This window comes from Bactrocera oleae, chromosome X, assembly GCF_042242935.1.
Source record: "Bactrocera oleae isolate idBacOlea1 chromosome X, idBacOlea1, whole genome shotgun sequence".
Lineage (NCBI taxonomy): Eukaryota > Metazoa > Arthropoda > Insecta > Diptera > Tephritidae > Bactrocera > Bactrocera oleae.
Genome location: NC_091541.1, coordinates 18478943 through 18767300, shown reverse-complemented (window position 1 = coordinate 18767300; position 288358 = coordinate 18478943). Strand labels below are relative to the sequence as shown.

General features: G+C 36.1%; 1 protein-coding gene and 1 pseudogene across 4 annotated transcripts; both read left to right on the top strand.

Annotated features, from left to right (window-relative positions):
• The first annotated feature begins 21015 nt into the window (after positions 1-21015).
• Positions 21016-21528, top strand: LOC138857970 (craniofacial development protein 2-like; annotated as a pseudogene).
• Positions 21529-72716: 51188 nt separating this feature from the next.
• On the top strand, positions 72717-233257 carry Sox102F (transcription factor Sox102F). Of its 4 annotated transcripts, none has more exons than XM_070112509.1 (4): positions 72717-73392; positions 73750-74125; positions 90165-90418; positions 230236-233257. In XM_070112509.1, exon 4 carries the CDS (start codon positions 230411-230413, stop codon positions 232673-232675), a length of 2265 nt encoding a protein of 754 aa, XP_069968610.1. In that variant the 5' UTR covers positions 72717-73392; positions 73750-74125; positions 90165-90418; positions 230236-230410; the 3' UTR covers positions 232676-233257. The 4 variants fall into 4 exon arrangements, with proteins under 4 accessions (XP_069968610.1, XP_069968609.1, XP_069968613.1 ...); XM_070112512.1 differs by lacking the exon at positions 90165-90418 and having other exon boundaries at positions 72718-73392; positions 230236-230825; positions 230958-233257; XM_070112508.1 differs by lacking the exon at positions 90165-90418.
• Positions 233258-288358: the final 55101 nt, after the last annotated feature.

Below are 288358 nucleotides of genomic sequence, written 5' to 3'. Positions count from 1 at the left end.
AACATACCTTTAATTTTTTTGACGATGATCAAAAATTATAGGAAACTGATTTCGAGTTATGGATGAGAATCAGTAATATAAATATCCCCATTTAAGATTATTGGGGAGGACAATGAGATTTGCTCAGCCGGATTTATAACAGATGAACGAATATGACTTATACCGATGAGGATTCTGCAGATAATTATGAAAAGTCTTCTGAAGCTGTATTACCGGTAAAAACCCCTGAATTCATAATAAAATAAACATTTAATAGGCAATTTTTCCAACTTATCTATTTTATTTTATTATATATTATATTATAATATTAACTTAAAAATTTTAATACACATAAATTCATACTTATTTCAACGTTTTTAAAATAAGTTCGATTAATAAAAATATATCTGAAATAATTATGTGGCAGTAAGCCCTGCTCCTTCCTTGCCTGCGATCGTTCAACTTGCTTTTCGCAAAGAGCAAAAAGTGTAGACAAAAGTAATTGTTTGTGCGGTACAAGGAAAAGCAAGCATCAGCGTACGTGTACTTATTAATATATGTGTGATTGACACATTTGTGTAAATACGCACAAATAAGGGAATATACAACAAACCCAAACATATAACATATTTTCCTGAAATATTCTAAGTATTTCAGTGAATAAAATGTATTTTTCAAATAATTGAATTGCGATCAGCTAAAATGTCAAATATCAAAATAAAATAAAAATAAAAATTAAGATTTATGATTAAGAGGATTCGAACATAAGCATTTGTATTCGGAATGGCTTAACTCCTTCACGCTTACGATCTTAGCCACCACAAAACCAAAATCGCGGCCGCTTAGCAACTGTTTTATTGCTATCCTTTGCCTATTATATATTATATATTGTTGATGCAACGCGCAAAAATGAGTTGAAGAATCTATCTATTAATTACCCATTTTATTGTAAACTCTGGGGCTATATATAATCTTCTTATATAATTTGAAGGTGTATTTAAAATTACAGAAGTCATGATTTTTTGGTAATATGCAAATGTTCATTTAAGAAGATTCTTTGTGTCTATTTATAGCATTTTCTCCGTTTCGATCATTGCGTGGTGTATTTCAAAAGATTCGAAGTTGTATTTTTCGATGTTCCCTCTTGTGAAAATCTCAATTTAGTACTTTTTAACATTTGCGTCTTCTCTTTTTATTAACATTCTCTGCCGTTACTACTTGACCGGAAAGCTTTACAGAGATTTTTGGGACTGGCCATTGTCGGATTTACTCAAGAAGAAACCTAAGCTCGAGTTATACGATGAGCAGTTGGTATCATTCCAACAGTTGAAGTCAGCGTTGACCAGTGCACCTGTTCTTATGTTGTATAATCCAAAAGCGGTGAACGAGGTACATGCAGATGCTTGTATGTCTGGATACAGAGCAGTGCTACTGCAGATGGATGGCGACCGGTGCAGTATACAAGCAGGAAGACAAAACCAACAAAAGAGAAATATCACTCCTACGAACTTAAGGTACTAGCGATTTTAGAAGCACAGAAAAAGTGGAGAGTATACTTGTTATCGATTAATTTCAAAATAGTTACTAATTGTAATACCTTTACAATGACGATCGAAACGGTTCGAATAATTACATTCTCGAGATCGTGAACGCGTTTTCAAAATATGTTTAGTTATACCCTAAGAAGAACATTGGAGCGGAAGCAATCGTTGAATGCTTGCAGAAGTACGTAGCCGTGTTTGGAAATCCAAGATGCGTTATCACTGACAGAGGTGTGACTTTCACATCAAACCTATTCAAGGGATATGGCGAGGCGGATTAAATCCAGCATTTATTAATTGCACCGGGAGTATACATGTCAGTATTCCAATTTTAGCAACGCTGAGTAGTTAGAATTCTGGCACTGGCATACGCACGCCGATCGTGTGTAGCAGTTAAATAACAGTGTGCCACCAAGAAGCACTAATCATTCACCTTTTTGAATCCTAACAGGACTTCAAATGCGTATGACACGGTAAGCGACACGTCAGAAAAGCACGAGGCAATATCGCCGTAATCCAGCAATAATATAGCAGACCATTCGATGAGAAACGAAAAGCGGAGATCGGTTATGATATCAATGAACTAGTAGCGATTAAGCGAACACCATTAGGCAAAGTTATGGCATGACAACGGGAAACGGTTTTCATTTTTATATGTATAGATAACATTTTATTTGCTTCTTAAGGTTTTAATTTCGATATATGTTCCATTATTACAACTCCAGGCTTTCTGAACATCTTTACAGACTTAACGTGTAAAAAAATACCGTGTCGTAATATGTACATATAGTGATTTTAAATCGTCTGCCGTAACGTGTGGAATCAATAAGATATATTCATTAATATCAATCTTTCTTTTTATAGAACATGAAATATATTTCATTTCCAAGTAATAAACGAATCTGTATCTCTTAATGCATTTGACCTTCAAAGTACTGTTGCAACAGAATAATAGGATCTGCTCTAAATAACAATCTCTTTGCTTTTGGTCTTTTTTCGACAATGTCAAGAAACGAAGATCTGTTGTGACATATTTCAGTTGATTCATTATTTTCAGGGCTTCTTTTTTCGTGGGCGAAATTTCATGCCCAAAATATCTTGCTGCTTCATTTAACTCATATATTGGCCGATACGAGTGGTATAAAGTCAGCCTTAAGATCAAAAATCTTTCTAATAGGTATATAGGATTAACCGGATAATGTTATGTACCCTATTTAATTGAAAGTAGTTGAGTAGGTCTTCAGGGATTTCACCTATGCCACTTCTTCTCGTTTTGCTGATGTAGCTTAACCAGTTTGGAAAATATATACTTACTACTGCGATTCTCTGCACCACAGTTTTGTGTTTTAATTTTATGCTTAGTTATGGCACTTTATATGTATTGATACTCTTGCAACATGTTGCTACAGAGCATAATAGTTTTGCTGACCAAACGGTTTTTTGTATCACCTGAAACTAATCGAGTTAGATACAACGTTATGTATACACAAATGATCAGGGTGACGGGACGAGTTGAAATCCAGGTGTCTGTCTGTCCGTCCCGTAAGGTTATGTTAGGTATTTTTAAGAAACTTTTTTTATTACAATGAACCGCTTTTAGGGTGCGACATCTGTGGTTTGCAAGTAATAAAAAAGTGACCCCGTACTATAATAGGTTTAATGTACATATCTCCTAAGCCGCCACAACTATAATAACGAAATTCGACCGAACCTGTGAAGTTGAAAGTTTCGGATTATAACTACACACACTCACCATGGAGCTACCATCTCTCCGACTATACTAATTTCAAACAAATTCGGTAGGTCATATTAGGTCAAGTAAAAAGTTCGTTCGGTTTTTATCTAAGAGATGGCGTTATTGTCCATAGTACTAGTGTGGATCATGTCATACTATACGGCGCTGAAAACGTGTTTATTCGTGCTAAAAGTTTGTCTTTGACAGTTTTTAGATTGATTTACTCAGTTCGTTGTGAGCGCTCGTCAAAGATGGACACCAACAAAGAGAAAATTCGCTATATTTTACAATTTTTCTTCGATCAAAGCGAAAAAGCAGCCAAAGCGGCTGAAAACATTAATTTAGTTTATGGGTCCGATACTGTAAACGAACGTATAGCACAAAAGTGATTTGCTAGGTTCGTTCCGGTAATTTCGATGTCAAAAATGCACCACGCGTCGGGAGGCCTGTCGTCGAAAATTGCGATAAAATCATGGAAATAGTGGAAACAGACCTTGACGTGAGCACTTATTTAATTGCTGAGGAACTAAAGATAAACCAGAAAACCGTTTGGAACCATTTGCATAATCTTGGATTCAAAAAGGAGCTCGATGTTTGGGTGTCACACGAACTAACGCAAAAAACATGATGGACCGAATTTCCTTCTGCAAATCGCTGCAGAATCGCAACAAAATCGACCCGTTTCTAAAGCGGCTTGTGACTGGCGATGAAAAATGGGTCACTTATGACAACATCGAGCGCAAACGGTCGTGGTCAAAGCTCGGGGAAGCGGCCCAGATGGTGACCAAGACCTGATTGACGGCCAGGAAGGTTTTACTGTGTGTTTGGTGGGATGGGCAAGGAATCATCTACTGCGAGCTGCTCCCCTATGGCCAAACGCTCAATTTGGCCCTCTACTGCCAAAAACTGGACCGCTTGAAGGCAGCACTCATCCAGAAGAGGCCATCTTTGATCAAGATAACAGAGGCCGAATTGTGTTCCATCAGAACAACGCCAGGCCACACACGTCTTTGGTGACTCGCCAGAAGCTGCTGGAGCTCGGATGGGAGGTTCTAATGCACCCACCTTAAAAACCGAACGAAATTTTTACTTTACTTAATATAATATTATCCTGACATTCCCTTGTTACGGTGCGAAGTGGGCGAATTCAAGAGTTTTAATATATTGTATATAGAGTTTATATAATATATTAACATATATAGATATGTACATTAAACTATTTAGGGGGAGGGGCTACTGCAGACGCATCAAATTACAGTTTTGTATCTTAATTAATTATAGATTTTCGTTCAAAGGCATTTTGTGACCGACAATACCGACAAGCAACATGAAGATATCTCACACGGATTTCAACTGGTCTTGTCATCCTGAAAGTATAAAAATGTTGCATAAGACTTTAAAATTCAATATTCAAAGAAATCGTATTAAGGGCCATATATCGACTTAGTTTTATTGCTATATTTTACTTCGCATCAGCTAAATTATATTAAGATCATTGGGTGTAGAAAAAGGTCTATGCAAAAATAGCAATTCAAGCAATTTATAAATTTAATATAATATTATATATATACTCACACACTGATCGACATATTCGGCATTTGATTTGATATAATAAGGAAAATCATTATGTGTTGTATATGGGGGTTTGGATAATTCGTAGTCCAATATCACACATTTTCGGCTTAAAATTATAGTATGTCCAGTATTATACTATAAGTTAATTTTGTAAAGATAAATTATATCTTGACCTATATACCATATGCATAAAGCCAACTCGAAATTTGAATATCTTACATTAGGTGTATGGGAGATAAGGGAAGTATTGGACAGATTTTATCTATTTTTGACATTACTTCTTGTAATTAGTAGTAAAAGTTGTTCTCTGAACTTGATTACAGTACATCATATTCTATCACCAGTATAGTTTAGGGAATAAAGAAAACCAGGAGTTAATAAATAATAATGTTAGGGGGCTAGGGTAAGTTTTCAGCGGATGATATCTATTTTATGCGCAAAGATACACTGTTATCGAAAATGCACGCTATCTCAGTTTCATTAAGATAACTCACTTATGGAACGATATTTGCAGTATAAAGTTAATTGGAATTTCGATAATCTTTAAATTAGGTATGTGGTCGTTAAAGGAAGTATTCATTTAATTCAAATCATATTTGACACACAGGCACACTATTATCAGGAAAGGTTTTGCTCTGAATTTCATTAATATATCTTTCATATTGACCGATTTATTCGATAAAATGCTCCCAGTTGCAACTGGGATCCGCTTATTCAGTACCTGGGGGCTTGAACAAATGTGATTCGAATTTGACAATTTTTGATCATTAGGTGGAACACTCTAAAGCACTATTCGTGCAAAGTTGTATTCTGATAGATTCAATGGTGCTAGATTCGCCTATTGGCGAATTTAAGTGAATTGAATTTATAGTACAAAACAACCGTTAGGTAAACAACACTATTGCTCTACAGCAATAGTTATAATTGAAACAAGCGAAGATTCTTGCTATGAATTGCTTCGAGAAAAAGTTCGATGCTATTAAATTATTTTATTATTGACAGTGTGTTTTGCAAATTTGGCAATATTATAATTGCCTTTTCACTCAACTTACAACTTACCTAGAAATATTTTTAACAAAAAAAAAATAAAATGACGCATAATGAATTAAATATTTGAGTAATGGCTTTTCCTAATTTTAATGGCTCCAAATCTTGATTTTTTTTAATTGTATACTTACTAGGTAGTAAAATGGCTGTTATTTATGAAAACGATATATGAATACAGCTGAATTTAAGAAGTATGACAGTTTTTTAAACAATTATTTTGCATATTATAACACTATTTTATCCAAGATTTTTCACAAATAGATTGTGAATAACTTTTGCAGCTCGGAAATTTGCATCTCATTCATTTATTCATCGAAGCCTGCCAGTGTCCGTGTTGGTCCAACCACACATTTTTCAGAGGAAAGGCTGATCCGAGTTTTTCTTCCTTTTGAGACATGCAACATTACTTTTCGCTTCAAAAGCCTGACTGTATGATATTAACATGTCTCCACTATGGGTACTCTGAGTTCCGCAGAGTTTGAAACTTTAATGGTACTATCCTTTTCAGCAATTATTCTCTAGTACAAAAGCCAAGAATTACACATAACAACGTCCACGAAATGATGATAAACTCGAATACACCAATACCATACTACGTAGTTTTATTTTTAAATGAACTATAACAGAGTCTTATTTGTTGCCAACCCCCAAATGTCGATTCTATTTTGCTGCGATATAGGGACGTTAAATAACTTGAGTCAAAAACCAGAGAAAACGTAATCTTCGGCTGCGAAGCTATAATACCCTTCACAGGTGCATTTCTTTTAGTAACTACTATATGTATGACTACATTTGAAAACGTGACTTGCCAACGGTTTGCATCCAACGGAAAGCATTTTGCCAGTTCTTTCTAGCCAGGTTCTTTGCTATAAACAATCTTCTATTCGAATTTAAGTTAGTTATTGAGGTAAATAGATCTTTCAGACATTTACATAAATTTTAATTTTTTAAGCTGATTGATTATTGACATTAAATTAATGGAAAACAAACAAATTATATTAAAGTTTCAATATTTATAGAAATTAGAAAATATATAACATATAATAATTTTTATTATTCTATAATACTTTTTTATATGATATATAAATTACAATAATTACATCTATGACTTACACTTTATATTATAATACAAACTTAAATTTAATAATATTAAATCTAATATATATCTATATATATAATATATCTATTTTCTAAAGCTTAAAAATATTCCGTCATGGTCCCTATATGGTGTTTCATATGTGATACATGAGGTCATTGCAGAATCCATGTTTGTCCATACCCAATCTATTGCTGTTTCCTGTTTTGTTGTGGCGACCTTAGCCAATGAAGATTGAAATCCTAACTGTTGCAATCGAGCCTCCAATTCATCAGTTGCTGTTAGGCGACATATGTTAAAGTCACCAAGGACTACTGACGGTCCATTATACTGTTCAGTTATCTGACGGATATTATTTTCCACTTGGTTTCTAAATTCCGAAAGTCTATAGCGGGGGTTCCTGTACACAAGTGATATGGAAACTGTTGAATTGTTTACGTTTAACAGTTGGTAAACGTTTGTTGAACCGGTGTCGTTTCTTGAAAATGATCCTTCTGATAGACCTGGGCACCTATCTTGCTTGTAGTATATAATAAGGCCGTTGGCAGGGCGTCGTCGGGATGATCTTGTTTCTCCATCAAGGCGTGCAATAACACTGTAGCCTTCTATTGGGAATTCTTCTTGAGGTAAGGCCCATGTCTCGGCAAAGCACAGAATATCAGCAGAACAAATCAGCTTGTCTGATCTGATTACTTCAATATGCTTGTTTAGGATCCTTACATTTTGATAATAAATATCTAGACGTTGTTCCGATTTTTCAGTCAAAAATCTGTAGCATGTCGTCAATGCTCCTTCTGTCTTCAACCTATTAAGTTGAGTTTTAATTGGATCCTGCGGTCCAAATCCGATTATATACAATCCATTGGCACTTGTGGCTCTGCTACATCCTACATATTATATAAAGCTGATCTGCTTACTCTACCCTCTAGATGAACAGCAACTTGTGTGTATGTTCCACCTTGACTTTTATGTATCGTGATGGCTTCAGCTGGAATGACCGGAAACTGTCTGCGTTCTTTGGTTATTTGCTCATTTCTTTTGTATTGGAATGATCGGACCATGCTCATGATTGGTGTCCAATCTGCATTGCGACTGTGAGGCTGCTTAGAACGTGCAAAGCTACCAACTCTTGATTCAGCGAATTTTATCCATAGTCGCACCACTGAACTTTCAGATCTATGTGATTCGGAATCAACCTGCATTAGTTCCCCCGTAGCACCATTGACGAGACCATCACTTATGCTTATGTTGACTGTCACCATATATTTGATCGAAGTCTTGAGCTGCAATGTATAAAGCATTCCTTGTGTTTCCGATGGCTTAAAAGACTTCACAGCTTCTAAAATGTTTGCCCTGCTGCGTTCTGTTAGGGAACTTGACTTAATTGCATCCTTCGCAGTCGAAATGAATTCCTCGGTCATCGTGTTCGCCAGTTTAGTTAAATTAAAATCATTTGCTCCAGCATTTGAATTAAATAGATGGATGGCTTCGTTCGGTATCTCATTAGAGGTCTTTTCCCTGCTTTTGATTAATTGGATGTCAGCGTGTGTCATATTTCCCTCTGACATGTTATTTGAAGCGATAGCAAATGCTTGATCTTCACGCTGGCGCATTATTTCAGTGAGCTTAAAGTGCCGAAATTGATCCCAAAGCGGTGTTCCTGTAATTTTACTGTAATGATCATTCCTATTCGGCGCAAATATCCATCGATCTCCTACTGGCGGCAGCTGCTTTAAGTCACCAAACACGATAATTGGTATGCCTCCAAAGTAAGCGGTGCGCCTGAAAATTTGCTTTAGCCTGCAATCTAAATATGCAAACATCGTTGCTCCAACCATTGAAATTTCGTCAATTATAATAAGCCTAATATCTATGAGATTGGCATGAATTGTGATTAATGTGTCACTATTTAGTGGCCGAAGATCGCCGGAAGACTGGTTGACGGGGAGTGAAAAAACCGATTGAAGGGTTAGGCCCCCAATTCCAAATGCTGCTTTGCCAGTGGGTGCGCAGAGTAACACCTTGGCTGTTTCGGGGTTGGTTCCTGCTACACTATTAGCTCGTAATGTCAACGATTGATATATAGTTGTTATAAGCCGACTCTTGCCCACTCCAGCACCGCCTCCGACATATTCGAAGAAGATTTCCCTTTTACTGACATTGTGTATTACATGAGCAAAATATTCCCTCTGTTTGCTGTTAAGTGACTGCACCATTGCCAGTAAATGGTCTTCTAATATTAGAGGTGGGAGTTTAATTAATCGAACCGCCTCTTCCTCTTCCTCTGTATTGTTGTGCTCTTGAAAACCATTAATGTCTCCTGTTTGCTCTGGAACGGCTAGATCTCTAAATTCGGGATCTAAAAGTTGTGAGGCAGCTCGGGCATCAGCTGTTTCTTCCCCTGTGACATGAAGGTTTTCCAAAATCCGTTCTAGTTCGTTCGATGAAAATTTGTCATATTTGAGCTTATTCAGCTCAATTTGCTCCTTGTGTGAATTGCAAATACTCTCGACGTCATTATTTAATAAGTCTGTTTCCTCATTTCTCCATGGGTGAAACATCATGGCGATTTCTCTGAAGAAATCGGCTCTTGAACTTTCAACGCTAAAACGTTTCCAACGCAGAATAAGGGCTTGCTTCCTTTTCCTTAGAAATCCTGATCCATCCTTTAATGCCATTGCAAGTGCAGCTGTCGTGTCATCCTCGTTATCTACTTCGTTGTATTCTTCGTTATTATCAGAAACATTTCTGCTTGTTTTCCAAAATCTGAACCATGCTGCAAAATCTGCTAAGCATAGTTCTTCCAATTGATCGGGCCTTTGAGAGTAGTGCTCCAGCACACTCGGCACATATATGTTCGTAGAGTCCTCCTGTAAAGCATTCAATTCAAGTCGGGGCTTTATCATCCTTACTCGGTTGTTTGGATGTGATGTATTTATAAATATTTCCCCATTACTGGCTTCTGATAGATACAGGCCCAAAATATTATAAGCTGCTTCTTGAGCCGATATTTCCGATCCATTTACAAATTTGTTTCCGATGTGCTGCAGTTTTCTTTTAATGGAGAAATTCCCTGCATTTATTTCCTCCATGGCTTGTCTCAATAGTGTTGATACTCCTCTATTGGATTTATTTATATAATTAATGATATAGCTGCAGCAAGCGTATGCGTCCAGAATGAATTGAATGTCCATATTTGCTCTATGCAATTTAAGGATATTTTTATTATAGGCATTTAGAAGCCTGTCTGAAAATTTTCTCTTTAGGAAAATGTGTGGCTTTTTTACAGATTAGCGAAGAGCAAGCTTGTATCCTTCATAGTCAGTGTTGATTCGCTCATCCGCCAAAAAATTTTCGAAGCAGTTCAACCGTATTATTTCTGCCTCTGGGAGATCCGTTAGAGTTAATAGTTCCTGTATTTTTTGGAATTGAGCTTTGTGTTGCTCAATACCTTCCTCATTCTCCAGAGGGAAAAGTATTTCTGTCCGTGGCATCGGCGGATATGGCATGTTGAATCGGTACACTTGTTTTCCATGTAGGTCTCTTAGGCAAGCTCGACCATGTCTGTGTTTTTGATACTGAATGAATTCCAGTAAGTCCAAATCATCCCCATCGGTTGTGATGTGTCGATAGATGAATGTTTCAACATCATTTGTGTTGGTGATTCCATCACTTTCCAATTGTGGTGCGTTACTTAGCCAGTACATGCCATGACAATGTGGTGATCCCCTATGCTGGAATTCAATTCTGTAGTAGTAACGGACTACTAAATTCTCTCCAAATAGCCCGTTTTGTAATAATTTTAGCATTTGGCGGAATCGATTGTCGAAATACCTGGAACATGTAACTGGATCTGTCCTTATCAGTCTCGCCTTTTCAGAGCTTGATAGAGCAGTAGCTTCCTCTTCCGAAATGTCTACTTTATCCACCAGTTTCTTTAATATGACAACTCAGGCCATTTTGTTTCTGCAGCAGACATTGTGATAAAAAATGTTGGCAAACCAAACTGGCGGATCATGGCTTAAACTTTCTTCTTTTCAGCCTCCCAATGTGCAGGTGAGGATCGAAGTCCTTTGAGTACATGATAGCCTTCATCATGCTGGATAAGGTTGCTGACAAAATTTTCATCCCTCACATTTGCAGCAGTTATATTCCTCGATCCAGACTTTTTATGCAGGCAAATGGAAATTGAATTTTTAATGCGCTCCAACTCGTAGAACTTATAAATATACAGGAACACGTCCACGCGCACACAACGCCGATCATAGCGTCGAATTTCAGAACGTGCAATTTTACTATAAGTTGTTGTAGTTGTCCTCTTTTTTCCGCAGTAAATCGTTGGATACGACAATTCCTGAGCATCGTCGTCGGTTGTAACGTCTCTTGGGCATCTACCTTGTCCTGGTGCCATTGCAACCCGTTCAATGGATCGATTTTCAACGGGTTCATTGTCCATTAAAGTCTCCTGACCACCTGGATTTAAATCCTCGTCCATTTCAAGCGGTACATTTTCCTGACGGGCATTAAGAAGGTCTCTTACTTCTGCCTCATATGCAGGATCCGCAATAAATGGCACAGCTTCCTCGTTTCCAGCATTTCCCAGCCAATCACTTGACATTTGGATATTATGCTTGACGTAGAGCTCTGTACCCAGCATATAGTTTAGTGCCTCCAATATTTTTGCTGGTCGCACTGTCTCCGTCATAGAATTTTGTTCATATTCCAATCGACGTTTCAAGTGCACTTGAATAATATGGCTGTTATCAAATCTTCGTGGAAGCATGGTGACTGTCTCTACAATTGAAATGGGGATATTCACCACTGCTCCACGAATAGCACATTGTCGATCCTAAGGAGATGATGCACATAAATGGGATCCTCGGTGATATCAGTCTTTCTTCTAGACACGTTAAATCCTGAAGGCATTCCGGAATATCAGGAAACTCCAATCCTTCCGATAGGCAGATATTTGGTATCTTGCCCTTCCTAACAATACGATAGCATGTGTTGCAAAAGTTGTACTTTTGGTTCGAAGACGGAAATTTTGATGACAGATAAAATACTTTTCTAGCATCTTCTGAGCGCACAAATTTTGTTGAAGTCTGACATTTTTCTAGTTTTTTCACTTGATGAGGGAACCAAGTGCCTCCGCAACACACGCATATTTCAGTGGGTCCTTTCTTTATCAACAATGCATACATATCAAAGATATTGCCAGGTCGACGTTGACGTTCTTGTTCTTCTAGCTGTGCATCAGGAGAAAGTTCACGACGTCTTCTTATATTCCTCCTGGTTTGGGTCTCGCTTTCTAACTGACGATTTGCGGGATTCGATCTATGCAATTGTACTCTTTCCAACGTTGATTCCTGCTCGTTTGCTAGTTGTAGCCTGGTTTGCTGGCGGGTCACTCTTCTTTGAGAATAATTTAAAATTTGCTCACGACGTCTTCTTATTGGATCTTCTCGACGACTTCTCCTCAATGCTGCATCTCGTTGCCTCTCTTCTTCTCTTATTATTGCATTCTGGCGCCATACAGAACGTTCCATTGTGTCGCGCTCCTGCTCCGCTGCTCTATATTCCGGATCCAAGCACCTGTTTGAATGACCCATTGTGTTGCGCTCCTGCTCCGCTGCTGTATATTCCGGATTGGTTCTCCTATTTAAATGTTTCGCGGTGTTGCGTTCCTGCTCTTCAGTTCTATATTCCGGATCCAAGCGCCTGACCGAATGTCCTATTGTGTCGCGCTCCTGCTCCGCTGCTCTATATTCCGGATCCAAGCGCCTGTTTGAATGACCCATTGTGTTGCGCTCCTGCTCCGCTGCTCTTTATTCCGGATTGGTTCTCCAATTTAAATGTTCCGCGGTGTTGCGTTCCTGCTCTTCAGTTTTATATTCCGGATCCAAGCCCCTGACCGAATGTCCTATTGTGTCGCACTCCTGCTCCGCTGCTCTATATTCCGGATCCAAGCGCCTGTTTGAATGACCCATTGTGTTTCGCTCCTGCTCCGCTGCTCTATATTCCGGATTGGTTCTCCTATTTAAATGTTCCGCGGTGTTGCGTTCCTGCTCTTCAGTTCTATATTCCGGATCCAAGCGCCTGACCGAATGTCCTATTGTGTCGCGCTCCTGCTCCGCTGCTCTATATTCCGGATCCAAGCGCCTGTTTGAATGACCCATTGTGTTGCGCTCCTGCTCCACTGCTCTATATTCTGGATTCAAACGTCTATTTGAATGACCTACTGTATTACGCTGCTGATCTTCAGCTCTGTGAAGTAGGTTCTGTCGTCTAGTGGAACGTGCAGAACTATCACGTGTTCTCTCTTAATTGCGGTACTCCAAATTTGAGCTGCGTAATTCTGCAATATAGTCAGCGTTCCTTTGTCTATTATTTTCCAAATTTTGACTATATTGTCGTCGGCTTCGATTCAGATCATTGCGACGTCTTTGTTCCTGCGATTGCCTAGATACTCTTGGCATTTTCAAAATTATTAAAAAATATTATACAAATAAAAAATATACTAAAATATTAATAAATTAAGTAATAATAATATAATTAAAAGAATGCGTATTATTTAAAAAAAGGATTTTTTCGTTGATTTTGAAAGTTATTTGCGTTGTTGAAAGTTTAAGCTGCTCGCGTAAACTGAAGTGATCCGATGCGTTGGGTCCTATTTATTGAATGTTTTAGAGCCCGACTTCACATCTGTAAACTCTTTTGCCCTTCTTGGTATCATCAAGCAACTTTCGTAAGAATACTAATATGTTAATTACAGAAAGTGCATTGTAGAGGTTCTTTTTTACCTAGGTTATACTTTCTACCTAACTTGCAAACTATGTTTACTTCCTATTTACTCTTCTACCTAGGTTTTGTTTTGTACCTACCCATCAGTTAATTAGGGTTTTAAAACCTAGATAGTTCTCTATTATTATTAATAAATAATAATATATCTTGAATAATTAGGGATTTATTTATTTTATGGGTAATTAAATAATATTTTTGCTCCTTACTCTTATGTATATATTCTTAACATAATTTTCTACTTTACAAATTCATTTAGATCGATCAGTTTGTACGGCAACTATGTGATACAGTAGTCAGATCAGAAAAATTTCTTAGGATATTTTATTGTTACCGTGGCCAATAATCCATGCCAAATTTGATCAAGTAATTTTAGTTGAAATATTAAGGCGTTAACTACAAAAGGGGCATTATCGAGGTTTTTTTACCTATTATTCTACCTAGATTTGGTTTGTACCTATCCATCAGTTAATTAGGGTTTTAAAACTGAATAATTATCTTTAGATAGTTCTCTATTATTATTAATAAATAGTAATATATCTTGAATAATTAGGGATTTGTTTATTTTATGGTTAATTAAATAATATTTTTGCTCCTTACTCTTATGTATCTATTCTTAACACATTTTTCAACTTATTGTCTCAATTAGCTACATGTCACACCTTACTTTTGGCACAAGCAACACAGTTTTTGGCAGATATAAGATAATTTTTATTGAAAGCTCAAATTAGACAGTATAAATAATTAAGTAATCTGATTTGTTTATAATATATTATTTGTAAAGTGGTTAAATCTGACAGCTGTATGCTATAGTGGTCCGATCTTAACAATTCGTTCAAAGATTGAAGTCACATCTTAAGCAATAACCCATACTAAAAACTTCCATACAAAAATTTATTTTGATCGGTCAGTTTCTATGATAGCTGTTTAATATAGTAGTGTGATATGAACAATTCGTTCGAAAATTGTAGCGATATCTTGATGATTCCGATCGTTCCGTTTATATGGCAGCTATATGCTATAGTAATCCGATGTGAAAAATTTCTTTGGAGTTTGCATTACTTCTTTTAGCAAAAACTTATGCCAAATATTGTGAACATATCTCGTCGAATGAAAAAGTTTTCCATGCAAGTACTTGATTCCGCTCGTTCAGCGTGTATGGCAGATATATGCTATAGTGATCCGATCTGAACAATTTCTTCGGAGATTGCATCACTTCTTCTAGCAAAAACTCATGCCAAATATTGTGAACATACCTCGTCAAATGAAAAAGTTTTCCATGCAAGCACTTGATTCCGATCGTTCAGTTTGTATGGCAGATATATGCTATAGTGATCCGATCTGAACAATTTCTTCGGAGATTGCATTACTTCTTCTAGCAAAAACTCATGCCAAATATTGTGAACATACCTCGTCAAATGAAAGAGTTTTCCATGCAAGCACTTGATTCCGATCGTTCAGTTTATATGGCAGATATATGCTATAGTGATCTGATCTGAACAATTTCTTCGGAGATTGCATTACTTCTTCTAGCAAAAACTCATGCCAAATATTGTGAACATACTTCGTCGAATGAAAAAGTTTTCCATGCAATTACTTGATTCCGATCGTTCAGTTTGTATGGCAGATATATGCTATAGTGATCCGATCTGAACAATTTCTTCGGAGATTGCATTACTTCTTCTAGCAAAAACTCAGGCCAAATATTGTGAACATACCCCGTCAAATGAAAACGTTTTCCATGCAAGTACTTGATTCCGATCGTTCAGTTTGTATGGCAGATATATGCTATAGTGATCCGATCTGAACAATTTCTTCGGAGTTTGCATTACTTCTTTTAGCAAAAACTCATGCCAAATATTGTGAACATACTTCGTCGAATGAAAAAGTTTTCCATGCAATTACTTGATTCCGATCGTTCAGTTTGTATGGCAGATATATGCTATAGTGATCCGATCTGAACAATTTCTTCGGAGATTGCATTACTTCTTCTAGCAAAAACTCAGGCCAAATATTGTGAACATACCTCGTCAAATGAAAAAGTTTTCCATACAAAAACTTGATTCCGATTGTTCAGTTTACATTGCAGCTATATGCTATAGTGATCCGATATCGGCGGTTCCGACAAATGAGCAGCTTCTTTGTGAGAAAAGGACAGGTGCAAAATTTCAGATCGATATCTCAAAAACTGAGGGACTAGTTCGCGTATATACAGACGGACGGATAGACGGACGGACAGACAGACGGACATGGCTAAATCAACTCAGCTCGTCACGGTGATCATTTATATATATACTTTATATGGTCTCCGACGTTTCCTTCTGGGTGTTACAAACTTCGAGGCAAAATTAATATACCCTGTTCAGGGTATAAAGATATATTTTGCTGAAACTGGGTACACATAGTTTGGCGTTGTAGATGGGCGGAATTCGAACACTGACACGCCCACAAAACGTCAATAACCGAAAACTATTACTGTTCTATAACTAAGCCGCAAACTAATATACAAAACTGTTATTTAATGCAACGAATTGCATTTAGGAGGGGCACCAGTGGTTTGAAAATACAATATTTTAAAAGTTTAATGGTCTAATGCATATATCGTCCAAACAATTCAAGCTCTAGCACCATAACTTACACAGAACAAACTTCTTTGGCACCTCTTACGAGAGTGTGAAAATGTAAACCCCGCCTAATTCGTTATATAGGGATGGGTTTTGTTAAAAATTAATAAAAGTGAAATTAATGCACAACTAAATGCGTGAGAGACATAATATTTTACATCCGGGATAGAACGGGAGCGCTTTATTAGAGACGGTGTCAAAGTTTGACAATGGGCGTGGCACCGTTCTCCTTTAGGTGGAATCAGATATCTTCGGACCTACTCCACCGATTGCAACCAAAGTATGTAACATTACCTAGATATTTCTATTGAAAGGTGTAAAAATGGGTGAAATCGAACTTAAACACGCCAACTTACTATATAACACAACTTTAAATTCCATCATATTCTTTTACTTTCCCGTATTGAAATCAAGCAACAGTGAATATATAAAACTTTGCAAAAACAGAGCTCTTAAAGTCCCAGACCCAGACACCAAATATGTGAATCCCAGTTCATATGGCTGATTCAAACTCGGGGTGAATATTTTTATGATGACAGCATGCAATTATGCTGAAAATCGGTAAAATCGGGTTCGGCTCCCATATACCTAATATACTCTTTTTCGAACTTCCGGTTTATTTTATACCGTTTCCATAGCTCAATATGTAAAATAAACTTTATGAAATGCAGAAAGAACCTCTTTCTAATATCAGTGCGTCTTCCTGCTTAAAATGGATGAAATCAGGGCAATACTCCCTAGTTTAATATAAAGTTTTACACACACCTCACCGAGTCACGTCATCTTTGAATAAGAAGTACAAGGGGAATCAAAATGCCCTTTGTGTTTCAAGTATTATCTTTAATAATAAGACCAACTCGAAATCAATACTCACAGTTAAGAAGATACAACGTTTGTCGGGTGCGATATACGAGGAATATATACACATATACACTACGTTTCATCAGGTTAGCACACCTTAGAATTAAACAGTTTTTGTTGATTTTCATCAAAACTATTCATTTTTGGCAATGGTGTTGACTTTTCAGCTACAAGTTCTTTATTAGTCACCTATTTATAATCTCACTTCATGTGAAATGGCCTTAATTCGCTACACTACGTGCTTCTGAGATTCTTGACTTATATAGTATTTACATTAATTTCAATAGTACGATAACTTTCTCCTAACCCCGGTACTTCCGGAGAATTCACATAAACTTTAAAACAAATTAAATCCGTATCCTTCAAAATCTGAACTTTTTACAATATGACAAGCCTTAGTATTTTTGTTGTATTCACTGCGATACATTTCTTTATATATATGTAGATGCCAAATACAAAAATTGGACAATAGGCGTAGCACCGCCCGCCGTTAGGAGAAACCCCATATATGGGGATCTGTTTGACCGATTTCAGCCAAATTTGGTAGGTAATATTATCCTGACATGACCATGTTACAGTGGGTGAAATCGTGCATGGGAAGTGTAACACAAATTTAAATTCCATCTGAATTCTTTACTTTCCAGTAAACAATCCTAGCACTAATGAATATCTTTCCTAATGAATGATTTCCACGGTTTTGTATTCGTTGGAAATGTATCGGGCTCCGTGAGGTTTATAGCAAAGAAATGTATTCACAATGAGTTAATGTTCAAAAGAGAAACGGCTAGACTGTGCTGCGCAAGTGGAAAAGTCAAACTGGATCCATTACTTACACCACCACAGCCACTGAAACCATTGTTCGATGGAAGTGATCCCGATTCCAGCCATTTTCTTCAACACATCCTTGAATACAATAACTGCTTTCGCATGACTTCCTTTGGAGCTAATATCATTCGAGAAGGCGGCTTCATGCCGGCTTGCAAGGTAAAAGATACAACACACATAACCAATCACTCACACCAACACAATGAATTGCAACACATAACAACTACATACTTGTATACACCACACACTACACCATCATACGATCGGAAGTTACACCGTATTCTTCAACAAATTATTGTTTGCAATTACAGATAAAAGGACAAATATATCATTTGCATGGTTCAATGGTGCCAACACCAGATGAACCGCATGAATTTCTGCAAATATATTTCATTTCGTCGATGGTGGATCAGCTGAATGAGCGGTGCAATATACAGGGAACACAACAGTTAAAGAGACGAATTATTGAACAGTTGCAAGCATTTTTTCACGCTAATAATGCTGTGGTTAATATGTTCAAAACAGCATTGAAACGAATGCCATCGGATACGCACAAATTTGTCATAAGAACGGATTGTACCCCAACAGGTAAACATGTGCGAAGATTCAATGCACCCACCATTAATGATGTTGCTGCAATTATTGTTGGCAGGCAATTTTAGGTAGACGTTGCCAGTAATTCCACGTGAAACGCCTGCAGATGAATTGAATGCTTGCCTGAAGGCATCACTTTTATGGAATAATGTTAAAACATTATCGCTTACCACTAATATGAGAGTTCAACTTCGAAATGATCAAAGTGCTGCACAATTTTCCAAACAATTGTTAGCTGTTGGAAATGGAAAAGTCCCAGTTGATACGACGTCTGGATAAATTACTCTTACCAACGACTTTTGCCGAGTTGTAGACTCTCAATTAGCTCTTATTGAAAATGTTTTCTCAAACATTAGTGAGAATTATCAGAATTATGCTTGGTTTAGTCAACGAGCAATTCTTGCCGCAAAGAATAATGATGTACATGCACTGAATTACACCATTCAATCAAAAATTGCTGGCAATTTGGTGACATACAAATCCGTTGATTCCATAACAAATCCCGATGATGTAGTAAATTATCCAACGGAGTTTTTGAACTCTCTGGAGTTACCATAATTTCCACCACATAACTTGCAACTCAAAGTTGGTACAGTTATTATGATATTGCGTAATTTAAATCCACCGCGACTTTGCAACGGTACTCGACTTTCGGTAAAAAGACTTATGTCGAATTTGATTGAGGCAACCATTATTAACGGAAGGTACGCAGGTGAAAATGTATATATTCCTCGAATACTAATGATTCTGACTGATCTTCCGTTTGACTTCAAACGATTGCAATTTCCAGTTCGCCTTACGTTCGCAATGACAATTAACAAGTCGCGAGGCCAATCGCTTGGTGTTTGAGGGATAAATTTAGAAAATCATTGTTTTTCACATGGGCAGTTATACGTTGCGAGTTCACGAGTTGGGAAACCATCCGCTTTGTTCGCCGGGTTTGCTAGTATTTAAATAACATTTTGCAAAAGGGTGCTTTTAAAATATGCCATTTCAAGTCTAAAAATTATCAAAATCGGGCCATAACTGTTTAAGCCCCATATACCGAAGATGTGGATCCCAGTGTCCATGGTTGAATTTTTACCGAAATTATCATTCAATCTATGAGATATATAATTGGAATTCAGAGAAAATCCTTTGAAATTAAGTGAACAAGTTTTTTTTAAAATTATATTAATGATTTGGCGCAGAATATGTAAGGATTTGGTGTAAGCCTTGGTATAAACCTCATATGCCTAATATATTGAATTCCTATTGTCTGGTTGACGTTTTCAACATCATCTCGGTATATTGAATTTAGCCTCTTCGGTTGAGTTTATAGTAAGTATTACAAATATCTCATTTGAAGATGTTTTTAATATTATTTTAGCTGATGCGAACTAAATTATAACAATAAAACTAAGTGAGTATATGACCTATTAGTTTAACTTAATTTAATATACTTTGAAATACCAAATTTGATTGTAATCCATTTAGTATTTCGTCAAATAATGAATGTTGAATTCTTTCCCAATATTTATTAGTATAAAGTTTTGCCAACACCTGCAAGTATTCATTTATTTATTTATTTCCTTTTCGTGCTCATCTTCGCTTATTGTCTCGATAGTTTGTCGATATCGCTCTGTTGATCATGGGTTTGCGGGATAAATCTGTGTCTTGTTCACTAGTTAGTGTTCTGAAGATCTTCAAATCGGGCCATGTACCTGGTATGTCCATTTCTTAAATTGGGAAGGTACCCCCGCTCAGATGGTTGATGTCGTCGTAAAAGAAAAGGCTGACACCAAGTTAGGGTTTTCAACAAAGTTGAAGCTCTGAGTATTAAATCTTTATCAGTTCCCGTAATATTGGCAGATACATATGTCAGGACTATTGATAAACACAAAAATACAGCACAACAACTGGGCAAAGCAGCGGCTTTGTAAGGCAAATTTGATTTTGAATGAAAAAGATGACGTTAAAATACCTTAAGATACACAAATACACTGAAAAAGAAATGGATGAGGGAATCAGGGGAAAACGCAACTAAAACTTTATGTAAATATATTAAAACGCAAATAAAATGCATAAAATATAGGGTAAACTAAAGTATCGATTTAAGAATAACTACAACACACGTTTGTTCTTGTTGATTTTGTATTATAAAATAAATATCCCTAACATCAAAATCTACTAAAAAATGTTAATTCGTATACGTAATAAATCGCCTGTTCGCTTTGAATTTCGTTTTTGTTGTGAATTACTCTCGCTGTGTGCACCTGCTCTTAAAAAATTAATAACTGATCACAACTTCAATGCTTTTTGTTTACCAATCCGCATCAGAGTAAAATTTTCCAACATAATATGATTTTCGCTCAGGGCCCTACGGAAGAGAACTACGATATGACCAAAGATGTCTTTTATGAGCGTCAGGAGCGCGCTTATGATAACTGCCCCCGCTACGATGTTAAAATTGTGCTTGGCGATTTTACCGCCAGGGTGGGTGGGTATCTTTGGTACAACAGTCGGAAAATTTGGCCTCCATGGCGAAACTTCTTCAAATTGACTGAGACTGATCGGCTTCGTCGCACCCCAAAATATAGTTGTCTGTAGTACTAGATTGCTGGCCAAGAAAATTCTCCAAGCTACTTGGCTGTCTCCGAATCGAAAAGTTCAAAACCAGATTGTTCCTGTTGTGATAGTTAGATGACATGTCTCCAGTGTTATTGACGTGTCTCTGTGTAGCAAAGTACGCCCGTCAACAAACATAAGGATGGTTTGACGTTGAGAAGCTACAATCACAACATACAGCTAAACGGTTTTTTATTTGACTTTCACTCCTGCTCTCTGAGAGCACTCATCAGCAACTCGTTATAAGGGAACTGTGGGACCCATTTCAAGCATCTTACGTATAGCAGCACGCGAAACAATTGGTTTGGAAAGGTCGAAACAAAAGCTAGTACGATGAGGACTGTCGTGACGCAGTAGAGAGAAAGGCTGTCCTCCCAATGTTGCGATCGACCACATCACGAGCGGAGTAGGATAGAGTTAAAGAGGAAAGCAAGACGAATATGTAGACAAAGAAAAGAAAGGGTCCGAAATGCGTGAATATGAAGAGCTTGAGATATATGTAATGTTAGAAAATTCTACGAAAATATGCGGGGACTAACGGAAGGTTTGAAAACCGGAGCATACTCTTTTAAAACCCAAATAGGTGATCTAGTAGCTAATGTCCAGAGCATATTGAAGTTATGGAAGAAACACTTTCTCAGCCTGCTAAACGGCAGTGAAAGTGTAATATCTGGAGATGGACAACCCGATTCCCCAATCGATGACGATAGAAAAGATGTTTCATTGCCCGACTATGAAGAAGTTCGAACAGCAATTACCCGCCTGAAGAACAAGAAAGGGGCTAGGGCCGATGGACTACCGGTCGAGATATTTAAATACGGCGGCGAAGAACTGACAAGTTTCATACATCAGATTCTTTGTAGAATATGGTCGGCTGAAAGCTAGCCCGACGATTGGAACCTAAGTGTGCTCTGCCCAATCCACAAAAAGGGGGACCCTACAATCTGCGTCAATTACCATGGGATAAGCCTACTTAATGTCGCATTTAAGGTCCTATCGAGCGTAGTGTGTGAAAGGCTGAAGCTCGCCGTCAACAAACTGATTAGACCTTATCAGTGTGGCTTTAGACCAGCCTTTAGATAAGCCTACTTAATATCGCATTTAAGGTCCTATCGGGCGTAGTGTGTGAAAGACTGAAGCTTACCGTCAACAAACTGATTGGACCTTATCAGTGTGGCTTTAGACCTGAAAACTATTGACCAGATTTTCACCATGCGCCAAATTTTGAAGAAGACCCGCGAAAAGAAGATCACCTCTTCGTCGATTTTAAAGCCACTCTGTGTGAACTTTACATCCCCGCGAAACTAATACGGCTGTGTAAACTGACGTTGAGGAACACCAAGAGCTACGTAAGGATCGGGAAGGACTTCTTCGAGCCGTTAGATACCAAGCGAGGTTTCAGACAAAGAGATTCCCTGTCATTTGACTTCTTTAATCTATTGCTGGAGAAAATATTACGAACCGCAGTGCTAAACAGAGAAGGTACAATCTTCTATAATATTGTACAGCTCCTGGCGTACGCCGATGATATTGATATCATTGGCTTCAACAATCGCGATGTTAGTTTTACTTTTCGCTGACTAGATAAGAAAGCGAAGCGTATGGGCCTAATTATGAACGAGGATAAGACGAAATATCTCATGTCACCAAACAAAAAGTCATCGCATTCACACGTCTCTGTCGAGAGTCATAATTTGAAGTCGTAGATAATTTCGTCTATCTTGTAACCAGTATTAACACCAACAACAATATCAGCCTTGAAATCCAACGCAGAATCACTCTTGCCAATAGGTGCTACTTTGGACTGAGTAGGCAATTGAAAAGTTAAGCTCTCTCTCGACGAACAAAAATCAAACTCTACAAGTCCCTCATCATTCCCGTCTTGCTATACGGTGCGGTGGCATCGACAATGACAACATCTGATGATTTGCCGTTAGGAGTGTTCAAGAGAAAGGTTTTGAGGAAGATTTGTGGTCCTTTGCGCTTTGGCAATGGCGAATACCGTAGTCGATAAGCTGTACAAGATATCCGGCGACATATTTCAGCGAATAAAAAGACAGAGGCTACGCTAGCTGGGTCATGTTGTCCGGATAGATGAAAACACGCCAGCACTGAAAGTATTCGATTCAGTACCCGCTGGTGGAAGCAGAGAAAGAGGAAGACCACCACTCCGTGGGAGAGATCAGGTGGAGAAGTACCTGGCTGCACTTGGTATTTCGGATTGGCGCCAAAATAAATGACTCGCGCACTGTCGCTAACTCCGCTATAACCGCGTAAGCGGTGTCTACGCCAGTAAAGCAGAAAATTGCATTACACTTTCAAAATACAAAGTTCTTTAAAATTTTCACCTTGTTCAGAATGATCTCAAAGATCCGGTTGAGTATCGGTTCGTTCAATTTAACAATATAATTTATGGAAATTAATGACCAAGCACTTTTAATATCTTTAGCTAATTTTTATTTAGGCGAATATTGTAGGCCACACTCGAATACTTCGCGATACAACTATCCCTATATCTTTTCAATCATATGGATGTCCAGGGACCACTACATTTAATCGACGTTTTTTCCTTCAATCCCAGAGTTTAAGCCCCGGGCAGTGTGAATCTGTACATCGTCATGTCGTGCAAATTTCGCGGACTATTTTGATATGAAGTTCAAGGTGTAAATCCGAATTGCGTTTGTACAATGGAGCATTGACGTGTGAATATTCGCTAATAAAATAGACCGTTTATGGCTGCCCTCAGTAAAAAATATGGATTTCGCTATAAGCTTTATATTGAATTTACAATAAAGACATTCGTTAAACATTGAAACTTTTCAATTTACAGCCTACGGTTCTTAAACAGTGAGCTTTGCACAGTTTCGATATATATCGATGCAGCTCGTCCCCATTGAATTCCGTATGTCCTAATTGGTTTCAAAGTTTGATTATATATTAAGATTTTGTGTTGTATTGTTTATGGTATATACGGTATAAACGGTATAAGGGGATATGCATAACACTTTTGTTAGTGTAGTTTACGTGTACTGACTTCGTCCCGTTTAAAGTTATGCACAAACTCTGTATACATTCCACTATTTGGCTAATTGAAGCTAATTTACTTTACTTCATTTTTAGCGGTCGTAATGATGTAGATATCATCATCAAATGTGGCTATTGTGCTGTTCATTGGCATAGGCATGTCACTAGTAATCAAGATGTATAAGTCATAGGACAATTCTTCTGATAATGATAACTTCAAGTCGCTTAGACAACCTGGGCTTAATGTGCGCCTTAACCATAATTTTTTAGTTTTGTTTGTATCATTATGATTTCGCATGCCTTCTATGACATTAGGACGTATCTGAGGGTTAGGCAAGCATTTATTATCGATGTAAGTTTTGTTAGTCTTTGCACGATAGATTTTTACAAAATCGGTAGTTATCAAGTCGGAGCCAGGAGCCTTTGTTTGGTTTTAGTTTAGTTTTGATGAGATTGACAACTTCTTTATTTATTTTTGGTTGAGTTTTAATTTCATGCTGCGAAGCTTCCAGCTGCGGTAAGGTACCATGGAGCGCGAATGGACAAAATATTTTAGCTAGTTTCTCAGAAAAAAGTGTCGCTTTTCCTTTGTCGCTTTTTGTCCAGGATCCGTAGGGCTTTCTGAGAGAAGGGCTTGACAAATATATTTCTGAGTATTTCAACTTTCCCTAAAGAGGTAGTCTGTATTTTTCTTTGGTGTAAGTTTCTTGATATACATAGTTAGATGTTTTGATTTGTACATTCTTTTATTTTGTTGCTGAGAAGTTTAGTTTAATTGTTCAGTTCTGTTTTATATTCAGAGAACCGCGTAATTCGCTTTTTTTAGTAGAAAATCATTTTTGTTTCAAAACAGTACTACGATTTTCGAAAATAATCGAGCATGATGAATTTTCCAGATTTACAAATGAGCTTTGTATTATTATAATATATAATTCCGTTTTGAAAATATATCTATATGGTGGGCTATATAGTGCAGTTACACTTATTTTTCTAATACCAGAGTCAGTCGATTTGGTCGTAGCTTGAAATTCAGGGACGCATATATTCGTTTCTTTGAAATGGTGAAAATTAAATCTGGCAATTATGGCACTCCCACCTTTCCCGTTGTTATTGGAATGACAGTTTTGAACTTAACGATCGTCTCATTTGTAAGATGAGTTTCTGATATAAGACAAACATCAACTTTTTCAAGATTGAGTAATGCTTCTAATTTGTTTAAATGTTTAGGTAAGCCATTAGCATTCCCTATCATAATTTTTATGGGTTACAGTTTTATAAACTATTTTCCTTTTGCTGTCGCTCTAGTTGAGTAAGACCTTCACGGATAAATCAATTTTATTCTTTTAGCTTATTAAGCTTGTTGAGCAACGTAAGATTGCCGACAGGTTAAAGTTGTATGATTTTTAGCGCGATATTCAAACAGATTGGAGGCTTGCAGCTGACAGGATTTGCAATGCGGTCCACGATTCGATGGTTTGATAGACTCAAGTTTGACGATAGAATTTAGAATGTTTTTAATTTCATACATATTCTTGATGTTTATGTAATGCGTTTTATGTTTTATATTGAAGTTAGCTTATGGCTTCTCTAATTTATTTTAAATTTAAAGCCCTGTTTTTGAAGATCTGGGACAATATTTTCAAGCTCACATGAAAAAGGTGTTTTACTATAGAGCGTATATCACGCGATTACTTGTCCTCATACAAGGGCCACGATACTTTCGATTCGTTGAATTTTTGTTTGGAGAAGATTCTCGGAGACATTATCGACATTTCTGGTGAATAATCTGCCTTGTGTTACTTATTATTCAATTTTTTTAAATTTTTATTAGCCAATTAGTTTCCCTTTGAAAGTCTTCTCCATCTGTTTCGTCTGTGAAGGTTTCCTTTGTTGGAGAGGAAGAAGTTTTCTTGGTATATGTAATAAGTGTGTTTTTACGTTCTCATTTTCGTTTTGTTTTTTAGTTCTTGGTTTAATTTGTTTATTTTTAACAACATACTTATTTGATTGCATGGTGTTCCACTACCAAATGGCGTCATCGGCGTGTCCATCGCTGAACAGAATACAATTATGTTAGGTAATATAAACGATCTTATGAAGTGCTGTTTATTCGATTTGTTTTGGTTTAAAAAACTGCTTCGAATTACATGAAATTCCAATAAATCGTTGTACAACGTGGTGACAACAATGTTTTTGTCGTTCGGTATATCCGCCTACGTATTTCCAAAGCTTGGGTTATTTGTAAATTATCGTAATTTCGGAGCACACTTGGCTGTTGACCATACTCAACCAATTTTTCATTCCAAAAAACGGTCTGGTAACATGAACCAACAACAGTCGCAGATTAGATTGACTGTAACGGGTAATCCAAGTAGAGATACTTTTTTCAATAGCCCTTTTTGATAGATCAGACAGGAGTCGTGTCAAGCTGTCTTGTTACTTTTGTTCAGAGATGGGAAGACTTACGCCTAAAACACGTTTACAAATCGTTCAACTTTATTAGAAGAAGTTTTCTTGGTATATGTGATTGGCCGCCGTTCGCAGCAATTTGACTGACTATGGAACGACTTTTACGTCGAGATCTAAAATCCGAAGCCGCTCGACCTTCCCATGCGACATCGCTTCGCTCTATGGGCTCTTGAAAAGATCCAATATTATTTGGTGTGGCGACCGTTATCGCGTCATGCTAACCGACTATTTGATACCTGAAATTGAAGCTTATGATTTTGGCGACATTTAGTTACAACAAGACGGCCCACTGCACACACATCGCATCAATCAATGGATTTATTGAGAAGACACTTTGGTGAGCAGACAATTTTATGCAAGATCGTCTGATATCACACCGTTAGACTTTTTCCTGTGGGGATATGTAAAGTCTTAAGTTTTTGCGGACAATCCCGCTTCGTTTCAGACCTTGGCCCAAAAGATCACGAGTGTCATTCGGCAATTACCAATCAAAATGCTCGAACGACGGATGGACCATCTGAGACGTAGTCGCGGAGAACATTTGAAAGAGATTATCTTCAAAACATAAACGCCAAAGAATGTTCTTTTGAGGGGTTAGATATAGTTAGTTTTTCAATAAATCGTTTTTTTTTTAATTTAGTTTTTTCTTAAATTTATTATTTAAGAATACATACAGAAAATTTCATATCGTTCCGTTGAATATTTTTGGATGTACACGCAAATTTGAAAAGGCGTTTCATATCGCTTGGAAGGACAAGGCCGGAGCGGCAGCGACTACCTGAACGCTGAACATTTCCGATCGCAGAGCGATTGAGAGCAATTGAGATGGAAGATGGCTCGCAGACAACATCAGCTCGAGTTATTAGAAGCTGCCGAATTAGCGGAGGGTCTCTTATATGGGCCTGGAAAAGGCGACTCCATGTAAGTTAAAAAAAAAATTGTATCCCCTGTAAAGTGCATTCCAAACTTTAAACGCGTTTTTCTCAGAATGGTGTTTTCAAAGTTAGTGACCAACATTACTCGAAAACGGCTAATCTGATTGGTCTCAAATTTTAAAACGAGCTTCTTAAACATATTTTTTAGTAATTACCGATAAATATTTTTGTTCTTATAAACAACTAGCTGACCCGGTGAACTTCGTACCGCCATAGAGTAGTTTTGATGCACTACTTTATTTTGTATAGCTGACAGTTGTACTATCTAAGGTATGAGTACCTATTCAATTTAAACTGGAATCTATAATATCCTCCATATAAAAATGAATCCCTATTTTCCTGGTCATACCATAACTGAGAAGGACATTCATTAGTCCAACAGCAACAATTTGCTCTGAACTGTAATCAATTTCCTCATTATAACTGCATGCAGCTCTGTGGGGATTAAACACAACATTTCTATGTTATTGATTTCGATTCCGTTGAAATTCATTTGACGCTTCACGTTGCTCATCAGTTTGAATTGCTCTTAGATATCTTTGACTTGCAGTATTTCGAGTTTTGCGGGCTAAGTTTGTACGTCTGCTTGGTGGCATTTTTAAAAACGAAAATCCAACTAAAAATAAAAAATTACTCCGTTATATTTTCTGTTTAACCATGTATACCAAATTTTAATATTGTGTAGTTAGTCTTTAAAACAAAACAAACTTTATCAAAAATTTAATAAAATTATTGTTAGCGCTATGTTAGGTTATATGTGTCAGATTACCACAGATTACTAAATAGGTTATGCGAAGTTTGTATACTGCGTTCTGAAATCTAACTCATAGTATAAATATTTTATTATTATTAAATACTTACATTAAAATGAAATCATCACTGGTATTATGAATATTACCGTCAAAGTCGGTACACTTAATTGTGGCGAGTAATTTTCAAAAATTAGTACATTAGTGCGATAGAATTTAATTAAGTAACCACATTTACGAAGAAATGATGTTCTTTCAATATAGTCTATGGCAGTGAAATACGATGACATTCGTTACGCGCGTTTTTTAAAATATGCAAAATTAAATGTATTTTTCCAATCTTTCTGAGACATTTTCTTAATATTTTATTCCGTAAGAACCTTCTACAGAGTATTCGAAAACTACAAAAAACAAACAGTCAAATCGGTCTAACCGTTCTCAAATTATGGCGTGACAACGGGAAACGGGTTTATTTTTTATATATCTGTTTGGTTTTTTTAAATTCACATGATCCAGGTCAGAGATATAGTGGTCACCGCAAGTGTCTTTTTTGAGAGGTGCTGTAGCTTTTTTTCAAATAAATATTTTTACTAGTACTAAGTCTTGAAATATAGTTAAAAGAAAAGAAAACTATGTGTATAAATTTTTGGATCAATAAATTAAATAGTTTTCTCAAAACAACTACTGGAAATTCAAATTTTTTCGGCCTTTTAACTGAATATAACCCCTTGAATGATAATAAACATTCCCAATTAAATTTTGAATTTTCTGTGATTTTTTCTTTAAAAAGTAGGGAACTTCGAAATAAATTATCCTTTAAAAAGATGGCGTGGTTCCGCTCCCCTTATTAGCTTTCAGGGGCTCCCCTTATTAGCTTTCGGGTAAAACAAGGCCTATTTTCAATAATTTTTTTCCATATAAAATTTCTTTCTTTAAAGTAGTTGAAATTGAAAAAACATCCTTCGTCCAAGCCCGATTAAATTGTATCCCAAATACCTGTATAAAATTTCATCAAGATCGGTGAGTAGTTCGTGAGAAATCTTGACAACCGACTTTGAAAACACAGTTTCGTGAAAAATGCGTATAAAGCTTTAAGTGACTCTATAGCTGACCTCGAGCGCGCAACTTTTCAAAGCTGTTTATCCAAAACTATTACTGGTATCAACTTGAGAGTTTAGGACAATAAAAAAAATTTTGTGTTTTGAAGCCGCGAAACCCATGTAACCCCTTAATGTGCATATTTAAAAGCTCTTAAAATATATCAACTAAATATGCCGGGGATGATATTTTTCAGCATCTTCTACGCTCATTACCCATATAACGATTATGTTGAAAACTACTAAATTCACTATAACTTATTAAGTAAATACGCCAGAAACATTCAATTCCATATCCTATTTAAAACGACAGGCTGCATAGGAGCCCGCGGCAACATTTGAAAATACGAATGGCGCTAGGTGAAAACCACATAAAAACTACTAAAAGTCCGATAAATCAATATCTAAACGCGTCAGAAACCTTAAATTTTACTTTTGGGATGCTATAAGAAGTCTTTGTAGAAGGCGTTTTTAAAATTTAAATTACAAGGTTCCGGACTTACTAGACCAATAACAACCAAATTCGGTAGGTATTATTATCTTGATTTATATAACAGTGCGAAAAGCACCAGTAAATATCTATATATATGTAATCATGCTAACAAAAAAATATGTCATTGAACGCTGGAAAAATCAGCTGGCGCAAATGTAGCGACTACAACAACTACAAGCGCGGTGGCGCGTTTTCATTGGTCGATGTTATTTCACCTTTACAGACCACACAACACTTAACACAGTCGCATACAGAAGTACATTTCGTCGCTGTTCTGTATAAGTTGCAATACATAGGTATATCGGATAGTTGTGTATGGTTTTAATTTTTTTTCACTTTTAATTGTGCTTGGACTTTGCGTGCTGCAACATTGAAATCTGTTACAATTACATTTTTAATGCACACTAAAGCATTAAGTAGAGTTTGTGAAAAAAGATGTTGCATGTACGTCACCTGGTTTGCCTACCCCTATAATAATGCCTTTTGAATAAAAATATTTATTTAATATTATTTATTTCATAATAACTGCGATCAATTCAAGGTTGAATGCGATCCATTGAAGGATTAACGCAATAAATTGCGTCAGAATGTTGAATTTTTTCAGAAAAAGGTGCTGTTCTACGAAATTTCTGATTCCTATGCCGCTAACTTTCCGATATCACCTGAAGAACAAATGTACGCAGCAGAAGTCAAGATAACTTTTTTGTTGAAAACATTTCAAAATGGAGCAGCAGTTCGAGACTTTTTAAATAAAATTAAAATACTATTAACATTGTTAATAAATTATATTTTCTATTGGTCGAATTTCGACCTCTGGCGACCCTATTATCTTAATAAAACTTTGAACAAATAGACCTTTAATAGTAGGCTCATGTCTTAAAATTACCAAAATCGGACCATAGCCTACAAAGTCCTTAGACATACGTTTATGGCCCTAAATATAAGTAAATGTGTGAGACATACAAATAAAATTGGAGGAGAATCCTTTCCTGATAATAGTATGTCTGTATTTCGATAATGCGTTAAATCGGGTCACTATTTCCCTTAGCACCCATATACCTAATACAAAGATTTTCGAACTTCTGGCTGAATTTATGACGCATATATCGACCAATATGTGAATTTTCTCAATAAAATCAAGTGAGCGTATTTTCTACAAACGGTGCATCTTTGTGCTTAAAATAAATAAAATCAGGTGAAAACTTGTACTAGCCCCATATAATATCGGGTTTTCCAATAGGGATTATATGATTTCTAAGAGTCGTTTCGGCCATTTTTAATATGTCATGATCTGTAATCTTTTTTTTTATAGCATTTTGTATTGTTTACAATTTTATTATTGAAAGATATACGCAAGAATACAGTTTATACCTATTAAAATTTATTATCAAAATAATCGTTCTTCAATTGCAACTTTTCGTGCGCTTTTGGAATTTTATGGTCGTAATAAAAAATATCGTATAGGTGCGGTAAACAAACAAAACTGTCGATTCTGGTGCGAAGAAAGTCCCCAAATTTTTCATGAACAACCATTCACTAAAACTGACAGTTTGTTGTGGGTTTTGGTCTGGTGAAAGCATGGGTCCGTACTTCTTTCGAAATGAAGCTGGTGACACGGTTACTGGCAATGGAGAGCGGTATAGATCGATGATAACCAACTTTTTATTGGTTGACAACATCTGGTTTCAACAAGATGGAAGCACACAGCACTTGTAACAACCGAATTATTGCGAGAAAGTTAGGAGACTGGATAGTTTCAAGAAATTGTGGCATTGAATGGCCTCCAAGAAGTTAAAATATAACTACTTCCTGGAGGTTATTTGAAGTCATTGATCTATCGTGAAGGCCTTTGAACGATGTTATATTTAGAACTGAATTGTATCGACTGTTCTTCTCACTGAATAAAAAACATTTGAACTTCCTAGACAATTAGTGTGTTTTTTTTTTAATCATATTAATCTTATTAGAAAACCCTCTATTATCAGGATTCTTAAACTTGCGGACTTTACTCCCTATATGTTTGTAAATATTTGTACCGTAATGAAACTCAGAGAGCATATTTGTGCTAATAATATGTGATATTACTAAATATAAAAAAAATCGAGTCAATACTACCCATATCTCCCATTTACCAGTACCTAATGTAGGACTTCAAATTACCAGTTGGCTTTATACCGTATATCATGTATCGGACAATGTGTATGATATATTCAATGAACGTATAATATTAGATATACTATAGTATAATACCGAAAATGTGTGAAATCAGTCCAATAATTACCTCAGCCCCAATTTATAATGAATGTTGAATTCTGCCGCAGCATTTTTATACTCCCGCAAAATGTTGCTAGAGAGTACATATTATAATTTTGTTCACCTAACTGTTCTTTGTAATACCTAACACTTACGAGTTAGATGTGGTAATATATATATAAATGATCACGATGACGAAACGAGTTAAATTTCTGGTTGACTGTCCCTCTTTGCAAGCTTGAACTTTAGTGTAAGTGAAACACACTCTACCTTGTAAAATGGGAACTGCAGATTAGCGCAATCGGATCACTGTCACGCCAACAAACGAAAACCTGGATAGTGCCATAACTAAGCATTAAGTACAGCTACAAGGTGTATTCCAAAGTAAAGAGGACTTTTAAAAAAAGACAGAACTAATGGTTTTATCGGCAAAATCAATTAATTTTATTCAAAATAGTCTCCTTCTGCTTTTATACAGCTTTTTGCACGGTCCAAAAGCATGTCGAACGAGTGTTTTAGCTCGTTGCCCGGTATGGCCGCCAGTATGCCGGTGCCATATCAGGTGAATACGGGGAGTGGTTGATTGTTAAAATGTGATTTTTGGTCAAATAATCGGCTACAAGCGTCGATCGATGAGACGGCGCGATTTTTTGGGTTTCGGCTCATTTCTCATTTAAGTCCTCACGACCACTTTGACAACGTTGAAACCACTCTTTCACTCTGCTACAGGATAGGCAATCATCGCCATAAACTTGTTTCATCAGTTGAAACGTTTCGGTAAAAGTTTTACCAATTTTAAAACAAAATTTAATGTTGGCTCTTTGTTCGAAGCTCATTTTCACACCAATGACAAAAACATACTGAACCTTAAAACGAAATAACTTCACTTCCAATAGATGAAATGTCATGAAATTTTTACTGGAAGTCGATAAAGAATAGCAAATTCTAACGCACTAAGTGCCACTAGAGTTTATTTGTTTACTGTTTACTTTGGAACACACCTTGAATATTAACCAAATTCGCTCAGAATAAATTCTTTTGGCATTTTCTCGCACACAGTGAAAATGGGTATAAACGTCGCACGGTCCCTATATAACGGTTATGTGGAAAACTAAAAGTGCGAAAACTCGCTGAATATATGCGCCACAAGCATTAAATTATGCTACCAAGATGGTAGGGAAGGGCAGAAAATTTAATTTTTAATATCAACATCGAGATTAAAAAATAAAAATCTAATTCTTAATCTTAATGAAAAAAGAATATTGAGATATCGTGAAGTAACTTGGGTTGAAGTAACACGTGTTTCTTGGCAGAAAGAAGTTGTATGTAGGCGGTATCGAACTACTATTGCCACAGCCACAAAATGCCGTTAATTGAAAACGTATATAGTACCATAACCAAGGCAAAAAGTAAGATATCGTTTGATTTGATTTCCATCTGTTCTAAGGTATTTGTGCAAAATGTAGCCATGGTATCAACTCCGCCTTGGATGAAACTTACTACTAAAAGATAACCTTTAGAGGATGTTGTCTGATTTTCCGAATAAAGACGTCTGTGGGCAGTTCATGCATCAGTCGGACATGACTTAATGTCACCGGTAACCCTGCACAGGTTGTTCTATGGATTCCATTTAGTTTACTAAAACTATATAGTTTCTTTAATGCTGGCCACCAAACGAGCTCTCCATATGTTATAATTGGTGTAATGACCGCCGTATATATCCACATGATTATACTTGGTGTAAGCCCACAGTTCCTGCTAAGTATTCTTTTGCTGATGTAATAAGACATATACGATTTATTTATACTCTCGCAACATGTTGATACAGAGTATAAAAGTTTGTTCAACTAACTGTTGCTGGTATCACCTAAAACTAATCGAGATAGTACATACATATCAAAAGATGATAACTTTTTGTACATTTGTCCGATTGAAGTCAAATATGTGCCGTTTTGTTCGTAAATTTGTTACCAACGAGATGCCAACTTCATTATACTCCTCTCGCAGAAGGCTGCGTCCCTATTGGCATATAATATATGTAATAATATATACAGGGTCAGGATGACAGGGGGAGTTGAATTCCGAGAGATTGTCTCCGTGCAAGGGATAACTTGAGTAAAAATTAGAATATATTGATGAAACTTGCACCAGATATAGTGTTATATACTATAAGGTGTAGTAAAAAAAAATTATTATCTTTCTAATAGATGGCGTTGTATAAGTCCGGACCACTAGACCAATAACAACCAAATTCGGTAGGTATTATTATCTTGATTTATATAACAGTGCGAAAAGCACCAGTAAATATCTATATATATGTAATCATGCTAACAAAAAAATATGTCATTGAACGCTGGAAAAATCAGCTGGCGCAAATGTAGCGACTACAACAACTACAAGCGCGGTGGCGCGTTTTCATTGGTCGATGTTATTTCACCTTTACAGACCACACAACACTTAACACAGTCGCATACAGAAGTACATTTCGTCGCTGTTCTGTATAAGTTGCAATACATAGGTATATCGGATAGTTGTGTATGGTTATAATTTTTTTTTCACTTTTAATTGTGCTTGGACTTTGCGTGTTGCAACATTGAAATCTGTTACAATTACATTTTTAATGCACACTAAAGCATCAAGTAGAGTTTGTGAAAAAAGATGTTGCATGTACGTCACCTGGTTTGCCTACCCCTATAATAATGCCTTTTGAATAAAAATATTTATTTAATATTATTTATTTCATAATAACTGCGATCAATTCAAGGTTGAATGCGATCCATTGAAGGAATAACGCAATAAATTGCGTCAGAATGTTGAATTTTTTCAGAAAAAGGTGCTGTTCTACGAAATTTCTGATTCCTATGCCGCTAACTTTCCGAACAAATGTACGCAGCAGAAGTCAAGATAACTTTTTTGTTGAAAACATTTCAAAATGGAGCAGCAGTTCGAGACTTTTTAAATAAAATTAAAATACTATTAACATTGTTAATAAATTATATTTTCTATTGGTCGAATTTCGACCTCTGGCGACCCTAGTATCTTAATAAAACTTTGAACAAATAGACCTTTAATAGTAGGCTCATGTCTTAAAATTACCAAAATCGGACCATAGCCTACAAAGTCCTTAGACATACGTTTATGGCCCTAAATATAGGTAAATGTGTGAGACATACAAATAAAATTGGAGGAGAATCCTTTCCTGATAATAGTATGTCTGTATTTCGATAATGCGTTAAATCGGGTCACTATTTCCCTTAGCACCCATATACCTAATACAAAGATTTTCGAACTTCTGGCTGAATTTATGACGCATATATCGACCAATATGTGAATTTTCTCAATAAAATCAAGTGAGCGTATTTTCTACAAACGGTGCATCTTTGTGCTTAAAATAAATAAAATCAGGTGAAAACTTGTACTAGCCCCATATAATATCGGGTTTTCCAATAGGGATTATATGATTTCTAAGAGTCGTTTCGGCCATTTTTAATATGTCATGATCTGTAATCTTTTTTTTTATAGCATTTTGTATTGTTTACAATTTTATTATTGAAAGATATACGCAAGAATACAGTTTATACCTATTCAAATTTATTATCAAAATAATCGTTCTTCAATTGCAACTTTTCGTGCGCTTTTGGAATTTTATGGTCGTAATAAAAAATATCGTATAGGTGCGGTAAACAAACAAAACTGTCGATTCTGGTGCGAAGAAAGTCCCCAAATTTTTCATGAACAACCATTCACTAAAACTGACAGTTTGTTGTGGGTTTTGGTCTGGTGAAAGCATGGGTCCGTACTTCTTTCGAAATGAAGCTGGTGACACGGTTACTGGCAATGGAGAGCGGTATAGATCGATGATAACCAACTTTTTATTGGTTGACAACATCTGGTTTCAACAAGATGGAAGCACACAGCACTTGTAACAACCGAATTATTGCGAGAAAGTTAGGAGACTGGATAGTTTCAAGAAATTGTGGCATTGAATGGCCTCCAAGAAGTTAAAATATAACTACTTCCTGGAGGTTATTTGAAGTCATTGATCTATCGTGAAGGCCTTTGAACGATGTTATATTTAGAACTGAATTGTATCGACTGTTCTTCTCACTGAATAAAAAACATTTGAACTTCCTAGACAATTAGTGTGTTTTTTTTTTAATCATATTAATCTTATTAGAAAACCCTCTATTATCAGGATTCTTAAACTTGCGGACTTTACTCCCTATATGTTTGTAAATATTTGTACCGTAATGAAACTCAGAGAGCATATTTGTGCTAATAATATGTGATATTACTAAATATAAAAAAAATCGAGTCAATACTACCCATATCTCCCATTTACCAGTACCTAATGTAGGACTTCAAATTACCAGTTGGCTTTATACCGTATATCATGTATCGGACAATGTGTATGATATATTCAATGAACGTATAATATTGGATATACTATAGTATAATACCGAAAATGTGTGAAATCAGTCCAATAATTACCTCAGCCCCAATTTATAATGAATGTTGAATTCTGCCGCAGCATTTTTATACTCCCGCAAAATGTTGCTAGAGAGTACATATTATAATTTTGTTCACCTAACTGTTCTTTGTACTACCTAACACTTACGAGTTAGATGTGGTAATATATATATAAATGATCACGATGACGAAACGAGTTAAATTTCTGGTTGACTGTCCCTCTTTGCAAGCTTGAACTTTAGTGTAAGTGAAACACACTCTACCTTGTAAAATGGGAACTGCAGATTAGCGCAATCGGATCACTGTCACGCCAACAAACGAAAACCTGGATAGTGCCATAACTAAGCATTAAGTACAGCTACAAGGTGTATTCCAAAGTAAAGAGGACTTTAAAAAAAAGACAGAACTAATGGTTTTATCGGCAAAATCAATTAATTTTATTCAAAATAGTCTCCTTCTGCTTTTATACAGCTTTTTGCACGGTCCAAAAGCATGTCGAACGAGTGTTTTAGCTCGTTGCCCGGTATGGCCGCCAGTATGCCGGTGCCATATCAGGTGAATACGGGGAGTGGTTGATTGTTAAAATGTGATTTTTGGTCAAATAATCGGCTACAAGCGTCGATCGATGAGACGGCGGATTATCGTGCAACAAACGCCAACTTCCATCTTCGCGATATTCGGGCTGAACACGTCGAATACGGCGCACTAAACGCTTCAAAACTCCAAGGTAGAATACCGCATTAACGTCTAGGCTGGGTGGAACAATTTCTTTGTGGACAATATCCTTGGAATCATAAAAACAAATCAGCATTTTCTTCACTTTTGACTTCTCCAGGCGCGATTTTTTGGGTTTCGGCTCATTTCTCATTTAAGTCCTCACGACCACTTTGACAACGTTGAAACCACTCTTTCACTCTGCTACAGGATAGGCAATCATCGCCATAAACTTGTTTCATCAGTTGAAACGTTTCGGTAAAAGTTTTACCAATTTTAAAACAAAATTTAATGTTGGCTCTTTGTTCGAAGCTCATTTTCACACCAATGACAAAAACATACTGAACCTTAAAACGAAATAACTTCACTTCCAATAGATGAAATGTCATGAAATTTTTACTGGAAGTCGATAAAGAATATTCTAACGCACTAAGTGCCACTAGAGTTTATTTGTTTACTGTTTACTTTGGAACACACCTTGAATATTAACCAAATTCGCTCAGAATAAATTCTTTTGGCATTTTCTCGCACACAGTGAAAATGGGTATAAACGTCGCACGGTCCCTATATAACGGTTATGTGGAAAACTAAAAGTGCGAAAACTCGCTGAATATATGCGCCACAAGCATTAAATTATGCTACCAAGATGGTAGGGAAGGGCAGAAAATTTAATTTTTAATATCAACATCGAGATTAAAAAATAAAAATCTAATTCTTAATCTTAATGAAAAAAGAATATTGAGATATCGTGAAGTAACTTGGGTTGAAGTAACACGTGTTTCTTGGCAGAAAGAAGTTGTATGTAGGCGGTATCGAACTACTATTGCCACAGCCACAAAATGCCGTTAATTGAAAACGTATATAGTACCATAACCAAGGCAAAAAGTAAGATATCGTTTGATTTGATTTCCATCTGTTCTAAGGTATTTGTGCAAAATGTAGCCATGGTATCAACTCCGCCTTGGATGAAACTTACTACTAAAAGATAACCTTTAGAGGATGTTGTCTGATTTTCCGAATAAAGACGTCTGTGGGCAGTTCATGCATCAGTCGGACATGACTTAATGTCACCGGTAACCCTGCACAGGTTGTTCTATGGATTCCATTTAGTTTACTAAAACTATATAGTTTCTTTAATGCTGGCCACCAAACGAGCTCTCCATATGTTATAATTGGTGTAATGACCGCCGTATATATCCACATGATTATACTTGGTGTAAGCCCACAGTTCCTGCTAAGTATTCTTTTGCTGATGTAATAAGACATATACGATTTATTTATACTCTCGCAACATGTTGATACAGAGTATAAAAGTTTGTTCAACTAACTGTTGCTGGTATCACCTAAAACTAATCGAGATAGTACATACATATCAAAAGATGATAACTTTTTGTAGGGGCTGCGTCCCTATTGGCATATAATATATGTAATAATATATACAGGGTCAGGATGACAGGGGGAGTTGAATTCCGAGAGATTGTCTCCGTGCAAGGGATAACTTGAGTAAAAATTAGAATATATTGATGAAACTTGCACCAGATATAGTGTTATATACTATAAGGTGTAGTAAAAAAAAATTATTATCTTTCTAATAGATGGCGTTGTATAAGTCCGGACCACTAGACCAATAACAACCAAATTCGGTAGGTATTATTATCTTGATTTATATAACAGTGCGAAAAGCACCAGTAAATATCTATATATATGTAATCATGCTAACAAAAAAATATGTCATTGAACGCTGGAAAAATCAGCTGGCGCAAATGTAGCGACTACAACAACTACAAGCGCGGTGGCGCGTTTTCATTGGTCGATGTTATTTCACCTTTACAGACCACACAACACTTAACACAGTCGCATACAGAAGTACATTTCGTCGCTGTTCTGTATAAGTTGCAATACATAGGTATATCGGATAGTTGTGTATGGTTTTAATTTTTTTTCACTTTTAATTGTGCTTGGACTTTGCGTGCTGCAACATTGAAATCTGTTACAATTACATTTTTAATGCACACTAAAGCATTAAGTAGAGTTTGTGAAAAAAGATGTTGCATGTACGTCACCTGGTTTGCCTACCCCTATAATAATGCCTTTTGAATAAAAATATTTATTTAATATTATTTATTTCATAATAACTGCGATCAATTCAAGGTTGAATGCGATCCATTGAAGGATTAACGCAATAAATTGCGTCAGAATGTTGAATTTTTTCAGAAAAAGGTGCTGTTCTACGAAATTTCTGATTCCTATGCCGCTAACTTTCCGATATCACCTGAAGAACAAATGTACGCAGCAGAAGTCAAGATAACTTTTTTGTTGAAAACATTTCAAAATGGAGCAGCAGTTCGAGACTTTTTAAATAAAATTAAAATACTATTAACATTGTTAATAAATTATATTTTCTATTGGTCGAATTTCGACCTCTGGCGACCCTAGTATCTTAATAAAACTTTGAACAAATAGACCTTTAATAGTAGGCTCATGTCTTAAAATTACCAAAATCGGACCATAGCCTACAAAGTCCTTAGACATACGTTTATGGCCCTAAATATAGGTAAATGTGTGAGACATACAAATAAAATTGGAGGAGAATCCTTTCCTGATAATAGTATGTCTGTATTTCGATAATGCGTTAAATCGGGTCACTATTTCCCTTAGCACCCATATACCTAATACAAAGATTTTCGAACTTCTGGCTGAATTTATGACGCATATATCGACCAATATGTGAATTTTCTCAATAAAATCAAGTGAGCGTATTTTCTACAAACGGTGCATCTTTGTGCTTAAAATAAATAAAATCAGGTGAAAACTTGTACTAGCCCCATATAATATCGGGTTTTCCAATAGGGATTATATGATTTCTAAGAGTCGTTTCGGCCATTTTTAATATGTCATGATCTGTAATCTTTTTTTTTATAGCATTTTGTATTGTTTACAATTTTATTATTGAAAGATATACGCAAGAATACAGTTTATACCTATTAAAATTTATTATCAAAATAATCGTTCTTCAATTGCAACTTTTCGTGCGCTTTTGGAATTTTATGGTCGTAATAAAAAATATCGTATAGGTGCGGTAAACAAACAAAACTGTCGATTCTGGTGCGAAGAAAGTCCCCAAATTTTTCATGAACAACCATTCACTAAAACTGACAGTTTGTTGTGGGTTTTGGTCTGGTGAAAGCATGGGTCCGTACTTCTTTCGAAATGAAGCTGGTGACACGGTTACTGGCAATGGAGAGCGGTATAGATCGATGATAACCAACTTTTTATTGGTTGACAACATCTGGTTTCAACAAGATGGAAGCACACAGCACTTGTAACAACCGAATTATTGCGAGAAAGTTAGGAGACTGGATAGTTTCAAGAAATTGTGGCATTGAATGGCCTCCAAGAAGTTAAAATATAACTACTTCCTGGAGGTTATTTGAAGTCATTGATCTATCGTGAGGGCCTTTGAACGATGTTATATTTAGAACTGAATTGTATCGACTGTTCTTCTCACTGAATAAAAAACATTTGAACTTCCTAGACAATTAGTGTGTTTTTTTTTTTTAATCATATTAATCTTATTAGAAAACCCTCTATTATCAGGATTCTTAAACTTGCGGACTTTACTCCCTATATGTTTGTAAATATTTGTACCGTAATGAAACTCAGAGAGCATATTTGTGCTAATAATATGTGATATTACTAAATATAAAAAAAATCGAGTCAATACTACCCATATCTCCCATTTACCAGTACCTAATGTAGGACTTCAAATTACCAGGTGGCTTTATACCGTATATCATGTATCGGACATTGTGTATGATATATTCAATGAACGTATAATATTGGATATACTATAGTATAATACCGAAAATGTGTGAAATCAGTCCAATAATTACCTCAGCCCCAATTTATAATGAATGTTGAATTCTGCCGCAGCATTTTTATACTCCCGCAAAATGTTGCTAGAGAGTACATATTATAATTTTGTTCACCTAACTGTTCTTTGTAATACCTAACACTTACGAGTTAGATGTGGTAATATATATATAAATGATCACGATGACGAAACGAGTTAAATTTCTGGTTGACTGTCCTTCTTTGCAAGCTTGAACTTTAGTGTAAGTGAAACACACTCTACCTTGTAAAATGGGAACTGCAGATTAGCGCAATCGGATCACTGTCACGCCAACAAACGAAAACCTGGATAGTGCCATAACTAAGCATTAAGTACAGCTACAAGGTGTATTCCAAAGTAAAGAGGACTTTAAAAAAAAGACAGAACTAATGGTTTTATCGGCAAAATTAATTAATTTTATTCAAAATAGTCTCCTTCTGCTTTTATACAGCTTTTTGCACGGTCCAAAAGCATGTCGAACGAGTGTTTTAGCTCGTTGCCCGGTATGGCCGCCAGTATGCCGGTGCCATATCAGGTGAATACGGGGAGTGGTTGATTGTTAAAATGTGATTTTAGGGCAAATAATCGGCCACAAGCGTCGATCGATGAGACGGCGGATTATCGTGCAACAAACGCCAACTTCCATCTTCGCGATATTCGGGCCGAACACGTCGAATACGGCGCACTAAACGCTTCAAAACTCCAAGGTAGAATACCGCATTAACGTCTTGGCTGGGTGGAACAATTTCTTTGTGGACAATACCCTTGGAATCATAAAAACAAATCAGCATTTTCTTCACTTTTGACTTCTCCAGGCGCGATTTTTTGGGTTTCGGCTCATTTCTCATTTAAGTCCTCACGACCACTTTGACAACGTTGAAACCACTCTTTCACTCTGCTACAGGATAGGCAATCATCGCCATAAACTTGTTTCATCAGTTGAAATGTTTCGGTAAAAGTTTTACCAATTTTAAAACAAAATTTAATGTTGGCTCTTTGTTCGAAGCTCATTTTCGCACCAATGACAAAAACATACTGAACCTTAAAACGAAATAACTTCACTTCCAATAGATGAAATGTCATGAAATTTTTACTGGAAGTCGATAAAGAATAGCAAATTCTAACGCACTAAGTGCCACTAGAGTTTATTTGTTTACTGTTTACTTTGGAACTCACCTTGAATATTAACCAAATTCGCTCAGAATAAATTCTTTTGGCATTGTCTCGCACACAGTGAAAATGGGTATAAACGTCGCGCGGTCCCTATATAACGGTTATGTGGAAAACTAAAAGTGCAAAAACTCGCTGAATATATGCGCCACAAGCATTAAATTATGCTACCAAAATGGTAGGGAAGGGCAGAAAATTTAATTTTTAATATCAACATCGAGATTAAAAAATAAAAATCTAATTCTTAATCTTAATGAAAAAAGAATATTGAGATATCGTGAAGTAACTTGGTACACGTGTTTCTTGGCAGAAAGAAGTTGTATGTAGGCGGTATCGAACTACTATTGCCACAGCCACAAAATGCCGTTAATTGGAAACGTATATAGTACCATAACCAAGGCAAAAAGTAAGATATCGTTTGATTTGATTTCCATCTGTTCTAAGGTATTTGTGCAAAATGGAGCCATGGTATCAACTCCGCCTAGGATGAAACTGACTACTAAAAGATAACCTTAAGAGGATGTTGTCTGATTTCCCGAATAAAGACGTCTGTGGGCAGTTCATGCATCAGTCGGACATGATTTAATGTCACCGGTAACCCTGCACAGGTTGTTCTATGGTTTCCATTTAGTTTACTAAAACTATATAGTTTCTTTAATGCTGGCCACCAAACGAGCTCTCCATATGTTATAATTGGTGTAATGACCGCCGTATATATCCACATGATTATACTTGGTGTAAGCCCACAGTTCCTGCTAAGTATTCTTTTGCTGATGTAATAAGACATATACGATTTATTTATACTCTCGCAACATGTTGATACAGAGTATAAAAGTTTGTTCAACTAACTGTTGCTGGTATCACCTAAAACTAATCGAGATAGTACATACGTAAATCATGGACATTGTCAATTTCCCAAGAGCTAAAGATTGCACAAAAGACCGTTTGGAAACAATTGAATAAGACAGGATACGTGCCACACGAGTTAACGCAAAAAAACCTCATGGACCGAATTTCCATCTGCAAATCGCTGCTGAATCGCAACAAAATCGACCCATTTCTGAAGCGGTTGGTGACTGGCGATGAAAAGTGGATTACTTACGACAACGTCAAGCGAAAACATTCGTGGTCGAAACGCGGTGAACCGTCAGAAACGGTGTCCAAGCCAGGATTGACGGCCAGTAAGGTTTTGCTGTGTGTTTGGTGGGATTGGCAGGAAATAATCTACTATGAACTGCTCCCAAAGGGCAAAACTCTTAACTCGGAACTGTACTGTCAACAATGGGACCGTCTGAAGGAAGCAATTGTCCAGAAGCGGCCAGATTTGGCCAATATAAGAGGAATTGTGTTCCATCAGGACAACAAGCCAGGGCACATACATCGAAAGTGACTCGCCAGAAGTTCCGGGAGCTTGGTTGGGAGGTTCTTATGCATCCGCCTTATAGTCCGGACTGGAAATCATTTTACTGGCGCCAATAACGGTAAGGGACTATACACGAAATAAGCTGTGACGTATTTTTTCTTGTATTTTGTTTTACTTCTAAGTGTTTTACGTCAGAAGAAATTATTTTGAATGTTTTTGTCCATGTTTGAAATTCAAAACAATTTATCTGTGAGGAAATGCACACTCACACAATTTATTTAAAATAAATAATACATACATATAATGAAAATACGATCCATTTTCTTTACAATAAATGGGCACACGAAATAAGCTGTGAGCCACTGTAACATATGTACTGTATATGGTAAATGACCATGATGATGAGACGAGTAGAAATCCGGGTGACTGTCTGTTCGTTCAAGCTGTAACTGGAGTAAAAGTTAAGATATCGGGAATAAACTTGATCCTCAGTCCAAACCTCATATTCGTAATATAATCAACCCCGATCTTCTAGTTGACGTTTTGAACATCAACTCAAAATATTAAATTTAGCCTCCTCGGGTGAGAATCCTGGTCAAGCGTGTGAGAAATTTAAATCAGAGGCATCGTCACCAAAGTCAAATTCGCCTTTATAGAGATAAACTAGTGTTTAGGCAAATTGAAAACGAAGGCGAACGAATTAGATTAACGAGAGAAGGTAATGTTAAAATTTAACAGATTTCAGATACATTTATTTTCAAATACAAGTATAAAAACGTCCTATCGAAGTATGCATTTCCTGCAGGGGATTATGGTTTTCACATCAAGTATGAAAATTTAATGTTGAAACTATTGCTTAAGGTCACTTGAATGGCGCATCCGCTTCTTTTAAATGTAAAAATTTCCTTTTGAAGATGGAAATTACAACTTTTGTGCAACTTACAAAAATGCGATTGCTGAGAAGAACATATGTTTACCAAATGTTCTATACTTTCCAGAAATACCAAATTATTTGAAAGATTTAACCCCAATTGAAGGACGGCTAATAATACCTTGGTTGCCTGTAATGACCATCCTCTTTGAGGTATTAAGGGCAGAGTTTTCTCAAAGGTGTTGTTGTTAATATACAAGTACCCATTTCATAGAACAATATTGTAAATCTCTACCGCGATCCTTTGACGAGGCACGTGTTATACAAAAACACTTAAGAAGGTGTTTGAAATACAATCATGATTATATGACTGATATCATATGCCCGAAAATATTATGTTAGCTTTGCAATTCTTACTAATCACCCCTCTGTATCGCGAACACAATATAGGTATGTACATATTAGTGAGAACTCGATTTTAGAATATAATAACCAACAATAAGTTATTTTGTTGCATCTGCAAAGATGCCATATTGGTTTAATTTCCTTATGCCGAACAGATTTTTCATAATAACATTTTCGACAATAACATACCCATAGCACCTGTACCTGCAGAACTGAACGCTGGCTGTCAAGAGACCCTTTTGGACTATATTACTAAAGGATATTTAAACTATTACCATTGAGTTATAGTGCAAGGTGAAGGGCACAGATCAATTGACATAATTCAAAAGATATGTCATTTATAACAATATATACGATTGCAGAAACATGCACGCTCTAAAACATATAGGTAGATAGTACGAGCTGAAAGTCGCTGTTTTGACAGAGGAACGTGATCGAAATTAATTTAGTACATCCATTTTCCTTCGAAAGTTTTCAGGTCGCAACCGAGTTACGACCCAAAATCTGTTAATCGAATAGTTTGTTGAAAACTTGATCCAACACGATGACGGTTACAAGGTTTTGAAAAGTGTTAGATCCCTTTTTGCGCACTGGGAAGCTGAGAAAGAAAGGCAATTGCCATGATTCGTCAATTCGGGCTTTCAATTTTTTTCATAACACCGGGCTGCTAAATCTCAGTGGATTAAGCTTTTAGTCATTCTGTCTAAAACTGTTGATTTTAAGGATATTTCGAAAGCAGAAGACAATATTTTTACAAATCAAAATAGGTATCGCCAAATTCGATTAGATGTGGTTACTTGTGCAATATATTTTAACTACCTCAATCAACAAATCCCTAAGCTTTTTAAAGATAATGTCGGCGTTTTTGGAGAGCGTTTTGTTTAAAACTATTACTGGAGAGTTGAGTTTCAACAGGTGGTTCTTCGCATGTACATGGCATGTATTGGCTTAATAGTGCTCCAGGGATTAACCCTCAAGGTCCTTAGGCATTACCTAATGTTATTAATATCATTGACAATTACATTTCTACTTAGAAAATAATTTCGGCTACCAAAAGCATAACCACTGTCGCTCTTGTACTAGAGAAATCATAGGACAACAATTTTGTCTTTTTGGTATTTCATATCCACCAATGCCTTTAACATTTAAATATTGCTACCCCAGAAACAATTCAAAATTTGTAAAATTCAATTCGAGAACGATTACTTTGATAATAAAATTTTATAATTTGTAAACGTTGTTCTGGCGTATATCTTTTCATGATCATATTGTTAACATTACTGAATACATTGAAAAACAAGTAAGGAAGTTATAAGTTCGGGTGTAAACGAACATATTATACTCTCGTAACTTGCAAATAATAAAGTCCAGAAAATTCCTTCAGGTGTTGGCAAAAATTTATATTAAAGGAAGTATTGATCTGATTCAACCAATTTTTTACACAAAAACATCCTTTTATCAAGACTTTCATTTATTTATTTTATTATATGAATTTCAATTATATATAAGGTTGTCAAATATCTCCCTTTTTTGTCTTTTGAATTGCTATGTACAACGCGATACAGAGCTCGTATCTGGCAACACTATACATAATTTGAAAGGTCTTGACATAACCTACAAAACAACGCTATGCATGATTAGTTTGGGTATTGCGTTCAACAGTTATAGACGTGTAAACATGGAGTTCACTAACGCCGAAATTCGCGCTATTTTAAAGTTTTCCTTCGTTAAAGGCAAATCCGCTAGAGAAACGTTCCGTGAGATTAATGGTGTTTTGGGGGATGGTACTCTATCACTTCGAACCGCGGAGGAATGGTTTCGACTATTCAGAGCCGGTGAAAACGACACCATGGATAAGCCAGCCGGCGGAAGACCTGTGACGACAAATACCGATCAAATCATGAAATACATCGAGTTAGACCGGCATATGGCACCTCGTGACATCGCCCAGAAGATGGGAGTTAGTCACCAAACCATTTTGAACCATCTGCAGAAGGCTGGATACAAAAAAAAGTTTGATGTTTGGGTGCCGCATAATTTGAAGCAAAAAAACCTTCTGGACCGAATCAACGTCTGCGATATGCTGCTGAAACGGACCGAACTCGTCCCATTCTTGAAGCGGATGGTGACTGGCGACGAAAAATGGATCACATACGACAATATCAAGCGAAAACGGTCGTGGTCGAAGGCCGGTGAATCGTCCCAAACAGTGGCCAAGCCGAGATTGACGGCCAGGAAGGTTTTGCTCTGTGTTTGGTGGGATTGGAAGAGAATCATCCACTATGAGCTGCTCCCATATGGCCAGACGCTTAATTCTACCATCTACTGCGAACAACTGGACCGCTTGAAGCAGGCGCAGAAGCGTCCAGAACTGGCCAACAGGAAGGATGTAGTGTTCCACCAGGACAACGCCAGACCACACACTTCGTTGATGACTCGTCAGAAGCTACGGGAGCTCGGATGGGAGGTTTTATTGCATCCACCATATAGCCCGGCCGTAGCGCCAAGTGATTACCACCTGTTCCTGTCCATGGCGAATGCCCTTGGTGGTGTGAAGTTGAACTCAAAAGAGGCTTGTGAAAAGTGGCTGTCCGAATTCTTCGCAAATAAGGAAGGGGGCTTCTACGAGGAAGGTATTATGAAGTTGCCGTCTAGATGGAAACAGATCATCGAACAAAACGGCGCATATTGTAGCTAAATCCGATCACTGTAACACTTTTTATAAAGCATTGAATGAAGAGCAAAAAAGCGGAAGGGAGATATTGACAACCTTATATAATATCTTAAACATTGACCGATATTTTCGGTAAGTAGTCAACTATAGACACTGGGGTCCACATATTCAGTACCTAGGGGCTTGAACAGTTTTGATTTGATTTAGACAATTTTTGGTCACAAGATGGCATACTTTAAACTTATTATTCACGCAAAGTTTTACCCCGGTGCAAGCATTGCTGCTCGATTTGCATAGTGGAAAGTGATAGAATCAGATGGAATTTAAAATGGTGTTATATAGGAAATAGGTATGGTTGTTATCCGATTTCGCCCATTTGCGCACTACAAAATAGAAATATGGGAAGTATGTTATGTACCGAATTTGATTGAAATCGGTTAAGCACCTCCCAAGAAAAATAGGGGCGGTGCCACGCCCACTGTCTAATTTTAAACGTGATTACATCATCAGTCATCTCATCCATCCCAGTGATACAACTTAACGTCTCTGGCGTGTTAAGTGCCAAGATTTATTGCCATTTTAGTAATTTTTAACATTACCGTAATATGGGGAGTGGGCGGAGTTGCCACCCGATTTCACCCATTTTCACATTGTCGACAGTTTAGGAGATATGCACATTAAACCTTTTAGGGGGCAGGACCACGCCCACTTTTAATAAAAATTTAAACTGCGAATGCCCCTCCCTAATGTTATCCTGTATATCTTGTACCTTATTGTGTATCTTAGTTATGGCAATTAAATCGTTTTTGATTAATGGCGTTTTGTGGGTGTAGCAGTGGTCGGATTACGCCCATCAACAATACGCCCAAGAAATATGTGTACCAAGTTTCATTAAAATATCTCAATTTTTACTCAAGTAACAGCTTGCACGGCCGGACGGACGGACGGACAGACAGTCACCGACTGACGCCGGATTTCAACTCGTCTATTCATCCTGATCATTTATATATATATAAACCTACATAACTACTTTGAATTACCAGAAATAATGAGGCAAACGGAGGATCAGGCTTTTGTTATAGCAAGAAAGCATATGGTATCAGAAACTATGACAAATGATGGCATATCATTTATTGAAACTCGAACACCGAGGGTGCCGACTGATAATAGATACCACAGTATCACGACATAGGCAGGAACGAAGCTTACGGATACTTGGCGCCCTCCGTAATAAGCCATATCTGCGTCAGTACCAAACCTTGTAGCCAAAGCTTGGCTTCTAAGCAAGGAGAGGAGGGATATTCCAAAAGTGCTGCTGCTACTAGTGCGTCAGCCAGAGAATGGTCTATTTTAAGCTTGGAAAAGTCCCCCAGGGCACAATGGAAACGGGAGCAAGTTGCTCTGAAGAATGTGGTGTTGGAGGTGCTATTAAGAAATCTTATAATAATAAATTATAATATATAAAATAAGAAATAAGCCAGATGGTACCAGGGCCAAATAAAGATGATACCTTGTGATAACAAGATATCGGTCCAGCTATATAAGGCCGTACTAGACAAGGTAGAGCCACGAAGTCAGGCTAGTAGCGGTATCCCATTCCGACCAAGAGCAAGGGTATGGATCTCGGCTATACCATTGCAGGAGGACCAGAAAATGCAGCTCATCAGAGCCCGCAACCCGAATCTGCCAACTGGGTTATTTGCTAACACCAGTTTTTAACAAAGGAATCCATAGAACCGCTGGCGAAAAGTTAGAGTACGGACTCAAAAAATGAAAGTCAGGGCCTGCAAGTCGGACGCCGATGCTGAGCTTGCAGATGGACTCTCTTAGCTATATACGGAGGGTGAGCTATATATAGCTATATACGGAATCTCCACCGAAGCAAACTAGCTTCTCTAGCCCTAATTAACCTCATGGCGGTAGAGCAGCCTGATTTAGGAGCCTAGGGTTAATGGAGGGCGTATTTGCGGTCTGAGGACACCGGGTTATAACTTATACATAGCAAACTGCGAAGGTCAGACTAGAACATGTCTAATGGCCAAAAAGAAAACACAATGTTTTCATACTCCACAGCTTTAGTAATCAAGACACCACAGCAGTAAGCTGAGTGACGGATAGTAGCAAATAACGGCTGGTGTCATGCTACATGCCGTATGATGAAGAGAAAGTACCATCGCAGCTGATGAAAGAGCTGGTACGGGACACAGAAGCATCCAGGTGCATGACCATACTTGGATTCGACTCCAATGTACATCAGACTTTATGGGGCAGTACTAACATCAACGAAAGGGTTAAGTTGCTCTTTAACTATGTACTAGATACTAATACCAGTGGAGAGATCTTGAAGAACACTCCTTTTCATACCATCGCTATGTTGAATGCATAATTGAAGAGAATGTAGACAAGGCAGAGAAGTAATAGGAAAACGAACTGGCAGATGCACCTGCAAGAGCAAAAAAAGCATATTCCAATGTTTCTGCCGTTTCAAGCTAAGAACTAAGAGAATCTAGACATCCTCGTGAAACAATTTTCAGATTCTTGCCCCCAAGGCACATTAAATGTGTCTTGTTCAATAACACGTAGCCTAGAATTAGGCCCACCTGGTGTTCTCCCGTTCTTAAGAACTTACAGAAAGATTGCAAGAAGAAATTTAATTTAGTCAATCGATCCCAAGAAGAAGAGGAGTGGGATAACTATTATAACCTCTTAAGGTCATATAAAAAAGTAGAAAAGGAAAGCAAAAAGTAGTTCGTAGAAATATTTTTGTAATGATATCAAGAATACGCCAGAAGCGTCTCGATTCTGAAATATATTGGCACAATAGGTGCATAATATTGGATACCCCCTAAAGGTAGACCAGAGTTGGACGGTATTCAGTGGAGAGAGTTTAGGTCTGCTATGGATACTCACTTCCCAGGCAGCTCCGAAAACCAAAACATAGAGTATGCACTAAGTAGTGAAGTGGAAGCAAAGCCCCATCCTATAGACATTGTGTCAGACAGTAACGTTAATTGGGCGATAGGTATCTTTCCGGTTCAGTAACAGCAGTTCTAGAGCTACATATTAAACGGGTTAAGAACCATGCTTGAAGAAGCAATGCAAATGAACTATATTCCCTCGTTATAGAGGATAGTCAAGGTGATATATATACACAAGGTGGTCAAAAGCTCATACACAAGCTCAAAGCATTTCAGACCAATTAGTCTCATTTCTCTTAAAAACGTTGGAAAGGCTAATAGAATTATACATAGGGAGCAAACTAAACCCAGAAAAAATGGCAGTTTCGCAGCATGCGTATTCTAAGGGAAAATCCACAGAAACGCCACTAAGCTCAAAGTTAGTAGAAATTGAAAAGTCTCTGAAGATAAAAGAATACACCTCATAGCTTTCTTATAAATAGAAAGCGCTTTCACCAAATAGTCGAGATGAACATGAAAGTAGGTATAAGAATCAATACTGATGGTTACAAACTAGTTACAAAATGGGTGGTCGGCAAAACTAGATACCAAAATCGATTTCCGTCTTCCAGACCTATGCTGTGTCTTCCAAGCGGAGGTCACATCAATTAAAGAAAGCGTCCTTGTAGTCGTTGTAGTAGTTGTGGGTCCCAGGGCATAGTGATATCCCTGGGAACTGTGTAGCAGATGAACTAGTCAGAACAGGCACCACCCAACAATTAGACTCCGGAAAAGAAGAAATGTATATGCCCTTGACAACTTGTAGGTATTTAATCGACAAACATTTTATTAGCATAGCTGAGTCTCGGTGGAACCAATCTCTGACTTGCTCAACAAGCAGGCAAAGGTGGCATGAAGAAAATATAGACCGCTCATCCCGACTATTAAAATTTAAACGGAAAGACATAAGAACTCTAGTAGGAGTACTAACAGTCTAAGAGGCAGACATGCCAGTAGACTAGGAACACTTTATAACGACTGCTGTAGAAGCTGTCAGGGGGTAAAAGAGATTAAAAAACTTTTATGCGATTGTAAGGCGCTACATGGGAAAAGAATCGGAACCATCGCTCGAGGGTTCTTTGACAACGTAACGGAGGTTGCACAGATAAAACTGTTCGTACTGATGAACTTCATCAGAAGTATGGAGTGGTTCAGAGAAGAGCCAATAGATTGAGAGGACTTTGGTCCAGGTGGTATCAAAATAGGCCTCCTAAAGGCCTAGGTTCATCGTGGTATAGCCACTATACCTACCCTACCTCTAACTCCGAAGAAGTTCGCAATGATTCAATATAATGTGGCGAACAGGAATGCCAGAACAAATAGGAATCGACGATAAACTGCTTGAACCAACTAGATAGCGAAATTCGTAGTTGCCAAAATGTTCGAGTACCAATAACAATCTACCTTATAAGGGCTGTCGGATTGTGCAGCAAACACAGTTCAAATTGGAGAGTTGCCGTGTAAAGAGTAATGAGAAATAAATTGTAAGTTCGAATAACGAGTAATAAGTGTAAGTTGTTGGAATTAGAAATAAAGACAAGTGTACAGCATTAAATTGGTACTTTTATTTAACAATCCAGTGATCGAACTCAAAAGTGAGTTACAAGGTAGACGATTTATCGAGAAATCCGTTACAATATTTATTTTTGTCCAACGAAGAGACTCAGGCGAATTTCAAGAGAGACTACACTTTCCACTGCTAAAGACTCAGTTAACGGATTGGGGATATATGAATATTAAAATAATTTGGAAATAGCTAAAGTTAGACTAAAAACCGATGCTAAATATTGTGAGAAACAAATCTCCATTCGGAATTTAGCCCACACAACACATGAATACGCTCCCTGTTAAACAAATACAACACTGCAAGTATACAAGAAGAAGGAAAAACAAGACATGCAGATGAAGACATAGCAAGTACTCATACACAACGGTAAAACCACGCCACGTAAACAACACAACAAGTATTGGGCTGCTACGGGAAAACCACGCCACTTCTAGCAACACATGCCATACTAAAGCAACAAGTTGCGAACGCGCGAGGACGCAACACTCGGCTTGGCGGAAAGCAAGCAGGCCCATCAGCAGTCAGTCCGCACAGGACTGTAACAGCGATCACACGCATGACACTATACTCAGCAGTGAGTCGATCCTCTGGTAGTCTTAGTGTCTTAAGTTGTGAACGCCGTTAACTTTACGGCAGAAACATCCTAGCGTCATCGTCGTAGCACCCATGAACGTCAACGCTCGCAGCAGTACATCGTCGTCTATGCCTACACCCAGCGGTAGAATCGCCGTCGAAGCCTACACGAGCAGCGGCAGAATCGTCGTTGTAGCACGTATCAGTTTGACATCATCACCACAGGACGCAAACGTAAGTCATCCTAAGTCGCTTAGCACCCCCAGATCGCGGCAGAGTAGAATACGCTATCGTATAACAGCTATTCAACGGGAGCGCGGAGAGGCGGATGACGCTACTGCGGTAAGGAGTAAATGTCTCGCAGTGAGTCGAGCCTCTGGCAGGCACTTCACTCTTTACCGTACGAAGGCTGGAAGTCACGCGGGAAGTGGGTAGTGAGTCGGTCATCTGACCTGCTCAACGCTTGGGAACGCGGCCGCTGCCACTACCCTCCGTAATTCTGCGTGATAGTGACGTGCTAACGGGCCACGCAAACCGCTACTCTGCCATAGCGCTATCCTTGGGTGACGCCACTACAACGCGGAAGACACCATTTTTTGCAGTAAAGTAAACGCAGAAAAAATTTTAGATGTATGAAAATTTAATAAAATACGATTTGTAAAAGACCCCATAGTTTAAAAATGTATTGTAACGAACCCTGGACACGTCGAGTATACCTCAGCAAATCACAAGAAGCAGGGGTAGCAAAAAGCTTCGTTACAATATATGATAACGGTGAATATTAAAACGTGTGATGGGTTGGTTTTTGGGGTGACTGGACAACTTTTGTTAATATATTTTCATTGTTCTTTTCTAGAAATTCTGTGGATAAAATTCTTGTTCTGTTGGTTTGATAACACGATCATAAAGGCTTCATTCTTTAGAAAGTTCCTGGACAGCAAAGAAAAAGTTAATAAGTCCTTTCAATAAAAATGAAATGAATAAATTTCAATTGCATAACTATTCATAAAAGTCAATTGTAGATCATACTCGACCCAGAAAGCCTAGAGCTTCGATATATGTATGTCGCTTGCAATCGAGCCAGTACTGGATAAGGTATCTTGATCGTATAGCACGGACTCAAGCAACAGAATTAAAGGGGGTTAATAATATGTGTAAAGCATAGCTCTATAGAACCAAAGATTGTAAAAAAAATGTTTTCGTATCGCAAATTTTTAAAGCAATTTTGTTTAAATGTTTTAATATTATTATATACGAGTATTATGGTTCTTTACAGAAATTCAGTCATTTAATCGCAGAACTTAAGAAAGTCCTTACTACTAAGTTGCGTAATCAAAGCATTATAATTACGATGGCGATCTTAGCATTTGACTGGAGTCTATGCGGACTACATTAGGAAATATTCTACAAAACAAAAAAAAAACTTGAGTTCCTTGCTTGGTGTAGAATATTCAACAAACCTGCGACCTGTAAGTATTATATGTTTGTACACTACAGGACACAATTTGTAAAATGATCATATTTATTATTTTTAAGATAAATATGGATAATAATATTGATATGATAAATAAAATGTTGTATTCATTATAAATGCATTTTATATACAATTAATTATAAGCGTGTAGAACAAAACTCCAAATAAAATTTTTATAATTTGAGTAAATTTAGTAAAAAAACTTCTTTAATTAATTTTCCTGTGATTGCAATAAATGGATGCAACACTTCCTACCTTTAATTAACATATATACGGAAATAACATGTATTTCTTTTAACTTGAGAGAGTATAAAATGTTCGATTACACCCGAAGTTAGCCCTTCCTTACTTGTTCCTTAAGTTTTTGGAAAAAACGCTTTTAATAAAATAATCTGATGTATTTAATATGTACATACGTATTTTTGTGTACAGAATATTATAGATTCGTGATAATTTCGACTAAAATAAATGTAAAAAAACTCATTTGTTGGCAGTTGTAATTGATATTGGCTTTTAATCGTCAATGTCTTTGTACGATAAATTCTAATTTTTGAACAGGCCATATCAGCAGGTATGTCTCTTTCTCTTATCAAATTTGTGACCTTACTTTGGAAAGCTAACGATCTTCAAAAGTCGAACCCACATGAAATCTTAGAAATGTATACAAATTTTGAAGTTTTTTAAAAGATACATCCTTCTTCTTTTACACAACGTACACAGCGGGCTTGTCATGTTTTCTTCGGCATTGCAATTATTGGAAATTTGCTTTTCTCTGTTTCATTAATGTAATCCCATTTAACTTCCTTGACTGTATTGTCTACATACTACTGTTCCGCCGAAAATCCCCCTGCGGGTAGGGGTAAGAATTTACCCGCGGTAAGGCATGCCTGTCGTAAAAGGCGATTAAAAGCCAAATGCACTATGACTGTTATTTTATTTTGCCCAGAAATATCAGCATAGTAAATGATGTCAGAAATAGTGCTATAATACTCAGCTTGAACTGGTATTATAGACTTTAAATGAGATTTCAAATAAAAAGACATTTGGAGTTCAAGCGACAAATGTCACCAGTCATTGAGTAAGGCAGAAGCTTCGGCTACACAGTCTTACCGAATCTGCCCATTGGGTTCGGCCCTTTGGAGAGTATCGTGGTGGCTGTGATTTAAACCTAAATGCTGGAAGAACTGAGTTTTTAGTTCAAAAAAGAAATTGCACAAGCAACTGGATTCCGTACCCGAAAACGGAAGAGGTTTTAGGTTGGCCTCGAATCCTACCAAGATGGTCAGTGTGCCCCTACACACTGGCCACTGGTAACCAAATTAATACTTGCAAATAGCTCGTATTATTTGGGGCGCTTATCAACGCATTGTTTTGATACGTTGTGCTTTGGAGAACCGTGAGGTAAGGCCGTCGACGGCAGGTACTCACGTAAAACACGCCGGACGTTGTTCTGCCGAAAAGTTAAACGAAACCTACACCTACAAAAATCCATTGGGCAGCAGATCAGTTATGAACTACGGAAATCCGATTAATTGCGAATTGCTCTTACTTTTGAGCTTCTGTTTAGCCTATGTTTGGTATACACCCGGGTCTCAAATAAATAAAAATTGTCTGGATATCTATTCGCATGATACTCAATTAACATATGAACTTTAAATAAAAATTTTGACCATTTAAAAACATACAAATGCCTATGTACGAGTATTTCGATTGAAGCACATGCTCATGTGTGTTAAAAAATGTATGGAGAATTATGAATTCATTTATTATAAAAACTGTTTCGAAAGAGTTTAACATTCATTGTTCGACGAAATCGTGAAAGGCTTATAATCAGATTTGGTATCTTATTAAAATTATATTCAGTATATGAAAGTCATAGACTCACTTAGTTTTATTACTGCATTTTACTTCGCGTCAGCAAAAACTACTTATACATTAAAATTATTCTTAAATGCGACATATGTCAACTCAACCGAAGGGGCTAAACTTAATATATCGAGGTGATGTGGAAAACGTCAACCAGAAGATCGGAATTCATTATAATAAGGATATAAGGTATAGACCGAGGTCTACTTGTAGACCAATTTCATTCATATTCAGCCGTTAAGCTACATAATTTTAAGAGAAATTGTACATTTTTTTACTATGGAGGATATATTGGAGACAGAAAATGGTCTGAGCTGATTGCACTAACTTCTGACATTGCTCAGGTACACCTTAGCACATATTTTCAAAAAAGTTTATAAACTTATAACTCACACACTGCCCGACACATTCGGCATAAGGTTTGTTAGTATAACGAAAGTCTTTATATGTAGTGTGTAGAAGTTGGGGTGATTCGTCGGCTAAATTCACAAATTTTCGGCATTATACTATAATATGTACAATACATTAGGATTGGTCTCTGAAAAATTCGTTGATAGACACTGTCTAAATGAGTATAAACACCCCCGCCAAATACACCGCTTAATCCGGAAACTAATAACACTCCCTAGTATAACCAACCACAATACCCAACACTCATACATCACAACACGGGAAAGCACAACTCACCACAACACCTCGCCTGTACATCACCTCAGCAAACAAAAAGGATGGTCTTTGCCGCAGATCCACCTCACTCGTTTCAACCACCAGCCTAGTTAGCTCTGATCGACACCGCTCTGCACTCGTTTACCTTTCTTGATCAGCCGAATAAGAATTCGGACAGTGGCGGAATTGAATTGATACATCGCTTCGCTCACCATCGGACCCGTTTATCCGCAATAATTTTAATGTAAACATTAATATCTTGTTATAAAATTAAAGTCTCTTTTGGATTCGTATCTGAGATTAATTGCATTTCCACTTCTATATGTATGTATAATATTTAACGCGAGTCTAAGTGAACTATCAACAATTTAAATTAATTGGTGGGTGCTTTCTATTAAATTGGACACCCAAATAGTTAGGCACCTCTAAAAAGGCTCTCCAATTATGAGCTCTTAATTGTAACGGGAAGGTCATCCGCCTAACGGTTTTCTATTTTTTTTATTATCAAAAATTGTATACCTCAATGAAAATGAGATCGCAGTAGCGAGGGATAATTTTAGATTATTTTTTTAAGTGCCTCGACACCGCCCCCTAAATAGTTTAATGTACATATCTTCCAAACCGCTGAAGCTAAATTAAACAAGCTTGCTGAAAAAAAGTTAGCACCTAGTCATATACTATGAAATTGGGTAAAATCAGATAATAACCACGCCCTCTCCCTACATAACGGTTATATTGAAAATTACAAAAAGTGTGATAACTGAATCAATGAATGCGTCACAAGCATTAAATTTCACAACCAAGATAATAGGGACAAGCTTTATAGAAATAGCTTTAAAAATTGGACAATGGGCGTGGCATCGTCCACCCTTACGAGAAATCCTATACCTCAGGAACTACTTAAGCAATTAAATCCAAATTGGTGCGGGAGCTTACACAAGAATTTTATAACACACAGTGAAAATGGGCGAAATCGGAAGCCAAACGGGCCTACATACCATATAACAAACCTCTGAATTCTCTCTGATTCTTTCACTTAAGGTATTTAATCTTATGCCCAAAAATTGTTGAAATCGGGCTATAACTTTTGAAGGAACCAGACTCTAGATATGTGGACCTAAGTGCTGAAGGCTGATTGTTTACCGAACATATCGGCAAACCCATGAGTTCTAGTATTGAAATTAGGGGAGAATATTTTTGTGATTACATTATGGGTAAAATCGGGTCAATATTTCCCTTAGCCCCATATATCTAATATAAATATTTTTGAAATCCCGTTTGACTTTATTCCGCATCTAACCAATTTTTTACATGCAGTCATACTGAGTCAGAGAAAGACTTTCTCCAAATCGCAATAATGTATCCCACAGACTGACCGATGTTTTCGATAAAAAGTTAGCAATAATCACTTGTGTCCGCATATTGGGAGCTTCCACATTTATGGTCCGATTTTGAAATTTTTTAACTAAACAAATGCACTATTCATGAAAAGTTTTCTCCATTCAAAAAACAAATATAATGGAAAGTGAAAAAATCATATGGTATTTAATTCTTCTACATGGGAAGTAAGCGTGGTTGAAGTACGACTTCGTATATTTTCAAACTGTGACACAGGAATGCCACGACAGTGCTATCTACCGAAATTATTTTAAATTTATTGAGAAGGTCCGGAGATTTGACATTTCTCCTAAATTTCCTATGATGCTCTCTCCTACCACCCTGGATGTAATATTTAATGTCTTTGATGCATTAAATTATCGATTTATGGCACTTTTAGTTGTTTTTAATAAAACCGTTATGTTATGTGGGAAAAGGTGGTTATTTCTTCAAAAAATTTTAAACACGCACATGAGCATGAGCGTCATATTGAATGAAATAAACACAACTAAACAGGCAAATGTCCACAAAATGTACTTGTTTTAGTAATCCACAAAAATATCATGCATTTCAAGGATCTCTTAGTATAAAAAGGATATGGTACTTAAGAGTACCATCGGGTTTAAGGAACGTCTAAATTTTTATGTACCAATGATATGATATTTAATATTTGTTTGTTATCTATTCATTTAAAAAAAATTAGGTCATAAATTGTTGTACGTAAATCGAACTCACTTCTTTTCATTTGCTTGTCTGGTTTTATGTTTGAAGGAAGTCCTTTCCGATTTCCTTTAATTGTTCCGCATGCAAAAATTGTCTGTGTTTGAAGAAACTCTGGGATCCTTATACAAGGTGCGTTCTAAAGTAAACAGTAAACAAGTAACAAAGTAAACTCTAGTGGCGCCATCTATATGTCGACTAGTGCGTTAGAATCTGCTATCCTTCATCGACTTCCAGTAAAAATTTCATGACATTTCATCTATTGGAAGTGAAGTTATTTCGTTTTAAGTGTCAGTATGTTTTTGTCATCGGTGCGAAAATGTGCTTCGAACAAAGAGCCAACATTAAATTTTGTTTTAAAATTGGTAAAACCTTTATCGAAACGTTTCAATTGATGAAACAAGTTTATGGCGATGATTGCCTATCCTGTAGCAGAGTGCACGAGTGGTTTCTACGTTTACAAAGTGGTTGTGAGGACATAAATGAGAAATGAGCCGAAACCCAAAACATCGCACATGGAGAAGTCAAAAGTGAAGACAATGCTGATTGGTTTTTATGATTCCAAGGGTATTCTCCACAAAGAATTTGTTCCACCCGGCCAAAACGTTAATGCGGTATTCCACCTTGGAGTTTTGAATCGTTTGATAATGCGCCGTCTCATCGATCGACGCTTGTATCCGATTATTTGACCAAAAATCACATTTTAACAATCAACCACTCTCCGTATTCACCTGATATGACACCGCCATACTGGCGGCCATACTGGGCAACGAGCTAAAACACTCGTTCGACATGCTTTTGGACCGCGTAAAAAGCTGTAGGAGCCTATTTTGAATAAAATTAATTAATTTTGCCGATAAAACCATTTGTTCAGTTTCCAAAGAAGCATTATGAAAATTTTCCGGCTGCCCATTTTGCTCTACAATTCCTTCTTCTTGGATTTGATTTATAATGACAGTCAAAATGTGATGTTCATTGATTTCTGAAGTTAGAACTTTTTCGTCGTCAACCCCACTTTCAATATCCGTGCTTTGTTCATTATCTAGAGGAATTTATTCTAAAATGTAAGCAATTTCATCTTCCATCAAAAATCTCCCGTAAATTCCAACCATGACTTACAAAAACTGATTGTAATTATATTGTATACACACAAAATGTAATGAATATAACTCACATACTGGCCGACAAATGCGGTGTAAAGTCTGCTGAAATAAAGAAAATCAATATATGCAGTATAAGGGAGCTTGAGTAATCCATGGATCCCTTGCAGACACTGTTGACACTGAACTGTATTAAATCCAGTATTATACGTTCACTTTATTGTACTAAAATATCTTGAATATTGACCGATATATACGCTATAAAGCCAACCGAAAGTTTGAAATTGCTTTATGAGCTACGATGTATGATGGTTAACCCTAGTATTGACCCTACTTTATCCATTACTAACAGTTTTAATATACAAATTACATTACCAACTACATGGGAAGTAGGCGTACGTAACACGTACATCCAGGGAAAGATGCTCACTGAGTTTCACTAACCCTTTGCTGACCAAGCCCAGAAAGAAATAATTTTTCTAATTTATTTTCGTAACGTGACGTGATATAGCATACCTTATAGACAGTATTTGTGCAAGTTTTTCTTTGATAACTCCACCGTAGCCGTTACCAATCCCACGCTGTAAGAGGAGGAGGAATGGATGAAGTATCTTGACAGGCTTTTAGATGTGTCTCGGGAAGTAGGAGGAAGAACCGAACAATACCCCCTTAATAGTGACAAATATTTGGATGCAAGCTCTGAATCGAAAATTATTGGTGCATTTAAAACAGCACGTCCCCTAAGAAAGGAGGGTTCCACCGCGCATAAACCATGGATGAACGGGGGACAGATAACCTTTAACTAAACTCTCACAGGGCTTTTAAAATGGCTAAGCGACTTAGTAGTAACAAATATTTGGATGCAAACTCTGAATAGCAAATTATCGGTGCATTTGAAACAGCACGTCCCCTAAGAAAGGAGGGTTCCACCGCGCATAAGCCATGGATGAACGGGGGACAGATAACTTTTAACTAAACTTTCACAGGGCATTTAAAATGGCTAAGCGACTTAGTAGTAACAAAAATTTGGATGCAAACTCAGTAAAGAAAATTTTTGGTGCATTGTAAACAGCATGTATGGGGGGAAAAAAAAATTTTACTAAACTCTAGCAGGGCTTTTAACATGGCTAAGCGACGTAATAGTGCCAATATTTGGATGCAAACTCAGAATAGCAAAACGCAACCCGTGACGTTTATTCTCTAATCAAGTAGACAGAGTAACTGGAACGACAAAAAATGTTTATCGGAAGACCACGTGCAGAACGCACTAGTGGTTGTTAGCCAATTTTGCAAGGAACTTAGATAATTTAATCAAAATATTAGGTAAAGTAAAAACTTCGTTCGGTTTTTTATTGATTTTTCAAACAATGATAACTTTGTGTACATTTGTCCGATTTAAGTCAAATATGCGCTGTTTTGTTCGTAAACTTGTTGCCAACGAGATGCCAACTTCCTCATACCCCTCCCGTGGAAGGCTGCGTCCGTATTGACAAAAAACTCGGAGATTTAATTTTCACAGGCCCCTCTTGAGGCCAACTTCTCACCATTAAGCGCGTTCGCCATGGACAGGAAAATATGGTAATCACTTGGTGCCAGGTCCGGACTATAAAGTGGGTGCATTAGGACCTCCCATCTGAACTCCCGGAGCTTCTGGCTTGTCACCAAAGACGTGTGTGGCCTGGCATTGTTCTGATGGAACACACCACACATGCAGAAAAACCTTCCTGGCCGTCAATCCGGTCTTGGCCACCGTCTGGGCCGCTTTCCCGAGCTTTGACCACGACCGTTTGCGCTCGATATTGTCGTAAGTGACCCATTTTTCATCGCCAGTCACAATCCGCTTCAGAAACGGGTCGATTTTGTTGCGATTTAGCAGCGATTCGCAGATGGAAATTCGGTCCATCATGTTTTTTGCGTTAGTTCGTGTGGCACCCAAACATCGAGCTTCTTTTTGAATCCAAGGTTATGCAAATGGTTCCAAACGGTTTTCTGGCTTATCTTTATTTCCTCAGCAATTAAATAAGTGCTCTGTTTCCACTATTTTCATGATTTTATCGCAATTTTCGACGACAGGCCTCCCGACGCGTGGTGCATCTTTGACATCGAAATTACCGGAACGGAACCTAATCACTTTTGTGCTACACGTTCGTTTACAGTATCGGGCCCATAAACTAAATTAATTTTTTCAGCCGCTTTGGCTGCTTTTTCGTCTTGATCGAAAAAAAATTGTAAAATATAGCGAATTTTCTCTTTGCTGGTGTCCATCTTTGACATGGCCTAACGGATAATCTGGACAAAGCAGAAATGTGTCATTTTACAAGAAGTACAAAAATCCGCCCTTTTCAAGTGGTAAAACTATTGTAAACAACTGTCATCCATCCTATATTGACATATGTTGCGTTATCGAAAAAATGCAGTAGTATCGAGGAAAGTTAATGAGCAATGTGACCGCAAAAAGGAAATCCATTGGCAGGAATGGGAAAAGTCTTAGCATGTGCTAAAAGAGCGTAAGTGTTCGTACATGCAACGGACCTGATTGCTGGGTATTACGGGCGCCATGAAAACTACAGCAACAAAGGCGCTAGGATTATCGTCGATATCCAGCTAATTCATATTTAAATGAAGTGTAATTTAATGTTTAGCGTTCATTGTTAAAACACCTCTGTAAGCAGGTACATTGTCTTGATGAAAAATGATACTTTTGTGCTGCAAAGCAAGTATTTTTTCATTCAGTTGATCCAAAAAGTTGCCACAATATTCAAAGTTGATAGTTTTACCTTTCTGCTGATAAGCAATCAACAAAATTCCTTTTGCATCCCCAATAACTGATGCCATAACCTTCTTTGCTGATCGTTGGGACATTACCTTCGGAGCTGAACAACCAGTTTCAGTCCATGGTAAACGTTCTTGTTTCAATTAAGGATCATGGTGGTAGATCCAAGTGTCATCCATAGTTTTAAAACGACGCAAGAAATTGGTTTGATTCTGCTTAAAACGCTCCAAATTGTGATGAGAATAGGCTTTCTTGTTTGCTATTCATACTTACTAAAAAATAGTCATGAATAGGAGCCTGTCATGTGTAAAAATTAGAGAAATGAGAGATCTAATTGAAAATGTGAAATAAAGATTTAGAGTGTCAAGAATTTGATATATTCGCACGTTTCTTTAATTTCATTCCTTTTACATAATATAATTGTTAATATTATATTTTCAACTGGTTTTTTAGGCGTAACAATAAAGATCCTAAAACTTTAGCAGTAAGCAAATAAAATGATATCGACGTCAGGTAAATGAAAACTTAAACTATTACAACATGTCAATTAACAATTTGACCATATAGTTGTTGTTGTAGCGGTTATCTAATCCCCGCTTAGGTGGTAAGGTTCAAGTTGGTTGTCATCGAAGGCACCTATCGGTAGGCCAAGGAAACAGGTGGTTGGAGTCATGTCGTGACTTATTGCACGAAGGATATATTTTTGGTATGTCAAGTTATCCAGAATCTACGATATGTAGATTTTTAACCTGTTACAGTATCCAGAACAAAGTTGCGCAAGGATCACTCTAGGTTATTGGGGCAACTTGAGCTATTCGTCGTCTATGGCTGGCGGTTTGACTCTAACTACGTTTTCTACAAAATCATTCCAGCGGAAACTGCTTGGAGAAGAGCGTATTGTGTTCCTTGACCGAAAGCATGCACGCCTCACTATGTCCGTATCATGTATCAGAAGGCATCTTGTATTAAACTGGATGGCAGTATTCCGATACGTTTGAAGCTTTTTCGTCTGCGTTACACTACATCCAGGCCACCATATCGTTGCAGTGTAGTTGATCGGCCGGCCGATTGATTTGTATGTTGCCAACAACGTTTCTTTTTCCTTTCCCCAGGAGCTGCTAACTAGCGACCTGACGATTTTGTTACGGCTATGTACTTTTATATCAAACGCGGTCGTATATGGATTGAAGGAGCACAGGCTGTCAAATGTCAACGCCTAAGATCTTAGGGTTTTAGATAGTCAGCATTTTAACGCCATCGATTGTGATATTAAGATCCTGTCTGTACCCCATCGTCCATTTTATTAATATGGTCACTATGAATTTAGTGGGGGAGAGTGTCATGCTACTTCCAACCACATGCCATTAATTCTATTGCCTGACGTCAATATAATACAATCATCTACAGATGAGGTGACGGAAATTCCCTCTGGTGGGGGAGGGAGTCTCGAAATATAGAAGTTAAACAGTAGCGGGGAAAGAACACCACCATGCGGAACCCTGTGTTTAATTCTTCTTAACTTAAAATTTTAACCTCGAAACAGTACGGAGATTGCAGACCACTCAAATAGTTCTTGACAACTTGACATTCTTTTGTATTGTAGTAATGAATGCTCGCCTTACCTTCAAAGCGAAACTTTCGTAAGGAGTGTTAAAAATATTATATTGGCTTGAAAAAAGGGAGGGTGGAAAGTGAAACCCAATGTTTTGATGATTAGAAAATTTGGTAGTTTTGCAACAGATTTGGTAGTCATTTTGGTACCCAAAGATTTTCTCAAGTGGCAACTCTGCTAACACGCATAATTGAAGAGCGGGCAGCAAGCGCTTACGATGGGAAAGCGACAGTGAAATCAGTCTGCAATCAACAGTTGACTTAACAGGTTTGAGCGGACGGAGGTCCGTATGATATTAAGGTAATTCTAACATGATAAAATATCATATAATGCTAATTTTAAGACACCAAAATGTCCCAACTATAAGCTAATGGCCACTTAATATGAAATAATATTAACTTTGGTACATTCATTTACACTTGTACTTATTCGTATGCTCGACTTCTGCAAGTAGACTGGTAATTTTTGGTCGTTGATTCGCTTTGTTCCACAGTAAGCGCGCAAATATAAGGTCAAGTAAAAAGTTCGTTCGGTTTTTATCTAAGAGATGGCGTTATTGTCCATAGTACTAGTGTTACGTGTCGCATCATGTATACGGCACTGAAAACGTGTTTATTTGCGCTAAAAAATTGTCTTTGACAGTTTTTCGATTGATTTACTCAGTTCGTTGTGAGCGCTCGTCATAGATGGACACCAACAAAGAGAAAATTCGCTATATTTTACAATTTTTCTCCGATCAAAGCGAAAAAGCAGCCAAAGCGGCTGAAAACATTAATTTAGTTTATGGGTCCGATACTGTAAACGAACGTGTAGCACAAAAGTGATTTGCTAGGTTCCGTTCCGGTAATTTCGATGTCAAAGATGCACCACGCGTCGGGAGGCCTGTCGTCGAAAGTTGCGATGAAATCATGGAAATAGTGAAAACAGACCGTCAAGTGAGCACTTATTTAATTGCTGAGGAACTAGAGATAAGCCAGAAAACCGTTGGTAGCCATTTGCATAACCTTGGATTCAAAAAGGAGCTCGATGTTTGGGTGTCACACGAACTAACGCAAAAAACATGATGGATCGAATTTCTATCTGCAAATCGCTGCAGAATCGCAACAAAATCGACCCGAATCTGAAGCGAATTGCGACTGGCGATGAAAAATGGGTCACTTATGACAACATCGAGCGCAAACGGTCGTGGTCAAAGCTCGGGGAAGCGGCCCAGATGGTGGTCAAGACCTGATTGACGGCCAGGAAGGTTTTGCTGTGTGTTTGGTGGGATGGGCAAGGAATCATCTACTGCGAGCTGCTCCCCTATGGCCAAACGCTCAATTTGGCCCTCTACTGCCAAAAACTGGACCACTTGAAGGCAGCACTTATCCAGAAGAGGCCATGTTTGATCAACAGAGGCCGAACTATGTTCCATCAGGACAACGTCAGGCCACACACGTTTGTGGTGACTCGCCAGAAGCTCCTGGAGCTCGGATGGGAGGTTCTAATGCACCCACCTTATAGTCCGGACCTGGCACCAAGTGATTACTATCTTTTCCTGTCCATGGCGAACGCGCTTAATGGAGAGAAGTTGGCCTCAAGAGAGGCCTGTGAAAATTGGCTCTCCGAGTTTTTTGGCAATAGGGACGCAGTCTTCTACGAGAGGGGTATAATGAAGGCATCTCGTTGGCAACAAGTTTACGAACAAAACGGCGCATATTTGACTTAAATCGGACAAATTTTCACAAAGTTATCATCTTTTGAAAAATCAATAAAAAACCGAACGAACTTTTTACTTTACCTAATATATTCCCATTCTGAATTTGATTGTGGTCATGCCCATCCCTGTCTATGAGGAATTAACGTTTTCATTCCAAAGTACAAAAGAATGGACCAAAAGGCCAACGGCGAAATATTCATATTAACCGACGGATTAAAGGGTAAGCCAGGAACAGGAGCGGCCTAAGTATGTAATAAACCACTAAGTTAAGTCAAATAAGATGTGGAACACGTCAACCAAAGAATCGGAATTCATTACATTATGGATATGAGGGTTGTATCAAGGTCTATACAAACTCCATTCTTTTTGAGCGCTAACGCACATAATTTTTAAGAAAACTTGATTTCATTAAAATATCACTCAATTAGAAAAACATAAACGGTTCAAAGTATTATATATAATATAAAGAATATGTTTCTACGCAATTTCGTAGAGATAATTCATTCACTAACCGACATTTCGGGCACAAAGTCTGCTGGAATAACGAAAAACTTTCTTGTTTTATGAAGTTTATAAACTGTTTCTCACTACTTTGACGTCGCTGATTTCAAATCTACCTTGAGTTGTTTTTTAGCGGCTTCAGTTTTAGTGAAACATTTGTTAAAATAGGATGAGTAGGTTCTGAGACTGGAGTAGGAAGAGGCTGGAGCTTTAGACTGATTGCGTTAACATTTAGTTTTACTCAAGTATACTCGAGAACATGTTTTCACGTAATTTTGTGAAGATAACTCACACTGATCGACATATTCGCCATAAAGTACAGTACATGTGAGCTCCGGTAATTTATGAACCGATTTAACAATTTTTTTTCATTTTACTATGTTGTATCCAATATTATACGTTCACTTATTTTGCTAAGATATCTTGCATATTGACTGATATATACGGTTTAGAGCCAACCGGAAGGCTAAAACTCTTATGTTACATGTAAGCTAGGTTAAGTATTGAGCCCATTTTATCTATGTTTAGCATCACCACATATTATTACCATAAAAAAAATGCTCACAAACTTTAAGTGCCTCCCATCTTGACCTATATACCTATACGGCATAAAAACAAACGAATGTTTGATAATCTCTATATTAGGTATTGGGGGTAGGGGAAGTAACCTGATGTGATCGATTTTTGGCACAAGAGTACACTGTTATTAGGAAGAGACGATCTTTCGGTTTCGTTAAGACAACCCAAATATGGACCGATGTATGCGGTATAGAGTCAACTTGAAGCTCGAATATTTTTGCATGAGGAATATAGGGACTAAATAAAGTTTGGACTTGAAACTTTATGGAACAAGGGCACACTGTTATCAGCAAAAGATTTTCTGTGAATTTCAATAACATTTCTTTGATATTTACCCATAATTTAAGTAAAATATCAGTTATAGGAACTGAGGTCTAAATATATGGTATCTAGTCGCTTTAAAAGACATGGACCGTTTTCGGCAGAGATGTGAGATGCCATTTTTAAAAAACACTCTTCGTTCCGATTTTTTGTTTATACTCTTTCAAATATTCCACCGGCCCACAAACCAAACCAACGTTTTTTCTGGATAAAATGGCAGCTCCTGACTGCGTGCTGGACATAGTCTATGCGGTCGAATATTATCTAATAATGAATGCTGGGTTTCAAGATGTGTGATGGTGTTGCGAATAGTATGCAGGTAAGCTGATTATGTTGACCATAAGTTGAGCCAAGGGCCGAAACACACTCTTTACATAACGTGTATTTTTTTAATGAAGTTCCACGATTTGTAAACGTTGTTCAAGCGTAAGTCTTTCCGCAATAAAATGCCAAACAATGCTAAACAAAAACAAGTAAGGATGGGCTAAGTTCGGACGTAACCGAATATTTTATACTCTCACAAAATCAAATGGTATACTCGTTTAAGATTTCTTTGTGGATTGACCGATATTTTCGGTAAAAGCTCAACTATGGGCACTGGGGTCCACATATTCAGTACCTAATGGTTTGAACAGTTTTGGTTCGATTTAAATAATTTTTGGTCACACGGTGGCATACTTTAAAAGTATTATTCACGCAAAGTTTTACCTCGACATAATCATTGTTGCTTGATTTGCATAGTGGAAAGTGAAAGAATCAGATGAAATTTAAAATGATGTTTTATGGAAAATAGGCGTGGTTGTAATCCGATTTCGCCCATTTTCGTACTATAACATAGAAATATAAAAAGAATGCTATGTACCGAATTTGGTTGAAATCGGTTAAGCAGATCCCAAGATATGGGGTTTCACCTAAAAGTGGACGGTGCCACGCCCACTGACTAATTTTGAACGTGGTTCCTATAAAGTCATATTATACCATCCCAGAGATAAAATTTAATGTCTCTGGCTTGTTTAGTGCTTGATTTATCGCGCTTTTAGTAGTTTTTAAGAGTACCGTTATATGGTGAGTGGGAGGGGTTGTCACCCGATTTCACCCATTTTCACACTGTCGATACAGATGCTAAAAGCATTTGTTCTCAGTGAATTTTGTTATTATAGCTGCAGTGGTATAGGATATATGCACATTAAACTTATTAGGGGGCAGGACCACTTCCACTTTCAAATAAAATTGTAAACTGCAGATGCCCCTCCCTAATGGATCCTGTATACCAAATAAGAGCCTTGTATCTTGTTGTGAAGCTTAGATATGTCAATTTATTTGTTTTTGATTAATGGCGTTTTGTGGGCGTGGCAGTGGACCGATTACGCCCATCTGCAATACCAAGAAATATGTGTACCAAGTTTCATAAAGATATTTAATTTTTTACTCAAGTTACAGCTTGATTTTATAAAAAGTGCTCTGACCATTGCCACCCCAACAAAACGCCATTAATCTAAAGCTAATAAAGTGCCATAACTAAGCTCCACAAAATGGTACAAGGCTGTTATTTAATACAGCATAATGCATAAGGGGGAGATATTTATGGTTGAAAATTTTTTTAAAAAGTGCTAGTGGCCCCGCCCTCTAAAACTTTAATGTACATACTCTTAAGCCATTGAAGCTATAATAACTAAATAAACTCAGGCCCAGTCTTTTTGTCACCTCTACCGACATTGTTAGTATGCGTGAATTCAGATTATAACCCCACTCACTCCCCATATAACGAGTTTCTTAAAGAATACCAAAAGTGCGATAAAAATATAAAGTAATTCGCCTGAGACATAAAATTTTCCACTCGATATGGTATGAGAGGGCTTTATAGGGATCTAATTTGGACGATGGGTGTTGCACCGCCCACCTACAGCTAAAATTACATTTCTCCGGGCCTACTTGACCAATTTCAATCAATTACATAGTATTATATTGGTAGTCCTATGTCACAGTGCGAAAATGAGCAAAATCGGAGTACGATCACGCCTGCGTCCCATATAAACCAATTTTGAACTCGATCTTACTCTTTCTTTTTCCAGTATACAAATCAAGAACGAACCAATGTATACGGATAAAATTTTGCACCAATAGTTCCTTTTAAGTATGCCACCTTATGACCATAAATTTTCCAAATCGGACCAAAATGTGATTATTTTCAACTTTTTATCAGAAATATCGGTCAATCTGCGAGACGCCTTGTTAATGGCGTTTTGTTGGCGTGGCAATAGTCAGATTCCGCCCACCTGCAGTACCTCCCGGGTGTCAAGGAACCGAGTTTCTCAAGATATCTCAAATTTTCGATTGCGCAGACAGACTGATGGACGGACACACTCAGTAGCATTACAACATTTGGTTCACAAAAATATTAATTTTAAAATCAAACTAAATAACTCAAATGAGATATACTTATGTATGTGATATAAACTCAACCAAAGCGAAATTTAATATATAAACTGATTCCAATATCTTTTTGGCATAACTCAAGCAGCTTTGAAGAACGAAAATCATTTTAAGTAGTACATGGGAGTTAAGGTAGGTAGGTACCAATTTCACATATTTTCGGCATTAAACTATAGTATATCCAATATTATACGTTAAACTATAGTATATCCAATAATATACGTTCAGTTCATTTTGCTAAAATATCTTTCATATTGACCAATATAACATATACGGTGTAAATATAACTGGAATAATAAAATTCTTATATTAGGTATTCACTCGATTTTTATATTTTTGACACAAGGCTACAATATTATTTGAAAAATAATATCTTTGAGTTTCAATAACATACGTACCTAATAGATCAACCGATATTATCGGTGCTATATGCACCAAAGTCCAGAAATTCGATATCTGGGGACTTGAGAAATTACGGTAGAATTTCCTTTTTTTTTTTGTGAGATGGCACACTTCATGGGCACTATTTGTGCAAGGGTATGGTTAAATACTATCAATTGTGCTTGATTTATGTACTGTAAAGTTAAAGAATCATATGAAACTAACAAATTTAATTATGGAAAATAGCGTGGTTGCTGTCCTATGTGCCACATTTGCAATATGTAGCATACAAAATTTTATCACCTCGGTTGTAAAACGTAATGTCTCTGACTCATTTATTTATAGTTATCGAATTTTAAGTAATTTTCAACATAACTGGTATATTGGGAGTTAGCGTGATTTTTATCCAATTTCACTCATTTTCACACAGTGCGAAGCCATGCTATCGAGACTAATTTTCAGCAAGTTTAATGTATTCTGCTTTAGTAGTTTGCGAGATATGTACTTTATACTTATTAGATGGCGGGGTCTTGCACACTTTGCACAATTTTTTAAACCGCAGATGCCTCTCCATACATCGATGTACAATACCAAATCAAAGCTTTATATCTACTTAAATCTAAGGCTTATTTATAGATTTTTATAGCTTTTAGCTTAACGGCATTTTATGGGCGTGGCAATGGCCTGATTCCGCCCATCTGCAATACCAACTTTCTTTTCCAATAAAAGTAGAAATGCAGTTTTATTCTCATATTACATCCCAAACTTTCATATCAATCCAAAGAGTTTACCTCAATATTTAATAGTTACTTGTAAATTTTTGTGGCTGATTGAAGATTGGTTCAAAAACTTTCGTTGACTCTTGACGCTGTACACAAACTTATATTATGCTGAAGAATATAAGACCAATTATTTTCATTGAAATGTCTCATAAACATACTGACTGATACAAACGATGTCACTATATTGGACATAATGAGGATATGAACGGATTTAGATAACTTTTGAATCAAACTGGCGTGTATCAAGAGCAGGTTAACATGAAATTTTTTTCAATTAAAAATTTGTTTTTAATCCTGATGTTGGGACTAAAAATTTGATTTTCATTTTTTAATCCCGATGTTGGGAATAATTATAATAAAATAATACACATGCTTTAGATTGAAATTTAGTTTCCTCACTATCTATTGTACAAGTATTTAATAACAAATTAAACTGAATTGAATGATATGATGATATTGCATAAAGCGGTGCGGACCGCTTAATTCATCATTTAATTATCAAATAATTTATGTTTTTGAATAGCACGGTTTCGAGTTCTTTCAGATGTATTCCCTATTCGCAAAAGCTTATTTAAGAAACAAGGATCGACATTAATGCTACTTTAGAAATATTACAAGAAAAGTTTGTTGTCATGGCTCACTTAAATTGGAGTCAGGTTGAACTGGTCTGAACGCTAATATTAAATATAAATAATAACAATTACTTCAATATAACTAGATTCATATGACAAAATTAATGTTAGCAGCTTTCTAGTGTAGCAGTGATAGTAGTGCAACCTATTGTTCTAAATGGATATAAAAATGCCAGATACAAATATATGTGTACCTTTGCTCATATGTACATATATAATACGCGTTTTTTCATGTTTGTAGTGAAGATTGTCTAACATGAAATGTTTTATTTGCCACATCATGAATATTATACAAGAGGGCCAGAATATTGCAAGTTGTTAAGCGATTACTTGTGTTTTTAAATAGCTGCAATATTAAAGGAGGCATGCCTATACCACTACGCAGATATTGTTACGGCCAACCAAATTTCAGTTCTATCATAATAAGAGAATATACATTCTCTTTCACTCTACAATATTTGTATGCATATATATGTAATGATAAGAGAGGCTTGAACGTTAGCAGTTGTAAAATAACAGCAGCACCTGTTCATTGGATAAGGCAGAGCGACAGAGAGATTGCAAAAAAATATTTTGTAACAAGTGCTTCGTGAATGGTACACCACCAGCTGCTTTTCGCTTATGCTTGTAACAGTTGTCACCATTGAGAATTACGAATTTTAATGGAATACTGTACACATATACATACATTTATTCGTTGCAAAAATATATATGTGATAATAATTGGTTACTGAAGTTTTTTGTAGTTTTGAATTTGATTCGCTGAGTTATGATTTTCTTAAGGAGAAAAACTGATATTTAAATCAGCAGTGCGTTTTATAGCTTGTATTTTTTATTGGGCTATTAATATAATAACTAGGTACTAATTTTATATGTTACCAGTTGTCATTCATGTTGGTGTAAACAACATTTGACGTAAAGTTGATGATAGCTGTTTTGTTTCAATTGTGTAATTGCATCAGGGCATTTAGGTTGCACACAAACCACGCTAGCACGCAGCCTCAGTGTGCGGCAATTATCGAAGAGAAGTCGACCTCTTGCACTTAAGCGCCCTTTCGTAAGGTTTTTTAACAATTCATTTGATTGTTGCCTATGAACCATTGTGCGATGGTATTAAAAAATTTAAAGCAAATAGTTACATTCTACTGTTGTACTTACCACTTTGCCCCTCAACTTTGCCAACAAACTCACTTCAATAGCATCATTTGAAATTCAATGACACTTTAAAAATATTACAAGAAAACTCTATACGGCGCCAAGCATCGAAGCATAACGCAATAAAAAAACATTACAGTGCTAGTTTCACTTTCGGCGAAAGAGTATCAGCATTTCCCGAACGCATTTCGCCTACATTTTGCTTTGGTACACGCATCTCACCAAAGTAGTTAACCTGCTACTCAGGCGTTGTCTTAAGCAGTAAAAGTAGTGCTATGCTGCTATGATGACGCGGCTACCTAGATTGATGGAAGTGAGCGCTGCCGGTTTTAATGCGAATACGTGGTAGACACCAATTAAAAAGTAAACAACAAGTTTAATGAATTCAAATAATTAATGAAATTGTGCTATGGAAAACTAAATATACAGTTATCGCTTATTATACAATACAAATAAATAACTTATCGCATAGTGAATAATTAAACCGAAGAATTACAGCACAAGAGATGTGTCAAATTTGCTAAAACAATTAGCAATAATTGTTAAAAGAGTAAAAGAAAATAACATACAATTGTGAATTTATTAAAAGAATTATTTTGGAATGTAATAAGTGTTATATACATAGCTTATCATCTTATTTCAATTTAATCCAAAACACAAAAGAAGTGTGTGCAATTTTTCTAAATGTTAATAATAAATATTATTCATTATTTGTTGCAGAAATTTCGTTGGTGTTTTCAAATATTAAATAAGATTGAATTTTTATTTGTCAAAAAAAAAATTGTAAAACAAATAAAGTGTTAACTTGCCCAAACTAAAAATTAGTTAAGTGGTAGTCTGCAGCTAATCATAAAATATTTAATATTTGGCAGCGTTTCAATTTTATGAAATTATTTAATAAACTTCTGGGGTGAAAATGGTTAAATTGTTTTAAATTATAACTGGTACAAAAATGGATTCACAACTATAAACCACACTATGTTTGCAATTAATAATAAAAAGCAATGACTTCAAATTAAGATATAAGGAAAATGTATCGAAATAGGTCATTAAACGACAGGACAGAGAGACGAATTTGTCAAGCAATATGTAATATGTATGTATACAATTTATATTGTTTTATAAAACTATTTTTTGAAAGTTACCTTATGTAAAATAACCAGTATATACCTTTCTAACAATTTTAATGTGTATGCGTTCTTGCCTGTGCAAACAAGTCATTTATTCACAGATGCATATATTTGTTTAAATATACTTCTGTGTGCCTACATACATATGTATATTAAACACCCAAAGTTACATTTACGTGGCGCTGTCATTGGCTCTGCCAATTGGAACAGCAAGTGAATTTGTGTGAATAACCGTTAAAAAAATAGACACATCTAAACTGATGTCATTTACAGGAATGATCTATTGGCTGGAAATATAATATGTTCAATATCAGTTATCAAATTAACAAAGCATACCAAAAGTTTATTTCGATATTACAATAAACATATGTTTTTACTATCGCAACATGTTGCTACAGAGTATAATAGTTTTGTTCCATAACCGTTCACCTAAAATTAAACGGGATAGATATAGAGTTATGATATATGAATAATAAAGATCGTGTCGTCGACTTGAAATTCGGATTTGAGGTGTTTTGATAAATATAGGTAGACATCTTTATTAGCACCATGAGAATGCAGCTATTGCAGATAGGCGGAATCGGACCATTTTCGCGCTCATTAAACGCATTTAATAGAAAACCTATAAAGTGACATAACTATGCATCACAATGTGGCTCCGCCCCATAATAGAACTAATGTACATATCTCCCAAACCACTTAAGTTAATCAACAAAATGTGATCAGAAAAAGCACCTACTTCACCACTTTCATGCAAAATCAGTACATAACATTGTCCTGATTACCGTGTTAAAATGGACGAAATCGAATCACAACGATGCCTTCTTGCCATATAACACAACATTAAATTCTATCTGACTTTCCAGTATACAAATCAGGAACCAATTAATATATTGGGATGAAACTTTGCATCAATAGTGCCGTTGGGTTATGCCTTCTTAAATCTTAAAATTGTCAAAATCTAAATACAACTGTTCAAGTCTTCAAATACCGATTACGGGGACTCCAGTGCCGATTTATAACTTTTAATCGAAAATATCGGTCAATCTGTGAAACCTGTGCCTTTAAGGTAAGCCATCTTGAGCCAAAAAATTGTTAAAATCGGACCATAACTGTTCAGATACTGAATACGGGGTGTCCCAGTGCCCATTTACAACTTTTTACCGAAAATAAGGGTAAATCTGTGAGATATACTCTTGAAATTTGGAGAGAATTGTTTTCTGATAATATTATGGCTCTATATGAAAAATGGGTTTAATCGGGTTAGCTCTCTTACACCTAATATTAAAATTTTCGAACTTCTGGTCGACTTCATCCACATATATCGACCAATATGTGAGTTATTTTAATGAATTGAGAAACCTTATAAAAGAAGAGTGTATCTTTTTGCCTAAAATAGATGAAACCAGGTGAAAACTTGCCCAAGCCCTCATATATCTAAATCAAGGTGTTCAAACATCCGGCTGACTTTACTGCTTATATTATACATTGGTGATGTTATATGAGGTATCCTAATAAAACTAAAAAACATTTTTTTCTGTTAATATGTATGTATATATTATACCTAGAGAAATGAACTGAAAGTATAATATCGGATATACTATAGTTTAGTGCCGAACTTATGTGAAATTGATCCAAGAAGTATCCCAATTTTCATATCCTATATATGTGATTTAATTATATTTTATTATAATTAAACTTATGCCAAGCATGTCGGTCGGTGTGTGAGTTATATATTTATAAAAATACATTCTTAAGTATACCTGAGCAATGTCAAAATATTTAGTGTTTTCCGATTTTCTAACTGACTTTAAACCGTTTAGATTGGTCAATATACAATATATATAATCCGGATTCGTTCGGATACGCAGACACGACTTCCTGGAATCCTAGTGGGAAATGGGTAATTATGCACAGTTTTTGATTTACATTTAACCTAACGTATAGATAACAACTTATCTGAACAATTTGCTCAAATATTATTAGTTTAACATTTCATATATTTTTCTGTGTTCGATATAGAGGATCAAAAACTCCGAAAATCGCCATAAATATTCAGTATATGTTACTTCTCTTCTCCCTTTGGTTTCTAATGACAAAGATCATGACCAAGCCCAGCTTTTGAAATGCGTTTACAATTCTCATGTCCTTTTATATTGCGAGCCAAATAGTGAACATATCTATGAATCGAGTGTTTACTATTAATTTTAGCAAGTCTGTTTGTCTATGCAAACGATAACTTCAGTAAACAATTTAATTATATATTCATGAAAATAAAGTTATGTAGGAAGGGAATTCGTGGGCGTGGGCTCACCCTTCAATACATTTAATGTATAAATCTCACGAAATATTAAATCTATAACTATCAAACTTATTGAGAAGATTTCTTTGTGTCACTATTTCATACGGTGTGAACACGGAAAAAATCGGACATCAAGCAACTTCAACTTTTCATATGATAGCCGTTTAAATTTATTCAGATTCTTCCATTTTACAATGGATAAATTAAATTATGCACGAATAGTGCCCTGAAGATATAGTAACTCTCTACAAAAGTGATATCCGAACAAGAAGCGACACGGCTTCATTGCCACCATTAAAAGGTTGATACTGCAAAAGGACAAAAACAACCCATTGCTACGGCCACAAAAAAGCAGGTTAATTGGAAAAATTTAAAGTGATGTTAGTAAGCACAAATTAAACTAATAAAATCAAATTTGGTACAAAAAATAGTAGAGTCCTTCTAATTGATTTAATGTCTACATCGCTCAAACTACTGACGGTGCGAAATTGGGCATAATCGTATAGTAACTACCCGCACACCGCATACAAAGGTTATATTGAAAACTACAAAAATTGCGATAACTGTATAAAGAAAAGTGTCAAAAATATTAAATTTTACATTGTACGGTGAAAAGGTATACAAATCGCTTCAAAGATTAAACGACAGGTGGTGTCGTACTTTCAACTTTTAGCGGAAAAATTATGTTCCCATTTTTATGTTATAGTTTGAAAGTGGGAATAATCCGCGTCTTTTTCCCTCATAACACTATTCCGAATTCCATATGATTCTTACACTGTACAGTATAAATATTAAAGGTCTACCAAACAGCACGACGTGACATTACAATAAAACAAAACACTCAAATTTGGTTAAAAAGGCATCCGCTTTTCTTTGTTATACAGATCATTTTATGCCATTTATGATTTGAATAAAATGTTGGCCAAAATAATTGCATATCTTCACCCATTTACGCCAATTATCGAGGACCCGGTGCAGCATTTCGGCTATAGTACACTGATAGTTGCCTTCGAGCTTCTTGAGCGTTGTTGTTTTTGAGAAAATAATCTGGAGGCAGGGAATCGGGTCACGGGCACTGGGCCATATCTCGAAATAACCAAGACGCCAAAGTTCGCACGCTAAGTGTCCATGTTGTCCATGTGTCGTCCGCATCGATTTCCTCAAATTTTGAGAAAAAAAGTCGGTAAACATCGTGTTATAATGCTCGCTATTGATGGTAACGGCATTTCCTGCCTCATTTCGAAACAAAAAAGGCCCGTTGTACCCAAGAGAAACCTGACAACACAACTGGTCACCACGAGCTGTCAAAATCACGTCATCCGTCTTGGTATACGCTGTATATATAACAAGGTTGGTCTAAGTATACTCAAAAAAACGCTACTTATTTGTTTACTAAGTTAAATCACAGATTGAAGCCATTTATATCTGGAGCATAAAGTCAAATATAATATTGAAAATCATTATTTATAATACAAAACTGCCAAGTTAATTTTCGTAATACAAAAATTCGTTTTCTGAAGGTATTTAAAGTAGGCCCAACCTCATCATTTGACTAAAATTTCTACTCGGCAAGTGACTTTTTAATGTTTGGAAACAATATCGAAAGTCATACAGAGAGATAACTAAAGATTATTGTGGATGGACAGCATTTTGTAGCCTGTTTGATCAGGCTGTTTAGTTGAATTCGTCTATGAGATTGTACGACGAGATAGTATATTTCTCCTGTAATAGTTTGGTTGATGTTTATTCTTTATCGATCCGCTTTCATGGGCCGTTGATGACATTCGCGAAACTTCTTCTAGCATCAGTAATTAAGCATACCCCTCGTCTTTAAATTTTTGTACTCTCTCAATATGCAACATTGAATACGATACTTTTGTTTACACGATGACTTTTTTATAATAGATAAAACTAATCGAGATAGATATAGAGTTATTATGTATGTACATACTTATATGAAAGTTATCAGAGTGACGAGACGAACTGAATTCCATATTTCTGTCTGTCCGTTAGTCAGTTTATCCATCTATCTATGCAAGCGATATCATGAATAATAATTAAGATATTTGGATGAAATTATCTCGGCACTTTTATAATCTGGAATGATGGCAACAATCCAAGCTTTGTCGGGCCCACAATATAACGTTCAATAAAAATTTTAATAGAAGTGAACATTACTTGCCCATTGCCTAATTTTAATACTGCATCGCAAGCAAACCTGCTGTTCTGTTATTACATATAAAATCAATGTTCTTGATTTTTTCGTTAGGCAGTTATCGCACTTTTGCAGGCTTGTGTAAGCGTTGAGATGTCATAACGTAAATGAGGGGAAATACATTATCGTCACTCTTATAAGAAGATCAATTTCGTGTATTTAACAAAAAGCTTCTTAGATTCCCTCTGAATTCTTCTAGCTGATTCTATGATAGTCAACTTACTGTATCAGTATTTCATGTATGTATCAGTAAATCAGTTTTCTGCCACTAAGAACTCTCATTTTGAGGCACTGATTAACTATCTTATATAGGGTTTAAAGTGATTGTAATGTATATAGAACCCGTAGTTGTTGTATCGAATTAGGTTAGTGTGGGCCATGTGATACCCACCCTGAAACAAGTTGTAACTTGAGTATAAATTGAGATATTGTAATGAAACTTGATATACGAGCTCCTTGGCAAAAATTAAGGAAACTTCATAGAAGGGCTTTATAGGAGCCGGGTTCAAAATAAGACGAAAGGTGTAGCCACGCCCAAATTTAGTTAAGTACCCATATCTCAGGGCCTACTTAACCAGTTTTAACCTTGACCTAAACCTTACATCCTTAATATATAGAATTGCGATCCTCTATTTCACGTTTTCCTTATCTATTCAATATATTGAATTTAGACTCTTCGGTTGAGCTTATATCAGATATCTCACATTTAAGGATGATTTTAATAGAGTTATCGTTGATTCGATTAAAATATAGTAATAAAACTAAATGAGTGCATGACGTTCAATATAAGTTAATAATATAACAAATTTAATTGTTTTCTATTCACAATTTCGTCGAATATTAAATGTTGAACTCTTTCGCAACATTTTTTACGATAAAGTATTTAGCCGACTTTCATCATTGCAAGTAACAAGATTATAAAATGTCCGGTTACACCCGAACTTAGCACATCCTTATTTGTTTTTTGTTGAATATAACTTTTGGTTTCTAAAAAGAAATACCTGGCGATGTAACGGATAAGGCGAATATCTGTTATAAGTCAAATATGTCTTCCCGGTTCCACATGGTGCGTCCAAGAAAAAAGTCGCCTTGTTGAGTAGTCATAATCTTCATACTCCATATATTTATACTAAAATTGCTGTACTCTTGTCGTAGTAATATGTGGTTTTTTTTTAAGAAACAAAATTTTAACATTTGCTCTTGCAACATGTTACTTACAGTATAACAGTTTTGTTCACCGAACGCTTGTTTGTATCACCTAAAACTATTCAAGATATATAGTTATATATATGTAGACGTTCAGGATGAGGAGACAAGTTAAAATCTGGGTAACTATCTGTCCGCCCGTCCGTCTGTGCAAGCTGAAACTTGAGTAAAAATTTAGATATCTTGATCAAACTTGGCACCGTAAGACGGTTGGTATTGCGAAAGCGGATAACTACCACGCCCACAAAACGCCATTAATCGCGAACCAATAAATTGCCGTAACTAAGCTCCACAATTATATACAAGACTGTGATTTGGCACAACGAATCGAATTACTAGGGGGCATCTGCAGCTTAAAGTTTTTTTTTTTAAAATGGACGTGGCCCCGCCTTCTAATAGGTTTAATGTACATACCTCCCAAACCACTAAAGCTATAATAACCAAGTTCACTCAGGACAAATACCTACTACATCACTTTCATCCCAAATTGGTCCATAACATTGTTCTGATTACCGTGTGAAAATGGGTAAAATGGAATTACAACGATGCCTTCTTGCCATATAACACAACTTTAAATTCCAGTATACAAATCAGGAAGCCATTAATATATTGGGATAAAACCTTGCATAAGTAGTGCCGTTAGGTTATGCCATCTTAGTTCCAAAAATTGTTAAAAGCGGACTTCAACTGTTTTTGTGAGATATACTCTTGAAATTCGGAGATAATCGTTTTTTGATAATATTATGCCTCTATATGAAAAGTGGGTTGAATCGGGTTAGCTCTCATGTACCTGATATTAAAATTTTCGAACTTCTGGTCGACTTCGTACCACATATATCGACCAATATGTGAGTTATTTTAATTTATATGAGAAACCTTTTAAAATAACAGTGTATCTTTTTGCCTAAACTAGATGAAATCAGGTGAAAACTTGCCCAAGCCCTCATATATCTAGTATCAAGGTGTTCAAACATCCGGCTGACTTTACTGCTTATATTATACATTGGTGATGTTATATGAGGTACCCTAATAAAACTAAAAAACATTTTTTTCTGTTAATATATGTATATATTATACCTAGAAAAATTAACTGAAAGAATAATGTCGCATATACTATAGTTTAGTTCCGAACTTATGTGAAATTGATCCAAGAATTATCCCAATTCTCATATCCTATATATGTGATTTAATTATATTTATATACTCTCGCAACCTGTTGCTACAGAGTATAATAGTTTTGTTCACCTAACGGTTGTTTGTATTACCTAAAACTAATCGAGTTAGATATAGGGTTATATATAATAAATGATCAGGATGAAGAGACGAGTTGAAATCAGGGTGACTGTCTGTCCGTCCGTCCGTCTGTCCGTCCGTCTGTCCGTCCGTGCAAGCTGTAACTTGAGTAAAAATTGAGATATCTTTATGAAACTTGGTAGACATGTTTCTGGGTACCGTGAGACGGTTGGTATTGCAGATGGGCGTAATCGGACCACTGCCACGCCCACAAAACGCCATTGATTAAAAACAAAAAAAATTGCCATAACCAAGCTCCGCAATAAGATACAAAACTGTTATTTGATACAAAGGATTACATTATGGAGGAGCATCTGCAGTTTAAATTTGTTTTTTGAGTGGACGTGGTCCAGCCCCTAATAAGTTTAATGTGCATATCTCCTAAGCCACTAATGCTATAATAACAAACTTCACCGGAAGTAAATTTTTTTAGAACCTCTACCCACAGTGTGAAAATAGTTGAAATCGGGTGGCAACTCCGCCCACTCCTCATATAACGGTACTGTTAAAAACTACTAAAAGCGCGATAAATCAAGCACTAAACACGCCAGAGACATTAAGTTTTATCTCTGAAATGGTATAAGATGACTTTATAGGAACCGCGTTCAAAATTAGACAGTGGGCGTGACACAGCCCACTTTTAGGTGAAAACCCATATCTTGAGATCTGCTTAACCGATTTCAACCAAATTCATTTTAACCATCCATCCATTCCATCTGATTCTTTCACTTTCCACTATGCACATCAAGCAACAATGATTATATCGGGGTAAAACTTTGCGTGAATAATACGTTTAAAGTATGCCACCTTGGGACCAAAAATTGTCTAAATCGAACCAAAACTGTTCAAGCCCCTAAGTACTAAATATGTGGACCCCAGTGCCTATAGTTGACCTTCTATCGAAAATATCAGCCAATCCACAAAGAAATCTCAAACGAGTATACCATTTGACTTTTCGAGAGTATAAAATGTTCGGTTATATCCGAACTTAGCCCTTCCTTACTTGTTTATAATTAACCTTATGCCAAATATATCGGTCAATGTGTGTTGTTTGAGTTATGTACGGTGTGTTTAAAGGAAAATGTGACTTCTGATTTTTCGCGAGCTACATTCGATTATCTTTATTTTATTTTTGTTACAATCGGACAGATATGTTTATTGTGTGCATGCATTAGGAGCCAATTTCGATTAGTTGTTTGTTTTTGACAAGAGAAAAGTTAGTCAGTGTTTGTATGCTCTTCGTTTTTGACTTTTGAAAGAAACTGATTAAAGAAGATTTATTAAATTTTGCGTTAAAAATGGAATAAAGTTCTTCAAGACACTTCAAATATTGACTGTGGTATTCGGTGAGTAAACTTTGTCTCAAGAAAGTGTGTATAAGTGGTACAAGCGGTTAACAGAAGGCCAAAAAGATGTTGATGACGATGAGCGTTCTGTAGGTGCGACCACGTTAACAAACGAAGACAACATCGAATCAGTAAAAGAAAATGCTCTTGCAAATCGTGGAATCCCTATTAGGAAAGTTGCGAGGACGTTGGCATATAATTCGGATCATTTAATTTTCTTGAATGTTTTAGGCATGAAACGTGTGGCAGCGAACTTTGTTCCGAAATTGCTAAATTTTGAGCAAAAGCATTGTCGCATTAGTATCGCTCAGGAGTTGGAATGAAATCAACAACGATCCGGTACAACGGGTCATCTTGGCTCCCTGCGACTTTTTCCTGTTCCTAAAACTGAAGAAATCCACCTTTTCCTTTGAACACACTTCGTATTGTAAAATTAAGAAAGCTAATAACGCTTCAGTCTAATACAGCTAAAAAATATCTAGCAACTATAGACCGGTATCACTGATTTTTAGAATTACTTATTGATAACTGCAATACGTTTATGGTCTGAAATAAAATAACCTAAAGGGACTAATTTATATTGTGTACAGTATATGAACCATAGGTGAACGAATGTTAAGAAATACAATATTCATACATTTCTTATATCAAGTAAAATTATAAAAATCGTTAGATTGTTAGTGTATAACTTTTTAGTCATATATTGGAGTAACGTAAAATTTATATTGGGCATTTTGGAGGATGCGATCGATGCGTTGACCCATTTTCTCAATTTTTGGCACCAACTCACAATACAATATTTTCAATAATCTCAAAATGCAGCTCACGCACTGATCAATATATTCGGCATTAAATTAACCACGGATGCGAAAGGTAGAAATCACCACATACTATATGAAGACTTGGACTTATTTCTGGCATATAACTAAAGTATGGTCATTAAAAAATTTATGAGTTGGTTTATTAAATTTTTTAACAAATCTACTCTGGTACTTGATATAAAGTTTGCACAAATAGTGCCCTGAAGATATGGTTACTCTCTACGAAAAATTATCGAATTCGGACCTTACCTTCTCAAACCAGCGGATATCGAATCAAGAAGCTCCGAAGCTACATACATACTTGTATACAAAATGTCGCTTTATACAGATAATATCGGTCAATTGGCGAGATATCGCAATGAAATAAATGGAACCTTTTTATACTCCCGCAACATTTTGCAGAGGCAACACCTAAACCTAGTAAATAGTTGAGGCGACACGTGCTCATTGCAACCATTAAAAGGTTGATGCTGCAAACAGACAAAAACAGCCCATTGCCACGGCCACAAAAAAAACGGTTAACCGAAAAAATAAAAAGTGGTGTAAGTAAGCACAAATTAAACTTTAAAAAAATCAAATTTAGTACAAAAAATAGTAGATTCCTTCTAATTGTTTTAATGTCTATATGTCTCAAACTACTGACGGTGGGAAATTGGACACAATCGTACAATATAATGACTTCCCGCACACCGCTTACAAAGGTTATATTTAAAAATACAAAAATGGCGATAACTCTATAAAGAAAAGTGTCAGAAAAATATAATTTTACATTGTACGATAAAAATGTATTCAAATCGCTTCAAATATTAGATGATGGGTGTCATACTTTTAACTTTTAGCTGAAAAATTAACTTCACATTCTTGCGTTACAGTTACACATATCATTTTATGCCATTTATGATTTGAACAAAATGTCGGCCAAGTGGTCACTACGATTCCATAGGCATATCTCCACCCATTTACGCCAATTTTCGATGACCCAGTGCAGCATTTCGGCTATAGTACACTTAATGTTGCCTTTGAGCCTCTTGAGCGTTGCTGTTTAATTGCCCATAGAGAAAATAATCTAGAGGCAGGGAATCGCATGATCTTGGCGGCCATGCGACAGGCCATATTTCGAAATTACCAAGACGCCAAACTTTGACAGCTATGTGTCCATGTTCAGACGAGTAACATTAGGCGGCGCATCGTCTTGTTGGAAATAGAGATCGTCCGCGTCGATTTCATCAAATTCCGCTATTCGCTATTGATGGTAACGGCATTACCTGGGTCATTTCGAAATAAAAAAAGCCCGATGATGCCGTCACGCCACAATTCGCACCAACCAGTAAATTTTTAGGGATGCGATTGCGTTTTCTGAACCACATGCGCTATTGACTCACCCCTATAGTGACAATTTCGTTTGCTGACGAATCCAGAAATAGGCCTCATCTGAGAAGATGTTCTTTCGATAAACGTGAATTTGCGAATTTTTCGAAGAACGTGAATTTGAGTAATATTCTTGGAAAATTTTCCAGCGTTGTACCCAAGAGAAACCTGACAGATTGAAGCCATTAATATCTTGAGTATAAAGTCGAATATGATATTGAAAATCATTATTTATAATACAAAACTGCCAAGTTAATTTTAGTAATACGAAAATTCGTTTTCTGAAGGTATTTAAAGTAGGCCCAACCTCATCATTTGACTAAAATTTCTACTCGGCAAGTGACTTTTTAATGTTTGGAAACAATATCGAAAGTCACACAGAGAGATAACTAAAGATTATTGTGGATGGTTATCAGAGTGACGAGACGAACTGAATTCCATATTTATGTCTGTCCGTTAGTCAGTTTATCCATCTATCTATGCAAGCGATATCATGAATAATAATTAAGATATTTGGATGAAATTATCTCGGCACTTTTAGAATCTGGAATGATGGCAACAATCCAAGCTTTGTCGGGCCCACAATATAACGTTCAATAAAAATTTTAATAGAAGTGAGCATTACTTGCCCATTGCCTAATTTTAATACTGCATCGCAAGCAAACCTGCTGTTCTGTTATTACATATAAAATCAATGTTCTTGATTTTTTCGTTAGGCAGTTATCGCACTTTTGCAGGCTTGTGTAAGCGTTGAGATGTCATAACGTAAATGAGGGGAAATACATTATCGTCACTCTTATAAGAAGATCAATTTCGTGTATTTAACAAAAAGCTTCATAGATTCCCTCTGAATTGTTCTAGCTGATTCTATGATAGTCAACTGACTGTATCAGTATATCATGTATGTATCAGTAAATCATTTTTCCGCCACTAAGAACTCACGATTTGAGGCACAGATTAATTATCTTATATAGGGTTTAAAGTGATTGAAATGTATGTAGAATCCGTAATTGTTGTATCGAATTAGGTTAGTGTGGATCATGTGCTGCCCACCTTAGTTAAGTGTCTATGGCTATTAGTTGTTCAGGAAAGGCATCAGCTAACTCTTTTGAAACATGTACGTAGCTGTTGTCTATATCTAGTAAAAATACCGGTTTTGCGTTGGACTATCTGGCGATGGGTATTGAAAGCCAATGCGTGTATCTCTATTTCACGTATGATCAAAATGGCAAACAAAATGATTTAGCTTTGTACTTTGTTAAGCTTACCCACTTTCGGCGAAAGGGCATGCTGTTATCACAAAAATATTCTCCCCGGTAAAATATCAGCCATATGCACAGGTGTCCACATATTTGGTGTTTGGGTCCTTGAAAAGTTATAATCCTATTTCAAAAACTTTTTGTCGTTAGATTAAATACTTTGCAGATACTATTTGTGTCTAATAACTAAATTGATATTTGATTTGTATACTGTAAAGTAATAGAATCAGATAAAATATTATATAAAAGTTGGTTAGAGTGGAGAAGTAGACATGGCTGACAACCGATTTCGCTCACAGTGTATGATAGAAATAATTGGGTAGTTCAGTAGTTCCTGAGATATAGGATTTCACCTAAAAGTGGGCGATGCCACGCCCGTTGCCCGATTTTTAAAGCGGCACCTATTAAGAAATTTTAATCCATCCTGGATGTGAAATTTAATGTTTGTGGCTCTTTTATTCACTGAGTTATCGTACTTCTAGTAATATTCAACATAAGCGTTATATGGGGTGTGGGCGTGGTTATTTTCACAGTGTATAAAGAAATGCTGAAAATACTTATTCTCAGCTAGCTTGGTTGAGTTAGCATTAATGGTTTGGAAGATAGTTACATTTAAATATTTAAAAAATTTTTAGCCCTCAAGTGCCCCTCATCACTGCGATCCCTTTCTTCAAATTACAGTTTTGTATCTTAATTTAGTGCTTAGGTATGACACTTTATAAGTTTAGGTTTTAAAACGTTTTGTGGGCATGGCAGTGGTCCGATTACGCCCATCTGCAATACCAACCCCCTAGGGGTCTGTGCAACATGTTGCGAGAGTATGAAAAAAGTAACCCCGATGGCAATCGTTACAAATTTATAAGTGAAGTTATATCAAGGTGGTTTAAAGTGTTTTGAACACGAATAATAATATGATTGTGATTGGATAATGGACTAATAAATATTCAGTTTTCTAGGAACATTAAGTAGAGTAGCGTTCGGTTACAACCCGACTTAGCACTTCCTTACTTACCTTAATAGGGGAATCCATTTTCAACCGCTGATTATGTGACGACACTCCGGGTATATCTAGAGAATTTAGAAACTCAATTTTAAAATTTGCGTTTTCATTTTCATCACTAACAGCAGCGATTGATTTAAAATACATAAGATCGCATGGCAACAACTATTGTATCTGGATAATAATTGCGTCATCATACATAATTATGTGTGGCCGCTAATGTATAACGATTACTGAGCCAGTTATGATCCTGGTAATTACTTTTTATTTTCGGTTAAATACTCAGAATTAATCAACAACCGAAAATTTCATCGTTGCATTTCATATTACGTTGTTCTGTGCAATCCTTCGAAGATATTTGTAAGCCATTATGCACTTATCTTAAATTACAATATGATTGCACTTTTCTTAACACTGAAGCTATTCCGCTATTTTTATACTCTTGCAATATGTTTATACAGAGTATAAAACTTTTGTTCACATAACGGTTGTTTGTATTACCTAAAACTAATCGAGTTAGATATGGAGTTATGTATATATAAATGATCGAGATGAAGAGACGAGTTGAAACTTGGGTGATTGAGGTATTGTAATGAAACTTGATAGACGAGCTCCTTGGCAAAATTTAAAAAATACGCTAAAGATATAAAACTTTACACTCGAGATGGTCTGAAAGGGCTTTATCGGAGCCGGGTTCAAAATAAGCGATAGGCGTAGCCACGCCTACATTTAGTTTAAAACCCATATCTCAGGGCCTACTCAACCAGTTTCAACCCAATTTGTAAAGTGATACTATTTTGACATATAACCAATATCCCAGGGCCTACTCAACCAGTTTCAACCCAATTTGCAAAGAGATACTATTTTGACATTAATATGCTCCAGTGCGAAAATGGGCGAAATCGGACTGAAACAACGCCCACTTCCAATGTATCATAATTTTAAATTTCATCTGATTCTTTTACTTCCCAGTATGCAAATCAAGTACCAATGAATGTATCGGGATAAGACTATGCCCAAATAGTGCGATTAAAGAAAGTGACCTTATGACTAAAAATTGTCAAAATAGGTGGCAACACTTCAAGCTGTAAAGTTGCAATTTTTTGGCTGTGATCTTTTGTGTTTTTTATTTTACAAAAATCTTCAATTTTAGTTAATTTTTATAACTGATATTTAATTGAATATTTAGTGATTTGATTTTGAATTGCAAGCTTAGTATAAATGTTCTTAAGTTCTGTGCATTGTCTTAAAGTTTAAATTTTCGAATTTCGGTGCCGAATCAGCTTTTGTTTCTTTTTGTTTTATTTTATTTTATTTTCTCTCTTTATTTATCTCATCAACTTCTTTATTCACAGCTGTGTTGACTGTGGTTATTTATTTGTTCCAGTGCATCTAAAACTGATCGCTATATTGGTTTTTCAAATTGTCTTGATTTTGAACTTTGATAAAAAAAAATTGCTATTATTTTGCGTTTTAAATTGTATATATTATTATAAATATTTTATTAACATACTAATTGTGTAACTTCCCCAACTGTAACATTAAAGCCGAGCCAGGCTTTGTGATGGGCTTGCCCATATTAAATGCGTTGGACTGACAGGTCGAATCTTAGATTATATTCTCCACTGTAAGGCATTGCGTTGGTCCTGTTTAAATTTATAATCAGACACGCAATGGCTTTAACGAAATCGGTTGAGATCTTGAAACCCTCACCGAAAAATTTAGGCACTACGAAAAATTGTTAAAATCTTTTAAGTGCCTGAATGATTCTCTTGAATCCTCCAAACCTAAGCGTAAACGTCCTTCCGATGAAGTAAAACTTAGTTTTTCTGTACAGAAAAGAACGTCTCTTCCCAATGACCTAATAAATCTCTTTTCTCCTTCAAGGCGATAAACCGTCAACTGCCAAAGAGCTCCATTCCCCAAAAGCTCTATCTAATAGTAATACTTGTAAGTGTCTCACAATTCTAGAGGCTCCCCCTAATAACTTAGCACCATCTATTAAAAATTTGGTAGTTTTTCCACCTAAAAAGTCTATATTTATTTCTAGACTTGCCAAAGATACCTTGGTTTGAGGATATTAAGTCTTACATTTCTTCGCGGTTAAAAATTAATGATACCAATATCCGCAAATTTAACTTCAATTATGATAAAAGTATATCATTGATTAAAATAGACGTTTCTCTTGAAATATACAAAAAGATCTTAGATAGCACATTCTGGCTTTTGTACGCGAATTTAAGCCTAAACTTAGAAATCATACTAAGGAAATCATTGTTAAATGATGCCACCACCGATATAAAAAACTGATTGGTAGAAATTCGCTAAGCATTTATTATCAAAATGTTAGAGATCTTAATACAAAATTAACCGACTTGTACTTAAACAGGTCCAATTTTAATTTCCATTAAATTGAATTTACGGAAACATGGTTAAAACCTCACATTTATGATTATGAGATTTTAAACAGCAAATTTCAAACTCCAAGATGTGGTCGACTGAACAGAATCGGAGGAGGTGTTCTATTTGCCGTACATTCCTCTATCCCATCTGAAGATGTTCTCGTTCCAGGAACCGACTCATTTGAATTTAAATATAATATATTAGAGTCTACGTAAATAGCTGCTTTATTTAATAAATAGTGCTACCTCGATGCCAAATAATACAGATACAATAGTCGATTTAGGAGATTTCAATTTACTCTGTGCTTTTGGAAAGCTTTCGATGTCTATTTCGTACCGATTGAGTTTTTCGACAAAAGACTCGTATCATCCTGCTTTGGAAATATCTGTCGAAATCTACTAGCTTCTGTACTCGGTTTAACTTTTAAAAATCTATTTTTAAAAAGTTAAATAGAGAACTTTCTACAATACCATGTCCTAATTATAATTGTGATATTGAATTGAGTGTCTCACATTTAAATAATATTATTACGAATTTATTGGAAAAGTATGTTCCAATAGTAATTGTTAACAAAAAAGTATAGGTCCGTGGTTTTCGAAAAAATTATATACATTGAAAAACAAAAAAACTCGAGCCCTTAACCATTTTAAAAAAACCGGTTCACTTGTCGACTTTTCTAAATATTGCGTCGACAATATGTTGACCTAAACAAAAAATGTTATCATAATTACTTAAATAAAGTAAAAAGGAGTATTGTAAGTAATCCAAAATCGTTTTATAATCTCTCTCTAGGTAATACAACACCATAGTCTAGATCAAGGTTTTAACTATGTTGATTTGGGAGTTAATATGGACCCTAAGGTTAATTTAGTCTTCATATTGATACCATGGTCTTGAAAGCTAAAGCTGTCCTGAGTTTTGTTAAACGTTGGTCTAAATAATTTAGAGGTCCGCTGAGATGGCTCTGTTGTATGGAACCCTAACTACCAAATCCATTGTGACAAGTTTTACTTTTCGCTTTAGGGCATTTCCAATGGGATTCTTGGGTAAGTCTACCTCCATACACTAGTCGTTTAAAACTTATAAATCTACCTATACTTTCTAGTTGTAGGAAAATGCTTGGCATAATATTCTTAGTGAAAATCTTGAATCAGTTTGCAGTTCTTTTCTCCTGTCTGAAATTAAATTTAATATCCCGGTTCGCTTTTCGAGGCAGTTTAGACCTTTACGGTTAAAATCCTGTAGATCAAATTTCGAACAAATGAATGGCGGACTGGCCAAATATGTCATGATTTTAATTCTCATTCCAGCACATTTGACTTAGCTGACTCACTTTTCAAAATCAAAGATACTTTATTGTTTTCTCTTAATAAATAAAAATGGTAAAATTTATTATATCGTAACTATAAATCTTAGCTGTTGAAATTTTTGTTTCTGTAGCTAAGCAGTTTTATATCTCAACACCAAAAAGCTCTCTTGACTTTTCTGACTCGGCTAATTCCGCACGTATGTGGATTGCGTCCCTTGCGTCCGTTGGGCGGGTGGAGGGTAATCGTTGGGTTATTATTACTATTATATTTATTTTAATAACCAGAGTGCAGATTTTCAAGCCCCAAGACACCGAGTAAGTTGACTAAAGTTCTTACAGCAAACCTTTTATCGAAAATATCAATCAATCCGTGATATATGTTATTGAAATTCAGAGAAACCCTTTCCTGATAACAGTATGCCTGTATGTCAAAAATGGGTTAACTCGGATGAAGGCTTCTCTTAGCTGCCATATAACCAACACAAAGACTTTCGAACCTCCGGTTTACTTTTTGTTATATGCTCGTTTGCTATTGGCCAATATGTGAGTTATCTTAATAAAATTGTTGGGGCGTGTTTTTATAATAACGGTGCATCTGTGTGCCTAAAATGGATAAACTCGGGTGAAAACTCGCCCTAGCTGCCATATAACTTATTTCAGGATTTTCAAACATCCGATTGACTTTACTCCATATATATTTGCGATGATAAGTGAGGTACTCTAACGAGACTCAGCATATTATTAGTATGTGGCATGTTAATAGAATTTGGTATACCAAATATACAATTTTCAAACTTTCGGTTAGCCTTACACCATATAAACAAATTACCATTACTTCCACATAATACATATTGGGGCGCACACGAATGCCAGAACAAATCAGAGTCGACGATAAACTGCCAGAAGCAACTAGACAGCGAATTCGTGAGATTGCCAGAATGTTCTAGTAGCGAACTTTTATTAAGGATTTACTATATAAGGGCTGCCGGATTGTGCAGCAGACACAGTTCTAATTAGAGTGTTGCTGTGTAAAGAGCAATTCAACTATTAGCAATAAGTTTTAAACTCGAATATCAAGCAACAAGTGTTTAGTTGTTGAAATTAGAAATAAAGATAAGTGTATAGCCATTAAATTAAGACCTTTATATAACAATTCAATAATCGAACTCAAGAGTGAGTTACAAGGAAAACGAATTATCGAGAAATCCGTTACAATCGGTGTCAGAAGTGGGATTGTCAAATATATTCCCGAGGAGATAACTATTTGAAAATGGCTAAATTTAACGATTTGAAGATTCCACAACTGAAAAAGGAGCTGGAGCAACGTGGTTTGACGGATTAAAAATTTAATTACAATCACGATTGAGAGAGGCCATGGAGGCGAAACACATTAATGTTGAGAAATATGTCTTTCACAAGGAATTAGAAGAAGAGACAACAAATATTGAAGAACAGGAAGAGGCTCAATGCTCGTGAAAGATGGTCAACATAAACATAATTTTTGCTGCAATATCGCTGATGGGGAAAAATAGGATACACATATGCCCCAGATAACAACGCAAATATCGACACAAATGTCGCAGTTAGAAACGCGGTTGTCAACGCAGTTGGAAGAGCAGTTCGCAGCGCAAGATGCACGTATATCAGCACAGGAGGCCTCACTTGGAACGCTGAAGATAAAGTAGCTGCATTGTTCGTTGCATTGAAAGGATCTGCAGCGGAGATATTACAGACCATTCCAAACTGCGAGGCGAGTAGTTATGAAACGGTGATTGGTGCATTAGAAAAACGGTATGGTAGTGAGCACAGGAAGCAGATCTTCCAAATGGAGTTGCGAAATTGCTCTCAGAAAGCCAATGAGTTTTTGCAGAAGTTTTCTACAGAGTTTGAGAGGTTAACTCACTTAGCTTATGCACATAAATCCGTGAAATACATCGAGAACATGAAATTTCTGACCTTTAATAATGAAATATAGCACTTTCTAAATTGACGTTTGCGGAAACCGTTTCGTATGCTCTGACACAGGAAAGGCATCTTGCTTAGCAATCAAACATTTAAAGCATATTAAAGAGCACGGGCCCCAATGCCCTGTAATCTCCATTTCACAAATAAGCAGGAATACGAGTAACGTAACCGTACTGCAACTGGAGAAGATACCCAAGTTCTCGGAAAAGTAACGTGCGAGATCGTAATTGGAAAGGCAGCCGAGTTACACAATTTTATAGTGGCAGATATCGCCGACGAAGTCATAATTGGAGTAGACTTTCTAGCGAATCAAGGAATCACAATTGACATGAACAACAGGAGTATGACCTATACAAAGATGGTGAAGTGCCACTTATGTTCGGTTACGATAATAAGTACAAAGTTAGACCGGTGATAACAACAGAGAGTCAGCAGACTCCACCGAAACCAGAAGCAGTTATTTGGACAGAAATAGATGGAGACTACGGGCCAAACAAGTTGTGGATTGTTGAGGCCATCTACACCAAACTTACTAGTAGGCAAAACTTTGACTATGACAAGACAAGATAAACGTGTTCCAGTGTAACTTGATGAGTGCAAGTTACCAATCAAATCTTTAAAGGAGCTATATTAGGGCAGTGTCAAGATATTGAGGACGTGATAAATTGCAAAATAGGTCTTAAGGAAGATTCCGATTCATGGACCTATTCTAGATGCAAACCATCAAAATAAGGCTAAACAACTTCTTCTCAGATATTCATCCATATTAGATAAAAACGATGCCAAACCAGGAAGAACCAAAGTTGTGAAACATTTTATTAATACAGGTGATGCAAGACCAATCCGGCTCCTCGAAGCGTTCATTTAGAAAAACGTGAAGATGTAAGCCAGACCATACTACCTAGAATCGATGACACGCTGGCCCCGTTATCAGGCACAAAATGGTTCTCAACACTTGATTTGAAAAGTGGTTACTGGCAAGTGGAGGTAAATGAAGAAGACCAAGAAAAAACAGCTTTGGATTATGTAATGCTTCTGCTACCTTTTAGAGACTAATTGAAAAGGTATTAAAAGGATTACACTGGAAGACCTGTTTGGTATACCTCGACCATATCATCGTGTTGGATAAAAGCTTCGATGAACACCTTAAAAACTTGGAAGATTCTCTTTTTAAATAGGAAGAATGCTACTTAACACAAAGTGACAACAGGGAATTTGCACAGCTAATGAAAAGATAGAAACAGTAAGCGATTAGCCCACTCCTAAAAATTTACATGAATTGCCGAGTTTCGTTGGACTGTGTACTTATGTGTGTACAAATTTTGCCAGCGTAGCTCACGTGAACTCACGATAATGAACAGACTTTTTGAATGGAATAAAGAAACGGTTAAGTACTGCGCCAATGTTTTCATACCCCGTCCAAGGATCAGTGTCTTTTTTGGATACGGATGCTAGTGTATTTGTAGTAGGAGGCGATCTATCACAAGTCATTGATAGACATGAGAAAGTGGTTGCGTATTACATCCAGACCATAAGCAAGTCAGAGAGAAATTATTGTGTTACTCAGAGGGAGTTACTGACGTTGGTGAAGTGCATCAAACATTTTCATAGGTACCTTTATGGCCAGCGATTTCGCGAGAGGACAGATCATGTAGCATTAAAATTGCTTTTAAAATTTGGGAACCCAGAAGGACAGTCGGCACGGTGGATTGAGAGACTCCAAAGTTACGACTTCTCTATAGAACATCACAAAGGCAGTAGTCATGGAAATGCTGATGCCATGTCCCGCCGTCCACGTAATTTGGAATGCAGACATTGCTCGAAAGCTGAGGCCAAAGAAGAAATTATAGATGTCTGAGTAATGTCTATATCATCAGACTGGGATCTGGAGGAGCTACGGAAATGTCAGCAAGAAGATCCGGAATTGAAAAGTGTATTTCATGGATTGGAGATAAATAAACGTCCAACGAGAGAAGAAATAGCTGCAGCAAGCCCATTCGTAAAGGCTTATTGGGCACAATGAAATAGTTTGAAGTTCCCGGGATCTGATGATTGTTCCAAAAGTAAAAATTCCCGAAGTTCTCAACGAGCTGCACAACGGTCCAAGTGGAGGACATATGGGTATCACTAAAACCTTGGAGAAATTAAAACAAAGATTTTATTGGGTTGGTTGTCGTCAATCAGTTACGGAGTAGATCGCCAATTGTGTCGAGTGCATTGCTGCTAAAGGGCCGAGGTCCAGGAGTCATGGTCAGATGAAGCAGTACAGTTCACGTGTGCCGTTTCACCGAGTTTTCATGGATGTAGCTGGTTCATTCTATCAGTAAATTGGGAAAAAAATTTGTTTTGGTAGTCATGGACTATTTCAGTAAATGGCTAGAGGTATACGCGATTCCCAACCAAGAGGCAGAAACAGTAGCGGATGTATTCATAAACAATTGGGTATCAAGCTATGGTGTTCTAATAGAATTACATTCTGACCAAGGGGGAAATTTTGATGATTGAGCTAATGCTCTAATACAGGAGATATGACAGAAACTGGGTATTCGGAAAACGCGTACAACTGCACTACATCCACAGTCCGATGACATGGTGAAACGATTTAATCGAACTTTGGAAGAATATTTGAGAAAAATTGTGGAGAGTATCAAAAATATTATTGTTCCTGATTGCTTATCGCTCTGCTGTACATGAAACAACGGGACGGACTTTAGCAAGGGTAATTTTTGGTAATGATCTTCGACTATCGCTTAATTTGAAATTTGGAATTAACGCCAACGGAGGAAGGAATGCTAAGGAATTCAACAGCATCCTAGAAGATGATATAATTGATATACATGCTATTGTGAGATAGCGAACCACAATTATGAGCGATAAAGTGAAAACAAAATACGACAAGGCAATGAACTCTGAGGGTTTTATTGAAGGCGATTGGGTATTGTTATATAACCCACAACGAAAGAAAGGTCTATCTCCCAAATTACAGTGTAATTGGGAAGGACCATACCAGGTTCTTAAACGACTCAATGATGAAGTGTATCGCATACAGACCATTTTGGAAGACCAAGGAATAAAAAGAAAGTGGTTCATCTGGAACGACTTGCAGCGTTTGGTTCCGCAAATATGTCTAATCGGGACGATCAGACTTAGGTGTAGGACAGTGTGGCGAACAAGAATATCAGAATCGACGATAAACTGCAAGAAGCAACTAGACAGAGAATTCGTAGTTGCCAGTTCTAGTAGCGCACTTTTGTTAAGGATTTACTATATAAGGACTGCCGGATTGTGCAGCAGACAGTTCTAATTAGAGTGTTGCCGTGTAAAGAGCAATAAGTGTTAAGTTGTTGATATTTGAAATAAAGTACACTTATCTTTAATTTACCATGAAATTGAGACTTTTATTTAACAATCCACTGATCGAACTCAAAAATGAGTTACAATCAAGACGAATTATCGATAAATCCGTTACAATATAATGATTTTCGTTTTCCTAACAAACCTTATGACGAATATGTCGTTCAGTGTGTGAGTTACATATCTATAAAATTGCATGAAAATATGTTCTTAAGTATATTTGGGCAATGTCCTATCCTTTCTTTGTCTGATTTCCGATTTTCCACCCGACTTTATACCGTGCAGGTTGCTCAAAATGTGTAATATCTTAGTGAAATTAAATGGACAAGTTTCTTCGAAAATTATGCGGTAGACCACTGAATGTGAATGGAATTGGTCTAGACCTTGACCTAACCTCATATCCTTAATATAATGAATTTCGATCCTCTATTTAACGTTTTCTTTATCTATTCAATATATTGAATTTAGCCCCATTGGTTGAGCTTATATCAGATATCAGTCATTTAAGGATGATTTTAATATATAATATTGTAGTTTTCGTTGATGCGATTCAAATATATTTTTAAAACTAAATGAGTACATGACGTTAAATATAAGTTAATAAGATTCCAAATTTGATTGTTATTGATTCACGATTTCGTCGCATAATGAATATTAAATTCTTTCGCAACCTTTTTATACCTTGTACAGGGTATATTAAAATTGTCACGAAGTTTGTAACACCCAGAAGGAACAGTCGGCGAAGTATGATGAGCTTAGTTGATGTAGCCATGTTCGTCTTTCTTTCCGTATATATACGAACTAGACCCTCAGTTTTTAAGCTATCGATCGGAAATTTTGCACTTGTCCTTTCCTCACTAAGAAGCTGCTCAGTTGTCGGAACGGCCGATATCGAACCATTTAGCAATCAAGTGCTTGTATGGAAAACTCTTTCATTTAAAGAGGTATTTTTTGCATGAATTATGATTTCAGGCAGTAATGCAATCTCCGAAGAAATTGTATACATTGGATTGCTATAGTGATGGCTGCCGTATTCACGGAACGATCGGAGTAAAGTGCTTGCATGGAAAACTTCTTCATTTGACGAGGTATCTTTACGAAATTAGGCACGAGTTATTATTTAAGGCAACAATGGATGGTATTCTCCGAAGAAATTGTTCAGATCAGATCACTATATCATATAGCTGCCATACAAATTGAACGATCGGAATCAAATTCTTGTAAGGAACCTTTGTATTTGGGAAGGGTATTCGGTGAAACCGAAGTAAAGGTTCATTCTTGTTTAACATAAAGTTTTGCCAACATCTGAAGGTATTTAGCCGGCTTTGATTGTTGCAAGTATCAAGATTATAAAATGTCTCTGGCACCCGAACTTAGCTTTTCCTTATTTGTTTTTTGTTGAATATTGCGTTTGGTTTGTTATATTGCGATGTAATTGATAACGCGAATATCTGTTATGAATTAAATCTTTTCGGTTCCACAAGGTGCGTCCAAGAAAAAAGTCGCCTCGTTCAGTAGTAATAATCTGTATACTCCATAAATGTATGTATATTAAAATTCTTGTTCTCTTGTGGTAGTAATATATTAAAGTTTTTATACTATTTCAACATATAACAGTTTTGTGCACCTAACGCTTGTTTGTATCCCCTAAACCTATTCAAGATATTTAGTTATATATATGTAGATGATCAGGATGAAGAGACAAGTTGAAATCTGGGTAACTATCTGTCTGTGTGTCTGTGCAAGCTGTAACTTGAATAAACATTGAGATATCTTGATGAAACTTGGCACACATATTTCTCGGCACGCCCACAAAACGCCATTAAGCGAAAACCAATAAATTGCCGTAACTGAGCTCCACAATTAGATACAAGACTGTGAATTGGCTCAACGAATCGAATTACTGGAAACATCTGCTGCTTAAAGTTCTTTTTAAAAATGGGCGCGGGCCAATAAAATGGTCGACTTCATACCACATGTAATATATCGACAAATATGTGAATTATATTAATGAATTGGGAAAGCTTTTAAAATAACAGTGTATCTTTTTGGCTGAAATAGATAAATCGGGTGAAAACTTGCCCAAGCCCTCATATATCTAATATCAAGGTATTAAAACATCCGGCTGACCTTACTCCTTATATTATATATTGGTGATGTTATGTGAGGTACCCTAATGAAACTTAAAGACATTTTTTTCTGTTAATATGTATGTATATATTATACCTTAGAAAAATGAACTAAAAGTATAATATCGCATATACTATGGTTTAGGGCTGAACTTATGTAAAATTGGTCTACGAATTATTCCAATTCTCATATCCTATATATGTGATTTAATTATATTTTATTCTTATGAATCTTATGCCAAACTTGTCGGTCAGTGTGTGAGTTATATATTTATAAAATTGCTTGAAAATACACTCTTAAGTATACCTGAGCAATGTGAAAATATACAGTGGTTTTCGATTATCTAACTGACTTTAAACCGTTTAGATTGGCCGATATATATATAATCCGGATACGTTGAAACCTAGTGAACAATTATGCACGGTTTTTGAAAAACATTTAACCTAACATATAGGTAGATAACACCTTATCTCAACAATTGGTTCAAATATTATATTATTAGTTTGACATTTCATATATTTTTCCTGTGTGGGGCTCGCGAAGTATTCCATGTAGCATTATACGTGAAATGTTTTGTGTCGCTACTGTTTGCTTGAGTTATGTAGTATAAAATAAAGAAAACTAATAGCGCTTCAACCTAATAGAGCTAGAAATATCTATCAAGTATAGACCGGTACAGCTGATTTTTAGAATTACTATTGATAACTGCAATACGTTTATGGAGATATCTGAAATAAAATGTTAAGAAATACATATTCATATATTCCTTATATCAAGTAAAATTATAAAAATTGTTAAATTATTGTTTATTTTTTTAGTCATATATTTGAGTATCGTAAAATATTATATTGGGCATTTTGGAGGTAACGAGCGATGCGTTGACCGATTTTCTCAATTGTTTGCACCAAATCACAATACAATATTTTCAATAATCTCAAAATGCAGCTCACGCACTGATCAATATATTCGGCATTAAATTAACCACGGATACGAAAGGTAGAAATCACCACATTCTATATGAAGACTTGGACTTATTTCTGGCAGATACCTAAAGTATGGTCATTATAAAATTTGGTTTATTAAATTTTTTAACAAATCCACTCTGGTGCTTGATATACTATACTTTTCGCTTCATTTAATGTTTCTCTTGTTTTAGGCAGTTCGTGTACTTACACGTACACAGTACGGTATTGTGGATAAGCTGGTCATAATCCGATCTACCAAGTTTTTCAAATTTACTCAATACTGTTTCAACAATTGAGATGTGCACAAATATGAAAATGTGACCAAGCCCACTTTTAAAATTACTTTTACATTTCTCATGCTCATCTACACTTCGAGCCAAGTGAAAAGATCATAACATATTATCATTCAGTAAAAAATTTAATCATATTCATGAAACTAAAGTTAAGTAAAAAGGGAATATGTGGGCGTGGACTCAACTTTTAATACATTTAATGTACAAATCTCACAAAATACTAAATTTATAAATAAATTTTACGGTAAGCTTCGTAGATTCCCTCTTCTAGCTCTATGATAGTCAACTGACTGTATAACTATATCAATTTTCCGCAACTAGAACTCTCAATTTGAAGCACTAATTAACTTCTTTATATGGGGTTTGAAGTGTAATGTATGTAGAACCCGTAGTTGTTGTATCGAATTAGGTTACCGTGGGGCATGTGCTACCCACCCTAGTTGAGTTTTAATGGCTATTAGTTGTTTAGGACCTGCATCAGCTAACTCTTTTACTAAATGACTTAGGTTTGTGAATACATATGTAGATAGGTAGGTAGAGCGGCTGTCTAACGACACACCTAGGCCTATAGGAGGCCCATTGTGATCCCACCGAGACTAATGTTCCCTCACTCTATCGTCTCCTCTCTGAATTAACCTGCTCATCAGTACAAATAGTTTTATTTGTGCAACTTCCGATGGGCGTCAAGGAATCCTCGACCGATAGCAGCGATTTTTTTCCTGTATAGAGCCTTACATTCGCATAGAAGATGTTTTACAGTTTCATCTTCTTCTACTTCGTGACAGCTTCTACAATAGTCGTTGTAAGGTACACCTAGCCTGCTGGCATGTCTACCAATTAGTCAGTGACCTGTTAGTACTACTATGAGGATAGGCTGATTTGTCTGAAGTCCTTTGGACTTGTATGCGAGCTTTTGCCTGTCCTTGGTATGTATATTACCTTGACTTCCCTTCAAAGCGAAGGGATATAGTTTAATTGCAGCGGCCTTATAAGAATGGTTGTTAGCCAATCCAGTATGTAATTCTGCGACTGCTGTAATTGAGCCGGGAATAGACCGTCTGGTCATGGCGACTTGAAGGGGTTAAAGCTAATTATTGCCTAGTGTACGTTGCTTTCTGACACTATGTTTATACAATAAGAGTGGGGTCTATTTCTGCTCCACTCACTTGAGTATATTCAGCAGTCAGGCTTTCAGATCTGCCTGGTAAGAGGGGTAGTCCCAGTGACTCTTCACTGGAAACCGTCCAACTGCGGTCTGGCTTCTGAAGAAAACCGATAATATGCACCGATTGTGCCATTATTTTCCTAACTCGAGACGCTTCCGCCGTGTTCTCGAAATCATTACAAAAAGATTGCCAAGAATTTCTTTTTGCTCCCCTAACTTCCTTTTTGTAGGACCTAAGGACGTTTTAATTATAATCCCAGTCTAACTCGTCTTGGGATTGCTTGGCTAAATTGAGCAGCTTTCTGTATTTTTTCTGTTATTTTTTACTTCGTGTTATTGGACAAGTAACTTCTGATGCTTGCCAACAAGATGCAGCGAATCGAACAACGAGGATGTCGAGATCCTCCTTACTATTAGGCTGAAACGGTAGAATCATGGGGATACGTTTTTCCAGCTCTTCCATGTGCACCTGCCAGTTTGTTTTCCTGTGATTAATGAAGTTAATGCCTCTATCGGCCTTTTCGCTATTGTACATTTTAACATATCGGTGATCTGAAAAGAAATTTTATTCGAGAACCCTTCCTTGGGTTACCTTGTCAAATAGTTCTTCCGACACAAGGGTGATATCCAGCACTTCTTGTCGGTTTCTTGTAATAAACGTTGGCGTGCTTCCCTTATTACACAGCAGTAACTTAGTGCCTAGTAGGTAATTAAAGAGACACTCACCTCTGTCATTGACAGCTGCGCTGCCCCAGACTGTGTGATGCGCGTTTGAGTCGCACCCAAGTATAGTAATGCACTTGGATGCTTCGCTATCCCGTGCCACCTCTTTTACCATCAGAGGTGGCACCAGCTCTTCCTCGACTCCAGCCACCAGTAATTATCTATATATATAAAAGAAAGTCGTGTTAGTTACTCCACTTATAACTCAAGAACGGCTGAACCGATTTAGCTGAAAATTGGCAGGGAGGTAGTTTAGAGCCAGGAGAAGGACATAGGATACTTTTTATCCCGATCAACAGCATTCCCGTGTGACTTGACATGAAACGTCAGTCACTATAAAACGTGGTATAACAAAAAAGAATCAGACTTGGAATAACTAAACGCAAATGACAGCTATGTAATGACGTATGGATGAAAATTTGATATTTGTAAGAAATCAATAATAACCCTATTTCTATTTAATAAATAATTAACAATTATAATGATAGGGCCATTGCCCATTCGTATAAACAGTGAAGTGAACTATGTATAAAACTCGGTATGGTTGAAAATTTGAGTTTGAGTTTGAGTGAAGTGAAGTTTAATTAATAATGCCGCGACCAAGACGATCGAATCTTTCCCGACAAAGCCGTAATGCAAGAAGAATACGAAATACTGCAAATGAAAGGACTGAAGAAGAACAAGAAATTGCACGTGAACAGCGCCGCGATAGTATGGCTCGACTTCGTGCTTCTCAATCACGAGAGCAAAGTGAAGCAGCCCGTGAAACAGCTCGGTTGGCAATGCAGAATCGTCGAGCGAACAACAAAGGTCAACAAATAGATAATTTGCGACGCAGAACAAGATATTTATCAAGTGCTGATTTGAATCGAGCAGCGTTTCAATACGATTGCAGCAATGATTACAGCTTGCATCCTAGCGTTTGCATTGGGAAAATGGACGTAGTTTGCGAGTATTGTGCTGCATAAAAGTTTTCCGGAGAAACGCCTGGATTATGCTGCCTTAATGGTAAAGTGAAATTGCCATTCTTGACTCCGCCACCTGAGCCAATGTATTCATTGCTTTGTGGTGAATCACAAGAATCACGCCACTTTCTTGCAAATACTCAAAAATACAATGGTTGTTTCCAGATGACGTCATTTTTGGCAGATATTATCGAAGAACGAGGATTTAATCCGACATTTAAGGTATTTATTTTTGTACTTATATAGAATGTAGTTAAAGAATAACTTACTTTATCTATTGGTATCTATGTAGTATATTTGCTAATTCTGAACTCTACTCTCCCATAGAAAAAAGTATTTATAACCCAGTTAATACTGTCTGGTTTTTATTAGAAAACGATAGTCATTGGGATACAACGATCGCTGAAGCCATAATCTCTGCATCTCCAAGTCGCTATCATAATTTCGACATGTTTTCCATCAAACTACATGTGTTTGTCTCACAAATACAAGGGTTTGTGGCACAAATACAAGGATAATATGTCAGAAGATATTTTACATCACATTCGTGTCAGTTCCAGAATTCACGATATTGAGATGAATGAGGAGATACATAATCGTGCTTTACTCTTGATAGAAGATATGTGTTACCTCATGTGCGGTAATTTATTAATCAGGTTAGGAATGCCAGCACCATATCGTAAAATTAATGGCAAAGCGAGTTCACTCACCTGTTCAACCATATCTTAGATTGATGTCTCTAATTAACGTGCACCTGTGCGGCTACATGAATCCAACAGTTGGCGCCATCTTAGCTCACCCTGTTTAGGCGCTAATGGCCGCAAAAGGGTGACACGTTAAATTCCAAAGTGTTTTTTGGTCAATTGTTTTAAAACGAAAACGACAACGGGAACAGGGCCGATTATATCGACAACGTACAAGGTGCAACAATCTAATGATATTATTCAGTGACGCAATGTAAAATGAAGCATTGATTGTTATAGAGAATCATTGCATTTTCATCAGCAAGATGTAGGTGGAGAAGCTCATTCAGCAGTTAAGCTACTATTAGACATTTAAAATAACAAATATGCAGTGTGAAATAAAAAAAAAACAATCGTCCATGGCCAGAGTGTAAAATTATCATTTGTGATGAATGCACTAGGGCACACAAACTTTCAATTGAGGCATTGGATAGAATTTTGAAAGATATAAAAAACAACGACAAACTATTTGGTGGAACTCTTTACTTATTTCTGGTGATTTCAGACAGATGCTTCCCGTTATTCCACGTTCAACGTATACAAATGAAATCAACGCTAGCTTAAAATCATCGCGACTATGGCGTAATATTGAAAAATTACTATTACATAGTAAACATGCGCGTTCATATGCTTCAAGATTCATCTGCCGAAACTTCTTATACCAACTGTTAGATATTGTCAATGGAGGAATTGCTATATATAGACGGATTATTAAAAAAATTAAATTATTTAAAAGCTCTCCCTCAGTATACAAGTTTAAGAGTCTGGCAGCAAGCTCAGACCCGGAAGAAGAATACTCACCTTGCTCTATACTTTCCACGTCGCTCGAGGACTCTATAGGATCTTCCTCCACTTCGCATATCTCTTTCTCCGATGCCAGATGGTTTGCAGCATCGGCGTCCGACTTGTAGGGCTTTATCCTCACTTTCGTGAATCAATAGTTTATCTCCTCGCCACTTTTCGGCAGCGGTTCGATGGATTCTTTCGTTAATAACAGCAGGATCTGCATCGTGGCCCTTTTGGTCTCCACGCCAGATTCTGCGACGCTGTCCTCAAATGTCTTGACGTACTTCCACCCTTCCGTGGGGAGGCTCGGGTTGCAGGCTCTTATGAGCTGCATAATCTGGTCCGACTGTGATGATGTAGCCGGGATCCGTGCCCTTGCCCTTGGTCTGAATGGTATGTACTTTTTTTCCACCGCTACCAATTTTGCCCCACTGCTACCTCTCCCACCTTGGCTATAGCAGCTTTGTATACAGCGACCGATCTCTTGTCGTCGCAAGAAATCATTTTGATCTGGCCCTGGTATCAGGCTTCATCTGTGCATGACGGTGGCGGACCCGGATTGCTTAATAGCACTTCCAGCTCCACATTTGTCAGCGCAGCCTGCACCTATTTCCATTGGGCTCTGCGGATTCTTCCTTCGGGATCTCCCTCATCTAGAACGCAAATGACAATTCGATTCCAGGCCACTTCTGTAAATGTTTTTGCGAGCGTTACGCCCTTTGTCTTCGATCTCCTGGCTGACGGCTTAGCCTCTTCAGCCTCCTCTTTAGTAGGTATGCGGCGTGTCGTTTCTCCGTATAATTTGCCTTTGCCAGGTCCTGAATGTTAAATGCAGGCCACTCTCTGGCAGATGCACTTCCAGCAGCAGCCCCTTAGGCATCACCCCCTTCCCCCTATTTTGCTTCCGTGTTTTGCCTCCGGCGCTACTGATTTCTTGGGGCCAGCTTTAGCTTCTGCCCCTTTTCTTGTGCTTGCCTTATTCTCGGGACCAAGCTCTGCTTTTGTCCTCTTGCTGAATGTTTCCGAGCTCGCTTAAAACGCCGTTCTTTTTTAGCCTAATCCGGCTTTTTTTGTGGAGATACGGGCTCTCTTTTTTTTGTTTTTGTTTTGGTTTATTTTTCTTAAAAATGGTCCCAAGAGTATGGGGAAAAGTGCGTCCATTGTGCTAAGCCCCCACTGCGCAAGTAAGGCTATCATATTACAGAGGGCGACAGGTATCAGTAAGCTCTGTTCGAGACTGGACTATTTAAGGGCCCCCAGCCAAGTTGATCCTCGGCACGGGTCGCATGACACCTTGACCCAGCCCTTTATAGTACCCCCGACCATGGTAAGGCTCGTTATCTGTATGCTGTGCTATTGAGAATCTGTGATATCTATTACCAGTCGGCACCCTCAGGGAGGGTTCAGTGGGGGATTTCTGCCAACCATACATATGTTTTACTCTCGCATTATGTTTCAAAGGGTATAATAGTTTTTTTCACCCATTGGCTGAAACTAATCGAGAGAGAAATATGTATTTTATATTAAAATGATCAGAATGATGAGAAGAATTGAAGGAGATGCGAGAACTTGAATTTAAATTGAGCTTTGATGAAAGTATTTTCTGGTACTCCGAGGTAGCTAGTATTGTATTGTAAAAATGCTCTTAGTTGAAAACCAAGTCACAAACTATACTTAAAAACTCATAAATGCAGTTCAGTAATCCCTTACCATCATTGATAATAATAACGTAATGATATTTGATCTTCTGATTGACTTCATAACGAGTCTTTCTGTCCATTTAGGTGTGTTACATATTTAAACAAAATTAAGTGAACATATAACGAAGAAAATACTATTTTTCGGTACAGGAAATGAATACAATCCGTTTATGAACTACCCCTGCCTCCATATACGAGTACTACAAATGGTTTTTGTTACTGTATATAGTCGTGATTAATGCCCTTTTTTTCTATCCTAATGCTGATTTTTGAAATAAATATATACTTGTATATGTGAAAAGCATTATGTTAGTATGTTATTTTAGACATAGGGAAGTTAATTTAATGAAATCGGCCCTTATGTTCTCCTAGTCTCTACATTCTGAATATAATTGTTTATTATGGTGTATATCATACGCTATGAACGACGAAACGACACCATTCATATGATCGTGAAAGCTAAAGTTTGTTTAAACTATGTAGAGCGATTTCTGAGCCAGTTATAGTCCTGGTAATTAGTTCTCATTTCCAGTAAAATACTCAGAATTAATCAACAACCAAAAAGTTCATCGATGCATTTAATCTTGCTGTTCTGTGCAAAGCTTTGAGAATATTTGTGAGCCATTATGCACTAATCTCAAATTGTGATTGATTTGTTTCTAAACATTGCCGCTATTCCACTCTTTTTATACTCTTGCAACATCTTGCTACAGAGTATAATACATTTGTTCACTTTACGGTTGTTTGTGTCACCTCAAATTAATCGAGTTATATATATAATATACATACATGATACGGATGAAGAGACGAATTGAATTCCGGGTGACTGACTCTCCGTCCGTCCGTCTATGCAAGCTATAGCTTTAGCAAAAATTTAAATATCTTGCTGAAACTTGTGCACATGTTACTTGGCACCAAAGAAAAGTTGGTATTGTCGTTAGACATAATCGAACCACTGCCACGCCAACAAAAAAATATTAATCTAAAACCAATAAATTGCCATAACTAAGCTCCCCAACAAGATACAAGAATGTGATTTGGCACAACGAATTACATTAAGCAGGGCCATCTGCAGTAAAATTTATTAAAAAAGTAGGTGTGGCCCGGCATTCTTATTGGTTTAATGTTCATACCTCCTAAAGCTATAACAACAGAATTCCCTCAGGACAAATATTTTTACACTTTTATCGACAGTGTGAAAATGGGTGAAGTCACTAAAAGTGTGATAATTTAATAAATATCAATACAGTTAAGCCTTATCGGATTAGATGATGGGTGTGGCATCGCCCACATTTTGGATAAAAACCCACGTCTCGGAATCTACTCGACCGATTTCAACCAAATTCGGTAAGTGACAATATCCTGACATGGCTATGTTACAGGGTGAAATCGGATTAAAACCACGCCTACTTCCCATATAGCACAAATTTAAGTTCTATCTGATTTTTTGACTTTCCAGTACACAAATAAATTATTTAAAAATAATATTGCAAAAAGAGTGCCTTTAAAAATATGCCATTCCAATTCAAAAAACTGTCAAAATCATGGCTGACTTTTTATCGAAATTATCGTTCAATGTATAAGATATATTATAAAGATTTGCAGGAAATTCTTTTTTAATAATATTATGTGTCAAAAACGGGCTGAATCGGGTCAAAACTTCTCTTAGCCCCCATATACTTAATAGAAAAATTTTCCAACCTCCGGCGGATTTCATACCGCATATATCGGCCAATATGTGAGTTATATTAATAAAATTGTTGGAGCGTGTTTTTCTAATAACAGTACAGCAGTGTGTCTAAAATGGATAAGTCGGATGAAAACTATCCCGTGTCCAATTCCCCATAAACTAATATTAGGATTTTCAAATCCTAATCCACCATCCGGTTGACGAGACGAGTAAAAATCCAGTGACTGTCTGTCTGTCCGTCCGTCCGTCCGTGAAAACTGTAACCTCAGTAATAAAAATGAAAAAAAAGATATCTTGACGAAACTTTGTACACAGGTTCCTTGGCACCATAAGAAGTTTGGTATTGTAGATGTACGTCATCGAACCACTGCCACGATCACAAAACGCTGATAATCGAAAACCTATAAAATGTCGTAGCTAAGCACTAAATTAAAATATGAATCTGTAAATTCGTACCGAGAAATACAGTTGAAAGAGGCATCTATGGTTGAAAAAAGTTTTTAAAAGTGGGAGGGACCCCGCCTTCTAACAAGTTTAACCATTCAAGCTATAAGACCCAAATTTGCGTAGCGTAATTATTTTTGACTTTTCTTAAAATGGGGGATGATAACCCCGCCCACTCTTCATATAACGGATTTGTTAAAAAAATAAAAGAGCGATAAATCAATAAATTAATGCGTCAGAGCCATTAAATTTGACATCCCAAATGGTACAAGGGGGTTTTATAGGAGCCGATTTCCCAATTGGACGATGGGTGTTGCACCGTCCACAGTTAGGTGAAAACACATATATCCGGAAGTACTTGACCGATTTCATCCAAATTTGGTTCGTAGGTTCGCTCTACATGCTACAGTGCGAAATTGGATGAACTCGGACTACAACCACGCCTATTTCCCATATAACCAAATTTAAGTTAAATATGATTCTTACACCTTCCAGTATGCAAATCGAGCATCCCAGAATATATCGGGACAAAACTTTTCACAAATAATGCCTTTTGAATATACCATCTCAACCGAGGGCTATTTTATTCTGTCAATAGTATGTTGTGTTGCCAAAAATATATAAAATTGGGTCAATACTGCCCCTATTTTCCGTCTACCTAATATAAGATTTCCAAACTTCCGGTATATCAGTCAATATGTAAGATATCTTAGCAAAATTAACTGAACGTATAATATTGGATATACTATAGTTAATGCCGAAAATATGTGAATTTAGTCTACGAATTAGCACAACTCGCAAATACTACATATATTGATTTTGTCGTTCAATGTGTGAGTTATATATTTTTAAAATTGCTTGAAAGTATGCTCCCAAGTATACCTCAGCAATGTCAAATATAACATAAAACATATTAATAAAACTAAGTGGGGCTATGACTTATAACATAAGTTAATAAGATATCAAATTTGATTAATAGTTTTGTCCACCTAACGGTTGTTTGTAGCGGTTTTATAACTACGCTCACTCCCTTTATAACGGTTCTGTTAAAAACAACTAAAATGGCGATAATTCAATAACCAAATGCATCAGTGACATTAATTTTTACGCTTAAGATGGTACAAGACGACTTAAAGGAGCAGGAGACGATAGGAGTGGCACGACCCACATTTAGGTGAAATCCCTTATCTCCAGACGCACTTGACGAATTTCAACCAAGTTTAGTAAATAGGATATTCTGACATTTTCGTATATACTTTGACATTTTCATATTACACTGCGGACTGCAACCACGCCTACTTCCCATTTAACACAGCTTTAAACTCAATATTTTTTTCACTTTTCAATATAAAATGAAGCACCAATTAATATATCGGGATAAAACTTTCCACCAATATTGCCTTTAAGGTATGCCATCTCAGCTCTAAAAGCTGTCAAAATCGGGCCATTACTATTCAATCCCCTAGATACCGGAAATGTGGACTCCAGTGCATATGGCTGACTTTTTTCCGAAAAAAAATCGGTCAATGTGTGAGATTTATTTCGGGGGAAATGTTTATCAGACAATATTAAAACCTTGTGTCGAAAATGAGTTGAATCAGGTCAATACTTCCTTTAGTCCCCATATACCTAATATAAATATTTTCAAACTACTAGTCAACTTTATACCACATATGTGTATCTGCCAATGTAGGAGTTATTTTATCGAAATTGAGAGAACGTCTTTTTCTAATAACCGTGTATCTTATTCCCTAAAATGGATAAAATCGGGCGAAAACTTGCTTAAACCCCCATTAAACTGATATTCGATATTATGCAACGTTCGCCTTACTTTATAAGATATGCATATGTTTATATTTATTTATTTATAAATTTGATTGAAAATAAATTCTCAAGTATACCTGAGCAAAGTCAAAAACTAATACAAGCCCTTCCATTTATCTGCCGAATATGTATCGTATATAATGATTTCCGACTTTCCATCTGACTTTAAACAGTTTAAGTTGGTAAAAATGTGTGATATTTTAATAAAATACTTTCTTAAAAGTTATAAAATTATATGGATAGTTTCTCTTCAATATCAATGAATTTGGTCTTTGTCTTTCGTCTTTCACATCAACTTTATATATTAAATTTAGCCTCTTCTGTTGAGTTTATATCACATACCATACAACTCATTTGAAGATGATTTTAGTATAATTTTCCCTGACGGGGAAAAAATATAAAACTACATAAGTGAGCCTGTGACCTATAATATAAGTTAATATGATATCAAATTTGATTGTAATCCATTCACGATTTTATCGATGAATGAAGTCTCCCTCTTTATGTTAAAAGTCAATATCCCAACAGAAAATCGCATTGGTAGTTGCATCGCCATGGTACACGTTTGGTAATCAACAAGATTACAGGAAATATTACATTTAATGTAGGAATGGTCCACTTGCCACGTTTTCCAAAGATACTGCCAGAATGTACGTTACGAATAGAGCAGAGTTTTGAAATTGAATTTGAAAATGTTTATAATTAAAAACTATAAATATTATTGCTAAAAATTAAGAATGATCAACCTCATTATTTCATTATTTCAAACGTCATCAACGAACAACTTTGTTCGGGCGTAACCAAACATTTTATACTCTTGCAACTTGCAAGGTTCAAAGCCGGCTAAATACCTTCCGGTGTTGGGAAAGAAATCAACATTCATTATTCGACAAAATCGTGAACGGATTAGAATCAAATTTGTATGTTATTAACTAACATTCATTAAGTTACAACTAGATGTTTTAAAATTTTGATAATATAATATAAGGTTGTCATATCTCTCACTTCCGCTTTTTTGTCTTTTGAATTTCGCGGCTATGTACAAAGCGCTACAGAGCTCGTATCTGGCGACACTATACATAATTTGAAAGGTCTTGATATAACCTACAAAACAACGCTATGCATGATTAGTTTGGATATTGCGTTCAACGGTTATAGACGTGTAAACATGGAGTTCACTAACGCCGAAATTAGCGCTATTTTAAAGTTTTCCTTCGTTAAAGGCAAATCCGCTAGAGAAACGTTCCGTGAGATTAATGGTGTTTTGGGGGATGGTACTCTATCACTGCGAACCGCGGAGGAATGGTTTCGACGATTCAGAGCCGGTGAAAACGACACCATGGATAAGCCAGCCGGCGGAAGACCTGTGACGACAAATACCGATCAAATCATGGAATACATCGAGTTAGACCGGCATATGGCATCTCGTGACATCGCCCAGGAGATGGGAATTAGTCACCAAACCATTTTGAACCATCTGCAGAAGGCTGGATACAAAAAAAAGTTTGATGTTTGGGTGCCGCATAATTTGACGCAAAAAAACCTTCTGGACCGAATCAACGTCTGCGATATGCTGCTGAAACGGAACGAACTCGTCCCATTCTTGAAGCGGATGGTGACTGGCGACGAAAAATGGATCACATACGACAATATCAAGCGAAAACGGTCGTGGTCGAAGGCCGGTGAATCGTCCCAAACAGTGGCCAAGCCGAGATTGACGGCCAGGAAGGTTTTGCTGTGTGTTTGGTGGGATTGGAAGGGAATCATCCACTATGAGCTGCTCCCATATGGCCAGACGCTTAATTCTACCATCTACTGCGAACAACTGGACCGCTTGAAGCAGGCGATCGACCAGAAGCGTCCAGAATTGGCCAACAGAAAGGGTGTAGTGTTCCACCAGGACAACGCCAGACCGCACACTTCGTTGATGACTCGTCAGAAGCTACGGGAGCTCGGATGGGAGGTTTTATCGCATCCACCATATAGCCCGGACGTAGCGCCAAGTGATCACCACCTGTTCCTGTCCATGGCGAATGCCCTTCGTGGTGTGAAGTTGAACTCAAAAGAGGCTTGTGAAAAGTGGCTGTCCGAATTCTTCGCAAATAAGGAGGGGGGTTTCTACGAGGAAGGTATTATGAAGTTGCCGTCTAGATAAAAACAGATCATCAAACAAAACGGCGCATATTTTAACTAAATCCGATCACTGTAACACTTTTTATAAAGCATTGAATGAAGAGCAAAAAAGCGGAAGGGAGGGACAACCTTATATATATGGAGGAGCAAGTGCAAGTTTTTCCTCAATTTTATCCATTTTAAGCACTATTATTAAAGAAACACGATTTTTCAATTTCAAAAATACCTTACATATTGACCGATATATGCTGTAAAAAATCAGCCGGAAATTCGAAAATTTATCTATTAGGTATAAGGGGACTAAGGAAATTATTGATCCGATCATCCTGTCTACATATTCGGAAACTAGGGGCTTGAATAATTTTGGTTGGATTTGGACAATTTTTGGTCATTAGATGGCACATTTCAATGGCACTATTTGCTTCTTGCTTTGTATGCTATAAAGTGCAAGAATCATTTGGAATTTAAATTGTGGTTTATGAAAAGTAGGCGTTGTGTAGTACTGTAATATAGAAATGGCTGTATATTGTTATCTGCTGAATTTAGTTAAAATCGGTGTATCAGGTCTCGAGATATGGGTTTTCATCTAAATATGGGCGATGCCACGCCCACAAACCAATTTTGAAAGCAGTGACTACAAATCCCTTCTCCAATCATCATAGGTATAAAATTGTATGTATTTGACGCATTTATTTATAGATTTATCGATATTTTATTGTTTTTTAACAAAACCGTTATATGGTGAGTGGGAAGGAACTCATCCGATTTTACCTATTTTCACACTATCGGTAGGGGTAGTAAAAAGATTTGCCTCAAATGACTTTGGGTATTGTATTTTTTGTGGTTTAGAAGATATGAACATTGAACATATTAGAGGGCAGGGCTACGCTCACTTTTTCAATTTTTTTTCAACTGTAGATGCCCCTCCCTATTTCGATTCCTTACGGCCTTATACCTTATTTTTTATCTTAATTATGGTAATTTATTGGTTTGTGAACAATGGAATATTGTGGGCGTGGCAATAGATTACGCCCACCTGCAATACCAACCTTTTAATGGTGTCAGGAAACATGTGTACCAAGTTTCATTAAGGAATTTCAAATTTTACTAAAGTCACAGCTTGCACAGACGGACGAACAGAGAGACAGCTTCCCGAATTTCAATTCGTCTCTTCATCCTGATCACTTAGGAATAGTTTAAGGTGATACAAATAACCGTTAGGGGAACAAAACTATTATACTCTGTAGCAACATATTGCAAAAATCATTCTAAAATGACATGTGGTAAATCTGTCATCTAACTCAACCAGAAGATCGGAATGGATGATATTGGGGATATGAGATTACGATCAAAGTCTACACCAACTCTAATCATGTTCAGCGCTAAACCATTGATATAGTAAGGTTTGTTGAATATCGAAAATTATTATTGTATTTTGGGCATTAAACTAAAGTATAACCAATATTATACGTTCAGTTAATTTTGTTAGGATATTTTACATATTGACAGATATTGATATTAACAGAAAAATATGCTCTCTGAGTTTCATTATGGTACCTCACATACCATCAAAAATATACAAGGAGTAAAATCAACTAGATGTTTGGAAATTATGAAGTACGTAATATGGGGGCTAAGACAAGATTCCACCCGACTTTATGCATTTTGGGCACAGAGATGCACGGTTAGGAGAAAAACACGATCAGTAAATTTTATTAAGATAATTCACATATTGGCGTTATATGGGGTATGAGGTCAGCCGGAAGTTCGAAAAATTTCTATTACAATAAGTAAAGGAAATATTGACCCGATTAAATTCATTTTTGACATAACGAGATACTATTATCGTGAAGGAATTCTCTCTTAATTTCAATTGACCGATTTTTTTGGTAAAAAGTTAGCCACAGTCTCTGCTGTCTATACTTCCGGTATCTGTGAGCTTGAATGCTCCGATTTTGACAATTTTTAGACCTTAGATGGTATGCCTTAAAGGCACTATTTGAGCATGAGGGAATTAGGCGCGATTGCAGCTCATAATATACCACACGCTTCTGTCCCACATTAACCCATGCCTTTTTTCGTTTAGGATTCTTAAAATAAATCAATTTTTCATCAACAGTGATAATTCGAAGCAAAACTGATTTTCTTTCATTTCCTTGAAGAAAACTTTCACACCTGTTTTTTTCGGGTTTCCACTTGTCTTTCACTAATTTCATGTGGCACCCATTTTGCACACTTTTGGATCTTTCCCAAAGCTCTCCAATGGTCTTAAATTGTTTATTGTGCAATAATTAACATGGCTGCCATTTGCTTTAGACTCAAAGTATAATCTTCATCCAATATTGCTTGCAGTTCGGCGTCTTCAAACTTTTTTGTTGGTCTTCCACTTCTGATAGAGCATGATCACCATATGCCTTCATAAGCATTCGCTGCGACTCTGCAGCACTTTTCTTTAAATGGAAACAAAAAATTAATGCTTTCCGCAAATCATTACTTTCCGATGACATTGTCAATACAATGATATAATATGATGTTGCTTGATCAATGACTGAAAGGTTATTGAATATGTTTTACAGATGTCATGCTAACCAAACAGAAAACCGTAAGGCGTTCATTAAAAATGTTCTCTACCAACACTTATATTAACGCTCACCTTATACCGGTACATATGTACGTCAAACGATTAATGACACACGAGATGTGTTCAAAAAAGGGTTTGCAGGGTCCAATTGTCAAATTTTTATTATTATGTTGATACATTGTATGATAAAGCTTTCAGCTGAATTCATTGCGTACTTTGTGTGCAGCTGTAGTAACAATGAGACAGACAAGGCTCCGTGTTACTTTTCTTACAGTGAATTACAGAAGCAAAGAGCAGCTGAGGGCTTAAAATAAAAAAAAATGGGCGTAGCCCGCACTCTTTCAGGTTTAATATACATATCTTCTAAAGATGGATAGTGCAGCGGTACCATGCTTTGTAGACCGTCAGCAAGGGGAATTCAGACGATTGACCATTGTGTGGTTGGTAAACATTTTTCTCGCAACTTATCGGCGCAAGTTAGATGGCAATTACAATGGATAATTCATGCTGACTAACATTTGTTCCCGTACAAAGTTAAAATACAATCCGGTTTAACCCTATAGATTTGCCTATACGCCTGGAATTTCGCCAAAAATGATTTAAATAGCCGAATAAGACAATAACTTTATAAATTGCAAGTTTATGTCTGATGGCGCCCATTTTGACCTAAACGGAAATGTAAACAAACAAAATTGCCATATATGGATTGAATCTAACCCAAAAATAATCCGAGAGACGGAACTTCAACAGAACGAGTGATTGTATCCGGAGCCGTACTTCTTTAAAGAAAACGATGTAATATTAACTGTCAGTGGGCACCGTTATTTATAGATATTGAATAATTTTTTTTACTCAGAACTGCGCCAAAGACGTATACCTTTCAATAGGAGTTCAAGAATAACACGTCTTTTTCTAATAACATTGTATATTCCTGCTTAAAATGAACAAAATCGAGGGAAAGCTTGTCTTATCCCTCACACAACCGATATTCAGGATTTTGAAATATCGGGCCGACTTGACACTCAAAAATTAATGCAATCAGCCCTTACATTTCTCTGCTCCCAATATATTTTATATAATACTAGAAGCCCGATAGACGTTGTACTGTCCCACGTCTTAAATGTAAACTTTTTGAAATTAGCTGTAACAATTAGACCGTTTTTATGAAAATTTTTATTAGAAACTTATCACAATATCTAACGGCATTCATATATATGTATCACAATCTGACCAATCCATAGGGTGTCAATATGAATATTAGATTGCTTTCAGAAATGTTAATTTTAGAAGCTGTATTTAATGAAAACTTGAAGCCGTTTTAATTGATTGTGAAAAGGTTGAATCTATTCTATAACGGGTATTTATTCTTAGAGTTATTATCTACAAAAACTGAAGTTATCGTAATGCCATAGGATGTACAATATTTTTGGTTAATCCTTGATGGTTTTCCTACTCTCGAGCACGCAACGCACGATTGGCCGTGGGAAAAGCACGGATTTTCTAAATCTAATCCACAAATTGTCATTGTTTGACCTTGTGCCTTATTAATAGTCCTCGCAAATGACAAGCAGATGGGTAATTGTAAATGTTAAATATCAACAGCGAATCCGAAGGAATCATTGGAATCCGTGGCAGAGGTATAACTTCACCTTGAAATTTTCTACTCAAAATAGTGGCTTCAAAAATGTTGCCCATGATTTTTCTTATGACTAATCCTCATTGGTCCTTGTGTATTTTTCATAGTATTTTATTTCTACAAAAAATGCCACGTACTCTTGGAAGAGCAAGAAATATAAACAAATTTATTATTTATTTATTTACATATTCATTAGCAGTATGAATGTTTAGACACTATACACCATACACATGTCAATAGTCTTAATAGTTTAAACTATACTTATGCTATCTTAGAATCTGATCTCAGCGCCATCTACCAGGCTCAAATATACTTTTGAATATCTGTAACGAATGCAGCGCAGTCTGTCAGAATTCTATGTAAAACGTTCCAACATCTGCGATGGTACCGCAGTCTACCGAACATGTGAGATCTAAATATCCATACAGAATTTAGCACACACATTGCATGAAGACGCACCCTGTTAAACAAATACAACACTGCAAGTATACACGAAGAAGGAAAAACAAGACATGCAGATGAAGACATAGCAAGTAGTCATACACAACGGTAAAACTGCGCCACGTAAACAACACAACAAGTATTGGGCTGCAACGGGAAAACCACGCCACTTCTAGCAACACACGCCATACTAAAGCACCATGTTGCGAACGCGCGAGCAAGCAACACACGGCTTGGTGGAAAGCAAACAGGCCCATCAGCAGTCAGTCAGCACAGGACTGTAACAGCGATCACACGCATGACACTAGACTCAGCAGACCGGCAGAAGCATCAACATCCGAGCGTCAACGCACGCAGCAGGACATCGTCATCTAAACCTACACGAGCGCCGGCAGAAACATTCGAGCATCGTCGTCGTAGCACACACGCAGCGGTACAATCGCCGTCGAAGCCATCATCACCACAGGACGCAAACGTAAGTCATCCTAAGCCGCTTAGCAACCCCAGAGCGCGGCAGAGTATAATACGGTATCGTATAACAGCTATGCAACGGGTGCGCGGAGAGGCAGATGACGCTACTGCGGTAAGGAGTGAATGCCTTGCAGTGAGTCGATCCCCTGGCAGGCATTTCACTATTAACCATACGAAGGCTGGAAGTCACGCGTGAAGTGGGTAGTGAGTTGATGCTCTGACCTGCTCCACGCTAGGCATCGCGGCCGCTGCCACTGCCCTCCGTAATTCTGCGTGATAGTGACGCGCTAACGGGCTACGCAATTCGCTACTCTGCCATGGCGCTATTCTCGGGTGACGCCACTACAACGCGGAAGACGCCATTTTGTACAGTCAAGTAAAAGAGAAATAGTGAATGTATGGTAATTTTTTTAATAAAATACGATTTGTTAAAGACCCCAGAGTTTACAAATTTATTGTAACGAATCCAGGACATGGCGACTATACCTTAGCAAATCACAAGAAGCAGGGACAGCAAAAAGTTTCGTTACAATTGGCGACCGAGCAGGGACCCTGCAAATCGTATTACATCAGAAGAAGATTTAACACGGAAAATAACAGATCTTATGTGGTTGGACAACGTACCTAAGGAGCAATTAATCTCCTTCGCGGAAAATTTGGGCCTTGACAACATAGGCACCACGCGGGAGATTTGGAAGCCCATAACTGCACTGGCAGCCAAGGCGCACAACAACCCCGAAATACACGAAAAAATTTGAAAAATGGAAGCTGCATACAAAGCAAATGAGCTCGCTTCACGAGACGAAGGCGATCAGAAGACACCACTTCCACCAGATTAAGGCAGAGGAACTGCGAACATTTTTGCGGAATCATCGCGACGAGAACTGCCATCAATAACCATGCCGAATAACGGCATCTCACTTCAACAAAACCAGATAGTTATATTCGCACCTATCACTGACCAGGTAAGGAAGTGGTCCGTAAAATACGATGGCGGGAGGGACCCATTAGCGTTCATCGAACGGTTGGAAGAACTCTCTGAAGTATACATGATAGACACAGACCTTCTTCCAAGAACCATGCCCGAGTTACTGTGCGGTACCTCTCTCCAATGGTATCGCACCAACAACGAACATTGGAGGAGTTGGACTACCTTCAAAAGAGATTTTTTGCGTTTCTTCTTACCAGCACGTTACTTCGAACGCCTCGAAGATGACATACGGCAAGAGAGAAAAATACAAAGACTAAGTTCTCGCTATGCAGAATCTAATGAGATACGCTGTATATAACCAGGAGCAGCGATTGGAAAGGATCTTCCGAAATAGCCACACCGATTATCTGCTCTACATTCGGCGTCGAGACTTCGAGACTCTAGCCGAACTTATCACGCTTGCAGAAGAATACGAAGGCATCCACGAAGGACATCGGAGAACAGTAGAGACCTCGCGCCGCGAGATGACGAGACACATCATAGGTGACCACGAGGTAAGAAATACAACACGGCCAGACCATCCACACGTCCAATCCACATCAGCACGTTCACAACAACGTCACACGGTTTTCCAACATAATACGACAGTAAACGCGCATCAGCAACAACCACCCACGAACCAAACTTTTATGCCTGGAGACGCATGCGGGAGATGTGGCCAGGAAGGACACTACGCTAGGAGGTGCCGTAATCCCAGAAAGTGCTAACCACCGAATGTTGCGGCCGACGACAGGGAAACGGCCGAGGGATCCGCCAGGGAAAAGGCGCGGCGGACCCACAGAACTCAGCGCCGACCCACCAGTAATTATGCGTCATGAACGCGGCCACTTATACGCCTCAATCAATTTTGGCGGAGAACCGGCGCTTCAAAAAGTTTCGTATCGTCACGAGTTGCAAAACGTATGGACGCAAACAGTGTTACATGTTATACCCGATGCAATTGATGACGTCATACTCGGATTAGATACACTGGGGAGCATGGGAGCTAAATTGTCCTGCGGAGGTCACCAGGTAGTGCTGACAGCGGCAGATGCTCAGCATTCAGCGGCCTTCTACACCATGCCATCAGAAATGGTAGACAACGCAACCCCAACTATATCAATTAGCCGACTACTAAAACCCAGTAGGACGAAGCGCAATAAAACACGTAAGCTAAAGTGCAGAAGGATTAATAGAGTCGAGCCTTGATCGACCACCAACCAGAGAAGTGAAGCGGCCCGCATACGCGACTTCTTAGCGGAGGAAAAATTTAAAAATTCGAAACCATGAGTGGAGTTACGACAGCGGCGGAGCATAAAATCACTATGACCGACAACCGCCCCATCAAGCTATTATCAACGACGAGATCGATGAGTTGCTATCGAAGGGATGAATCGAACCGTCTCACAGCGCGCCGATTGTATTGACCCGGAAAAAGAACGGAAAGTGGCGTTTATGCGTGTATTCTCCGCAACACAACGCTCGATCAGTGCCCGACGCATACCTTTTACCTAGGATACAACACATATTAGACAAGCTACGACAAGCAAGGTATATTAGTAGTCTGCACCTCAAGAACGGCTACTGGCAGATACCTTTAGAGCAAGGCAGCCGCCCATACACAGCCTTCACTGGTTTACATTCGGCACCTGTGACGTTCCAGAGGGTACTTGACCAGGCCATAGGCCCTGAGATGGAACCACACGCCTTCGCTTACCTCGACGACATAATTGTCATAGGCTCTACATACGAGGAACACATACAGAATTTACGAAGGGTACTACAGAGATTACAACAGACCATCCTTCAAATCAATCCTGAGAAATGCGAGTTTTTTAAGAAGAAACTCCGGTGTTTAGGTCACGTGATCAGTGACAAAGGCGTCCACACCGACCCCGAGAAAGTAGCAGCAATTCAGGATGCTCCTGGTATCGCCGCTTTGTACCCGACTTCGCGACGATGAGCCAGCCGCTCACTGCCTTCTTAAAGAAAGGGAGACACTGAAAATGGGAAGCTGAGCAACAAGAAGCATTTAAAAGCATCAAGCACAAGTTAACAGAGGCTCTTGTCCTCGCATGTACGGATTTCAGCCAGACATTTACCTTGGAGACGGACGCTAGCAACATCGGCCTTGGTGCAGTGCTGACACAGAAACTGGAAGGAGGCGAACGCGTAATAGCCTACGCCAGTCGCAAATTGAATAAGGCGGAGACCAACTACTCGGCAACCGAAACGGAGTGCCTCGCTATAGTCTGGAGTAATCGAGACTATACCAAGAGGGATATAGGTTCAAGGTGATAACGGATCATATATCACTGAAGTGGTTGGGTTCCACAGAAAGCCCCTCCGGTCGTATAACACGATGGGCTTTAGAATTACAGCAACATACCTTCGACATCGAGTATCGCAAAGGGAAACTCAACCTAGTAGCGGACGCACTGTCCTGGCAGCCACTAGAGACCATACGACAAGCGACGACGGTGGCGCCACAATGAAACTGATGGCGAAAGAGAGTAGGAGAAGTACGCGCCAACCCCGAGAAGTACGTGGACTACATCGAAAAGGATAGCCAACTCTATCGCCACATTCCGTGTCGATCCCAGGATAAAAGGGCTGTAACCTGGAAGCTATGTGTGCCTAAACCCCTCCGCCTAAGAGTCCTGCAAGAGAACCACGATATACCTATTCTGGTGAAACACTTCACCTTATATATTGACCAATTCTGGCCTCTTGTTGTTGTTGTTGTAGCGGCAAAATTCTGCCGAGTTGACAGTCCTTGGCCAGATAAAAATCCGGGTCCGTTCCGGTCATCACTCAATTTTCCAGCTCATCACAATACAGTTCAGAATTAATCGTGGTATTGTCGGGCAATAGTTCAAAATAAACGATACCTTTGGGATCCCACTAAACATCAAACATATTCTTTTTTGGTTGGTTCATACTTTTTAGACCATGATCTCTTGCGCTTTACATTCTTGTAAACAACTGGAATTACTTAGCGAACGATCCAAGATCTTTGTGAATGTTTTCGCCCTGTGAACTGGTTTGACTGGAACCTCCTTATTATGTCAATGTTGCTTGCACAGGTCGTACCCCACAGTTGAATACCAATACATTCAATTCAGCTTTATCACCGCGTTGTAAAGCAGAACAGAAAAAGGCAAAGTTTAGAATTTAGAAGCCAGTTTAAATTTGCTACTCTTATTTTCACGCAAGTTATAAGTTATTTTGCTGGATATATGTTTTCTCCATTTGAGCCCTCTGTCCAAGTGAATGCGAAGATAGGTTAGATAATTTGCTTGTGGTACTAAGATGTTATTAATTTTAATCGGCTGACATATTTTTTGCTTTGTGAAAATGTAACACGCTTAGGCTTTTCTTCATTTTAATTTATTCGCCAGTTGGTTAGCTATTCTACGACTAAAGCTAAATGCTTCTCTAGTTTCCTTGGCGGACATTTGTTACTGCTAGGGCTGTATCATCCACAAAAGTCGATGTTAATATTGTATATTGTTACCAGTTGGAATGTCTGCTGCAATTAAGATATATATGGAGTTGGGCCTAGCACACTCCTCTGAGGTAGACCAGCTCTTATCGGTCCCTCATATGATATGAAATAAGCTACTTTCACAGTAAATTTCCTATTTTTTAAATAAGACTCCAATATTTTATGCGATTCGAAAGGAAATATTATTTTAGTTTTATGTGAAAGGCCGTCCTGCCCCGCTTTATTGAAGGCCTGCGCTACATCAAGGAATATTGCTGAACAATACTCTCTGTACTCGAATGCTCTATTTACTTGTTCTACAGTGCACAGTTGTTTCGCTCATAGGCCAAAAATAAAACAAACTCATGTTAAAAAAAACATAAAGTAAACAAATTGTCTCCAAAATGTCCAAACCAGTTTTTTTGGATCGATACTTTAGTTTTTCCTGTATTTTATGCATTTTACTTGTATGTGCGTATTTAATATGTTTACACGAAGTTTTAGTTTTGTTCACCCGCGATTCTCTCATTCATTTATTTTTCAGTGTAAGTCTTAAGGTAATAAAAAGGTTAAGTGTAGCTGCCAAAATTTTCTAATTCTCTTTCATTCAAAGGGAAATTGGCCTTGCATAGCCTCTGCTTTGCCCTGTTCTTGTTCTGTTTTTATTTGTGTTTTTCAATTAAGCTGATATATCGGCTGATGTTGATAAAAATTTAATACTCAGAGCCTTAACATTGTTGAAAGCCATATCTTCGGGCTACAAGATCAATTCACGAAAATTTACGGACTATGATCTTGAAACCGCTAAGCTACTGGTTGGCAAATATCTTTGGATTTATCTCCCTCCATCGGTTCATAAAATTTTACTTCATACTTTTGAAGTTATAAACTATTCCTTCGTTCTGATTGGAGCTTTTTGAAGAAGCTAGAGAGGCAATGATTGAAGAAATAAAAAGGTTCCGATTACACGGAAATTTAAATTTAATGAACAGATTGCTTTTAAGCTGTGATCCCTTTGTTAATATAAACTATAGATTTACTTGATGAGACAATATGAAAATTATTTGTAACATTGTTGTTCGTTTTATCTATATATTATATATAAAAGAAAGTCGCGTTAGTTACACTATTTATAGCGACTATAAGAACGACTGAACCGATTTGGCTGAAAATTGGTTGGAAGTTAGCCTAAAACCAGGGACGGACATAGGAAACTTTTTTTTTCTCTTTACGTTAAAAGTCAATACAATTCATAAATACAAAAATTATATTTCAATTCATAAGCATGTACTCAAAATTCATGTAAGAATCATTTGAATATTTTATTACTTAAAACAAAAAAATAATAATAATAACACATAGCTACTACAAAGGTACAGTAATTTCTGTATATATATATATGGATTGTACTGATTGTTGCTACTGAACGAGGCGGTTCTTTTAGGACGCACCATGTGAACCCGGTTATTAATTTTAATATCACAACAGAAAATCGCATTGATAGCTGCATCGCCAAGGCATTGCTGCTACTTTGCTAGATTATGAGCGAGCGACGCACAGGCAATCTATACGAAACCAAACGCAACATTAAACATAAATAAATAGCGACATAGCTACACTGTTGATAAAAAGTTCGATGATTATTATTTGAGATGAGATGATGCATTGAGGCTCACAAATATTATCGAACTATAGCACAGAACAATGCAAAACTTAGACGGCAACGTTGAAGTTTTTGATGGTGCTGTTTTACACTGTCTGACATTGCCGACAGCCGGGCATACTTCGCCTATCTTAAGCATTACGTAATCGTAATAAGATTAACGGATGTTTAAGTTCTTTTGGTGAAACTTTGAAACACAAATACCATATATGCGAACAATTCCAAACTGATCCATCCGCAGAAATAATAAAATTTCTATATATTTGAAATATGTGAATAGAACTGCAACCAAATACGCAGTATATCACGAAAAAAAGGTTGATTAATTGAGAGTGTATTTCTGAAAGTAAAGATTAATTGTTTGGATCATGACGAGCTCAGTAATCGGGCTACATTAGCAGCCAAAAGTGTAGAAGTTGATGAAATTAGTATCCAATTACAACAGTTGTTGCATCAAATGTATTTTAAATCATTCGCTACTATCGTTGATGAAAATTAAAACATAAATTTTCTAGATATACACTGACTGACAAAAAATTGTTCAAATGTTATTATTCAGAGTAATTTCAATTCACCTCAATTATGCAACGGTACACGTTTGACAAATAAAAAGATTACATTAAATATAAGGTTGTCAAATATCTCCCTTCCGCTTTTTTGTCTTTTGAATTTCGCGGCTATGTACAAAGCGCTACAGAGCTCGTATCTGGCGACACTATACATAATTTGAAAGGTCTTGACATAACCTACAAAACAGCGCTATGCATGATTAGTTTGGATATTGCGTTCAACAGTTATAGACGTGTAAACATGGAGTTCAGTAACGCCGAAATTCGCGCTATTTTAAAGTTTTCCTTCGTTAAAGGCAAATCCGCTAGAGAAACGTTCCGTGAGATTAATGGTGTTTTGGGGGATGGTACTCTATCACTGCGAACCGCGGAGGAATGGTTTCGACGATTCAGAGCCGGTGAAAACGACACCATGGATAAACCAGCCGGCGGAAGACCTGTGACGACAAATACCGATCAAATCATGGAATACATCGAGTTAGACCGGCATTTGGCATCTCGTGACATCGCCCAGGAGATGGGAGTTAGTCACCAAACCATTTTGAACCATCTGCAGAAGGCTGGATACAAAAAAAAGTTTGATGTTTGGGTGCCGCATAATTTGACGCAAAAAAACCTTCTGGACCGAATCAACGCCTGCGATATGCTGCTGAAACGGAACGAACTCGTCCCATTCTTGAAGCGGATGGTGACTGGCGACGAAAAATGGATCACATACGACAATATCAAGCGAAAACGGTCGTGGTCGAAGGCCGGTGAATCGTCCCAAACAGTGGCCAAGCCGGGATTGACGGCCAGGAAGGTTTTGCTGTGTGTTTGGTGGGATTGGTAGGGAATCATCCACTATGAGCTGCTCCCATATGGCCAGACGCTTAATTCTACCATCTACTGCGAACAACTGGACCGCTTGAAGCAGGCGATCGACCAGAAGCGTCCAGAATTGGCCAACAGGAAGGGTGTAGTGTTCCACCAGGACAACGCCAGACCACACACTTCGTTGATGACTCGTCAGAAGCTACAGGAGCTCAGGTGGGAGGTTTTATCGCATCCACCATATAGCCCGGACGTAGCGCCAAGTGATTATCACCTGTTCCTGTCCATGGCGAATGCCCTTGGTGGTGTGAAGTTGAACTCAAAAGAGGCTTGTGAAAAGTCGTTGTCCGAATTCTTCGCAAATAAGGAGAGGGGCTTCTACGAGGAAGGTATTATGAAGTTGCCGTCTAGATGGAAACAGATCATCGAACAAAACGGCGCATATTTTAACTAAATCCGATCACTGTAACACTTTTTATAAAGAATTGAATGAAGAGCAAAAAAGCGAAAGGGAGATATGTGACAACCTTATATTATTGATTGCAGCAACCATTTTGACTGAAAATGGAGAAATGGTCCTCTTGCCACATTTTCCAATGATACTGTCAGAATCTGCGATACTAATAGAGCTGAATTAAAATAAATTTGAAAATGTTTATAATTAATAACTATAAGTGTTATTGTTAAAAGTTAAGAATGATCTACCCGTTAAATATCTCAAAAGTTATCAACTAACAACTTGAAAATAACTCATTTGTTACAGACTTAAATATAAAATTAATAACATAAAAAATACAAAATTTTTTATCTTATGTTTATTTGTGCTTAATAACTAAACTACTTGGTATCAATTTTTTATCTTATGTTTATTTGTGCTTAGTAACTAAACTACTTGGTATCAATCATTTTGAAATTTGGAAGTAATGTTCAAATTTTAATCCTTTGGATTCTTACACCGGAAATAATTTTTTCGTTTTTATTCATTAATTTCAATTTTTCCGTATTGAATAGTTTATAATTAATGTATACCATAGCCAAAGCAACGCGTGGACAGAGTCTTCTAGTAGTATATGTATAAATGTTCATTTGGTTTTTTTTTCTGTTATCACAACATTTAATGCGACCACCAATCAATGAGAATATTCTTGAAAGTGTATACCATACCCACCGCAACGCGTGAACGGGGTCTTCTAGTAATATATGTATAAATGTTTTTCTTAGTTTATTTTTCTATTATCTCAACGTTTAATGCGAATATTCTTGAAAGTGTGTATTTTGTATTGTACTATTATTAGTAAAAGCACTCCCAGTTTCCCTTACAATAAAAAAATAAAAAAACTTATCGATCCGTTACTGACTCTTACTATGAGAGTTATAGGATGTAGTCGTACGATGTGCCCAAATTGTATACCCTGAACAGGGTATATTAAGTTTTCCAAGAAGTTTGTAACACCCAAAATTAAACGTCGGAGAGCCTATACAATGTATACATAAATGATCAGCATGATGAGCTGATTTGGCCATGTTCGTCTGTCTGTATGTATACTGGTTCCTCAGTTCTTAAGCTATCGGTCTGAAATTTTGAACCTGACCTTTCATCACTGAAAAGCTGCTCATGCATACAAACTGGACAACCTGAGTCAAGTGCTTTTTATTTGTAATATCTTTACTTAATTGGACATGAGTTATTTCCTAAGGGTATAATATAAGAATAAATTGTTGAGATCGGATCACTATAGCATATTGCTGCCATAGAAATATCTTCACAAACTTAGCACGGACTATTATCTATGGCAATATTGCAGTCTCCGAAGAAATTGTATAGATCGGATTACTATATTATATAGCTGCGATATTAACTTAACGATCGAAATAGAATGCTAGAATCGAAAACTTTTTATTGTACGAGGTATCTTCACGAAATTAGATCGGAATCAAATTTTTGTAAGGAACATTTGTATTTGTGAAGGGTATTATAGCTTCGGTGCAACCGAAGTTAACGATTTTTCTTGTTTTACAGGGTGATCAATTTCAAAATACTCTACTTTTTTAAATAAATAAAAACACAGAAAATTCACATTTAGTGGTGAATGTTAATCATCATTCAAAATAACATTTTTTGCATTTTTTGAAGATTATCTTTTTCAAATGTTTGCCACGGCTACGTTTCAGATGGTCCATCCTTTGAATGCAATTTTTGATGACTCGTTCGAGCATTTCGAGATTGTCCGCAAAGACTCTAAACTTTACATATTCCCACAGGAAAAAATCTAACAGTGTGATATCACACAATCTTGGTGACCAATCGACCGTCCCAAAACGTGAAATTGTCTGCTCACCGAAGTGTTCTCTAAATAAATCTATTGATTGATGCGATGTGTGTTCAATTTCAACAAACCGTTGTTTTTTCTGGTTGAAATGGCAGCTCTTGAATCTTCTCAGATTGCTCTTCGTCCCAAATGAGGCAATTTTGTTTGTTTTTAAACCAATTGAACCAGAAATGGGACTCATCTCGAACAAAATTTGGCTCAAAAACGGTGCCGAATCGACTCTCTATGGTCTTCGTGTACACTCTGATCTGCGGCCGCTATATTTTCTTTACTGTGTGCTGGACGTGGTCTATTCGGTCGAATATTATCCAATAATGAATGTCGTTTCCCAAGATGGGTGATGATGTTGCGAATAGTATGCCGGATAAGCCGATTATGTTGACCATAAGTTAAGCGAAGCGCGCGAAACACATTCTTTACAGAACGTGAATTTTCATATTAAAGTTGAACAATTTGTAAACGTTGTTGAGGCGTAAGTCTTTCCTTGATAAAATGCCAAACAATGCTGATATAATATAACAGCTTGACACGACTTTAGAGTGATTGGTAAAAAAAAGGCTATTAAAAAGTAATTTACTTGAATCACCCGTTATAATATAATATATTGATCATATCTCATGAGAAAGTATGTATTGCCGTGACTCCTATACGAGCTAAACCACTTTACAGTGCCATGCTTTGTACAAAACCCGAATTGGTGCGTTGGAATTGTATTATTTTCATGGAGCACAAGTGACATCATTAATAGTAATACTTTTCCAAATATTTTGGAAAAGCAGGGCAGGAGATTTATTGGTGTGTAAGAAGACGCCTGTGTTAAGTCTTTCTCTGGTTTATATATCATGATGATCTGCGATTTTTTCCATCAATATCCGAAACTGAAAATTGCATTAGAAAGAAAGCAGAGTATTACTACAGCAAAATTTGGTAGCTCCAGTAGTACTTGTAGTTTTAAAATAAGTTAACCATGTCCTGGCCACTTTTTATAGCCTTGCAACATGTTGCTACAGAGTATAATGGTTGTGTTCACCTAACGAATGTTTCTAACACCTAAAACTAATCGAGTTAGATGTAGGGTTATTTATACAAGTTAACACAGCAGTTCACACGGTCAGCCAATTCTTACCATCGGTCAGTAACTTGAACCGAAACCGACCAATTGCAGACGTTGCATCAGCGATATTAAGTTGACGACTCCACACGCGCGTCCGATCAACTGCTGACGCGGTAACTTTAGGCAACGTGACCTGGTATGGTAAATTAATTATATTTAGTCTTAAAATAACATCAAAATAATAAAGACCGCGGACGCGAGTCCGCTATTTAAAAAAAAAAACAAATTTAATAAACAAAAAACTTAACTGGCGCCCGAGCAGCGCCCAGCTGAAGTTAGCGTCTAAGTGCGGTGTTTGAATCGTGTTGTGATAATATCTGAATCGCCCGTGGAACGACTGCCGAAGAAAATTCAACATAAAAAATCACCCGTGGAAGGACGGCTGAGGAAGATTCAACATTAAAATCGCCCGTGGAAGGACGGCTGAGAAATAAAGACACCAAAGCACCCGGACCAAACAAGCTGGTTCGTCACCCACGCGTTAGGATCCAGTAGGAAGAAAACGCCCCCTCTATACGTGCGCAACGAGGGAGCCTTAGTAGAAAAGAACAAACGGGAGGACACCCCATGCGCCATGAGACTAGTAATAAGTAAGCACCTAATATTAAGAAATTTTCTAAGCATTTAAATAAAACAAAGTAAGAAAGAAACTGCAAAAGAAAAATATTTAAAGAAAAAAGTTTAAGAATTTAAAAAGTATTCTGTTAAAATTTTCTAAGCATTTTAATAAAACAAAGTAAGAAAGAAACTGAAAAAGAAAAATTTTAAAAATTTAAAATGTATTCTGTGTTGCGAATTACTATTAATTAAATTAAAATCTAAAACTTGTACATTTACTAACCCTAAATAATACATATAAATAATAATGCGATTCGCCACCTCCGGGGGACCCTTCAGCTCATAAAAATAAAATTCTCTGCGATTCACCACCCAAGAGACCCTCCAGAGAATTATAAATTACAAATCAAAATAACAAAAGGCTCGTACCTAACTTACAATAATAAAAAAAGAACCGCGACTCACCACCTAAAGGGGGACCCTCCGGTTCTAAATAACTAGAGTCCAACTCTGCGATTCACCACCAAAAGGACCCTCCAGACTATAAGGACAGCTTACCAAAATAAAATAAAATCATTACAAATATCTAACAAAATATGCCAACCAATCCCATAAGACCTGGTGTGCTGAACGCACCTACTGCAAGCAATACCCAACCATCCCACCCTATTCCTAATCCTAACGAAATGAATCTAGAACAATTGACAAACATTATAAGTGGCGTAGTCATAAATATTTTAAGACAAGAGGGACGGAACCTAGTTCAGGCCGCCCTTAATTCGAATGCAAACTTTTCAAACACAACGGACGTCCCGATAGACCCCACATTAACAAACAACATTAGCGAACTAGACAAAATCCCCGATGTGGTAAGATGCCTTCGCGAATTTTCCGGGAATCCAGGTGAATTCAATTCATGAAAGAAGAGCGTAGACCGAATACTAGAAATATACGAACCTCAAAGAAGATCGCCAAAATAATATGGTATTCTTAACGTTATAAGAAACAAAATCGCGGGTAACGCAGACATTGCTCTTGAATCATATAACACATCTTTGGAGTGGAAGGCCATTTCAAAATGTCTTACTCTCCATTACGCGGACAAAAGGGACATAGGTACCTTAGTGTACCAAATGACATCATTGGTTCAGGGTAGCTATACTATTCAGGAATTCTACCAGAGGGTAGTATAGGTAGTTCCCACCTATATCTTATTCTTAATAAACTTGGTTGCATGGAAGTCAGTGCTGAATCCATGCATTTACTTACACGAACATATCGTGACAAAGCCCTTGACACTTTTATTCGAGGACTTAATGGTGATTTGCCAAGATTCCTTGGCATGAGGGAACCCGACCTCCTTCAAGCCCTTCACTTATGCCTTAAGTTGGAAAATCAAAAATTCCGTTCGCATTACGCTTTTAATAATAATTCCTATATAAAGAAAGCCCAAGACTTTAAGCCACCTCTTCCACCTAGGAAAGTAACCAACGAGTTCTATCCACAATTGGCTTATATTCCTAAACCATATTTACCTAAGCAGAACTTTATGCCGCAGCTACGGCTACAGCATACTTTTAATCAACGCAATTCTCCAAATTTTCGGCCAACATATCAACCTCCTGCTAGGCCACAGCACCCACGACCTTTCGGATTCCCACGTCCAGAGCCAATGAATGTAGACCGCTCTCTACATTCAAAAGTGGTTAACTACATGAATAGAAATGCACCCAATAACCAAGCATGGAAACGACCGTCAAATTTATCTCAACAAGTGCCTTTCAAACTACAGAGGAACTTTCATATAGAAACCGATACGGAAGGTACATACTTCCAACAAGCCACATACGACCAATAATATCCATATGATCAACAATACCAACATGACGAACAGAATTTAAATTCAACCGAACAAGAATACGAAACAATGCTAGACAATGAACAGATTGAACAACTAGTCCAAGAGCAATCCGAACATAACCAACCCGACTACATAGATGTTAATTTTTTAGGATGAAAAGTTCTTCGTTGCCATATATAGAATTTAGAACGAAAAACAGAAAATGTTTAAAAATACTTGTAGATACAGGATCAAGCAAAAATTACATACAACCAGAGCTTGTAGGTAAACCCATTCCGAATGAAAAAACTTTTTTGCAAATTCCATAGCAGGAAAAATCCAAATTACCCATGATACCATACTTAATATAGCCCACATAAATAATTCGAATTTGAAACTTTTCATTCTACCAGGACTGAAATCTTTTGATGGTATTATCGGAAACGATAGCCTCAAATACCTCAATGCTATTATAAACATTCGTGATGACATAATTAGGTTCGGTAATGGTAAAGAAATAAAAATCAAGCAGAAACTTCCCCTACGGTAAATAATATTGACGTTAGAACAGAACATATGACACCTTCTCAGAAATTTCATATTCATAAACTTGCAAATAAATATTCTCAGTTATTTTCCGATCCAAATGAAAGACTGACTTACACTACCACCGTAGTAGGCGAAATCAGAACTTCTTCAAATAAACCCGTTTACACTAGATATTATCCATATGCTTTGGCATGAGAGAGTTTGTCACTAAGGAAATCCAAACCTTATTCAAAGATGGGAGGATAAGACCATCACGTTCTCCATACAACTCACCTGTGTGGGTTGTCCCAAAAAAACTAGACACTTCCGGCGAAAAAAAATTTAGACTCGTAATTGATTATAGGAAATTAAATAATGTCACTATTTCCGACAAATACCCCATACCCGAAATAAATGAAATCATTGCGCAATTAGGGAATAATAAATACTTTTCCGTATTGGATCTAAAAAGCGGATTCCACCAAATTCCTTTAAAATAATATGAGTTTACACGACCCCCATTCGGGCTGAAAAACGCGCCTTCAATATTTCAAAGGGCCTTAGATGATATTCTAAGAAACTATATAGGTAAAATCTGCTATGTCTACATCGATGACATAATAGTTTTCGGTGAAATCGAAGAAAGCCATCTCCAAAATATTGAACAAATATTTCACACTCTCAAAGAAGCAAATATGAAAGTGCAACTTGACAAATGCGAATTCTTCCGAAATGAAGTCGAATTTCTAGGCTTCATCATTTCACCAAACGGTGTAAAAACTAACCCTTCAAAAGTTGAAGCTATACAAAAATTCCCATGTCCGAAAACTTTGAAAGACTTAAGATCTTTCCTTGGCCTTTCCGGCTATTATCGCCGCTTCATAAAGGATTATGCTAAATTAGCAAAACCCCTTACTTCGCTCTTAAGAGGGGAGGATGGACGCATTTCGAAAAATGCAGCCAGTAAAAAGCAAATAATACTCAATAACGCAGCACTAGATGACTTCAACAAAATAAAATCCTCACTTGTAATACTGGCATATCCTGACTTTAATAAAGACTTCCACGTTACCACCGATGCATCTAATTATGCTCTCGGAGCAGTTTTAGAACAATCAGGCAAACCTATAGCATTCATATCTCGTTCACTAAGTAAAGCCGAAGAAAAATACGCAGCAAATGAAAAAGAAATGCTGGCGATAATATGGACACTTAATAGTTTCAGAAGTTATTTGTATGGTTCACCCCAAGTAATAATTTTCACAGATCACCAACTTGCATTGAGTAATAAAAACTATAACGGAAAAATAAAAAGATGGAAATGCATCCTTGAAAAGTATTACTATGAAATGAAGTACAAACCAGGAAAGACAAACGTGGTAGCCGACGCGCTATCGAGACCTCCACAAACTGACGTTAATACTCTAACAACTACTGACGAAAGTGCAGGAATACAATTCATCAATACACTCAAAAACCAAAAATAAACCTTTAGCCACATTCTTTGGGAATAGAATTTTTACTGACCCTCAACAGTTAGAACAGCAAAGAAACGAAAATATTAGATTACTCAGGGAAAAACAGGAACAAGATCTTTCTTACCACAACAGTAAAAGAACAGAACCTAAAGATTACTCTCCAGAAATTAACAAAAAATTTAGAAAAAAAATAGTATCCGAAAATAATAGAACAGTTAAAACAATATCAGGACGTACAATACATAAATTCCTAATAAAAACTTGAACTATCTCTTTTAGGAAAAATGGATTCATTAAAACTTATAATTATTTCCACTGCAATTACATCTTTACAAGCAGATGTAAAAGTTTTGGATTACAGTAAGGCTTAACTTATTACAATAGAGAACGGAAATGCAAAAATACTGGACGTACCCTAAGACTGATACATATCATTAACCTAGACCGTTACGAACATTTCTTAAAAGAAACTTATGACGAAATAACGACTCAAGTCCCTAAAGATATAATAATTTCCTTTATCCTATCCTCAAACACGAAACCACCCAAACACTCGAAATCCTTAACACCCTTAAACCCATAGAAAACAGCAAAAGAAGAAGATCAATTGACATACTAGGAACGGCATGGAAATATAGAGCTGGATCTCCTGATCAAAATGATCTTAATATCATAAACGATAATTTGGATAATCTAAACCAAAATAATAATAATCAAATAATGAATAACAATTTATTTGAAAAACGTATAAATAATACAACAAATATTGTCAATAAAATTCTAAATACTATAAAAAAAGACGAAGACAGTATAACAGAAATCATGATAAATCTACACAATAGAATCAGATTGATAAAAGAGGAATTAATTAATATAAAGTATGCCATTCAATGGGCAAAGAAGAATATAGTAAACTCAATAATTTTAAGCAATGACGAAATTAAACTTTCCATAAGGAAGCTAAAAGAAGAAAAAATGCCTTTTAAAAATATCGAAGAAGCACTAAAATTTTCAAAAATAAATGTATTAAGTAAAGAAATGACTATCTTGTACATGATAAAAATTCCATTAACATTATACGAAACATTTAAAAGAATAATTATAGGACCGGTTCAAAAATAAAATAATATTATAATTAACACCGATTACAAAGAAATTCGAAAAGGAATAAATAAAATATACGAAATTAAAAATGATTGTGAAAATATTAATGAACTAGCAATTTGTAAAGAAACAAATTTAATAGATTTAAGTAATGATGAATGTATAAGTAGAATAGTAAATAGTTTAAATTCCACATGTACATTAACAAACGGGAATCACGTGCCAACAGTAGAAGAAACCAAAACAGAAATAATACTACTAAATCAATTCAATGGAAAGATAGAAGCAGATGGAACAACTCAAGATGTAAATGGAACGCATGTTGTAATATTCTACAATACAACAATCAAAATTAACAATTAAATATTATATCAAAGCAAAATCAATTGAAGCAATTCCCGCAATTTTTCAACCAGCCCCACGGGAAAAAGAACGAATCGAATTACTATCATTGGGAGCTCTAAAAGATTTATACCTAACTAACATCAAACGAATAAATTTCCTTAATAAAGCTACGTTATCTATTGGCAGTCTGACATCAGTAGCTTTAATCACCACCATTATACTACTAACCTTGGTACGAAGAAGAAATATTAAAATAAACTATATCGAAAAAGAGACAAAAATATTAGTCAAGGAGTTTTCCCGCCGGTAGCAAATAACAATTTTCCAAATCATATAAAATTTACCGATTTACCTTTCTATTGATGATCGAGGACGATCATATTTAAGAGGGGAGGAGTTAACACAGCAATTCACGCGGTCAGCCAATTCTCACCATCGGTCAGTAACTTGATCCGAAACCGACCAATTGCTGACGTTGCATCAGCGATATTAAGTTGACGACTCCACACGCGCGTCCGATCAACTGCTGACGCGGTAACTTTAGACAACGTGACCCGGTATGGACTTAGGTTTAATTTAGAGTTAAGAAATTAATTATATTTAGTCTTAAAATAACATCAAAGTAATAAAGACCGCGGTCGCGAGTCCGCTATTTTTAATAAACAATTTAATAAATAAAAAACTTAACTTACATAAACGATCAGGATGACGAGACGGGTTGAAGCTTGTAACTTGAGCAAATTTGAGATATCGTATTGAAACTTTATACACGTGTTCCTTGGGAAAAAACAAACGGACGAGTTCGTAGATGGGCGTAATCGGACCACTGTCACGCCCGCAAAACGCAATAAATCAAAGGCATATAAAGTGACATAACTAAGCCATAAAGTAATTTAAGAAAACGAATCGTATTAAAAAGGGGCGCATGCGGTTCAATGTCTACATATCCCAAACCATTCAAGCAATATTGCAAAGATTTGCACAGGACAAATCATTTTAAACTTCTTAGAGAACTGCAAAAATAGGTAAAATTGGATGATAACTCCGGCCACACCCCAAATAACGATTTTGTTAAAACCTACTTAAAGTGCTTTCAATCAATAACCGAGTGTATCAAGAACATAAATATTAACTCCAGAATGGCGCAAGAGGGCTTTATAGGAGCCTGTGTCAATATTAGACTATGGGCGCGGTACCGTCTATTTTAAGGTGAAATCGCATATGTCAGGATATACCCGACCAATTTGAATCATACTTGTATTCATTGGGTAACATTATTCTGGCATTCCTGTTGTACGGTGCGAAAATGAGCGACGGACTACAACCACGCCCACTTACATCCAGTATAAAAAGCAAATCTAAAAATTGTCGAAATCGGACCATAACTGTTTAAGACCCTTATATACTGAAAATGTGAACCACAGAGCCTAAGGCTGATTTTTACCGAAATTATCGGTCAAAAAGTGAGATAATATTTTGAAATTCGGAGAGAATTTTTTCCTGACAGCGATATGTTTGGTTGTTGAAAATGTGTGGAATCCGGTCAAGACTTCCCTTAGCCCCCATGTATGTACCTAATATATCGGCCTATACGTGAGGTTGCTTAAAAAAATTGAGTAATTACCGTTATGAAACCCAGAGAACATATTTTTTTGTTAGTAATATGTGGTAATGCCAAAAATAGATACTCGTAAAATGTAGTCATTACTACCTATCTCCTATGTACAAATTAAATGATTTTCAAACTTCCGGTTAGCCTTAAACCGCATATATCGGTCAATATGCAAAATATCTCAGCAAATATAACTGAAAGTATAATATTGGATATATTATATAATAATATAATGCCGGAAATATATGAAATTATAATATGCTGTATAAAATGATTTTCGTTATTCTACCAAACCGTATGCCGAATATGTGGGTCAGTATGTGAGTTATTTATTTATAAAATTGCTTGAAAATGTGTTCTCGAGTATATTTATCTGAGCAGTGTCTATCCTGCATAGTGATTTTCAACAATCTAGCTGACTTTTAACCGTTTAGGTTGGTCAAAATGTATAATATTCTAGTGAAATTAAGAGAAAAAATTATTTATATATATATATTCTTAAAAATTATTAATTTATATTAAGCGTTTGTCGTTGAATATTAATAAAATTGATCTATACTTTGGTCTTAACCTCATATTCCTTATATAATGAGTTCAGATTCTCTCGTTGAGGTTTTCTACATCAACTTAATATAGGTATTAAATTTAGCCTCTTTGATTGAGTTTATGTCACATATATCTCACTTGAGAATGATTTTAAGAAAATTTTCAGTTAAGGGACGTATAATATAGTTAAAAAACTAAGTGAGTCTACGACCTTTAATACATTAATAAGGTACCAAATATGATTTTAATTCATTAACAATTTCGTCAAATAATGAATGTTGAATTCTATCGCAAAATTTTTTCACACAAAATTTGGCGAACATGAGGAGGTATTTCCCAAGTTTTTGGTTTTGGAAATTGCAAGAGTATAAAATGTTTGGGTATACCCATAGTCCTTCCTTACTTGTTTGGATTGATTTATTGATCGCTTAAACTTCACAACTAGAAGTCTTAATATGCAAGAGCGACTCGTTCGCGGAGTCTTGCCAAATTGCCAGCTTATAAACGTTCTTTAGGCAGTTAGGCTGAAATACCATTTCTGGGTGGTTTGCAAAGAAAATTGGCTTTTCCTCTTCACTTCGAGCCCAATTGCCTCTCTTGTCCCTTATAGGCATGTTGGAATAACCGGCGGCTTAATATGTGTTTGTGCTTTCCAAAGAGAGTTCTGTTGGATTGTTGAATTTGGTTATATACCACAATTTTCAGTGTTGTATTCTTCCGCACATTTAAGCCCGTTTCTTAATTTACGTATAGAAGACTGAAATTGCATCTGAGTGAAAGGGGAGCGATTTACCTGCCATTCACGTCTAGCTTGTAGTTTTTAGTAACAAGATTTTATATTTCAACACTTGTGATTCTTTCGCGGTCAGGCGGCTTATTGATTTTGTTTGGAGTTGCTAAGACAACTTCTTTACCATAGTTTTGTCATATTAAACACAAGTTTCCTAATACTTTTGAAAGGAAAAAGTTTGAAAAACGTTTCCTGATACTATATACACATATGTATCTTCACCACTTAGGTCTCTAGCGTAACTAACGTGTTTCCTTACCGCAAAGGTATGCTCCGAGGGACACCTCGCTACTGCGGTACCCTGTAACAAATTCCAGTTTTGTATCTTAATTTAGTGCTTAGTTACAGGTTTTCGTTTAGAGGCGTTTTGTGTGTGTGGCAGTTCCACTCGTCTCGTCATTCTGATTATTTATAATATATACATATATACTACAAGTAGAAGCCCGACAGATGTTTCTTGTATCACGTCTGAAATGTAAACTTTTTGAAATTAGCTGTAACAATTAGACCGTTTTGATGAAAATTTTTATTAGAAACTTATTACCATATCTAACTTCAATATATATAGTTATCACAATCCGACCAATCGATAGCGTGTCAATATGAATATTAGATTGCTTTAAGAGATGTTAATTGTAGAAGCTGTATTGAATGAAAACTTGAAGTCGTTTTAATTGATTGTGAAAAGGTTGAATCTATTCTATAACGGGTATTTATTCTTAGAGGTAATTATCTACAAAAACTGAAGTTATCGTAATACCATGGGATGTAAAATATTTTTGGTTAATCCTTGGGAGGTATAAACAATTAAATTCGATGGTTTTCCTACTCTCGAACACGCAACGTATAAATAGCCGCGAGAAAAGTCTGTCTGCCGGAATTCTATGTAAAACGTTCTAACATCTGCAATGGTAGCGCAGTCTACCGGATCCAATGAAAAACATTCCAAAATTAACAACTACTTATAAAGGAAAAATTAGTTAAATAAACATTTTCCAGTGGACCAAATTGTAAATCTAAACCATCGTCGAATCCCCTTGAACTTACAAAAAAATTTCATCAAAATCGGTCCAACCGTCTAGAAGGAGTTCAGTGACAGTAGATTAGTTTTAGGTGATACAAATAACCATTAGGTAAACAAAACAGTATACAAATTATGTGGATCCCTGGTCACGCTGACCTTACAGGAAATGAATTGACCAAACAGAATGCTATACTGGCTTCTAAACAGCCATTGATGGTCTTCGACTACATTGAAAAAAGAATATATATGTTTATACGATGAGTCGGATTAATAATCCGTCATGTATACTAAGATCAACGACCATATTTTTAAATAAAACGATGGATGGGGAGTTCACAACTTTATTGTTTAAATATCAGCTTAAGACTAAATTAAATGATACAAAGAAATCATAACTGTACTGCGTTATTCGGTTTCGTTTACATCGAAATGTTCTGCTTACATATGTGAATAGATTACCATACTTATGAGCAATGTGTCTACCTATTTGCCTAAGTGGCTGAGTACTGACTGAGTGGAAGCGCAATATCGAATATATTTAAGATAAAATTTACTTAAGTGGAACATCGTGATTGGTCTTTTTGTGTAAGTGGTATTTTAATTGTTTTGATTAATGTATGATTAATGGGTATGTATGTGTGATACAATTAGTAGTTCATTATGTTTGTGATTAATACAAGTAGATGTTATAATTAGCAGTATATCTTGGCTGTCTGTAATTTCGTAGAACAGCACCTTCTTCTGAAGAAATTCAAGATTCTGACTAAATTTTTGGCATGATCCTTTAATGGATCGCTGTTACTATTTAATGAGTCGCGTTCAATTTTCAGTTGATCGCGTTCATTCTTTAATAAAGCCACAATTTCGACAATGCGACTTTGCACAACATCTTGCCCCCGTCGTTAATTGTCAAACAAATTCCTATCCTCTGCCATCACGAAATAAAATCGCTTGTACGCAGTGAAAGCAAGTAACAAACAAATGAAATTAAGAAATGGACGAATTAGAAAATAAATTCCGAAATACTAGCTTCCGAACTGACCATAGCATAGGCCGAATTGTAGCTTCGAATATTGTCGAAATAATTTTTGGATTTTTCCTTTAAATTTCTATTATTTGATGTGAAACCGTCATAAATGAAATATAATAATCATTTTGTGTTAATAGTGGAAGATGAGCTTTACCCTTATGACAACAGTGTGAAGGAACTGGTTTCACGCATTGTAGAGTCTGAAGCAAAATGCTTAGCTAAACCATACCTAAAAATTTCTAACTCAGCAAAATAAAATGAACGTTGTCAATTAAATTTTCGTCAAAAGTTGCAACAACCAACCTCATGCAAAGAAAACGGGGAAAAAAATTTGTTGTTGTCGATTCAACCAACTACATAAAATTGACCTTGGGAAAGAATTTTTAAAAAAATTATCTAACATATCACACAATGCACTTGAAATTAATATAAAAATTTCTAACTCAACAAAATAAAACGAATGATATCAAAGGTTATTTCCACTTCAATGTGTTTTTTTCACAAACAATACTTGAAATTTAACAATACTTGAAATTTAATGTGCTTAAAAATGCAATTGTAACAGAATTCAGTGTTGCAACACGCATCGTCCAAACACAATTAAAAATGGAAAAACTCCGTCGTAAACGATACGCAATTATCCCAATATGTATTTGCAACTTATACAGAACAGCGACGAAATTTACTTCTGTGTACGACTGTGTAAATGTGAGGCGCAAAGAAGAAATAACATCGACCAATGAAACCGCCCTTGTAGTTGTTGTAGTCGCTAAATTTGCGCCAACGAATTTTTACCTGTGTTAACGCCCACACAGGAACACAAACTGTTTTGTTAGTGAAATTATACGAGGTTTGTTCAAAGGAAAGGGTGAATTTTGATTTTTCGCGAGCTGTGTACATTCGATTATCGATATTTTGTTTTTGTTATAATCGGACACATATGTATATGTCATGTACAGAAATACTTACGCGACTTCTTTTTAAATAAATTTCAATAACACAATGTTTTATTTTAAGTCTCGATGGCGACTTGCACAAATACTTCATTTATTTGCAATATTACATTTAAAAACGCGTAAACACAAAAGGGAACTTTCTCTTACATTTTAAAATCATTGTCGCGTCACTCATCAGTCTGTCAGGGTTGCATTTGTTCGTAGTCTGATTTTACACTTGACAGCTCGGCCCTTCCTGATATAGCATCACCCCGATGTCATCTACGGTTTTGTCTTCGTCTAAAATTGGTTGCATCGTACACCATCGCTTTATTTTGTCAGATGAAAAGACTGAACAGAATCGTTTTTTCTTTTGTTGTGTGCCAGGGACATCTTCCAACAAGTACCCATTTTTGTCAAGTACCTTAATAATGATGTAAGAACCCCGATAACGAGTATTTAACTTACGGAACTCCCCGGTTGACTGCAAATCACTCTGAATTAGCACAAGATCGTTTACGTTGTATTTGGAGGGAGGTTTGTGCTTACAATCAACCCGTTCCTTGACAAAATGCGTTGCTGTTGCAAATTTTGTGATGCTTCAATTCGTTTGTCGCATATTGGCTTATCGTTGTTCTCGTCTATGATTGCGGCAAGCAAAAGATTTCGAATGACATCTCGAAGTTGAAAGTCGAAGATCAATTCATTTGGGCAAAAACTTATACTCGCGTTTATTTGAGAGTTGACGCTCCACTGCAGATTTCGTAGTTTTGTGTCCCACTCTTTTCCATCGGAACCAGATGTTCGGAGGAAGTTCAAGATGGTTTTGTTAACTCTCTCCACTTGACCATTCGCTCTCGACGTTCTGACAGCAGTTTTTATATGCTGAATGTCATTTGTATTGCAGAAATCAGTAAATAGCCCAGACGTATACGCGGTACCTCGTTATGATTCTCGTTGGTAGACTGAAATAGCTACTCAGTTCATTGAGCACTTGCAACACTGGTTGCGTTTTAGTGTTGCGCACGGGTTTGAGAATTAAATATTTCGTAAAAGCGTCACTTATTGCGACAATATGCGTATGCCCTTTTTGACTTCTAATGAATGGGCCTAAATGGTCAATATGTGAGGTGCGAAAAGGAATAGGATGTACTGCGTCTATGTATGAGCTTTAAAGATTCGACCACGGCAAGGACCTCGAGTTCATAGCTGTGGTAACGTGTTTTTACGTCGGTACATCGTCGACTGAAGTGCATGACTGCGTTCCAAGATTAACCTTCGTCAGCAGATTGTAGCAATACTGCTGCTAGACCAATGCTACTCGCGTCAGTATGGACTTCGTGTAACGCTTTGAAATCGTATAACATAAGCACTGGCTCTTTCGTGAGTGCATCTACAAGCTCATTGAATGCGTTGTCTTCTACTGCAAACCATACAAAATTGTTGGTAGCACCTTTGATCGCCCTTTGATCGTAAGCCTCGTCAATGGTCAGGCAATAATTGCGTAGTTTTTAGTAAATTTCCGGAAGAATCCGGTAAATCCTAGGAATCTTCTTACTTCGGTTGTGTTCGTAGGTTTATTCATAAATTTAATGGAATTGATTTTAGACTAACCCGGTTTTATGCCGTCTTTTGAGAGAATGTGTCGTCTTAACGTTAATCCGCTCTCTTCAAGTAAGGCCGATGACTTATTCAACGTTTTGATACCGTCGTTGATTGTTACATTTGGGATAATTACGTCATAGTAAGCATTCACGTCGAGGTAAGCATAAACAACACGTGGTTTAATTTTTTCACACAGTTTATTTATCATAGTTTGAAAAACAGTCGCCGCGTTAGCCAAACCGAACGCCATGCGATTATATTCGTAGTGTCCACTGTTCGTTATAAATGCTGTATATTTTTTCGCACTTTCACAAATCTCGATTTGATGATAACCTATGTTCAAATCAAGGGTAGTAAAGTAAACGTTTCCTGCGAGCGCGGCGAATAATTCATCTATGATAGGCATAGGAAAAGGTTCTTTCACTATAACACGATTTAACTGTCGATAGGTCACTTCCAGACGATGCTCATTATTTATCTAATCCACTAATACTATTGGGAATGCGTAAAGAGAATTAAACACACGTATAATTTCTTTTGTGAGCAAATCTCGACTAATATCATCCACAATGGGATGTTTCGAGAACGGTAGTCTATACGGTTTCATATTCACTGGCTTATCAGTTGTTAACTGAATATTCATTTTAACCAAACTAGATTTTCCGAGCATTGAAAACCGTTTTTCATATTTTATTAAAACTTCTTGTAGCTCTTTAAAATGACCGTCTAACTCATAAACATCATTATTAATCGCGTTTACATAGCTTATTTGCATCCAGCAGTCATCACCTTCGAGTATACATTTTGAGTTTTCTGAACACAATACGTCACGAACGAGTAACACATCGGTTTTCATATTTACGTCACCAACAATTAACAAAGTTGCGTACAAAGAGATATCATCAATTTTCAGCTGTACGTTTAGTTTTTCGAAACATTCATAAAAACCACCAGCGAATCCGTTTAATTTGACATAAGATTTTTCACGATATGCTTTATCAAATTTATTTGCAAATGTTTTACTAACAAGTGACCGCGCACTACCGGTATCAATAAATGCCTACGCTTTTTTCTTAATTTGTTTCACTGTAAATTTTTCAGTTACGTCATTAATTTTATTGCAATTTGCTTGTGTTTGTACGTTTATTTTACACTCGTTTGGTTTATGTCCAGTTTTACCGCATTTTTCACATCTTACTTTACGTTGAGGCTCACTACAATTTTTCGATATGTTGTCCGGTTTATTGCAATTGAAACATATATAATCGGTTTAAGGTTTATTTACGTTTTTCACTTCAATGTTTCTAATTTCGGTTATAAAAATAATAACAACTTTTTTTTTTATAAGTTATATATTCAATTATAAGAATATTTATTAAAAATAAATTTAAAATTATAAATAAACAATAAAAACCATTTAGCAATCTTTTTTAATATTTCATATATATTCTTTCTAATACTTTAAGTACCGTATATTTTTTTAATCAGCTCACCTGAAGAAATATCATACATGTTTATGTGACACATCGTGAAAATCAAATTCGAAGTACACTGAAACTGTGTGCATCAGATGGTTCTTGGAAATAAACTCAACCGTTCCGAATCCATCAATTTCTATGAATAACATGGTACAACAACTCGGTGCTATACATTTTTGTATTACGAAAATAGATCTTCAAATAGTTTAGCAGGCTCAACGTTATCGCTTTCAAAAAGATTGGAAAATAATAGAAATATGTCAAATTGTCAGAGCGTAAAATATAATAGTTGCCCAACAATATTTGACATTATCTGTAATTATACTCTCGCAACCTGTTGCTACAGAGTATAATAGTTTTGTTCACCTAACGGTTGTTTGTATCACCTAAAACTAATCGAGTTAGATATAGGGTTATATATATATAAATGATCAGGATGAAGAGACGAGTTGAAATCCGGGTGACTGTCCAGATGGGCGTAATCGGACCACTGCCACGCCCACAAAACGCCATTAATCAAAAACAAATAACTTGCCATAACTAAGCTCTGCAATAAGATACAAGACTGTTATTTGGTACACAGGATCACATTAGGGAGGGGCATCTGCAGTTAAAACTTTTCTTTTAAAGCGGGCGTGGTCCCGCCTCTAATAGGTTTAATGTGCATATCTCGTAAACCGCTAATGCTATAATAACAAAGTTCACTAGAAGAAAATGTTTTTAGCACTTCTATTGACGGTGTGAAAATAGTTGAAATCGGGTGGCAACTCCGCCCACTCCCCATATAACGGTACTGTTAAAAACTACTAAAAGCGCGATAAATCCAGCACTAAACACGCCAGAGACATTAAATTTTATCTCTGAGATGGTATAAGATTTATAGGAACCGCGTTCAAAATTAGACAGTGGGCGTGGCACAGCCCACTTTTAGGTGAAAACCCATATCTTGAGATCTGCTTAACCGATTTCAACCAAATTCGGTGCGTAACGTTCTTCTCATATTTCTATGTCATAGTGCGAAAATGGGCGAAATCGGACTACAACCACGCCTACTTCCCATATAACACCATTTTAAATTCCATCTGATTATTTCACTTTCCACTATGCAAATCAGACAACAATGACTGTATCGGGAAAAAACTTGGCGTGAATAATGCGATTAAAGTATGCCACCTTGTGGCCAAAAATTGTCTAAATCGAACCAAAACTGTTTAAGCCCCTAAGTACTAAATATGTGGACCCCAGTGTCTATAGTTGACCTTTTACCGAAAATATCAGTCAATCCACATAGAAATCTCAAACGAGTATACTATTTGACTTTGCGAGAGTATAAAATGTTCGTTTACATCCGAACTTAGCCCTTCCTTACTTGTTTTTCATTAAAAAAGTTATATCTAATGTAAAGAAAACTCCTAAAAATCCCATTCGACTCTTTTAACCCATAAATTTAGGGGGAAACACTCAAGCTGGTAACACTGCACTTCAATTTGGCATTATCATACATGATATTTCACATTTGTGTGCCCTCACAAACATTAAAATAGTTGAATTTTTATGCGCTATGTGAAGTTCAACTGCAGCTATGTTTCATATGCAATGTTTGTCTATGCAGTGCTGTGCTATTTCACTATTGCAATACTCTGTAACAGTATCATGGCCAGTAGGAATGAAATCAGCACTATCATTGTCCTTAAATACTTCGGAAATACAATCTCGAGAAGATCCTGCACGATCAAACTATTCTTATTTTAAATCGCTTCCATTCTCATCCTCCTCGAGGCATTTTGCTATTATTCTTCGAGAAGAATAATTCATAGGGTTCATACTTTTACATTTTCTAATGTAATGTATGAAACAAGTGTTTTTGGGGACTCAGGTATAAACATTTCTCGCAGTTGCTTTTTAACTTCAATTTCGTGCATTTGCGCAAGTGAATATTGTTTTGAATAAATAGGGGAGTTGTGTGTTGTTTTTAGTACACGTTTAATTATGATTGCAAATGGTAAATGGTCTCCATCTTGATATTGAAGATTTTTGCATTTATTTAATAGTAATTTCAATATAGAACTTTTCTCTTGTTGAGATGAACTAGTCGGAACAATTCAAAATTGTTGTTATTATTGGTATGCGATTTAACTCTCTATCTGATTCTGGGGTTTTTTGAACGTAAAACACATGATTTTTATTTGGACTTGAATTAATCAATGGGTACACTTTGTCAAAAAGTTTAGTTTTATGATCATTAGACAATTTTTGTAAATAAAATTGTTTGGAGTATTGATTATAATATTATAGGGTAAGATTAATCGCCATAATGGGACCATTTGATGTAAAAACTTCACATGTGGTATTCTGAATCGGAAGACAAAAAATACTATTTCGCACCATGTTTATTATAGATCCTATGTCAATAAGGCATTTGTATGTATAACCCTTGTACACAATTTCTAAATATTGGTGTTGTCCGATCTGGTAACGGAAAATTTACGTTGCATTCAAAGTTATTTTGATTTTGGGGGGTACCTCCTGTTGTCCACTGTTATGCTGGCCTTGGTATTGATTGTAGTCGAAGTTCTCTGGTTCATAAAAGTGTTGGGTATAACTTTGTTCACAATGCCCATATTTCTGAGTGCCCAAGTCTAAGTCTAAGTTCGTCAATAGACATTTTTGTTTGTTCGCTGTCTGATGGTCTAGATTGATTAATGGTTTGTTTCGAGTAAGAGTTAGGGTTGTAAGGTTTGAGGAAAATTATTTCTACTGAAAATAGACTATGCTTTCACATATATTTTGTGATCGAATTAATTTGGTCCGTATGTCATAAGTTGTTTATTAAAAATTTTGCTGTGGATAAACTTGACTGGGTAGGTATGGCTTAAAATTGAACTGTAATGGTTGAGGGTATTGCGGATATCTAGGTAGATAGTGGGTATGATTAGGTGGATTAATTTTAAAAGTACTTGCTATATAAATTATTACTTTTTACTATATTGTCAGAGTATTTGCTTGTTATATCATTTGCATGTTTTCACAAATTCCCGCATTTTGTGCTATGTTAATTAATGTTCATGATGAGCCAAAGTGCAGAACAATTAAGATGGCAATTCGCGAATACTTAATAAGGAGGGGTTGAAATCCTGGGTTGAATCTATATTTCGATAAAACTTTGCACAAACACTACCTTTTAGGTATGCCATCTCAAGTCCCAAAATTGTTCAAGACCCCAGATACGCCAGTGACTGTTACTAACTTTTTACCGGAAATAACCGTCAATCTGTGAGATATACGAGTATTATTGCAATTCGAAGAGAGCCCCTTTCTGATAATAGTATGCCTGTATGTCAAAAATGAATCGAATCTCCCCATATATAATATGTGAGCTACCTTCATGAAAATGAAGGAGCGTGTTAACAGTGTATTTTTGTGCCTGAAAGGGATAAAATCTGGTGAAAAATTGGCCTAGCCCTCATATAACTAATATCAGGATTTTCGAACATGCGGCTGACTGTACTCCTTATATAATATATTGTTGATAGTTTGTGAGGTATCCTAATGAATCTAAGAGAGAATGTTTTTTTGTTTTTAATATGTAGTAAGGCAAAAAATAGATGAAATTGAGACAATACTACCCCTACCTCCCATTTACCTATTATCGGATTTTAAAACTTCCGGTTGGCATTATACCTTATATTTATATCAGTCAATATTTAGGATACCTTAGAAAAATTAACTGAATGTATAACATTGGGTGTATTAGCGTGAAATGTCGAAAATATATGAAGTAAGTCTACGAGTTACCCCAACTGCCATATACAACATATAATGATTTTCGTTATTCTTGCAAACCTCATGCCGAATATATCGTTCAGTATGTGAATTATATATTTATAAACTTGTTTGAAAATATGTCTTCAAGTATACCTCAGCAATGTCAAAATTATTGCAATCATCCCATCCCTTTCTCTGTCTCAATACACCCTATATATTGATTTCCGCCAATCCACCAGATTTTAAACCGTTCAGGTTGGTCAAAATCGTTTAATAAAACTAAACGAAAAAGTTTTCTTAAAAATTATGTGGTTTACCGCTGAATATGAATGAAATTGATCTAGCCCAATTGATCTAGCCGTAGGTCTAAACCTTATATCCCCTCTGGATGAGGTTTTCCACATCATCCCAATATAGGTATATATATATATATATTTCTATCGTTTATTTCACATATAGCTCATTTTTGGATGTTTCACGGGAAGAAAAATATAAATATATAACTAAATGAGTATCTAGCCTTCAGTATAAGTTAATAAGACTCCAAATTTTTTTGTTATCCTTTCAAGATTACATCAAGCAATGAATTTTGAATTCCTTCGCACCATTTTGATACTCTTGTAACATGTTACTACAGCGTATAATAGTTTGGTTCACCTAACGGTTGTTTGTGTCACCTCAAACTTGTATGAATATGTCTATATAAATGATCAGGATGATGAATCGAGTTGAAATCTAGGTGACTGTCTGTCCGTCTGACCGTGAAAGCGTTAACTTATATATATTCCTTGGCACCCCTGGTATTGTAGGTGGGCGTAATCGGACCACTACTACGCCCACAAAACGCCATTAAACGACAACATATAAAATATCATAACTAAGCACTAATTGAGATATAAAACTGAAAGTTAATACAGTGTATCGCATTAGCGTTCCCGTTAGTGGATTAAATATACGTACAAAAGTACTTATTTATTCATCAATATCTATTTGGTTCCATTCAAAGTGATCCCCCTCGGATATAATACACTTGTGCTAACCCCTTTTCCAATCCTCGAAGCACTTCTGTAATGCGCTTTTTGGTATGACCAGAAGCTCTTCCTTCGATTCTGACTTAATCTCTACAATTGTGACAAAGCGCTTTCCTTTCATTGGTTTCTTCAGTTTTGGGAATAGAAAAAGTCGAAGGGAGCCAAATTTGGTGAATACGGTGGTTTAGGTATGATGACGATTGTGTTTTTGGCCAAAAAATCACGAATAAGCATTGATATGCCAACATCCTCTGCAACTTCCTTAATAGTGATTCGACGATTTTCAAGAACAATTTTTTTCTTTTTACTAAAAACGTCTTCTTCGCTTGTTGACGTGGTCGCACCTTCTGAATGCTCATCGTCAATAACGTCTTCTCGGCCTTCTTCTTTTTCTCTTCTCCTTGCAGAATTAGTGCCCTTAAAAATATTTCATCTTACGGCCAAAAATTGTTGAAATCGGACTATAACTTTTCAAGGACCCAGACACCAAATATGCGGAACCCAGTTTATGTGGCCGATTTTTTTACCGTACATATGGTCAATCTGTGTGGTCTAGTATTGAAATTCGGGGAGTATATTTTTGTGATGACAGAACACATTTGTGCTAGAAATACTTGAAGTTCCTCTTTGAAACAAATATTTGTTTATAAAAAAAAAGTCGAAAAAATTAAACATTTGTTTCATTGGAAAGCTGAGAAAAAATCGTAAAAAATTAGCCAGCTAGTTAATTTTATATTGAAATACTTTTCTTAATTGATACTTGAAAATTCATAACTCCAAACAATGTTTTATTGAGTCGAAATAAAGATATACCAATATTTTGCCTCACAGAAAACAAACATGATCAGGATGCCGAGATGAGTTTAAATTCGGATGTCTGTCTGTCCGTCCGTCCATTCTGTGCATGTTGTAATTAGGGTCAAAGTTTAGTTATGGCCATCAAACTTTGTACCTTGTGTCCAACCAACCTTGGTCGAATTGGAAGGCCGAGTTTGTAGATGGGCGTAATCGGGCCACTGCTAGGTGAGATACAAATCTAAAATTTGGTACAACAAATTGCAATACCAAGGGGCACATGTAGTTCGATAAGTTTTTAAAAATTTTGTTGGCCCCGCCCCCTAAATGGTTTAATATATATATATACCTCAAACCATTTAAGCCATATCCCCCTAATTTGCACAGGACAAATCATTTCGCCAGCACTCCCCTTATAACGGTTTTTTTTTTTTAAATTACTCAAAGTGCGATAAGTCAATAACTCAAGGCATCAGAGACATAAAATTTTTCATTCGGAAAGCTACAAGATGGCTTTATGAGAGCCGATGTATAAATTAGACGATGGGAGTGGAACCGCCCACCTTTAGGTGAAATCATATATCTCCGAACCTCCTAAGCCAATTTAAACCAAATTTGGTAGGTGATATTATCTAAGCATTCGTATATAACAGTAGGCGCAATCAATTTTTAATTCCATCTGATTATATCATTTTTCAGTATACAAATCAATAACTAGTCAATGTATCCAGATGAAACTTTGCACGAATAATACCTTTTAGGAGTGCCATAGTTTTAATATAATTTCCGGTGATGGGAAGTAAAATATAGTTTTAAAATTATTTGAGTCTATGACCTTTAATAAAACTTAATAAAATACCAACTTTGATTGTAATTCATTCTCGATTTCGTCGAATAATGAATGTAGAATTCTTTTGCAACATATTTAAATATGAAATTTTGTCAACACAGGAATGTAGCTTCTCGGCTTTGACCCTAGCAAGTTGCAAGAGTAAAAAAATTTCGGTTACACCCGAACTTAGAACTTCCTTACTTGATTCATATGAAGTTTTGCAACACCTGACAGTATTTCTCCGACTTTGACCATTGCAAGTGGCACGTGTTAAATGTTCAGTTGTTTAATGTAAGCTTTTGCTAACACCTGAATATATTTCCCCGGTTTTGATCCTTGAAAGTGGCAAGAACATAAAATATTTGGGTACACTCGAGCTTAAGCCTTCCTTACTTGTATAATATAAAGTTGTGCCAACAACCTAAAAGTATTTCGCCGACTTAGATCCGTGCAAGTTTCAAGAGTATAAAATGTTCGGTTACAACCGGTTATTTTTTCCACCGTGCTATGGGATTTATGGGTTGTTGGATTTATGTTTTATTCTCTTCTTGCGTAATTGTTTACGAGAACCAGATTACAAAATTTTATTTATTTTCCACTCGTTCTTTTCGTATAGTAACGGGTGATTTAAGTAAATATACTTTTTACAATAGCCTTTTTGACAGATCACGCGTGAGTCGTGTTAAGTTGTTATGTTATTTTTGTTCAGTATTGTTTGTCATTTCAGCATGGATATACTTACGCCTGAACATCATTTACAAATCGTATGCACGACGGCCGTGGAGTATCGATTCGGCGCCGTTCACAGCAACTTGGACTGACGTATTGAACGACTTGGCACATTTTACGTAGAGGTCAAAGCGTACAAAATACAGCTCGTGCAAGAACTGAAACCGACCAACCTTCCCTTCGCTTCGCTCTATTGGCTCTTGAAAAGTTTCAAGAAGATCCGACGTTTTCGAGCCAAATTTTGTTCAGCGATGAGACTCAATCGGTGTGTAAACAAGCAAGTTTGCCGCATTGAGACGAAGAGCAACCCGAGGAGATTCAAGAGTTGCCAAATTATCCTGAAAAGACAACGGTTTGGTGTGGTTTGTGGACCGGTGGAATCATCGGTCCATATTTCTTCAAAAATAATGCTGGTGAGAACGTAACCGTCAATATTTGATGCCTGAAATTGAAGCTCGTGATCTCGGCGACATTTGGTTTTAAGAAAACGGCGCCACTTCCCACACATCGCATCAGTCAATGGATTTATTGAGAGAACACTTCGGTGAGCAGATTACTTCACGTTTTGGGCCGGTTGATTGGCCACCAAGATCGTGGGATATCACACAATCCCGCTTCGATTCAGACCTTGGAGCTATGATGTTTTGCAATATCCGTCGAAATGCTCGAACGGCCAACATTTGAAAGACATAATCTTCAAAAATTGATGCCAAAATTTAAACTAAATTATAGAGTGCAATATCGAATTTATTTATGATGAAATCCACTTAAGTGGACCACCGCAGTTGGTCTTTTTGTGTAAGTGGGTAAGGGTGAAGTCGTGAATATGTCACTGTATTCTATTTATTCGTTTCACAGCAAAAAGCCATAAAAGATAATGCTTGGAAAAATATGCAAGGCCGCTACGACAGCTGCAGTCAGGACGGAAAAAAGCTGTTTACGCATCCTCCTACCGTTACCATGCCATTAAGGCTTTTGTTTCTTTTCGTCTGCATATTAGTGCACCTCGGTGACCTTATCCATAATCCAACTACTAGATTAATGGCCTTACTTTAACTCAACAAGAACCATTATTTCTTATATCAAAAAAGCTATTGATCTAATAAAAATTCCATCTATTGTAAATAGCATATACGTTTAACTTAGTCTTTCCTTTTCAAAACTCATTTATAAGGTATACCTTTTATTGCATAAAAACATATTGTTTGTAAATAATTTATTTACGGACGATGTAAATTTTATTAAGACTCCTATAATTAAATCCGCGATTTCATTTGATGGTGCATTTAGAATGAACATAAAAATAGAAAGCAGTCTCGGAAAGTATATGTCACAGAATAAAATAATTTAAAAATTTTCAAGTATGCAACAGCAGTCATTATTCATTTATTTATTTTGTTTTTTTTTGTCACTTTTCTGAATATGCAAAAAATTTTGCTACAATTATCTTGAATTTTAAAATAAATCTCCGTGCCGAAGAGGTTAAAATGAATCCCATTAAATGAAATAATTGAAATTTTTAAAGTTATCGATTTACGAATTTTCCAAATACATATATTCAAGTAGTTAAGAAACTAAAGCGGTGTTGCACTTTTATCTTTCGATTGCTATGGCTTGCTGTCAAAAATTTATGTTTCATGGTATACGGCCAAGATAAAAACAAGAAAGTAATAACAATTCAATAAGTGCTCTTCACAATCAACTGTTTACAACTCTTCGTCATCTCATCTCGATAGCTAACACCAAGAACAGCGAAATAGGAAAATTAAACAACCACGATAAAATCATTAAATGACCACAATTAACATGATCTCTACCAACAAAAAGTACAGTCGATGACTGAAGAATAACTTCATTTCATTACACTAAAACAATTCCACTCAGTTCAAACATCACATCGCCGTTACCTGCAAAAATCTTTTGTGGTGTTCACAAGGTGTCATAGTGTGTCATACCGTTATATTGTCTTATTTTTATGACTGTCATATCAACACTGTTGTTGTCCATGCAAAGTTGAAATACGACAAACGCAACACGGCGAGGTATGTTTTTTGAGTGTGCTATTCTATTAGCTGTATGTGTTTACTTTTTTATTATTGACGTTTAAGTGTCTAAAATTAATAAATTAAATAAATTTCATAAAATTCTTCAATAATATGGAAGAAAGCCACGATATTAATGCAAAATAAGTTCAAGAAAAGTTAAATATAAAAATATTTTGTGGTTTTTTGTGGTTGGAAATGATTTTATTGCAGTATAAACCAAAACGCCGCCGTTTCAACAAAGTAAAGAAAGTTTTCACATAAAAAGCTTTAATTATATTTTCACTTTCTCAAGGCATTTTTGTATTCTTAATTTTTCACTACCAGCTGATGAAGTGTGGAAATTTTACACAATATGACATACAACGTTTAAGGGGTGCTCACAAGTTGATAAATATATTTATGAATAATTTTCTAAATTAAGCATCCAATACAATCCCTTGGATTCTTATACCGGCAATTGCGTGTTCCCCTTTATTCGTAAATAATATAATATTTCCACTGTATTAACATAAATAATTTATTGTATATGCTAAAGTATTTGATATATATCATCTTTATATTGTATATATAAATCTTCTGTACGTGTGTTTGTAATTGAACTTCTTCTAAACGGCTGGACCGATTCTGATGACATTTTTTGAGTGTATTCAAGGGGGTTGAAAATGGTTTAGATTCACAATTCGTCAACGAGTGACCGACGCTCACAGAGTAAATGAATGACAGCGGGTGCAAAATCATCGAGCACTGGCACGAGTATCATTTAATCGCCTTGCGTTTGAATATGACCCTGAAATAGACTATTCATCACATTCGCTAATCCTGATTGGTAGTATGGACAAAGAATGTCAATATTGTCATGCTTTCGAATACAATAGTAAATCGGCTGGTTTATGTTGCTCTGGAATGTCATCACTAAATCCGCCACCAGAACCTTTGAAAACGTTATACGCTGGAAACACATCTCAATCAAAGTTGTTTTTGCGTAAAATCCGTAAATGTCGGGTCTCCTAGTATAATATAAAAATCAATAACTCAATGTGTTGCTAAGCGCAAATCTCGAGAACAGCTGAACCGATTTCGCTAATTCGTTTTTGGAATATTGCTTGAAGCACGAGGATGGTTCATAGGCTTAAAAAATTTCTGAAAAAGCCTAAAACCAACACTTTTATAATCCTATATATGTATATAAAAGAGAATCATGTTAGTTAAAATATTTTTCACTCAAAAACGGTTTAACTGATTTGGCTGAAAATTGGTGAGGTGATAGCTTAGAATCGTCTATTTTAAATCATTCGCCACTGTTGTTACTAAAAATGAAAACATAAATTATCTAGATATACTCGAAATGCCATCACATAATCTTCGGTTGAAAATTAATTATCAACTATTTTGACTGGCAAATTTAATGTAGAAATGGTCCTCTTGCCCGTTTTCCAATGATGTACGACACAAATAGAGCTGAATTAAATTGAATTAAAAAATGTTTATAATTAAAAACTATATACCATATTATTATATATAATTGTTATAACTCTCGCTACTTGCTGCTACAGAGTTCAATAGTTTTGTTCACCTAACGGTTGTTTGTATCACCTAAAACTAATCGAGTTAGATATAAGGTTTTATATATATAACTGATCAGGTTGAAGAGACGAGTTGATATCCGGGTGACTGTCTGTCCGTCCGTCCGTCTGTGCAAGCTGTAAGTTAAGTAAAAGTTAAGACATCTTTATGAAACTTGATACACATGTTTTTTGGTACCGTAAAACGGTGCAGATGGGCGTAATCGGACCACTGCCACGCCCACAAAACGCTTTTAATCAAAAATAAATAAATTGCAATAAAAAATATATACAAAATAAATAAATCCAAAATAAGATAAAAAATTTTGATTTGGTGTACAGGATCACATTAGGGAGAGGTATCTGCAGTAACTTTTTTTTAAAGTGGGCGTGGTCCCGCCACCTAATAGGTTTAATGGGCATATCGTCTAAGCCACTAAAGCTATAATAACAAAATTCACTGGGAGCAAATGTTTTTAGCATCTCTATCGACGGTGTGAAAATGTTGGAAATCGGGTGACAACCCCGCCCACTCCCCATATAACGGTACTGTTAAAAACTACTAAAAGCGCGATAAATCATGCACTAAACACGCCAGAGACACTAAATTTTATCTCTAGGAAGGTATGAGATGGGTTTATAGGAACCACATTAAAATTATTTCAACAAATTTCGGTTATAAAATTCTTCTCATATTTCTTTGTAATAGTACAAAAATGGGCGAAATAAGATATCAACCACGCCTATATCCCATATAACACCATTTTAAATTCCATCAGATTTTTTCACTTTCCAGTATGCAAATCAAGCAACAATGATGATATCGGTGTAAAACTTTGCGTGAATAATACGTTTAAAGTATGTCATCTTGTGACCAAAAATTGTCTTAATCGAACCAAAACTGTTCAAGCCCCTAGGTACTGTTCCTTACTTGGTTTTATATATTATTGATAAAAATTAAGAATGATCTTGCCTCTTTCAATATCTCAAATGTTTTATCAACCAACAACTTTGAAAATTACTCATTTGTTTCAAACTTGAACATAAAGTTAATAAAATAAAAAAATCAACATATAACATTTTATGTTTATTTGTGCTTAATAACAAATCGAAGAAAATTAGTATCATTCATTTTCAAATTGGGAAGTGATCCGCGGGGTTATTCTTACACCGGAAATAACGTTTTCGTTTTCATTCATAACTACAACTTTGCTGTATTGAATAGTTTATAATTAATGCATACAACAACGCGTGGGCGGGGTCTTATAGTATAATATAGATCATATATATACCGTCTCTTCCAACTATTCTGTCATTAATATTTATCAAAAATTACATTAGTTTCAAACTAAAGAAGAGAGTACATCCGACACCCATAATAATAACACTGTACGACAAAATCGGCTTTTTTAGTGTAAATATAATATGGTAATGACTTTATGAGGTATGGAGTATATGAGGAACATATAAACCAGAGGTTCGGTAATTTGTATATTAGGGTATGAGATTTAGACTTAGGTCTAATTAATTTCATTTACATTTTCGGTCCTGAGGTTGTTACGTATCTGAGGATTTGAAGCTATATTTTTCGATTTCGACGATTTTTGCACTCTTTTATTGGATTCCCATAACCGTAAAGTGAAAATTCATATGGAATTTAACGTTTAACCATTTTCACAACGAAACTTGTGAATGTTGAAATAAGGTCAATCAACAGATTTAGTTGAAACTAGTCATGCCGCTCTTGAAATATGGAAATTCACCTAAATATGAGCTGTGGCATGCTCATTGATACCGATTCCTATAAATCCCGTCAGTACTATCTCAAGTGTAAAATTTAATTTAATGAGTTATCGCCTTTTTAGCAACAGAACCGATAGATTTGTACTTATTATCTGATTTAAACGATTTTTACAGTACTTAAAGAAGTTCTAAGAGGACTTATTTTCAGCAAGTTTTGTTTCAATGGCTTTAGAGGTTCGCTTAGCCTAATACAAGCCAACGATACTTTTTCACAAATTTTTTCCTACAGTTGTCCCTTTCTGTTGCGATACCTTGTGCAAAATAATTGTTTTGTATTTAAATGTGAAGCTTAATTATAGCTCTTTATAAGTTTGCGGTTAACGGCATTTTAAAGGGCCTGGCAGTGGTCCGATTCCGCTCTTGGGTGTTTTAGAACGCGTGTACGTTTCATTAGGATATCTCAATTTTTATTGAAGTTATTGCTTGCACGGGTGGACGGACAAACAGACAGATACTCGAATTTCAACTCGTCTCGTCATTCGGATGATTTATATGAATATATAATAACTCTATATCTATTTCTATTAACTTTAGCGTTTGCCATCAACCGTTAGGTGGACAAAGCTGTGATTTTCTGTAGCAACATGCTGGGATGGTATAAAAACATGATTATATATTCATTCAAAAAGCTTCAAGCTTTAATAATAAGTGAACTAATATAACAACTCCTTGATTTCGAAAAAACCTAATCATTTTATCTACAGGCGCTAGTATTATAGTCAATCGGATAATTCTTTCTAAAAAATTGTAATCCTATATCGTTTACCATATTAGCAGAACACTTAATGAACACGTTTTAAAATTACAGCGTTATCGAAAGGATATTACTCGCCATTGTTTGGTCTACTAAAACGTTCCACCATTACTTACTTGGACGACATTTTTAACATGACAATCAATTTCTTAAGTGGTTGCGTATTTTAAGCGTCTAAATACAGGAGAAGATAATAGTAAAGTTAATAATTTAAAAGAAAAACTATTAATTTTATTTTATATTGTATTAATTCTCGCAATTCGCCAGGATAAAAGCCGGGGAAATATTTTCAGGTGTAGAAAAAAATTTATATTAACAAGTAAGGAAGGGCTAAGTTCGGATGTAACCGAACATTTTATACTCTCGCAAAGTCAAATGGTATACTCGTTTGAGATTTCTTTGTGGATTGACTGATATTTTCGGTAGAAGGTCAACTATAGGCACTGGGGTCCACATATTTAGTACTTAGGGGTTTGAACAGTTTTGGTTCGATTTAGACAATTTTTGGCCGCAAGGTGGCATACTTTAATTTCATTATTCACGCAAAGTTTTACCCCGATATAATCATTGTTACCTGATTTGCATAGTGGAAAGTGAAAGAATCAGATTGAATTTAAAATGGTGTTATATGGGAAATAGGCGTGGTTGTAGTCCGATTTCATCTTTTTTCGCACTGTGACATAGAAACATGAAAAGAACGTTATGCACCAAATTTGGTTGAAATCGGTTGAGGAGATCTCAAGATATGGGTTTTCACCTAAAAGTGGGCTGTGCCACGCTCACTGACTAATTTTGAACGCGGTTGCTATAAAGCCAATTTATACCATTTCAGAGATAAAATTTAATGTCTCTGGCTTGTTTAGTGCTTGATTTATCGCGCTTTTAGTAGTTTTTAACAGTACCGTTATATGGGGAGTGGGCGAAGTTGCCACCCGATTTCAACTATTTTCACACCGTCAATAGAAGTGCTAAAAACATTTGCTTCTAGTGAATTTTGTTATTATAGCATTAGCGGTTTAGGAGAGTTTTAACTGCAGATGCCCCTCCCTAATATGATCCTGTGTACCAAATAACAGTCTTGTATCTTATTGCGGAGCTTAGTTATGGCAAGTTATTTGTTTTTGATTAATGGCGTTTTGTGGGCGTGGCAGTGGTCCGATTACGCCCATCTGCAATACCAACCGTCTCACGGTACCAAGAAACATGTCTACCAAGTTTCATAAAGATATCTCAATTTTTACTCAAGTTAGAGCTTGCACGGACGGACGGACGGACAGACAGTCACCCGGATTTCAACTCATCTCTTCATCCTGATCATTTATATATATATAACCCTATATCTAACTCGATTAGTTTTGGGTGATACAAACAACCGTTAGGTGAACAAAACTATTATACTCTGTAGCAACAGGTTGCGAGAGTATAAAAAGTGTTACGAAAGAATTCAACATTCATTATTCGATTAAATTCTTTACTTATTATTATACTGCAGGACTCACTTAGCCTCATTACTAGACTTTCTACATATCCGAAATATTGGTATTCAAATCAATCTAGTTAGCTCAATTGATATATGTATAGACACATAGCCAATAAAGTCTGCGTTCACCTGACACTATTTTTTAAGTGAAGTAAAACATAATGTAAATACAAGGTGCAATTCAAAAGTTTCAGGACTTTTATTAAAATACGAATATTATTTGTTTTTTTTTTTGAAAAATTTATTGGTCGCCTTCAAAATAGTCTCCTTCCGCCTGAATAAAACGTTTTGCACGTTCAAGAAGGTTATCGAATGACTTTTTTAGGTCATTTGTCGGTATAGCGTTGAGGATGGCGGTCGTCGCCTTTTGGATGGCATCAACGTCAGCATAGCGGTTTCCTTTCATGGCCATATGTAGTTTTCCGAACAAATAAAAATCTGGTGCCATATCGTTCGTATAGGGTGAATGGTTGATGATATGAATGCGATTTTTGGTCAAAAAATCTGTCGTGAGTGTCGAACGGTGAGATGGTGTATGGAGTGTGCGGGGCAAATCAAGCACAAACCTTTCTGAGGCCCAAATTTTCTGTCAAAATACGATAAATCGACGCTGCGGATATTGATAATTTCGATTCGATATATTTAATCGATGATTTCGGCTCTTTTTTAAAGAATTCATGATGAGATGAGATTGATGAGTTTTGGTAAAAGTTTTACCAAGTTTAAAACCAAACTTAATGTTGGCTCGTTGTTCGATGCTCATTTTCCGACCGACACTAAAAATGTAATGTCACATGTAGCGCGATATCTCAGCTGTTATACAAGTCAGCTGTTATATAAATTTTAAACGACTACACTGAAGAATACACAATTAAGGGATAACAATTTCAGACAGATGGCGCCACTAGAAGCCGCGTTGGTTAAAAAGTCCTGGAACTTTTGAATTGTTCCTTGTAGGTAATTCAGTTAAAAATTTCTACATGTATTTCTTTATATTTTTAAGTTCAAAATGCAAAAACAAAAATGTATATTCCTATTTTCGCTTTTGTGATAACGGGATTACTGTGTTCGCACCGATACAAAATTCGTGTTTTCATAGACAAAAGAGGTTTTCACGCGAAAACTTGTGTTTTCATCCATACAAAATCTGTCAAACGAAAACACAGTTTTCGCTTAAAACCCCTTGACTTAACTTAAATTCCACTCATTTTAATCGGTGCCTGCTCTAGTGTAATCGATATTATTAGAAGACACATTTTGCCAGCCCTAAATTTCAGTTGACAATTTGTTTACATTCCATAATTGGCCTAAACGTACCCTACAAGAAACTGCTGATGGTTTCATCAATACACTCACAATTGATATGTCAGTACTGTTAATTTACATTTGCATTTTTAAATTTAGAACTATCCACTAATTGGAGAAAGACGTACGCAGAGCTATTGAGAGGAGGAGAAGGCATCAAGTGAAAATTTATTTTTAAATTTTCATATTTTATTATATTTTTTGTTGCATTCCTTTTTATATTTAAGTATATTATAATATTATAACTAATTTTGATTAAAAGTTTGAAATTTATTAAAGAAATAAAAATTATATTATCTACTGCGCCATGTATGGCCACCAGCTCTTTCTTCGACTTTGACTTGATCTAATCAATTGTGGCAAAACGCTTTACCTTCATTGGTTTCTTCAGTTTTGGGAATAGGAAAAGGTCGCAGGGAGCCGAAATGACCCGTTTGATCAAGCCCGGATCGTTGTTGACGTCATTCAACAGCGATACTAATGCAACATTGCTTTTGTTCAAAATTTAGCAATTTCGGAACAAACTTCGCTGCCACACGTTTCATGCCCAAAGCATTCGAGAAAATTGGCATGAGCCGAATGATATGCCAACATCCTCTGCAGCTTCTCTAATAGTGATTCGACGATTTGCAAGACAGAATTTTTTTACTGTTTCGATGTTGTCTTCGCTTGTTGACATAGTCGCACCTACAGGATGGTCATCGACATCAACATCTTTTCATATCTTTTTAACGCTAAATTTAATACATATCCTTCGATCCATTTCTTTCAAAAGTCAAAAATCGAAGAGCACACAAAAACTGACTAACCTTTTCTGTTGTCAAAAACAAACTACTAATTGAAATGGGCTCCTAATGCATGCACATGATAAACATACGAGTCCGTTTATAAAAAATTAAAATATCAATAACTGAATGTGCACAGCCCGCGGAAAATCAAAATCCACCTTTTCCTTTGAACATACCTCGTATTCTCAAAAAGCATACTATAATATAATAACATAATTTATTGTATGTATTATACTTTTGCAACAATTTTTTGACTTACATACGAGTATACGATAAAAGACCAACCTAAAGTTTTGATTCATGCACAAGGGCACATTGTTTTTTGAAGGAAAAGCTCTCTTAATTGTAATTATATGCCTCACAGATTTACAGATATTTTTGGTTAAAAGTCAACCAGGTATTTGGTAGATTGAAAAATTATGATCCGATTTTGACATCTTTTAGATTAGAGAAAAGTAATAGTTGTACAAAGTTTTAGCTCCATATTAGTTTTGAATTTACAAACATAAATGAAACAATCATATGGAATACAAAGTTTTGATACATGGAAAATAGGCGTGATTGTAATCTGATTTTGCCAAATTTCACAATTTAATGTAAGGATTTAGTGTAGACTGGTTAAGTTGTTTCCTGCGATATGGGGTTTATTCTTAATAGGTGCGGTGCCCTTCCTGGTGGGATTTGTCATCAATATTCTTGCCTGAAATTGTTAGCTTACATACTTATTTAGTGTGTTAGTGTTCTTGTAGTTGGTTTCAACATAACTTAACATTAGCAACGTGATCGTCAAAAAAAAGTATATTTAACTCCTTAGAGGTGGGGTCACACATACTTTCTAAAAAATTTCAGCCCACTGGTACTCATCACTGCCATCCTTTGTTTCATCAAGATATCTTAATTTTTATTAAAATTAGTGCTTGCACGGGCAGTCGGACAGACATCCGAAATTGAACTCGCCTCGTCATCCTAGTAATTTTAATATAATATATAATACTTAACTCCATTTCTGTCTCAATTCGTTGTATGAGTTACAAACAACTGTTAGGTGAACTGAACTATTATACTCTGTAGCAACATGTTGCGAGCGTATAATAATTAAACGTTTTAAATACTGTTGAGTATAAATGCAATCGTGGTAGTCTTTGGTCTGTTCCCGATGTTAGGAGTCATAATGATCTCCGGCTATTTGGTTGAATTTTCTCAAAAATGCCTGATACATTAAATTTCGTTCTTGCGGTTATACGTGAACAGGATGACAAAACGAGTTGAAATCCGAGTGACTGTCTGTCCGTCTGGCCGTCTGTACGTGCAAGCTATTACTTGAGTAAAAATTAAGATATCGTCATGAAACTCGGTACACGTGTTTCTTTGCACTAAAGGGAAGTTGGTATTGTAGTGGAATCGGACAATTCTCGCGTTTTTAAGTGAATACCTATAAAGTGCTATAACAAAGCCATAAATTGAGAAATAAAACTGTAGTTTAACACTAAGCATTAAAGAATAAAATCGCATTTGCTGTTGAGGTTTTTAAGAAGTGGGCGCGGCCTCGCCTTTTAATGAGTTTAAAGGGCATATCTCACATACCACTAAGGCCAAATCTATCAGTATTGCTAAGAAAAATCTTGCTAGCATTTCCTAGTACTGTGTGAAATCAAATTGTAACCATGCCCACTCCCCATATAACGGTTGGGCTGAAAACTACTAAAATACCATAACTCAATAAATTAATGCGTCAGAGTTATAAAGTTTAACACTCGAAATGATATAAAAGGAATTCTTTGGAACCAGTGTAAAAATTCGGCAATGGGCGTGGTATCGCCCACCTTCAGGTGAAATCTCATATATTAGCAACTAATTGACCAATTTCAATCAAATTTAATGCATTACGTTACTCTGACCTTTTGATAATATAATGCGAAGGCGAAAATGTAATAAGCGAGAGAAGACGGTAAAGATACACGGAACAAATGTCACCAGCACACAGCTAAAATAACGGTAACTTGAATCAAGGACATATAGGCTAATCAAAGTTATAAAAGAGTGGGGCAGCAGGAAACATGGTGAAGCTGATTATAATACTACTCAGATGTTAGTCAGGCTTTGATATTTTAGGAAATAACTACATATATAAAATAAAAAAAGATAAGGAGCCAAGGATGCAGTCGAATATTACGCTCAAGGCACGTTAGGCAATAGGCTGCACACTCTGGTCGGCCACCCTGAATACAGGTTGGTTGAAAAATTTCTGCACTCGAAGTGAAAAAATACTATTTTTGGTTCGAAATATTATTTTATTCAATATAATCTCCCTTAACTTCAATACACTTATCCCAATGATCCTCCAATAATCTTATGCCTTCCCTATAATGAGAATCCGGAAGCTCTGCAAAATACCCATCTAAGGCTGTAATACCTTTTTTATTCGACGAAAAACGCTTTCCACGAAGGAATTGTTTCAGGTTTCAGAAGAGGTAGTAGTCGCTGGGAGCCAAATCTGGTGAATACGATAGATGTTCAAGCAATTCGTACTTTAATTCGTTGAATTTTGTCATTGTTAAAACACCTTTGTGACCAGGGGCGCTGTCTTGATTAAAAATGATTTTTTTGTGCTGCAAATCAGGTTTTTTCTCACGAATTTTTTCATCCAGTTGACCCAAAATACCGAAATAATATTAACAGTTAATTGTTTTACTTTTCTGCAGATAATCAATCAACAAAACTGCTTTTGCGTCCCAAAAAACTGATGTCATAACTTTCTTTGCTGATCGTTGTGACTGCACCTGCTTCGGAGCTGAACAACCAGTTTCAGTCCATGGTAAATGTTCTTGTTTCAATTAAGGATCATGGTGGTAGATTCAAGTCTCATCCATAGTTATTAAACGACGCAAGAAATTGGTTTTAGTCTGCTTAAACGCTCCAAATTATGCTGAGAAATTTGTTTTCGATCCAGTTTTTGTTGAATTGTTAACGTCTGCGGCACCAACTTTCCAAACAGTTTTTCATATGTAATTCTCCATGTATGATATGAAGTACTCTTTCGTCTAAGATGCCTATGGCATTAGCTATTTCACGCTTGGTTAAACTTGGATCTTTATTAACAATAGTATGAACTTGTTAAATGATTTCTGGTGTGGTTGCGGTTTTTGGTCGTCCTTCGCGTGGATCGTCTTCATCCGTTCAAATTCACCAACTCAAAATTAAACAGTGCATTTTGAAGTCTGATACGTCAACTTGAAATGGCGTGTAAACAAAGAATTAATTGACAGAATGAATGTTCTCACGACAGATGTACCAATTTGAGATACAAATTAGAGCTAGTAGTGTTATTTCTTGGTAAGACCAACCAACATGTAGTTACAACATAATAACTGTCATGTTTTACAACAAGGAAACTACTGTTAAAAAGTGAGGAAGGGCTGAGTTCGGGTGTAACCGAAATAATTCAACACTCATTATTTGATCAAATTGTGAATGGATTACAATCAAATTTGATATCTAACTAATCTATATTGAAGGTCGTGTACTAAATTATTTTTATTAATATATATTGTATTTAAAACACGTCAATGAAAATAAGATTGCATTTATGTTTAATGAGAAATATGTGATATACACTCAACAGAAGAGGCTAAATGTAATATTGAGTTGATGTGGAAATCGTCAGGAGATTTTGACCAAGGTCTAGACTAACTCCATTCATTATCATTGCTAAACCAAATGATTTTTAAAGAAACTTGTTCATTTAGTTATAATATCACATATTTTAACCAAATATATAATTCAAACACTGAACGACATACTCGTTATAAGGCTAGTTAGAAAAACGAAAATCGTTATAAATATGTAGTATATGTAGCAGAGGTGGTTCGTATATATGGTATAAGAACAACCGGATGTGTGAAAATTGTTTAATAGGTATATAGGGCCAAAGGGATCTATTGACTCGATTTTATTTATTTTTGGCAACACTACATACTATTTACATTCCACTCACTAATAATGTGTTCCCTGAGTTTCATTAAGTCACACTTACCATTACCAATATATATGGAGTAAAGTCAGCGGGATGTTTGAAAATCGTGATTTCAGTTATATTGGGGCTAAGGTCAGATATCAAAAGAAAAACACGCTCATACAATTTGATAAAGATAACTCACATATTGCCCGATATATACGGTATAAAGTAAACCGAAAGGCGGCTAAAAGAAGCATTCATCCGATTCAACCAATTTTTGACATACAGGTATACTGCTATCAGGAAAGGATTTTTTTCGATATTTTCGATAAAATGTTCGCTGTAGGATTTGGTATCTTGAGCCGTTTTAGTCCTTGACACTATAATTCACTGCACCAAAATTACAGTTTTATATCTTAATTTAATGCTAAATTCGATTAATGCTGTTTTGTGGGCGTAGCAGTAGTCCGATTACGCTCATCTACAAACTTGTCCTCACTTTTTTTGCCAAGGAACACGTATACCAAGTTTCATTATGATATCCCAATTTTTACTTAAGGCAGCTGACGCATGCAGAGGGGACGACAGACATCCAGATTTCAAATCGTCTCGTCATCCAGATAATTTATATATACATAAACCCTATATATATCTCGATTAGTTTTAGGGTATACAAACAACCTTTAGGTGAACAAAACTATTGTACTCTGTAGCAACATGTTGTCAGGATATAAAACTGGACCAAGACCAAGGTAATGACATGTAAGTCTTAAGACAAGAAATGTGGAACGCCTGCCTGATGAAATGGTAAAGTGGTTCCAGGGTGGGCGACGAATGCCCAGGGGAGAGTTTTTTACTGACCTGCAAGTGGCACAAACCATTGCAGTGACCACACAATGATAATGCAGAAAAGCTTTTTCTCATCCTCCCCGTAAAAAGATGAAAAAAAGTAATAAGGACTATGTTCAGGTGTAAACGAACATTTCAAACTCTTACAAATTGCAAGGGTCAAAGGCGGAAGTACTCTCAGATGCTGCAAATCTTTACAACAAAAAATGTAGAATAAGAATTCAATGTGCATTATTTGAAGAAACCGAATGGATTACAATAAAATTTGGTATCTTATTAATTTATATTTTTGACCAAGGTCGAGACCAACTTCAGTCATATTCAACGTTAAGCAGCATTATTTTAAACAAAAATTATCCACTTAATTTCATGAAAGTCTTCCACATATTGGCCAACATAAATCCTTTAAAGTTAGATGAAAAGTCAAAAGGGATGGAAATCACTATTTCATGTATATTGGGGCTAGCGGAAAATCTGGACTTATTGTATCAACTTTTGACATAACTCAAGTATATTTGGAAATATTTTTCCACGCAATTTCATGAATTTAACTAACACATTGACCGATATATTCGGTATAGAATACATACAATACATACATACTTTTGGCTTTAAACTAATGTACGTGCATTTAATGTTCCTAAAACAGCTAAAATATAGACCGATATATACAGTAGAAGACCAAATGAAAATCCTTTTTTATATATATGAGACTATCCGATTTAACAAATTTTTAGCATCATTACCGTTTCATTGTTTGTTCTCACATTTCATTGTTTGTTTTAGAGATTGACCACTAGAAAGCTAACCGCAGACCCTCAGGTCCACATATTCGGTATCTGGGGGCTTGATAAGTTATGTCCCGATTTTGACTATTTTGAGACATTAGATGCCATATCTTATGGGCACTATTTGTATAAAGTTTTCTTCCGATGACTTCATTGGTGCTTGATTTTTATACTGTAAAATAAAGGAATAAAATGTAATTGAAAACTTTGTCATGTTGAAAGGAAGCGTAGTTGTGACTCGATTTCGCCCATTTGAACACTGTAAAATAAGAATGTTAAGTAGTATTATGTACCGAATTTGGTTGAAATTAGTTGAATCGGCCCGAAGTTATGGAATTTCACCTAAAGGTGTGCGGTACCACCCTCATTGTCCAAATTTGATACCGGCTCCTATAAACTCCTTTCGGACCTTATATTATATTTCTATCAGTGTTTATTAAGTGAGTTACGCTCGTATACTATATAATATATATTATATAATAATTTTTCCTCTCACGAAATTTTGGGCAGACTTACCTTCCTTACCTTAATGTCCCAAACACACTGTATTATACTGTTTTATACTGTTGCAAAATGCTGCTACAGAGTATAAGAATTTTGTTCACCTAACGGTTGTTTGTATCACTAATAACTAATCAAGTTAGATATAGGGTTATGTATATATTAATGCTCCGGATGATGAGACGAGTTGAATTCCGAGTGACTGTCTGTCTGTCCGTCTGTCTTCCCCCTGCGGGTAGGGGTAAGAATTTACCAACGGTAAGGCATGCCTGTCGTAAAAGGCGACTAAAAGCCAAATGCACTATGACTGTTATTTTATTTTGCCCAGAAATAGCAGCATAGTAAATGATGTCAGAAATAGTGCTATAATACTCAGCTTGAACTGATATTATAGACTTTAAATGAGGTTCCAAATAAAAAGACATTTGAAGTACAAGCGACAAATGTCACCACTTATTGAGTAATGGGTAGCTCAACTGGCAGTAGTTTCGGCTACACAGTATGACCGGAGACTCAACTCTGGACTTCGGTTCAATCTGCTCATTGGGTTCGGCCCTTTGGGGAGTATCGTGGTGGCTGTGGTTTAAACCTAAATGCTGGAAGAACTGAATTTCAGTTCGAAAACGGAAGAGGTTTTAGGTCGGCCTCGAATCTTACCAAGATGGTCAGTGTGCCCCTAAACACTGGCCACTGGTAACCAAATTAATACTTGCAAATAGCTCGTATTATTTGGGGCGCTTATCAACGCATAGCTTGAGTAAAAATTGAGATATTGTACTTGGTAAACTTGTTCCTTGGAAAAAAAGCGAGGACAAGTTCGTAAATGGGCGTAATCGGACCACTTCACGTCCACAATACGGCATGAATCGAAAACGTATAAATTGCCATAACTGAACCGAAAATTAAGATACAAAGCCATAATTTGGTACAACGCATTGCAATAATGAGAAGCCCTTGTGGTTTGAAAAGTGTTCAAAAATGGGTGTAGCCCCGTCTTCTAATAGGTTTAATGTATATATCTCCCAAATAATTCAAGCTTTATAACCCAAATTTGCACAGGGTATATCATTTGGAAACCTCTTGCGACAGTATGAAAATAGGTAATATAGGTTGATAACCACGGCCATTCTTCATATAACGGTCTTGTTAAAAACTATTAAAACTTCGATGAATCAATAACGAACGAGAGACATTAAATTTTACATCCGTGATGACACAAGAAGGCTTTACACGAGAAAGTGTCAAAATAAGGCAATGACAGCACCGCCCCCATTTAGGTGAAATCACGTATCTCTGAACCCACTCTCCTAATTTTGAACAAATTACGTAAGATTGATTTTCCCAAGTAAAAGTGCGAAAATGGGCGAAATCAAACAGTAACCACTTCTACTTCCCATATAACACAACTTTATATTCCATCTGATTTTTTCACTTTCCACAAATCAAGCGCTAATTAATATATCAGGATATAAATCATCATCTCAGGTCTAAATATGTCAAAATCGGACCATAACTATTCAAGCCCCTAGATACCGGAAATGAGAGCCTATAGCAGACTTTTTGCCAAAAATATCGGTCGGTCTGTGAGATATATAAATGAAATTCGCGGAAAATGTTTCTTTAATAGTATAATATTATACCCTTGTGTTAAAAATAGGTTGAGCTGGGTCAATACCTCGCTTAGCTTCCATATACCTAATATAAAGATTTTCGAACTTCTAGTTGACTTAATACTATATATATCGGCTAATGTGGGAGTTATTTTAATAAAATAAAAAGAGCGTGTTTTTCTAATAACAGTGTATATTTTTGCTTAAAATGTATAAAATCGGGCGAATACTTCCCTTAGCCCCCATATAACTGATATACATGCCTTTGAAATGTCAAGCTGACTTTACTCCATATATATGTTTATATTTATACGATACCGTATATATTAAATTGCTTCAAAATATGCCCCCAATATATTCTACATAATGATATCCGACTTTCCACCTAACTTTTTACCTTTGTTAAAAATGTGTGATATATTAATGAAATAAATTTTTTTTTTTATATATATTTTTTTATATATTTTATATCTTTTAGATATTCATTTCAGATGTGTAAATTTATACATATGTATTAATAATAGTCACTATTTTAGTGAGACCTGAACAATGATTATTTTATTTATAGTTGTTTTTTTTTTTTACACAAGTTCGAAAGGTTTGACTCGCTTTAATCTTCTGGTAAGGCCATCATTATTAAGGAGCTGGAGAGCCTCAATGTTGATATGTTGTTGAAGTCGTTGTTCATGACTTTGAGCATACTTTTTGATGACGTTGTTAACAGTTTCTACATTCAGATCCATATGCAAGTTGTCATTACGAATGTACCAGGGTGCATTAACAATACCACGAGGTACTTTGTTTTGAAATCTTTGGATAAATAATCTGTTGCTTTGACTGGTACAGCCCCAGAGTTGAATACCCCAAGTCCAGATCGGTTTGAGGACTTGTTGATACAAGAGTAGCTTGTTGTATATTGACAAGGCAGAATATCTGCCTAATAGCCAATAGATTTTTCTGTACTAAAGTTTTAATTTTTCTTGTTTTTTTTTTGACATGTGATTTCCACCTAAGTTTAGTATCAAGGGTCATACGAAACTATTTTTTGGCTCATATATATTGGTTTGTGCTGTATACGTTTATTGGTAAAATCGATATGCACTGATTTGGTTTCATTCAGTTTAATACGCCAAGTAGTTGTCCAGCATTGTACTTCTGCCATGGCTTTTTGTAATTTTTCTGTTGACTCAATATTATTGTCGCCAACGGCTAAAATTGCAGTATCATCAGCAAATGTAGCAATAATATTTTCGTAAAATGTTGGTAGGACACTAGTATATAAGAGATAAAGAAGTGGTTCCAATGCACTCCCTTGCGGAACTTCCGCTTGGATTTTTTTTAGAGCAGAAAAAGCGTCCTCCTGTTTGATTCTGATCTGATATATTAGGACAAGTAAAAAGTTCGTTCGGTTTTTATCTAAATGATGGCGTTATTGTCCATAGTACTAGTGTTACATGTCGCATCATGTCATACTATACGGCGCTGAAAAAGTGATTTGCTAGGTTCCGTTCCAGTAATTTCGATGTCAAAGATGCACCACGCGTCGGGAGGCCTGTTGTCGAAAATTGCGATAAAATCGTGGAAATAGTGGAAACAGACCTTCACGTGAGCAATTATTTAATTGCTGAGGAACTAGAGATAAGCCAGAAAATCGTTGGTAGCCATTTGCATAACCTTGGATTCAAAAAGGAGCTCGATGTTTGGGTGTCACACGAACTAACGCAAAAAACATGATGGACCGAATTTCCATCTGCAAATCGCTGCAGAATCGCAACAAAATCGACCCGTTTCTGAAGCGGATTGTGACTGGCGATAAAAAATGAGTCACTTATGATAACATCGAGTGCAAACGGTCGTGGTCAAAGCTCGGGGAAGCGGCCCAGATGGTGGTCAAGACCTGATTGACGGCCAGGAAGGTTTTGCTGTGTGTTTGGTGGGATGGGCAAGGAATCATCTACTGCGAGCTGCTCCCCTATGGCCAAACGTTCAATTCGGCCCTCTACTGCCAAAAACTGGACCACTTGAAGGCAGCACTCATCCAGAAGAGGCCATCTTTGATCAACAGAGGCCGAATTGTGTTCCATCAGGACAACGCCAGGCCACACACGTCTTTGGTGACTCGCCAGAAGCTCCTGGAGCTCGGATGGGAGGTTCTAATGCACCCACCTTATAGTCCAGACCTGGCACCAAGTGATTACCATCTTTTCCTGTCCATGGAGAACGCGCTTAATGGTGAGAAGTTGGCCTCAAGAGAGGCCTGTGAAAATTGGCTCTCCGAGTTTTTTGGCAATAGGGACGCAGTATTCTACCTGAGAAGTATAATGAAGTTGGCATCTCGTTGGCAACAAGTTTACGAACAAAACGGCGCATATTTGACTTAAATCGGACAAATGCACACAAAGTTATCATCTTTTGAAAAATCAATAAAAAACCGAACGAACTTTTTACTTTACCTAATATAAGACTACTTTAGTCTGTGATATGAGTTAATAAGATACGAATTTGATTGCAATCCATTAACGATTTCGTCGAACAAGAGTTCCTGCCAAGCTGCAAGAGTATGAAATGTTTGGACATCCGAACTTAGCCCTTCCATACTTGTTTGTTTTATTTTCTATTTTTTTTTTATTATAACGTAATAAGTGTGTTATGGTTTTAGATTTCATTATTTTGCGACTATTAAATATAATTATACTAACAAGCAATATTTTTCAAAATTTATAAAGTAAAACTACAATCTCTTTTACTTAGGAATATTTTTTCAGAAACTAAACAATGCAATATTTGTTGTTTTGTTATAAGGTCGTGAAACGTCGTCCGTTAGGTCTGCGGCTGCTTTTTCTAGATTCTCCCACTTTTTAGGCTTCAGCGTTTACATGAAGCTGTAACCTTGTTGCATGTTTCGATACTGTTTCGGGAATAAGTTCGCAGACCATTTTGATACGAATGTCATGGTGTAGATTCGAATTGCCTATGTACCAAAATTTCTCAAAACTTTATTTTGAAACCGTTGAACAGTTTTAATGTTTGATTATGTATTAAGATTTTATTTTATATTGATAACGGTGAATTCTTCCCGATTAGCCAGCTTATTTTGTTATATTTTAAGTTTAGCTCTGCATACTTTTTTTGTGTGTGCACTTTCCATTTCAATTTTGTATCTTGGCGTCATGCCAAAATATTTCGCCGAGGTGGCGTACGGGATCACTTCCTTTCAAATATATAAGGTGATATATCTAATACTTTTGTTAGTGTAGTTTACGTGTATTGACTTCGTCTCATTTAAGGTTATGCACCATCTCTGTATCCATTCCACTATTTGGTTAATTGAAAATTGCATTCTGTTGGACGACTCTACTTCATTGAGGTATACCCGTTTTTATTGATTGTAGCGTGGAATATGTTTGTCTCTGATTTATTCTGGAGTAGCGGTTGCTTAAGTAAGAGGCAAGTACATAAGTTCTATTCTGTGGAAATAGGAAAGTTAATTTATTTAACAATCCATGGTGCCACACTCTATCGAACGCCTGAGGTACGTCTAGAAAAACAGCTGTTCAAATGTTCTAATTTTCTATCGCATCTTCTATTATGCTTGTTATGCGATTTACTTTGTGGAGATCCATATGATGGTATGAGACGCTTTTCTTCCACTATGTTTTGAAGTCCTGTGATTATGACAGCTTCAAGTAGATTAGACAAAATAGGCAATAATGAGATTGGACGTCCTCTCATGACATTGGGACGTATCTGAAGTTTAGCCAAGAGTTTATTACATCGTGTAAGCGTTGTTAGTGCTTTGTGCGATAGATTTTGTACTACATCGGCAGTTATCAGGCCGAATCCAGGATACTTTTAGGTTTCAATCTAGTTTTAATGAAATTTTGAACTTCTCTATTTGTTGTTGGTTGGATTTCACTTTCATAATGGGAAGTTTCTAACTAAATATATTAGCTAATTTCTTTGAAAAGACTTCCGCTTTTTCCTCGTCGCTTTTTACCCAGGATTCCTTGGCCTTTCTGAGAGGGGGATTTGACAAAATTGGTTTCCTAATATTTTTAATAGCTTTCCAAATGGAGTAGTCTGTATTTTTGTTTGGTGTAAGTTTCTTGACATAGTTTGATATGTTTTGGTTTTTGAATTATTTGATTTTTTTGCTGAGAAGGTTAGTTAATTTGTTAAATTTTTTTTTAACATATACTAAGGAAATCGCGTATTTTGCCATTTTTTTGGCGCACTGACAAACTGATAATGGAAGATTTTGATAACGTCATAATTATTAGCCTCTAAACTCTTTTCATATTGTTCTTTCTACCCACAAAGCTCTTATGAACTCCGAGATGCTTGAAGGCTTGATGGTTTTCTTATAGTTTGTTGTTTTGGCTGCATACATCCTAAATGTGTGAGCCTTCTTCTGGTCACCGCATCGCATTCTAATAATATGTGCGCCGTCGTCTTTGACTTTAGCTCACAGAAGCGACACGTTTCCTCAGAGCTCATTCGTATCCTGTGTAGATGTTTAAGCAGTCTGCCGTGCCCTGTAAGATATCCTGTTAGTATTCTTAAATTATTTTTGCTAAATAAGATGATATGTTTAAATCTTCTGGTGTTGCCGTCTATAAATTGTTTTGAGTGTCTGATTCTTTCGCTACTGTACCAGTACCTATATTTTATTTCCTTTTCCTCCTGTCTTATTTCTTTTTTTAGTGTGTGAAGACCTATTGGAAAAAATGGTTCTGGTCGGCTGAGCCGAGACCGATTTTTTACAAGATTGTCTGCTATTTCATTTAATACCTGTATTGCCCGAAACCCACAGTAACCGAACTTTGTTACGGTCACTTACTGCATTTAGTTTCTTGACATAATCCCCTACCATCTGCGATTTTATTATGCATGATGATATTGCCATAAGCTTTGCTGGCTGTCATTGCGGATCACTATGTGCTGGTTAATTGGTGTTCTGCTTAGTAAGCTTTCTGCACACGAGTTATGGCGAATACTTCTGCTTGGAAGATGCTGGGATATTTACAAATGGAGATGACCCTCTTTATTCTTGGGCCTGTAATCCCTGCAACTATTCCTTTTGTTGTTTTTGATCCAACTGTGTACCACACCTGTGAGTGTGGTTTTATTTTTTTTCTCTGCGATTTATTCCACAATCTCTTTTCTCCTAGATGTATGCTGAATTTGAGGTTAAACTTTGTGAAGCGGTGTGAGGTCAAGTAGAGCTTCTAGTGCCACTGTGAGACATGTTTTCATGCAGCCTGTTATACAGGCGCAAGCCAGTCTTTGGAGTTTCACTAGTGCCGTTCTGGCTGAGTTTAGTTTTACGCTTTCTGACCAGGCAATTGCTCCATATGTGATTGCCGGTTTAACTATCATAGTATACATCGAGTTTATTGTCTTTGGTGCATTCCCATGTTTTTCCAGCTATTCCTCGCCATATCATCATCGACCTTGTCGCTTTACTGATCGCTTGGTCCATGTGCTTTTTCCGCATTACTCTGGAGTCGAAAGTTACCCCTAGGAATTTCGTTTCGAGAACGGATTCTGTTACTTTATTACTTATACGTATATTTTTCATGTGAATTTTATGTTTTTCAGGAAATGGCACTATGACAGTCTTTGCTGTATTGATGCTTAGTCCTGTTTCCGAACACACAATGTGTTTTCAAATTTTCCTACTGCAACTTTTACGATGTCACTTGCATAAGTCCAATCTGGACGTCCAATTTTCGATGACTTTTTCTAACATTTGTGGCCATATATCGGCAATAATACGGTGAATGTTGTCTTTCAAATGGTAAAGCGTTTGTGGCTTATGCACATAGACCAATGACTTTACATAACCCCATAGAAAGTTGTCTAGCGGTGTTAAATCACAAAATCTTGGAGGACTATTCACAGGTCCAAAACGTGAATATTGGCGGTCACCAAACGTGTCTTTCAATAAATCGATTGTGGCACAAGCTGTGTAACATGTTGAGCCGTCTTGTTGGAACCACAGCTTTTGGACATCATGGTTGTTCAATTCAGGAAATTCAGGAATGAAAAAGTTATTAATCATGGCTCAATACCGATTACCATTAACTTTTACGTTCTGGCCATCATCGTTTTTGAAGAAGTAATGATTCCACCAGCCCATAAAGCGCACTAAACAGTCAGTTTTTTTGGATGTAACGGTGTTTGGACATACACTTGAGGATAAGGTTCAATCCAAATGCGGCAGTTTTGTTTGTTGACGTGGCCATTCAACCAGAAGTGCGCTTCATCTTACGCCTTCCACATAGAACCATTATTTTCGAAATAAAGTTGCACTATTTGCAAGCGTTTTTCAGGCGTAAGTCTATTCGAGATTAATTGCCGAACCAAACTGAGAATAAATCACTTGACAACTGTTAAATTGGTCGCCATATTCAACAGTAATGCCAACTTAAAGTTCTATATCTCGAAATAAAACACCCGATACTTGGCTGTAGTGTAATCCTTTTTTCTTGGTTTGGAGATGAACTCGACTAGGGCTCTTCTCCATGCCGTAGATATATATGCTAAAGCTAAAGATAGATAGATTGGAATAGAGGTATGCACCGCGAACTATGGTCTATTAAGCCCTCCCCTAAGTAACAAAGACTTATCTAGGCCCAGCATACTGATGAACTCATATATACTGCTAGGTGCTAGTGAGGCGATGCGATCCCTGTTTGGAAACATGGATCCAAGGGCCTTAATTCGGCGTCAGCAGACTTCTGTGCAGTCCATTAGCAGGTTTTCTGGGGTTTCCGGCTCCATGTCACAGAACCGGCAGTTTGCAGAAGAGGCTAAGCCCATGCGTGCTTTCGTAGCTTTGACTAGGGTCAGGTCCATATGCTGCTTTTACCGTAGAGTGGAATTCAGCGTGAGGCCTAGATACTTGGCCGTGTTGGCCATCTCCAACCCTCTGTTGCTAAGGTATAGATTTCTGAGGCCTGGCAGTAACCTTCGTCTAGTGAACGGAATAATTGTAGTTTTGGAGGAGTTAATGTTAAAGCTAACCCCACTACACCATCCCTTTGCCAGCCCCAGTCCCCCTTGTACGTTATCGCAGAGAGTGTGCACGAATTTACCCCTGGATAAGATAACAATCATTGTCCGCATATCCCTAACAGCGGATTCAATCCTAGTTAGAAGCTCTAGAAGATCGTCCACAACTTGGCTCCAAAGTAGGGGGGACAGTACCCCACCCAGTGGACAACCTCTAGTTGTGCCAAGACGAAGTTTGGTATCACCAACTGTGGTTTCAGCTACCCTAGTGCGTAGTACGGCTTCTTTCCATCCGCGTATTGGTGCTGCCACACTCCTTTTCTCCAGTGCTCTTGACACGATTTCGTGAGACGTATTATCAAAAGCACCTTCGATGCCTAGGACAACAAACGAACTTTAGATCTCTGAGGTTAGCTGATACAGAGCAGTATTTGTTGATAAGCTTGCTCTGTACGCATTTTGCTTCGCATGAAGTGGTGAAGCCTTCTTCACCTTCGATCGTATTTCGGGGTCAATCATCTTTTCCATATGAAAGGATTTCGCCAATGAATAGTCTGTCCTTCTTACCTTGGGTGTAAAGATCTCTTTTGCAGTGCACCATGGTTCTGGGATATATGCGAGCGCTAGTCTCAAGGTGTGGCAGTAAGACCTGCTCCCCTTGCTGCAGAAATGCTGGAAGGATGCCGTCTGCACCTGGGGACTTGTATTTTTTAAAAAAAAAAAGCCATAGCCCACTTCATGGAGTCTGCAGGGACGACCTGTTTTGCGATTAACCAAACCAAAAGTGCGAGGAATCAATAACTTAATGTGCCAGAGACAATAAATTTTACACCGAGGATGATACAAGTGGGTTTATGAGGAACCGGGGTCAAACTGAGACAATGGGCGTGAGATCGCTAGCATTTAGGTGAACTCAACTATCCCATCTCCGGACCTATTAAACCAATTTTAGTAGGTAACATAATCCTGGCACTCCTACGTTTCCGTGTGAAAATGAGCGAAATCGGACAGCAACCACGTCTACTCCCACAATTTTAAATTCCATATGTCCATATCAAAACAACAAATATGTCAAAAATGGATCAAATCGGGTCAATACTTCTCTTAGCCCCCTTATACCTAATATAAAGATTTTCGAACTTCCCTTTACAAATTATTTAATTTTATTATCAAAATATTCGTTCTCCACTTGCAACCTTTCGTGCGCATTCACCATTTTATGGTCGTAATAATCGTTCAACTGTGCTCGCTATTCTTCGAATTGTTGAAAATTTCGAGCGTATATTTTCTTTACACAATGTTCAAGTGGCAATAAGACAAAGAACCACTCCATGTAATGAAAATATTGCTGCCCTTCAAACAAGTGTTGCTGAGACCACAACTTGTTGATTCCAAAACGTTCTCAAGAATTGGGACTGTCTCAAACCACAACCTGGCGGATTTTGAGAAAGGTTTTGGGCTTACATCTATATAAAATTGTTCTCACTCAAAAACTGAAGCCATTGGACCACCGTAAACGTCGTGAATTTTCTGATTTTGCCTTGGAACAACTGGAAGACGATAACAATTTTTTTAAGAAAATCATCATTTCTTATGAGGTTAGATTTTCTCTGAGTAAATAAACAAAACTATCGATTCTGGTGCGAAGAAAATCCACAAATTATTCATGAAAAATCATTACATTCACCTAAATTGACAGTTTGGTGTGGTTTTTGGTCTGGTACAATCATCAGTCCGTACTTCTTTCGAAATGAAGCGGGCGACACCGTCACTGTCAACAATGAGCAGTATAGATAGATGGTAACTAACTTTTTATGCCACAATTGGAAGAATTTTATCTTGACAATACCTGGTTCTTACAAGAACGTGGTCTCCAATTAATTGCGATTTAACACCATTAGGTTACTTCTTTTGGGGTTATTTGAAGTCATTGGTCTTTTGCAATAAACCAGACTCTCTTCAAGCTTTAGGAGTCAATATTGAACATGCTATTCATGACATATGACTTGATTTAATGAAAAAAATACTCGAAAATCCCTACAAAAGAAGTCGTGGATGCCATTTGAATGATGTTATATTCAGAACTTAATTGTACCGGTTGTACTTCACAATAAATAAAAATCATTGAAATTCCTTAACAATTAGTGTGTGTTTTTTATTTTTGAAAAAAAGCTTATCACTGTTATTGGAAAACCCTTGTATATATACAATATACTTATAAAATGGCTTGAAAATAATTTCTCAAGTATACCTGAGCAATGTCAGTTAATAATGGAATCAGCGCTTTCATTCCTCTGCCCCCAGTATATCCTATATTTTTTAATGATTTCCGACTTTTCACCAGACTTTAAACCATTTACGTTGGGCAAAATATGTGCTATTTTAATGAAATAAGTTGACACGTTTTCTTAAAAGTTATAAAAATAAATTATTGGTTTGGCGGTCAAAATAAACGAAATTGGTCCTGATATCCCTAATATAATGAATTCCGATCCTTTAAATAACGTTTTTTATATTAACTCAATATATTAAATTTAGTCTCATAGGTTGAGTTTATATTGCATATGTATATATCATTTGGAAATGACTTTAATATTACTCCAGCTGACACGAGCGTTACTCTCAAGCGAATCGAACAAACTATACCAGAGACGAAAACAAACGAGCAGCAACCCTCCGCTAGCATGTTTTCTGACGCATGAGTTATTATGTGTTATGATTCTTTCGTGAGAGAAAAATTATTTTTTTCGCGTTGAAAAACGTTGCTGCATCGCTTTATTTTGGTTTTCTATAAACTATTATAACTGATTTTAAGTATTATGTTTTAAAAATACAAAAAATAAAGAAACTTGTATTTTCATTTGTCAACTGGACCATTCACAATAGTAAAAGTGAGCTAAATTATGCAAAACAAAAAATGCAGCATTTAAGATACAAGTTATACTGCTTTAATAAGGTGTCCGCATACTCTCTTGCTTTAATTCAACTCGATAATTTTTGTCGTTTCACATGTAAATGTTTTGACAAGAAAGCAGAGAAATTACCAATCGAAGACAGCTAATATAACTTAATCAAAAATCAAATTTAATTGTAATCCATTCACGATTTCATCGAACAATGAAGTTGAACATTTTAGCTACATTTTTATACCCTTGCAACATGTTGCAACAGAGTATATTAGTTTCGTTCACCTAACGGTTTTTTGCATCACCCAAAACAAATTGGGTTAGATAAATGGTTATATATATATAAATGATCAGATTGAAGAGACGGGTTGAAACACGGGTGACTGTCTGTTCGTCCGTGCGTTCGTCTGTGCAAGCTGTAACTTGAGTAAACATACGTACATATAAGCAAGCCATCACAAAACTGCTTGGTTGAAACATAAGAATAACACAGAGAGGGACAAAAGGTGGCAGCTGAATTTGATAATATAGACTAAAAAGACATTAACTACAATAATATTATAAAAACTGTTTCATTTGGGGCGAGACATGGATCACACAATTTTCTCTAACTCAAGTCAACACATAAAGAAAAATACACCAAACGACAGGTCACTTGTAAAACAATAAGTAAACGTATTATTACATAAAGGTCACGGAGTTATATAGTCTATACTTTTATGCTAAGTATTCATTGCAATTTAAATCAATTAAACGTGATTCAATATTACACTTTACTTTTTTAAAGCCAAATTTGAAGCTCCATTCACTGCACTGCGCTTGCTGTTTTGGTTTCTTTCTCATTTTATTCGTAAAACGCACGACTGGGATAAACGAAACATTAATTTACCGTTTGTTTTATTGTTCTTTAAAAAATAGGTTTGATCCTTACAGCGAAATGATAGAATAGAACTGCAACCGCATACATGGATTATACTGCCAGACAATTTCTGCACTCCTATTTACGAAAAAAATTTATTAATTGAGAATATATTCCTGAAAGTAAAAGTTAATTGTTTGGATCATAACTGGCTCAGTAATCGGGCTACATTAGCATCCGAATTTTCGGAGTTGATTAAATTATTTTCCAGTTACAACAGTTATATTAACATATTAAATCATTCGGTACTGTTATTGATGAAAATGAAAACGAAAATTATCTAGATATACTCGGAATAGCAACACATAATCTTCGGTTGAAATAGTTCAACTATTATTATTCAGCGTAATTTCAATGCAACGATACACATTTTCATAAAAACAATTTGACTATATTGACTAGTTTATGACTAATGTGTGTAAACTTTAGCCACATCAATGCGTGGACGGGGACCACTAGTTTATTTTTAAATTTCTTGACAATATGTTCAAACTATAACCGAGCAATGTCAAAGTTAAAGCAAAAATCCCAGACCTTTGTCTTTCCTTACTATATCCTGTACTGTGTATTCCAACTTTCCAGCTGATTGTAAACCGTTTAGGTTGGTCAAAATGTGTGATACTTTAATGAAATTAAGTTGACATGCTTTCTTAAAAATTATAAAATTATATTAATAGTTCGAGTGAAATATGTAAGGATTTGGTTTAAACCTTGGTATTAACCTCATATCCCTAATGTAATGAATTTCCTTCCTCTGGTTGACGCTTTCTACATCATCTCAATATATAATATTAAATTTAGCGAAGAGGATGAAGTTATATCTCATATATTATATATATCATATTTGAAAATGATTTTAATAAAATTTTCGCTGACAAGAAGTAAGATAGAGTTATAAAACTAAGTGAGTTCATGACCTTTAACATAACTTAATGAAATTCCAAATTTTATAGTAAGTAGTCCATTAAAGATTTCGTCGAATAATGAATGCTGAATTTTTCGCAATATTTTTTAATATAAAGTTTTGCCACACCTGAAGGTATTTCCCCGCCTTAGATCCTTGCATGTTGCAAGATTATAAATTATGTATTTGACCGATTTCAACCGATTTCAAATTCAGTACATAACACTCCTTTGTTACGGTGCAAAAAGAGCAAAATTGGTCTAAAACCCCGTGTACTTCCCATTTAACAAAATTTTAATTCCATCTGATTCCTTCACTTGTCAGCATACAAATTAAAATATTATATATTCACACCAAATATATCGGCCAATATGTCAGTTTTCTCAATAAAAATGTGAGAGCGTTTCGAGATTTCCTAGCTAATTTAATAGGGAGTGTTTATTATCATTCGAAAGATCATTTTTTGGCATTTATTTTTTGTAGATTGTTTCTTTCAAACGTTGGCCGCGGCTACGTCTCAGATGGTCTATCCGTTGAGGCCCATTTTCGATGACTCGTTCGAGCTTTTCGACTAGTAACTTGTCGAATGACACGCGGGATATTTTTCTCCAAAGCCTGGAACCACAGGAAAAAGTCTAACTGTGTGATAATTCAAAATCTTGGTGGCCAAGCGACCGGCCCAAAACGTGAAATTATCTGCTCACTGAAGTGTTTTCTCAATAAACCCATTGATTACTGCGATGTGTAGGAAGTGGCGCCGTCTGGTTGAAACCAAATGTCGCCGAGAACACGAACTTCAATATCAGGTATCAAATAGTAATTTCACCGGCCCACAAACTACACCCAACCGTTGTTTTTTTAGGGTGAAATTAAAACTCTTGCTCTTCGTCGCAAATGCGGCAACTTTGCTTTGTTTACATATCTATTGAGCCAGATATTGTCCTCATCACTAACTGAAATTTGGCTCGAAAACGTCGGACCGATGACGCTTGGGAAGGTCGAACGGTTTCAGTTCTTGTACAATCTGTACATACGTGAGTTACGTACGTTACATACGAGTTGTAGCGAACGGCGCCGAATCGACTCTCCACGGTCTTCGTGTACACTCTCAGCTACGGCCGCTTTATTTTCTTCACTGCGTGCTGGAAGTGGTCTATTCGGTCGAATATTATGCAATATTGAATGCTGGGTCTCAAGATTGGTGATGGCTTTGTGAATATGCATTTTCGAAATAAAGTTGAACAACTGGTAAACGTTGTTCAGGCGTAAGTATTTTCATGATGAAGTGTCAAAAATAAGACTCACGCGTGATCTGTCAAAAAAAGGCTATAAAAAAAATACTTGTAATTGGATCACCCGTTATAACTATATAATTAATATCAGGATTTTCGAACATTCGGCTGACTTTACTCCATATGATTGGTGATGGTAAATGAGGTACCGGAATGAAACCCTGGGAGCATATTATTAATCTGTGGCATATTAATATTAAGTGAAAAGACAATTAATATTTTAGTATTTTAATAGTTATTTATTAACATTACAGGAATACAAAAAAAAAATCAAAAAGTTAAAAATTTTAAAAATGAAAGTGGGGTTCTTAAAAAGTTAACACGTGACCATAGCCACGATTTCAACCCTCCTAGTAATCTTAAACCAAAAAAAAATACTAATCTAGAAATATTATATATCTATATTATTAATCTATATTAATGTCGAAAAGTCTGGTTCGGAAAATTAGGAACAAAATTTTCATGATATTACGACTGTCTGAAAAAAAATATTTGTACTACTTTTTTAACTGTTTCGAATTTAAAAAAAATAGTAAATATTTAAACTTGGGGTGGAGATAGGTCCAGACATAAACAGATCTATAAAGAAGACTCTCTAAAAATTTTAGGTAAATCGGTTCAGTAGAACCTAGGAAATCGTGTATATCGTCTTGAAGTTTCGAGAAAAACGCGTTCAAAGCTACGTGTAAAGTCGAACCAGTTTGGGTTGGGTCACTGTTTTATTGTTATCCTTTGCCTATTAGATATTGTCCATACAATGCACAAAAATTTGTTGTAGAATTTATCTATTATCTACTTATTTTATTGTAAATTCTTGGGCTTTAACCAATAATCCTCCTATGTATTTTGAAGGATTATTTTAAATTACAAAAATTATGATTTTTTGGTAATATGCAAATGTAAATCAGAAAGCGCATAATTCATGTAAGGACATTCTTTGTGTCTATTTATAGCCTATTCTCCGTTTCGATCATTGCGTGGTGTATTTAAAAAAAAAACGAAGTTGTATTTTTCGATGTTCCCTCTTGTCAGAGAATGTTAATAAATAGAGAACGCGCAAATGTTAGAGAGGACTAATAAATTTTTATAAACCTTTTTTATTACATTTATTTTAATTTAATTTTAATTTTTCCTTTATTATATAAATGTTCTTCAAAATTTATTATTTCGTTTTATTATTCTTAACATCTGCGCATACATACATTTGCCGTTCCCTTATGAAGTGGTAAAAATGTGTTTGGCTCCTTTTTAGAGTGATGTAGTTTGTTGAGTTCGATTGTCATGAGGTGTAATTTAATTTTCGATTTTGCGCATTTTCGATGTTCCCTTTTAATAATTTACATTTTAGCAGAGCTAACATTTGCGCCTTTTCTATTTATTAACATTCTCTGCAATAACATCAACATTACCATTAACACAGAGAATGTTAATAAAAAGAGAAGGCGAAAATGTTTTATTTATTTATTTATTTATGGCTGGCTGCTAGGGCCAATTCTAATACTTAAGTCTAAGGCAAATTTAAGTTTAGTTTGTACTGTGATTATTTGTTTATTAGATGTTTAATTTGCAGATTTGGAAGTATTTTACAAAAAGGTTAATGTTATTGTCATCTGTCCGATTGAATAAGTCAGATGGTTTGTTGCCGCCAAATATCGAGACTCTGTGCTGTTGTAAGTGAGAGCAGCTATCGAGGATATGAGGTATTGTGAAGTGTTCCGAGCCACGTGGGTTTGTTTGTACCATTCAAGAGGTGTCCATGTGTAGCAAGTGTATGTCCAATCCTGATGTGTGGATGTTTTTATATTCTAAGTGATGGTTGCTGTGTCTTCAATCGTTTAGACAACAGTCGGTGATGTGTTTTTTAACATAGTTCTTAATATCTTTTGTGGTAATGTATGGAGACGTATGCAGAGGTTCTTTGTTTGCTTCTTTCGCTCGTTTGTTGCCTTGGATTCCTGCATGCCCTGGTATCCACATAATTGTGATTATGTTGTAGTATTTATAAATACGGTTTTTTATTTTTGTGATCAGGGGGGAATAGTTTGATTGGTTAAAACTGGCATCTACGGCGGGTTTTCTGTCGCTGCAAATAATGGTTTTCCTTCCATTGTTAGAGGCAAAAAGTACCGCTTCCAATATAGCAGCTGTTTCAGCTGTAAATACCGAGCAGAATAATGGCAAAACAAAGCCATCTATGGTGACACCGATCTTGTTTGTCAGAGCAAATGTGGTGGTAAATATCACTTTTAGATCCGTCTGTAAAGATAAACTCCCAATCATCTGTGTATGGTTGTATAGTTTCTATGTATATCTGGACATATTCGGTGTTGCTCGTAGATTGCTTGCGATGTTGTTGTCTAACGTTAATACAACATGACGATAATGTCGTGGAAGGCGGAGTTAGATGGGGTTCAACCAATGTAGGGATCGTAATTATTCCTAGTTATTTGGAAATAATGAGACAACGCATAATGGTTGAAGGTTTGTTGTGTCTGCGGGAACATTGGAGGGTACTATTTACGTTATTAAATGTTAACTCGTTTCTACATAAGAGCAATCCCGATTTTAATAAAATTGCTTTAATTGCTGATGTTGGGAAGGCACGAATACTCCTTTTAGCTACTGCATCGTAAGGCGCGTTTAAAAGTTTGATATGGGTCTTGGTACAGTGTCCGTATATTGCAAGTCCATAGCCAATTTTTGATAACAATAAGGCTCTTGTGACATTAATGAGAATATTTGGATTCACAAAAAATGTTTTGATGATAAGTACTTTATAATATTTAGTCTTAGAAATAACTTTAATCGAATATATTTACAATGATCTTTTTAAAAAAGAGTTTTGTCAAATATTATACTTACTTATTATATTAGTATATTGACAGCGGAAATTTCGGACCATTTGTTGATATCATTCAGGATTTTAAAAATGTATGATTAACTTGACTTAAGTTTTTAATTTTTGTAAAGATCACGACGTCATCTGCGTAGATAAAGTGTTGAGTTAGTGGGTTAGAGCTAATTATGGAGCTGACATTGTTAAAAGCTATGATTAAGAGAGTTGTGAAGAGTAGTGAACCCTGAGGTATACCATTGTTCAATTTGAAGACCTGAGATTGGCCGTTATTGGCACTTACGATGAAATTTCGATTGTACAAGAAGGATTGTTAATGATGTTAAACATTTTGGTTCCAATTTTCCAGCGATTAAGTTCACTGGGTACCATGTGCGCTCCAACCCTATCGAAGACCTTTTCTAGATCCAGGCTTAGTAGTGAAACGTGGTTACGGGATGCCAAGTTAGTGGAAGCGAAATGTTCAAATTGTAGCAGGGGTCTATTACTCCTAACCCTTTTTGAACCTCCTAACCCGAATTGGTACTCCTAACCCGAATTGGTACGGGCTTATGAGTCCATTTATTTTCGCATACCACATTATTCTGGAAGAAATGATTTTCTCTAGTGTCTTGGACATACAGAGTAAGAGGGAAATGGGTCTGTAATTCTCAATAAAGGAAGAAGATTTATTTTGTTTAGGACATAGATATATACCAGAATTTAGTATCTTATTATAGAGGTTGACAACTTTTTCTTTAAGAGAGCATGAGATGTTTTTTAATATGGGGTAAGATATTTTGTCTGCACCGGATGTTTTTCCTTTTAGAGTCAAAAGTGTTGTTTCGAACTCGTTAAGTGTAATATCGGCTTCAATGTAAAGTGCATTTGGAGAAGGTGATGAGTTAAAATATGTTTCATTTTCTATTCGTTTTTTGATTGCCAGGTCTCCGCAAATTTTTCCGAGATTTCTTGAGGTGTATAAATGGGACCTGATAGCGTGTTAATATGGGATATACTAAACCTATGTTAGCATCTTTATATCGGACCATATTTGTTTCGGATTAGTAGTTGGGTTTATATTGGCTATTAGCTTTTACAATGATTGCCTTTTAGCCAACATTAACTCCTTTCTAAAGTTAGCATTGGCCTTTTTATATTAAAACGAATTAGCGTCAGTTCTGTTGTGTTTGAATGTTGCCCACAGACTTTTTCCGGTTTCTGAGGATAGTTAGTAGATTAGACCAATACGGTAGTTTTGCTGAAAACCTTTTGATGTTATTTTAGGGAATAGTAAAATGAACTGCAGAACGAATAATAGTTTTAATAGCAGATGCTTCAGCATTTACGTTTTCTCTAGAGCGCCTAGTGTTGGATAAACTTGCCGAAATATTACTGAATTTTTCCCAGTCTGCCTTTTCGGTTAGAAATTTGGACCTTGATTATAGGAAAGTGATCGCTACTGTGAAGGTCATCGATTGTATGAGATGCGAGTTTGGGTGCTATTGTGGATGAGGCAAGAATAATGTCGGGATGTGTAAAGGTATTATGTGTAGAGAAATTGGTTGCTTTACCATCATTTAATTCAATAAGATCATTTGAAAGGACTATATCTTCAATGATTTCGTCTCTTTTTTTCACTGTCGCCGATCCCCACAGTAAACTCCATGCATTAAAGTCTCCCATTACAATGACTGGTGTAGTGAAATGCTTTGGAATATTGTTAAATTCTCTATAAGCAAAATTTTAATGAGGTGGGATGTAGCAATTAACAATTGTTAATTTAAATCAAATTTCTATTTCGATAGAAAAAAATGTTGCTTACCATAGGAATTTGCTTATGATTTACGGATTTATTAATAAAAATTGCAATTCCTTGTGTACTATTGAGGAAGTAACTGTGATATTTATTAGGAGGACAAACTTTTTTATTGAAAGGGGTATGGGTTTCTTGGAGTGATATAATTTCTGGACGAAATTCATTAATAAGGACATTTAAATCAGGGAAGTTATTGAGTAGGCCATTTATATTCCATTATAAAATACGCATTATTTACTCTATTATTACATTGTCTGTTAAAAAAAAACTGTAAGTTGAGGTGGGAATATTGTTGGTGTTGTTAGTACGCTGTAAGGTGAGAGAGCAATGAGGAGATCATTGCGTGGGTTTGAGAGTCATCGACTGATGCTGTTGTTGTTGTATTTGCCTTATTTGCTGTGGTGTAATTGTTTTCGTTTATTTCTTTTTCTTGTGCTTCGTTATTATTTGTGGTAGATTTATTGTTTATAAAGGAAGGAATGTTTTCTTTAGAAGAGACTTGCATGAACTTGTTGCTTTCTTTTAAATTGTTGGTAGTATTTTTTGTTATACTAGCGAATGTAGCGGCGTTTTCACTGAGAGAAAGAGTAACCTGTGTTTTTTGTATTTTTATTGCTTCTCGCATGAAGCACTTTTTGTCTGTTTTGATGGTTATTACGTGTTTAATTTGTATAAATTTGGGACATGTTGTGTGATTACCAGAACAAATAATGTAAAAGGAACGAGCGCAAGGAGTGGGTTGGTGAGGGGGTAGAGCGCACATGTCGCAAACAGGGGCTTTAGTACATCGTTTTGCTGTATGATCGAGAAGCTGACAGCTTTTGCACCTCATGGGGTTAGGATGGCCTTACCTTAGTTGTGTACTAAGACACTTCAATTTTGTCAGGTAGGTGATATTCATCAAAGGTAACAAGAACAACTCCACTAGGTACTGACTTTTGATTTATGTATTTAGGGAATTTGAAAATTGATACTACACCCTGTTCCTTTAACTGTTCAATGATTTCATCGTCTGGTATTTCATTAAGACATGGTGCTTAATTGTTTCTTTTGTATAGTTAAGGTTTTGGTGGAGTTTTATTTCAACATCGCATAAGCCATGTAATGTTTTTTCGATTTAGGGCTTGTTGATAACAGGTTCGCCCTGTAATCACCAAGAAAGTGTCCCCCTGGCGGCATATCTCTTAAAGTTCACTGTACTATAATACAAACACTCTTTAACTCGTGCTTTAAATTAAAATTTTTGAAGTTAGAACGCAATCACGAAAAAGAAGGTGTGAAGGAATATCAAAAATTACCAATAGCACAAAACACAACCGTTCGCTTTGAGTATGAGTCGATGACTAAGGCGCAAATGTTAAAAAGTACTAATTTGAGCTTTTCACAAGAGGGAAAATCGAAAAATACCACTTCGAACCTTTTGAAATACACCACGCAATGATCGAAACGGAGAAAAGGCTAAAAATAGACACAGAGAATGTTCTTACATGAATTATGCGCTTTCTGATTTACATTTGCATATTACCAACAAAACATAATTTTTGTAATTTAAAATAATCCTTAAAAATATATAGGAGGATTATTAGTTAAAGCCCCAGAATTTACAATAAAATAAGTAAATAATAGATAAATTCTACCACAAATTTTTGTGCATTGCATGAATAATATCTAATAGGCAAAGGATAACAATAAAACTGTGGCTAAGCGGCCGCGATTCTTTTTTGCGGTGGCTCATGTCATAAGCGTGAAGTAGTTAAGCCATGCCGAATACAAACGCTTACGTTCAAATCCTATAAGTTATAAATCTTAATTTTTATTTATCTTTTATTTTATTATTTGACATTTTAGCTGATCTCAATTTAGTTACTTAAATAGCATATTTGACTCACTGAAATGATTATAATATTTCTGGAAAATGTGTTCATATCATGCATACATTCTTAAACACCCGTACGCTGATGCTTGCTTCTTCTTGCCCCGCACAAACCAGCTTTTTGCTTTTTACGAGAACAGCTAGAACGAAGCAAATTAAACGATCGCAAGCAAAGAGGGGTCCGGGGGTGCACTACCACATAATTATTTCACATATATTTTTAATAATCGAATTTATGTTAAAAACGTTTAAATCCCAATATATATGGAGTAAAAGCAACCGGATGTTTGAAAATTCGGTGATTAGTTATTTATGGCCTGGGTCAAGTTCTCACCCAATTTTACTCAATTTAGGCACGAAAATACAATGTTATAAAAGAAATACATCCACTTAATTTCAATCCATTAAAATATTACACGTTTTGACCACCCTAAACGGTTTATAGTCTGCTGGAAAGTTGGAAATCGATATAGAAGGTATATTGGGGACAGAAAAACATTAGACACTAACAAACATACTGCCACTTAAATTACAACAACTTCACTTCCAATAGATGAAATATCATGAAATTTTTACCGGAAGTCGATAAAGGATAGCAGATTCTAACGCACTAGTCGGCATATAGATGGCGCCACTAGAGTTTACTTTGTTACTTTTTTACTGTTTACTTTGGAACACACCTTGTAATACAAGTATTGTAGTCTTAATGATGCATTAATCAGAGTGGTTATTTTAACTAATGCTTTCCTTGATAGTTCTCTAAATATCTGGCCGGTGATCAGGTCGAAACCAGGAGCTTTTTTAGGGTTCATGTTATTTTTTATTTCTTTTTTGATTTCAGCTAGAGTGACGCGTGGTATTTTCATATTTTCTTGTGCAATAACGTTTGGTAACAGTGTAGTGTCATCAATCGTGTTAGGTTGAAAAATCGTTTCAAGGTGTTTAGCAAATCTGGATGCTTTCTGATAGTTATTTCTAGCCCAGCTATCATCAATGTTCATAATTGGAGGGGTTTGCATAATTGGTCTCTTCAGTCTTTTGGTAGACTTCCATTCATTCCATAAATTTAATTTCTGAGATTTTCGAAAAAAAAAGATTAAAACTCCACCATTATAACGTCATATCCGGTGACCCCTCGAAAAAAGGTGCGTCCGCGTTGTCAGCATAACTCCTGACAGGATAATCTAAAACGAAAAAAAGTATGTGTCTTACGAAGGAAAAAAAGTTATAATTGGAGTTTTGGCGGACCTTTTTCCAACAAAATAAAAATTTCGGCCAAATTTGCTCGACATTTATTTGCTTAAAATGGTTGTAATTGAAAAAAAAATCCTATGTCCAAGCACGAGTAAATTGTATCTCAAACACTTGTATAAAATTTCATCAAAATCGGTTGAGTAGTCTTGACAATCGACTTTGAAAACACAGTTTCAAGAAAAACGCGTTGAAATTTTTAAGTGACCATATAGCTGACCTCGAGCGCGTAACTTTTCAAAACTGTATCTCGAAAACCATTACTGGTGTCAACTTGAGAAATTAGGAAAATATTTTAGAGATGTTATATGAGCCGTGAAACCCATGTAACCCCTTAATATAGATACCTTTTATATTAATAAAGATAATTTAATTGTGTGAAATTTTCATAAATATGCGTGTTTTTGCACTCATCTTATGTGTGTGATTTCAAGTTCAAAAACGATAGGAATCGAACAATACCTTTTCTTCTTAGATACCGAATATGTGGACCTCAGTATATATGGCAGAATTTTAATAGAAAATATCGGTCAATCCGTGAAGTACCGTTGTTTTTGGAAATAATATAATATACGTCATGCAAAAATGTATAACATCGGTTTAATACTTCCCCTAGCTCCCACATAGCTATTGTAATAAACAGATTTTCGGATTTCTGGTTGACTTTATACGTTATATACACGTCAATATCTGAGATATCTCTAAATATCTATCTTGTGCCTAAAATGGGTAAAATTGGGCCAATACTAACGCTAGATTTCATAAGCTTAATATTCGAATTTCAGACTTCCGGTTGAACTTATAGAGTATACTAACAGACCCGGAATACGGTGTTTTGCCATATTTGTATAATTACGACAATTAAGTAAGTAAGAAAGTTCTAAGTTCGGGTGTAACCGAACGCGTTTTCTATAAAGTCATCTCATATCTTCCCAGAGATAAAATTTAATGTCTCTTACGTATTTAGTGCTTGATTTATCGCGCTTTGAGTAGTTTTTAACAGTACCGTTATATGGGGAGTGGTTGGAGTTGTCACTTGATTTCACCCATTTTCACACCGTCGATAGAGATGCTAAAAACATTTTACAATGATCTTTTTAAAAAAGAGTTTTGTCAAATATTATACCTAGTATTTTTAAACTATGAGTATGGGGAATTTGGGTATTTAAAAAGGAAAGGGTGGGAAAGGAGCAATTGTGTTTTTTACAAATATGAAATGTGGAGCTTTTGGTTAGTGAAATCTTGACAGCGGAAATTTCGGACCATTTGTTGATATCATTCAGGATTTTAAAAATGTATGATTAACTTGACTTAAGTTTTTAATTTTTGTAAAGATCACGACGTCATCTGCGTAGATAAAGTGTTGAGTTAGTGGGTTAGAGCTAATTATGGAGCTGACATTGTTAAAAGCTATGATTAAGAGAGTTGTGAAGAGTACTGAACCCTGAGGTATACCATTGTTCAATTTCAAGACCTGAGATTGGCCGTTATTGGCACTTACGATGAAATTTCGATTGTACAAGAAGGATTATTAATGATGTTAAACATTTTGGTTCCAATTTTCCAGCGATTAAGTTCACTGGGTACCATGTGCGCTCCAACCCTATCGAAGACCTTTTCTAGATCCAGGCTTAGTAGTGAAACGTGGTTACGGGATGCCAAGTTAGTGGAAGCGAAATGTTCAAATTGTAGCAGGGGTCTATTACTCCTAACCCTTTTTGAACCTCCTAACCCGAATTGGTACTCCTAACCCGAATTGGTACGGGCTTATGAGTCCATTTATTTTCGCATACCACATTATTCTGGAAGAAATGATTTTCTCTAGTGCCTTGGACATACAGAGTAAGAGGGAAATGGGTCTGTAATTCTCAATAAAGGAAGAAGATTTATTTTGTTTAGGACATAGATATATACCAGTATTAAGTATCTTATTATAGAGGTTGAGAACTTTTTCTTTAAGAGAGCATGAGATGTTTTTTAATATGGGGTAAGATATTTTGTCTGCACCGGATGTTTTTCCTTTTAGAGTCAAAAGTGTTGTTTCGAACTCGTTAAGTGTAATATCGGCTTCAATGTAAAGTGCATTTGGAGAAGGTGATGAGTTAAAATATGTTTCATTTTCTATTCGTTTTTTGATTGCCAGGTCTCCGCAAATTTTTCCGAGATTTCTTGAGGTGTATAAATGGGACCTGATAGCGTGTTAATATGGGATATACTAAACCTATGTTAGCATCTTTATATCGGACCATATTTGTTTCGGATTAGTAGTTGGGTTTATATTGGCTATTAGCTTTTACAATGATTGCCTTTTAGCCAACATTAACTCCTTTCTAAAGTTAGCATTGGCCTTTTTATATTAAAACGAATTAGCGTCAGTTCTGTTGTGTTTGAATGTTGCCCACACAGACTTTTTCCGGTTTCTGAGGATAGTTAGTAGATTAGACCAATACGGTAGTTTTGCTGAAAACCTTTTGATGTTATTTTAGGGAATAGTAAAATGAACTGCAGAACGAATAATAGTTTTAATAGCAGATGCTTCAGCATTTACGTTTTCTCTAGAGCGCCTAGTGTTGGATAAACTTGCCGAAATATTACTGAATTTTTCCCAGTCTGCCTTTTCGGTTAGAAATTTGGACCTTGATTATAGGAAAGTGATCGCTACTGTGAAGGTCATCGATTGTATGAGATGCGAGTTTGGGTGCTATTGTGGATGAGGCAAGAATAATGTCGGGATGTGTAAAGGTATTATGTGTAGAGAAATTGGTTGCTTTACCATCATTTAATTCAATAAGATCATTTGAAAGGACTATATCTTCAATGATTTCGTCTCTTTTTTTCACTGTCGCCGATCCCCACAGTGAACTCCATGCATTAAAGTCTCCCATTATAATGACTGGTGTAGTGAAATGCTTTGGAATATTGTTAAATTCTCTATAAGCAAAATTTTAATGAGGTGGGATGTAGCAATTAACAATTGTTAATTTAAATCAAATTTCTATTTCGATAGAAAAAAATGTTGCTTACCATAGGAATTTTCTTATGATTTACGGATTTATTAATAAAAATTGCAATTCCTTGTGTACTATTGAGGAAGTAACTGTGATATTTATTAGGAGGACAAACTTTTTTATTGAAAGGGGTATGGGTTTCTTGGAGTGATAAAATTTCTGGACGAAATTCATTAATAAGGACATTTAAATCAGGGTAGTTATTGAGTAGGCCATTTATATTCCATTATAAAATACGCATTATTTACTCTATTATTACATTGTCTGTTAAAAAAAACTGTAAGTTGAGGTGGGAATATTGTTGGTGTTGTTAGTACGCTGTAAGGTGAGAGAGCAATGAGGAGATCATTGCGTGGGTTTGAGAGTCATCGACTGATGCTGTTGTTGTTGTATTTGCCTTATTTGCTGTGGTGTAATTGTTTTCGTTTATTTCTTTTTCTTGTGCTTCGTTATTATTTGTGGTAGATTTGTTGTTTATAAAGGAAGGAATGTTTTCTTTAGAAGAGACTTGCATGAACTTGTTGCTTTCTTTTAAATTGTTGGTAGTATTTTTTGTTATACTAGCGAATGTAGCGGCGTTTTCACTGAGAGAAAGAGTAACCTGTGTTTTTTGTATTTTTATTGCTTCTCGCATGAAGCACTTTTTGTCTGTTTTGATGGTTATTACGTGTTTAATTTGTATAAATTTGGGACATGTTGTGTGATTACCAAAACAAATAATGTAAAAGGAACGAGCGCAAGGAGTGGGTTGGTGAGGGGGTAGAGCGCACATGTCGCAAACAGGGGCTTTAGTACATCGTTTTGCTGTATGATCGAGAAGCTGACAGCTTTTGCACCTCATGGGGTTAGGCTGGCCTTACCTTAGTTGTGTACTAAGACACTTCAATTTTGTCAGGTAGGTGATATTCATCAAAGGTAACAAGAACAACTCCACTAGGTACTGACTTTTGATTTATGTATTTAGGGAATTTGAAAATTGATACTACACCCTGTTCCTTTAACTGTTCAATGATTTCATCGTCTGGTATTTCATTAAGACATGGTGCTTAATTGTTTCTTTTGTATAGTTAAGGTTTTGGTGGAGTTTTATTTCAACATCGCATAAGCCATGTAATGTTTTTTCGATTTAGGGCTTGTTGATAACAGGTTCGCCCTTTAATCACCAAGAAAGTGTCCCCCTGGCGGCATATCTCTTAAAGTTCACTGTACTATAATACAAACACTCTTTAACTCGTGCTTTAAATTAAAATTTTTGAAGTTAGAACGCAATCACGAAAAAGAAGGTGTGAAGGAATATCAAAAATTACCAATAGCACAAAACACAACCGTTCGCTTTGAGTATGAGTCGATGACTAAGGCGCAAATGTTAAAAAGTACTAATTTGAGCTTTTCACAAGAGGGAAAATCGAAAAATACCACTTCGAACCTTTTGAAATACACCACGCAATGATCGAAACGGAGAAAAGGCTAAAAATAGACACAGAGAATGTTCTTACATGAATTATGCGCTTTCTGATTTACATTTGCATATTACCAACAAAACATAATTTTTGTAATTTAAAATAATCCTTAAAAATATATAGGAGGATTATTGGTTAAAGCCCCAGAATTTACAATAAAATAAGTAAATAATAGATAAATTCTACAACAAATTTTTGTGCATTGCATGAAGAATATCTAATAGGCAAAGGATAACAATAAAACTGTGGCTAAGCGGCCGCGATTCTTTTTTGCGGTGGCTCATGTCATAAGCGTGAAGTAGTTAAGCCATGCGGAATACAAACGCTTACGTTCGAATCCTATAAGTTATAAATCTTAATTTTTATTTATCTTTTATTTTATTATTTGACATTTTAGCTGATCTCAATTTAGTTACTTAAATAGCATATTTGACTCACTGAAATGATTATAATATTTCTGGAAAATGTGTTCATATCATGCATACATTCTTAAACACCCGTACGCTGATGCTTGCTTCTTCTTGCCCCGCACAAACCAGCTTTTTGCTTTTTACGAGAACAGCTAGAACGAAGCAAATTAAACGATCGCAAGCAAAGAGGGGTCCGGGGGTGCACTACCACATAATTATTTCACATATATTTTTAATAATCGAATTTATGTTAAAAACGTTTAAATCCCAATATATATGGAGTAAAAGCAACCGGATGTTTGAAAATTCGGTGATTAGTTATTTATGGCCTATATACAATGTTATAAAAGAAATACATCCACTTAATTTCAATCCATTAAAATATTATACGTTTTGACCACCCTAAACGGTTTATAGTCTGCTGGAAAGTTGGAAATCGATATAGAAGGTATATTGGGGACAGAAAAACATTAGACACTAACAAACATACTGCCACTTAAATTACAACAACTTCACTTCCAATAGATGAAATATCATGAAATTTTTACCGGAAGTCGATAAAGGATAGCAGATTCTAACGCACTAGTCGGCATATAGATGGCGCCACTAGAGTTTACTTTGTTACTTTTTTACTGTTTACTTTGGAACACACCTTGTAATACAAGTATTGTAGTCTTAATGATGCATTAATCAGAGTGGTTATTTTAACTAATGCTTTCCTTGATAGTTCTCTAAATATCTGGCCGGTGATCAGGTCGAAACCAGGAGCTTTTTTAGGGTTCATGTTATTTTTTATTTCTTTTTTGATTTCAGCTAGAGTGACGCGTGGTATTTTCATATTTTCTTGTGCAATAACGTTTGGTAACAGTGTAGTGTCATCAATCGTGTTAGGTTGAAAAATCGTTTCAAGGTGTTTAGCAAATCTGGATGCTTTCTGATAGTTATTTCTAGCCCAGCTATCATCAATGTTCATAATTGGAGGGGTTTGCATAATTGGTCTCTTCAGTCTTTTGGTAGACTTCCATTCATTCCATAAATTTAATTTCTGAGATTTTCGAAAAAAAAAGATTAAAACTCCACCATTATAACGTCATATCCGGTGACCCCTCGAAAAAAGGTGCGTCCGCGTTGTCAGCATAACTCCTGACAGGATAATCTAAAACGAAAAAAAGTATGTGTCTTACGAAGGAAAAAAAGTTATAATTGGAGTTTTGGCGGACCTTTTTCCAACAAAATAAAAATTTCGGCCAAATTTGCTCGACATTTATTTGCTTAAAATGGTTGTAATTGAAAAAAAAATCCTATGTCCACGCACGAGTAAATTGTATCTCAAACACTTGTATAAAATTTCATCAAAATCGGTTGAGTAGTCTTGACAATCGACTTTGAAAACACAGTTTCAAGAAAAACGCGTTGAAATTTTTAAGTGACCATATAGCTGACCTCGAGCGCGAAACTTTTCAAAACTGTATCTCGAAAACCATTACTGGTGTCAACTTGAGAAATTAGGAAAATATTTTAGAGATGTTATATGAGCCGTGAAACCCATGTAACCCCTTAATATAGATACCTTTTATATTAATAAAGATAATTTAATTGTGTGAAATTTTCATAAATATGCGTGTTTTTGCACTCATCTTATGTGTGTGATTTCAAGTTCAAAAACGATAGGAATCGAACAATACCTTTTCTTCTTAGATACCGAATATGTGGACCTCAGTATATATGGCAGAATTTTAATAGAAAATATCGGTCAATCCGTGAAGTACCGTTGTTTCTGGAAATAATATAATATACGTCATGCAAAAATGTATAACATCGGTTTAATACTTCCCCTAGCTCCCACATAGCTATTGTAATAAACAGATTTTCGGATTTCTGGTTGACTTTATACGTTATATACACGTCAATATCTGAGATATCTCTAAATATCTATCTTGTGCCTAAAATGGGTAAAATTGGGCCAATACTAACGCTAGATTTCATAAGCTTAATATTCGAATTTCAGACTTCCGGTTGAACTTATAGAGTATACTAACAGACCCGGAATACGGTGTTTTGCCATATTTGTATAATTACGACAATTAAGTAAGTAAGAAAGTTCTAAGTTCGGGTGTAACCGAACGCGTTTTCTATAAAGTCATCTCATATCTTCCCAGAGATAAAATTTAATGTCTCTTACGTATTTAGTGCTTGATTTATCGCGCTTTGAGTAGTTTTTAACAGTACCGTTATATGGGGAGTGGTTGGAGTTGTCACTTGATTTCACCCATTTTCACACCGTCGATAGAGATGCTAAAAACATTTTACAATGATCTTTTTAAAAAAGAGTTTTGTCAAATATTATACCTAGTATTTTTAAACTATGAGTATGGGGAATTTGGGTATTTAAAAAGGAAAGGGTGGGAAAGGAGCAATTGTGTTTTTTACAAATATGAAATGTGGAGCTTTTGGTTAGTGAAATCTTGACAGCGGAAATTTCGGACCATTTGTTGATATCATTCAGGATTTTAAAAATGTATGATTAACTTGACTTAAGTTTTTAATTTTTGTAAAGATCACGACGTCATCTGCGTAGATAAAGTGTTGAGTTAGTGGGTTAGAGCTAATTATGGAGCTGACATTGTTAAAAGCTATGATTAAGAGAGTTGTGAAGAGTACTGAACCCTGAGGTATACCATTGTTCAATTTCAAGACCTGAGATTGGCCGTTATTGGCACTTACGATGAAATTTCGATTGTACAAGAAGGATTATTAATGATGTTAAACATTTTGGTTCCAATTTTCCAGCGATTAAGTTCACTGGGTACCATGTGCGCTCCAACCCTATCGAAGACCTTTTCTAGATCCAGGCTTAGTAGTGAAACGTGGTTACGGGATGCCAAGTTAGTGGAAGCGAAATGTTCAAATTGTAGCAGGGGTCTATTACTCCTAACCCTTTTTGAACCTCCTAACCCGAATTGGTACTCCTAACCCGAATTGGTACGGGCTTATGAGTCCATTTATTTTCGCATACCACATTATTCTGGAAGAAATGATTTTCTCTAGTGTCTTGGACATACAGAGTAAGAGGGAAATGGGTCTGTAATTCTCAATAAAGGAAGAAGATTTATTTTGTTTAGGACATAGATATATACCAGTATTAAGTATCTTATTATAGAGGTTGAGAACTTTTTCTTTAAGAGAGCATGAGATGTTTTTTAATATGGGGTAAGATATTTTGTCTGCACCGGATGTTTTTCCTTTTAGAGTCAAAAGTGTTGTTTCGAACTCGTTAAGTGTAATATCGGCTTCAATGTAAAGTGCATTTGGAGAAGGTGATGAGTTAAAATATGTTTCATTTTCTATTCGTTTTTTGATTGCCAGGTCTCCGCAAATTTTTCCGAGATTTCTTGAGGTGTATAAATGGGACCTGATAGCGTGTTAATATGGGATATACTAAACCTATGTATGGATCCTGTTAGCATCTTTATATCGGACCATATTTGTTTCGGATTAGTAGTTGGGTTTATATTGGCTATTAGCTTTTACAATGATTGCCTTTTAGCCAACATTAACTCCTTTCTAAAGTTAGCATTGGCCTTTTTATATTAAAACGAATTAGCGTCAGTTCTGTTGTGTTTGAATGTTGCCCACACAGACTTTTTCCGGTTTCTGAGGATAGTTAGTAGATTAGACCAATACGGTAGTTTTGCTGAAAACCTTTTGATGTTATTTTAGGGAATAGTAAAATGAACTGCAGAACGAATAATAGTTTTAATAGCAGATGCTTCAGCATTTACGTTTTCTCTAGAGCGCCTAGTGTTGGATAAACTTGCCGAAATATTACTGAATTTTTCCCAGTCTGCCTTTTCGGTTAGAAATTTGGACCTTGATTATAGGAAAGTGATCGCTACTGTGAAGGTCATCGATTGTATGAGATGCGAGTTTGGGTGCTATTGTGGATGAGGCAAGAATAATGTCGGGATGTGTAAAGGTATTATGTGTAGAGAAATTGGTTGCTTTACCATCATTTAATTCAATAAGATCATTTGAAAGGACTATATCTTCAATGATTTCGTCTCTTTTTTTCACTGTCGCCGATCCCCACAGTGAACTCCATGCATTAAAGTCTCCCATTATAATGACTGGTGTAGTGAAATGCTTTGGAATATTGTTAAATTCTCTATAAGCAAAATTTTAATGAGGTGGGATGTAGCAATTAACAATTGTTAATTTAAATCAAATTTCTATTTCGATAGAAAAAAATGTTGCTTACCATAGGAATTTTCTTATGATTTACGGATTTATTAATAAAAATTGCAATTCCTTGTGTACTATTGAGGAAGTAACTGTGATATTTATTAGGAGGACAAACTTTTTTATTGAAAGGGGTATGGGTTTCTTGGAGTGATAAAATTTCTGGACGAAATTCATTAATAAGGACATTTAAATCAGGGTAGTTATTGAGTAGGCCATTTATATTCCATTATAAAATACGCATTATTTACTCTATTATTACATTGTCTGTTAAAAAAAACTGTAAGTTGAGGTGGGAATATTGTTGGTGTTGTTAGTACGCTGTAAGGTGAGAGAGCAATGAGGAGATCATTGCGTGGGTTTGAGAGTCATCGACTGATGCTGTTGTTGTTGTATTTGCCTTATTTGCTGTGGTGTAATTGTTTTCGTTTATTTCTTTTTCTTGTGCTTCGTTATTATTTGTGGTAGATTTGTTGTTTATAAAGGAAGGAATGTTTTCTTTAGAAGAGACTTGCATGAACTTGTTGCTTTCTTTTAAATTGTTGGTAGTATTTTTTGTTATACTAGCGAATGTAGCGGCGTTTTCACTGAGAGAAAGAGTAACCTGTGTTTTTTGTATTTTTATTGCTTCTCGCATGAAGCACTTTTTGTCTGTTTTGATGGTTATTACGTGTTTAATTTGTATAAATTTGGGACATGTTGTGTGATTACCAAAACAAATAATGTAAAAGGAACGAGCGCAAGGAGTGGCTTGGTGAGGGGGTAGAGCGCACATGTCGCAAACAGGGGCTTTAGTACATCGTTTTGCTGTATGATCGAGAAGCTGACAGCTTTTGCACCTCATGGGGTTAGGCTGGCCTTACCTTAGTTGTGTACTAAGACACTTCAATTTTGTCAGGTAGGTGATATTCATCAAAGGTAACAAGAACAACTCCACTAGGTACTGACTTTTGATTTATGTATTTAGGGAATTTGAAAATTGATACTACACCCTGTTCCTTTAACTGTTCAATGATTTCATCGTCTGGTATTTCATTAAGACATGGTGCTTAATTGTTTCTTTTGTATAGTTAAGGTTTTGGTGGAGTTTTATTTCAACATCGCATAAGCCATGTAATGTTTTTTCGATTTAGGGCTTGTTGATAACAGGTTCGCCCTTTAATCACCAAGAAAGTGTCCCCCTGGCGGCATATCTCTTAAAGTTCACTGTACTATAATACAAACACTCTTTAACTCGTGCTTTAAATTAAAATTTTTGAAGTTAGAACGCAATCACGAAAAAGAAGGTGTGAAGGAATATCAAAAATTACCAATAGCACAAAACACAACCGTTCGCTTTGAGTATGAGTCGATGACTAAGGCGCAAATGTTAAAAAGTACTAATTTGAGCTTTTCACAAGAGGGAAAATCGAAAAATACCACTTCGAACCTTTTGAAATACACCACGCAATGATCGAAACGGAGAAAAGGCTAAAAATAGACACAGAGAATGTTCTTACATGAATTATGCGCTTTCTGATTTACATTTGCATATTACCAACAAAACATAATTTTTGTAATTTAAAATAATCCTTAAAAATATATAGGAGGATTATTGGTTAAAGCCCCAGAATTTACAATAAAATAAGTAAATAATAGATAAATTCTACAACAAATTTTTGTGCATTGCATGAAGAATATCTAATAGGCAAAGGATAACAATAAAACTGTGGCTAAGCGGCCGCGATTCTTTTTTGCGGTGGCTCATGTCATAAGCGTGAAGTAGTTAAGCCATGCCGAATACAAACGCTTACGTTCGAATCCTATAAGTTATAAATCTTAATTTTTATTTATCTTTTATTTTATTATTTGACATTTTAGCTGATCTCAATTTAGTTACTTAAATAGCATATTTGACTCACTGAAATGATTATAATATTTCTGGAAAATGTGTTCATATCATGCATACATTCTTAAACACCCGTACGCTGATGCTTGCTTCTTCTTGCCCCGCACAAACCAGCTTTTTGCTTTTTACGAGAACAGCTAGAACGAAGCAAATTAAACGATCGCAAGCAAAGAGGGGTCCGGGGGTGCACTACCACATAATTATTTCACATATATTTTTAATAATCGAATTTATGTTAAAAACGTTTAAATCCCAATATATATGGAGTAAAAGCAACCGGATGTTTGAAAATTCGGTGATTAGTTATTTATGGCCTATATACAATGTTATAAAAGAAATACATCCACTTAATTTCAATCCATTAAAATATTATACGTTTTGACCACCCTAAACGGTTTATAGTCTGCTGGAAAGTTGGAAATCGATATAGAAGGTATATTGGGGACAGAAAAACATTAGACACTAACAAACATACTGCCACTTAAATTACAACAACTTCACTTCCAATAGATGAAATATCATGAAATTTTTACCGGAAGTCGATAAAGGATAGCAGATTCTAACGCACTAGTCGGCATATAGATGGCGCCACTAGAGTTTACTTTGTTACTTTTTTACTGTTTACTTTGGAACACACCTTGTAATACAAGTATTGTAGTCTTAATGATGCATTAATCAGAGTGGTTATTTTAACTAATGCTTTCCTTGATAGTTCTCTAAATATCTGGCCGGTGATCAGGTCGAAACCAGGAGCTTTTTTAGGGTTCATGTTATTTTTTATTTCTTTTTTGATTTCAGCTAGAGTGACGCGTGGTATTTTCATATTTTCTTGTGCAATAACGTTTGGTAACAGTGTAGTGTCATCAATCGTGTTAGGTTGAAAAATCGTTTCAAGGTGTTTAGCAAATCTGGATGCTTTCTGATAGTTATTTCTAGCCCAGCTATCATCAATGTTCATAATTGGAGGGGTTTGCATAATTGGTCTCTTCAGTCTTTTGGTAGACTTCCATTCATTCCATAAATATAATTTCTGAGATTTTCGAAAAAAAAAGATTAAAACTCCGCCATTATAACGTCATATCCGGTGACCCCTCGAAAAAAGGTGCGTCCGCGTTGTCAGCATAACTCCTGACAGGATAATCTAAAATGAAAAAAAGTATGTGTCTTACGAAGGAAAAAAAAGTTATAATTGGAGTTTTGGCGGACCTTTTTCCAACAAAATAAAAATTTCGGCCAAATTTGCTCGACATTTATTTGCTTAAAATGGTTGTAATTGAAAAAAAATCCTATGTCCAAGCACGAGTAAATTGTATCTCAAACACTTGTATAAAATTTCATCAAAATCGGTTGAGTAGTCTTGACAATCGACTTTGAAAACACAGTTTCAAGAAAAACGCGTTGAAATTTTTAAGTGACCATATAGCTGACCTCGAGCGCGTAACTTTTCAAAACTGTATCTCGAAAACCATTACTGGTGTCAACTTGAGAAATTAGGACAATATTTTAGAGATGTTATATTACCCGTGAAACCCATGTAACCCCTTAATATAGATACCTTTTATATTAATAAAGATAATTTAATTGTGTGAAATTTTCATAAATATGCGTGTTTTTGCACTCATCTTATGTGTGTGATTTCAAGTTCAAAAACGATAGGAATCGAACAATACCTTTTCTTCTTAGATACCGAATATGTGGACCTCAGTATATATGGCAGAATTTTAATAGAAAATATCGGTCAATCCGTGAAGTACCGTTGTTTCTGGAAATAATATAATATACGTCATGCAAAAATGTATAACATCGGTTTAATACTTCCCCTAGCTCCCACATAGCTATTTTAATAAACAGATTTTCGGATTTCTGGTTGACTTTATACGTTATATACACGTCAATATCTGAGATATCTCTAAATATCTATCTTGTGCCTAAAATGGGTAAAATTGGGCCAATACTAACGCTAGATTTCATAAGCTTAATATTCGAATTTCAGACTTCCGGTTGAACTTATAGAGTATACTAACAGATCCGGAATACGGTGTTTTGCCATATTTGTATAATTACGACAATTAAGTAAGTAAGGAAGTTCTAAGTTCGGGTGTAACCGAACGCGTTTTCTATAAAGTCATCTCATATCTTCCCAGAGATAAAATTTAATGTCTCTTACGTATTTAGTGCTTGATTTATCGCGCTTTGAGTAGTTTTTAACAGTACCGTTATATGGGGAGTGGTTGGAGTTGTCACCTGATTTCACCCATTTTCACACCGTCGATAGAGATGCTAAAAACATTTGTTCCCAGTGAATTTTATTATTATAGTTTTAGCTTAGGAGTAATGCACATTAAATCTATTAAGGGGCGGGACCACTCCCACTTATTAAAAAGTATTTTAACTACAGAAGCCCCCCCCTAGTGTGATCCTGTATACCAAATCAAACAGTCTTGCATCTTATTGTGGAGCTTAGTTATGGCAATTTATTTGTTTTTGATCAAAAGCGTTTTGTGGGCGTGGCAGTGGTCGGTTTTCGCCCATCTGCAATACCAACCGTTTTACGGCATCAAGAAACATATGTACCAAGTTTCATAAAGATATCTCAATTTTTATAATAATATATATTTAAATATTAATCTCTCAACCCGTATTTAGCGAGCCCACGCGAGAACATGCCACTTAAAGTTATCCGTGGGAAAAGCATGGTGTACCCAAATCTAAGCTACAAATAGACAATGTTTGGCCTTGTGACTTATTGATCGTCATTGCGAATGTCAATCTAATTAGAAATTGAGAGCAATTGAATTCAATTGGCATTCAAATTTTATCATTCAAAACTTTAGCTTCGAAATATCTTTCACTAATTTTTTAATGACTAATCTTTTGCCATTGGAACGCCGTAATGGGTTCAAATTATGAAGCAAACTAACCGGAGACTTACACATGCCCAGCATATCCAACGAATTCAAAAAGTCAGTTGGGTAATTCACAGCTTTTATGGCGTCGAAAGATTTGTATTACACCAAGCCCCTGGCAACAACTGTTGTGTCATTGAATTTGATGGGAGTCCACATTTTTTGCTGCCAAAATCAATTTGACGAATTTGTGAAATTGCGAAATTTAATGCTGCTGCAGCAAGCATACTGTCGCAAGGAATATCATATTCTAACAAGCCTAGTGGAAGATATACATATTTATACGTTGGATACTGTCCAGTTGACATTAAAAACAACAGTCGCAGTTAAAACCACTCAGTCTGCCTTGGATTGATTGTATAATATATATACGACCGAATTATTAAAGCACGATCAGGCGCTGTTTCGTTCGCGAAAAATACGCGTTGGCGTACATTAGTTGATGCTTTACTTGTACATCGAACTGCAGAACTCGGCGTTAATATGCATTTAAATGTTTTACTCAGCAGCGGTGAATATGGTACCACCCAACGATTGTCAATGCCTGCGTTATCGGTATTTTTAGCTCTAAGCAATAATGTTCCATTTACTATTAAAATAAAATTAACTTGAGAGTTGCACTGTAAAATTAAATAATACCAAAAAAATTAACAAAAACTGTATAGAAAGTAAGAAAAAGGAAACCGGTTTTGTTTTCATCCGTACTCTGTAATGTGTGCTGGGTGAGAAGTGACGACGGGAGGCACCTGGCGGGGATAACTGATTGATTGATAGAACTATACATGAAAAGTATCATATACTACAATTATTATATTCGATTGTCATCTTGTGGATCTGTGGATGGAACAGAATAATATAAAAATTGCGATTAAAAATCTGGGGTTGATCGTATAAGGATAAAAAATTATCAATGCTAATCATGTAAAAATAAAAACAAAAAATGTTGTCCAAAATATAAAAAAAATAATAATATTTGTGGTGGACCACCCGAAACATTTAGGGGTATGAAAAATAGATGTTAACCGATTCTCAGATAAGTACACCAAATTTCTTCAAACTGCGACCGGACGTTTCGGAGGAGTTGGGCAACAAACACCATGACACGAGATTTTGATGTATTAGATAGATATTTATAATATTGGATAAATTTAATTCCGCAAATATGTGTGCGTGATATTTTATTCAAATGTTTAAGATTTCAAAATAGTGTTGCTCAGTGTTGATATGAATCGAATTGCTCTACGACTTGGTCCTAACCCTCATATTCTTTCGATAATTTTGGTTCACTTTTACCTCATATAACCAAAATGTTAGATTTAGCCCAAAGGAGAAATAACATCGACCAATGAAAACGCGCCACCGCGCTTGTAGTTGTTGTAGTCTCTAAATTTGCGCCAACGCAGTTTTCCAGTTTTCCCGTTGATGTCCATGCGAAACAATTACGTTGTGCACCTTTGCACGTCTTCTCTTTTCCAACGGTGTCGATTTTAAACATATGCATATGTCAACGGCTGATGTTCAAATAAATATTTCCGACACGATGCAAAATGTTTTAATGAAACTAAGTGAGTCTTCGACTTATAATGATAATAATGTAAGTTAATAAGATACCAAATTTGATTGTAATTCATTCGGTCAAATTATGAATGTTAAATTCTTACGCCTTACTTTTTTGTATACTCTCGCAACATTGTGCAACACAAAGTATAATGGCTTTGTTCACCTAACGGTTGTTTGTATAACCTAAAACTAAAAAAGAGATACATATGAACTTATATGTATATACATATAAATGGTCAGGATGACGGGACAAGTTGAACTTCAAGTAACTGTCTGTCTGTTCGCCGTGCAAGCGATAACTTAGTAAAAATTAAGATATCTGGAAGAAACTTCGTACTCGTTTTCTTTGGCATCCTAGGGGGTTGGTATTGCAGATGGGCGAAAACGTATAAAGTGCCATAACTAAGCAGCAATAAAGATACAAAACTGTGAGTTAGTACATGGGATCACCGTAGCGAGGAACACCAGTGGGTTAAAAATCTTTAAAAAGTGGGCGTGACATCGGCTTGTCATTAGTTGAAAGTATCCTTTGGCTAAAATCTATGAAATTACGGCAATCCGGTAGTTCACATATACCTAATATTCGGATTCTCGAACATCCGCTTGTTTATAACCTATATATGCCAAGTTTTTTGTAATATAGTCGTATTTATTTAAACGTTTTAATATTAATATTCCAATTACAGAGTACACTTACTTTTTCTTACAATAATGTTCTAAGTCCAGTCCTCATCTGATCTTGTTGGATTTTTCGTCCGTTAGCGTCGCGTCCTATTCGTCCAGTTCGTGGTGTTCCTTTCGTCCAGTCAGTGTTGTCGTATGTCAAATATGTTCAGTCCGCATGGTCGCATTCCTTCGTCCGCATGGTCGTATTCTCCGTCCCACAATTCGGCCATTCCTGACTACTTATTCGCCTCGAATAACGTTACCACCTTTTCATATAGTCCGCAGCGGTCGATGTTACCTTAGGTCCCTCATCATTACCCACTCTTTCTACTTCGTATCGACCGTGTTTCAATCTTTTTAAAACCTTGTATGGTCCCAAGAATTTGGGTCGTAACTTCATCCCGCTTCCAAATTGTGTTCGTCTTATTGCAACCAAGTAATTTACGTTATATTCAATTTCCATTTTACGTTTCTTATTGAATGACTTCCTATTTTCTTCTTGAATTTTCTGTATGTTTTCTTTAGCTACTTCACGGAACTTATCACGCTCGTTCGTTTAACTCACTAGCTACTTCATTTTCTAAAATTTCGTTTAATGCAAGGCCCTCTTTTACTCGCATGTCACAACCTGTCAAAATCTTAAATGGGGCCTGTTGTACATCGACTGGGAGAATTATTTATAAACTGTTGAACCTTTCCGATATACTTGTACCACTGTGAGGCATTCGGGTGAGATAACTTAGCAAGCATTGGGGTTACCACCCTATGTATTCGTTCCACTTGTCCGTTTCCTCGTGGCATCCCCCGTTGTTATAAGTAGATGTCGAATATTATTATCATCGCAATAACTTTTGAAAGCTTGTGATGGATCAGATATAATTTTACGTGGGTTGCCGAAAATATCGGCTTGCTTAGAAAGCACGTTTATAACCACCTCCGCACTTGTATCTTTTGTTGGGTAAAGCCACACGAATTTTTTAAATGCATCGATCACAACTAGGATATATTTGTACTGTTTCCCGGTTGTTGTCATTTGGCTTACATGATCTATGTGAAATGTCCCTAAAGGATAACTTTCTTTCTTGATTGGTGACCAAAATCATCCAATTTACCACTCTTAGTGTTCATTATTAAACATTCAACACAACTGCTTACTATATTTTTTACTTTTTCCTTGAGCCCTGGAATGTAATAGTATTTTCCTAAGCAATCACAAGTCTTTTTTATTAGTAAAAAATGCCCCTGCTTATGTGCTATCAAGATGATCTCATTCTCCGTCTGTTTTGGTACCACGATTAATTCCTTTGCCAGATCTAAGATCTTAAAAATCTCTTCGTAAGGGCTGTTTTCCAGTATTTTGCGAATTGCTCGCGTCCATTCATATTTTACTTGTGGCTCTTTTAGTCTATGCTGTAACAATTCGTCTTTTAACATACACGCTAGCCTACTTAAAGCATCGACTTGCTTCATTTTAGAGCCTGACCTATGTTTTATAGTATAATTAAATTCTTGCAAAAACATCGCCCACCTAGCCACCCGTGGCGGAACGTCTTTTTTCATTAATGTTATAACAAATGCGTTGCAATCTGTTATGATTTTGAATTCTAAACCCAACAAATACACTCTCCATTTCTTTAATGCGTTGACGATGGCGAGCACTTCGAGTTCATAAGAATGATAATTCTGTTCAGCTGAACTTGTTTTCTGGCTCATGAACTGTACTAGATGGTATGCTTCATCCTCTGCCCTCTTTTGTAACATTACCGCCCCATACCCATGCTTTGATGCATCTGTATGAACTTCTGTTATTGCGTTCGGGTTATACAATTCTAAAACTGGAGATTGTGATATAGTCTTTAGTTGCTCGAAAGAAATTGCCTGTTCTTCCTTCCACTTAAAATTTTGATCTTTTCGTAGAAGATCTGATAATGGCTTGGCCTTTAGCGCATAGTTTCGAATGAATCTCCGAAAATAGGATGTTAACCCTAAAAACTGTTGTATGGCTATTTTGTCTCTGGGAGGCTTAAAAGCTTTGTCTGCGCTGGTTTTCTCGGTCGACGGACGAATTTTGCTATTTTCGACTATATACCCCAAAAATTTTACTTTACGTTTCAAAAAATGACACTTTTTCCACTTAATCTGTAGTCCAGCATCTGCTGCTACTGTAAGGACTTCCTTCAGTGTTATTAACCCCTCTTTCTCGTCTATAAATTGAATATTTAAGTCATCTATATAAGTGACTACACTGCCATTATCTTTCAGTTCCTTAAAAATCGAATGGATAAATCTGCAGAATACTGCTGGAGATTAGATGGTGAGATGCCAAACGGCACAAATTTAAATTCAAACTGACCTTTAATTGTAACAATCGACAGGAACATGCAAAAATCCGTTAGCCAGATCTGATGTGGAAAAAACTTTATATCCCTGGAGTTTCTTAACTACCTCCTCCATTAATGTCATTGAAAAATTATCGCGCAAATTTTCTCATTTAATTTGCGATAATCGCAGCATAATCGCTTTGTTTTGTCCTTTTTAGACACAAGCACAATCGGCGACGCGTAATCGGATACACTAGGGGTAATAATATCTTCATCTAAACATTGCTTTACTTGAGCATCTATGATTATTTGATCTTGAAATGATACGCGCCTGGGTGGCTGATGTACCGGGACATCGTCTTTTAAAATAATTTTCATTTGAACTGGGAAAAATTTTATTCCATTTGGCTCATATTAAGCAATCAGATCTTCATCTAACCATTGCTTTACTTGAGCATCTTTGATTATTTGATCTTGAAATGATAAGCGTCTGGGTGGCTGATGTACCGGTAAATTGTATTTTAAAATAATTTTCATTTCCACTGGGGAAAATTTTTTTCCTTTTGCCTCATATTAATAAATCAGCTTTTCCACTTCTAACATTTTTCCCTTATCCAGATGTGACAAATCATACATTGGCTTCGGCGCCGGTTCTTCTATACAAATCATACTAAAAGCTAATATTTCTGCCTCTTCTGTGATTTTGTCATCATAGACTTTGCTGTCTGTCTAACGAGTATTTGGTTTATACTTCACTTGAAATTTGTCGTTCTCTTCACTAACTATCAAATCGACTTGACCCAAAACTGCACGTCCAATTATTGCTGGATATTGAAGATCCCTATTGTTGACAATATGAAATGTGATATTTATCTCAATGTCATCTAATTTTGCCTTAGTTTCGAAACTGACCAACGTGACCACTTCCGCATTACCGATTCCACCCAGCACTCGTTTATCATTGTCTGGTTTAACAATAAAATTCAGCTTGTCGACTGTGTCTGCCCTGATCAAACACAACCGACTGCCCGTATCTATCAAAGCAGGAAAAATTGTGCTCCCTACCTTTACCCTTTTAAATTTTAGTCCAAAATCTGCAACTGAAGGTTTGAACTTTACTTCAGTTATTGTGTTCAAATTTTCTTTTTCACTTTTGATTTTAACCGTTTGACATTCGTAGTACTTATGACCTATCTTGTTGCACTTATAACATCTAATTTGTTGATTTGTGCAATTCCTTGCTTTGTGTGAAGTTTCGCCACTTTTGAAACATGCCCGTTGGATAATTTCCTTCCCCTCTTCCTTGATATTGACTCCTTTCACAACTTCGACTTTTGATTTGTATCTAATTCTTTCATAAATTGTTTTAAGTTCTCTGGTCCAACTGCTTCCAATCTACTCTGTTGCTGCGCAACCGTTTCCTTGTACCAACCGCAACCTGTTCGTTGCAACTTGTTGGTGACGCTCCACCGTAAGAAATCGAAATTGTAAATTCTTACTGCTTTTAACTGCCTCTGTTGCGCTATTGCGGCGCAACCGTTTTCTTATACCAACCGTAACCGAAAATGTTTATATTCTTTTTGCGCGAATTATGGCTGCAACAGCATCACCACACGTTATACACCTACGCACACGCATACCAATCAATCAGCAAAAATACAAAATTTTAGCGCCAGCGTTTACCAGAGACGAGGTGCTACTTGTCTGTATTGCGCTGGATATTTAAGGTTGGTTTCACTGTCACTCTTTTACTTACTGCTGCACTTATGCCACTGCATCCGTATACACATAGCCAATAAAGTCTGCGTTCAACCGACACATTTTTTTAAGTGAAGTAAATAGGTAACTCAGTTAAAATTTTCTGTATGTATTTCTTCTTTATATTCTTAAGTTCAAAATGCAAAAACAAAAATGTATTCCTATTTTCGTTTTTGTGATAACGGGATTTTAGTGTAAGGAGAAGTAAACATAGGCACCATTAAGTCTGCGTTCAGCTTTAGAATTAGTTACAAAAGTATTAAAAATGATAAAGAAATATTAAATTCAATATTTTGTTGGATAGCCGCGTTGTTTTGAAACCTCGCCCAATCGATTTGGCATTGATCTTACCAACTTAGCTGTTTCCTCAGCTGCAATCTGGGATCATTCTTCTTTCATAACACTTCGGAAAGCCTCTTTACTTGTTATTGTATGCTGACGAATTTTTTTTCCAACAGATCCCATAGATGCTCAATATGATTGAGGTCAGGTGATTGAGGGGGCGTTTTAAGTTGTCTAGGAGCATTGTACATGAGCCAAGGTCTAACTATTTCCGTAGTATGCTTCGGGTCATTATCTTGTTGGAACCAAAACGTCGAAGATAATCCAAGATTCTCTGCACTTTGTTTCAAATTGTTTTTTAAAATGTTCAAATAACCCCATTTATCCATTGTGGACTCAATAAATTCAAGCTGACCCACACCCCCAGCCGCCAAGCAACCCCACACCATAATTCCGCCACATCCGTGTTTAACTGTAAAAAAAAGATTTTGCTTTTCAAGGGCAGTACCTGACTTGCGCCACACAATTTGTCGCCCTTTAATCCCAAAAATGCAAAACTTACTTTCATCCGAAAATATTACTTGTCTCCAGAATTCCGGCGACTTATTTATATAATGATGAGCAAATTCAATCCGCTTTCGTCTGTTTATAAGTGAAATATATGGATTCTTTCGAGCGACTCTACCATGATATCCAGCGTTTCGTAAAATTTTTCTAGCAGTTTCGGCACAAATTGTTTTTTAATGTTATATTTACGTTTTCAATAATCTTTGTGAACTTAATTCGAGGGTTAACTTTCACTATATTTAATATTTTCCGTTCTTCCCAGGCTGATAATATTTTCGGACGGCCAGATCGCAGTTTTGACGTTATAATTCCATTTTTTTTAAATTGTTTACGACGCGCCGGACAGAAGAATACGTTCTTCCAATAGTTTGCCCAATTTTTCTGAAACTTTCGCCATCTTTCCACAACTTAATGATAATTTTTCTTTCCGACAGACTATTTTCTTTTCCTTTGGTTTTCATTTTTTTAAATATTATTAAAACGCGTCACGAGCTCTTTAAACGACTAATTATATTAAAACACAATAGAATCTATGCAAAAAGAACGAACAAATTCATGAGAAGTAACGGTATTTCCAATTCAAGCTAACTGAACGCAGACTTAATGGTGCATATATTTACTTGTTTTTATAATAAAATCCCGTTATCACAAAAATGAAAATAGGAATATACATTTTTGTTTTTGCATTTTGAACTTAAGAATACAAAGAAGAAATACATGCTGAAACTTTGAACTGAATTACCAATTTACATTGTGTTTCTACTTCACTTAAAAAAATGTTTCGGGTGAACGCAGACTTTATTGGCTATGTGTATGTTACCTTCTCCGTATTCCCGGACAAGCCTCTAATTAGTAAAGTTTTATGTGATATAGTCGTATTTATTTAAATGTTTTAATATTAATATTCAAATTACAGAGTATACTTTCTTTTTCTTGCAATAATGTTCCGATTACAGAGTACACTTTCTTTCTCTTACAATCAGGTTCAAAGTCCAGTCCTCCCCTGATCTCTTCTGGGTGTTTCGTCCGTTAGCGTCGCGTCCTATTCGTTCAGTTCGTGGCGTCCCTTTCGTCCAGTTTGTCAAATATATGCAGTCCGCATGGTCCCATTTCTTCGTCCGCATGGTCGTATTTCTCCGTCCCACATATATTATATATTAGACAATCTGTGAGGTTTCTCAATGAAATCAGGAAGCCTGTATTTATGGTAATGATATATTGATATACCAAAACTGAGTAAAATCGGTTCAAAATATTCTCTCGGCCCCATATACCTTGTATAGGAAAATCGACATAAATTTTTAACTCCGGGTTGGCTTTATACCGTATTAAACGATATACGTCAATATGTAGGTATATATGTAGGTAGGGTGATAGAATGACCGTTTAACGACGCACCTAGGCTTTTAGAAGGCCCGTTGTGATACCTCCGGGACTAAAGTCTCCTCGCTCTATTGGATCTTCTACTGGCATATCTGCCTATTAGACAGTGACCTGTTAGTATTCCTTCTAGAGTTCTTATATCATTCCTTATAAATCTTAATAGTCAGCATATGCGGCCTATGTCCCTTTTATGCCACGTTTGCTTACTTGTTGGGCAAGTCAGGGATTGATTTCACCGAGACTCAGCTATGTTTATGACATATTTGTCGATTAAATGTCTGCAAGTCGCCAAAGGTATATAAATTTTCTCTTTTCCTAGTCTAATTATAGTGTAGTGCCTGTCCTGGCAAGTTCATCTGCTTCACAGTTCCCAGGGATATCACGTCCGCAATATGTATTGTAATATATCCTAGCAAAATTAACTGAACGTAAGTATTATTTTGAGTAAACGTACATTAGTCTAACGCCAAAAATATCTAAGATTATTTATACTCCGAATAACTATTTTCGTTATTCTAACAAACCGTATGTCGAATATGTCGGTCAGTGTGTGAGTTGTATATTTATAAAATTGCTTGAAAGTATGTTCTCGAGTAAAGCATACTTCAGCAATGTTAAAGGTTAATGCAGCAAGTTCATACCTAATATACCCTGTATAGTAGTTTGCGCTTTCCAGCTGACTTTAAACCGTTGACGTTTTGACTTCAACTCAATATACTAATTTAAGTTTCTTCGGTTGTGTTTATGTCAGATATCCCTTATTTGAAGATGATTTTGATATAATTTTCGGTGATGGGAAGTAAAATCTAATATTTAAAATTCTCGCGCCAGGGTGTTTGTTGTCAAACTTTTCTAAAACGACTGGACCCTGGTACTTATCGTGTAAGTCTGAGAATTGGTCAACATCTATTTTTTTACTCCTAAATTTTAAGGGTGGTCCACCAAATACTATTTTTTTATATATTATATTTTGGAAAAAATGTTTTGTTTATATTTCCTCACGATTTAGCTTTGGAAAATACATAAAACATTAAATTTTCTCACTTATACAATCAACTGCAGATTTTTAATCGTGATGTTTATATTGTTCTGTTCCATCTATCAACATTTTAATTTCTCAATGCCAGGGTATGTTCGAGCAAGCATATAAATACACCAATATTGCAACCCCGTTGTTCTTCTGCAGATACACAGCTAATACTTAACCTCAATGCAAATATTTTGTGAGGCATATAAATGTTTGAGGACTGGAATCTGGAAATGAATTTTGGTTGGAAAAGCATTTAAAGTATTATATTTATATGTACTTAAAACATTATTAATTACAAACTAAAATAAACACCGATTTTGCGTAACTTTCTCCTTCCATCATACATTTTGCTGATCTAACATATATTTTCAAATGTTTCAACATTTTTACGTCGCATATAATGCTTTGCTATATTGCCGCAGTAATTGAGACTCGATCATCCTCCAAATATCAAGGTTATTTTATTCTCATTGTGAATTTAACATTATTTCTTTGTGCATCTTGAAAACAGCAAACGCTTATATTCACGAACGAAACAGCGCTTAATCGTGCTATAAACCTACCAAAAACAACGATCACCGAATTTTTTGAATTTGTAATCGTGCGGATGTATTTTGAGCTTTTGAGCAAACACTCCTCTATTCAGAAGTGCCATGCTATTTTAGATGGGCTCAATCGAAAAAAATGGATACCCCGTAAGCAAGGCACACCAGTTGATGCATGTTCCGGTTAATTCAAATCAAATAATTTGGTCAATGTGTAAGATATATAATTGAAATTCATATAATAAAATAAATAATGAAACTCTCGATAATAGTATGCCTTTGTGTCAAAAATGGGTTGAATCGGATTAGTACTTACTTTGTCAACACCTGAAGTAATTTCCCGGACTTTGGTTCTTGAAAGTTGCGAGAGAGAGAGAGTTTCTCTACTCGCTCAATAGCCTAAATTAAACAACGATTTTTGTGCCAAAATTCTACCAGAACGTGGATCTGAATATATACAATTCGATCGGCAACGAACTGCAGAAGGCGTGTATATGGAACGTTATCTAATATTATCTTTTGAACCAGAGAGCAAAGTTTCTAATTTGGGTTTAGTAGTAACTAGAACTATATTATAATCGCATTAAGGGAGTCTCGATTCACGTTTATGTATAACTTCAGCATATTCTGTCGAGCTAGCGTCACTGAATCCATTAGTGGTAACAGGTACAGCCATACAAGGTGCGTTCCAAAGAAAACAGTAAAAAAGTAACAAAGTAAACTCTAGTGGCGGCATCTATATGTCGACTAATGCGTTAGAATTTGCTATCCTTTATCGACTCCCAGTAAAAATTTCATAACATTTCATCTATTGGAAGTGAAGTTATTGCGTTTTAATCGTCAGTATTTTTTTGTTATCGGTGCGAAAAGGAGCTTCGAACAAAGAGCCAACATTAAATTTTGTTTTAAAATTGGTAAAACTTTTACCGAAACGTTTAGATTGATGAAACAAGTTTATGGCGATGATTGCATATCCCGTAGCAGAGTGCACGAGTGGTTTCAACGTTTTCAAAGTGGTCGTGAGGACATAAATGAGAAATGAGTCGAAACCCAAAAAATCGCGCCTGGAGAAGTCAAAAGTGAAGACAATGCTGATTTGTTTTTATGATTCCAAGGGTATGGTCCACAAAGAAATTGTTCCACCCAGCCAAAACGTTAATGCGGTATTCTACCTTGGAGTTTTGAAGCGTTTAGTGCGCCGTATTCGACGTGTTCGGCCCGAATATCGCGAAGATGGAAGTTGGCGTTTGTTGCACGATAATGCGCCGTCTCATCGATCGACGCTTGTGGCCGATTATTTGACCAAAAATCACATTTTAACAATCAACCACTCCCCGTATTCACCTGATATGGCACTAAACACTCGTTCGACATGCTTTTGAATAAAATTAATTGATTTTGCCGATAAAAATATTTGTTCTGTCTTTTTTTTTAAAGTCCTGTTTACTTTGGAACGCACCTTGTACAAGTAACAAAAAACTCATAAAGCTTTTAAAATTTTTGCACAGCTAAGATCACCTGATCGAAATCTTGCGTTTTTCGGGCACAGAGATTTAAATATAAGGAATGTAATTTGTAGTAGAAAAAATTAATAAAAACTTTGGAGAATATTTTTTTAAACAAAAGTGTATTGGATATTTATTGGTTTATCCTTCTACCTCTGAGGTTGCAATAAACATCAGACCCTATGACACGTAGTACGAAAATGTTAGATTTTTATAGAAAATCTATAAATTGGGAAGGTAGCTTTACAGCTTGGCAATTACTATCTTGCTTTTCTGAAGTGAAAAGGAAATCTTTTTCAGTAGTACCACTATCGAATCTTGGAAAAGCCATCAAACAATTATGTTGTTTAAAGTATTCATTATACAAGTAACCGCGAATATATACGAAATCATTTTTATGTAGAAAGCTGCTTTTATTTATCTTCACATTTTAAGGTATTTTGAGTAAATGCTCAATGCATAATGTTTTGATACAATAAATAATATTTAAATCGAAACTACGTAAATTTAATCTTACGGAATTTTAATTATCGAAAAATATAAGGTTGTCATATATCTCCCTTCCGCTTTTTTGTCTTTTGAATTTCGCGGCTATGTACAAAGCGCTACAGAGCTCGTATCTGGCAACACTATACATAATTTGAAAGGTATTAACATAACCTACAAAACAACGCTATGCATAATTAGTTTGGATATTGCGTTCAACAGTTATAGACGTGTAAACATGGAGTTCACTAACGCCGAAATTCGCGCTATTTTAAAGTTTTCCTTCGTTAAAGGCAAATCCGCTAGAGAAACGTTCCGTGAGATTAATGGTGTTTTGGGGGATGGTACTCTATCACTTCGAACCGCGGAGGAATGGTTTCGACTATTCAGAGCCGGTGAAAACGACACCATGGATAAGCCAGCCGGCGGAAGACCTGTGACGACAAATACCGATCAAATCATGGAATACATCGAGTTAGACCGGCATATGGCATCTCGTGACATCGGCCAGGAGATGGGAGTTAGTCACCAAACCATTTTGAACCATCTGCAGAAGGCTGGATACAAAAAAAAGTTTGATGTTTGGGTGCCGCATAATCTGACGCAAAAAAACCTTCTGGACCGAATCAACGCCTGCGATATGCTGCTGAAACGGAACGAACTCGTCCCATTCTTGAAGCGGATGGTGACTGGCGACGAAAAATGGATCACATACGACAATATCAAGCGAAAACGGTCGTGGTCGAAGGCCGGTGAATCGTCCCAAACAGTGGCCAAGCCGGGATTGACGGCCAGGAAGGTTTTGCTGTGTGTTTGGTGGGATTGGAAGGAAATCATCCACTATGAGCTGCTCCCATATATGGCCAGACGCTTAATTCTACTATCTACTGCGAACAACTGGACCGCTTGAAGCAGGCGATCGACCAGAAGCGTCCAGAATTGGCCAACAGGAAGGGTGTAGTGTTCTACCAGGACAACGCCAGACCACACACTTCGTTGATGACTCGTCAGAAGCTACGGGAGCTCGGATGGGAGGTTTTATCGCATCCACCATATAGCATGGACGTAGCGCCAAGTGATTACCACCTGTTCCTGTCCATGGCGAATGCCCTTGGTGGTGTGAAGTTGAACTCAAAAGAGGCTTGTGAAAAGTGGCTGTCCGAATTCTTCGCAAATAAGGAGGGGGGCTTCTACGAGGAAGGTATTATGAAGTTGCCGTCTAGATGGAAACAGATCATCGAACAAAACGGCGCATATTTTAACTAAATCCGATCACTGTAACACTTTTTATAAAGCATTGAATGAAGAGCAAAAAAGCGGAAGGAAATATTTGACAACCTTATATTTGAAAATGTGTCAAAAGTATTTTCTAAATATAACATGATAACATACTGTATCAGATTTTAAACTTTTTTGATGCTTTTGGCCATTTTATTAGTATGAATGCCAATTTTTTGCCGTTAGTTCCTCGTTATATAGTATTCGCCTGCTTGTGCATTGATATAGGGACCCATATTAATTTATAAAGGCCACTTCAAATTCAAGCAACAGGTAGCGCTAACATACCGATAGGATTATACAGTCTAGCTACGTCACATATATACTACGCCTTGTTGGTAATGTCTGTGATTTTTAAATTTGCACTTTAAAAAGTAACTCAGCTTAGCGGATTTCCATGTCGGCAGGAAAGTGTAGCGTTGGAGTCATAGTGCCCAGTTTTAGTACTTGATTTCTCTGGATCGATGAGGTATAATATTAAGCCTTTTAGCGAAGTTCGAATTCAATTTGTCAAGAACAAACTAACCTTGGTGAAGGATCGCATCAACATTCTAAACCGGTTTAAGATTTTGATCAAAAGATGTGATGCCATTTGCGATGTAAAAGATTGAAATCAATTTGTTGAAAATTTTTCTTGACACCAGCTGTTATCGCTATTTGATAGTGTCGAAACCAATGGAGCTGTGGACCCAGAAGTTGACGTCGCGTTCAGCTTCTTTGGAGTATTCTAATTTTGGTGCATCGGGAAGAAACGGGATCTAAGCACTATACGACCACTGGCTGTGCGATGTACTGTGTCGATAAAAATACTTTCACAAGAATCTATTGAAAGGTCGGTGACAGGACTATTTTCCTCAAACGGCCAGAAATTTTGAAGTACTTGTTCAGCTACTCATCCCTTACTCATTTACTGATAGTTTGTGTCGTCTTCAAATAATTTGGTGTGCCGACCATTGCAGAACCACACACAAACCAACTGAGCGAGTAAAGAGCGCGTACGTCTCTTTAAGGTTCCCGTAGCAATCCCATTGCTATACTTATATATTATATGTATATACAGGGTGGCTCGAGAATCGTGTTACAAAAACAAACCGTAATAACTTTTTCTTTTAATCAATACATTATATTTTTTTTTAACTGTATATTAAATTTTATTTTATTTTATATAATTAATTAGTTTCAAAAGTTATGGACAGTAATTGACCTCCATGCTCAGCCACTCATATGCAAAAACTAATTAGAAAATTATTTATTGCGGCCTGAAGGGTTGAAGTCGCAATTTGCCTCAATTATCGATTAATGGACTGCTTCAGTTCAGCCAGATTGCTGGGTTTTGTTCTGTAAACTTCTTGCTTGACATAACTCCATAAAAAAAGTCTGTTGCAGTAAGATCAGGTGACCTTGGACGCCAGCGCAAAGTGGAGTTTCTTGATATTAATTTGTTTTCAAATTTTCGTTGGAGCTCCGCAATGACCGGTCTGACTATTTGTTTAATTGCTCCATCATGCTGGAACCAAACACTATTGAAATAGATACGTCTTCGTGGCAGTTCTGGGAAAATAAACTTATTCAAGATCCTAAAACAACGGTGCCCATTGACTGTTAATTTTAAACTGTATTCTTCAAAGAAATATGGCGCGACAATACACCTTGATGAAACTACGCACCACATAGTGACTCGTTCTGGGTGAAGTTTTGCCTCGTGAATTACTTCTGAATTTGATTCACTCAATATACGGCATTTGTGCTCATTTAAATTCCCGTTTAGATCAAAATGGGCATTACCAGACTTAAACAGGCATTTTATTAAGTTATTGTCTTCTTTGGCCAATTCAATAATTTTTGGCAAAATTTCAGGCGAATAGACAAATATAGGGGGTTTAACTGGCTTGTTATTTAAACTTTGTACGAAAACAGCTTTAACTCATCATGAATTATACGTATACTAACTCCAAGTTGCGCCGAAAAATTGCGAGTCGAACTTCTTGGATCATAATGGCCCATTTACTCGGGGTTTGCCACCAAAAATCCCGTCTGAATTCCCTTTGGACGGAAATGGCGGACTGCAAGGCAGGGTAGCGCTGCATTATCCAAACCCTCTTTTTAATGTCCCAGGCATACATTTATTAAAAATCTAAATAATAACCTGCTAAAAAAATAAGTTAATTACTTACACAAAAAAAATGTATTACATAAAGTATGCGGTTTTTAAATTGCGCGGGATTTTTTTGTTTGAAGATTGTCAGCACTGTTCCGATAATTTTCGTTATCTATTATCACTCCGATTAGAAGAACATTTGACGTTTTTCTATTTTGTAGTCATGGAGCGGTTCAGTATCGAGCAACGCATTTTTATTGTGAAAACTCATTACAAAAACGGGGAGTGCTACGCAGAGACTGTCCGTAAACTTCGCGCAATCTTTGGACGTGACAACAGAGAACTTAAAACAACGTACATATTACGTACATAATTACTTTTACACATGCTTTTGAAAAGAAAAATTGAAGCATGAATGTGAAATGCCGACGGCAAAACACAATTCTATTTAATTTCTAATATTTTTAAATTATTATTAATAACTCACAATAAAGTAAAAATGAATGAACATAAAATAACTTAAAAATAATAATAAATAATAGTTCAATAAAAGGGAATATGTTTCAAATAGCATATCAATATTCCCAGTTTGGCATACACATTATATTCTCTTCAATATTCGCCGTTTGGTTATGTTAAGAGAGCGTATGTTTACAGATTCATCGCTGTTATAAAAGCGAGAAATGTTATTTGTTTCTCGTGCATGTGTGGTGAACTCCTTGATAAATTCCTACAAATTGTTCGCTGTCGAACCTGCACCTTCTCGTTCATTTAAGTTCCCTGTGTCAACATCATCGGTGCATCGAATACTGAAAAAAGATGTCGTTGTTGTTGCGGTCGAAGCATTGTCACGTCCAAAGATCGCGCGAAGTTTACGGGCAGTCTCTGCGTAGTACTCCATGGCTACAAAATGGAAAAACGTCAAATGGTCTTCTAATCGGAGTGATAATAGATAACGAAAATAATAGGAACAGTGCTGACAATCTTCAAACAAAAAAATCCCGCGCAATTTAAAAACTGTGTACTTTATGAAACACCCTATACTTATTAAATTCGAGTTATTGGTAGCTACCTATATGGACATCGAAAATACAGGATGGCTCATGAATCGTGCTACAAAAACAAATTGTAATAAATTTTTTTTGTGTGAGTAATTAATTTTATTTTTTTTTATTTGGGAGGTTATTATTTAAGAAACAGTTGCGGCTGTTACATTGTCAATTAAGGCAAATCCAAGATTTTTGACTCGCAACTTATCGGCTCAACTTGGAGTTAGTAGACAGTCATTACAACGGTTAATTCACTATGAATTAAACCTGTTTCCGTACAAAGTTCAAATAAAAAGCCGTTCAAACCCTCTAGCATTGTCTTTTCACCTGGAATTTTACCAAAAAATTATTAAAATGTCCGAAAAAGACATTAACTTGATAAATTGCCTGTTTATGTCTGATGAGGCCCGTTTTCATCTAAACGGAAATTTTAGTGAGCAAAATTGCCATATATGAAATAAATCAAAACCAGAAATAATCAACTAGACGAAATTTCACCCACAACCAGTCACTTTGTGGTGCGCAGTTTCATGAAGGTGTAATGTCGGGCCATACTTCTTTGTAGAAAACGGTGTAACAGTACCTGCCAATGGGCACTGTTATATTAAGACTTTGAATGCTTTTTTTACCCAGAACTGCGTCAAAAACGTATCCCTTTCAGTAGCGTTTGGTTCCAGCTATATCGAGCAACTGCCCACATAGCCAAACCGGTTATTGCGGAGCTCCAACGAAAATTTTAAAACCAATTAATATTAGAAAAACTCCACTTTCCGCTGGCCCCCAAAGTCACCTGACCTGACTGCACCAGACTTTTTTTTATAGGGTTATGTCAAGCAAGAAGTTTACAAAACAAAAACCAGAAAGCTTACTGAATTAAAGCAGTCCAATAAATCGATAATTGAGGAAATTCCGACTTTAATCCTTCAGGGCGCAATGAATCATTTTCTAGTTAGGTATATCGTATATGCGTTGCTGAACATTGGGGGTCATTTACGGTCCATAATTTTTAAAAATAATTAATGGTATAGATTAAAATTTGCTGTACAATAAAAAAAAATAACGCACTGATGAATTAAAGTCCCTGTTGTGTTGGGTTCTCTGGTTTACCTACGCGAGAACATGCCACATAAAGTTGCCCTTTTGCAAAAGCAAGGTGTACTCAAATCTAAGCCACAAACAAACAGCGTTTGGCGTTGTGAGATATTCATCGCCATAACGAATGTCATTCTTATTGCAAATTGAGTGCGTTTAAATTTAATTGGCACATCTGTAATATTTATAGAAATTCGTTGCAGCAATACATCGAAACTTGCCATTCAATATATTTGCTTAGTAAATGCTTTTCTTTAATTTTCTTAAAAACTAATCTTGTGTCAATTCAAAGCAGCAGCAGCAGAATCCTTCTTGCCTTGCCGAAACTGCCAGTATAATGCGGTTGTAAATTGATAAATTCACAATGACTATGCAATGATCCTCAATAGCAATCAATGCTTCATTGTACATTCCGTCACTGAATGTCATCATATATCATCAATCGTTGTGGTTATCCCAAATCCTTTGTGATCAGGCCGGGGAGCATGTCGTCGTTACTATAGCAAATAGTAGACGAATTAAGGTTTCTGTGCAGTATAATGCTGATTTACCACTACTACTACTGTACCTCAAATTAATTGACTCACTGTATATGATATTATATAAGTTCAATCCAAGGGGCTTAATTTAATTTATGAGGTACATACGGTCCGTCTGATTGTCATCTTCTGGCAAGCTTAATGAAAGTTAACGGCAGTCTCCACACAGCAGCTTTACGGTAACTGTAAACAAAATGTTACTTAAGTTCTGTAATATTGCAGTCGAATAAATATTTGATCACTTAGGAATTCGATATGCTTTTTCCCTTCTGAATGGAATAATTCATTCTTAACAAAATATTGCTGGTGGCCCTTACACGAAGATAATTGTAAACTAAACAGAATGCTTAACGTTCTGCTGAAATATGCTGCATAAGCTAATATTGTAACTGACACTCTCCTTATTGTAAGCAATAATCATTATTGTGAAATAACTTTTAGCAAAATGTATAAATAAGAGTAAGTTGGAAATAAAGTTCAGTTTTACATCAGGACAACCAAAATATTTGTTTTTGATTTCTTCCGCGTGTTCACGGAAAAACCTATATATTTTTAATACTTTGCTATAAAGGGAAGTTAATCGGCGCCCAAAAACATGGGGCACGTGTTAGTGATATAATTGGCAAAAAAAAGGGAGAAATTATCAAGTTTCCCTAGCCGAAAGGATAATAGCAATGAAATGAGTATCCTCTCGGGAGAAGAAAAGTAAAAAACCGACAACGTGAGTCCCCGCGAAAAGTTTCAAAATGGTAAAAACCTGGGTATCGAGTGAATAATAAAAACCTATTTCTATGCCAAGACGAATTCTCCTAAACTTTAAATTAATACAAATTGTTGGTATATACCTACATAAAAATGTGTATGAAATATAAAAACTAAAAATCATAAAAACAAAACGACCAAGAGATTTATAAACGTCGAGGGAACCCAGTACCAGAAGGAAAAAGGACAAACCCAAAACGTGATACTATCCAATGGAAGGCTGGATACAATTAATTAAAAACAAAACGACCAAGGGATTTATAAACGTCGAGGGACCCTAGTACCAGAAGGAATAAGGACAAACCTAAAACGTGATAATATCCAATGGAAAGCTGAACACAATTAATGTAACAAATATTTTAAACGTTTTTTATTTTTTTTTTACAAAAAATTATTTGTTGTAAAAGAAATTGAAAGGTCATTGAAATTATTATAGTTATTGAATTGAAATTACAAAAAATTTAATGTTATTATACAGAAGAAACTGAAACTGAAAGAAATTAAAGAAAAACAAGTAAGGAAGTGCTAAGTTCGGATGTAACCGAACATTTTATACTCTCGCAAAGCAAATGGTATACTCGTTTGAGATTTCTTTGTGGATTGACTGATATTTTCGGTAGAAGGTCAACTATAGGCACTGGGGTCCACATATTTAGTACTTAGGTTCTTGAACAGTTTTTGCTCGATTTAGACAATTTTTGGTCACAAGGTGGCATACTTTAAACGTATTATTCACGCAAAGTTTTACCCCGATATAATCATTGTTGCTTGATATGCATAGTGGAAAGTGAAAGAATCAGATGAAATTGAAAATGGTGTTGGTGGTCGCCCATTTTCGCATTATAACTTAGAAATATAAAAAGAATGCTATGTACCGAATTTGGTTGAAATCGGTTACCAAGTTTCATAAAGATATCTCAATTTTTACTCAAGTTAGAGCTTGCACGGACGGACGGACGGACGGGCAGACAGTCACCCGGATTTCAACTCGTCTCTTCATCCTGATCATTTATATATATATAACCCTATATCTAACTGTATTAGTTTTAGGTGATACAAACAACCGTTAGGTGAACAAAACTATTATACTCTGTAGCAACAGGTTGCGAGAGTATAATAATTGCAAGCGATAAAAAATCCATATAACAAACCATTTTGAAACCGCGATTCATCATCGCAAGGGAGACCCTCCGGTTTATAACGTTAACTCAATTCTGCGATTCTGAACTCCAGACCTTTCAGAATAAAAGAGTTTCCTTCCCCAGAAAAGATCAAACAAATAAAAAATATAAAAACAAAACAAGATAAGAAAATTAAAATTGCATTATTTATATATTTATTATAAATCGTGCCCGCGTTATTAGAAATATGTGTAATATTAAATTTCAGGGGCATTACCAGTAGATTTCGACATTGACAAATTAGAAAAAATAGTTCAAGACTAAGGGAAAAGCGAAAACCCTTACAATAAATTAGGGCAGTTTTTAAATACATAGGAAAAAACAAAGAAGCAACGGTTGAGGATTATGACGATAAGGATATCTGTATGACAATAGGGATATAGTATCTGAAACGATCGCAATGATTAGAGTATGCGAATAGGAAAGACGTTTAAAACAATATTAAAACATAATAAAAAGCATCCTTTCCTAAAAGAAAAATATTGTTTTAAATGGGAAATAATTCAAGTACACTGAAATACGAAAAGCTGTACTATTGTAATCATTGTAAGGGCAACCATAGTACTGAAACTTGCCCATATTTAAAACATACGAAAACTAAAATATATATGAAAAAATGCCTCGAAATAGTGAGAACGAGAATCTTGTTGCCAGACTAGTTACCGCAGCTACAGGATTTAACACAGTAAACTACAGTCGTTTGTTATAAAATAGAAGTGATCGATCCACATATCAATTATGATGAGTCGCTTGAGGTGGTCAAGTTACTGCCAGAATTTTATGGAAAACAAACGACCAGCTTATATTATCGAACAGGAGATTAGTATTTTGCGACAGGGTAGTTAATCAATTTTTAAATACCATAATAGTATTAATGAAAAATTAACCTTACTACTTAACAAAACGATAATGACTTACGGATCAGATAGTGCCATAACTAAAGAATTACACCCAAAAAATAGGAGGGATGCTTTGCGTATATTTATAACAGGTCGAAATGGAAATTTAGCCATCATATTATTTACACTATCACCAAGTGACACCAAGGAGCACAAGCACTAGAATCAAACAATATGCGAGCAATTTTCGCGTCAATGCGGGAAAAATCCGAGTCATTACAGACAGCGTACTAATAACTTCAATAACGGGAATTTTAATAATAATTTACAGTTTCCACAAACCCAACTACAAAGAGGCTACAATCAAAGGTAATTTCAGCAAAACATTCAGCCAAGACCTACCCCAATGGATGTCGTTCCAAGTACTCGAGTCCAAAACCGACCACATTATAACGTAAATAATAATGTACAGAATACACGAATAAATACTATAGATAAACGACTATATGCCAACGCACAACTAAGTACTCATCCACCACATAAAACACAAAGAATAAATAATATAATATTAAAGAGGATAAATTTTTAGATCAAAATTAACTCTGTCATATATTTTCCTACATGACAGGGTTAGTGGCTAAAATTGTAACATACTTTTAGATACGGGCGCAACAAATTGCTATATAGAATCAGGAATTTATGAGAATAGAAATGAATTAGATATATATAAAAGGGTAAAAACAATTAATGGATTTTCGATAACACGTTAGTATAATTTTATCACTCTATTTGGTAAAAGATAAATTCTTTAACGAAATCGAGAATTTAGAAGCAGATTTTTTAATTGGATTCAATTTTTTTAGAGAAATTAATGCAGTGATCAAATTGAAAGAAAAAAGATTATAATAAATAATTAAAATAAAGAAGACGTATTTACCTTAGGAGGTGAATCGGAGCAAATTTAAAATATGAAAACATTAAAGGAGATATAATTATTTAGGGAGCAAAGACTCCTAAAGTGCCAGCTGAAGACTTATACCAGCACAATGAAGATTTAATTATAAAAGATATATTGTGGAATAAAAAAGTTCTACAACGCCAGTCGATGGTAATACTGGCAACAAAAATAAAAAATATATTCTGGAACAAAAAAGTTCTACAACGCTAGTTGATGTACGTACCGACAATCAAGAAAATTATCTGAAGCACCAGCCGAAGAAAATACCGGCATAAATAAAGAAATAATTGAATATTTGAGGGAAAAAATAAGAAATCAAATAAATCAAATATATTCCTCAATAAACATGAATTTACCGTTTTAAACGGACAGAAATCACGACAATTGTTGAAACTCCTATATGGAATAAACAATACCCATTTCCCTTTCGCTAGATGCATACCATAAAGGAAGAATATATAAGTATGTAATGTACTGAAAGAAGTAAATAGGGAAGAGACATAGCTAAAACCTAGATACAAGAAACGAGTAGTAAAAGAAGATTTAAGGAATAAGGTTAGAATGAACTACAAGTATAGAAATAGAATAGTACACAAATATAATATTAAACCTTTAATATTTATTTTCAGAAATTGATACTCTTAATATTTCTAATATTAATTGCTCAAACAATGATGGACATTGTGGACTACACAATAGAGGATTATGTGTTATTAGACGATGAAGATGTAGCTTTATATAATGACTATTGCGACAATTTTCACATTACTAATTTAACTTATTTCAGAGAACTTATAAATTCAGACAAAAGTTATAATAATAAAAAATACAGATATAATAATTTACAAGGGAATAATGAAGATGAGGTAGCATATATTAATGATTTAGATACATCACCACCAGAAATTGAACTTATCGCCACTTCATTAGAGCAAATACAAAAGGAAGATACAAGATATAAAATAGGCATAATTGAATTATAGACACTATGGAAGTGGATAGCAGAAACATCAGATCATGACGATTTAGTATTAATAAACGATATAATTGTAAATTACAATAAACAATACACAACATACTCTGAAATTTTAAAATGATCTGTCATTTAACAGAAACAATTAAAAATGTAAACGAAAAAGCCCACGTTAGACTTTTAATGAAAAGAAAATGACAATTTTTAATAACTGAACTACAAAAACTGGTTCATACAATAGCTATGCCAAAAGTAGGAATTTTACTCTGCAATTTTACATTCAGATGAGATAAGAAATATAATTCAAAATGAACACGGACTTTCTAACTTTAAGGTATTGCAAAATAAAGATGTAATTGTTATATATATTAAGTATCTAAAAATTATAAATAATTGCAAATATTATGAAATAAGAGCAATCACCCAAGAAGACGGTAAACTAGTAATTGACAAAGAAATTGCAAAATGTAAGAAAGAATATATAAATATAAAAAGTTGTAAAAAAGAAATGAAAAATACCTATTGTAAAATTAATTATACAAATACTTGCCTACCAGATATTTTGTCCAGAAAAAAAGGTAAATGTAAAAAAATTCAAGAAAAACATAAAGGAATAGATGTTTTTAAAGAAGGAGCAATATTAGTCTCTGGAAACCACACAGTTGATGAAAAGACAAATTCTTTACGAAATCGAAATTATACAAATATCAACAATATAATATATGAAAATGTCGATTGCAAAATTTGGAAATATTGAAAGAAGAATCATGTTAATAAAGAATATAAAAAAGAACTGAAACTAATAAATAAAGAACTTTAACTTGAAAATATAAATATTTTAGCTGAACGCATTAAAGTTTTTAAACACCATTAATTTTTATGGTACATAATTGTAATTTTGATATAGGATTGTAAAATTTAAAAAATCTTATGGAACTTCCAAAATAAATAAAAATTTAGAATTTCAAGAAATATCATATAACGCTATTTTGGATAAAATTAACAACCTATCAAAAAATGATATTGAAGAAGGGAGTTAACGGCCGCCTCCACACAGCAGCTTTAAGGTAACTGTAAACAAAATGTTACTAAAGCTCTGTAATAATGCAGTCGCACTAATTATTGGTCACTTAGGAGTTCGATATGCTTTTTCCCTTCTGAATGGAATAATTCATTCTTAACAAAATATTGCTGGTGGCCCTCACACGAAGATAATTGTAAACTAAACAGAACGCTTAACGTTCTGCTGAAATATGCCGTATAAGCTACTTGTATTGTAACTGATACTCTCCTTATTGTAAGAATTAATCATTATTGTGAAATAGCTTTAAGCAAAATGTATAAATAAAAGTAAGTTGGAAATAAAGAGTTCAGTTTTCCATCAGGACAACCAAAATAATCGTTGTTGATATATTCCGCGTGTTCCCGGAAAAACTTATATATTTTTAATACTTCCTTATAAAGGGAAGTTTATTTGCATGCATTTTGATACGTACAAGAAAAGTCGCAGATAAAAGCACTCAGACAGCCCTGGCTGGCTGTATATACATGACCCAAATTTGATTTGAATAAACCGGTGTACGCATCAACTAGTGTGCCTTGCTTGCGAGGTATCCATTTTTTCGATTGATCCATTTTAAAATAGCGTGCTACTTTTGAAGAAGAGTGTTTGTGCAAAGGCACAGAAAACATTTGCACGATTACACAATTCAAAAAATTCGATGAGCGAAGTTTTTGGTGGATTTGTAACGCTAAGAAGCGCTGTTTCGTTTGTGAACGGCTTCGGCCGTTTTCGAGATGCACAAAGAAATTATATTAAATTCGCTATGAAAATGATATGATTAACTTGACTTGATGAGAATAAAATAAGCTTATTTTCATTCCTACCCCGTGATGTTTGCAGGTTGAGAAGTGACAACGGGAGACACCTGGCGGGGAGAACAGATTGGTTGATAAAACCACTATGCTACATGAAAATTATAGCATACAACAATTATTATATTCGATTGCCTCTGGATGAAATAGAATAATATAAAAATTGTGACTAAAAATCTGCGGTTGATTGTATAGGTGTAAAAACTTATAATTGTATGTAATTTTCAAAAGCAAATCGTGAAAAAATTAAACAAAAAAATTTGTAAAAAAAAGGTTATATTTATATTTTATTTATATTTAACCGTTAAGAGGTACGAAAAATAAGATGTTGGCCTATTTTCAGACCTACCCGATAAGCACACCAAATTTGATCAAAATCCGTTCAGCCGTTTCGGAGAAGTTTGGCAACAAAATCCGTGACAATAAAATTTTATATATTAGAGAAATATTTAATAAAATTATCAACGCTCTCAAATTTAAAAACTTACTTCGAATCGCCAATTATGGAATTAATAGCATGATGAAAAAGAGAAACTGTACTTTGTCTCGAAAGTAACAGTAAAAATACGCATTAAAGAAAAGTTAGTGTTAAAAAGAAAGAGTTACACCCTTCATGTCATCATCAATGTTTCGCGTAGAACAATTTTTTGAATTGGCGCTTTTAAAAAACAATTCAGGTATATCCAACACCATCACATCTTCTTGTCTATATAATGCGAATATCTCGAAAATAGTAGGTCTCCTGCGGATATATACGAGTACATTTGTATTTATATTACTGAACTGGGGAACACCTTCTATCCGAAATCGAGGATGCTATACTAAAGCCCAATTGGTAGCCCAATGTAGTTGACAGAGAAGAAACACGCAGACTATTGTAGGAAAACTACCAAAACCAACATTTATTAGTACCAAAGATAAACACCAAACTCAAGATAACACTCAATACCCAGGACTCTGATGAGACAGGGTGTAGGGGGCTTAGAGAAAACAGTATACAAAACATATATATATATATATTGTAAATAAATGAAGCGTATTTTAGTCGGCGTATGGTTTGGCGGAAATAAGTTGCTACCTTGTATGTATATATGTCAGAATAAACAGACATCTTTATTTGTGCATGCCGAAGGAGAGTTTTCGTCCTCTTGCGAAAAAAACGGGTATGGAAAGAAAAGTGTTTTTTCTTCAACATGCCGTGACCCTTAACATGCAACCCAGCATCTCCCAAAGCCCATAATAGTTTAATTGTTTAGTATAAAGTTTTGCCAACCCCTAAAAACTTTGGCTTTGATCCTTCGGTTACACCCGAACTTAGCTCTTCTCTACTTGTTTTGTATATGTTTATTTGCGTTCCTGAAGTTTTTTCAGCGACCATGCTCCATAAGAAGGGAAATAGAACTGCACCTTGTAGGGTACCAACACACTACTTTACGGCCGTCTTAATCATTCTGACGCAAAGAAGACTGATGATAAGGTGTTTGACATTCGATTGAACCCGGCAAACATTGACAGCTCCCTCAATGCTCCCTCAATGTCTAGGAAGATCCCAATTGTGAATACTTTAAATTTGATTTCATCCTCTTGTCCTTCCACGATAGTATGCAGAGCAGTGCCAATTTCCATACCTTTAATATAAGGTTGTCAAATATCTCCCTTCCGCTTTTTTGTCTTTTGAATTTCGCGGCTATGTACAAAGCGCTACAGAGCTCGTATCTGGCAACACTATACATAATTTGAAAGGTCTTGACATAACCTACAAAACAACGCTATGCATGATTAGTTTGGATATTGCGTTCAACAGTTATAGACGTGTAAACATGGAGTTCACTAACGCCGAAATTCGCGCTATTTTAAAGTTTTCCTTCGTTAAAGGCAAATCCGCTAGAGAAACGTTCCGTGAGATTAATGGTGTTTTGGGGGATGGTACTCTATCACTTCGAACCGCGGAGGAATGGTTTCGACTATTCAGAGCCGGTGAAAACGACACCATGGATAAGCCAGCCGGCGGAAGACCTGTGACGACAAATACCGATCAAATCATGGAATACATCGAGTTAGACCGGCATATGGCATCTCGTGACATCGGCCAGGAGATGGGAGTTAGTCACCAAACCATTTTGAACCATCTGCAGAAGGCTGGATACAAAAAAAAGTTTGATGTTTGGGTGCCGCATAATTTGACGCAAAAAAACCTTCTGGACCGAATCAACGTCTGCGATATGCTCCTGAAACGGAACGAACGAGTCCCATTCTTGAAGCGGATGGTGACTGGCGACGAAAAATGGATCACATACGACAATATCAAGCGAAAACGGTCGTGGTCGAAGGCCGGTGAATCGTCCTAAACAGTGACCAAGCCGGGATTGACGGCCAGGAAGGTTTTGCTGTGTGTTTGGTGGGATTGGAAGGGAATCATCCACTATGAGCTGCTCCCATATGGCCAGACGCTTAATTCTACTATCTACTGCGAACAACTGGACCGCTTGAAGCAGGCGATCGACCAGAAGCGTCCAAAATTAGACCAACAGGAAGGGTGTAGTGTTCCACCAGGACAACGCCAGACCACACACTTCGTTGATGACTCGTCAGAAGCTACGGGAGCTCGGATGGGAGGTTTTATCGCATCCACCATATAGCCCGGACGTAGCGCCAAGTGATTACCACCTGTTCCTGTCCATGGCGAATGCCCTTGGTGGTGTGAAGTTGAACTCAAAAGAGGCTTGTGAAAAGTGGCTGTCCGCATTCTTCGCAAATAAGGAGGGGGGCTTTTACGAGGAAGGTATTATGAAGTTGCCGTCTAGATGGAAAGAGATCATCGAACAAAACGGCGCATATTTTAACTAAATCCGATCACTGTAACACTTTTTATAAAGCTTTGAATGAAGAGCAAAAAAGCGGATATTTGTCAACCTTATATAAGCGTGTTGTGCTCCTGAGAAACTATCTCTTGGAATGCAGCCTCTTATGTGACAGTCAATCAGCCTCTCAGTAGAAGAGGTGAGGCTGATTGCCTTAAAGTCCTTGACCATGACAGAGGGCAGGGAGCTTCGTACCGGCCTTCAGGATGAACGCAGCTCTGACCACTGATCGCAGCTAACGATTTCCCATAGATGGGTGTCTGCCAGTTGCACAACACTTTGACAGCATGTTGTAACTGCACTAGTATAATGCCATGCGACCCCGGGGCATGGCGAGTTTAAACGAGTGTTTTGCCTGAGTCAACTTGATTCTTGTACATTGTAAGAGTATATAATATTAGACTGCACCCGAACTTAGACTTTCTTTAATTCTTTTCATCATTTCTTTATAATCTTAATCAGTTTATATTTTAATATACGGCGCTTTTTCATATTTACTTTACTTCATATTTAATAGTCAATAAAAACTGGTCTTAGAAATGCTCTTTCCTAGTTCTTACACTATATCATGAAATAACGAATGTTGAATTTATGTACAATATATATTTTTTTATTTATTTAATTACTAGTATTTTGCTAACACCTGAAAATATTTCAGGGTCTTTATTCTTGCTAATTGCAAAAGTATGTAATGTTCGGCTGCAGCCGAACTTAGGCTTTCTTTACTTGTTTTCACTATTTGATTATAATCTATAACAGTTTATATTTTAATATACGGCGCTTTCTCATATTTACTTGCAGTTGCATATTCAATAAAAACTGGCCTAGGAAATAATATGTCGCCTCCAGAGCAACTGAGCTACATAACGGAAGATATTTGTTATATAGTCATAATATGACTTATTTTTCAAGTGCAACGTCGTTCTATACACCATATAAACATTAACGTTGAGTTGAAAAAAACTGCTACTAATCTATGTATCAGCAACATCTTCAGTCAGTTCAGTATACTGCATTAGTTCCATTTCTGAAACCATTCATATATTTTACGTCATTGCCCTTCATAGAATTGCAAGTATCCCCGTCCTTTTATAGCCGTATTGAACACAACAACAGTTTGAAATTACAAGTATTCAACAAACCAATAACTGAAGTTATGCAGCCTATGTGGTCTACTGCTGCTGTTGCTGCTGCGCATATTCAAGCTGCGTTGGTAGCCGCTGCTGCAGTCGCCAGCAGTAGCAATGGCAATAATAGGATTAGTCCTATTAACTACAAATCCACCAATTCCAAAGCTATCGTCAATAGGAATAATGGTAGACATAGCAGCGCAAATAGGAGCGTCAGCAAAGGAGAAACACAGTCACCAAAACAATGCGATAGTATTGCAGGTGATAACTTTACATTGTCTTCTTCTTTGCCAATATTATTATATTCTACCGATGATGGTGTCACTGCGCCAGAATCTCCCATGACTCATTTAAATACGGTTTATAATAATAAATTTCGTGTATCACAAGTAGATATCGATGACACTGTTAGTTCAAATGAAAAAGGACAATCAGAATTAAATGAAATAACTACATTTAATGCCGTTGAAATGGATGAAGAACTCTATGACCAAGATATTTCGGTAACAGATACACCTCTCAATTTGTCTAAACATCAAATTTCACCATGCCCATCACCACCATCTTTTACATCCACCTCTCCTGGATTACATAAACAGCGTGAAGTATTGGCTTTATTAACATCATCTTCTCCGATATCTTGGTCAGCACCAGCAGAAACCTCACATACGGAAATGAAATCTGATGATAACTCAAGCGGAATGCTTTTAAAGAACTCAATGAGAGTAACACGTTCAGCAGCAGTAGGTTTACCTGGGATTTACTTACCATATAGACCTAAAAATCAGATCCAAAAGCATATCACAGTTACAAGAACATCAGGTACTACAGCACATCGATGTTCATCCCCTTGTAATGATCAAAGGGGAACACATTTAACTAATAGTGGGCTTAGCGAAGCTGGTGCAAATTTATTGGCATGTCGTATGTGGAGCACAGCCGTTAATGCACCGGATACCATCTCAAATCCAGATCCCTTGAATCATCAACAACAACATTTGTTTCAACCAACCAATTTAGGATCAGTTGTTCAAATAGCCTACCGGAGCAGCTCTGAAGGAAGCAATCCAGAAGAAGACATAGCTACAGAAAATATCCGCTTTGCAAACACAATAAAAACCAACTGTGGCTCTATATTGAAATGCGTGGAAAAATTGGACGAAACGAAACCAGTCGCTGATCAATTTGGACCTTTAGCAATACCCCAACAGCAAGAACAAAACAAAAATAACCCCCACCAACACTCTCATATTCAAATTGAGCATACATTTTCACCACACGCACACTCTTTACGTCGAAAACACCAAGAAAAACATCTGCTTAAACAAGATATTCTCAGGGTTTCTGAATCGATAGAAATTATGTACGAAAATGACCATAAAAACAAAAATCATTCCATGGCGGCAAATAACTCTAAGGGGCATGTCGTACATGTCACGCCTCACATAAAAAGACCCATGAACGCTTTTATGGTTTGGGCTAAAGATGAAAGGCGAAAAATATTAAAAGCCTGTCCGGATATGCATAATTCAAATATTTCAAAAATTCTTGGAGCACGGTGGAAGGCCATGACCAATGCTGATAAACAACCATACTATGAAGAACAGTCCCGACTATCAAAATTACATATGGAACAACATCCTGATTACCGTTACCGGCCGCGCCCAAAACGCACATGTATCGTAGATGGTAAAAAGATGCGTATATCGGAATACAAGGTCTTAATGCGGAATAGACGAGCTGAAATGCGCCAGTTATGGTGCCGTGGTAATGCCGTTACAGGTGGGGTAGCAAACACTAACACATCCAGCTGTGCCGCAGGACAATTAATTAACGATACGGATATTATCGTTGGCTGCAATGTAAAAAATTCCACTGCAGTAGCTTATCATGTTCAAGATATGGATCATCAAATTAACGACACAATGGTAGGAACATTCGGAGTGACCCATATAGACAATTCAAATGTGGTTATGGAAGGAGCGGTCACTTCGAATGGTGTGACATCACTTAGCGGCAACTTTTATTACCCGCCTGATAGTATGTCACCGCACTCTGGTTTTTCGTCAGAAGGCAACACTCCCAGCTTCAGTTCTCGAGATGATGATTGAAATTATTTGTACAAAATATTATATACATCTAATATTATCAAATAATACCATTATTTAGTTATGTAAAGCTAATACTTAGTAATAATAATTATGTACTTAAGCAATTTTATTGAACCATGTGCCATTCTCACTACGTATACAAAGATCATAAATAAAATGCCAATATATTTACATGCTTATAATATACTCTGTTATGAGCATGTGTATATTGAGTTTTAACATATATTTTTAACCTTCTAGAATCTTGTCCAAAGTTATGATATACCTAAGCTAACATCTATTATTTAGTTAATTACATTTTTGTACACATTTAAATATAAATATTGTAATGCTTTGCTACGTTCTTATTTTATGTACAAATTATACAAGAAGAAACTTAAAAGCCAGGAAGAAAGTAAGTAATTAAAATTTTCAACTCGCAACGATATCTACTGTGCCATAAGTTAAAGTTAAATAGCCCACAAAATGCTTAAAAAATAAAATAATTCGACAAACTCGTGTGTACACATTGGGTAGGCTATAATTACAATATGTTCTTCAAACAATGATCGATAATAAAGATTATTACGTCTTGAATACAAATATCGCAGCCGCTTTTCATTGGAAGGTTTATTATTACCCATGCACAAGTTCATAAGTCTCCCTACACTTAGCTGATAAACCTCACATAAAGTAGTATACTCGTATTTCTAAATTCATAAACTCGTTATATATTAATCCATGTAAACAAGTTGTGAAAGGTCCATGTTCAGTTGCAGCCGAACACTCTCGAAGTTTACAATAAAATTCTAGGTAAAGTATTTAAATATATATATCTGTAAAACGTTATTGTAATAAGTACAGAAGGGCTCAGGTCCGGGTAAAGCAAACATTTTATAGTCTAGCAATATGCAACTGATAAAGGCAAGTAAGGAAGGCCTCCGTTTGGCTGTAACCCAAAATTTGTTACTCTCGCAATATATGTATATGACTCAAAGGCGGTGGAACATTGTCAAGTGTTGACAAAACTGAAAAGTTTTAAAAAGATCCGACATTTTCGAGCCAATTTTTGTTCAGCATTGAGGCCCATTTCTGGCTCAAAGGATATGTAAAGAAGTAAGATTGTTGCATTTAGGACGAAGAGCAACCTAAATATATTTAATAGCTGCCATTTTACTCAGAAAAATCAACGGTTTGGTGTGGTTTGTGGGCCGATAAAATCATCGGTCCATATGTCTTCAAAAGTAATGCCGGTGAGAACGCAACCGTCAATGGCGACCCTTATCGCGCCATGGTAACCAACTATTTAATACCTGAAATTGAAGCATGTCGTCTTGATGACATTTACAAGTAGTTTCAACAAGACGACGCCACTTACCACACATCGTATCAATCAATGAATTTATTGAGAGAACACTTCGGTGAGCAAATAATTTTACGTTTTGACCCGGTCGATTGACCGCCAGGATCATGTGATATCACACCGTTAGACTTTTTCCTGTGGGGATATGTAAAGTCTAAAGTATATGCGGACAATCCCTGTTCAATTCAGGCCTTGGAGCAAAACATCACGCGTGTTACCAGTCGAAATGCTCGAACGAGTCATCGAAAATTGGCCTCAACGGATCGACCATCTTAGACATAGCCGCAGCCAACATTTGAAAAAGATAATTTTCAAAAAATAAATGCCAAATAATGTTCTTTCGAATGATAATAAACATTCCCCATTAAATTTGAATTTTCTTTGTTTTTGCTTTAAAAAAGTAGGGAACCCTTAAATAGATCACCCTTTATTTTGAGTTTACATATATATTCCCTATTCTAGAGTGAAACTACTAATCTACAAATACAATGCTAAAAGGAGACCACAATTATGCTGATCATTCAGCATTCAGGAATCAGCTGATTGGTACTGATTTGCGTTCTTACTAATTATATGCAGAACTGCATTCTAATGAACTTAAATCTTGAACGTATTGCTTGGCTGAATACCCACGGTTCAGTAATTCTTCTGCGGGACCTGTTAAGCGGCATAATTTCTGTACCGGTCGCTGACATCGCTTTTTAATAGAAAGTCCGCTTGATGATCTCTGATTTGTATTGTACTCAATTTTCACTATATCAGGCCATCACTGCGCGAGTGAACGTCAATTACCCGTCCCATGCACCAAACTGATGCTGGTAGATTTTCAGCACGTATAAGAACTACATCACCATGCTAAAAATTGGGTCCATTTATTCTGAGTCTGATGTGTAATTAGGTATTCGGAATGCTAGCGATGCCAAAAGTGTTCCAGCATTTTCTGGAGGCGTTGCCAATATCGAAGGCGATTTGCTGGATCCTCGGGCAAAAAGGGATCTGGGCGACAATTAAGTGGACGTTCGATACGGAAGTCACTCTGTGTTAGAGAATTCAATTCACGAATTGTGTCCTTATAACTCGGTATTAAGTGGTGCAGATACCTCGTCGACTTATGAAGTGATCGTAATCATCTATAAATGTCTGTGTACTCAAGTCCTCTGCCGCACAATATGTTCCGCTCGTGTGGCCATGCAAACAAAAAGTTCAGTCACCCGGATTTCAACTCGTCTCGTCATTCTGATCATTTATGTAAATATATATAACTCGATATCTATCTCGATTAGTTTTAGTTAAACAACAAACAACCGTTAGGTGTATAAAGCTATTATACTCTGTAGCAACATGTTGCAATAGTATAAAAATAGGCCACATCGGTCGACGGCATCCTATAGCTCACATAGCACAGTAATTGCACTTACATGCCGATGATGCGCACAAATACCTCTCATTGTAGCAAGGCCCTAAAACTTTCAATAAGGTTTTGAAAAAATACTTAAAAGTGGTTTCTTTCACAAAACGATGCTTGAATTTTCTTCTTTTGTTCCAAAACTTTTAACTTAAGCTTTAGAGTTCTAACATGGCACATTTTGATGGTGATTTCAACGAAACGTATTTTTACATGAAGTGGGATAAACCAAATTCGAAATATTTTCTTTTCACGTCTTTACACAGTTAGCCAAGTTATTCATATCCTTTATACTTGCCCCACATATGTATCATTTGGATGAGGATGATTTACTTAAGGCATTGCATACTTTGCCAGCCACCATAGTCTGTTGTAAACTATGCTCAACAAATATCTTTCTATTATATAATATATAAATAATTCTGTCGGCTTGAGTTGATTTATTTTCTTTCTCAACTACTTTTCCTTTTCGATTGACAGTTTGGTTGTCTCTTTTATACTGAAAACGAACTTCCAATTAATACTAAATTTTCAATTGAAGTACCCATGATTCATTCGACTGCATTTAATTGAAGCTTCAATATTCTCGATGTTGTATTGTCTAATAAACTTTGCAACTCCACTTCAGCATGAGATTCGCCTATAGAAATACTTGTACTCTGTGGTTTTCTTTTTTGCGTTTACTATACTTTGATTGCTGGGATATAAATCAAAGGATACTTTGCTACTCACGATGTTTCTTATAAGCAAATTTAGGCTTTAAGACATGGCGGTCTCCAGTATGAGTGAAATTACTTCATTTGGATATGCTGCCAAAAAGTTTGGATTTGAGGTTCATTGCGTAAAGCAGAAACATCGGAATCATCTATTTCAATCAGGTAAGCTAAGCTTTGTTCTCCCTGAAGACTCCGCCAAATCAACCTTAGGACGACCTCGACTAACACTTTCCGCTATTTGCTGAGATGTGTTTTCGGTGGATTTCAATACAATTAGCTCCTTTATATTCAGCCACCCATATTCGTATTGGAGGACTGAATATTGTTTGGTTTACAGAAAGTAGTCCATTTTGTTTACATATGTAGCCAATCGATTTAAAACGTTCTCTCAATTCAGGTATGTAACCATTATTCTCAATATCATATTAAACAATGTCGATCACTTCCTATGACTTCTTTGCGTCGCTACCTTTTTTTGTGCACCACTAATAAAAAATATGCAGTTCTGAATATACACACTGATATGAATCGCCGATGAGAATCAAATCAAAAATTACAAAATGTAACAAAAAATTTCATATTCTTGCAACGTGCAAGAACCAGAGATAAGAAAAAGACTTCAGGTATTGGCTAACTTTATAAATATTAAAAAATGTGGCGAAAGAATTCAACATTAATTATTCCACGAAAATGTGAATGAATTGCAATCAAATTTAGTATTTTATTAAGTTATATTATAGGTCATAGATTCAATTATTTTTATAACTATATTTTACTTCCTGTCAGTAAAAATTATATTAAAGCATCCTCACATGAAATATATCTGACATAAACATAACCGAAGAGGCTAAATTTAATATACTATACGTCAACTAGAAGATCGGAATTGATCGTATTAGGGAAAAGAAATAAAGAATACGGTCTAGACCAACTCCATTCATGTTCAGTGGATTGCTAAAATAACGGGTATTATCATTCGTAGTACAATAACTATAATATCACATATTCTTGGTAGTAAAATAAGGTACATCCAATATTGACCAATATATACGGTATAAGGCAAATCGAAAGTTTGAAAAACTTTTATTAGGTATATGGGAGACAGGTGTGGTATTGACCCGATTTTATCTATTTTTGGCATTACTACATATTATTAACAGAAACAGATGCTCTCTAAGTTTCAGTATGTTCCTCACATACCATCAACAATATATAAGGAGTAAAGTCAATCGCACTTAGTCCACAGAGATGCTTGCGTTTGGAGAAAAACACGCTCACTCAATTTAATTAAGCTAACTCGTGTATATGCCGATATATGGGGTATCGAGTCAGCCGGCAGTTCGAAACATTTTCTATTAGGAATATGAGGGCTAAAGGAAATATTGACCAGATTCAACCCTTTTTTGACATACAGACATACTATTCTCAGAAAACGATTCAGTCCTAATGTCAATTATATATCTCACACATAGACCGATATTTTCTGGAAAAAGTCTGTCGTAGGCTTGGGGTTCACATTTCCGGTATCTGGGCACTAGTTATTGTCCGATTTTGAGCATTTCTAGATCCGAGCTGGCATAACTTAAATGCACGATTCGTGCAAAGTTTTATCCCGAATGTATAATATTAATAGGTGCTGGATTTGTGTGGTCCGTGCTTGATTTGTAGGAGACATGTGATTTCACCCAAGATGGGCGGGCCACGCCCATCGTCCAATTTTGACACCTTTAAAACCCTCTTATAGTATCTCGAATGCAAAATTTAATGTCTCTGACGCAGTTGGTTATTGTTTTACCGCACTTTTAGTAATTTTTAACAAAACCGTTACATGGGGAGTAAGTGTGGTTATCATCCGGTTTCACCTTATTTTCACAGTGTCGCAAGAGCGGTCAAAATGACTTTTAGTTTGCAAATTCGGGTGATATATGTAGCTTGAATGGTTTGCGAGATATAGGTTATCGATTAATGGCGTTTTGTGGACGTGGCAGTGCTCCGATTACGCCCAATTACGAACTCATGGTTACTTTTTTGCCAAGGAACACGTGTAGAAAGTTTTATGACGACATCTCAATTTTTTACTCAAGACACAACTTGCACGGGCGGATAGATATTCATTAATAGAGAAATAATGGTCCTTCTTTAAAGGTCACTGTTGTGGTGAGTATATATGTGGCACATACGTTGACCGTGTGGCCATGAGTACCGGTTCGGTGAATAGTTCGCAAAGTTGGCTCTGCACAGCACAATGTGATGCTGATGATGGCATCTTAAACATTCATGAGATGTACAGCGTCCACCAAGCTCGTGGTAGCCATAAAGTGATAAAGTGACTTTCTCTTGGCAAGCTTGGTTTATACATCTTAAACGGTTTAGAAGATATGTACATTAATCCACTTAGGGATGGAGCCACGCCCAATTTTAAAAATATCTATTCCCCGGGTGCCCCTTGCTACTGCTATATCCGATACAAAATTGCAGTTCTTATCTTATTTTGCAGCTTAATTACGCCACTTCAAATGTTTTCGTTAAAGGGCAGTTTGTGAGCGTACAAATGGTCCGATTCCGCCCGTTTGCAGTACCTGCCTCCCTTGGTCATCCTGATCATTTATGTATATTTAACTTGATATATATCTCGAGTAGTTTAAGGTGAACAACGAACAACCGTTAGGTGAACAAAGCTATTATACTCTGTAGCAACGTGCAACTGCATCCTATAGCTCACATAGCACAGTAATTGCACTTATATGCCGATGATGCGTAAAAATACCTTCCATGGTAGCGAAGCGCTAAAACTTTCAATGAGGCTTTGAAAAAAGACTTAAGGGTAAAGATAAAAACCGAACATTTTATACTCTCGCAAAGTCAAATGGCATACTCGTTTTAGATTTCTTTGTGGATCTTGCCGCCTTGTTCTATGTTGACCGATATATCCACATATTCAGTATCTAGGGGCTTGAACAGTTTTGGTTCAATTTAGATATTTTTTGGTCACAAGGTGGCATGCTTTAAACGTATTATTTACGCAAAGTTTTACGCCGATATAGTCTTTATTGCTTGATTTGCATACTAGAGAGTGAAAAAATCAGATGGAATTTAAAATGATGTTATATGGGAAATAGGCGTGGTTGTAATCCGATTTCGCGCATTTTCATACTATAGCATAGAAATATAAGAAGAATATTCCCAAGATATGGGTTTTCACCTAAAAGTGGGCGGAGCCACGCCCACTTTCTAATTTTGAAGGTGGGTTCTATAAATCGTCTTATACCGTCCCACAGATAAAATTTAATGTCTCTGGCTTTTTTAGTGCTTGATATATCGCGCTTTTAGTAGTTTTTAACGTTATATAGGGAGTGGGCGGGGTGGTTACCTGATTTCATCCGTTTTCACACCGTAGATAGAGGTGCTAAAAACATTTGTTCCCAGTGAACTTTGTTATTATAGCTGCAGTGGTATAGGATATATGCACATTAAACTTATTAGGTGGTCCCGCCCACTTTAAAAAAAATTTTTAACTTCGGATGCCCCTCTCTAATGTGATCCTGTATACCAAATAAGAGTCTTGTATTTTGTTGTGGAGCTTAGTTATGGCAATTTATTTGTTTTTGATTAATGGCGTTTTGTGGGCGTGGCAGTAGTCCGATTACCCCCATCTGCCATACCAACTGTCTTACGGTACCAAGAAACATGTGTTTCATAAAGATATCTCAATTTTTACTCAAGTTACAGCTTGCAAAGACGGACGGACAGACGGACGAACAGTCTCCCGGATTTCAACTCGTCTCTTCATCCTGATTATTTATATATAATATAACCCAATATCTAACTCGATTAGTTTTAGGTGATACAAACAACCGTTAGGTGAACAAACTATTATACTCTGCAGCAACAAGTTGCGAGAGTATAAAAATCATGTAGGAAAAAAAGCAAATTATAAACCATTTTTTTACATTAATAATATAATAGCACAAGAGTGAAGGTTTTGATTGAGCTTGTTATTTCGGCAGCCAATTTGAGACTTGAAAAAAAATGTCTGTCCACATTACTAGTGTTTGACTATCCTCCATCTCCGTTTCTGGGCTTATAAACTATTATTCCCATTTTTTCAACAAAATTACGCTTGAATTTTCTTCTTTCGTTCCAAAACTTTTAACTTTTGCTCCAGAATTCTAATTTGCCACATTTTGATGATGATTTCAAAAAAACGTATTTTTACATGAAGTGGGATAAATCAAATTCGTACTATTCTCTTTTAACGTCTTTACACAGTTAGCCAAGTTATTCATATCCTTTGGATTTTCCCCACATATGTATTATATGGAAGAGGATGGTTCACTTAAGGCGTTGCATACTTTGCCATTCACCATAGTCTGTTGTAAACTATGCTCAACAAACATATTTCTATTATACTTGTATATAAACAATTCTGTCGGCTTGAGTTGATTTAGTTTCTTTCTCAACTATTTTTCCTTTTCGGTTGAGAGTTTGGTTGTCTCTTTTGAACTGAAAACAAACTTCCAATTAATACTAAATGTCTAATAAATTTTGCAATTCCAATTCAACATGAGATTCGTCTACAGAAATACTCTGTCAATAATTTTATTTTTGCGTTGACTATACTTTGATAGCTGGGAAATAAATCAAAGAATATTTTGCTACTCACGAAGTTTATTATAAGCAAACTCCGTAATATCATGTTGAACAATGTCGATCACTTCCTGTAACATCTATGCGTTGCTACCCTTTTTGTACTTACCATTAATTAAAAGTATGCAGTCCTGAAAATACACACTGATATGAATCGCCTTTGAGAATGAAATCTAAAATTAACAAAATGTAACCAAAAACTTCATACTCTTGTAACGTGCAAGGACCTAAGCCAGGAAATACCTTCAAGTATTGGCAAAACTTATATTAAACAAGTAAGGAGGGGCTAAGTTCGGATGTAACCGAACATTTTATACTCTCGCAAAATGGTATACTCGTTTGAGATTTCTTTATATATTTTAATAATTAGAAGTAGGAAATGTTGCCTCAGTTATTTACATTCACAGTGACATTAATTAGAGTAATTTTCAAATCAAATTTACTCATAGTATGAGTAACCGCTCTTGTGTTTTGTTGCATACGCTTATAATTGATTTTGTATAGAGTGCATTACAACTGTATTGAGGAGTATGAAAATAAATCGTTTTTTCACAATAAATGAAATTTGACACAAAAACATACTATTATCGAGAGTTTCATTTATTTATTTTATTATATGAATTTCAATTATATATCTTACACATTGACCGATATTTTCAGTAAAAAGTCAACTGGGGTCCACATATTCAGTACCTAGGGGCTTGAACAGTTTTGGTTTACCCCCAATACAAACATTGTTGCTTGATTTGCATAGCGGAAAGTGAAAGAATCAGATGGAATTTAAAATGAAAAATAGGCGTGGATGTAATCCGATTTCGCCCATTTTCGCACTAGAACTATATAACTATAGAAATATGAGAAGAATATTATGTACCGAATTTGGTTGAAATCGGCTAAGCAGATCCCAAGATAAGGGTTTGCACCTCAAAGTGGGCGGTGCCACGCCCACGGTCAAATTTTGAACGCGGTTCCTATAAAGTCATCTCATACCATACCAGTGATAAAATTTAATGTCTCTGGCATGTTTAGTGCTTGCTTAATCGCGATTTTGTTAGTTTTTAGCAGTACCGCTATATAGGAGAGTGGGCGGGGTTACCACTCGATTTCTCCCATTTTCACACCGTCGATAGAGCGGTATAGGAAATATGTACATTAAACCTATTAGGGAGAGGGACCACGCCCGCTCAAAAAAAATTAAATGTGGTCCGATTACGCCCATCTGCAATACCAACCGTCTTACGGTATCAAGAAACAAGTGTACCAAGTTTCATAGAGCTATTTCCATATTTACTCAAGTTACAGCTTGCTCAGACGGACGGACGGACGGACAGACAGTTACCCAGATTTTAACTCGTCTCCTCATCCTGATCACTTATATATACATAACCCCGTATCTGACTCGATTAGTTTTAGGTGATTCAAACAACCGTTAGGTGAACAAAATTATTATACTCTGTAGCAACATGCTGCGAGTTTCACGAAATTGTAAATGAATTAAATCGAATTTAGTATTTTATTAAGTTATATTATATTAAACGTCATAGACTCAATTGATTTTACAACTACATTTTACTTCCTATCAGCGAAAATTATACTAAAATCGTCCTCAAATGAGATATATCTGACATGAACTAAACCGAAGCAGTTAAATTTAATATATTGAGTTGATGTGCAAACCCTCAACCACAAGCATGAAATTGATGATATTAGGGATATGAAATAAAAACCACGGTCGAGACCAACTCCATTCATGTTCAGTGGATTGTTAAAATAACGGACATTATCATATGTAGTACAATAACTATAATTTCACATATTGTTGGGAGTAAAATAAGGTATATTCAATATTATACGTTCAGGTAATTTTGCTAAGATATATAACATATTGACCAATATATTCGGTATAAGGCCAATCGAAAGTTTGAAAATCTTTTATTAGGTATATGGGAAACATGTGTGGTATTGACTCGATTTTATCTATTCTTGGCATTACTACATATTATTAACAGAAACAGATGCTCTCTGAGTTTAATTATGTTCCTCACATTCCATTAACAATTCATAAAGAGTAAAGTCAACTGCACTAAGGCCACAGAGATGCAACGTTAGGAGAAAAACACGCCCACTCATTTTAGTTAAGATAACTCATATATATGCCGATATATGGGGTATCAAGCCCGCCGAGTGTTCGAAACATTTTCTATTACGTATATGGGGGCTAGAGGAAATATTGACCAGATTCAACCCTTTTTTGACATACAGACATACTATAATCAGGAAACGATTCTGTCCTATTTTCAATTATATATTTCACACATGGACCGATATTTTCGGTAAAAAGTCTGTAATAGGCTTGGGGACCACATTTCCGTTATCTGGGCGCTTAACTAGTTATTGTCCGGTTTTGACAAATTTTAGATCTGAGCTAGCATAACCTAAATGCACGATTCATGCAAAGTTTTATCCCGATATAATAATAGGTGCTTGATTTGTGTGCTGGAAAATGAAAAAATCTCATAGAATTTAATCTTTTGTTATATGGGAAGTAGGCATGGTTGTAGTTTGTTTTCGCCCATTTTCGCACAGAAACATTGGATTGTAAAAAAGTGAAATCTCGAATGTGAACACATTTAGAGTTTGCATTCGTGCGGTATATGAGGAAAAATTCCACATTATTTCTCTTTAACAACCAAAAATTAAAATCATGTACTTGTATTATGTTTTGCGTTGTACGCGAGTAAATTGCAAACTTGTAGTAGCAAGTTTAAGTATAATTATAAAAATATGCTTAATTTTTTTTGCCGTTATACGAGTAAGATTGTTAAATTAGTTTAAAAAAATGTAACAATAAAAAAATATTTAATATTTAATGTTATTTTATTTGTTATTATGAAATTAGATAAAACAGAAGTGATTGTAATTTACTACTGTGTTCATAAAATTCTTTGTTTACTTGTATATTATAATTTTGTACAATTCTTTGCGAGACCATCGTATGTACGTCGACAGGTACATTTTTAACTTGACTAATTATGCCTTTTGATCCATTGACGAAACGCAAACGACGTATTTGCATGACAGGGATTCGCGGCGAATCCAATCTTTCCGTTATTATATCGAGAGGCGGCAAATGCGTCGGATACTCGGGATATACGAATCCGTTCGAACGCGATAAGCGAGGAATTGTTTTAAAATTGACAAGTGTATTGTTGCAGGTATTGCAACATACGAATTCGGTTATATTTTTTTGTTTGAATATTCATCTTGTAATAATAATTTTATCAATTTTGTGCAAGGTAACTTTTGTAATGTCATTTTGGAACCACAGACGGTCGCAAACCGCACATACGAAAACGAACGGATTGTCGTTAAAAAAATTTTAAATTCTATGTCTACATTTGTGAATTTGCTGTCATCATTTTCAATTGAAGCTAAAACGAAAAATTCCTCATTTGTCGAAGTAGAAGCTTCTAATTGCTCCTTTTCAGCCTCTTTTTTTTATTTTTTTACGCAAATGATACAAGCGATCGCGTTAATTTTTGCGTTTTCGTTTTTCAACGGTCAATTTATTGCGTTTTTATTTGTTTTTATACCATCGAGATTTTTTCTGTTTTCTAAATTTTTTTTCTTAAAAGAAATAATCGATTACGTTCATTCTTTTGCTTACGTTGCTCATCGGCTAAAACGTACTTTTTTTTCATTATAACATTTAATGCGTCTCGCACAGTGCAAAATTTTCATATGTACCATAACATGTAAAATCGTATAGTGTCACGCGTAGCGCAAAACTGTATATACTACTTGTATTACATGCAAAAATAACGCGTCCGACCGCAAACCCAGCGCTAAAACATGATCCTAAGTATGTACCACATTGATTTACAATTGGTCGAGAAGGTCCGGAGATTTGTGCTATTTTTGATACCTGTAAAACCCTTTTGTAGTATCCTGGAGGTAAAATTCAATATCTCTGACGCATTTGATTATTGATTGATCGCACTTTTAGTAATATTTAACAAAACCGTTACATGGGGAGTAAGCTTTATGCCATAATTTTCGTATATCGAGCGCTCCACGCTTTTTCCTCAATTATACTGGTATTTTTTTATACCATTTTTTTAAGTTAATTTTTAAAATTATTTTCAACTTTTTAGTTCAATATTCTTTAAACGCTTGTGTCTTTATTTTTTTAAACTGTATTTATTACTCAAGACACAACTTGTGCGGACGGGCAGACAGACATTCGAATTTCAATTTGTCTCGTCCTGATCATTTACCCATATATATATACATATAGGATTATATTTGCCTCGATTAGTTTTAGGTGATACAAACAACCGTTAGGTGAGCAAATAAGATAACTTTCACAAGCGTTAGTAAAATGGACCGGTCCTCATTAACAGGAAATGACCGGACCTTCTTTAACGGTCACTGTTGTGGTGAGTATACGTATGGCACATACGTTGAATGTGCGTCCATGAGTACCGATCGGTCATTTCACTGTTGGTGTCTCCTTCCGTAGTCGGTGAATAGTTCGCAACGTTGGCTCAGTAGAGCACAATGTAATGCTGATGATGGCATCTTAAACATTCGTGCGATCTACAGCATCTATCAATAGGAATGGCGTGATTTTGAATGCTCGTGGTGACCATGTTTGTGTACGAATTTTCGGCAAAATTTGTTAGCGTATTCAGTGAGGTTTGACATTTTATCATGTTACGTTTCACTTTAGTACAACGCTTGGAAATTTTTCAAGATTATTACGCAAATTTATGTTCGCCGGTGGATACTTTAACAACTCTTCGCGCAAAGAATCATCTTCTGGCATCATCGGACATTATTTATTCCAAAATGAGGCAGGAAATTCAGTTAACATCAATACCGAGCATTATAACACGATGTTGACCGATTTTTTCCCCCCGGTATTTTATTAAGTCGACGCAGACGATCTTTATTTACAACAAGACGATGCTCTGCCTCATGTCTCACGTCTAAACATGGCCACATTGCGTACAAAGTTTGACGACTAATCAATTTCGAGAAATGGTCCAGTCTAATGGTCAGTAAGATCATCCGATTCAGTACCTCTAGACTATCTTCTCTGGGGGTATGTTAAATCAAAGGTTTAGTCCATTCAACTAGCAACGCTCGTCGTTCCTTAAGCAAATTGTTGGTCCGCTTTCCAATGAATGTTAAAAATTCATTAGCAATTAGTATGTTGTTCGTCTGCACACTGGCTCGGCTTGTATGAAGCTGCGGTTATAAATACTTCCCGTTGAGATATCGCTATGAAATTTTCACCTAAATTTATGAAAAAAAATTAAAAATAGAGAAAAACAAGTAAGGAAGAGCTAAGTTCGGATCTAACCGAACATTTTATACTCTCGCAAAGTCAAATATACTCGTTTTAGATTTCTTTGTGGATCTTAGAAATCTAAAACGAGTATATTTGACTTTGCGAGAGTATAAAATGTTCGGTTAGATCCGAACTAAGCCCTTCCTTACTTGCTTTTCTCTATTTTTTATTTTTTTTCATAAACGCCTTGTTCTATGTTTACCGATATTTTCAGTAAAAAGTCAACTATAGGCACTGGGGTCCACATATTCAGTACCTAGGGGCTTGAACAGTTTTGATTCAATTTAGATAATTTTTGGTCATAAGGTGGCATACTTTAAACGTATTATTAACGCAAAGTTTTACGCCAATACAATCATTGCTGCTTGATTTGCATACTGGAAAGTGAAAAAATCAGATGGAATTTAAAATGATGTTATATGGGAAATACGCGTGGTTGTAATCCGATTTCGCCCATTTTCGTACTATAATATAGGAATATGAGAAGAATATTATATACCGAATTTGGTTGAAATCGGATAAGCAGATCTTAAGATATGGGGTTTCACCTAAAAGTGGGCGGTGCCACGCCACTATCTAATTTTAAACGTGGTTCTTATAAAATCGTCTTATACCATCCCAGAGATAAAATTTAATGTCTCTGGCTTGTTTAGTGCTTGATTTATCGCGATTTTAGTAGTTTTTAACAGTACCGTTGTACCGTAGTGGGTTGTCGCCCGATTTCACCCATTTTCACACCGTCGATAGTGATGCTAAAAACATTTGTTCCCAGTGAATTTTTTATCTATTGTTGCTTTTGCGGTATAGGAAATATTTACATTAAACCTATTAGGGAGAGGGACCACGCCCGCTCAAAAAAAATTAAATGTGGTCCGATTACGCCCATCTGCAATACCAACCGTCTTACGGTATCAAGAAACAAGTGTACCAAGTTTCATAGAGCTATTTCCATATTTACTCAAGTTACAGCTTGCTCAGACGGACGGATAGACAGTTACCCAGATTTCAGCTCGTCTCTTGATCCTGATCATTTATATATATATAACCCTATATCTTACCCGATTAGTTTTATGATGTATAATATTAATAAGTGCATGATTTGTGTACTGGAAAGAGAAAAAATCTGATAGAATTTAATCTTGTATTATATGGGAAGGAGGCGTAGTTGTAGTTTGATTTCACCCATTTTCGCACCAAAATATTGGAATGTAAAATAATCCTAAGTATGTATCAAATTGAGGTGCAATTGGTCGATTAGGCCCGAAGATATGTGATCTCACACAAAATGGGCGGTGCCACGCCCATCGTCCAACTTTGAAACCTTTAAAACCTTCTTATAGTATCCTGGATGTAAAATGTAATATCTCTTAAGCATTTGGTTATTGACGTATCGCACGTTTAGTAATTTTAACAAAACCGTTACATGTAAGGGAGTAAGTGGGGATATCATCCGATTTCACCTTATTTTCACGGTGTCGTAAGAGCGGTCGAAATGATTTCTCGTTTGCAGATTCGGGTGATATGTGTAGCTTAAATGGTTTGCGAGTTATAGGTTATCGATTAGTGGCGTTTTTTGGGCGTGGCTGTGCTCCGATTACGCCCAAATACGAACTCCAAGGAACACGTGTATAAAGTTGCATGACGACATCTCAATGTTTACTCAAGGCACAACTTGTACGGACGGGCAGACAGACATCCGGATTTCAACTCGTCTCGTCCTGATCATTTACTCTTATATATATAATTTTATATTTAACCTAGATTAGTTTTAGGTGATACAAACAACCAATAGGTGAAAAAAACTCTGTAACAACATGTTGCAAGAGTATAAACACAAATTCGCAACATAAAAAATTGTTTATAATATTAATTAATATATATATATATATATAATATTAATTAAATGAATGTTGAAAACTGTTGAAAAAAATATATAAGCACCACGCAGAAGCTTCGATGATCAAATTAAACCTTGAAAAAATAAGAAAGCATCAGTATTTTGACGCATATTTCAGCACTTAACTTTAAATCTTTTATTTTCTTCATACTTTCAAAAAGAGAAATTAAAATAAACCGAATCGGGGGGTGGGGGACACATTTAAAACTTTATTTAGACAAATTGAAGCCCCTTATTTCACAAAAAACACTTATTAGGTTAGTCTTAATTAATTTAATAAGATAAAATAAATATCTTTAACTTCAAAATCTATTGAAAATAATTTTAATTTGTTAACCTGAACAATCATCAGACCAATTTAAAGTACGCTCTTGCTTCGAAATAATTCACCAAAGCTCAGATGCGCTTTGAAAATGAAGACGTGTTCATGCTTTTAATTCTTTTCTAGAAAGTACCGTCAGATTTTTAGCGAAAAATGGTTTGCAAATAAGAATATTGGACAATTCAGAGGCAATATTCATACATTTTGACAAAACTTTTGGGATCGATTTTTTGATTTTTGGCCTATGGGCGAAACCCCTGTATTCTGTAGGCTCATACTCCACTCATACTTGCTGGTTGGCACCAATACGCCTTTGTCGGTTGGGCAAATGATACGCTGCACTTGAGATTCTTCTAACAAACATGCATTTTCAAGCCACCGTTTCGTCTCCTGTCATATGCTCTCATAGCTGCCTGTATAAAGTCTGCCGGCCGTACGCTGTCTGTATTGACATGCTGCCTTAACTTATTTAATTTGTAACAGGAATCCAAATCCCTACGATTGTGAACTGGTGGATAGTATTAAATTATAGAAATCCATATGGAAAGGTAGTAAATTTGCTGTATCTCCATGGAATCTTAAATTGATTTAATCGCATGTCCAATTTATTCACTATTTGATTACCACTTTCACTAGCGCTACATATACGACGTAGTCGTTTTTGTAATTTTGCCAATGCACCCAATCGCCAAGTGCTGAAGTACATAGATTCAGGTTTGTTATAATTAAAACTTCTAGCTTAAGTCAGAATCGAATATTCCTCACAGGAGGCACCACAAAAATATACAAAAGTCGTATGAATTTCCATCAAGTAAAAAGCTCATTTGACCGTACACCAGTCTTTCGCATAATCCCTCTTTCTTTAAACATTTGGTTAATGGTATACAGCATCATGCCATCCCTCTATGACACATACATTTGTACATTAGAGCGGGTTGATTTTTTTTCTACAAAATCGCGTATTTGAGAAATGATCTACGGATCATTTCGAACTACTTTCCCTAAGAGATTACGGAACTAAAGACGGTTTCAAGCCAGCGATTTTAAAGGCGAACTGTATCTTTAAGGTGTTATAAAAATTTCTTCGTCAGTATTTGAGATATCCGAATAAACTTTAATACATATGTGCATTTTGATATTCTATTGATCATATCATCATCAAAATTGCAAGTATTGACGAACATAAATGGCTTAAAGTCTGCTAGGAAGCCGGAAAATATTATATCGGGAATATTGGGAATAAAGGAAGATGTGAAATATTTACTTAAGTATTTTCGGGAACATATTTCCATGCTATTTTTAAACAAAACTCACACACTGATCGACATATACGGCATAAAGTATGCTGAGCTAAAGAATATCATTATTGAACAAAAGTATACACACGCTTTTAATGTTATTTGGCTTTAATTCTCTTATCCGCTTGGGGGGAAAATTAGGGCAATGGGGCACATTTTATTTGAGTTATGGACCACTACTCCACTCTTTCCCTTAATTTAAAAATTTATTTAAATAGGCAGATTTAGCCTATTTTGTGCCCAAGAAGCTATGTATGATCGTTCTGATCTTTGGTGTATTAAGGCTCTAAGTTTGAGCAGTTCTCCTGGGTGTTCGATGGAGCCAACTGCTGTGGGTATTAGTACCTTATTTTGAATTGCGGTGTAGCGGATAAGATTTTAGTGCCTTTGAGCAGCATGGTGTCTCTTGGCAATTTTTAGGATTTTGTGTTTCCTGATTTTCTTTTCAAATCAACCTGTGGTTGTATCCTTATAAGCGCGCATATGGGGTGGGATGGGAAAATTGTTGTAGTGAAGAACAGAATGCCGTCTGTTTTGACAGTAGATGCATCTAAATGTTTTTTTTTTTTTTTGCAATTTTTATGAGTATGCGCATGTGACAGCAATTTGAACAAGGTCGTTTTATTCTGACTAAATTGCTTCTTTCGTTAATTTTTAATTGTTTAAACTTCTCGCAAGATATTAGTTAAAGCTCTCTTGTGCATAGTTCACATGACGTATCTTTATTCTGTTCGGATGCGAAAGGCATGAGGACAGGAGCGAAGCTTGGAACGGGCGAAAAGGCAAGCACTAGTAAAGGGACATTAGCTAAGACTGGCTCCAAGAAAATAGTAGCACCAGAGGCTGTCAGATCCAAACCCTGTAGCCAAAACACGGCTGCTAAGCAGGGCGAGAGCAGTCATACCAAACTTCAAGCTTGAACCGCCAGTAAGTGCAGCCAAGCGACAGAAGGAAGAATCTCCAGAGCCCAAAAGAAATGGGGGCAAGCTGCGCTGACAAATGTGGCGCTACAGGTGCTACTATGCAATCCAGGTTCGCCACCGTAATGCGCAGATGCCGGCTGGTACAAGGGCCATATCAAAATGATTGCGTGCTATGACGAGAGATCGGATGCACTATATAAAGTAGCCATAACCAAGGTAGGGGAGGTATTCCCGGAGCTAAATTGATAGCAGTAGACAAAAAGAACATAAAGTCCAGACTAAGGGCAAGGGTCTGGATCCCGGCTACATCATCACAGCCGGAGCAGATTATGCAGCTCATAAGAGCCTGCAGTTCGAGTCTGCCTACGGCATTTGAGGACAGCGTCGCAGAATCTGGCGTGGAGACCAAAAGGGCCATGATGCATATCCTGCTGTTATTAACAAAGGAATTCATTGAACCGCTGGCGAAATGTGGCGTGGAGATTAATTATGGATACACAAAAGTGAATATCACACCCTACAAGTCGGACGCCGATGCTGCAAATCATCTAGCATCGGAAAATTAGATAAGCGAAGTTGAGGAAGATCCTATGGAGTCCACGAGCGATGTGGAATGTTTTGAACAAGGTGAGTGTTCTTCCGGATCTGAGCTTGCTGACAGACTCTTAAACCTTTATACTGAGAGAGAGCTTGTAAGCGACTCTCACGAAGACGCAGATATAATAATAGTTAATGGGTCTTCTTCAAATTAATCTCACTTCAAACTAGCTTCAGTAGCCTTAGTTAACCGCGTGGCAATAGAAAAGCCTGAGTTTGTCCTCATTCAGGAGCCATGCGTTAATGGAGGGCGTATTCGCGGATTAAGGACACCGAACTACAAGATATTTATGGCTAATTGTGAAGGTAAAGTCAGAGCATGCAAAATGGCAAAGAAAAACCTTAACGTTTTTATGTTACATCATTATAGCAACCATGACAAAGCAGCCGTAAGCTGGGAAATGGGCGCAAGCAGTTACCGGCAGGTGTCTTGTTATATGACATACGACGAGATGCATGAGCCACTTCTGATGGTAAAAGAGGTTGTACGAGATAGTGAGGCATCCAAGTGCATGACAATACTTGGATGTGACTCAAACGCGCATCATACAATCTGTATCTAGTATGCCAACGTTCATAACAAGAAACGGACAAGAAGTGCTAGATATCACACTTGTGTCAGAAGAACTGCTTAACAGGGTAAACCAATGAAGAGTTCTCGACTAACACTTCTTTTCGTAGCACCGCGATATGAATGTATTATTGAGGAAAGGGCAGATAGAGGCAATAACTTCAGGAATCATACGAAAACGATCTGGCTGGTGCACATGCCAGAGCTGGAAAAACCTATCCCTATGATTCTGCTGTTTCAGCTCAAAAGCACGGAGGACCTCGGCATTATCGTTAAACGGTTCACGGAATCTGACCGACAAGCATTAGAAGTGGCTTGTCCAATAACACGAAGTAGATTTAGGATTAGGCCCCCATGGTGCTCTCCCGAATTAAAAAAATTATAAATTCTTGAAAGTCTTTTATTTTTTTTCTATTGGATATCTTCAGACAACAGCTGGACGGTATACAGTTAAGAGTCTCTAGGCCTACTAATGGATACCCACTTCCTAAGTAGTTCTGAAAGCCATACTGAAGAGTATACACAAGACAGCGGAGTAGAAATAGAATCCACTCCTATAGATATGGTGTCAAAAAGCAACGTGCTGGGCGATAAAAAGCTTCAAGCCCTTCAAGTCGCTGGGACTAGACGGTTTATTCCCGGCTCAATTACAGCAGGCGCAGAATTACATAATAGATTGGCTAGTAACCATGCTTACAGGGGCGATGCAATTAAACTATATTCCTTCGTTATGGAGGGAAGTCAAGGTAATATACATACCTAATTCGGGTGAAAGTTCACATAGGAGTCCAAAGGATTTCAGACCATTCTCATTCCTCCTAAACACGTTGGAAAGGCTAACAGAAATACCTATAAGGAACAAACTAAAACTAGAAAAGTTAACCGTTTCGCAGCATGCGTATTCTAAAGGAAAATCTACTGAAACAGCACCAAGATGTGTGGCGGAGATTGAATAATCTCTGGAAGTTACAGAATACACTCTAATTTCCTTCTCAGATATAGAGGGAGCCTTCAATATCCAAACTTGGGCCATACTGAGCGCGCTTAAGGATCTGGACATCTCTTAACTTCTCAGAGCAGGTCAATAATTTCAACGCTGGTGTAGATCTGTCCAAAGGGGTACACATTAAGTAGGCGTGTTATCCCCACTTCTCTGGATCCTGAAAATTAATATTTTTATTTATTCAATTTAGATAAAGTATACAAATATAATATCTAAAAAAGAGAACACTGGCTGCCAGGGCCTACGGCTCAGCTTTTCGAAATGGTATTGTTATTATGATTATGTTATATTATGGTCTTTGTCACGTGCGCAATGTATTTATTTTGATTTATGTACATATATTTTTAATTAGATTTTCTTGCTTAAGTCTAGTTCCTTGAAAAATTAGTTTATTACATCAATGTTAGTTTTTGTGATGTTTGTAAGTAAATCACTTGGAGCAACTTGCCCGAAGATTCTTTCTCGCGTCGATTTTAACTTTTTGCAGTCGTGGATTAGGTGGTCTGTGGATAATAATCCTTTGCAGAAGGGACATGGTTTTTTGGGAGTCCCTGTCAAGAGGTGTTCGTGTGTGAAAATGAATAAGTTGCTGTTAGATCTAGAAATTAAGGGGGTACTTGTTGTGGCCTACGCTGACGATTTGGCAGTTTCGGTTAGAGGTAAATTCCCGAACACTCTCGCTAACCTTATGTAAACAATTTTAAACGATATAAATCGTTGGGTCTGAACTTAAATGATAGTAAGACGGAGCTAAAAGCTTATTTGACCATACACCAGTCTTTCGCATAATCCCCCTTTCTTGATTGAATTCTTCCTTAAACAAACATTTGGTTAATGGTATACAGCATCATGCCATATAATACATACATATGTACTTTAGATCGGGTAGATTTTTTTCTACTAAATCGCGTATGCGGGAAATGATCTACGGATCATTCCAAACAACTTTGCCTAGAAGATTACGGAACTAAAAACGGTTTTAAGCTAGCGATTTTAAAGACGAACTGTATCTTTTGGGAATTATAAAAATTTCTTCGTCAGTGTTTGGGATATCTGAATGAACTTTAATATAGGTATACTTGTATGAGAATTTTTATATTCTATTGATCATATCATCATCAAAATTGCAAGTATTGACGAACATAAATGGCCTAAAGTCTGCTAGGAAGCCGGAAAATATTATATCGGGAATATTGGGAATAAAATAAGATGTGAACTATTTCCTTAAGTATTTTCGGGAACATATTTCCATGCTATTTTTAAAGAAAACTCACACACTGATCGACATATACGGCAGTATAAAGTATGCTGAGCTAAAGAATATCATTATTGAACAAAAGTATACACACGCTTTTAATGCTATTTGGCTTTAATTCTCTTATCCGCTTGGGGGGAAAATTAGGGCAATGGGGCACATTTTATTTGAGTTATGGACCACTACTCCACTCTTTCCCTTAATTTTAAAATTTATTTAAATAGGCAGATTTAGCCTATTTTGTGCCCAAGAAGCTATGTATGATCGTTCTGATCTTTGGTGTATTAAGGCTCTAAGTTTGAGCAGTTCTCCTGGGTGTTCGATGGAGCCAACTGCTGTGGGTATTAGTACCTTATTTTGAATTGCGGTGTAGCGGATAAGATTTTAGTGCCTTTGAGCAGCATGGTGTCTCTTGGCAATTTTTAGGATTTTGTGTTTCCTGATTTTCTTTTCAAATCAACCTGTGGTTGTATCCTTATAAGCGCGCATATGGGGTGGGATGGGAAAATTGTTGTAGTGAAGAACAGAATGCCGTCTGTTTTGACAGTAGATGCATCTAAATGTTTTTTTTTTTTTTTGCAATTTTTATGAGTATGCGCATGTGACAGCAATTTGAACAAGGTCGTTTTATTCTGACTAAATTGCTTCTTTCGTTAATTTTTAATTGTTTAAACTTCTCGCAAGATATTAGTTAAAGCTCTCTTGTGCATAGTTCACATGACGTATCTTTATTCTGTTCGGATGCGAAAGGCATGAGGACAGGAGCGAAGCTTGGAACGGGCGAAAAGGCAAGCACTAGTAAAGGGACATTAGCTAAGACTGGCTCCAAGAAAATAGTAGCACCAGAGGCTGTCAGATCCAAACCCTGTAGCCAAAACACGGCTGCTAAGCAGGGCGAGAGCAGTCATACCAAACTTCAAGCTTGAACCGCCAGTAAGTGCAGCCAAGCGACAGAAGGAAGAATCTCCAGAGCCCAAAAGAAATGGGGGCAAGCTGCGCTGACAAATGTGGCGCTACAGGTGCTACTATGCAATCCAGGTTCGCCACCGTAATGCGCAGATGCCGGCTGGTACAAGGGCCATATCAAAATGATTGCGTGCTATGACGAGAGATCGGATGCACTATATAAAGTAGCCATAACCAAGGTAGGGGAGGTATTCCCGGAGCTAAATTGATAGCAGTAGACAAAAAGAACATAAAGTCCAGACTAAGGGCAAGGGTCTGGATCCCGGCTACATCATCACAGCCGGAGCAGATTATGCAGCTCATAAGAGCCTGCAGTTCGAGTCTGCCTACGGCATTTGAGGACAGCGTCGCAGAATCTGGCGTGGAGACCAAAAGGGCCATGATGCATATCCTGCTGTTATTAACAAAGGAATTCATTGAACCGCTGGCGAAATGTGGCGTGGAGATTAATTATGGATACACAAAAGTGAATATCACACCCTACAAGTCGGACGCCGATGCTGCAAATCATCTAGCATCGGAAAATTAGATAAGCGAAGTTGAGGAAGATCCTATGGAGTCCACGAGCGATGTGGAATGTTTTGAACAAGGTGAGTGTTCTTCCGGATCTGAGCTTGCTGACAGACTCTTAAACCTTTATACTGAGAGAGAGCTTGTAAGCGACTCTCACGAAGACGCAGATATAATAATAGTTAATGGGTCTTCTTCAAATTAATCTCACTTCAAACTAGCTTCAGTAGCCTTAGTTAACCGCGTGGCAATGGAAAAGCCTGAGTTTGTCCTCATTCAGGAGCCATGCGTTAATGGAGGGCGTATTCGCGGATTAAGGACACCGAACTACAAGATATTTATGGCTAATTGTGAAGGTAAAGTCAGAGCATGCAAAATGGCAAAGAAAAACCTTAACGTTTTTATGTTACATCATTATAGCAACCATGACAAAGCAGCCGTAAGCTGGGAAATGGGCGCAAGCAGTTACCGGCAGGTGTCTTGTTATATGACATACGACGAGATGCATGAGCCACTTCTGATGGTAAAAGAGGTTGTACGAGATAGTGAGGCATCCAAGTGCATGACAATACTTGGATGTGACTCAAACGCGCATCATACAATCTGTATCTAGTATGCCAACGTTCATAACAAGAAACGGACAAGAAGTGCTAGATATCACACTTGTGTCAGAAGAACTGCTTAACAGGGTAAACCAATGAAGAGTTCTCGACTAACACTTCTTTTCGTAGCACCGCGATATGAATGTATTATTGAGGAAAGGGCAGATAGAGGCAATAACTTCAGGAATCATACGAAAACGATCTGGCTGGTGCACATGCCAGAGCTGGAAAAACCTATCCCTATGATTCTGCTGTTTCAGCTCAAAAGCACGGAGGACCTCGGCATTATCGTTAAACGGTTCACGGAATCTGACCGACAAGCATTAGAAGTGGCTTGTCCAATAACACGAAGTAGATTTAGGATTAGGCCCCCATGGTGCTCTCCCGAATTAAAAAAATTATAAATTCTTGAAAGTCTTTTATTTTTTTTCTATTGGATATCTTCAGACAACAGCTGGACGGTATACAGTTAAGAGTCTCTAGGCCTACTAATGGATACCCACTTCCTAAGTAGTTCTGAAAGCCATACTGAAGAGTATACACAAGACAGCGGAGTAGAAATAGAATCCACTCCTATAGATATGGTGTCAAAAAGCAACGTGCTGGGCGATAAAAAGCTTCAAGCCCTTCAAGTCGCTGGGACTAGACGGTTTATTCCCGGCTCAATTACAGCAGGCGCAGAATTACATAATAGATTGGCTAGTAACCATGCTTACAGGGGCGATGCAATTAAACTATATTCCTTCGTTATGGAGGGAAGTCAAGGTAATATACATACCTAATTCGGGTGAAAGTTCACATAGGAGTCCAAAGGATTTCAGACCATTCTCATTCCTCCTAAACACGTTGGAAAGGCTAACAGAAATACCTATAAGGAACAAACTAAAACTAGAAAAGTTAACCGTTTCGCAGCATGCGTATTCTAAAGGAAAATCTACTGAAACAGCACCAAGATGTGTGGCGGAGATTGAATAATCTCTGGAAGTTACAGAATACACTCTAATTTCCTTCTCAGATATAGAGGGAGCCTTCAATATCCAAACTTGGGCCATACTGAGCGCGCTTAAGGATCTGGACATCTCTTAACTTCTCAGAGCAGGTCAATAATTTCAACGCTGGTGTAGATCTGTCCAAAGGGGTACACATTAAGTAGGCGTGTTATCCCCACTTCTCTGGATCCTGAAAATTAATATTTTTATTTATTCAATTTAGATAAAGTATACAAATATAATATCTAAAAAAGAGAACACTGGCTGCCAGGGCCTACGGCTCAGCTTTTCGAAATGGTATTGTTATTATGATTATGTTATATTATGGTCTTTGTCACGTGCGCAATGTATTTATTTTGATTTATGTACATATATTTTTAATTAGATTTTCTTGCTTAAGTCTAGTTCCTTGAAAAATTAGTTTATTACATCAATGTTAGTTTTTGTGATGTTTGTAAGTAAATCACTTGGAGCAACTTGCCCGAAGATTCTTTCTCGCGTCGATTTTAACTTTTTGCAGTCGTGGATTAGGTGGTCTGTGGATAATAATCCTTTGCAGAAGGGACATGGTTTTTTGGGAGTCCCTGTCAAGAGGTGTTCGTGTGTGAAAATGAATAAGTTGCTGTTAGATCTAGAAATTAAGGGGGTACTTGTTGTGGCCTACGCTGACGATTTGGCAGTTTCGGTTAGAGGTAAATTCCCGAACACTCTCGCTAACCTTATGTAAACAATTTTAAACGATATAAATCGTTGGGTCGTATCGTGCGGACTGAACTTAAATGATAGTAAGACGGAGCTAAAAGCTTATTTGACCATACACCAGTCTTTCGCATAATCCCCCTTTCTTGATTGAATTCTTCCTTAAACAAACATTTGGTTAATGGTATACAGCATCATGCCATATAATACATACATATGTACTTTAGATCGGGTAGATTTTTTTCTACTAAATCGCGTATGCGGGAAATGATCTACGGATCATTCCAAACAACTTTGCCTAGAAGATTACGGAACTAAAAACGGTTTTAAGCTAGCGATTTTAAAGACGAACTGTATCTTTTGGGAATTATAAAAATTTCTTCGTCAGTGTTTGGGATATCTGAATGAACTTTAATATAGGTATACTTGTATGAGAATTTTTATATTCTATTGATCATATCATCATCAAAATTGCAAGTATTGACGAACATAAATGGCCTAAAGTCTGCTAGGAAGCCGGAAAATATTATATCGGGAATATTGGGAATAAAATAAGATGTGAACTATTTCCTTAAGTATTTTCGGGAACATATTTCCATGCTATTTTTAAAGAAAACTCACACACTGATCGACATATACGGCAGTATAAAGTATGCTGAGCTAAAGAATATCATTATTGAACAAAAGTATACCCAATATATTGGGTACACACATCGTTCTGATCTTTCATCTATTAAGGCTCTTAGTTTAAACAGTTCTCCTGGGTGATCGATAGAGACAACTGCTGTGGGTAGTAGTACCTTATTGTGCGTGCACTTTATTGATATTCTTAAGACTAACTTGATACATAGATCTTACTGCTATTTATACTAACTAGAGTGTTTACTTATTATTAGTTGATAGTTGCTTTATATTGTTGTTTGTACATTGAAACATTTGCATTGTTCTAAGATAAGGCTGTTTTAATGTATTTTGTTTAATGTTGTTTTCATACATTCTATTTATTCAGAGATAAGGTTGTTTTGAAGTTTGCTTGTTTTGGATATTGGTGATATAATGTGATAAGTTATACGTTCCTTAACTCTCCCCGGTGCTTAAAATTAAATGTCCTCATTTCAAATCATCTATTACTAAAGTCGGCGTAGTTTCGTTTCGATTACTTCTTCGAAATTTTTTCAACGTTGGCTATTTGTTTGTACTTGCCGATAGATATATATTTTTACACATGAATACATGATAAAAACTAATATTATACTGATTAAAAGAAGATATAAAATAAATTTTAAGGGATGTTCTTCTATAGGTATTAAGAACTTATAAATTTTTTGTATATTACTAATTTTATAATTACTTTCAGAAGTTAATATATTCAATATTTCTATTTTTTCATTTTCATGAGTATGGATTATATCTTTTATTTCTTGTTCATGGTTTATATCTGTGTTATGATCAATGGTGGTGCTATGGTCATATTGGATTAAATGTGGACCATTTATTTTCTGCCCATTTCATATATGAACATTATCAACTATAATATGGGTTGACAACTAAGTAATTGATTTCACTCATAGCTTCAGTTGAATTTTTAGGTTTCCTGGCGTAGTCCAAATGTAAAACACATTTTGTTATTTGATAGTTGGCAATTCAGCTGTCAATCAGTAAAAAAAAGTTTTTTGATCGGTTGCGTAGTTTTCGTTTGGCGTTCGTTGAAAAATGGAAGATCAAAAGAAACATTTTCGTCATATTTTGCTTTTTTATTTTCGGAAAGCGGAAAACGCATCGCAAGCTCACAAAAAGTTATGTGCTGTTTATGGCACTTTGAACTCTTAACACCCAACCTAACGATCAATTCTGTTGTCTACATTAAACCTCTACGAAACTAAACAATGCAGTTAAAGAAAAGCGGCCCGAATTGATGAATCGAATGGGGTGTTGTATCCCTTGGTTGGGATATTTTGACGCATCCACCGTATAGTCCTGACATTGGACCATCGGGTTATTTTTTGTTTCGATCTTTACAAAACTCCTTGAATGGTAAAAATTTCAATAATGATGTTGATGTCAACTCGTACCTGATTCAGTATTTTGCTAATAAAAACCAGAAGTTTTATGAACGTGGGATTATGATGCTGCCTGAAAGATAGCAAAAGGTCATTGATCAAAATGGGCAATACATTACAAAATAAAGTTATTTAGGTCCATGAAAAAAAAAAAATCCGCCATTCCAATATTACCATGATCTAATATTTGTATAGGATTATTGTTTTCTTGTATCACATTACATTGAACTTTTTGGTTCACTAATAATATAATTGTACATTTATCTTTTAATTCTATTAACAAATATTAGTTCAGATATAACTTTTACAATTTGGTAATTTGTGAAACTTTTTACATTTAGCAATTACACTTAGCTCATATTTTCCGTGTTTAAATGTTAATGGAATTAAATTATACATATTACATTTATTTATTATTGGATATTTATAAATTGTTACAATGGCACTATTAAAAATACACACATGGATACTGGAGTATTCTAAAATATTTATTATTGGAATGTCATATGATTCTGTCTTAATGATTTCTTTAATATTTTTGAAATTAAGAGTAACTGAATAAAAATTACCTGTTTTCGCAAAATTAATTGTGTTTTTTATTAATTCTAATTCTTTATATACTTTCCTAATAAATAATGTTTCTGTTATTGATTTTGGATCTAGAGTTTCTAAGATTTTCTCAAACTGTGAATTAATTTGTCTTTGAAGATTATTATTTTCTATTAACTGGTTAAGACCTGATTTAATTCAATTAGGTCGTCGTGGTCTGGCGTACCTGTTATAAATTTCAAAATTGAGCCAAAAAAATTAAGGGCCCGTTTGAGAGGATGCTCGGATTATATCAGTTGTGTTTACAGTATTTCTATTTTATTAATAAGAATACTTTCTTCCTGGGATTGTATGCTACTGTATCTTGTTCTCATTATATTTTCATAAGGTCCTAATATTGTCGAAAGGTTTGCTATATGATACAGGTAGGCTGAGCTATTACATATAATATATGTATAAACGTGGACGACCTTTCGGTTAAAATATATCTTCTACCTGAAAGGTTTGTTGCAAAAGCAAATGAAACCAATAAAATAAATAAGCAAAAGTTTATGAGTCCTATTCTTTGCATTGTGTACTTTGCTTCCTAATGTAATCCTTATGTATAACCTTCCCTTTCACTGTTAAAATCGTATCCCCGAGATCTTCTTTCACTTTGTGTTTGTTATATTTTGTTGCAAGCTTAGTACGTCTCTACATATAATATCACCTGTTTTATATGTTATATTTTTGCTGCTTTTGTTATGTTATTCTAATAGTTTATCCTGTATTTGCTGCAAAATATTCTTGATATCGGTATGTTCTTCCCTATTGAAAAATACGTCTTCAGGTTTGTGTCCTGTGGAAAAGTGAATAGTCCTATTGTATTCACGAACAGCGGTATTATTTTCAGCTGGTAAACTTTGACAAAGTTCTATAATTGTACTATGTAACCGTTCTACTTAAGCATTGGAAGTTGACTGGTGTACTGGAGTAACTGAATGTATCATTGTAATCTATTGTATAGAGATTTTACTATGGTTCCATAAAATATATTATTCTATTGATTCATGGCAACTATCTTTGTATTTAGATTTCGTATATAACAATATTTGGAGTATCTGTAGTCTATCGAGCTAAGATACATCATAGTGCTTGTTAAACTGTATGTAATTGGCAATAATAGTCTTACATTCAGTGAGAATAAATGCATTCTGATTTTTATTTAATTTTTGAAGGCTTTATATACACTTTTTAAAACTATCTTAACTAACTAAATATATGTGTATGTGTGTATGTGAATATGTATGTAACTCATTGTTTATGTTACGTGATAAGGGTTGTTTTCGATGCACACAAGCAATTGCCAAAATGTATTTTTAGAACCAATTGGGTACAATGTGTAGATATAAACATGTACATGATCTTATCTTAAATCAATAGGTTTTTACTAACGACTATTGAATGGAATGCATGCGTATTTCATGTGTATTGCATGTTAATTCATTTTATGTGATTTTTTTATGTATATATGTCTTTCACTTCCTTGGCATTGTCGATGCTAAAAATTAACCATGTTCAAAGATATTTGAACAGTGTTTAAATGGAATAGGTCATATTCAATCATATAGGAATAGTATATATTCTCCGGCTCGAGTTGGTATTCGAGTTTTTCTTATCGGTTGTTTATTTGGTTTGCGTGCATATTTGTGTTGTAAACATATTTCACAACATATTGCTTCTTGTTTACACATTTCTCTAATTTGCACAAATCCATTCACCACCTTCACTTTACACTTGCTTTAACACTTATTTCCGAATAAAGCAAAGAAAATGTGATTAAAAAATTTACAAATTTAAAATGTATTAAGATCTTTTAACACAGTTAAATTGAACTTTAACAAATTAAATTAAAGATTCCGCAGAGAAAGAGTCGAAAAAACGATGTTCACTTCGCAGGTTTACGATGACGGCGATCGATCGAAAAGTTGCGCGCAGGAGCTTTCGTATCAAATGTTGACTTGGCGCTCAGGCCTGTTGACGAGTCGGATGTGGTTTTACGAATTAACGTGTAGGCCATGATCCCGTCCTTTTTGTTAAGTTGCTGTGTGGTGTGTTATCATGTGTAGTGTTCTCAAATGTTGAATGTGGTGTGATGCGTCGTATGTGGTGAGAACCTGTGAGGGTTCTTATGTGTGGTGCATTGCATTAGGGTGCGCCATTATTTTCCTGGGTAGAGGGGTGTGTACATGTATAGGGAGTCTTAACCCATTTAACCATCCTGGGCCCCCTAGGTAAATATTTTGCCAAGTTTTACAAATATTTACTAAAATGGTATATGTATTTATTTCGGCATACTGCTTCTGAAGTAGCCGAGGGCGCGGGAGGTCACATGGTGATGGAGTAATGTTGTATCCATATTGACCTGTAGTGTATAAAGCGACTTTAATTTTTATACTCTCGCAACATGTTGCTACAGAGTATAATAGTTTTGTTCACCTAACGGTTGTTTGTATCACCTGAAACTAATTGAGGTAGATATAGGGTTATATATATATAAATGATCAGGATGAAGAGACGAGTTGAAATCCGGGTGACTGTCTGGCCGTCCGTCCGTCCGTGCAAGCTCTAACTTGAGTAAAAATTGAGATATCTTTATGAAACTTGGTAGACATGTTTCCTGGTATCGGGAGACGGTTGGTATTGCAGATGGGCGTAATCGGACCACTGCCACGCCCACAAAGCGCCATTGATTAAATGCAAATAAATTGTCATAACTAAGCTCCACAATAAGATACAAGGCTGGTATTTGGCACACAAGATCGCATTAGGGAGGGACATCTGCGGCGTGGTTCCGCCCCTAATAGGTTTGTTATGTATATCTCTTAAACTGCTAAAGCTATAATGACAAGATTCACTGAGAAAAAATGTTTTTAGCACCTCTATCTACGGTGTGAAAATGGGTGAAATCGGGTGACAACCCCGCCCACTCCCCATATATCGGTACTGTTAAAAACTACTAAAAGCGCGATAAATCAAGCACTAAACACGCCAGAGTCATTAAATTTTAACACAGGGATCGTATGAGCTGACTTTATAGGAGCCGCGTTCGAAATTAGATAATGGCCGTGGCACCGCCTACATTTAGGTGAAAGCCCATATCTTATCGTTGTGACCAAAAATTGTTTAAATCGAACCAAATCTATTCAAGTCCTTCGGTACTGAATTTGCTTACCCCAGTGCATATAGTTGCCTTTTTACCGAAAATATCGGTCAATGTGTAAGACATTTAATTGGAATTCATATAATAAAATAAATAAATAAAACTCTCGATAATAGTATGTTTGTGTCAAAAAATGTATTTAATCGAATCAATACAAATTTTTGAACTTCTGGGTGACTTTGTACCGCATATACCAATATGTGGGTTATCTCAATGAAAATGAGAAAGCGTGTTTCACTCATAACAAGATATTTTTGTGCCTAAAATGGATGAAATCGAGTGAAAATTTTGCCTAGCTCCTATGTAACTAATATCAGGATTTTCGAACATTCGTCTCACTTTACTCCATATGATTGGTGATGATATGTGAGATACCTTAATGAAACAGTGGGAGCATTTTATTAGTCTGTGGCATGTTAGTGGTATGTAGTATTAGCAAAAATTGATAAAATCGGGTTAATGCTACCCTCTACTTCCATATACTACTTATAATACTTCTCGTTTGTCGGTCAGTGAGTATTAAAATCTTCTTTATATATAAAATTGCTTCAAAATATGTTCTCTATGCTCGAGTATAGCTGAGCAATATAAAAATTAATATCTTTCTCTATACCCAATATAGGTATATATGATCTCCGTCTTTGCGGTTGATCAAAATGTGATATTTTAATGTAATTAAGTGGATAAGTATACTTAAAAATTATGTGGTTTGGCGCTAAATTAGAATGAAATTAGTATATACTAAGTCTAAACCTCACACCTTCATATAATGAATTCCGATTCTCTGGTTGACGTTTGCCACCTAAGCTAATAATATAAAATTTAGCCACTTTGGTGGAGTTAATATCACATGCATACTTATGTATATCTCTCTTCAAGATGTTTTTTTTTAATATAATTTTCGCTGACGCAAACTAAAATATTGCAATAAAACTGAGACTAAGTTTATGGCCTTTAATATAAGTCGAGAAGATACCAAATTTGATTGAAATTTTATCACGATTTCATATTGGATGTTAAATTCTTTCTCAACTTTGCGACACCTAAAGGAACTTCCTGGCCTTTGATTCTTGCGAATTACAAGAGTATAAAATTCTTGCTTCCGCCCTGCTCCCACATACTTTATGTAAAAAATTCAAACTTCCGTTTGGCTTTATATAAACGTAAAATATTAGATATACAACAGTGTAATGCCGAAAATGTGTGAAATCGATCCACGATTTCCCCAGCATACATGTACTACTTATGGTATAATTTATTTCGTTAATTTTATAATTTAATGAAATTAAATGGACAGTTTTTCTCAAAAATAATGTGGTTTATCGCTGCATATGAATGAAATTGGTCTAGACCTTTGTTTAAACCTTATAACCCTAATATACTGATTTCCGCTCCTTTCGTACAACAGCAACCTCATATACCCCACATATTAAATCTAACCTCTTTGGTTTAGTTTATATCACATATGCCATGTTTGAGTTAAATAGCTTCTTTTGGTTAATGGAAGAAAAATAGTATCTATTGTATCTAAAATAGTAAATCTATGCTCAATAACATAAGTTAATAAGATTCCAAATAATAATCGAATAATAAATGTTGAATTCTTTCGCAACATTTTTATACTTTCGCAACATGTTGCAACAGAGTATAGCTTTGTTCACCAAACTTTTGTTTGCATCACCTAAAACTAATCGAGATAGATATAGATTTCTATATACTAATATTTGGTGATAATCAGTGAATAAGTATATTTTCTCAGCCATCATGTTGAACTTATAACAAAATATACCAGACAACAATGACAAAAATCTACATACCTGCTCTACATATGTGTGTACCATACTTAATTATATGTAATTTATTGTTAATTTAGCCTTCATGAACAGACCTTTCAAAATAGGTACCATAGATCCCTGTTTTAAAAAGCGTTGGTCAATAGCAATTTACGGAGGGGTTTTCCGAGCACTTAATTTCAATACAATGAAATAAACTACTAATTTGTAAAATATAAATACAACTAAATAATCTGTATTATTATGTTAGTGAATATCTATGTAATATATAGGTATACAAAGTACGTAAGCTGTGTGTACAAAAATATACCATAATAAAACTATTATACTCTGTAGCAACATGTTGCAAGAGTATAAAAAATATCAGTACACTGTGTTTGTAGTTTCAGTTACACTAGATGTCTTTACCAGCAAAGTGCTTTATTCAAACTAATCTTAGTGTATTAGTTATATAGTTTAAAGTATTATTATATACAGTGACAAGCAAAACCGTATTATATACAGTGGCGAGCAAACACATATACATATGTGCACCATTATACCATAGTACCTATACACGGAACAGGAAAGGAGTCATAGCAAGGACTTACAAGGAATTACAGTGAAAGAGAGCAGCACCTAGGATCCAACTTTTACACCCGGACGGACTGAATTATATAAGTATTATCTATAAGTATTTTATATATTAATCCATTTATTATTAATTAATTATGCCTAGATTAAGTAGAAAATCTATATTACTAAGTCGTCTTCAGAATAGAAGACGTATGAGAGTTCTTCGTGCAAACTCTTTATATAGAAATAGTGAGCAGTCACAAAATACTGTAAGTCACGCTAATCGTAGATTAGATTCCGATGTACGTCTGTCCGAACAAATTATCAATACAAATCAACATAGAACCAGGCGGGAAAATCTCGAGGTACAGTCTTTTGAACAAAATTTAAATATTGTTCCTATTCCTCTGAAAACTCAGAAAAGTAAAGGGAGACTCCCTTGGTGGAATTCGAAGCCAACGGAGATTAGATCTTGGAGTAGAAGACTCTTCAATAAAGCCCATAAAAGTAGCTCTAGTGACGACTGGGCGTTGTACAAGGTCGGACTGGCGCTTTACAAGTCCGAGTTGAAAAAAGCCAAGAGAGCCTCGTGAAGAGCCTTCTGCGGCAGTGTAGAGGGCTGTCACGAGTCCTCAAGGTTTAGACGCATTCTTGCAAAATTCCTACTCCAGTGGGGTATCTAAGAAATGCAGATAGCGGGTGGACTACGAGTAGTGAGGAGTCGCTGAAGCTACTCCTAGATGCTCATTTTTCGCTGAATCGCTCTACTGAAGAAGTGCCACTGGGGGAGCTTCAGGAAGGCTGTACAGCCTTCTTGGGCCTTCTGGATGAGCATCACCTTACCTGGGCGCTGAAATCTTTCAAGCCCTTCAAATCCCCGGGTCCGCATAGCATCATACCGGCGCAACTACAGCGTACGTTTAAGGTGTCATGTAGCTGGCTGGCCCCCATCTACGCGAACTGTGTTAGATTGGGCCACGTCCCTAAGGCCTGGAGACAGGTTAAGGTTACGTTTATTCCGAATGCCGGTGCAAAAAAGATTTCAGACCCAACAGCCTATGTTTCTGTTGAAAACGCTGAAGAGACTTATGGATCTGTACATTAGGTGCAGAATACCGAGGGGTAAACTGTTACGGGCGCAGCATGCCTATATCAAGGGCAGGTCGGTCGACACTGCTTTGCATAATGTACTGTCCTGGCTGGAGATAGCGCGGTTGCACAAGGAATTTGCAGTGGGCACCTTTCTTGACATCGAAGGGGCCTTCAATAGCGTGCGGCCAGAGGCAGTGGTTAAAGCCCTCGAAAAGTTTGAGGTGGAATCGAGCCTCAAACACCTCATTTTCAGTCTTCTTTGCGACAGAACTGTTGGAGCGGAGTGGGGTAGTGCCAAGTCAACCAGAAAGGTAAATAGGGGAACTCCGAAGGGAGGAGTACTCTCCCCACTGCTCTGGATCTTGGTGGTAATCGACCTACTTATAGAACTTGAGGAGCAAGCCTGTCGGGTGATAGCCTATGCTGATGATGTGGTTCTTATGGTTAAAGGTAAATTCCTGAATACCGTCTATGAGCTCACCGAAGGGTACCTAAACGTAGTATTCAACTAGGCAAATAGAAGCGGCCTAGCCGTCAACCCAAGTAAAACCGAAATGATTTTATTTACTAGGAGGTATAAGATCCCAAACGTGCCTCTCCCCTCTTTCGGGGGTTCACGTCTCCAACCTGTTGATAAGGTGAAATACTAAGGGCTCATCCTTGATCAAAAGCTTTCTTGGAGGCCGAACATCACAGAAAGAGTCAAAAAGGCATCGGTCGCCTTATATTGCTGCAGGGGAGCTATAGGGAAAAGGTGGGGACTCTCACCAAAGGTGGTGTTCTGGCTCTACGAAACCGTAATCAAGCCAATATTTTTCTATGGTGTGTTTGTCTAATGGAGGGCGCTCGAAAAGACTACCCTGGCTAAAAAGCTTGAGCAAGTCCAAAGAGCGGCGCTCATCGGAATCTCCGGTGCACTGCAAACCACACCAACGATAGCTCTCAACGCTATGTTAAATATAGCACCTGTGGACATTGACGGTAGGTGCATTGCTGCGAGGTGTGTTATTAGGCTCAGGGAAGCTGGGCTTTTGAAGGGGTCCGAACAAGGGCACGCCACAATTCTCTCCTACTTCACCTGCATTCCTGAAAATTTGGATCATTGCGTCACAGCGGCCACTCGAGGCGGCTTTTTCTCTGCTCATATCCCGACGAAGGAGATGAGGAGGGGAAAAAGCCACTGGAGAAGAGGCGCGGTGAGCTTTTTCATGGATGGGTCGAAGCTATGAGGGAAAGTTGGAGAGGGGGTTTTCTGTTAAGAGCTCTACGTCAATCTTTGCTTCAGGCTACCGGACCACTGCAAAGCCGATGAGCTTGCCAGGGGGGCACCCTTGCCCGCTCACATCGGAATGGGATCAACTTGGTTCTCCGCTAACGTCTTGCATTCTGGCTCTGGACCAATGGACCTCGCATGCACTCAGCAGACGCGGGTCGACGACCAACTCCTGCGCGACTGTGTGATCCTTCTGGCTGAGAGTGGATCGCAGGAGGTCGGGGGATCTTCTCGCCTTGAACAAAGTTCACCTCGCCATGGTAGGAGTTCTCACTGGGCACTGTCCAATGGGAACTCATGCGGTGCGGCTTAGAATACCACCCGCTGGTAGTTGTCAAACCTGTATGGAGGAAGGTGAAGTGGAAACATCCCGGCACTTTCTCCTCCACTGTCCGGCTTTTGCTAGGTTGAGATTGAAACATCTCGGCAATCACACGGCGGACCATAAAATTTGGCCGAATTGGATATTGGCCATCTCAACAAGTTTGTCATAGGCACAAAGCGCTTTGTCGACATGTAACGGTCTATTGATCCGGCTCATAGGAGTTTTGGGTACCAGGCGTTTAAGCTATCCAAGTGTGATCGTTCTTAGGATCGACCCTCTAACCTAACCTAACCTAACCTAACCTAACCTAACCAAGTTACGGCCCAAAATCTATTGAACGAAAACTTTGTTCAAAACTTGATTCAACACGATGATGGTTACAAGATTTTGAAAGGTCCTCTCCTGCGAACGGGGAAGCTGAGAAGAAAAAGGCAATCGCTATGATTCGCCAATTTGGGCTTCCAACCTTCTTTATCACTTTATCGGCTGCAGAATCTCAGTCGGTTGAGCTTTTGGTCATCCTCTCTAAAACTGTTGGTTCTAAAGATATTTCGGAAGAGGAAGCCTACAGTTTAACAACCCAAGATAGATATCGCTTAACTCGGTCAGACGCGGTTACTTGTGCTAAATACTTTGACTACCGCTATCGACAAATTTTTAAGCTTTTTAAAGATAATGCCGGCAGTTTTGGAGAGCATTTTGTTTCACATTTCTACTGGAGAGTGGAGTTTCAACAGAGAGGTTCCCCGCATGTACATGGCATGTATTGGCTTAATAATGCTCCCAGGATCAACCTTCAAGATCCTCAGACATTCCCTGATATCATTAGTTCTATTGACAATTATATTTCTACCGATGGTTCGATCAGCCACTTAGAAAGATATTTGGGTTATCAAAAGCATAAGGTCTTGTACTAGGGAAATAAGAGGACAACAGTTTTGTCGTTTTGGTATACCATATCCACCAATGCCTTCAACGCAAATACTGTTACCTCTTACAGAAACAAGTCAAAATTCAGAAAGACACAAGGAAAACTTTTTCAACATTCAAAACGTTTTAAATTCAAATATGACTACAGAAGACATTTCTAATTTAAACGATTTTGAACACTTTCTGTCTGATAGTAGAATAAATATGTATTTTGATGACTTTTTGTTAGCCCTTAGGTCAAGTTTAACAAAACCCAAAATTTTTCTAAAAAGAAAATTACAGGATCGTTTTATAAACACTTATAATCCTCTGATTTTGGAACTCCATAGAGCAAATATGGATATCCAATATATACTGGATGCATATGCTTGCTGTTCATATATAATTAATTATATTAACAAGTCTAACAGGGGAATTTCTAGGCTCTTAAATGAAGCTATATCAGAGGTAAATGCTGGAAATTATACTATTAAGCAAAAACTTAAACATATAGGTCACAAATTTATATCAGGCACAGAAATATCTGCACAAGAAGCAGTATATTGCTGCATTGGGCTCCATCTTTCGGAAGAAAGTAATGCAGAAATATTTATAAATAGCTCTCGACCTGAGGAACGTGTTCGAATGGTAAAACCTAGAGCGGAACTTCAGAACCTTCCTTCAGGTTCGACTGAAATATTCGTAGCCGGTATTTTAGACCGTTATGTTCAAAAGATCCGATCAGTTAGAAACTCTTTGCTTAACTGATTTTGCATCTATGTATAAATATGTTAAATCTAGTAGAAGAGCACAAGACAGTGATGATGAAGAAGAAAAGAGGGAAAACGATAATTTACCAGAAAGCGGGGTGGTCATGCCTCTCAAAGACGGTAGCGGTTTTATGAAAAAACGTACCAAACCTCGTATTATTCGGTAAAGAAGGTTTAACCCAGATATGGCCAGAGTTGAGTATTTCCGTGAAATGGCAATGCTTTACTATCCATGGCGGAATGAACAGCAAGATCTCATTGTAAATGATAATCAGCAGACTTGCATAACACATTGTATTCTAATTGAGGAAAATGTAAGAAAATATAATATTTTTGAGCAAAGAGAACTTAAAAATGTTCTAGAAAGTCTTTATAATGAATTAGACTTAGAGAAAGGTGCTCAAAATGAACTACCTATAGTGGAAAATGAGTTCAGAGTGTTGGCACTTCCAGAAATAAACCCAAATATAAATTTGCTGGACTTGCATGATGAACATTCAATAGATAATGGTACTGAATCTGATTGCAATATTATGCTTATTAAACTACCCCCTTTAATTCCAGTTGAAGAATTATTTTCTTTAGTTCAAAGTCTAAATACTAAGCAAAGAACCTATTTGACACATTTGACGCACCTGCTAAAAACAAATCGCCCATTTTATGAGTTCATTGGCGGCGGTGCAGGTGTAGGAAAGAGTCGTTTGATATCTGCAATATATAAAGCACTTAAAAATCGCTACAATTCTTCAACTATCTTATCGACTTGAAATTAATCATAATTGATGAAATATCGATGGTAAGTGCTCGTATGTTTGGCTCTGTTGATGCGAGATTAAAACAAATTTTCAAAACAGACAGCCCCTTCGGTGGTATACCGATCATCGTGTTTGGTGATTTGAAGCAACTCTCACCTGTTGGAGATAGATGGATATTCTCTCTTAATCCTAATGATGCATACAGCACTTTAGTTGGTTCCCCTTTGTCTGAGTTATTTAAATACTTAACAGAGATAATGAGACAACGGGAGGATCAGGCCTTTGCAATTGTATTAAATCATATGGCATCTGGTACTATGACAAATGAGGACATATCACTAATTGAAACTCGAGTAGTTAAGAAGAAGTTTCCGATGATGCCATATATTTATTTTGGTCCAATGAAGAGACAAATAATTTCACTACCCTTAAGCTCAGTCGAATCCCAACTGAAGCTATCTTTTCAATTTCAAAAGACTCAGTAAAAGGAATTGGTTAAGAGAAAATGAGAATATTTTAGAAAGAGTTAAACTTTTCAAAACTTCTGAAATGCAGGGACTGCCCTATGAATGGACACTAAAAATATCCGCCAAATATATGATTACAGTGAATATAAACACGTGTGATGGCTTTGTTAATGGGGCAGCTGGACAACTTATGCATATTGATTTCCAATGTTCCTTTCCAACAATTTTGTCGATCAAATTTTTGGAATCTTCTTTTGGTTTTATAGCACGATCAAAAACGCCTCATCCTCTAGAAAGTTCTTGGACAGCAATAGAAAAAGTTTTAAAATCTTTTCAATATAAAAGAAATGAAAAATTTTCAATTGAAAGAAATAAGTTTCCAGTTATTCCGGCTGAGGGAATAACTATTCATAAAAGTCAGGGTGCCACATATAATAAAGTTGTAGTTCAGACTCGACCCAGAATGCCTAGAGCTTCTATATATGTCGCTTGCAGTCGAGCTACTACTACAGAAGGTCTATTCATCATAGAAAATGTTATTCCTCCTAACAAATTTTCTGAATCGGATCCTGTATTTAAGGATAAGGAACTGAGGGAATTGAACACAAATAAAGCTCTGACAACAAGTTTCATTATTATGAGTTCCCGAACATCAGGACATCAAATTTTATTCCATAATGTTCAGCGTCTTCATGCTCACACTAATGATATAAAAGCGACTGTTTTATGCTATTTTCAGATATCTTATGTTTTGTAGAAACTTGGAGTTATTTGCGAAATTTTTAATTTACCAGGATTTACTTCAATTAACGAGCTGAGGATAGATAGGACGGAAACAAGCAACAGAAATGAGAATATGCAAAGCATAGTATTGCTAGCTCTATAGAACCAAAGGCCGTAAAGAAAATGTATTCAGGCCGCAAAGTTTTAGAAGCGGTTTTGTTTAAATGTTTCAGTATTAATATTCTGGTTCTATACAGAAATTCAGCTTTCTCTGTCAGACATTTAATTGTAGAACTTCAAGAAGTTCTTACTTCTGAGTTATTGAATCAAAATGTGCTAATTGTTCCATATTTTAACATTTGTTTAATGTCTACAGGGAATTCAATGGAAAATCTGCTCCAAGAAAAAAACTTTAGTTCCCTGCTTGGTGTAGAATATTCAACTACACCTGCTGGTACACAAATTGATTGGGCATTTTCAAACATGGATCCTTCCCATGTAAATGCAATTACTTTTGAGACAGTACACAGCTATCATGACAGTATTTGTGTCTCTATTTCCAACTAAAGTATTCAGACTTATTGCAATAGTTCTTAATTTTTTTTTCAAATATATATTAAAAATTGGTATAGCAATTTTGACAGTAGTTTTTAAGACAATTTTAAGAAAAATATGTAAATAATCTAATTAAATAAACTTAAATTATATATATAATTTGTTATTTTAAAAGACATTATTGTATATATATGTAATAGAAATTAAATAGTATAAGGAGAAAAGAAATATAATTTGGATATATGTATAAGAATTTATATAAAAATTTATGTTTAACATTGTAAATATTATATACAAATTAATATAATAATTTAATTTTTAAAGTTATTAATATTTATTTTTTTTAAGCTAAACATGTATAATAATATCGATAAAATAAATAAAAAATGTTATTCATTGTCAAAAAACGATTTATTTTCATACTCCTCAATACAGTTGTAATTCATTCTATATAAAATAAATTATAAGCGTATATAACAAAACACAGAAACGATTGCTTTAATTATTAAAATATATAAAGAAATCTCAAACGAGTAGATCATTTGATTATGCGAGAGTATAAAATGTTCGGTTGCATCCGAACTTAGCCCTTCCTTACTTTTTATACTCTCGCAACCTGTTGCTACAGAGTATAATAGTTTTGTTCACCTAACGGCTGTTTGTATCACCTAAAACTAATCGAGTTAGATATAGAGTTATATATACTTGTATATAAATGATCAGGATGAAGAGGCGAGTTGAAATCCGGGTGACTGTCTGTCCGTCCGTCCGTCTGTCCGTCTGTGCCATCTGTAACTTGAGTAAAAATTGAGATATCTTTATGAAACTTGGAACACATGTTTCTTGAAACCGTAAGACGGTTGGTTTTGCAGATGGGCGTAATCGAACCAAGCCCACAAAACTCCATTAATCAAAAACAAATAAATTGCCATAACTAAGCTCAACATCAAGATACAAGACTCTTATTTGGTATACAGGATCACATTAGAGAGGGCATCTGCAGTTAAAAATTTTTTTAACTAGGCGTGGTCCCACCCCTTAATAGGCTTATTGTGCATATCTCCTATACCACTGAAGCCATAATAAAAAAAATTCACTGGGAACAAATTTTTTTAGCATCTCTATCGACGGTGTGAAAATGGGCGGATTACAACAACGCCTATTTCCCATACAACATCATTTTAAATTTCATTTAATTTTTCACTTTCCAGTATGCAAATCAAGCAACAATGATTATATCGGCGTAAAACTTTGTGTGAATAATACGTTTAAAGTATGCCACCTTGGGACCAAAAATTATCTTAATTGAACCAAGACTGTTCAAACCCCTAGGTACTGAATATATGGACCCCAGTGCCTATAGTTTGTTACTTTTTACCGAATATATCGATCAACATAGAACAAGACGGCAAGATCCACAAAGAAATCTAAAACGAGTATACTATTTGACTTTGCGAGACATTAAAATGTTCGGTTACATCCGAACTTAGCCCTTCCTTACATGTTAAAAATATATTTTGTACGCATTTTGATGCGCTACATGCGCACAGTGCTTTAAGGTAAGCAATTTTATTGCGCGGGTTTGTGAGGTTGTAGTTGCTTCTCGTATTTATTGTATTCTGCGGTTGTTTCTTTTATAAGTTTATTATTTATATCGTTTATTTCAAATTTCTTTACCGTCGGCTTATTGAGGTTAGCGACTCCACGCCTGACTCAGATATGGTCAGAATTGTTGCTCTTTTGAAACCTTTGAAGAGGGATCTTGCGATAACTGCGACCTTTGCTTTCTGTAAGTCTAGGTGCATCACTGTATCACATTGAATATGGTGATCCCTTAACTTTATTTTTTAATTGTTTTATAGTTATAAAAATTTTGGCAACTATGGGGGGAAATTAGGGTAATGGGGCAGATTTTATTTGTGTTTTGGACGACTCTTCCACCCATAATCTCAAAATTTTATTGTTTTGTTGACAGTTTTAGCCCATTTTGTGCCTTAGATGTTATGAAAGATCGTTGTGATCCTTGGTCTATTAAGGCTCAAAGTTTGTAGAGTTCTCCTTGATGTTCGATGGAGATGACTGGTGTGGGTAGTAATTTCCTATTTTGTATTTCGCTGTGTAGCGTTTGAGTGTTTTGTGCCTTTGAGCAACGAGGTGTCTTTTGACAATTTTCGGGATATTGGTTTTTGGGAGTTGTTGTTACCACTAAACCTGTGGTTCTTTTTGTATAAGCGCTTCTTTGGGGTGATATGGGAAATTTGCTGTAATGAAGCATTGAGTGGTGTCTTTTGTGACAATATAAGCAATTGAATTTGCTTTTGCAATTATGATATGTATGGGCATGTGACAAGCAATTTGCACAAAGTCCTTTTGATCTGACAAATTTATTTCGTTCGTTAACTTTTAAGTTTTTAAACTTCTCTCAAGATTTTTGCCCTCTTGTGCATAGTTCTTATGACGTATGTTTATTTTGTTCGGATGTGAACGATTGCGTTTTGTAAAAGCTTCTGTTTAATTTGTTTTTGCTACTAGCTTGGGGTCTATTGAAGCTTCTATTGAGGTCGTTTTGAACGTTTTTAGTTCTAACTAGTTTTTTGTCTACCCTTTCTGCTATTTCATATTGGGTAGTTAGAAATTCTTTCATTTGCTGCCACGTTGGCCATTTTTTCCGAGATGAGAGCGATTGCTCCCACAAAAGTAATGATATTTCTGGTTATGCTGCATTTTTGATGGTTGATGTATACGGCTGTAAGTATGTCCCGGAAGAATGGCCTTTCTTCATGACCTCCATAAAATGGTTCTGTGTCACATGCGGGCACCTCAAGGTGGATGCTTGAACTTGCCTCTTGATTTTGTATTTGTGGCATCTCTACTCTCGGATCTGAAGTAGGTGCAATTGCATTTATTAGCTTTAATTGATCAGAAATCATAGCGTTTCTTTCTTCGTACTGGTCTAAGCAGGTTTCGTATATTGCGTAAGCCGATGATTTAAAATTGTGTGATAGATCTGAATTGTCATAATCTACTATGGCGTCATGGGCCGTTTGGAGACGAGTCCAAATAATGTCAATATTTTGTTTTTTTTTTTTATTTCCAGTAACGATTCAGAGATGTCTTGAATCGATGAAGATGAAAATCGAGTGCAGTATAGTGTTAATCTGTTACTCTCAGAACTGAATTTGCTTTATGGTAACCTGTCTTGCGCGTGTAGCTTTTGCAGGTGTAATCTGATTTTTATCCACATTCGTCATTTTTGTAGTATGTTAAAAAATTTGTCAAAACGAATTAAATTTTTCTCAGTGTAAACTAATTTATGTATATGAATTTAATTATTAAAAACCACACCTTTAATTTAACAATACTTTTTATGTCCTTATGTTGAGGTAATTATTAACACCCTAATACACAGACGTGTATGTATATATTTACTAGCTTTTATCGCATCGAATCCATCAAATAAATAACTGATATCATTATAGTAAATATGGATCCATATAAAGAATATATTTTATTGCTTGGCTTGGATTACTAAATGCAATGAATTTTCAAATTTTAAAATATACTTTATTGAATCAATACAACAAAGATATATTTCATTATAACGAAATTACATAATTTAGAAATGGAACAATTTAAAATAAGTAAATAATTATTCTTAGTTAAGAAATTACGACGACGCGTGGTTCTTACTTCTGCATCATTAATTCTTCTTGCCTGCAATTGTTCTTGCGTTTCCGTTGCTCTTCTAGCTTCCTGCTGCTTAGCTTGTCTTTTCGAACGTACTCGTGCCTGATGAGAAGTTTCAGCTGCTCTCAAAACACGTTGTCGATCTGCTTGCTGTTGCCTTCTCAGCTCTGCTTGAACTTCACATTCTTTATTTCGTGTAACTTTAGCCTTACGCACCGGCGTAGAATTTCTTGACAGCGCCGATTTCCGCTTTCGAGGCATTTTTATATTTAATAAGAGTAACTAATAATATTTGTGTTATTTCTCTGATTTACGTTTTTTCTACATTTATGTTTTCTTTCATTTTTAATTTTTTCGACAAACAATCATTTCTGCCAAACTTTTTTTTTTCAATTTCAATATTTTCAAATTTATTTTCCAAACATATATAATCTTCCAAAATAATTTTTTTAATAATCCGTAAAAAATTAATAAATTTTGTAATAAAAAGTATCCTATGTTCATTCTGACACCTCTAAGAGTATATGTACAAAATTTCATGATGATCTGTTAAGTAGTTTTTGCGTGAAAGCTTAACAAACAAACGGACTTTCGCATTTATAATATTCGTATAGATGTGCTCGTGAAATTGAGAGCTTGTTGAAGAGATCAATACACTTTGTATATAAGATTTCATTGTTTGTGCGTATGTATGTTTATGAGTGGTCGTTAAAGAGATCAACGTGCTTTTTTTTTTTTTGTACTTAAGTTTTTGTTAAAAAAAATTGTATGTATATTTTTTTTTAGAGTTTTTTTTTGTTTGCGTGGTAACAAAGTATTTTTTTAATATTTGGTGTTACTTTATTTACCAAATCATTTACTCACCTATTTTGCAAGATTTAAAATTTAATATTGCAGTTCAACAAAATCCAATGTAGAGTGTAGAAAGATAGGGAGATTCTTTGCCGTAAGTTTATAAAAATTCGCATATATATTCAAGCGACGTTAAGAGAGTGCGAAAATAGAATTGGTAAAACACGATGTTTTCCCGTATATGCACTTACATATGCATGTAAATATGTAATTTGGTTTAGTAAATATGTACGCTTTGTATACTCTCGCAACTTGTTGCTACAGAGTATAATACAATAGTTTTGTTCACCTAACGGTTGTTTGTATTACATAAAACAAATCGAGTTAGATATAGGGTATATATATACAAATGATCAGGATAAAGAGATGAGTTGAAATCCGGGTAACTGTCTGTCCGTCCGTCCGACCGTCTGTGCAAACTGTAACTTGAGTAAAAATTGAGATATCTTTATGAAACTTGGTACACATGTTTCCTGGTACCGTAAGACGGTTACAAAACGCCATTAATCAAAAACAAATAAATTGCCATAACTATGCTCCACAACAAGATACAAGACTCTTATTTGGTATACAGGAAAATGGGTAAAATCGGGTGACAACCCCGCCCACTCCCCATATAACGGTACTGTTAAAAACTACTAAAAGCGCGATAAATCAAGCACTAAACAAGCCAGAGAAAATTTTATTTCCACGTTCAAAATTAGTTAGTGGGCGTGGCACCGCCCACTTTTGGGTGAAAACCCATATCTTGGGATCTGCTTAACCGATTTCAACCAAATTCGGTACATAATATTACATATAATACTATGTTATAGTACGAAAATGGGCGAAGTCGGATTACAACCACGCCTATTTCCCATATAACATCATTTTAAATTTCATCCGATTTTTCATTTTCCAGTATGCAAATCAAGCAACAATGATTTTATCGGCGTAAAACTTTCTGTGAATAATACGCTTAAAGGAACCAACATTTATCTAAATTGAACCAAAACTCTTCAAGCCCCTAGGTACTGAATATGTGGACCCCAATGCCTATAGTTGGCTTTTTACCGAAAATATCGGTCAACATAGAACAAGGCGGCAAGATCCACAAAGAAATCTAAAACGAGTATACCATTTCACTTTTCGAGATTATAAAATGTTAATCCTTACTTGTTTTGATGTGCTTTTAAAGTTTTTTCACTCCATAGTGCCTCTCACTATGGCTCGACCATGAATAATTGGTGCTAATTTGCACAAAGCCATTCACCACCTTCACTTTACACTTGCCTTTAACACTTATTTCCGAATAAAGCAAAGAAATTGTGATGAAAAAATTTACAAATTTGAAAGCCATTATTTTTCTGGGTAGAAGGGTTTTTACATGTAAAGGGAGGCTTAACCCATTTAACCAATTTTAATTCTTTACAAGTATATACTTTTCTAATAATTAATGTTTCTGTTATGGATTTTGGATCTAAAGTTTCAAAGATTTTCTCAAACTGTGAATTAATTTGTCTTTGTACAATACATATATTTCTATCTGGTCGTCATGGTCTGGCGTACCTGTTATTAATTTCAAAATTGAGCCTAAAAAATTAAGGGCACGTTTGATACGATGCTCGGATGGTATCAGTTGTGTTTTCAGTATTTCTATTTTGTTAATGAGAATACTTTCTTCCTGGGATTGTATGCTACTGTAAGTTAAAGTTAATGATATTACTAATTAATTGTTTGCACGACTTCTTCCGTTCGCCGTCTAATTTATTCTGCCCTTTGCTTTTTTTATATCATGCTCATCAAGCTCAGCTTTAATGTTAATGAGTGAACCGATTTCCTTAAGTCTGCATTACGGTTGACGCCAGTGGGAGAGGTAATCGGTTAGTGACTCAATGTTACACCACAGTGTTGTTGCTGCGTAACTCACTGATAATACTCCAACCAATAAGCCACTCATAGTAAAAAGAGAATTTCAGAATTTCGCATATCACCATAACTACCCTCCTTGTTAAGTCCGGAACGTCCCTGTTGCGGAAGTCTATTTACTTTTAAGTTCGGCAACTGATGGTATTGGGTAGAAGTGTTCACAAATTTTGATTTTGATTTTTTTGCAATTTTGGCGGCTTGTTTAGCATGATTGAGCATAATTTACATGGTTTTACAATTTAAATATCTTAACAATATAATAATTCATTTTAAATCTATGTGTAATTCGAATGGCTTAGTACAAAGCGTTAATTTATTATAATTTCTACTTAAGGTTTATATGTGTAAATTTTTTAATGTAATGAAAAATAATTTATAATTTGTGTCAATGACATTTTATATTGCTTTACAGTTTGAATACTTAACATACAATAATACATTTTGGTTTTTGTTTCTTTTATATGTAACTCGAATAGCTTAGGATAAAGAGTTATCTTAATTTATTACAGATTTTATTTATTGTTGTTGTAAATATTCGAAATTGATGAAAAGGAAAAAAAAAAATATTAATTATTCTTGTGACTTTATTTGCATGTGTGTTAATTTATGTTACTGTTAGACATATAAGGAAAATTGAAATACTCATCTGAGATTACTTTTATGAACTTTTTTTCCGTCTATTAAAACCGTAGTACCTAAATCTCCTTCGATCGTTTTTTCAACAAAAATTCTACTAAATTTATTTCCCAATCTTTTGTTTCTTTTCAAGAAAACCTTTTCTCCAGGCTCATAAGTTTTCATTCCTTTATTTTGATTATATCGCTCTAGGGTCTTTTCCTGTGTTTTAACCAATCTTTCGCGGACTTCGAATAGCTTTTCAGGTGAACAGTTATAAAAAATATCAATGGGCCTGGCATTTGTTGTAGAGTGTATGGAATGGTTGTAATTATGTGTCGCTAAAAGAAGGAGATCTACAGTTTCGTTCAGCTGTTGCTGTTCTTTAATGCAACGGGCTATCTTCATACGAGTTAAGTGAAACCTTTCGATTTGCCCGTTGGTTTGACTATGCAGTGTTGGGACAAAAACTTGCGTAATTGAAAAATTATCTCTTAAGATGGTTTTTATTAAATTGGATTGGAAAGCTTTTTCATTGTCTGAAACAATTACCTTTGTATTTTGGAATATTAACAGCATTTCGAGTAGTGCATCCTTAATATCTAATGAAGATCGGGACGAAATAGGTTTCACAATGCAACTTATCGATGCATGTTAGAAAATGTTGTTTATCTGTTATAAAAATATCGAGATGCAAAATTTCTCCAGGATAATTGGGAATTGGTGTTTTTCCTAATGCTAAATTGATTGGTTTACGCTGGTACTTGTTCTCCAAGCATATTTTACAATTAACAATTATAGATTTTAAAAGCTTTTTAATGTGGGGAAAGTAATACTCGCTTGAAATTTGCTTGAAATTCTCTTGCAAGCAACGATGAGCGCGGTTATGCTCAGTGGCAACCGTTTCTAGTTGATCGTTTTTATACTCTCGCAACCTGTTGCTACAGAGTATAATAGTTTTGTTCACCTAACGGTTGTTTGTATCACCTAAAACCAATCGAGTTAGATATAGGGTTATATATATATAAATGATCAGGATGAAGAGACGAGTTGAAATCCGGGTGACTGTCTCTCCGTCCGTCCGTCCGTCCGTGCAAGCTCTAACTTGAGTAAAAATTGAGATATCTTTATGAAACTTGGTAGAGATGTTTCTTGTTACCGTGAGACGGTTGGTATTGCAGATGGGCGTAATCGGACCACTGCCACGCCCACAAAACGCCATTAATCAAAAACAAATAACTTGCCATAACTAAGCTCCGCAATAAGATACAAGACTGTTATTTGGTACACAGGATAACATTAGGGAGGGGCATCTGCAGTTAAAATTTTTTTTTAAAAAGTGGGCGTGGTCCCGCCTCTAATAGGTTTAATGTGCATATCTCCTAAACCGCTAATGCTATAATAACAAAATTCAGTAGAAGCAAATGTTTTTAGCACTTCTATTGACGGTGTGAAAATAGTTGAAATCGGGTGGCAACTTCGCCCACTCCCCATATAGCGGTACTGTTAAAAACTACTAAAAGCGCGATAAATCAAGCACTAAAGAAGCCAGAGACATTAAATTTTATCTCTGAGATGGTATAAGATGACTTTATAGGAACCGCGTTCCAAATTAGACAGTGGGCGTGGCGCAGCCCACTTTTAGGTGAAAACCCATATCTTGAGATCTGCTTAACCAATTTCAACCAAATTCGATGCGTAACGTTCTTTTCATGTTTCTATGTTATAGTGCGAAAATGGGCGAAATCGGATTACAACCACGCCTATTTTCCATATGACACCATTTTAAATACCACTTGATTCTTTCACTTTCCACTATGCAAATCAAGCAACAATGATTATATCGGCGTAAAACTTTGCGTGAATAATGCAATTAAAGTATGCCACCTTGGGGCCAAAAATTGTCTGAATCGAACCAAAACTGTTCAAACCCCTAAGTACTAAATATATGGACCCCAGTGCCTATAGTTGACCTTCTACCGAAAATATCAGTCAATCCACAAAGAAATCTCAAACGAGTATACCATTTGACTTTGCGAGAGTATAAAATGCTCGGTTACAACCGAACTTAGCCCTTCCTTACTTGTTGTTTGTTAAATCTATTACCAGTAGTTCCGTATGTAAAAATTTAACTCCAGGATAAGACGATACTAAAGGATTTTGAATTTTTGCTAATGTTTCGAGGTCACAATGTATTGCGTTAGTCGTATTTAGGTTTATCACATCTTTTAAACACAATAACAAGTTTTCTATAGTGTCAAAACTAATTGTGTGGCGGAAAAATTTTTGGAAAAGAATTTTTGTACGTTTGTTTACAGTTGCACCTTTTGATAAAATCAGCTGGGTTTTGAATTGATTTACTGGGGACTTTATTGTTTTAATTACGTAACTGAGAGATTGTTCGCTATGTATTGTTTCACTCAATTCACTATGATTATTAATGAATTGCCTAGAAAGGGCATCAGTTTTCCCTTCCTGGCTTATAATGGAAGGTTGGTGAAAACTCCTCAACAAAGGCACGCCATCTCTTCATTTTAGTATTTGGATTATTTTCGGAAATTGAAAATATAAGTGGTTGATGGTCGGTAAAAATGTGTATGTTTTTAATACCATATAGATAGTGACGGAGAGTTTTTAAAGCCCAAACTATAGCTAGCATTTCGCGTTCATTTGTAGCAAAATTTTGTTCAGTTACGGAAAGAGTACGCGAAATCATTGTTATGGGCCGATTATGTTGGGATAACACTGCACCCAAAGCGTTAGACGAAGCGTCGGTCGTTAATTCAAATGGTTGATTATAGTCAGGATATTGTAAGAGGACATCTTCCGATGAAAGGATTTTCTTGATTTTAACAAATGCAGACAAAGCTTCTGGATCTAGTGTGATTTTTATTTTTTTGATGTATTTGTTCCGACGTGACCATTTTCCCCCCGTAAATATTTTGTTAAAGGTTTAACAATGGCGGCATAATTCTTGACGAATCTACGATAGTAGCCTGCAAGGCCGAGGAAACAGCGCAAACCGCGTAACGTCTCTGGTGTTTTGTAATTAATAATATCCCTAATCTTACTAGGACAAGTCTTTATCCCATTTTGCGAGACTAAGAATCCCAGAAACTCGAGTTCCGTTTTGAAAAACTGTGATTTTTCAGACGACACCTTCATTCCTGACGCTTCTAGTTTTTTAAAATGGTATTGACATGAACTAAATGTGATTCCGCATCGGGAGAAAAAATAATGATGTCATCGATATAAACATGACATGTTTTACCAATATTTTCTCGCAGAACATCATCTATTGCGCGTTGAAAGATACTTGGCGCATTCCTTAAGCCGAATGGCAAGCGACAAAATTCGTATTTGCCATTATTTACATTGAATGCTGTCTTTTGCCTATCTCTTTCGCGCATGTTAATTTGATGAAAGCCCGATTTCAAGTCTTGGGTAGTGAAGTAGCGTGACTTGCCTAAATTCGCTAGTATGACACTAGTGTCAGGTATAGGGTAGCGATCAGGGATAGTTTTCTCGTTGAGTTTTCTAAAATCAATTACCATTCGCAACTTCTGCTTTCCATTCTCGTCGGTACCTTTCTTTGTCACGGCATGAATGGGTGAGTTGTATGGAGAGCAGGACTTGCGAATTATTCCATCCTTTAGGAGGGCACTGATTTCATTGTTAATAAATTCAGAAGCTGACATTGGGTAGGGATAGCTTTTACTATAAATGGGTTCCTCTGTGAGAGTGCGAATAGTACCTTCCACTTTTGTGTTGTAAGGTAAAGCTCGGTTCGGATTCGCCAACGCATTTATGTTATTATTTATCATTTGTCGGAATCGGGTACGGATATTTACGGGAACAGATTCTTCTGCAATTGTTATCAAATTAACTTGATTACAATACAGATGCTGAAGTTGCATTTTACCATTTCGATGATATAGATATCCTGATTCTATGTCGATTCTGGCTTCAATGCGTTTAAGGAAGTCATACCCGATTATACCATCGAATGAGTTTAAATTGTTTAGCAAATAAAATGTTGAGGTATAATCAAAAATATTGATTAAACACTTTTTATTAATGGTGTTAATTTCGTTAATTGATTTTAAAATAAACGGTTTATCCATTAACTGAATTCCCTGTAGGAAAGGAAGGTCTTTAATGTAATTTTTAGAAATTCCGGTATCAATTAGTATTCGCAGCTCCTGACCATTTGTTGTGGTTTTTGTTATGAATGGTAGGAGCGAATTCAATCTAAAAAATTGATCTCGTCGTTCCAATTACTACCGTCATATTCGAGCTCATCATGGTGCCCATTATTAGCGTACGAAAGGTTAAAATGATCGTTATGCCCCTCGTAACTGTGCTCGTCATACACTGTAGCCATCGCTTCGGGCATATGATTAACTCGTTGTGTTTTAAACTGAGGTCTCTGGAAGGATCCAGATGGTTCGCGAAGACGTTTGAAAGCTATCTTCTGCTGTTGTTGGTTGTGAGCATAGGCTGGATTAACTTTGTGACTTTGCATTTGGTTTGGGTCCCTGTTTAAAAAGGTAGGGGATGACGATGAATCGAAGTGTTGCGATCGATTTCCATCGGAATCGGGTGTGAATTTGAAGCAGCTAACTGCTTGCGATATGGCATAATTGGCGTAGTTCTAGATGGGTTTATTGAGTTTCCCATGGCAAATGTATGTGCGAAATTATACCGTTTGTTATTTGTTTCCAATTCTTGTGCGACAGCTAACGCTGTAGGAAGGTCTTTTGGTCGTGACGAAAAAAGGATATTACAGAGAGGGCGACGGAGACCAGAGATAAATATGCGAAGTGCATTTTCTCTTGCTCGTTCGTTAAGAGCTTCAATTATCTCGTTATTTTCTCCATGAGTCATAATTTGTTTATTAATTATGAGTGTTAAATGTTTATCGACCGTATCGTAATAATCCGTGATGGAAAGGTTACCCTGCCTTAGAATACTCATCTCATTTTCTAAGACATAAATTGGACGTTTATCTGCATATGTTTGGTCAAGTCTAGCAATTATTGCTTTGAAATTTAGCACAGTGTTAAAGGAGGAGAGTGTCAAATTGGCGGTACCTGTTATTTTATTCCTAAGAATGCCTATTGCCACATAACATTTTTCTGAACCCTCATTATAATAACTAATGGCAAAATTGGCTGCAGAGCGCCATGCTGGGTAAGAGGAAGCTTCACCACTAAATTCAGGTAAGGACTTAATCAAATCCAAACTAGAGTTACCTGGTGCGATCGCAGGGTTAATCGAAAGTGGCAAATAAGGTTCTACATTTGGGGGCTGCAAACGTTCAATAGCTAACGTAATTGCTTCAATTCTGTTAACCAATTCTTGCGTTGTTCGTTCGTTGGTTGTTCTAACTATCTCTAATACCTGTTCCCTAGTAACAATCATTTTACTTGCAGCGGACGGAAAAGTACAGTATAAGTACGAAATATCAGTATAAGTACGAAATATCTAACAGAATGCTTTTCAAACAAAAATCTAAATTTGGTACAAGGATATACATACACTTTCACTACTAACAACTTACAAGCACATGTGAACTTAGTTATAAAAAATTTCCGAGTTAAATGCGGTAATTTATTCAAAAACTTCTTTTTTGAAAAATACAAAAATGTTAATTTTGGTACCCCTTATGTCAGGTGCACACAAAAAAAAAGAAATATATGAAATTTCTAAATGTTTTACGTTACGTAATATTTTAATTGAGATACTTATGAGCACATGGGAGCCACTAAAGGAAAATTCTTCAGACCTTTTTCAGGTTACAAAATTTTCAGAAAATTTTTTGTTTTTAATTGCTGAATTTTAATCAGGATAGAGGATAAAGAAATGCAAAAATTTGATTGAAAAGGAGGTTCAAAATTAGTTTTAGGTTACGCGATATTTGCCACAATAATCTTATGAACACGTGTTCCAGAAGAATTCTTGCGTGTTAAATTTCCACAGTAAAAATATTAATTGATAAATAAATTCTGTATAAATTCAATTTTCCTTTTATTCGATGTGAGGAAGGGTTGCAGAATTCAACTACAGGATTCCACGAAGTTATGGGTTAGGATACTGGAGCTCCACCGATTATGCTTTCACTATGGAAATTTTCGTTGTTCGTAAGGATGCTATGTCCTTTTGCTTTTCTGAACTCGATGGGCCCCACGTTGGGCGCCAGTTAAAGTTAATGATATTACTAATTAATTGTTTGCACGACTTCTTCCGTTCGCCGTCTAATTTATTCTGCCCTTTGCTTTTTTTATATCATGCTCATCAAGCTCAGCTTCAATGTTAATGAGTGAACCGATTTCCTGAAGTCCGCATTACGGTTGACGCCAGTGGGAGAGGTAATCGGTTAGTGACTCAATGTTACACCACAGTGTTGTTGCTGCGTAACTCACTGATAATACTCCAACCAATATGCCACTCATAGTAAAAAGAGAATTTCAGAATTTCGCATATCACCATAACTTGAATCTTGTTCTCATTTTATTTTCATAAGGTCCTAATATTGTCGAAAGGTTTGCTATATGATACAGGACGACGTTTCGGTTAAAATATATCTTCTACCTGAAAGGTTTGTTATCTTTTCAGCAAAAGCAAATGAAACCAATAAAATAAATAAGCAAAAGTTTATGACTCCTATTCTTTGCATTGTGTACTTTGCTTCCTAATGTAATCCTTATGTATAACCTTCCCCTTCACTGTTAAAATCGTGTCCCCGAGATCTTCTTTCACTTTGTGTTTGTTATATTTTGTTGCAAGCTTAGTACGTCGATCTGTCTTGCTATATATAATATCACCTGTTTTATATGTTATATTTTTGCTGCTTTTGTTATGTTATTCTAATAGTTTATCCTGTTTTGTTGCAAAATATCCTTGATATCGGTATGTTTTTCCCTATTAAAAAGTACGTCTTCAGGTTTGTGTCCTGTGGAAAAGTGAATGGTCCTATTATATTCACGAACAGCGGTTTTATTTTCAGCTGGTAAACTTACCACCATTTTATAAATTAGTGCCATCCTCTCGGCGGTTAGATTTTTTATTAATTCTGAATAGAATAAATTCAATTTTTCATTCATCTTTACGAAGGTTTCCCGTACTTCTTCTGCGATTTCTTCATAATATTCAATGGTGAATCAATGACAGACGTCTGTTTCTGGATCCATTGTTTCAAATTCTTTTCGTTGTCTAATAAATTAGTTAGGTCTTGCTCTAACTCCTTTCGATCATCCGCATCCATCATTCCAAACAAAATGTGATGATTAGTTCCTACAAACTCAAACGGCGCCCGACGAGTCCTTTTTGGTTGTACCAATAAATTATTATCCATTTTCAACGCATTAAATCTTTTCTCCAGTGCTGAATTAATCATTTCACAGCTTGATTCAAAAGTGGTGAGGAGATGACATTGTTTTTTAAGTTTTGCGATGTAATCGGCTATTCCTTTCATTTGGTTGAAGTAGGGTTCCATGTTGTAATACACAACTAAATTCCACGTAGACCTCTCTATATCAACCATGTCAATTTCCTCCAGATATATTGCACTTTTGCTAGGTATCTCCTTTACTCGAACATCTCTACCAATCATCGCTGCCATCGCTGTTTGCATTAGTAAAAGCATGCAAATGACTTTCGACGTTGTAGTTATTCTCCTGCTTCTACAAGTTTTTGTGTTTTCTTGTTGGAAACTTTTCTTCTCTACTTCCGAGTAGAGTGGACATATTTTACTGATAGGCCTTTTTACAGCATTATCTTGTGTCTGAATGGTTACCACTCTCACCATTCCATCAGATCCTTTATGTATTTCAGTAATTTTTCCCATCGGCCATTTAGCTGGATGAGAAGTCTCGTTTTTTAGCAACACGATTTGTCCTTCTTTAATATTGCTCATCGGCTGTTTCCACTTGTACCTTTGTTGTAAAGTATCTAGATATTCCTCTTTCCAATTCTTCCAAAATTGGTATCTCAACATATTAGAAGAACATCGAGCTTCTTTTTGAATCCAAGGTTTTGCAAATGGTTCCAAACGGTTTTTTGGCTTATCTTTAGTTCCTCAGCAATTAAATGAGTACTGTCTGTTTTCACTATTTCCATGATTTTATCACAATTTTCCACGACAGGCCTCCGGACGCGTGGTGCATCTTTGACATCGAAATTACCGGAATGGAACCTAGCAAACCACTTTTGTGCTACACGTTCATTTACAGTATCGAGCCCATAAACTAAATTAATTTTTTCAGTCGCTTTGGCTGCTTTTTCGCCATGATCGAAGAAAAATTGTAAAATATAGCGAATTTTCTCTTTGCTGGTGTCCATCTTTGACGAGCGCTCACAACGTACTGAGTCAATTAATCGAAAAAGTGTCAAAGACAAAAGCGAATTTTAGCGCGAATAAACACGTTTTCAGCGCCGTATAATATGACGTGATGCGATACGTAACAATAGTACTATGGACAACGACGGCATCT

Coding starts and splice junctions, on each gene's coding strand:
- Sox102F (XM_070112508.1), top strand. CDS start 230,411: ATGTATCAGCAACATCTTCAGTCAGTTCAGTATACTGCATTAGTTCCA.